The sequence below is a fragment of the Martes martes genome, assembly GCF_963455335.1.
Source record: "Martes martes genome assembly, chromosome: 17".
Classification (NCBI taxonomy): domain Eukaryota; kingdom Metazoa; phylum Chordata; class Mammalia; order Carnivora; family Mustelidae; genus Martes; species Martes martes.
This window is the reverse complement of record NC_137905.1, coordinates 12,654,325-12,898,351: the sequence shown is the minus strand read 5'-3', so window position 1 is coordinate 12,898,351 and position 244,027 is coordinate 12,654,325. Positions and strand designations below refer to the sequence as shown.

General features: G+C 43.8%; 5 protein-coding genes across 7 annotated transcripts; 2 read left to right on the top strand and 3 right to left on the bottom strand.

Moving 5' to 3' along the window:
• Positions 1–14,470: 14,470 nt before the first annotated feature.
• Positions 14,471–27,392, top strand: LOC308358823 (pyruvate dehydrogenase phosphatase regulatory subunit, mitochondrial-like). Its single transcript, XM_080829280.1, has 5 exons — positions 14,471–14,597; positions 19,858–19,991; positions 21,989–22,181; positions 24,350–24,427; positions 25,115–27,392. The coding sequence occupies exons 2-5, from the start codon at positions 19,931–19,933 to the stop codon at positions 25,179–25,181; spliced, it is 399 nt and encodes a 132-aa protein (XP_080685406.1). The 5' UTR covers positions 14,471–14,597; positions 19,858–19,930; the 3' UTR covers positions 25,182–27,392.
• Positions 23,727–60,267, bottom strand: LOC308358822 (pyruvate dehydrogenase phosphatase regulatory subunit, mitochondrial). Of its 3 annotated transcripts, XM_080829277.1 has the most exons (18): positions 60,149–60,243; positions 52,611–52,899; positions 51,326–51,459; positions 46,845–46,926; positions 46,585–46,748; positions 45,809–45,930; positions 44,696–44,813; positions 43,841–43,990; positions 42,353–42,545; positions 41,107–41,231; positions 39,158–39,313; positions 38,841–38,974; positions 38,340–38,488; positions 37,777–37,889; positions 35,408–35,502; positions 33,988–34,077; positions 28,714–28,896; positions 23,727–27,643 (listed from the first exon to the last, which is right to left on the bottom strand). In XM_080829277.1, the coding sequence occupies exons 2-18, from the start codon at positions 52,832–52,834 to the stop codon at positions 27,239–27,241; spliced, it is 2,637 nt and encodes an 878-aa protein (XP_080685403.1). In that variant the 5' UTR covers positions 52,835–52,899; positions 60,149–60,243; the 3' UTR covers positions 23,727–27,238. The 3 variants fall into 3 exon arrangements, with proteins under 3 accessions (XP_080685403.1, XP_080685404.1, XP_080685405.1); XM_080829278.1 differs by lacking the exon at positions 52,611–52,899 and having other exon boundaries at positions 60,149–60,267; XM_080829279.1 differs by lacking the exons at positions 43,841–43,990; positions 44,696–44,813; positions 45,809–45,930; positions 46,585–46,748; positions 46,845–46,926.
• A 28,291-nt stretch (positions 60,268–88,558) lies between these two features.
• GLG1 (golgi glycoprotein 1) lies at positions 88,559–242,833 on the bottom strand. The gene is made up of 26 exons (XM_080828132.1): positions 242,388–242,833; positions 143,337–143,369; positions 130,567–130,653; positions 127,213–127,428; positions 121,455–121,658; positions 120,532–120,603; positions 119,422–119,605; positions 116,568–116,782; positions 112,167–112,288; positions 110,585–110,686; positions 108,642–108,795; positions 107,735–107,872; positions 105,441–105,527; positions 104,074–104,136; positions 103,242–103,355; positions 102,060–102,148; positions 101,061–101,178; positions 99,339–99,431; positions 97,660–97,797; positions 95,931–96,054; positions 94,888–95,030; positions 94,599–94,700; positions 93,557–93,664; positions 91,892–92,012; positions 91,194–91,300; positions 88,559–89,771 (listed from the first exon to the last, which is right to left on the bottom strand). Exons 1-26 carry the CDS (start codon positions 242,826–242,828, stop codon positions 89,604–89,606), a joined length of 3,543 nt encoding a protein of 1,180 aa, XP_080684258.1. The 5' UTR covers positions 242,829–242,833; the 3' UTR covers positions 88,559–89,603.
• On the bottom strand, positions 136,679–136,968 carry LOC308358275 (ATP synthase subunit epsilon, mitochondrial-like). The gene has a single exon (XM_080828432.1). It carries the CDS (start codon positions 136,912–136,914, stop codon positions 136,759–136,761), a length of 156 nt encoding a protein of 51 aa, XP_080684558.1. The 5' UTR covers positions 136,915–136,968; the 3' UTR covers positions 136,679–136,758.
• Positions 171,603–171,938, top strand: LOC308358572 (cytochrome b-c1 complex subunit 7-like; the record flags this gene model as incomplete). The annotated part of the gene is made up of 1 exon (XM_080828809.1): positions 171,603–171,938. The coding sequence occupies one exon, from the start codon at positions 171,603–171,605 to the stop codon at positions 171,936–171,938; it is 336 nt and encodes a 111-aa protein (XP_080684935.1).
• Positions 242,834–244,027: the final 1,194 nt, after the last annotated feature.

The following is a 244,027-nucleotide window of genomic DNA, read 5'->3' as shown; positions in this document are numbered from 1 at the left end:
CTGGGCAAGACCCCAGGGGAATTCTTCCCTTTCTTGGGAAGTTCATCCCAACCCCCAGCCATGAATTAAACATGATGGACGTAACCACAGACCAGGCAGGTACCACCGCTGGGTGGGGGCACTGGGCAGTTGGGTTTGTAGGGGAATGGGCTAGGGCTGCACCTGTAGGAGGGAAAGAGTGCCTTAGGACTCCGGGCAGTGTCTGTCTGGGCAGTGTGGGGGGCTGGGCCCCAGCCCCAACGGCCCTTTTGTCCCCAGCATTCTGCAGGTCGGGAGAGGGCCCCCGCGAGCAGAGGAGAGCACGTGGTGCCCTTGGCTGACTGAGTCCTGCAGGGAGCAAGTGGGACCCCAGATGATCAGGCAGTGTGGCAGGCGGGCAGCAAATCGCCGTGATGCTTTGGGCCCTGGCTGAGGCCTCCATGCAGATCAGCACCGAGGCCCACAATTCTTAGAAAAGACAAGGCTGGGGCGCCTGGGTGGCTCAGTGGGTTAAGCCTCTGCCTTCGGCTCAGGTCATGATCCCAGAGTCCTGGGATCGAGCCCCACATCGGGCTCTCTGCTCAGCGGGGAGCCTGCTTCCCCGTCTCTCTCTGTCTGTTGCTCTGCCTACTTGTGGTCTCTCTCTGTCAAATGAATAAATAAAATATTAAAAAAAGACAAAGCTCTCCCGCAGGCCGTGGCCAAATGCCCACACTCTCCACCTCCAGGCTGACCAAAGGTTAATCAACCACTGCAAAGGACTGCCTTGGAAGCCAACTACTTCCTCCTTCTGGAGTTTGTGTGACCCCTGACCTTTAGGCCAACACCCTCTCAGACCCAGGTGTCACCTACCTGGGAAATTCCACTGAGATGCATTGAGATGCAGTATCCACCGAAGTGGATATTGTTGTGGGGATGGGGGGAGGGGATGGGGGCAGGGCCAGGCACAAGGACCCCTAAGCTGGCCTGGGGTTGTGCGTCCCCCACACAATACCTGGGGCCTCGGGAGTTTCTTCTCCCTCCAGTGGGTGGCCACACAATTTAAGATTCATCCTGCCCGGGTCCTAGCAATGCTTAATAATAGTGACCTGTCCTCCAGAGCTCACAAAGCACAGTGACACGTGTGGCTTCACTGAGTTGTCACAACACTAGGGCATAGCAGATGCCGTGCCCATCTTGTTGATGACGAACCTGGGCTCACTGGACGGGCACAGGGTGTGTCCCAGCTGACCCAGGCTTTCTGTCTTCACATTCCTAGACCCCTGTGCAAATTGGCTTTCATTTACATTGTGGCCCTCCGAGTTCATGTCGAACCGCCCTGCTCGATGCCGATGCCGGGGAACAAAGCCCGAACAAAGCCTGATTCTTGCTCCCGGCCTGCAAAGGTAAATGTGGCTTTTCTTCTGAGTAGCACCGTACCAGGTAATTGGGGCAGCTAGGGAAATAGATTTTGACCCGAGGTCTTGGCTCACTGTGGATGGAGGCCAGGGTGAGGCCAGCCTCAGAGCTAGAAGGCAGGAGCTGAGGGGATAAAACACCAGACCGCTGAAGACCTGGGTTCTAACCGAGACTGTCTGTGTGACCCTGGGATTGTCACTTCCACCCCCGGGCCTCCATGTCCACTGGTGTTAAGCAGGACTCCCTAACGAAGGGATTGTAGCTTGCTTTCCATGGCATTTCATGCTGGGTGTTCGGGGTGGGTGTTGAGAATGGGTAGGTCCTTTCTTGCACGGCTGATCTCCCCAGTGAGCAACTTCTCTTCTGATTTCTACCACCATGGATTAGTTTTCTTATTCTGAATGTCAGAGGAACTGACTCCTAGGATATGCACACTTTAAGGCCGAGATTCCTTTGCCCTCCATGTCTATGAGATTCATCTATGTTGTGGACTGTTTAGTAGGTTGTTTTTGTCTGTTTTTGGGTTTTTTTATAAAGATTTTTTTTTTTTAATTTGGGAGAGAGAGAGCACAAGCAGGGGCACAGCAGGAGAGGGAGAAGCAGACTCTCCTCTGAGCAGGGAGCCCGATGTGGGGCTCAATCCCAGGACCCCAAGATCATGACCTGAGGCAAAGGCAGATGCTTAACCAACTGAGCCACCCAGGCGCCCCATGTTTTGGGTTTTTAAAAAAATATCTATTTATTTATTTATTAGAGAAAGAATATGTGAGGTGGGGAGGGGCAGAGGGAGAGGGAGAGAGAAACTTCAGCAGACACTGTGCTCACTGTGGAGCCCATACTGGGCTCGATCTCATAGTCCTGAGATCACAGCCTGAGCTCAAACCAAGAACTGGGTGCTTAACCGACCACATCACCCAGGTGCCCCTCTTTGTTTTTAATTGCTGGTAGTAGTTTATATTTTCATTCTCCTGTAGAGGGACATTTGGGTTGTTTTAAGCTTTTGTTTATTATGAATAAAGCCGCTGTCAACAGGATTGTACAATTTAAAATTTTCCTTTCATAAACAGCTACAAAAGAAAGAAAAGAAAAGACAAAATTCCCCAAATCAGGAGGGAGACATCATAACAACTGATAGTATAGAAATAAAAAAGTTGTAAGAGAATATTAAGAACAACTTTATGTCGGGGCACCTGGGTGGCTCAGTGGGTTGAGCCTCTGCCTTCGGCTCAGGTCATGATCTCAGGGTCCTGGGATTGAGCCCCACATCCGGCTCTCTGCTCAGCAGGGAGCCTGCTTCCTCCTCTCTGTCTCTGCCTGCCTCTCTGCATACTTGTGATCTCTATCTGTCAAATAAATAAATAAAATCTTTAAAAAAAAAAGAACAACATTATATCAGTAAAATAGACAATGTATGTATAATGGACAAATTCCTAGAAAGACAAATCACCAAAATTGATTCAAGAAGAAATAGGAAATCTTAATACCCATTTAAAATTGAGAAACCAAATGGGAGAGAATTTCTCAATATAATTAACATTTAAAAATATGCTTTTTAAAGGGGTGCCTGGGTGGCTCAGTGGGTTAGAGCCTCTGCCTTTGGCTCAGGTCATGATCCCAGCGTCCTGGGATCGAGCCCCACATTGGGCTCTCTGCTCAGCGGGGAGCCTGCTTCCCACTCTCTCTCTGCCTGCCTCTCTGCCTACTTGTGATCTCTATCTGATAAATAAATAAAAATTTTTTTTAAATATGCTTTTTATTGTATCTGAATAGTTGTAAAATTTAAAAATGTCCATACTGCTTATAGTAAAATCCACTTTTGAAGATTTTTATTTATTTATTTGACAGAGAGAGAGACAGCACTTTTAAAGTGTAGCTATTTACGTTGTACTATTATATCAGAATTTTAAGGAGGATCAAAGAAAATGAGCAAAGATTAGAAGTTTATACAAAATCCTGTGAAAATCCTACAGCGAACATTATACGTACTGATGGAGGACTAAATGCTTTCTCTCCAAGATCAGAAGCAAGGCAAGAATGTCTGCTCTCACCACTCCCGTTCAGCACTATCCTGCTGGATGTGCGATTAGTGCAATCAGGTGAAATAAGCAATTAAGGGCATCCAGATGGGAGAGGGATCAGTGAAACTGTCTGTGTTTGCAAATGATATGATCCCGTATGTAGGAAATCCCAAGGAATGTTGAAAAGAAAACCCTACTAGAACAAAGGTCTCAGGATACAAAACAAAGATACAAAAACCAATCATATTGCTACAAACTACCAATAAGCAATCCAAAACTGAGACTGAGAAGACAATCCTGTTGACAGTGGCATCAAAGAGAAGAGCACCTAAGACTAGAAAACCTAAGACGAGAAAACATTGCTGAGAGAAATGAAAGATCTTTTATGTTTTGAAGATTTTATTTATTAGAGAACACAAGCAGGGGGAACGGCAGGCAGAGGGAGAAGGAGAAGCAGACTCCCTTGCAGAGCAGGGAGCCTGATGGGGGGCTCCATCCCAGGACTCCGGGATCATGACCTGAGCCAAGGGCAGTCGCCTAACCAGCTGAGCCACCAGGCGCCCCTATGAAAGATCGGAATGGAGAGATGCTCCGCGTTTATGGATTGGAAGACTCAATGTGGTCAGCACAGCAATTACTCCTAGATTCCATACAATTCCTAAAAAAATCCCAAAGCCTTTTTTCTTTTTTGAAGATTTTATTTATTTAATTGAGAGAGAGAGAGAGAGTGCACACGAGCAGGTGGAGGGGCAGAGAGAGAGGGAGAAGCAGACTCTCCGCCGAGCAGGGAGCCCGACGCGGGACTCAATCCCAGGACTCCAGGATCATGCCCTGAGCCGAAGGCAGACGCCCACCTGACAGAACCATCCAGGAGCCCTGCCTTTTTTCCTTTTTGAAGAAAGTGAGAAATAGATCTTAAAGTGTCCAAGAAAGGTGAAGGAATTAGAATAACCAAAGCATTTTTTTTTTAAACCAAAGCATTTTTGAAAAAGAACTAAGGCGGAGCACTTCTACCTGATTTCAAAACTTGTCACGAGAACTACAGAAATCACAAATACGGGCTACAGAGAAAGACAGACATACAGATCAAGGGAACAGAATAGACAGTTCAGAAAGAAACATTACATTTTAGGGTCAACTGATTTTTGACAAAGGTACCAGAACAATACAGTAGGGAGAGGATAATTTTGTCTACAAGCGGTGCTGGCATAGTTGGATATCCATATTTAAAAAGATGAACTGACTGTCATTTCACACCAACCCACAAAATGAATTTCAAATGAATCATAAACCTACTTATAAAAGCAAGAACTGTCAAAGATCTAGGGGGAAAAATACATCAGAGAAAAGCTTAGTGACCTTGGGTCAGGCAATGATTTCTTAGATATGACACCAAACAGATAACTCATAAAACAAAAAAATCAATAAAGTGGCTTTCATAAAAATCCAAACTTTTCGTTCTCAAAAGACACCATAATGAAGATGAAAAGAGAGGCCTCCTCCTGAGAGGAAATATTTTTAAATCCTTTATCTGGTAAAGGGCTTGCATGCAGTACATAAAGAACTCTTACAATAAAATAATGAAAAGACAAATGACCATTTTAAAAAGTGGACAAAAGAATTTAATAGATGCTTCACACAAAAAGATGTATGAGTAGAGAAAAGGCATGTGAAAAGATGCTAGACATCATTAGTCACTAAGAAAATGAAAATTAAAACCCCAGTGAGATACCATTATCTATCCAGGAGAAGGAGGACAGTCCAAGAGACAGGCACTCCCAAGTTTTGTTGAGATTGGAGCCTGCATATTATTGCTGATGGCCATGTAAAATTGTACACTTTGGAAAAGAATTTGGCAGCCTCTCAAAGTGAAATACATACTTGCCATGAACCACAGAAATTTAGGCCCACACGTCCGTACAAAGACTTGGTCACAAGTGAGCACAGCACCCTTCATAACAGCCCCAAGCTGGAAACAATCCACGTGTCCCTTGAATGTTGAACGGATAAACTGTATATGGCCATAAAATAGAACACGATTCAGCCTTAAAAGGGACTGAACTTCTGTTCCTGAGCTTTATTGAGTTGTCACTGACAGTCATGGAACAAACTCGTGACTTGTGCTACAACACGGATGAACTTCAAATGCCTTCAGCGAAACCAGGGAAGTCATACAAAACGCCGTACGTTGTGCGATTTCGCTGGTAGGAAATGTCTACAAAGGCAAATCTCTAGAGGCAGAAGGCAGAACCATCAGTGCTTGTCTGGGGTGAGGCTGGGGCCTGACCGACTAGAAACGTTCATGAGAGAAGGTTTCAGGTGATAAGGACGTTCTGAACCCGGACTGTGGTGATAGTTGCACAAATGTATAAATTGACTGAAAATCATCCCACAGTACACGTACGATGGATGAAACTCCTGGCGTGTAAAATAGACCCCCACGAAGCTGTTTAAAACATGAACAAACCGTAGGAAACACCAACTCCTTTTGTGAGTCCGGCATTACATGGACACCAAAAGCAGACAGAGGTAACACAAGAAAAACATGTAGGGTTTAAAGAGTACCTATGTCTCCATTTACTTTGAAATGTACCAAAACCAAGACAGATGAATGAATGGATAAAGAGGACAAAGGATGTTCAGTAAAATGGGAGGATCTAGCATTAGGTATTTGGGGGTTTGCTGCAAAATTCTTCCAACTTTGCAGCACCTTTGAAATCTTGAATAATAAAACGGAGAAGGGGAACGAAATCATAGCACGTGACACGGCTCAGAGGTGAGTATTTTTTATGAAGTCAAAGAATGTAAATAACACTGATTTCATCCAAAAGGGAAAGGAAAAACAAAGTTGGGAAAACTAGGAGTCAGGGCACCTGGGTGGTTCAGTCTTTTGGGTATCGAACTCTTGACTTCAGCTCAGGTCATGGTCTCGGGGTCATGAGATTGAGTCCTGCGTTGGGCTCCTTGCTCGGCGGGGAGTCTGCTGGAGATTCCCTCTCTCCCACTGCCCTCCCTCTGGGTCCCCCAATGCCCCCCACGCTCTCTCTCTCTCTCAAATAAATCAGTTTTTAAAAAAGATTTTATTTATTTATTTGACAGACAGAGATCACAAGTAGGCAGAGAGGCAGGCAGAGAGAGAGGGGGAAGCAGGCTCCCCACTGAGCAGAGAGCCCGATGTGGGGCTCGATCCCAGGACCCTGGGATCATGACCAGAGCTGAAGGCAGAGGCTTTAACCCACTGAGCCACCCAGGCACCCCAATAAATCAGTTTTTTAAAAAACTATGTGGCAAGTGGAGGGAATGAGTATGTGTGTGGTGTGAGAGTTACCTCGCTCTCTAAGTCAGTGGAGAATACTTGAACTTCAGGTCTGAGAAATAAGGGTAGATTTAGAGACTGACTTAGCCACAGGAAGAAAGATCTGTAAGATGAGACTGAGAACCAGATGGGGGGAGGCTGGTCAGGGACCTGCTGTTTACCATTATCAGCCTTGTAGTATTGGTCGACTTAAAACTAGTGTCGGTGTTACTTTGATAAAGTAAACATCAGATCATAAAAATTAGTCATCAAAAGCACATACTTAAGCTCTTAGAAGAATAATAAGGTCTGAGGCCTTTGCATGGTTGAGGTGGACAGTCAGGCAGGACACTGAAGTTGCCTGAGGCTGGCTCCCTTAGGTCAGGGCTGCTTCTCTGGGGCGGGGGCGGTCCTGGGTGCTGGGGGTGTCCCACCACCCCCAGATCCTGCCTCTGCCTTGGCTGGTGCCGTGGAAGTTGGAATTTGCAGGAGCCTGGAGGCTGCGTCCCCATCCATTGTTCCTCTTGGGCTCCTGGCTGGCTGATGCCTGGCATCCTGCCTGGAGGAGGAAAGCAGGGCCCAGCTAGGCAAAGAGATTTTTACATTTGGGATGAGGCATGGCACCAGGTCATATGGAGAGGGTCTGGGTCTAACCCTTCCTGAAAAGAATATAAGGACCCCATGATTACAAAGCATTTTGAGGAGAAAAGGTGGAGCCTAGAACAGGCACGTGTGGCATCAGGCCAGACCTCTGGACTTAGTGGATTTGGAAAGGAGAATGGGACCTCGCTCTTGCATGCCCAGCACTCCATGTTTGTTGCCGCTGCGATTTCTCCCTCCTGTGATTCTGCCAGATTTCCATTTGAGAAGCTTCAGGAGAAGGAGGGCCTGTCACAAGTGTCACAAGGTATCTCTGCTGTAAGGAGGCTCTGGCCAGGATCCTCTGGCCAGGATCCTCTCTGTTTACACTGTTCTCTGTGGCCAGGGGTCCCAGCTGCCTTTACTCCTCAAGGCTGGTGGGCATGGGTCGCTTGTCATCATGGGCTGGAGAAACTAGATGCGGAGCTTCCCTGGGAGGCTGCTGTTATGTTCTAAGCTGGAGCCTATAGGAACAAAAGCTGGGCATCCAAATGGGCCCCCCAGTAGAGGAGATCTAGGGCATAGCCAGCAGAGCGGGGCCAGCTGGTCCAAGGAGGGAATGCAGTGCAAACACCCAGCTCCATGCGCAGCCTTGAAGAAGCTAGAGAGTGCAGGAGCCAAGATTCCCGGAGGCCCGGGGGTAGCACTGCTCACATACCATCTACAGAGATGCACAGCCTGGGCACGAAAAGATAGCTCACTGAGGGGCCCCTGGGTGGCACAGTTGGTTGGCAGATGACTCTTGGTTTCAGGTCATGATCACAGGGTCCTGTGATCGACCCCTGCATCAGGCTCTGCACTCAGTGGGGAGTCCACTTGAGGTTTTCCCACTGTCTCTGCCCCTGCCACTCATGCTCTCTCTCTCTCTAAAATTAGAAAGAAAGAAAGAAATCTTAAAAAGAAAAAAAAAAAAGAAGGTAGCTCACTGATCTTGGACAATTTTGTAGAGCTCCCGGGCACATCATGGAATAAATTTATTTCTAGCCCAGGTCTTTATAGTAAACAGGTCAGGATAAACTCAGTTCAAAGGCATTAGCCCAGTGGCACTTGGGGACAGGAGCCCAGCTTTTGTTGTAACCATCAGCCTAACAGGTCCTTTGTTCCTCGAGCTTAATAACTCTGATTCCCTTTGGATCACTGAGTGTCACTCATTCCCCTCTGTCTCCCACCCACAAAGGTGCCTGGCCATGCAGCTCACCTGGCAAGAGTAAAACAAAACAAAACAAAACAAAACAAAAAAACAGCTGTCCTGCTCTCAAAATTGTGTTCTGAGCCAAGTATTTTATCCACATTATTTGAGTCTTGCCAAAAAGAAAAAAAAAAAAGGGAATGAAGGAAGGAAAGTTGTCATGGCCAACTTTCCAAACAAGTAGACAGAGGCTACGATGGTTAGTTTCGAGTGTCAATTTGGCCAGGCTAGGGTTCCAAGACATTTGGTCAAGCACTAGTCTGGATATCCTCTGGCAAGTGTTTTCTCGATCTGACTAACACGGAAACCCATAGACTGATTAAAGCAGGTGACCCCCTCTAACGTGGGTGGGGCCCACGCACTCACTTCAAGGCCTTAAGAAAAGGACTAAGGTCTCCAGAGAAAAAAGGAATTCTGTCCCCAGACTCCCCTCGAACTTGAGACCTCGACATCAATGATTCCTGGGGTCTCCACCCTGCCTGCCTGTCCTGCGATTTCAGACTTGCCAGCCGCCAAATCCTTCAGATAAATCTCTCTCTATAGACACACATGCTATATGCCGCCCCCCCCCCCCCCATAGTCTGTATTGGTGACGACTAGAGAGAAGGCTTGGGGAAGGTAATGTTCCAGGGTCACACATCAAGGGGGAGGCAGCGCGGGCCTTTGGACCCAGGCCAGGTCAGCTCCAAAGTCATGTTCTTAACCAAACAGGACAACGGCCCTTTCACCTGAGCTCTGGGGGATGAGTCAGACGATGCCCCAGAGCCAAGTGTCTGGGGTCCCTAACTCCACAGACCTCTCCAGGGGAGGACAGCAGGACAGAAAGGGCACATCCCTCTTTTCAAGGCTGCGCAAAGGAGCCTCTCCTCAGCCCCTCCTGAGTCACGGGGGCCACACGGGGTATCCCCTCTCAGGGGGAGATTTGATTGGTCTGATTTGGGTTTCTAGTTCACCCTGAGGACCTGCACTCCAGATGCAGGACTGGAAGGCCCCAGGGAAACCTCAATTCGTGTGTCACAGCGCCACCTACTGGCCGCATTGAGGGGCAGCTGCAGTAACCAAATGCCCTCTGCTCCCTGAGGCCAGGACATTATCCCATTTTACAGATTGGCAAAAGGAGCTTTTGCCCGAAACTTTGCCCCATTCGCTCAATCATGTGTTAGCTGCCAGGCACGATACTAGATGCTGGGGGTTCAGAGAAGCCAGTCCTCCTCGGAGAGAGTGACAGAAGGCGTAGGGGAAAAGACCGGGAAAGACAGAGGTGGAAAGAATAGAGGTGACACGCCAAAGGGAGGCCAGTTGTCGTGGGCAGGAAAGGCTGCACCACCATCGTGGTGATGGTGGGCAGAGGTTTTGAAATTCTGGAAGGATCTGCTAGGCTGAAGTGTGGGGCCGCGGGGCATCATTTGATTCTCAATTCAGAACTCTTCCCCAAGGACAGAAGGACAGTTGCCAGGAAGGGCACCTTAGTGAGCAAAATATGGGTTTGGTGGAGTGTGACTTGAGAGGAGGGTGGGGGATAGGATCAGTTGCACACGGGGCAAACGGGCCAGGATCCGGGCCCCTGAGTCACACATAGTTGGCCCCAGCACTGCCTGGGCCAGCTCTGCCAGCCCCACTATGGAGACAGAGCTCTGCCACGCCAACGAGTCTGAGCACGGTCTCCCCAGCAACGGGGAGTCCCGAGGAGCTGCTAAGTTACGCCAGGGAGTAAAATGGTCTCACGTGCTTGGGAAGGACAGCCCTGCAGAGTGAGGACGAGGGGACACCAGAAGCAGGGACATCGTTTTAGGGATGATCACTGCAGCAAGCTTGCCAACTCTCAGAACTCCAGTGGCGGGGGTGGGGAACGAGAGGCCAGAAGAGACAAGAGATCTGGGGATCCAGTCTCGGTGGAGCTGGGCAATGAGGTAGAGGTCCAGGGAGAAGCCGGGGGAGGGAGACAGGTGCCTACCCATTGTGGGGCCTGGTGGACCATTCGTGGACCTGAAATAAAAGGAGATTTGGAAGACAGAATGAGGAGGTTGTTGCTGATGTGTCAGCCTGTGGGATTCCCACATGGAGTTGCTGGAACATGGCTTGGATGAGCAGAATAGATACCAGTGACTCCACGCTGGCAGTGAGTGGAGAATTCGTCAAGGGGATGAGGCCCTGCTGGCATCACTCCTACACGGCCACGCCATCAGAGACCCCCTACCTGAGCTGCACAAGGTGGCAGACGAGAGAGAGAGAGACGGCGCCAAGAGCTGGTGCCTTCCACAAGCGTTTCCTCTCGAGCTTGTGGGCCTGCGGGTGACTGCGGTTTAGGCTGCGGGTCAGTGAGCCTCACACGGCCTCCCGGCCACCTGCCCTGTGCTACGGTGCACGGACCTTTCTGGTTCAGCTCCAGCTCTTCCCCCAAGCTGTGTGATCTGGGCAACGTCATGTTCCTTCTGAGCCTCCGGCATCCACTGAAACCTCCCCTCCTGAGATTGTCATAAAGGTTACATGGGTTGGTGTATAAGAAACCCCTTGTCCTGCTCGGGGACCAGCGAAAGTTCTCCCTAACCCATGCGCCCTGCAGTCTCTCAAACAGTTGGCATCCAGTGGTTTCTAGGCACAAGAGGAGTTCCTGGAGGTGTCTCAGAAGTCCTGACAGATTTCCAGCCCTGTTGGTTCCTATTCACTTGGAGGGGATTGCTCTAGGTGCCCCAGATGACTCTCAGGCACCACCGCTGGCGTCTAGTCCATGCTTAGCACTCACTGACTAGTTCACGGTTCCGTGTGTTAGAGACTTAGGTGTGAGTCCGCGGGACCTTCAGAAGGAGGGAGGGAGGGAGGCTTTCAGTTTCCAGCCATGCCACCACCGCGTGGAGGGTGATGTAATGCCTGTGTCTGCTGGACCTCGGAGTCCCGAGTCTGTTTCGCACTCTGGTGACACAGACGCAGATGGTCTTATGTACCATGTTCAGCCTTTGTGATGGCAAATACATACACCAATAACTAGAGATGAAGAGTGTTTCACAAGTAGACACGGCCAGAGTAAGGAACGTGTCTGTTTATTCATTTACAAACCTAGCAGCATGAAAAGAACATCTTAATTAAAGTCTGGCTTGATAGAAGTACAGGGAACGATGTTCCTGCCGCCTTCATGGAATCAGCAGTGCTGGTCGTTCTGGGTGCCAAAAGTCGCCAGGGCTCCTGAGAAACATCCTGTGCCCTCAAGTGCCTCAGATGTCCTCAGGACCTCTTGCTGTCGATGTTCAGGGACAGAAAGGGGCTGAGCGAACTGCACGCTCACAAATGGAAATAAGGAGTTACAGCCCTGTGCGATCATTACAACGGCATTTCCCAGATCCCAAGGGTAGACCCGAGAGTGAAGTGTGAACTGGGCTGCTAGAAACCCCTTGACTGAAACCAGCTGCGGAAAGGCATTTGATGTGGGGACGGGAGGCTCTGGGGGGAGGATGGGAACCCTTGGAATGACTGAAGGTGCTTTGTTGTCCTCTTTCCTGTCTACACCCACCATGGGACGTTCTGGAGTAAGGCCCGAGAACCCGGCTTGGAGAAGAGAGGCACTCCCAGCTGCCATTCTTGGTGTGCAAAGGATCAAAAGATCCAGCACAGATACTTTGAGAGAGATGCGAGAAATACCCTCCGCACCCCCTTTTAATTTCTGTCCTTGAGAGAAGGCAGAAGTTTTACAAAGGCGAATCCAAATATCATGAGAATAAAGTCCCCCGAGGACGTGTGTAATTGTGCATGGGCAGCTCTGCTCTGTGAAATATCGTGCAAGAAATCACTCCGACCTTTCACACACAAGAAGCCAGAACAGAAAACAACGTTCAGTCCTCTTGACGAATAGTGCAGTTGGTGGGTATGAGAGCCTACAAAGTACAAGAATCAACAAGAAAGGACAATAAAAGCAGGCTTGGGACTTTGCAGAGATGAACGACAGCGATGGCTGAGGGAAGCAGGGAGAAATCCGTACAGCTTGTTCGCCAAGCGCTGCTTGTCCACAGAATGGAATGAACACCTTAAGGATCACTTTACTTCACCCACCGGTTCCCACACACATCGAGGTTTCTCCCAAATTCATAAGCCTGCAGATGGCATAGGTCAAGCTGCGCGTCAGGAAAGCTTGCAAAGGTTTTCTCCCCACATCACCATGTCTGGATATCAGGAGATCAGGAAAGACTTGCCCAGGAACACAGCTCAGATGAGTTAGTCTATTTCTGCTTCTTTTGGGGTGGTCAGGGGACACCAGGCTCTGGGCCATTAGCCCAAATATTCAAGTATTTCTCTAGCACAGGAGCGGGGAACGTCTTAAACTGTCATATGGGTCAGGCTAGCCAGGGACGGACCTTCTGTCCTCAGGCAGCCAGAACTCATCTGCACTGTATCGAGTGAGTTAACCGGGGAGTCTGGGCTAGAAAGTATGCAGCTCATGGGCTGGCGAGGTGCCACAGGGGTCCCGGGACCTTTCTTGCCCCTCCCTAACGGAAGAAGTCCTCTCTTGTGCACTGCTGAATCCCATCGCCCAGCAGGGTGCCTGACCCAAAGAAGCCATAAGGAAACAAGATGGGCTCAGTGTGGTGAGGGGGAGCCTGAATTTAATGAATAGGAAATAGTGTGGCGCAACCCGCAGGGGCCGCTGTACCCCCAGAACGCTCTCTGTTCAGAGAACTAGTGACTGGACGAGGTGCCAAGCAGGGCTGTAAGTGCTGAGGACATAGCGGTGCCTCAGACTGAGGTTCTGCTGAGAGACACGGCAGGCTTACAACTCGTGGGAAACGCAGTCGACCACCACAGGCTGCACCTTGTAAGGACCTATTTAGCAAGAGGCTTTCATTAAAGTTAAACAAAACCTTGTTGTTTAACCCTTACACACTCCCTGCTCCCCTTCCCCCAGGGGATTTACTTAAAAACAAGTCCTGGAAACCAGCTCCAGGTAACAAAGCCCAGATACAAGGTGGGTCAGGCCAGGTGGAGACATCCGGTCAGTGGGGGGTTGCATACTGTCTCCCTAGCTACCAAGGAGTATGGGCCCCTGCCCTTTGGGAGCCTTTTTGGCGCCAATCCTAACCAAGGTGTGATAGGCTGGTTCAAATGTCTACTAGGGTAAATTGTAATTCATTTGTTCACTTAGCATCCCTGTGGAGTTTCCTGTGTGTGTTACAATCTCATTGGCCACCTGTGCATGGCCAGGCCCAACCGCACAGCCTTTGCCCTTAAAAGCTAGTCTGTGAAAGAGAGAAAGGTTGCCCTCTCTGTAAGAGGCACGGCCCTGGCCAGTCAGTTTGATTCTTGATGCTTGGGGCGAAATAAAGCTTTGCTTGACCTTTGCTTTGTATCAGTCTCGCTCCTTTAGTCACGGACCTGTTATTGGGGCATAACAACCAGGCGATGAGTTCCACCAGGGAAAGAAAACAGGGCCGCTGACAGTGACGAAGGGCTGGACGGGAGCCTTGCCAAAAGATGGACTGAGAGAGTCCATTTCCCTCGTCCCAAACAAGCCAGGAAGGTGCAGAGTGACCTCGGGCCCAGAGCTCAGGGCCTCTATAAATCCCGCCTGGCCCGGGAAGAGCCGAGAGCCTGCGGGTCCAGAGCGGCTTTGAGCCTCCACCACCTGGGGACAGAAGTGGGAATGCGCCTGGAGGGCAGAGCGAAGCTCCGCGCTTCCCAGAGCACCGCAGGGCGAGCGGCCCACCGCGGACCTCCCCGGTCCACCTGCAGAGGTCAACCCGCCGGGCTGCCCGAGGTCAAGACCATGAGGACCACCGCGGCAGACGCCCAGAGTCCCGGGGCGGGGCCTCGCGAGACCCAAACAAGACCCACGTGGCAGGGGCGGGGCCGCCAGAGGACGTCACGGCGCGCGCGTGCGCGGGAGCGATCTCGCGCCGGCGTACCCTTGTGGGGGCCGTAAAGCGCGGAAGGTCGTGGTCTTCGCCGTTCCCCGGAACTTTTTACTCCCTCTGCCCCGCCTTTTTCCCTTCCCCGTTCCCCGCGTTCTGGTGCCGGGACCCCTCGCAACTGTTGTGGCTGCTGCCCCGCTGCCGCCGGGGTGGTGCTGACCGCGGAGCGCTCGGGGGCCCGTGAGGTAAGGAAACCGCTGCGGGGCCGCTTTGCCTCCCCTCGCGCGTCTCAGCGCCCCCCTTTCCGCTCTGCTCTCCCTCGGGGCTGGTCCCGGCAGCCCCGCGTTTCGTGTCGCTTGCGCCGGGTGGCCTCAGGACTCCGGTGCCGGGGCCGAGAGGGGTTGGCCTCATCTCTCCCCGCCTGTCCGCGGCTGTGCTCCGTCCGGCCAAGGTGGTCCGGGTCTCGGAGAGACTAGTGCCCGGCTGCCCCGGGGCCTGCGCAGCGGCCCCTCAGGGGACGTCCGCCGCCTCAGCCCGACGTCCAGAGCGCCGGCGGTGACCGCGCTTCGCGCTCCCGGCCTCGGGCTTGCAAGCCCCTAGCGCGGAGGAGGCCGGGCTCGCCCGGTCTTCGTCCGCTGCGGGCGCAGTTGCTTTCCCGCCTGGAGACGTGCTGCGGTCCGCCTGCGCCTCACTCACTTGCAGGAGTGCTGCAGAGTGCGGCAGCCAAGTTACCGGGGAGCGTGTAGGCCCGGGGCAGTGAGCCGTCTTCGTGAGTGTGAGCACTCGGCACCGATGTGAAGGGCACTGAGTTGGGATGCGGGCATCTTCAGGTGTCCTTTGCCGGTGTGTGTGAGCGTGACGAACGGGGCTGCGGAGGGCAGGAGGTGGGGAGCGGGGCCCCAGGGCACACCTGGCCGGCGCTGGCGGTTCGTATTGATTTCTTTAACTTGTCTGATCACCTGGTGGCACTTGTTGAGAATTACACGCCCAGGACCGGCAGGGCCCGACTCACCAGAGGCGGAGCCTGGGAGAGAAATGTCCTGGGTGGTTCTAGTGGTGAGGCAGGTGTGGGACATGTTCTTAACCGCTCTCCCCTCACCAGTCTTCCTTGTCCCCAGCGGCCCGTTTGTACACACGCTGTGACCGTACAGAGGAACGACTCAGGGGGACTTGGAGCTGCCCTCTTGCTCGTGTTGGTGTAAGCAGATGTGGGCATACCTAGTCCCGATATTGAGTTTGCTTGGCAGATCATTTTTCTTCCTAGCAGAAAGCGTTGTAGGGTCATCTTAGGTTTTTTTTTTTTTTTTTTTTTAATATAATTTGTTTTGGGCGCCTGACTTGTTTAGTCGGAAGAGCATGTGAGTCCCAAATGGGGTGTGGAGAGTACTTAAATAAAACTTAAGGTATGTATTTTTACACACACACACACACACACACACACATTTTAAATCCGATTATCGCTTTTCTTTCTTTGTTTTTGACACCTTTGGTTTCTTGTCTAGTGACTTTCCCTTCTCTGCTATCAAGCTTGGCCTTGGTTTTGCTGCCAAACCTACTTGGATACTCTGGCACCTGCCTTTCTTTGTTTGGATCCACTTTAAATCCTTTTTGGTTCTTGTTTGCTCTCACCACTCAGTGATTCTTTGAAGGTCATGATGCACACAAGGGCACAAATCCTCTTCTCCGTTCTCATCACCCTAGGCTTTTTTTTGGTGGGGAGAGGGGGGCGGTGGAGGGGGGGGTGGTCCCTCTAGGTTTTTAACATTGTTAATTTCATCTTAAACCTCATCTGTTAATCCGTGTCTTCTGTGACCTTTGCAATTCCTTTTATCCTGCCAGGGGATGTGTCTTGTGGTTCTGTCCTCACAGCTACCGCTCCTTTACTTGTCTGAGGTTGTTTGAACGGTAGCAGGGAGTAAAGATTCTAGGGTAGACTCTGGTGCCATCCCGACAGGGTTTTACTCCTGGCTCTGCCACTACCGGCATTAGAGAAGCTTGGTCGAGTTCCTTCCCTGTGCCTCAGGTTCCCCAAGCAGTAGAAAAGTTTTAGTGCCGTATAGGGTTGTGAGTTTTAAGTCAGTTGTACACCTAACGCAGCATCTGGTAGATTGTAACTGCCTATGAAAATATTCCTGTGGTGCCAGGGTGGCTCAGTGGGTTAAGGCCTCTGCCTTCGGCTTGGGTCATGATCCCAGGGTCCTGGAATCAAGCCCCGCATCGGGCTCTCTGCTGAGCGGAGAGCCTGCTTCCCTTCCTCTCTCTGCCTGCCTCTCTGCCTAATTGTGATCTCTCTGTCAAATAAAATTTTTTTAAAAAAATATTTTATTTACTTATTTGAGAGAGAGACAGTGAGAGAGGAGAAGGTCAGAGAAAGAAGCAGACTCCCTGTGGAGCTGGGAGCCCGATGGGGGACTCAATCCTGGGACTCCAGGATCATGACCTGAGCTGAAGGCAGTCGCTTAGCCAACTGAGCCACCCAGGCGCCCTGTCAAATAAATAAAATCTTTAAAAAAAAAAAAAAAAATATATATATATATATATATTCCCATTTTCTTTTTAAAAATTCTTTCACGTGATTTGGATATCCCCTGAAGTCTGAGAGCCTAGCCTTGAGATCTCTGAGTCCTCATTGAACTCCTCCCCCCAACCCTCTGGTGTGTTTTTTCTTCTCATCCATTGAGCAACTTACATTTCCTAGGTGCCTACTCTGAATGCTGGGAAAAGCATGATCAAGTTATATCATCGGTCCCAGCTCCCAGAGAGCTCTATAGTTATAGGACACTAAAAAGTACCACTTATTGAGTGCTTCTTAGGTCCAGTGGCCATGTTTTTCCTTCTTGTGTGATTGGGTGTTTGTAGCAGCTGTGTGAGGTAGGTAGTCCTAGCTCGCCTCATGGATGAGGAGCCCAAAGCACGGGGATGGAATAACTTGCTGCAAGTCGTAGAGCTAATGAGAGGTGGGCGGAGGCTTTCAAACCCCCAGCTGTCTGCCTCTCCATGAAGCCTACATTCTCAGCCGGGCTGTTGTGCTGTTTCTCTGATTGACGAACACGGTCCAGGAAGCTCTGTGCTGGGAGAGGCCCAGGGTGTGATGGGAGAACATACAAGGGCCACCTGACCCAGTGCTGGGGGAGAGGTCTAATAGGATTTCAGGCTGAGAGCCTTGGCGGTTACCTTTGTTTGGGGGGTGGGGGGAGAGTGGCGGGAGCTACACTGTTTGGTTAGAGGAATAGTGTGCCCGGATCCCCGGGGGTTTCAGAATCCTGTCGTGTTTGAGGAGTTAGTTACAGAAAGGTTCAGCCTGGCTCCAGAGAGAGCAGAGATAAGAAATGAGCCAGACAGTGAAGGGTCTTGTACTTCAAGACTGAAGAGTTTTAGCAGGGGCGTGAAACAAGATTCTCATTTGAGAAGACTGGCTCAGAGTCAGGATTGTGGGGTGTGGGGAGAACGGGGTGCGGAAGCCCTGTCAGGAAGCTTCTGCGGTAATCTGAGCACGGGTGGCCGCCTGTACTCAGGTAGCCGCAGCAGCGGGGGTGGGAGAAGTCGGTCCACCTGAGGGAAATGAAGCCTGTGGAATCCCTAGTCCTTGCAGGTTGGCTGCATGGAGGAGCCAAGAGAGGAGGAGCCCAGGGTAACACCCAGGGTTCTCGTATATGGAGTCACACTGGGGACACAGAAATGGAGAAGATTTGGAGACTGAGGAGGATGGGTTTCCCTGTTGGATGTGCCCATTTGACCTCTGGGAGCCCAAGCAGACTTGCTGTTGTTCCCTTGGAGGTGCAGACGCAAATGTTGGGGCCACTGTGGGTTGGGCCCTCGGTCACGGTAGGCAGTGAAATCCCCCGGAGAGTAGGGGACCGAGGGGAGTAGCTGGTCCCAGAGCGCCGTGAGGGACATGGACTCGGAAAGACGGACAGGGGAGAGCAGCCAGCAAAGACGTGGCCAGGGTAGTAGGAGTCAGGATTAAACCAGGAAGGAGGGTGTGAGTAGAGGGGGCGATGGACGACATGCGGTGCTTGGAGAGGACCTTATGAGGAGGGGGCCAGTGTCTCCAGAAGTCGGCAACATGAGCCTTCTTGGTGAGAGCAGCATTCCTGGCTGTTGGTGGGGGGGCACAGAAGCCCAACGGCTTTGGGTTCGGGACAGACAGTAATGGGGGGAAAAAGGACAGATCATACAGGAAGCCCTTTCCTGAAGGTATTCATCAAGTGAAAAGACAGGTTGTGAGTTCACATTAAGAGTCACTTCTGGCTCCGGATGCCTGGGTGGCTCAGTTAAGTGGCTGCCTTTGGCTCAGGTCAGGTCATGATTCCAGGGTCCTGGGACCCAGTCCCACATTGGGCCCTTTGCAAGGCGGGAAGCCTACTTCTTCCTCTGCCTGCTCTGCCTACCACTCCCCCTGCGTGTGTGCGCGCGTGTGCGCTTGCGCTGGCGAGCGCGCGCTCTGTGTCTGTCTGTCTCTCTCTCTCTCCCCCTGTGATAAATAAATAAATAAAATAAAATAAATAAGTAAAAAAAGTCACCTCTGGCTTGACCGCTGGCAGACCGTGCAATCACTAAGGGGTAAGGGAAGAAGGACACAGTCTGGCGGTAGCACTCAGGTGCAGAGCAGGGCAGCACATGGGACTGCTTATTTCGTATGATGGGAAATCATTGTTTTAAATTTTATTCATTTGAGAGAGAGACCGCACGCATGTGCATGCATGCTCGTGAGCGGGGAAGGGGGCAGAGGGAGAGAGAATCCTGATATGGGGCTCATCCCCCGACACCGAGACCACTCTAGGCCGAAGCCAAGAATCTGACACTCAACCAACTGAGCCACCCAGGCACCCTGATGGGAAATCACAATTGCCTTCTATGTTTGTGTTTTCCGCCAAGACCATATTTCTTATCATTTAGAATTTTTAAAATGAAAAATCACTACTCAAAGACATTTATGGAGGCTTTGTCCCGTTACTTCAGTGGGTTGGGAGGACTTGAGCATGCGAAAACGCTGAGGGTCAGGAGGGCACCGAAGGCGCATGGAAGAGGAGTTGGGTTCATGGCCCTGGGTTCCTGGGGAGGAGGGGGAGGGTTCTGGGGCTCTTGCGGGCGATGAACTTTGGACCCTGAGGGAAGGAGAGATGGTTGTAGATGCCAATGGGATTATCAGTGGAGTTTCAGGGGAGGAGATGAGCGGGGTTATCTGCTTTGCAGGAAGGAAGAGAGGAGGTGGGGTGCAAGGTCTGGAGAGGATCAGTGCTGCGGGTTCAGAGGCAGAACATACACAGACATCTGCCTGTGGCTGAACCCGGGGTGGCCCCCGGGCTAGGCAGGGGGTACCCACTGGCCTGAGCCACGGAGGAACTGGGTCTGTTCCAGTGTGAACAAGCTGTAATCCTTCTGAAGGGAGGTGGCTTCCACCTTCCCACCTGACGGACGATGCCGTAATGAGGGTCTCTGATCTCGCTGCCGTCACGCTGTGGGAGTGAGTCCACCTGATGGGATTTTGGGTGCATCCTGCAGGCTGGCTGCTGGCTCCACGAGGTTCTGTGCTGGCATCCTGAGCACCGCCAGGCACTTGACCATCGAGCAGAAGATGGCAGACTATTCCAACAAGCTCTACCACCAGTTAGAGCAAGAAACGGGCATCCAGACAGGTAAGCAGGTAATCCGTCGCTCGCCGGTGAGCCTGTGGCGCGGACTCCGGGGCTCCGTGCCGTCTGTGCCTGGCGGCGCGTCGGCCCGCGGGTTCGGTGGTCAGGGCTTGAGTCCCAGGCCGGGCGCTGCCGCTCGCCGGGCTCGTTTCCTTGCGCGAGTCTGTCCGCGTGTTGCGCTGTGTCCCGTTTCCCTGCCCGCCGGTCGAGGGGATCCGTCCTTACCCCAGATCCTTTCCAGAGCCTGTCATCCTCAGGATGTGAAAGGCTCCCTGGGCCATTTGCTGTGACTTCACTCACTGAAGTCTAGCAAGTGGCGACACGTGGCTCCTGAACGAAGCCGCCGAGGACTTGCTCCCGTTTCGGTGCGTGATGGTGACATCGTGGTCTGAGCCGCGGCACCTGCCCAGTTGCTCTGAAGGCGGTTTCTGACCAAAGAGCTTGAACGTAGGTTACCCCTCCTGTGTGTCGTAAAGGGGAAAGACCCCAGGGCGTCGCGAGCTAAGTATGACCAGAGCAAGTAGAAGGGGAAGGCCGAGCCCCGGGACAGCCCCGCACGGTCACGAGGTAGAGGCGTGTCTGTCCGCGCGTCGTCAGGTGACGGATCGAAGCCCGGGGCGAGCCTCGCGTCGCGGCTGATGAAACCGTTTGGTGGCCACGGGAGTTGTCCTGGGGGAGTAGCGGGGTCTAGAGCTGAAAATTCAGGACGCCCGTGTCCGTCAGGGTTGCTCTTCTGAAGACCCGCATAATTCGGATCCCAGATGGTTCCAGGCCGATCCTGGCAAGGTCGGTAGTAGCCTGACGTGCTTGCCCGCTGACGCGGCCCTCCCGGGGGTCGCAGCGTAAGCACCGCGGATGGTCTCCTTCGCTGCCCGGCTCAGCGCTTATGTGACCCACGACACGGCTGTCGTTGGGAAGGTGAGAGTTGACGTAGTCAAAGTTTTGACGACAGGCTGAGGTTTTATGGCATTTCCCTTTCACAGGATTCCTACTCTGGCGAAGCGTCACCTCGCGTGTAAATCTTGGGTTGAGACTGAACGTCTGGGAACTGGGACCCGGTGGCTGTGTTTGTGCAGAGGGGAGATGCCAGGAGAGGAGCTGGAGGAGGGGAGGGAAGAGGCCGTGGCCCTCTGCCCAGTGGATGAGCCTGGTCCCCCCCAACCCGCCCACGGTGTCCTCAGACTTGGCCGGGCTTCCTCTGGAGCGGTGCGGACTCTGAGTGAAGATAGTAAAAGGTGTCCCCGCTCCTCACCGCCTCTGCTTTTGTCACGGAGGATGGCTGCTACGTGCAGGACAGGCAGGAGCGGGTCCCTTTTGGTTGGATTTAATTTGGGGGCAGCGGGTACTTGAATCGGGTGGGGAGCAGAGTTGGAATCAGGAGAGGGTCTGCCTCGGGGGCCCCGAGCCGGAACTGCCGACTCAGTCCGACTTGCGGTCCCCGGGTTTGGTTCCTAGTGCTTCGCCGAGCCCTGCATTGCTTACCTGCTTGGGTGCGAGAGGAACCCGGGCCGTAGGCCTCTTGTCTGTAAGGAAAGTTCATCTCACTTGAGTTAGGGTCACTTCCTGGAAATGCATTTTGGGCCTGGTGTCTCTGATGCTTTGCAGGGCAGCAAGGAAGTCAAGCCGGGGAGGGTCCAGGGGTCACGCTAGTCACCCCCCCTTGCAGTTCAACGGTGGTGCTGTGTTGGGGACTTGGGGTCCCCAACAGAAAATTCTGTTACCCGGCAGGATGCGCAGAGGCCATCAGGGGACTGCTTTTGAGACATTAAATGAAGACACGTGACCTATGTACAAGCTGGGTTTCCGGATATTACACGTTAATCCTCAGAGAGAGTGCATTTACGTGAGGGGCAGGCTTTCTGACTCAGGCCATTTGGCTCTTCTGAGAAAGCCTCCTTCAGGAGGTTCTCTGTGATAGGAGGGAGTCGGGAAGCAGGAGTTGGAAGGTTTTGAATCCCCTAAAGCTGAGGACTGTGTTTGGGTTTGTTTTCACGGCTCAGAGCCCCTGCTGAGTTCCCTCCTGCGTCGCATGCCCGACCTGGAGACCCTGGAATTCCTGAAGTTGGTGAACTGCCCCGAGACCTTCACCCCGGACATGAGGTGCATCATGGGCGAGTCTCCTTCGGTGCGGGGTTACTTCGTCCTGGCGGGAATGAACTCTGCCGGCCTTTCGTTCGGTGGAGGGGCTGGGAGGTAAGTCTTGCTCTGCCCGTTTGCCGGGTGCTTCTTTCCTACAGTCACTTGTTGCTCCTGTGGTGCGTCACGGGGGTAGGCAGTGTGGCACGTTAACGGTGAGGAGGTACCCGTGATTGGAGAGTTGTGCCCTAAGGTCATCACTGTGGCACATTCCGAAAGTGTCACTGTGCACAGTGTTTCGCGAACCCTTCCTTTGGAATTAGTCTGGGAGAGTGTGGGATGTTCCTTTGTATTGAATGCTGCCATTCAGTTATCTGGAAATTTAACAAGTAGCTTTGGCAGACACGATGAGATTGTTATAGACCCATTAGCCAATCTACGGATTCACAGATGTAGTCGCTCAAAAAACCGCTGGGTAAGTAAAGTCCAGTGAATGAATTTTTAGGTCATATAGTGAAAGATGTGGGTGTGTCTCTCAGTTTTCTTCTCTTCCTACTATGTGAGCAAGCAGAGTCTGTTTTGCACACCAGTGTGGGCCCTCAGGTGATGGGTGATATGTCACTGTGTAATCAATAGGCAGAAGGGGAGGTCAGAATCTTCAACAGAGATCGGAACCTCAGGACAGTAGCCAGAGGCTCTCCTCAAGAGCCCCCACTGTGTGGAGGTTTCACGATGCCTCTAGCTTACCCTTGGTTTCCATGTGGTTTTCTTCCTTTTTGGTATCAGTATAAATGGTTTTATGGAAAGTGTTTACCTCTTGCGATGGCCAAATACATTTATTGAGTTATTAGAGATGAAGAACATTTCACCAGTGGACACAGCCAGAGTAATTAAAATGTCTGTTTATTCATTTACAAACTTAGTAACATGAAAAGGAAATCTGAATTGGAATCTGGCTTGATAGAAACACAGTGCACAATGTAAATACCACATTCATGGAGGCAGAAATTCACCCCGGTACCTAAAGTCACCAGTGCTCTTGAGAAAAAGTCCCATCCACTAAAGTGCCTCAGATGTCTTCAGCACCAGAAGCTGACACTGCCAGAGGAACCAAAAGGGGCTGAGCGAACTGCACACTTAGAGACATAAATGAGTTACAGCCTGAACGACAATTACAATGGCATTTCCTGGATCCCAAGAGTGGGCTCGAGAGTGAAGCATTAACTGTGCTGCTAGAAACCCCCTCAGTGAAAGAAGCTGCAGAAGCTTTCTCCCTCTCACCTGTCTGCTCTGGGGAAGGGAGGTGATGGTGGGGTGCCTGGGAACCCTCAGACTGAAATGAAGTTTCTTTTCATCCTACACCCACCATGGGACATCCTGGTGTAAGGCACGAGAACCGGGCTTGAAAAGAGGTGCTCCCAGCTCCAGTTCTTGGTGTGCAAAGGAAATCCTGGCATAGATCTTTTGAAACTGATGCTAAAAATATCCTTCCCACCCTCTTGTAATTTCTGTCCTTGAGGGACAGAAAACCGAGAAGGCAGAAAAGGTTTGTGAAGGGTAAAAATAGGTACCTCTAGGTATGAGGAGAAAGCCCAGGAAGAAATGTGTAATTCTTCAAGGGATGCAGATTCTCTGCTCGGAGAAGTCAAGAATCACATGATACAATGAATAACTCTGGTGTTTAATGAACAAAGAGAAGGCAAAGACATACAAAAATATTTAGTTCTCTTGAAAAATAGTGCATTTGTAGTGATGAGGGGCTGCAGACGCAGCCGTGTGCGGATGAGGGGGAGCCTTACAACTCAGCACCTTGAAGTGGAGGAGGCCGAGGGGGTCTGCCGGGGACGCGCTGCCAGGCAGAGCCTGGGGCTCGCTCAGGGCTCACTGTGAGACACGGTTAGCGCCTGAAGACTCCCGGGTCAGCTACCGTTTCTGCCCTCTGCTGTGCTGCTCTGAACCCATGCGCCTGCAAGTGACAGTTCTTGACTCGTGAAAACGTTCCCTTTGTCGTTCTGATAAAAGATTGGGGGAGGGATGTGGGTGCAGGGGTATAGTGTGCAAAAGGAAATGGAAACAGTAGGAAAGTTCTCCAGTACTAAGCACAGTGCCCACACCTCCACCTCGGATACCAGAGGGGCTCTTCCCTGCTTCCACTGGTCAGGCAGCTACAGAGAGAGACAGCAGGCTGAACCCGGGAGCTAACCCCGGAAGTCAGCCGGGACGCAGCCTTCTGGGGTCAGAACCATGACGACAGATGATAGAAGATTCCCTTTTATCTCCCTCAGGTTCTCAGTGGAGGGTGGAGACTCAGATGCCGGCACATGTGTCCATCAGGCAGAGGATGAAACAAGCCAGACAGCAAGGTGAGGGGTCAGCTCTCCAGTGAGGGTGAGCCGCTTCCGGAAAGCTTCAGTCCCGCCGCATCCGGGGGGTTAACACTGCAAATACGCTCAGAGGCTGGTAGTGGAGGAAGGAGTTTGTTAACTTTTCACTTGTTTCACTGCCTCAGAGGGGAAAGAGGTAAAGCTGTTGGTCTGTACAAGGTAGAATCCACGGACACTAGGTCTCCTGGTGAGAAGCCAAGTCACCAGGCTTCTCCTCCTGCAGAAATGGGGTAACTGAGGTTAAATCACAGAGCCTAGTGGTCTCTGCGCCCCTGGCCTAAAGGGCAGCTCTTGTATTCGGGGGCACTGGGGAGAGACCCGTGCCCCCAGCAGAGCACTAGAAACGTAGTGGGATTGCTTGGTTCTCTCTCCTGGAGCAGGTCCCCTGTGCGGTGCTCCGCGGCTCCGACACAGGTCAGAGGACAGCAGGTAGTTCTTGTCCCTTGCTCTTGAATTTTCCAAATTAGAGCGCTCCTGACTTCAGTGCCACTGGTACGCACAGGGAGTCTCTCTGCTGCAAGCTTCCACAGAAGACAAGTGACCGTGGTAGGGCCGGGAACCAGGATTTACACGAGGTGGCAGTAAGTGGGGGCTTAGCAGGTATTTCAGGGGAGGAGAGGGGCCGCAGGGACCCGCAGCCCTGAGTTTTATGCTTTGTGTTTCTAGCTTCAAAGAGAAGAGCGCAGAGGCCATCCCTCAAGAGAGCACAAGATCAAGACAGCACAAGAGGTGACAGTGCATCCTTTCAGAGAAAGAAAGGACCACATGTCTGAACCCAGAGTCCCGCTAACCGTTCACAGCAGTCCGGATCCCTTGGATCTCCAGGGAGAGGTGAGTGGTCATCCACGGTAACGCACGGGGCCTGACCGCCGCAGAAGGGACGTTCTGTCAGGTGTGCGGGGAGGCAGGGAAGAGTCATCTCCCTCACAGTTACTAGCAAAGAGGGAAACTACCGAATTCAGACTGACGAAGTCTGACTTAACCAAGAGATCTCAAGGTGAGTGTTAAAGCGTCAGAGGCGAAGTGTGTGTGTCAGGGTCCTCAATAAACAGTGATGCCCCAGAAAATTAACATCTTGCCAGTATAGCTAAGATATAAGTAACTAATAAATCTAGAATGTCTTTTAGATTCAACCTGAAATAATTTTTCATTTACAAAGACGAGTGTGGCACAGAGCATGGGCTGCCTCTAGCGCTGAGTTCCTTCCCCAGTTGGGCCCCCACTGCTCACAGCTGCTGTGCCTGCCGTCCAGCGGGGCAACACCGCTGCCCGTTTCTCCTTCCTCCCCGGGGGCAGCATCTCTCTGGGAACAGAGTTCTAACGACCTACTCCCTTAATAAATCAACTAAGACCTCCTTAAGCAGTCAGTGATCAAGTAGGAGTTGTCTGGCTGGGGAAATGGCAAGCAGTGTCTAGAAGGAATCCGTCTGATTGCGTAATGCCACAGCAGACACAGCTGAGAATTTTAAGTTGCTCTAAAACAAAAGGCTGTCTAGAGACCTGTCTAGAGCTAATGCATCCAAGATACCAAGACAACAGTTTAAGATCTGTAACAGCAGAGGTGGCCCAGCTGACCCCTACCTAACAGCTTGGAGGGCCTTTCCGGTGCCCCAGGCCCTTTTTCATGCCGGAGCCCCAGAGTGCTGGCTGAGAGCAGACTCAGAATGTACTCTCTGCACACTCAGAACTCTCAGCAGACCCATTGCGGGGGGGGGGGGTGTCAGCGCTGTGTGGATCTGTCTGTTCTGGGCCAGAGGAAGCCAAATTGGGGAGGCCAGCAGCTCTCTCAAACTCAGCTTGGCCAGCGAGGTTTGGTTCCTCACCAGGACCGCACAACCATCCTGTTCCAAAGGGACAGCAGTGTTCACTGGCTGAGGGCCCACTGCACAAGGGACAGGGGAGGGAGGATGGACTAAGTCAAATGCACTTGGAGAGACTGAGCTTAGAGGCAGAAAGCAGCAGCAGCGTTCTAGCAGCAGGAAACCACCTCGGGGCTGTGCACCTTCTGAGATCAGACCCTTGCAGCTGGGAAAAGCAACACAAAAGGCAATGTGGTTTTTCCCTTTCCAACACTGGCTTGTTTACTCAGGCCAACAAACGCTCTTGGAGAGCTGAGCGAGACACAGAGAAAATTTGAGGCCGGTGGCCCCGGCCTGGCACTGTAACACCCAGGTTGGTAGGGACCTCGGGATGGTGCCAGGGCCGCTCTTCACTAGAGACCGGACAGCATCCACGGGATGCCTCGAGGGGGTGAGGTAGATGGTCGTCCTCCTGCTAGAGGTACCAAGGGGCCAGCCCACGGCACAGGGAAAGGGAGAGGGATCCGCCTGGCCCAGCAGCCCGGCCCGCGCTCGCACAGGGCTGAGCCACACACACAGCGAGCCACCGCTCCGAGAAAAGTCGGCCTCGCGGAACTCCTGCCCTGAGGCCTGCACACCACCAGCTTCCCTTGCTTCGAGACACAGCATTAGAAATCCGACTGTCCTGGTTACCTGCTTCCACGGGTGGAGCTGGCGCCTGTCCTGCCCGTCAGACATGCTTCCTGTCACCACGGGAATCTGAGGGGTGAAGAGGGGAGGGAGGAACAGCCCGGCAGGAGCAGGAGCTGGGAAAGTACAGAAGGGAGGGGGAAGGTGGAAGGAGAAGAGGTTGCAAAGCAAAAGGTTTAAAAGCAGTTTAAAATAGCATCAAGGAGCTGAGAGCTGGGAGGCAGAGGTCAGGACAGAGAAGGAGGTGGAGGGGAGCCCTGCGGTAGGGGGCGGGGTAGGTGGGGAAGTGAGGCCTCGGGCATTACTTCCCGTGCAAGTCACTTAGCTCTACGTCCTCCTTTCGGCGCTTGTGAGTGAAGAGTGAGGTGACTGGGTAGAGCTTGGCCTTGGCCTGGAACCGGTGTCCCGCGATGTCAATCTCATACTCTCCCCGGTTAATAAAATCTGCTGTCACCACCTGTTCTTCCCCCGTGTCCTCGGAAAAATTGTGTACGAAGCCCAAGCAGACGTGGCGCTCCAGGGTGTAGCTGTAGGCGCTGCTGGTGGTCTTGCCTGCGTATTGCCCGTTGCGGTAAATGGGCTCCCCCCACCACGGCCAGAGGTCCAGGTCGGTGTCGTGGTCGTCCAGGATGAACATGGTGAGGCGTTTATACACCCCGTTCTGCTTCTGCTGCAACAGAGCATCTCGGCCAATGAAGTCCATCCCCTAGGAAAGAAGGCAAGGCTGAGACCGGACGGCCGTGCTGGGTGCGAAGGGGCCCCTGACGCCCCTGGCCTGGGGCAGCACTCGCCCCCCCACCCTGGTTTCCCACTGTGTGAAAAACTGCGTTCACCATAGTAAAGATCTCCTCAGGGAACTTCTGTAACATAAGCATTTTTCAGATTTCAACCACAAGACCACACAGAAAGAAATATTTAGGAAGAAAAATCCTCCAAGCGTACTCGCTAGAATTATTTTAGAAAAACTATGTTTTTATATATATAGAATCTCAACAAAAAGCCCATACACGTATATCTATATTCAATGCTTGTAGGTTTGCATAGGCAACCTACGCAGGTGGAAACTGATTATGAACAGATAAAATGGTGTGTTTTAATTTTCTTGATACTCTTTGCTCTTTTCCAAAATTAGTATTCATTACTTTAATATCAGAGAGAAAATAGTTACCTGTAATTGTGCACGGAGAAGCTACAGAGCTGTACTGCGAGGGAAGGCCTAAGATGGTTTGTGCAGCAGGAGCGAGTGCGGGGAGCCCGGCCGGGGGCGGCAGGGAGAGGAGCACACGCTCAGGGAGAGGCAGCAGCTCAGGGTGCAGGTTGGTGGGGGGCAGACGTGGGAAAGAGACTTTTCGCTAAGATCCTCTTGACCTAGCACTTTTCTAATAAATGATCTTCCTATTTACTTTGAAAAGAAAGCAAACTGAGGCGGCTGACTCTAAGAGGAGTACCGTGTACAAAGGTCCATGGCATGGCAATGGAGAAACCTCCCCGACAGCCCCCCCGTCTGCAGGAGCGCCAAGCAGGGCGCCTGGCTGCTTCCGACGGTGGGGCGCGCGGCTCTTGATCTCGGGTGTAAGGGGTGTGGGAGCCAAAGGCTCACAACCAGTTTTCTTATTAGGACAGACACATTTTTCAATCTAAGGACGTCCTCGTCGTCCTTGTCCATCCAAGGCCATCCCTAGGCCTTCCACCTCAGCCGCTCCTTTCTGAGGCCACGTCCACTCCCGGGGCAGGGGGTGGGGTGGGGGGAGGCCTTGGGCGGCGCAGACACTGTACCTTCTCCAGTTTCACCCGAGATTCTCGTCCACATTCCAGGGGGGTGGTGAGGGTATTTAAATCCTGACCCCAGAAGGCAAAAAACTTCTCAATTCGAAGACTACGAAGAGCATAGTACCCAGCATTCCGGATTCCGTATTTCTGCCCAACACTCATCACCTCGTTGTACACGTGCAGGGCATACTAGAGGGGGAGATGAGAGGTCAGTAACTCGCACATCAATTCGACATGGGGGTGTGTCTGGCAGTGCCGATGGCAGGCCACCTAGACTCTGACAAGGCAGAGGGTCTATGAAATTCTCAGGATGTCTCATCTTTGACAAACCAAAACACTACCCCCCCCCCAGTGGTAATGAGCCAGGGTCTCCCCAACCCCAACATTAAGCTCCATGAAAGCAGTACCCGTATCTTTCCCTTCTCTCCAGTGCCTAGAACAGGGAGCAGTCCTGAGTACCAATCCTAGATGCATGCTTACCCCACCCCGGGCATGGCCAGGCCCATCACTGTCTCTCCAACAGCCCACTCATCTGCCACGGGCTTTGCTCTCTCGCCCCGCTTGGCTCCCCCGTGACCCTCATGCACTGCCCGGGCTAGGAAGTGTATCACACACAACTCTGCACAGTCTCTGACTTTTCACAGCTGACAGCACATCCGGACACCCAGATCAAATCACAGAGGAGCCAGGAAGGCAGCGCAGCCCTACCTGTGTCCCACAGCAGCCAGCCTCTCGTGGCATTCTTTTCTTGGTTCTAGAAACCTTAAGTATCAGATACCTTAAGCAAACAAAGTTTTCCAAATGGAAAGTGAATGCTCAATCCCTACCTAAACACACTGTGTGGAATCGAAAGCCCAGAACAGACGATGTTATTTGCTAGAAAAACTGTGAAACAAAAACCAAAACGAGAAATCAGAGAAACGCTGTACGATTGCACTAAGTGGAACCCAAAACAACGAAGAAACGCAAACCCACACCCACAGAAAGACCAGAGTTGTGGTTCGAGAGTTGGGGAGCGCAAGGAGGGGAAGTGGAGGAAGGGGGCAGAAGGTACAGACTTCCAGGCAGGGGACAAATGAGAGCTAGGGAGGGAGCAGACCCCCTGATGACCCTGGCGGGGACACTGCTGTGCGACAGAAGCAAGGGCTGTTTCAAGAGTGGGTCCCGAGTGTCTTCGTCACAAGGAAGACGCCTTGTGTGCTCTTCCCTGAGAGATGAACGACGCTCGTGGAACTTAGCACGGCGGTTCTTTCACGGGGCCGGTCAGTCCACCAGGCCGCGCGCGCAAACCTGTCCAGTGATACGTGCCCACGACAAAACCGGAAAACACCCGGCTTCCTCCTCGGCGTGGAAGTCCTTTCCCCTGGTGGGGCCCCTGCCCTGCCAGGCGCCTTCCTCCGGCTGAGGCAGCAGCTGCTGACCAGGCCACCCACGGGACAGCCTCCACGCGACCGTGTCTGCACACAGCTGTGGCGCCTGTGGCCCAGACACCTGCATGGGGGCAGGCCGAGGGGACAGTGACAGGGACATGGCAGGAATGAAGGGCCCGCATCCCTGGTGCCTTCCGCGCGGTGCTTGCCGGTCGCGAGCTGAATGCCGGCGTGAAGAGCAAGGCCAGGGCGGACTGAGCGGGCAGCTCGGGCTGCATGAGAAAAGCAGGCCCCCAGCACGTACTCATTTTCTAAGTGCCGGGGACTCCGTGTGAGCAAAACAAGAACCTGCCATCTGCCACCACATTCCAGAATACATTTCCCTCAAAGAGACCAGTGTAGTTGACAAGTAGAGTTCACATGGCTTTGAACCGCGTGGGTCTCGCTTCTACATGGACTTTTGCACACAGTACAGGGCTGTAAATATATTTCCCTTAGGATTTTACTAACATTTTCTTTTCTCTAGCTTCCTAGATCGTAAGAGGACAGTACGCAGTACACAGCGCACACGAGATATGTGTCCGTCAGCTCCTCGAGTGACCAGTAAGGCTTCTAGTCAACAGCAGCCCATTAGCAGGTCACGTTTTTGAGGAGCTGGAAGTTCTATGTGGGGCTCTGACTGGGGTGGGGTAGGGGGGTGCCCCGACCCCCATGTTATTCAAGGGTCAACTGTATAACCTTCTTGAGGACGAAAGCCAGCTTGAGAAGAACCCAGGCATAGCACAAATCACCTCTTGGACTCATGGAAAATCATAAAAACGGAACCAGCCCAGGATAGTCAGACATAGAAACCAAGGCCTTAACTAATGAAGCTACTGGAGCCACAGAGCGTCCCCCTCCTGACTGGGTTTGGCCACTTAATGACACGGGCACCCAAGCGGCAAAGCTGACTGATCATGTGGCACTTCAGAATCGATCCCTACCTGCACAGGCACAAGTCAGCTACCTCTGCATCAACTCTTCCCAAATCGTGACTAATCCCTTCATCTTAAAACCGTTACATCTGTCTGGACGAGGACATAAAATTCCATGGGCTGGCAAACGCATGCTTCAGCTAGTAACGGAAAGAAGGCCTAAGGCTGTAGGCAAGGCCACTAACATCAAGAACAAGACAGATGCCTGGGATCCCTATGTACGTAAGACTGGACCCTGAAAATCCCAAGGACTCAACTAAAAAACAACTATAAGAAAATTTAGTAAGGAAATAAAAAATATAAAAGAAAAAAATGGCTTTCATTATCACTTTGGGGCGCCTGGGTGGCTCAGTTAAGGTTAAACATCTGCCTTCAGCTCAGATCATGATCTCAGGGTCCTGGGATTGAGACCTGCATCGGGCTCCCGGCTCAGCTTCTCCCTTTCCCTCTGCCCATCCCCCAACTTGTGCATGCTCCCGCTCTCAAATAAATAATAAGATCTTTTTAAAAAATCATAATCACTTAGAAGATAATGGAACAAAGATACTCCTCATTCACAATAGCAACAAAATATTTTAACATCTATATGAAGAAAACTTCAAATTCCTCTGAAAGGTTACCAAAAAAACTTAACTAAAAACTAAAAGGCTTTCTTTTTAAGATTCAGCATGTCATGTCAGCTCTTCCTAATGTATAAATGTAATATATTCCAAAAAACGCCATCAGTGTTCTTAACTAGATAATTATAGTTTCCAAAGGGAAATAAGAAAACATGAATGGTTTTTTCCCAGAGTTTTCCAAGCTATGGAGGAGGATAAGCACGACCAAATATTACAATATGTAAGTGATCCTGATCATGGATAGGCTAAGGGAACAGAAGTCCAAAAATAAAAACAGAAGTAAAGAAATAAATCCAAAAACATCAAGGAATTTAGGATCCGGTAAGGACGGAATGTCAAATCAACTGGTTATCCATGTATAAAAAAAAGTCAGATCCATATCCTATGAAGTACAGCAAGAGACACTGCAAAAGGATGGGGCATCGAAATATTTGAAAACCCCACAAACCCATACAACAGAGCAACACAACTATAAAAGCACTAGAGGAAAACTGAAAAAATCTTATAATACTGATGCTATGCATCAAGCTCAAGGCACAAAAGATCAGCTCAATTACATAAAAATAAAAAAAAATCTCTGCAACATATGAAACATTTCTCATAATTTTTTCTAAAAACCTGTGTGGCAAAAAAAATGAAAAGACCAATAACAAATTGGGGGGCATCTAGGTGTCTCAGTGGTTAAAGCCTCCAATTCTTGGTTTCAGCTCAGGTCATGATCTCTGGGTTCTGAGATCAAGTCCCGCATCGGTCTCTGTGCTCAGTACCGAGTCTGCCTGAGACTTTCCCTCTGCCCATCCCCCCGCTTGCGCACACACTCTAAAATAAATAAAATCTTTAAAAAATGACAAACTGGGATACATCTCAACAGCAAGGACTAATTCAGACAATGCCTAAAAACTGGTAAACAGACCAATCATTCATTACAAAAGTACACAAAGGTTATCACCAGAACATTCACTCATGCAACGTTTATTAACCACTTACTATGTGCCAAATACTTCTCTAGATGCTGAGGATATAAAAGTTAAAACAGATAAATAATCCTGCCTTCAGAGAACTTATATTAAATAAAGGTAATCTGATAAATGAAATAAATAAAATACATTTTATCGGATGGTGATAAGCCTGTGGAGCGAAACAACACACAGAAAGCAGAGAGGGAGAACCAGGGGGTGGGGTGGCTGTTGCGCCCATTAAGGCCTTATCCAGAAGATGCCATGTGAACGCGACCCGAAGCAGGTGCGGCTCTGGGAGCCTCCTGCTGGGGGAAGGGCACACCAGGGAAGGGGAAGAGCCAAGTGCAAAGACCCTGAGGCAGGAGCAGCAGCACAGTCAAGGACTGGCGAGGAGCAGAAGAGGCACAGAAAGGATAAGGTCAGAACAGGGTGGGGAACAGGCAGGCAGGAGCGCACAGGTCCTACAGATGAGCTTTTACTTGGAAATGGGTTCTGAAAAGTTGCTTCGTCTCACAAAGAAAGTGAAGAGTGCGCTGACCACGCCGTACCTACCAGCCAGTGTGTGAGAGAGCGGCGTTGGGACGTGCGCATGTGCGGCCCGGGGAGACACCAGTACACAGAGCTGCTTGTAACAGCAAAGGCCTACAAAGCGCTACACCCACAAACGTCCGTCAGTCCCAGACTAATCACGTAAATGATGATTTGACGATGTGATGTGAAGGAAGACTCACCACTGTTAAAAAATAAAGAGGAAGCTCTTCTCTTTAGGTACTGACTGGGAAGGAGCTCTACGATTATTAAGAACATCATATGCTTCCATCTGTGTTTCTAAAAAAGGGTTATGGTGTCTCTGAACTTATCTGCATATGCACAGAAATCTCGGACATGACCCACAAAAAAACTAATAGTTGGGTCACTAGTGGTGGTTGCTGGGAACTGCTCAGGTGGCACTAAATCCTTCCTATAAGTTTTAATTTTTTTTTAAAGATTTTATTTATTTATTTAACAGAGAGAGACCACAAGTAGGCAGAGAGGCAGGCAGAGAGAGAGAGGAAGGGAAGCAGGCTCCCTGCTGAGCAAAGAGCCCAATTCAGGGCTTGATCCCAGGACCCCAGGATCATGACCTGAGCCGAAGGCAGAGGCATTAACCACTGAGCCACCCAGGCGCCCCTAGGTTTTGATTTTTAAACCATGTAAGTGTATTTCCTACTCAAAAAAGTAAATACCTTAGTTCAAAATGTTGAAGTCCCTCCACTGCAGCCTATTTCAATTCCCAAGGCCCAGCTGGAAACGATCTCTAGCCCTGCCAGTGCCCAGCCGGCGTGGGGAAGCCAGCACCGTCCCCTGGGAGGCTCACCTCTATGGGGATATACAGCATGAATCCCGGCTCTCCTGTGTGCGTCATGCTCATCACCCGGATCCCGTTCGCGTAGCCCACGCTCATCTCCTGTGGAAGCAGAGGGCGCGGCTGAGCATGGGGACTTCAAGGGCCTGAGCACCCGGCGCTTGCGGAGTGAGGAACACCTGAGGTGAGCCCCTCTCATTAGCTCTGCACCTCTGACCCTACTAGGGGCACTTGTGAATGAAAAATTCATCCTCCAAGTGGTCTGTTTGCAAGTACTGGGGTCACCAGGAATGGAGCAGAGTCGCGACAATTTCTCTTCTCAGGAATGTCGCCACTGCAGGAGGGCCAGCCAGGCTGCTGGTGGGAAGTGGAGGCAAAGTCTTTACAAGCAAGAAACATTTATTTTCAAAGTCCTGCTGAGGATTTGTTGTAGTCAGGGGCATCTGGAGTGATGAAGACTGGGTCAATGTCTTCTCCAGGGGATCTGGCAGCCAAGTCTCAGGCACCTGCCCCACAAGAGGGCACCTGACGACCACAGAGCGTGGTACACCTGCTACTCGGGTCAGAGGCTGGGCTTCTAACCCTCAGAATGTGTTTATGGAGCCTTAGTTACCTAACGGCCCTCTGGCACCACTGTTGTTCCTATCATGGAAAGTGCTAGGTCCCAGATGGCAGTGAAGCAAGCTATTCCCCCAGGGAGCCCAAGAGGACACGCTGCTCCGTAGGCTTAAGCACGTGGACCACTCGTCAGGAAGCAAGCCCTGCAGGGAAGGGCCTGCTGATGGCTAACGGCGTGAGCCTTCCGCTGCTTCCATTCTGCCGCGGAGGAAAAGGAAAACCGTACAGTCAGCAGCTGGATCCCAGCTCGGGTCTGAACTTCGAGGAGCCTCCATGAGTAACTGTCCCACAGCTGTTGGTTACAGGTCACCAAACCACTGGTCCGTTTAGACCTCGCTTACCAGCATTCAGTTACCACTTGTTTTACTCAGTTAGCAGTGGCTACTGTTGCCAAACATAAGGAACTTACAGAAGCTGCTCACCCAGAGATACCGCGCGTGCGCGCAGACAGAAGTTACTCTGAAGGGAAAGGGGAAGCACAGAGAATGCGGACCTGACCTTAACCAGCATTTTTGGCATCTGTGTAATAATGGTCTAACTTAGAAAATTTAAGCCACTGCTACACAAAGCAATAAATATATAGGGCTGATACTCAGAGAAGTTAAATCTACTTTCAAAGATACCCTAATGCTTACTGAATAAGGAGACCTGGAAGGGTGAAAAATAAATGAATTTACTGAGTCATTTTGTTTGCTTAATGAAAACCACAACACCCTTTGTGGGCATTGATGCTGTAGTAAGAACATGTAACTGCCATCGCTACAAAAGAAGTATTCCCTACCCACTTAACAACTAAAACTTTATTAGCACCCACCTTGCAAAACAGACTTGGGAAGTGGTCTGGAGTCATAGGGGCATAGGACAGCTCAGACAGCACATCCACAGCTCGAGGACCGATCAGATTGAGGGCTAAACGGAAAGGAACGAGAGATGCCAGTCCAGGTGATAGCTGGGCCAAAGAGAAAAGTCTGTTTTGGACTTGATCCCTTGCTGCCAGGCCTGGGTGCTGAGACCATGACAGCAACCCTTTGCTTAGGCAACCCAAGGATGGACAGAGAGTCCCTCCACTCTGACAAACACCCCCCCCCCCCGACAGGCCTGCTACAGGCAGCTACTGACTGCTGCAACAGCGCCCAGCAAGCGTGCTTCCTCTGCCTGGGTGCGCCGGGAGACAACCCACGGCCGCCTCTGCAGGGACACTGGGATCGTGAGACCACGTCCTGGCCAATGATAGGCGCACACTGCCAGGCCTGGCCGTGAACTTGCCGCGCAGTTCCCGCTGCCTCCCTCTTCTCAGGGCTGCTACATGACGGGAGGAGCCCAATCCCCAATCTGCACCAGGAGGACAGCCCTGAGGAGAGCTGCCCAACCAGCCTGGTGTCTGTCATGTGACAGCAGCTTGTGGTAACTACACACCGATCACCCTCAGGGGCTAGAAAACAACTCTGGTTCTCCAGTCTGCCAGTCTGGCAGCGAGAAGGAAAAGCTGCTATGAATTGGCAACGAGGGCCTGCTGGGGACGTGGGGCAGGTGTCAGTTAAATGGGGGGTTGGCAGGCATTAAACCTAGAATGAGCAGGTAGAAGGAGGGGCTGCTCCCCCACAAGACTGCTGAGGAGGAGACAATTAAGTCATCCTTCTGCCTGCGTGGCTCAGTCAGTTGAGCGTCTGCCTTCAGCTCAGGTCACGATCCCGGGTCCTGGGATTGAGTCCCACATCGGGCTCCCTGCTCTGTGGGAAGCCTGCTTCTCCCTCTCCCGCTCCGCCTGCTTATGCTCCCTCTCTCACTGTTTCTCTGTCAAATAAATAAATAAAATCTTTTTTAAAAAAAAAAAAAAAAGAAAGAAATTAAGTCATCCTCAAAAATTATTCACTCACTTAAAAAAGGTAAGGGGAAATTCTGAGGAGAATAATACATCAGCAATAAATTTAAAAATACCGTTCGGGACACCTGAGTGATGCAGTGGGTTGGGCATCCGACTCTTGATTTTATCTCAGGTAACCATCTCAGGGTCATGAGATCAGGTCCCATGTTGAGCTCAGCGCTCAGCATAGAGTCTGCTGATAAATAAAATCTTTAAAAAAAAAAACTGATTTATTTGACAGAGAGAGACACTGAGAGAGGGAAGCACAAGCAGAGGGAGTGGGAGAGGGAGAAGCAGGCTTCTCGTTGAGCAGGGAGCCTGATGTGGGGCTTGATTCCAGGACTCTGGGATCATGACCTGAGCAGAAGACAGACGCTTAATGACTGAGCCACCCAGGCGCCCGAAAAATTTTTTTTTAAATATTTTATTTATTTATTTGACAGAGATCACAAGTAGGCAGAGAGACAGACAGAGGGGGAAGCAGGCTCCCCGCTGAGCAGAGAGCCTGATGCGGGGCTCAATCCCAGGATCCTGAGACCATGACCTGAGCCAAAGGCAGAGGCTTTAACCCACCGAGCCACCCAGGCACCCCTGATAAATCTTTTAAAGGAAGATTTCTGTCTTTTAGAGAGAGTGCGAGCACATGATGGGGAGGAGGGGCAGAGGGAGAGAGAGAACCTCAAGCAGACTCCACAATGAGCCTCACGTAGGGCTTGATCTTACAACCCTGAGATCACGACCTGAAACGGAATCAAGTCAGATGCCCAACAGACTGTGCCACCCAGGCACCCTGTCAAATAGATAGATACACAGGATCTTAAAAAAAAAAATACTATTGGGGTCCCTGGTGGCTCAGTTGTTAAGCATCTGCCTTTGGCTGAGGTCATGATCCCAGGGTGCTGGGAACGAGCCCCACGCTGGGCTCCCTGCTCAGCGGGGAGCCTGCTTCTCCCTCTTCCACTCCCCCTGCTTGTGTTGCCTCTCTTGCTCTTTGTCAAATAAATAAATAAAAATCTTTAAAAAAAAAATACTATTCAAATGATTTACCCATTCATTTAACCAATACCTGCACTCCTCCATGCTGGCCGTAGGGCTACAACAGCGAACAAAACAAACCACAACTAAAGCACAACTCAGTGCACACCGCACTGACAAAAACCTGGGTGTCAGAGAGCGATGCTGTGCGCCCAGAGAGCCTCCTGCACGCCTCTGACTCCGATCCCCATTTCTGAATGTCAAATAGAAAGAAGGCAAATGGAGAAGACACATCTGGACAGGCTGGCCTTTCCCTGCGCAGCTGACCCCAGCGGGCCGCCTACCGGTGTATTTCCAGGTGACGTCCTCCAGAAGCAGGTTGCTGTCTTCCGGCATGTGTTTCTTAAGCCAGGCCCAGCAGTGGACCTGCTGGTCGGTGGGGGAAATCATGAAGAAGCTGAGAGGGAGACAGAGAGTAATCAAAGCCAGGCAGCTGAGAAAGGCTCAGGAAGCAGGCAGGTTAACTCATTTCAAAGCAACCCATGAGCAGAAGACCCAGCTTTCAGAGAGGGCCAGCAGTGCCCAAGCCCAGGATCTACCGCGTAAGCACAAAACAAGACCTGGGCTTCCTGTCGGTGCCAAGACAGCATACAAGACTGACTACGGTAAGCGACCATCTCTGCCCCTAGGGTGACTGCTCTGTCCACAGCGAGTTTTATTAATCTAGGGGTTTCTTCTCCTTCCGTTGTGATTTCTGTCTGTACTGCACTGCCAATGACCAGGCCAGGAGTATCTGAAATCTCTGTGTCCTGGGTGTAAGTGGGTTTCTTGGAGCCCAGGGCCGGGCGCCCGGCTCCCCGCATGGAGTCGGGGGACCGTGGGGGGTGGTGGGGGATGGGGGCCTCACCTGCGCTTGCTCAGGCGTGCAATGCTGCAGTCGTTCTCGTAGCCCCCGCCCTGGTTGAGCATGCCGGTGTGCACGATGTGGCCCACGGGCACGTCCAAGTCGTTGGAGAAGAGGTACTGAAGGACTTCCAGGGCCTGGTCCCCGGTGGACTGCCGGGTTAGGGAACAAAGCAGAGAGCGTGAGCACGAAAGCCTGTGGCCGGGTGACACTGCGACCTGCTGAGGAGATTCCCCTCGTCATCCCCCGGCAACGATGCCTGCGGTTTTACTCCACTGCCAGAAGCTCTGGAGAAAGCGAGCTTGACTCCAATGGTAAGTGGGCCTCTGCAAGCAGATTACAACCCAGAAACAGCTCAAAATTTAGAGAAATGCTATAATACAGCTAAAACACTGATATACCAGAGTTCTTACAGAAGCAGTTTTAAAGTGACAGATGAAAAACGGGGCATTCAACGAATACACAAAGGTTCCTAATCTCTTCTTTTGGTCTCCAAGCACTTACTGTTATTTCAAACTTTGTGAAAGAAGACATGTCAATGACGCACACGGCTTCCTTACAGCACTTGACCTCAGACTCCACAATTTCAAACCAGTCTGGCTTATAGAACGTCTTGCTCTGCTCCAATGCCAGGAGGTCTGTGGACCAGAAAACAACAAAAGAAAAAGAGAAAAGGAGATTTATATCGCGTGGAGCTTAGTAGAGCGTGACAGATTTTTTTGTTTATTCCTCTAGGAACATGTTCTAGCTACAATGCATTTTAAATGGGTTTTATTGGCCCTTGGGCAAAAAGGAACAAAAATGAAAACAGGCCTTCTTACCCTTGTCTGGTGGCACAAAGTACTTTGGCCTCTCAAATCCATGTTTCTCCATCCACCTGGCTCCTTGTGCATCCAGCCGGTCATAGAGAGGGGAGGTGCGTAACTGCCTCCCGGTCTGGAAGTCCCAACGGGGAACCTTCAGATCGTACAGCAGAGCTGGAACAGATAAGGACAGTCTCTGCCAGCCCAAACCACAGGGTGGAGAACACAGCATCCACGAGGTTCAGGACTTGCTCCTATGCACAAGAGCACGCTCTGCGGGCTCACGGGGCCTAATACGGACCAGTGCCCAGTGCGACAGGCCGGCTCCAAAAGAAAGAGGAATGCTGCAGAAGCTGCGCTCCTCCCTCACAGTTACACGGCTGTGAGCCGCAGAACACCTCCAGGTTCGAATCCGTAGGCAGAGACAATGCGAGGAAGGTCCAGCTTCCCCAGCAGAGAGGAAGGCTGCATCACCACAGCACACAGTGGGCGACAACATGTGAACACGTGGCGTGTGCTTCTTTATGGGACCAGAGTCACTGAGCCCTGAGAACTGCTACAGACACCTCTCTCTAACATCTGACCCGCTTCCGAAGTGAAAGGGTACAGAGTATACCCTGATTTGGTGGCTGTGATATCAGACAGGTTGCAGAGCCCTGGCCCAGTGACAGGGTCACATAACAAAGCCAAGGTCAGAATTCATGTCTCCTAGTGTCTAATCTCCGACAGCAAGATGTGAAAACAGCTAGCAAGAGTGTGAGCTCGAGTCCTACCACAGAGAAAACCTGACCTCGTGGCATGCCACACAAGAGGGACAGCGGGCTACAGAGGAGGCTGAGAGATGCAGAGAAGGGACCCACGCTGGTTGCCTTAACTTGTGACGATTTTCAGTCTCCTCTCACATTTAAGGTCCTACTTATGCTTCCCCACTTTCTATTGTGCCTGCGATTCCTGTCATGTGAGAATCAGAGGTGGCCACCATAAATGTCACGTCATCAAGGAGAAACTAAAGCTCCATTATAATTTGCACAGGTTCTAAAGAAACTACGGCTAGGAAAATCAGGACTTATGGCAGTTCAACATTTTAATCAAAATCTCTGCTAAAATTAAAGAATCTTAGTGGCCACCCACACTGCTGCCAGGCCCTCTGTCTCCCACAGACAGTTCTCTGCCACAGGCCAGAAGTGAGCACATAGGTGCTAATGGTTAACCAAAGGCCTCATCGTGAATGGGCCCCCGACCCCCCACCACTACTTAATCAACAATTCACTGTTAATCAAGACTGGTGCTCAGAGCCAGTGCAGAAACTTGGCTGTGAGTATAAATATGCCCCAAATATTTAGGAATATTTTGGCAAACTCTCAGAATAATAGTTCCTCAGTGTAGGACAGTGAAATGAGAGTCTGATTTGGTTCAATTTCTGATACAAAAGCTGACTCTAAGGGTTTACTAGGAAATAAATCAGAGACAAGGTACAGTAACAAGTTAAAACGAAGAGGCCTTCAAAGCTGGAGGGAAGACCAAGGAGAACAGAAGCGTATGTCTTATATTTACATGAGAACTGGTCTCTTGCTAGCATGTAACAGTTAATGATAAAAATCACTCAGAGAAGCCTGAAGCTTTGAGAATAATGTGGCAAATTCTCTGCCTTGGAAACCAAATCATGGTCTCAAAGATCAAGGAGGGAGCGAGAACATTCACCTGGCATGGGAACTTGGCAGGCGCAGTGGAAAGCAGAGGACACTAGGAATCCACATGGAAGCCCTATTCTTTCCTATTCCCAGAGGTAAATAAAAGACAATATACTAAAGAGAAGGTTCTGTAAATATCACCCAGGGCCTAATGCCTCAACCAGACATCAGAAGCCCGCTCAGAGCAATTATTAAACAACTGCCCCTCAATACGATCAAGCAGGCCCCAGGGCAGACACCTTCAACAAGGCACCGCCGGGACGGAGCTCCACTCACGCATGACTTCCATGACCCGGTGACGCAGAAAGGTGCGGCTGCTCTGGAGGGCTCCGAAACGCTTCAAGTCCAGTTCCCAGATGTTTTCTGATGGGTAACCGTGCACCATCCATTCAGCGAGGTACCTGTTTAGATGTGGGGGAAGTTGCTATATCTCACATGGGACACTCTCCTAACTACGAGGAAGCAAGAGCCAACAAAAACAGCCCATCTTGTCACAGACTGGTTGAGAAATTCTGGGCAAATCTCTTAACGTTTCTGAACAAACAAACACGATCCATCTACTGCTCTCAAAACCGCCGTGAGAATTTTAACTCTAGTAAGATTCCCTAGAAAGTGCTATAAGACAAGCCACATCTATGAAAAAAGACGAAAATAGACATAGAGATGTACTCTAATTTATCCATCCAGTGTTTTTTTCCTGGAAAACCCTCGGAGGTTATACAGCTATCTAACCATATCTCGGCTCCAAACACTTCGGGTAACTCCTCTTCCCTAACTGTTTTCAGAGCCATTCTACAAGTCACTCAAGAAAAATGGCCTCATCAATAAAAAATTCAGATCAATAAAATCACATCAATAAAAAATTCAGAAATTTAATTGTGGTAAAATACACAGAATATAACAGAACATGGAACAAAACAGAACATAAAATTGAACACCTTAATCATTTTCCTGTGTGAGGTTCAGGGGCAGTCCGTACTTCGACAGTGCTGGGTGGCCGCCACCACCACCACCTCCTGAATTCTTCATCTTCCCAAACCGAAACTCCATCCACACAGCCCTCGGCCCCCTCCGCTCTGCTGCCCCAGCCTGCCAGCTGCCCCGGCACTCCAAGGAGCTCAGAGAAGTTCAACCACACAGTGTTTGTCCTTTCTGACTGGCTGCTTTTAATTAGTATGTAATTTTTTCAAAAGACTTGTATTACTCAGCATGATCCTCTGTCTCACAGCACTTACTGTTTCCAAACTCAAATGCACTCGAAGGATCAACATTTGTAACCACTGCAGGAGCCCAAAAGCACATCTCACAGGCTCCGGGACTAATTCCAAAGAGGTCGCGAAACACTGTGCACAGTGACACTTCTGGAATGTGCCACAGTGATGACCTTAGGGCACAACTCTCCAATCACGGGCACCTCCTCACCGTTAACGTGCCACACTGCCTACCCCCGTGACGCGCCACAGGAGCAACAAGTGACTGTAGGAAAGAAGCACCCGGCAAACAGGGGCAGAGCAAGACTTACCTCCCAGCCCCTCCACCGAACGAAAGGCCGGCAGAGTTCATTCCCGCCAGGACGAAGTAACCCCGCACCGAAGGAGACTCGCCCATGATGCACCTCATGTCCGGGGTGAAGGTCTCGGGGCAGTTCACCAACTTCAGGATCTCCAGGGTCTCCAGGTCGGGCATGCGACGCAGGAGGGAACTCAGCAGGGGCTCTGAGCCGTGAAAACAAACCCAAACACAGTCCTCAGCTTTAGGGGATTCAAAACCTTCCAACTCCTGCTTCCCGACTCCCTCGTATCACAGAGAACCTCCTGAAGGAGGCTTTCTCAGAAGAGCCAAATGGCCCAAGTCAGAAAGCAGAAACCATGCTGGAGTTAAGGGACAAACCTACGAAGTGCTTGGCATAAAGACAGAGAAAAAAGACACTCGTTAGAAAGGCAAGGAGCTGTGGAAGGGTACAGAACACAAGGAGGACAAGTAAGATCGCCAAGGGACTGGTACTTGGGGAAAAGCTCTTCCGTGGCACCGAAAGAGAAATGCAATCAAAGCAAGGATTTCCCAAGCTGGAACAGCTACAAAAGACAGGTCGGCAGCCTGTTGGAAAGTCAGCCCGGCTTCTGGGAATTACTCCAGGGGGACAGTGGCAACAGAAAACCAGGTGGAAGGTGGCTGGTGGGTACACAGAGGGTTCTGTATACTATTCTCTGCACTTTTAAAAGTCTGAAATCTCCCATAATAAAAAGTTTATTTAAAAAAAAAAAAAGTCCATTAAGGGTGGGAGGGGAAACTCTACATTATACACCATATCTTTGGAATCTGGGCCACAGGACTGTATTAACTATCTGTATTTCCTTTTAGTAAGGAAATTAAAAATAAATTACAAAATCAAGTGGCATATAAATACTGAATCACTGTGATATACACCTGAAACTAATACAGTATTATAGGCCAATTCTTCTTCAATAAAAACAAAAACCAGCTAAGAGGACACCTGGGTGGCTCAGTCATTAAGCGTCTGCCTTTGGCTCAGGTCATGATCTGAGGGTCCTGGGATCGAGTCCAGAATTGGGCTCCCTGCTCAGTGGGAAGCCTGTTCTCTCTCCCACTCCCCCTGCTTATGTTCCCTCTCTCGCTGTGTCTCTGTCAAATAAATAAATAAAATCTTAAAAAAAAAAAAAGTCTAAAAGACTATATTAACAAAAAGATTCTTCTTTCTAAAAATTTAATTTTCCAAGCTGCCTACAAAAAGTTTCCTCCTAGCCTAGAATTTTAGCAGTTGTTTTAGGTATAGTAATAGGCCAGAAGTCCCTTAACCAAGATCTTTGTCCCCAGAATCTGCTACCCTGTAACCACAGCCTTAGACCAGGCAAACTCTGTAGGCTACCCTCTGTGAGCACCTCATGGGGCTGTTACAAAGATCGAAGAATGAACTCTTCTCGAAAATGCTTTCAAAAAGACAGCATCTTAGACAACACGGGGCATTACAGTTATCCCCTAGTTTGCACACCGAAGTGATCCCAGTCTTCCTGCAGATTCTGAATCTCCAGCTGGTTCTTGCCCTCAGTGAAGATGGGCTTTGGGTTCTTCTCAAAGCCCCCCGACAAGATGCCACCCTGCCAGTTCCGGATGTAAATCCTTCCGTCAGCATCCACAACAGCTGAAGAAGAGAAACAACAAGGGGGTGGGGGACAGAAGGGTTAGAGGCAGGCTAGCTCTCTAAATGCACAGAAAAAGCAGAACCCAGACACCCATTATTAGCTTTATTAGCCAAACAGCATCCAGGGAACTCAGAACTTTCGAGGTCATGGGGGAGGACCTGCCCCTCTCAGATTCACAGGGGACACCATTTCTCTGATCGGTTACCTAGAAGCTCTGACTGGTGCTCGCAACCAAACTATGGAGCTGCCGCAGTGCTGCAGGAAAGCCTAGCAGAAAACGGGGACCGCAAGCCCATTCTCGGGGTTCAGACCTTCCAGATGATGTCAAGCCCTCTCCTGCGGCACTCGGGGCCACGGAGCAACCTGACTGGAGCTCACCTAGAAGCCCTCTACAATGCACGCCATTCAAGACAAAAACTCCAGGTTACATTGCAAATATTCTCAGCCTGGACCTCTGTGTGGGGCTGCAATCAGCTTACAAAATCAACCAACCAAAAAATTGCTTCAGTGGAATGCCCGTTTTGTCCATCCTTTCATAAAGAGTCCTTAGAGAAAAGGTAGAACTGGGTCGGCCTCCCCCATAACACGCTCCAGAAGAGACGAGGCTCTTCCGAGCACTGTCTATCCTGAGGAGAAAGTCTTCCTTTTCAGAGGACAGGACAGTGGCAAGGAAACAAGATTAAAAACAAAGTGTAAGTCCTCACTTGGTGTGTTGCTCTGCAGAGGGGTCTCCAAGGGGCGAGTCAGAAGGTAGAAGTGTTCGCAGGCATGTAACGGGATACTAACCGGCTCCTCGTTGGACAGACCCAGCTCGTATGCCCACTACAAATGGACAGATTGATTTGTGGGTGGGAAGAGGAAAGAAAGACAAATGAGCATGTTCAGCCGCTTGCCAGAGCTTAATTTCAAGTGGCCTGTGTGTGCGCTTGCCCCAAGGTCAGGTATGGGAAGCCAAGGTGCAGCCTGCTTTAGTTACGTGGGCGGGGAGCAACATGGTCCTTTTAAAACCATAATAATTATTTTTAGACCAAAGAATGAGAGATTTAGCAACTCGTAAAAGGAGCTCATTGGGGGGCAAGTGATGCCCTTGTAACAGAACGCCTGATACCTACAAATCCCAGACACCGTCATATGTGACGTTCACAAGGCAAAAAGTACCCCAGGTCCTCTGAAGATTGTAGAGTGGAAGGCAAGGGACCAATCTGCCTTAAAAGTAGAAGCAGCTTAGTGTTCTGAACCGAATCCACCCTCCCGACACAAAAAATAGCCCTGTGCTTTATTTGCTAGGTAGCAGGATGAAATGAAACACCAAAGGAGACCCAACGCCAAGGATTTCTGTCAATGCCCGACCATTTCGCAGACTTCCTGGCACCGATTAACCCAGGGTGGCAGGAGGAAAAGGTCACCACTGGTGCTCCTCTCGGAGGACTGGCTAGAGGCCTCTGATTTAGAATAAAAGAATTCTGGGGTGCCTGGGTGGTTCAGTGGGTTAAAGCCTCTGCCTTTGGCTCAGGTCATGATCTCAGGGTCCTGGGATCGAGCCCTGCATCGGGCTTTCTGCTCGTCAGGGGGCCTGCTTCCTCCTCTCTCTGCTTGTCTCTCTGCCTACATGTGATCTCTCTGTCAAATAAATAAATAAAATCTTAAAATAAATAAATAAATAAAAGAATTCTGAGGTTTCTAGTCCAAACAAGGAACAGGTGGTCCCTGACGAAAGCTGAGTTCATCACTGTATTAACCTTACATCTCCATACCTAAAATCCCGGAGGTAACAGTGAAGCGAGAAAATCAGTGACCCAGTATGGTTGCTCACCTACCTGACCAGCACAGTTGACAAAATACTGGCACTCGATCTGTCCTTTATCTGTCTCCACACCAGTAACTTGACCTTTCTTGACCATTACATGAAGAACACTGGTCCGGTCATAGATCTGGACACCTGTTCCAAGGTAAAGAAAGTTGATGCATCCATCCTCTAATGGCCCAGAATTAAGGCCTCTGTAGCAGATTCTCAACCCCTGAGAAACGCTGAAAAAGCCAGGTCAGTGATTTATTTAAAAAAAACAAACTCCCAGGAACCACATCCTGAGACTGTATCAATGGGCCTTTTCCAAGACTTAAAACAGCGGGCAACTTTAGTACACAACTCCATTCCAGGAATCAGAAAAGGGGTAGGGGAGAGAAAGTTCAAATAAAACATCTTAAATCCCAATGCACCCACACCGTGAATCAGTTCATCCAAAGTGCAGAACACCGTAGACACTGGTTAGTCTTCCCCTCATTCATTCCAACCCCAGGACACAACCAGCCGTGGATTCAGTCCACTTGTGTCTTTTGACCTTGGAGCTTCTCATGTTCTTGGGGGTGGGGGGAGTCCTATAAGCCTGAACTGCACTGATCAGTACTAAAAGCAGTTCCTTACAACTCTAGTAAGAAAAATGTGGCCTTGAGGAAACATTTATTAACAGATAGTACATTCAAGCAAACATTCTAAGAGCCAATGTTCAGAAACAGAAGCTGAACTGGTGTCACTGCCAGTTGTGAGACACCTTCTTATGTAACCTCTTCCTTCCTCACCCAGAAACCTGCTTACCATTTTGGGAGGCAGCACTGGCCAGGGCAAGAGCCACATCAGCAGAGGACACCACGGCGTCCTCGGGAACATGCATGGCCCCCACCAGGTCGTGCACGTTGAGGAGAGGGTGAAGTTCGGCGACTTTCTTGGGGGAGATGATCTCAGAAGGGATGCCTATGACACTGCCGCAGAACACAAGGGGACAATGACATGCATGGCCCTCTGGCAGAGGTCAGTCTGACAGGAGCATCAGGACAGGCTTCTAGCCTCATACGTACTTCAGCCTTGAGTTGATGCGCTTCAGGGAGATCAGCCGGTCCTGAGTTTGGGCCAGAAAGACCGAGCCCGTCCTTATGTAACCTGTAAGGAAAACCAGCCCAGACTGAGCAGCCCAGGCCTCCCGCAGGGGTCAGGGGGCAAGCCCCCTAGACTGTAAGTTCAAAGACCAGTGAGGGGTCCTGGCACCACCACCACCCAGACATCCTCAGCTAGGGTTTTGGGAGGATCGAGTTGCATTTTCATGTACATCTTAAATAATCACTTGTAAAATAAAAATGAGAGACACTGTTGCTACAAAGCTTTTTGAAAGGGAATGTACCCCAGAACCCATATCCTTCTTCAGTCTTTTTAGCCTTTCTCCCCATGGTTTTGGTGGGAGTGTGACCCTGATGCAGGCCAGTCACAACACCGGTGCCCAGGGGCTGGGCCCTTCCTCTCTCACCGCAGCACAGCCAGTGGGCCTGTGGCCACAGCTCAGCCCACCAGACCCTCCTGGGTAGGATACTGGGTCTGGAGCAAGCGGGTGACTGGCTGGAGGCTGGTCATCTCAGGAGCAGCAGCATCCTGGCCAGACGGGCCCTGTTTCAGCTGAGGGGCTGCCTGCACCGGGATCCCCCTGGTCCAGCCTCTATGCTGCCTCCTCCAGCTGGCAGCCCCCCCGCCAACTCGACTGGCTCCCATGGCCTTCCGACAAACTCCCTTCTGCCCAAGTTGGCCGGAGTCAATTCCTGGTTTTCGCAGTTAGCATACCTGACACAACCTTGATCGCGGTTGGGTCAGTGACAATCTCCCTAACGTGCTGCACTCTCAGTTCTGATGATGAAAAAGCTAAATCAATCAGGCCGTCTTTTTAAAAGACGGCACGGGAGAATCTCTTAAATATATTTTATATGTATATAAGAATGAGAATATATAAATATATTCTCATCTCTTTTGAAATCATCAGGTAAATATGCCCTTCCCTGACATGACAAGAATGTCTCAGTTTGGAGATTAAATTTCAGAGACTGGTTTTTAAAAACTGCAGACAGACCAGGCCAGTGCGGTGATCGTGGCCAGTGAGGGGGCTGATCACACTGAGTCTCACCTGCAGACAAGGCTTTAGCAGTCACTTCCCACTCCCTAGCAAACAGTCCCCCGGGAGGACAGGGCCACTGTGCACAAAGTTGCACATCACAGCACACGCATGAGGCCAAACTGCACTCTTCCCAACAGAACCACCGGCCACAACAGTCTGTCACTGCTTCACAAGCCTCCCTGTCCACTGTCTTCCCACAGAAGACTTTTAAAGTTTGGTCTAGAGCTTCCTGACATAAAATGTGCTTTATCCCAGGTTTGAAACCATAACACAGAACTCTCAGGTTTGGTAAGAGAAGGTAGACATCTGATATTAAAAAACAAGTCAGAGAAGAAATACAAATGGCCAATAGACCTAAGAAATAATATTTAAGTGGTAAAGATGCAAACTGGAATCTGATAACTTTTTCCATCTCTCATATTAGTAAAAATGAAAATAATACCCAATGTGGGGCACCTGGCCGGCTCAGCTGATAGAGCACGCGACTCTTGCTCTCGGGGTCATGAGTTCGAGCCTCACATTGGGCAAAGAGATTAGTTAACAAGAAAGTAGAATGAAAACGCCATACATAGTACGGAGGAGACGCTGAGGCAGTAAGCGCACTCACACACTGCTGGTGACGGGTAGCTCTTTCGGGGGCTGATCTGGCCATACCTATCAGAGTTGAAAATACGAACACTTTTTGCTCATCAACCTTCTAGAACTCTGTCTTTTAAAAATAGCAAGAGAAAACAAATGCAGCCTACAGGGATCTGTACTGCATCACTCCAACAACCAAAAAAGGATACTATGAACATCAGAAATAGGACGTGGACAAACCAACGGCACATACTGGGGCACCTTCCTCTGTGGTTATGAAAGGCAGACTGGTTTGTTGTTTTTTTTTTAAAGATTTTTTTTTTTAATTTATTTGACAGAGATTACAAGTAGGCAGAGAGAGAGAGGAGGAAGCAGGCTCCCTGCTGAGCAGAAAGCCCGATGTGGGGCTCGATCCCAGGACCCTGGGATCATGACCTGAGCCGAAGGCAGAGGCTTTAACACACTGAGCCACCCAGGCGCCCCACAGACTGTTTTTTTTTTTTAAAGATTTTATTCATTTATGAGAGAGAGAGACCGCACATGCGCATGCAAGCATGAGTGGGAGAAAGAGGCAGAAGGAGAAGCAGGCTTCCCACTGAGCAGGGAGCCCAACCTAGAGCTCGATCCCAGGACCCCGGGACCATGCCCTGAACTGAAGGTAGATGCTTAACAGACTGAGCCTCCCAGGCACCCCAAAGCAGACTTATTCACATGAGCTGCCTCACAGAGCCCTCCATAATACACTTTAATGATTATTAAAAATATTTTTGTATTTAAGGAAACAAAAAATGAACACGTACCAAACAATTCCCGATACAAAAGATGGTACGAAGAGCATATGATGAACTGATAAACACCAACAAAAGGTAAAGCAAACTTTGGAGACACAAGATCTGCATGGACCGCCTCATCTGGATGAAGTAGTGACGTGTCAGATTATTAAAGGAGCAAAGACACCCCTCATGTAAATGCACTCTGAGGATAGCATGTAATATCCGGAAACCCAGCTTGTACACAGGTCACGTGTCTTCATTTAATGGCTCAAAAGCAGTCCCCCGACTGAACCCTGCGCATCCTGCCGGGTAACAGAATTTTCTGTTGGGGACCCCACATCCCCTTTCCACTGCACCATGGCTGAACCACAACGGGGGTGACAGACTAGCGTGACCCCTGGACCCTCCCCGGCTTGACTTCCTTGCTGCCCTGCAAAGCATCAAAGAGACACCAGGCCCAAAATGCAGTTCCAGGAAGTGACCCAGAACTCAAGTGAGATGAACTTTCCTTACAGACAAGAGGCCTACGGCCCGGGTTCCTCTCGCACCCAAGCAGGTAAGCAATGCAGGGCTCGGCGAAGCACTAGGAACCGAACCCGGGGACCGCAAGTCGGACTGAGTCGGCAGTTCCGGCTCGGGGCCCCCGAGGCAGACCCTCTCCTGACTCCAACTCTGCTCCCCACCCGATTCAAGTACCCGCTGCCCCCAAATTAAATCCAACCAAAAGGGACCCGCTCCTGCCTGTCCTGCACGTAGCAGCCATCCTCCGTGACAAAAGCAGAGGCGGTGAGGAGCGGGGACACCTTTTACTATCTTCACTCAGAGTCCGCACCGCTCCAGAGGAAGCCCGGCCAAGTCTGAGGACACCGTGGGCGGGTTAGGGGGGACCAGGCTCATCCACTGGGCAGAGGGCCACGGCCTCTTCCCTCCCCTCCTCCAGCTCCTCTCCTGGCATCTCCCCTCTGCACAAACACAGCCACCGGGTCCCAGTTCCCAGACGTTCAGTCTCAACCCAAGATTTACACGCGAGGTGACGCTTCGCCAGAGTAGGAATCCTGTGAAAGGGAAATGCCATAAAACCTCAGCCTGTCGTCAAAACTTTGACTACGTCAACTCTCACCTTCCCAACGACAGCCGTGTCGTGGGTCACATAAGCGCTGAGCCGGGCAGCGAAGGAGACCATCCGCGGTGCTTACGCTGCGACCCCCGGGAGGGCCGCGTCAGCGGGCAAGCACGTCAGGCTACTACCGACCTTGCCAGGATCGGCCTGGAACCATCTGGGATCCGAATTATGCGGGTCTTCAGAAGAGCAACCCTGACGGACACGGGCGTCCTGAATTTTCAGCTCTAGACCCCGCTACTCCCCCAGGACAACTCCCGTGGCCACCAAACGGTTTCATCAGCCACGACGCGAGGCTCGCCCCCGGGCTTCGATCCGTCACCTGACGACGCGCGGACAGACACGCCTCTACCTCGTGACCGTGCGGGGCTGTCCCGGGGCTCGGCCTTCCCCTTCTACTTGCTCTGGTCATACTTAGCTCGCGACACCCTGGGGTCTTTCCCCTTGACCACACAGAGGAGGGGTAACCTACGTTTAAGCTCTTTGGTCAGAAACCGCCTTCAGAGCAACTGGGCAGGTGCCGCGGCTCAGACCACGATGTCACCATCACGCACCGAAACGGGAGCAAGTCCTCGGCGGCTTCGCTCAGGAGCCACGTGTCGCCACTTGCTAGACTTCAGTGAGTGAAGTCACAGCAAATGGCCCAGGGAGCCTTTCACATCCTGAGGATGACAGGCTCTGGAAAGGATCTGGGGTAAGGACGGATCCCCTCGACCGGCGGGCAGGGAAACGGGACACAGCGCAACACGCGGACAGACTCGCGCAAGGAAAAGACCCCCGCGAGCGGCAGCGCCCGGCAGCGCCCGGCCTGGGACTCAAGCCCTGACCACCGAACCCGCGGGCCGACGCGGCACCGGGCACAGACGGCAGGCACGGAGCCCCGGAGTCCGCGCCACAGGCTCACCGGCGAGCGACGGATTACCTGCTTACCTGTCTGGATGCCCGTTTCTTGCTCTAACTGGTGGTAGAGCTTGTTGGAATAGTCTGCCATCTTCTGCTCGATGGTCAAGTGCCTGGCGGTGCTCAGGATGCCAGCACAGAACCTCGTGGAGCCAGCAGCCAGCCTGCAGGATGCACCCAAAATCCCATCAGGTGGACTCACTCCCACAGCGTGACGGCAGCGAGATCAGAGACCCTCATTACGGCATCGTCCGTCAGGTGGGAAGGTGGAAGCCACCTCCCTATCCACCGACAGGAGTGGCACCGAGCAGCCCGGAGTCCCCTCTACGGTGGGATACTCCACACAGACACAGAAAAAGGAACGAGAGAAAGCTTTTCTGCAACAATACGGAACAACCCTAAGGAGCAAAGCAAGTGGAGGGACACTGTTTAAGGTGCGCTACCAACCTGAATAAAAAAGTGGAAAAAATAACAAATGAATGCCCAGGTACACATATCTGAGCTGACCGATACAGACGCCCTCATATGCGCGGGGAGCATCTGGAACCATACACAGGGAACTTAACTTGCCTCCAGCGAGGGAAACTTCCAGCTAAAATCAGGGGTGGGAGGCAGATTTTCCCCTGTACACTCTTTTACAATTTTCACTCTCAATCGTGTATATGTATTGCCTACTCAGAAATAAATAAAACGGGCATGTTAAAGGTCATCCACTTTCTGGTAGGCAACAGAACAGAAAAGGGACATTCGGGGAAAAGTGAAACAGCCTGAACAGAGCATGAACCTCAGTTAACCACTGCGGCACCTGCCGGATCCATGACATTCAACCGGGACCCTGCTCTGCAATGCGCCTCCTGGGCTAAGGCGCACGGGCATGCCGCACAACCTTCGAGACTGTTCTGTCCCTTTACCACTGCACTTGAAAGCGTGAGCCCCGTGAAGGAAAGGAGCAGAGACCCGCAGCCTGTTCCAGCTCGGCTCACAGAGGAAGCTCCTGAGCCACAGGGCTGGTGTTGCTGTGGACTACAATGGAGAGGACAAGACGGCGAGGTGCACCGTGACCCCGAAATGAAGCGCGCCCTCTCAGGAGACCTGCCGTGCTGGAACCGGGCAGCTCGCTCTGAGCCAAAGAACACGGGCATAATCATCGCAAAACCGCGTCCGGGAGATTTTGCCTTTCTGTGGCTCTTCTCCCCTTACCTAGCGCCAGTCAGCCTGGCTACTGCTGGGCCCGTGTTACTGGGAGGGGAGGGGACGAGGGGAGCCCGCGCAGTGGGTGCAACGCAGCCCCACGCCGCGTGCGTCTGCTCCTTACCTGCCCTGCTCCAAAAGGACAATATCCTTCCACCCCATCTTGGAGAGGTGATAGGCCACGGACGTGCCCATGATCCCGCCACCGCAGATGACCACCTGCGCCTGGGCAGGCAGGGCGACAGAATGCGCCTCGGCGGCCGACGCGCCGCTCCTCCCCGACGACCAGTTCTGCCATCCTCGGCCGGTCCTTTGTCTTCGGACCGCCGACAGCAACCGGAAAAACATCCTGTCTGTCGGCAGCTCGGAGGTGTGCTCTCACTCGGCTACGGCGGAGATCCCCGACATTCACACTAGACGGAGAAAGCAACCAGATTTCATTCCACCGTACTCTGTGCTCAGGATTACTGAGAAAGGGAAAGGAGGCGACAGAGACAAGCTAGTCACGCTTTCCGCCAGCGACCGAGGCTCTGCACAGTTCCAGATGCTTCGCCAGCTCTAGAGACAGCAGGGGACGACAAGGAGGAGGTCCTCACCTTTATGCAACTTTCATTAGAGACACAGAGCTCAAGGGGGCGTCTGAGTGTCTGTGAGGGTGCCCATGGCAGGGGCGGCCCATACCCAGATCAAATAAGGAGCAAAAGCCAACATGCTGGAATAACTGAAGTCATATGCCAAAGAGGACGGATGGGAAAAAGGGGACACTGGAAAAGAGACCCGATGGTAACCAGGAATCAGTGGGCTGCGTCTTCTGGACAGAGGCACAGGCATGTGTAAAGGCCCCGGTGGGGGGTGGGGTGGGCAGACCTTGAGAAGTCCCAGCACAGAAAGGAGGCCAATGTGCCCACAGCGTGATCGGTGGAGGGGACCCATGACAAGGCTGGAGAGACAGGCAGAAAGCGAGGACACGCAGCCCTTGGATGCCATCGTGATGAGCTGGGATTCCACTCCAAGTGCAAAGGAAAATACTGAAGCAGAGAATGAAATAATCGGATATGCTTTTCCAAGATCAGTCCGGCTCCACGGTGGGGAGTGGACTGGAGAATGAGAGGAAAAGCAGGATTAGGAAGTGACCGCCGCAGTCCTAGAGGGAGGGCACGGAGACTCAGAGCAGGATGGTGGGTGGAGTCAGAGCCGCAACTGGACTGTTCTGGACGCGAAATGACAGAACTGACTTGCCAACAAACGGGATGTTAAAATGGGGCAAGGGGAGAAATAAGGACGATGGCAGAGTTTCTGGGTTAAGCAACCGATGCCACTTACCACAGTGTGAAGGGCTAGGGGTGGGGAGGGAGGCGGGGAAGGAGAGGGAGCGAGAGGGAGGCTGTGAAGGGGCGCAGGCAGGCAAACAACCCACCCTAGGGGTTACATGCAAGACGCCTGGTGGGCATCCACGGGGAAAGGACCAGCAGCAGCCAGACATCCAGGCCTGAAGCCAAGGAACAGCGCGGGTATCTGGAGACCCAGCATGCTGAGGAGCAAGAAGGACCCTGAGGCACCCCAGCAGGCAGAGCTTGGGAAGAGGAAGAAGTACCGGGCAGAGGACACAGCACTGGGGAGACGGACAGCATCCAGACAAACAGACGTGGTTCAAGAGACAGAGAAGGAGCCGTGGCGAGGCAGAAAGAGGCCTGGGCTGTGGTGCCACAGAAGCCAAGAGAGGAAAAGGGCTTTAAGAAGCGGTTCCCTACGGAGGGTGCCCGAGGGTGCAGCACGATGGACAAGGGTCCGCTGGGACAGCAGAGGTCCTTGGTGTCCCCAAAAAGAAATTCCCAGGGGAGTGCTCGGGATGAAACCGGGGCCACAGCAAGCTCCAGAGCAAGGAGATGAGGGAGTGAGGACCGCTCCTTCACGTTCTGTTCTGAAGGGAGCAGAGCACCAGCCAGCAGCAAGGAAACAACGGGAGCAGAGCAAGGTTCTTGGTCTCTAAAGGCTCGGGCCCTGAAGCCTGTTTCACTGCTGGCGGGAAGGGCCAGGAAAAGGGAAAGAGGTGGGTCCGGAAGGAGAGGTGGTGACAAAGAATGAGGTCCTGGAAGAGGAGAGAGAGAACCCAAAGCCGCAGCGAGGGACGGCGTGCTCCGTGTCTGCACAGGCCGCGGGCTGGAGGGAGCCTCAAGGACTGGCAGGCCTCCTCCCAGATGCAGGGGTGGGTGAGTCCAGCCTGGCTTATCCCGCACCCTCGGGTGTCACGGGCTGTGACCAAGCACACATGTCTACGAGGTGACCAGCATCATCAGAGAAGCAGAAAGGTATGGGATCAGGTCACCAGGGAGAACTTCTCTCCCAGCAAAGAAAGCAGAGGCCTGTTCAAGGTTCAGGAAACTGCAGACAGACCTGCCGGGAGATGGCAGGGTCACCAGCGTCAGGGGGAGAGGGACTTCAGAGGAGAGCCCCGGCAGACAGCACGCCCAGCAGCATGCGGGCCCCAAGTAGCCCAACTCGCCCAAGGCCAAGGTATGGGTGCTCATCCACCACAAACATCTCAGAACAGAGACTGAGCAAGGCCTACGTCACGTCCCAAGTCAAATCCTATTCAACCAAGGCCAATCACTCGGCCACCTCGCGGTAGTCACCAGGCCTCCTGGCACCCTTGGTCCCTGCCCAAGGGTCTCAAGAGAGAAGCTTCTTCCTGCAACCTCGTCGCCACAGCACCAACTTCTGTGCTTCCCTCACTACCCCCCGCCCTGCCGTCCTCCCCTCCAGACCTCTCCACTGTGCCCTCCAGAGGATCCTTTCCAAAGTTAAGCCCTGGCCCTTTGCCTGGTACTTCTCTCCTCTGTCTCCACAAAGCCGCAGCTCCTCTGAGGGAGCGGCCACCCCTTCCTAGCCAGCCCCGTTCTACTGAGCTCGCCTCCAGGGGGCGGCAGTGAGCGTCCTCCTCCTCCCTTCAGAAGGATTACAGCTTGGTCACACTGGAACAGACCCAGTTCCTCCGTGGCTCAGGCCAGTGGGTACCCCCTGCCTAGCCTGGGGGCCACCACGGGTTCAGCCACAGGCAGATGTCTGTGTATGTTCTGCCTCTGAACCCGCAGCACTGATCCTCTCCAGACCTTGCACCCCACCTACTCTCTTCCTTCCTTCAAAGCAGATAACCCCGCTCATCTGAAACTCCACCGACAATCCCACTGGCATCTACAACCATCTCTCCTTCCCTCAGGGTCCAAAGTTCATCGCCCGCAAGAGCCCTGGAACCCTCCCCCTCCTCCCCAGAAACCCAGGGCCATGAACCCAACTCCTCTTCCATGTGCCTTCGGTGCCCTCCTGACCTTCATTGTTTTCGCATGCTCAAGTCCTCCCAACCCACTGAAGTAATGGGACAAAGCCTCCATAAATGTCTTTGAGTAGCGATTTTTCATTTTAAAAATTCTAAATGATAAGAAATATGGTCTTGGAGGAAAGCACAAACATAGAAGGCAATTGTGACTTCCCATCAGGGTGCCTGGGTGGCTCAGTTGGTTGAGTGTCGGACTCTTGGCTTCAGCCCAGGTCATGGTCTCAGTGTCAGGGGATCGAGCCCCGTATCGGGATTCTCTCTCCCTCTGCCCCTTTCCCCACTCACGAGCATGCATGCACATGCATGCGGTCTCTCCCTCAAATAAATGAATAAAATTTAAAACAATGATTTCCCATCATATGAAATAAGCAGTCCCGTGTGCTGCCCTGCTCTGCACCTGAGTGCCGCTGCCAGACTGTGTCCTTCTTCCCTTACCCCTTAGTGATTGCACGGTCTGCCAGCGGTCAAGCCAGAGGTGACTTTTTTAACTTATTTATTTTATTTTATTTATTTATTTATCACAGGGAGAGAGAGAGACAGGCAGAGCGCGCGCGCGCACACAGGCAGGGGGAGTGGTAGGCAGAGCAGGCAGAGGAAGAAGTAGGCTTCCCGCCTTGCAAAGGGCCCAATGTGGGACTGGGTCCCAGGACCCTGGAATCATGACCTGACCTGAGCCAAAGGCAGCCACTTAACATCCGGAGCCAGAAGTGACTCTTAATGTGAACTCACAACCTGTCTTTTCACTTGACGAATACCTTCAGGAAAGGGCTTCCTGTATGATCTGTCCTTTTTCCCCCCATTACTGTCTGTCCCGAACCCAAAGCCGTTGGGCTTCTGTGCCCCCCCACCAACAGCCAGGAATGTTGCTCTCACCGAGAAGGCTCATGTTGCCGACTTCTGGAGACACCGGCCCCCTCCTCATAAGGTCCTCTCCAAGCACCACATGTTGTCCATCGCCCCCTCTACTCACACCCTCCTTCCCGGTTTAATCCTGACTCCTACTACCCTGGCCACGTCTTTGCTGGCTGCTCTCCCCTGTCCGTCTTTCCGAGTCCATGTCCCTCACGGCGCTCTGGGACCAGCTACTCCCCTCGGTCCCCTACTCTCCGGGGGATTTCACTGCCTACCGTGACCGAGGGCCCAACCCACAGTGGCCCCAACATTTGCGTCTGCACCTCCAAGGGAACAACAGCAAGTCCGCTTGGGCTCCCAGAGGTCAAATGGGCACATCCAACAGGGAAACCCATCCTCCTCAGTCTCCAAATCTTCTCCATTTCTGTGTCCCCAGTGTGACTCCATATACGAGAACCCTGGGTGTTACCCTGGGCTCCTCCTCTCTTGGCTCCTCCATGCAGCCAACCTGCAAGGACTAGGGATTCCACAGGCTTCATTTCCCTCAGGTGGACCGACTTCTCCCACCCCCGCTGCTGCGGCTACCTGAGTACAGGCGGCCACCCGTGCTCAGATTACCGCAGAAGCTTCCTGACGGGGCTTCCGCACCCCGTTCTCCCCACACCCCACAATCCTGACTCTGAGCCAGTCTTCTCAAATGAAAATCTTGTTTCACGCCCCTGCTAAAACTCTTCAGTCTTGAAGTACAAGACCCTTCACTGTCTGGCTCATTTCTTATCTCTGCTCTCTCTGGAGCCAGGCTGAACCTTTCTGTAACTAACTCCTCAAACAGGACAGGATTCTGAAACCCCCGGGGATCCGGGCACACTATTCCTCTAACCAAACAGTGTAGCTCCCGCCACTCTCCCCCCACCCCCCAAACAAAGGTAACCGCCAAGGCTCTCAGCCTGAAATCTTATTAGACCTCTCCCCCAGCACTGGGTCAGGTGGCCCTTGTATGTTCTCCCATCACACCCTGGGCCTCTCCCAGCACAGAGCTTCCTGGACCGTGTTCGTCAATCAGGGAAACAGCACAACAGCCCGGCTGAGAATGTAGGCTTCATGGAGAGGCAGACAGCTGGGGGATTGAAAGCCTCCGCCCACCTCTCATTAGCTCTACGACTTGCAGCAAGTTATTCCATCCCCGTGCTTTGGGCTCCTCATCCATAGGACTACCTACCTCACACAGCTGCTACAAACACCCAATCACACAAGAAGGAAAAACATGGCCACTGGACCTATGAAGCACTCAATAAGTGGTACTTTTTAGTGTCCTGTAACTATAGAGCTCTCTGGGAGCTGGGACCGATGATATAACTTGATCATGCTTTTCCCAGCAGTCAGGGTAGGCACCTAGGAAATATAAGTTGCTGAATGGATGAGAAGAGAAAACACATCGGGGGTGGGGAGGGGGGAGTTCAATGAGGACTTAGAGATCTCAAGGCTAGGCCCTCAGATTTGAGGGGATATCCAAATCACGTGAAAGAATTTTTAAAGGGAAAATGGGAATATTTTCAAAGGCAGTTACAAGCTACCAGATGCTGTGTTAGGTGTACAACTGACTTAAAACTCACAACCCTGTAAGGCACTAAAACTTCTTTTCTACTGCTTGGGGAACCTGAGGCACAGGGAAGGAACTCGACCAAGCTTCTCTAATGCCGGTAGTGGCAGAGCCAGGAGTAAGACCCTGTCGGGATGGCACCAGAGTCTACCCTAGAATCTTTACTCCCTGCTACCGTTCAAACAACCTCAGACAAGTAAAGAAGCGGTAGCTGTGAGGACAGAACCACAAGATACATCCCCTGGCAGGATAAAAGGAATTGCAAAGGTCACAGAATTAACAGATTTAATTAATAATTAATAATTAATAATCACGGATTAACAGATGAGGTTTAAGATGAAATAAACAATGTTAAAAACCTAGACGGACCGCCCCCCCCTCCACCGCCCCCCTCTCCCCACCAAAAAAAAAGCCTAGGGTGATGAGAACGGAGAAGAGGATTTGTGCCCTTGTGTGCATCATGACCTTCAAAGAATCACTGAGTGGTGAGAGCAAACAAGAACCAAAAAGGATTTAAAGTGGATCCAAACAAAGAAAGGCAGGTGCCAGAGTATCCAAGTAGGTTTGACAGCAAAACCAAGGCCAAGCTTGATAGCAGAGAAGGGAAAGTCACTAGACAAGAAACCAAAGGTGTCAAAAACAAAGAAAGAAAAGCGATAATCGGATTTAAAATAAGTGTGTGTGGTGTGTGTGTGTGTGTGTGTGTGTAAAAATACATACCTTAAGTTTTATTTAAGTACTCTCCACACCCCATTCGGGACTCACATGCTCTTCCGACTAAACAAGTCAGGCGCCCAAAACAAATTATATTAAAAAAAAAAAAAAAAAAAACTAAGATGACCCTACAACGCTTTCTGCTAGGAAGAAAAGTGATCTGCCAAGCAAACTCAATATCGGGACTAGGTATGCCCACATCTGCTTACACCAACACGAGCAAGAGGGCAGCTCCAAGTCCCCCTGAGTCGTTCCTCTGTACGGTCACAGCGTGTGTACAAACGGGCCGCTGGGGACAAGGAAGACTGGTGAGGGGAGAGCGGTTAAGAACATGTCCCACACCTGTCTCACCACTAGAACCACCCAGGACATTTCTCTCCCAGGCTCCGCCTCTGGTGAGTCGGGCCCTGCCGGTCCTGGGCGTGTAATTCTCAACAAGTGCCACCAGGTGATCAGACAAGTTAAAGAAATCAATACGAACCGCCAGCGCCGGCCAGGTGTGCCCTGGGGCCCCGCTCCCCACCTCCTGCCCTCCGCAGCCCCGTTCGTCACGCTCACACACACCGGCAAAGGACACCTGAAGATGCCCGCATCCCAACTCAGTGCCCTTCACATCGGTGCCGAGTGCTCACACTCACGAAGACGGCTCACTGCCCCGGGCCTACACGCTCCCCGGTAACTTGGCTGCCGCACTCTGCAGCACTCCTGCAAGTGAGTGAGGCGCAGGCGGACCGCAGCACGTCTCCAGGCGGGAAAGCAACTGCGCCCGCAGCGGACGAAGACCGGGCGAGCCCGGCCTCCTCCGCGCTAGGGGCTTGCAAGCCCGAGGCCGGGAGCGCGAAGCGCGGTCACCGCCGGCGCTCTGGACGTCGGGCTGAGGCGGCGGACGTCCCCTGAGGGGCCGCTGCGCAGGCCCCGGGGCAGCCGGGCACTAGTCTCTCCGAGACCCGGACCACCTTGGCCGGACGGAGCACAGCCGCGGACAGGCGGGGAGAGATGAGGCCAACCCCTCTCGGCCCCGGCACCGGAGTCCTGAGGCCACCCGGCGCAAGCGACACGAAACGCGGGGCTGCCGGGACCAGCCCCGAGGGAGAGCAGAGCGGAAAGGGGGGCGCTGAGACGCGCGAGGGGAGGCAAAGCGGCCCCGCAGCGGTTTCCTTACCTCACGGGCCCCCGAGCGCTCCGCGGTCAGCACCACCCCGGCGGCAGCGGGGCAGCAGCCACAACAGTTGCGAGGGGTCCCGGCACCAGAACGCGGGGAACGGGGAAGGGAAAAAGGCGGGGCAGAGGGAGTAAAAAGTTCCGGGGAACGGCGAAGACCGCGACCTCCGCGCTTTACGGCCCCCACAAGGGTACGCCGGCGCGAGATCGCTCCCGCGCACGCGCGCGCCGTGACGTCCTCTGGCGGCCCCGCCCCTGCCACGTGGGTCTTGTTTGGGTCTCGCGAGGCCCCGCCCCGGGACTCTGGGCGTCAGCCGCGGTGGTCCTCATGGTCTTGACCTCGGGCAACCCGGCGGGTTGACCTCTGCAGGTGGACCGGGGAGGTCCGCGGTGGGCCGCTCGCCCTGCGGTGCTCTGGAAAGCGCGGAGCTTCGCTCTGCCCTCCAGGCGCATTCCCACTTCTGTCCCCAGGTGGTGGAGGCTCAAAGCCGCTCTGGACCCGCAGGCTCTCGGCTCTTCGCGGGCGAGGCGGGATTTATAGAGGCCCTGAGCTCTGGGCCCGAGGTCACTCTGCACCTTCCTGGCTTGTTTGGGACGAGGGAAATGGACTCTCTCAGTCCATCTTTTGGCAAGGCTCCCGTCCAGCCCTTCGTCACTGTCAGCGGCCCTGTTTTCTTTCCCTTGTGGAACTCATCGCCAGGTGCGGTCTGTGGTGGTCGACTGCCTTTCCCACCAGTTGCAAGCCTGCCTTCTCTCGATAGAACCTCAGTCTGAGGCACCGCTATGTCCTCAGCACTCGCAGCCCTGCTTGGCACCTCGTCCAGTCACTAGTTCTCTGAATGGAGAGCGTTCTGGGGGTACAGCGGCCCCTGCGGGTTGCGCCACACTATTCGTTAAATTCGGGCTCCCCCTCACCACACGGAGCCCATCTTGTTTCCTTATAGCTTCTTTGGGCCAGGCACCCTGCTGGGCGATGGGATTCAGCATTGCACAAGAGAGGACTTCTTCCGTTAGGGAGGGGCAAGAAAGGTCCCAGGACCCCTGTGGCACCTCGCCAGCCCATGAGCTGCATACTTTCTAGCCCAGACTCCCCGGTTAACTCACTCGATACACTGCAGATGAGTTCTGGCTGCCTGAGGACAGAAGGTCCGTCCCTGGCTAGCCTGACCCATGACAGTTTAAGACGTTCCCCGCTCCTGTGCTAGAGAAATACTTGAATATTTGGGCTAATGGCCCAGAGCCTGGTGTCCCCTGACCGCCCCAAAAGAAGCAGAAATAGACTAACTCATCTGAGCTGTGTTCCTGGGCAAGTCTTTCCTGATCTCCTGATATCTAGACATGGTGATGTGGGGAGAAAACCTTTGCAAGCTTTCCTGACGCGCAGCTTGACCTATGCCATCTGCAGGCTTATGAATTTGGGAGAAACCTCGATGTGTGTGGGAACCAGTGGGTGAAGTAAAGTGATCCTTAAGGTGTTCATTCCATTCTGTGGACAAGCAGCGCTTGGCGAACACGCTGTACGGATTTCTCCCTGCTTCCCTCAGCCATCGCTGTCGTTCATCTCTGCAAAGTCCCAAGCCTGCTTTTATTGTCCTTTCTTGTTGATTCTTGTACTTTGTAGGCTCTCATACCCACCAACTGCACTATTCGTCAAGAGGACTGAACGTTGTTTTCTGTTCTGGCTTCTTGTGTGTGAAAGGTCGGAGTGATTTCTTGCACGATATTTCACAGAGCAGAGCTGCCCATGCACAATTACACACGTCCTCGGGGGACTTTATTCTCATGATATTTGGATTCGCCTTTGTAAAACTTCTGCCTTCTCTCAAGGACAGAAATTAAAAGGGGGTGCGGAGGGTATTTCTCGCATCTCTCTCAAAGTATCTGTGCCGGATCTTTTGATCCTTTGCACACCAAGAATGGCAGCTGGGAGTGCCTCTCTTCTCCAAGCCGGGTTCTCGGGCCTTACTCCAGAACGTCCCATGGTGGGTGTAGACAGGAAAGAGGACAACAGAGCACCTTCAGTCATTCCAAGGGTTCCCATCCTCCCCCCAGAGCCTCCCGTCCCCACATCAAATGCCTTTCCGCAGCTGGTTTCAGTCAAGGGGTTTCTAGCAGCCCAGTTCACACTTCACTCTCGGGTCTACCCTTGGGATCTGGGAAATGCCGTTGTAATGATCGCACAGGGCTGTAACTCCTTATTTCCATTTGTGAGCGTGCAGTTCGCTCAGCCCCTTTCTGTCCCTGAACATCGACAGCAAGAGGTCCTGAGGACATCTGAGGCACCTGAGGGCACAGGATGTTTCTCAGGAGCCCTGGCGACTTTTGGCACCCAGAACGACCAGCACTTCTGATTCCATGAAGGCGGCAGGAACATCGTTCCCTGTACATGTATCAAGCCAGACTTTAATTAAGATGTTCTTTTCATGCTGCTAGGTTTGTAAATGAATAAACAGACACGTTCCTTACTCTGGCCGTGTCTACTTGTGAAACACTCTTCATCTCTAGTTATTGGTGTATGTATTTGCCATCACAAAGGCTGAACATGGTACATAAGACCATCTGCGTCTGTGTCACCAGAGTGCGAAACAGACTCGGGACTCCGAGGTCCAGCAGACACAGGCATTACATCACCCTCCACGCGGTGGTGGCATGGCTGGAAACTGAAAGCCTCCCTCCCTCCCTCCTTCTGAAGGTCCCGCGGACTCACACCTAAGTCTCTAACACACGGAACCGTGAACTAGTCAGTGAGTGCTAAGCATGGACTAGACGCCAGCGGTGGTGCCTGAGAGTCATCTGGGGCACCTAGAGCAATCCCCTCCAAGTGAATAGGAACCAACAGGGCTGGAAATCTGTCAGGACTTCTGAGACACCTCCAGGAACTCCTCTTGTGCCTAGAAACCACTGGATGCCAACTGTTTGAGAGACTGCAGGGCGCATGGGTTAGGGAGAACTTTCGCTGGTCCCCGAGCAGGACAAGGGGTTTCTTATACACCAACCCATGTAACCTTTATGACAATCTCAGGAGGGGAGGTTTCAGTGGATGCCGGAGGCTCAGAAGGAACATGACGTTGCCCAGATCACACAGCTTGGGGGAAGAGCTGGAGCTGAACCAGAAAGGTCCGTGCACCGTAGCACAGGGCAGGTGGCCGGGAGGCCGTGTGAGGCTCACTGACCCGCAGCCTAAACCGCAGTCACCCGCAGGCCCACAAGCTCGAGAGGAAACGCTTGTGGAAGGCACCAGCTCTTGGCGCCGTCTCTCTCTCTCTCGTCTGCCACCTTGTGCAGCTCAGGTAGGGGGTCTCTGATGGCGTGGCCGTGTAGGAGTGATGCCAGCAGGGCCTCATCCCCTTGACGAATTCTCCACTCACTGCCAGCGTGGAGTCACTGGTATCTATTCTGCTCATCCAAGCCATGTTCCAGCAACTCCATGTGGGAATCCCACAGGCTGACACATCAGCAACAACCTCCTCATTCTGTCTTCCAAATCTCCTTTTATTTCAGGTCCACGAATGGTCCACCAGGCCCCACAATGGGTAGGCACCTGTCTCCCTCCCCCGGCTTCTCCCTGGACCTCTACCTCATTGCCCAGCTCCACCGAGACTGGATCCCCAGATCTCTTGTCTCTTCTGGCCTCTCGTTCCCCACCCCCGCCGCTGGAGTTCTGAGAGTTGGCAAGCTTGCTGCAATGATCATCCCTAAAACGATGTCCCTGCTTCTGGTGTCCCCTCGTCCTCACTCTGCAGGGCTGTCCTTCCCAAGCACGTGAGACCATTTTACTCCCTGGCGTAACTTAGCAGCTCCTCGGGACTCCCCGTTGCTGGGGAGACCGTGCTCAGACTCGTTGGCGTGGCAGAGCTCTGTCTCCATAGTGGGGCTGGCAGAGCTGGCCCAGGCAGTGCTGGGGCCAACTATGTGTGACTCAGGGGCCCGGATCCTGGCCCGTTTGCCCCGTGTGCAACTGATCCTATCCCCCACCCTCCTCTCAAGTCACACTCCACCAAGCCCATATTTTGCTCACTAAGGTGCCCTTCCTGGCAACTGTCCTTCTGTCCTTGGGGAAGAGTTCTGAATTGAGAATCAAATGATGCCCCGCGGCCCCACACTTCAGCCTAGCAGATCCTTCCAGAATTTCAAAACCTCTGCCCACCATCACCACGATGGTGGTGCAGCCTTTCCTGCCCATGACAACTGGCCTCCCTTTGGCGTGTCACCTCTACTCTTTCCACCTCTGTCTTTCCCGGTCTTTTCCCCTACGCCTTCTGTCACTCTCTCCGAGGAGGACTGGCTTCTCTGAACCCCCAGCATCTAGTATCGTGCCTGGCAGCTAACACATGATTGAGCGAATGGGGCAAAGTTTCGGGCAAAAGCTCCTTTTGCCAATCTGTAAAATGGGATAATGTCCTGGCCTCAGGGAGCAGAGGGCATTTGGTTACTGCAGCTGCCCCTCAATGCGGCCAGTAGGTGGCGCTGTGACACACGAATTGAGGTTTCCCTGGGGCCTTCCAGTCCTGCATCTGGAGTGCAGGTCCTCAGGGTGAACTAGAAACCCAAATCAGACCAATCAAATCTCCCCCTGAGAGGGGATACCCCGTGTGGCCCCCGTGACTCAGGAGGGGCTGAGGAGAGGCTCCTTTGCGCAGCCTTGAAAAGAGGGATGTGCCCTTTCTGTCCTGCTGTCCTCCCCTGGAGAGGTCTGTGGAGTTAGGGACCCCAGACACTTGGCTCTGGGGCATCGTCTGACTCATCCCCCAGAGCTCAGGTGAAAGGGCCGTTGTCCTGTTTGGTTAAGAACATGACTTTGGAGCTGACCTGGCCTGGGTCCAAAGGCCCGCGCTGCCTCCCCCTTGATGTGTGACCCTGGAACATTACCTTCCCCAAGCCTTCTCTCTAGTCGTCACCAATACAGACTATGGGGGGGGGGGGCGGCATATAGCATGTGTGTCTATAGAGAGAGATTTATCTGAAGGATTTGGCGGCTGGCAAGTCTGAAATCGCAGGACAGGCAGGCAGGGTGGAGACCCCAGGAATCATTGATGTCGAGGTCTCAAGTTCGAGGGGAGTCTGGGGACAGAATTCCTTTTTTCTCTGGAGACCTTAGTCCTTTTCTTAAGGCCTTGAAGTGAGTGCGTGGGCCCCACCCACGTTAGAGGGGGTCACCTGCTTTAATCAGTCTATGGGTTTCCGTGTTAGTCAGATCAAGAAAACACTTGCCAGAGGATATCCAGACTAGTGCTTGACCAAATATCTGGGCACCCTGGCTTAGCCAAGTTGACATGTAAAACTAATCATCATAGCCTCTTTCTACTTGCTTGGAAAATTGGCAATGACACCTTTCCTTCCTTCCTTTTTTTTTTGGCAAGACTCAAATAATGTGGATAAAATACTTGGCTCAGAGCACAATTTTGAGAGCAGGACAGTTGTTTTTTTTTACTCTTGCAAGGTGAGCTGCATGGCCAGGCACCTTTGTGGGTGGGAGACTGTGGGGGATGAGTGACACTCAGTGACCCAAAGGGAATCAGAGTCATGAAGCTCCAGGAGCAAAGGACCTGTTAGGCAGATGCTTATGAAAAAGCTGGGCTCCAGTCTCCAAGTGCCATTGGGGCTAATGCCTTTGAATTGAGCTTATCATGACCAACCGGTTTACTAAGGACTTGTGCTAGATGTAAATTTATTCCAGGATGTGCCTGGCAGTACAGCAAAATTGTCGGAGCTCAGTGAGCTACTTTTTTTTTTTTTTTAGACTTCTTTTCTCTTTTCCTTCCTCCCTTCCTTCCTTCCTTTCTTTCTTGTTTTAAAGAGAAAGAACATGAACCAGAGGGGCAGAGAGAGAGGTAGAGAGCATCTCCAGCAGACTCCCTGTTGAATGTGGAGCCTGATGCAGGGCTCAACTCACAACCTCAAGACCATGACCTGAGCTGAAGAGTCGTATCCCAACAGACTGAACCATCCAGGTGCCCTGCCTCCCAGTTTTTAAGCATTTTCTTCTCTTTTCTGGATGAAATCAATGTTATTTACATTCTTTGACTTCATAAAAAATACAACTGAGCCGTGTCACGTGTTATGATTTTGTTCCCCTTCTCAGTTTAATTTTTCAAGATTTCAAAGGTGCTGCAAAGTTGGAAGAATTCTGCAACGAACCCCCAAATACCTAATGCTAGATCCTCCCATTTTACTGAACATCCTTTGTCACCTCTTTATTCGTCTGGCCATCCCTACATCCATTCATTCATCTGTCTTGGTTTCGGTACATTTCAAAGTAAATGGAGACATAGGTACTCTTCACCCTACATGTTTTTCTTGTGTTATCTCTGTCTGCTTTTGGTGTCCATGTAATTCCGGACTCACAAAAGGAGTTGGTGTTTCCTATGGTTTGTTCATTTTTTAAACAGCTTCGTGGGGATCTATTTTACACGCCAGGAGTTTCATCCATCGTACGTGTACTGTGGGATGTTTTTCAGCCAATTTATACATTTGTGCATCTATCACCACAGTCCAGGTTCAGAACGTCCTTATCACCTGAAACCTTCTCTCGTGGATGTTTCTAGTCAGTCAGGCCCCAGCCCCATCCCAGACAAGCACTGATGGTTCTGCCTTCTACCTCTAGAGATTTGCCTTTGTAGACATTTCCTATCAATGAAATCACACAACGTTCGGCATTTTGTGTGACTTCCCTCGTTTCGCTGAAGGCATTTGAAGTTCATCCGTGTTGTAGCACGAATCACAAGTTTGTTCCGTGACTGTCAGTGACAACTCAATAAAGCTCAGGAACAGAAGTTCAGTCCCTTTTAAGGCTGAATCGTGTTCTATTTTATGGTCATATACAGTTTATCCGTTCAACATTTCAAGGGACACGTGGGTTGTTTCTAGCTTGGGGCTGTTATGAATGGTGCTGTGCTCACTTGTGACCAAGTCTTTGTATGGACGTGCATGTCTGTCTCTCCCAGACAGATAACTAGGAGTAAAATTTCTGGGGCTCGGGGCACCTGGGTGGCTCAGTGGGTTAGAGCCTCTGCCTTTGGCTCGGGTCGTGATCTCAGGGTCCTGGGATCGAGTCCCGCATTGGGCTCTCTGCTCCGCGGAGGGCCTGCTTCCTCCTCTTTCTCTGCCTGCCTCTCTGCCTACTTGTGATCTCTGTTTGTCAAATAAATAAATAAAATCTTTAAAAAACCAAACAAACAAATAAAATTTGGGGGGCTCATGTAAATATATATTTCACTTTTTAAGAGTCTGCCCAACACTTTCCCAAAGTGTATATTTTTAAAAAAAATTTGCCATCAGCGTATATACAGATTCCAATGTTCCTACCTCTCATGGACACCGGGGAGCGCCTGTCTTGGCTCCCTGATTGATGGGGGCTGGCAAGTCTGGAATTGCTGGCAACCCCCATGCACATTTCTGAGGTCAGCCAGATTTGGGTGAGTTTTCCCTGGAATTAGGCATCCTCCTTCTCTGACCAATCCTTTCTCAGACTCCTCCTCACTCTCGAGCAGCCGGGGTCCTTCTGCAGAAGGAGAATTGGGTGGGTTTTACTCTTGGAGGTTCAGCACGGGGTGTTTCAGGCTGCTGCTCCGAGTTTTGACTCCCCTCTAAAAATGTCCTGCTTTGTTTCACTCTTGAGAGCTCTCAAGTCACTGTGTTCTGTATTTTGTCCGAAGTGTATAACTGTCATTAGCTGGAAGATCCATTTGTGAGGAACCTTCTCCTCCACTAGGGAAGCTCAGCCTTCATGTCATTAACCAGAGTTCAGTGTTTATTTAAAGGTGGTTTGTTGGGGGCGGTTGGGGGTACATTTACTCACAATGAAAACCTTATGTGTACCATTTCTTTTTTTTTAATACAATTCTTGGGGACATAATGTATGTGTGCTTTTTTTGTTAAAGCAATGTTTTTTAAGTTTCTCTGTTTAAAAAATGAAAACTGCTTTTCTTCCTTGTGGGGTTTGGGCTGAAGCTCTAATGGCTGCCCAAGATCGGGGTGTTAAGCCACTCGGTTTTATCTGCGGAAGGATCAGCTAGAACGGCTCCGGCTCCGGGCTGTGGGTTTCCTGTTTCACACCTGACACTGGTCCTGTCTCAGAATCTTCTATTCCCTTTAAAGGTAATTTTATCCGTGTGCCTGGTGCTCCTCTGAGCACTTTGAGACACTTGGACAGTTATGTCCATAGTGTGTCATTGAGCAAAATCTGTTTCATCTTTCCTTTGAGGACAGCTGCTCTCACCAGATAAGCTGATGCCCCACGTTGAGAAACTCCTACATCAGAGTTAGGGCGGCTCTTTCTTTCATTGTTTCCTCAGTCTCTTTCCATGCACAGCTAAGTGACTAGACCTAACCTTTTCAGAAAGACTCAGAAATACGGCCATAATATTCTCCCTGCCCTCACTCCACACACTCACGCAATGCCCGAGGCCCGTGGAGGTCTGCCTGTGGGCCTGGTCTGTGAGCTTGAGGACCTTGTTATGGAATAACCATGGCTTCCCTCATTTTTTTTTTAAAGATTTATTTATTTATTTGACAGACAGAGATCACAAGTAGGCAGAGAGAGAGGGGGGGAAGCAGGCTCCCCGCGGAGCAGAGAGCCCGATGCGGGGCTCCATCCCAGGACCCCGAGATCATGACCCGAGCCGAAGGCAGAGGCTTTAACCCACTGAGCCACCAGGTGCCCCAAGCTTCCCTCATTTTTTATATGAATCTGGTGCTAACCAGACTGCCAGATAACCCTAACCCTAACCCTAACCCTCACTCCGTCTTCTCATGTCTAGCAGGGACATTCATAAGCCCCTGGAGGCAGAGTGTTATTTTTGTTGTTGTTGTTTGTTTTCCAGTTCCCTGCAAGGGGCAGGGCCTTCGGGCAGAAGGGCACTGGTGGGTGGCTGGGAGGTGGGAGAGCCTGGGCCGCTGCTGTCCGGAGGCAGGTCTTTGCCTGTCCCATTCAGTTTCCCCAAGTGCAAAATGATGGGCCAAGCCCACCCCTGCCCCACAGCTATGTACTTTTTTTTTAAAATGTAGCTGTCAGGGCATCTGGGTGGCTTCAGTGGGTTAAAGCCTCTTCCTTCAGCTCGGGTCATGATCTCAGGGTCCTGGGTTTGAGCCCCGCGTCAGGCTCTCTGCTCAGCGGGGAGCCTGCTTCCCCTGCCCCCTGCCTGCCTCTCTGCCTCCTTGTGACCTCTGTCTGTCAAATAAATAAATAAAATCTTTTTAAAAAACATGCAGTTGTTTCTGGTAGCTGTTTCTGGAATACTTGGTTTGAAGGAGGCAGGCTGTAGCAGAGACATGGTCAGAAAACTGAGCTCTGACCAGCGGCCATGGTCACATGTGGTATGTCTGATAGACCTGAGTGAAGAGTGTCAGGAAGGGGGGTTCGGGGACTTGTCATGAAGCTGTTTCATTATTTAGGGGGAAGGGGTGGATGGGGATTAAGGGCTTGCTAAAGCCCTCCCAAACTTCCCCAACCCCATGGATGCCCCGATTTGGGTGCTGGGGATGGGGTCACTGCTCATGTGAGACCCTGAGTTACGGGACCTGGGAGAGAGGGGGTGGTGGGTAGTTGTCGGCACCTTGGAGACAGCCAGCTCTGTCCTAGACATGACTGCTGTCCAGGGGATGGGCCCCAAGGAGCAAACATGCGAAGGCGAGGAGGCTAGGACTCCTAGCTGGAACACTGCCTGGCGAGATGCCCCATTTTCAGAAGCCCAGGGGGGATCAGGCATGGGCCAGCTTCTCACCAGGAAGCTACTCCCAGCCATTATGTCGCCTGACCCCCAAAGCGCTACTTACCCAGAAAGGAGATGGTAGGTGCAAGGGAAGGCCATGGGTTCTGGAATCAGGCAGACATGGGCTCTCATCCTGTTTTGGCTTCAGCTGGCTGTGACTGGCTGTGACTCAGTTTCTTCACCTATAAATTATGATAAAAGTATTTATGTGGCACACAGTGTATCGGGTTTAAATTTGATTAATAAATTCATTAATGTTATTAAAACTTATTAAAATATAGATTTAATTTTTAAAACAATGTAAGTCATCCAAAAATTTAAACACTCCAAAAAATATACATTAACAAGTCAGCCCCCACCCTTGTTTCCCTTCCAAAATAATTAGTTACCCGCTGTATCATAGGGTAAATGTTACTAGTGTTAACTAGTGTTAACTAGTTAAATGTTACTAGTGTTAACTAGTGTTAATTTATCAGGGACCTGTGTCAGGGTGGTGCCTTATAACATATCCCTACATTCAGCCCTGTTTGGGAGACAGCGTTACCCCCATTTCAGGGGACAGGAAGCCGGCTCAGAGGGGCAGAACATTTTGCCTGGCAATACATGACCTATAAGGAGAGAATCCAGATTTTTTAAAAACCCAAGTGGTTTCATGTCTGTAAAACACCTAGAACAATCGACTCCTCCTACCCATACGCTGGAGGCTGCTCCCCCAGGAGCTGGGCAGACAAGCTCCCTGGAAGGGAACGAGGGAGGGTGTGTTTATATTCAGACGGTCCTCAGACAACACTAGTAAAAATAACAGCAGCAGGGACCAGGCTAAGTCTGCTAAGATCTTTACATGGATCGTTCTAGACTCATAACTACTCTTGGGGCAGTAGCTGCGGTTCCCATTTTGTAGAAGATGAAATTCAGCCTCAGAGAGGTTAAAGAATTGGTTAACTTCTCACAGCTTAGAAAAGAAGTCACAGAGACAGGATTCAAATCCAGGCAGCGCCACGGGAGAGCCTAAGCTCTTCCACACCTCTACCCTGGCTCTCCAGAGAGGTGGCTGAGAGGTGGTGACAGGTCCAAGGGTCGAAGGCAGAGACCCTAAGGGAGAAGCAATGAAAGTCAGAAGCCAGGCTCAGGGGTTGGATTCCAGAAACGAAGGGTTGATGTCTGTCTTGTCGGAGCTGCAGGTTTGTTGAGAAGACAAATACAAACCCATGGATAGGTGAACAGATCTAGGTCAGTGGTGCTAAGAACATCACACCCAGCAGACTCACAGTTCCAGCTATCTACCACGGCGCACCTCCCCAACAGGGATTTAAGATACCAATCATCTGTTTTACTCAGGAATCTGTCATTTGGGCCAGGCTTGGTGGGGTCAGCTCGTTTCTGCTCCATGGGGCACCGATGGGGGTGGCCTGAAGGCTGGGGGCTGGAAGCACCTGAGGGTTACTTACGTGTCCAGCGGCGGCCGCCGGTCGTCAGCCGAACCCCCGCACGTAGGCTCTGCCTGCCGCTGCTTGGCTTCCCCCCAGCATGGCAGCCCAAGCACATCATTAGTTGTTAGATGATGCAAATTAAAACCACCCCTACCAGAATGTCTAAACAAAAAGACTGAATATACCCAGTGTTGTCAAGGATGCTCTCACACAGCCATTTTGCAAAAGGGCGGGGCAGTTTCTTCGGAAGTGGAATATCCACTTACATATGACCCAGCCATGCAACTCGGAGGTAACCACCCGAGGGGAAGAAAAGCGTATGTTCACAGCAGCTTTATTTGAACTAGCAAAAATGAGAAACAACCCAAATGTCCATCAACAAGTGAACGGAGAAGTAATTTTGGTATACAGTGACATACAATTCATCAATAAAAATTAACCAGTGATACATGCAACAGCGTGGACGGCTCTCCAAGTTATTAGGTTGAGTGAAAGGAGCCAGACAAAAAAGTGCAGGAACGGTGTGATTCAATTTATATAAAAACCTAAAAAAACAAACCTGTGATGACAGAAAGCACACCAAAGTTTGCAGGAGGAAACTTTCAGGGTTGATGGATATGTTCAATATCTTTTTTTTTTTTTAAGATTTTATTTATTTATTTGACAGAGAGATCACAAGTAGGCAGAGAGAGAGAGGAGGAAGTGCGCTCCCTGCGAAGCAGAGAGCCCGACCCGGGACTCAATCCCAGGACCCTGAGACCATGACCTGAGCCGAAGGCAGAGGCTTAACCCACTGAGCCACCCAGGCGCCCGGATATGTTCAATATCTTGATAGTGGTGATGGTTTCACAGGCATATACATGTCAAAATTTACCAAACTGTACACTTTAGATACACGGAGTTTACTCTGTGTCAATTATTTCCCAACTTACAAAACAAATACTACAGTGGAAAAAAGGAAGTGTGTGTAGGGTGAGATGCATCGTGGCCACCATCTTGGAAAATACAACCTACCTCATTCAGCAGGTGTTTCAACCAGGTGTGTGCTAGGTACTTCACAGCGGTGGTGCTACACCCACCCAGCAACCCAACCTGAAGGCAAGATGAGGGAGTGACTAACTCTACTGTTATCTTTTTTTTTTTTTTTTTAGATTTTATTTATTTATTTGACAGAGAGAGAGATCACAAGTAGGCAGAGATGCAGGCAGAGAGAGAGAGAAACAGACTCCCTGCTGAGCAGAGAGCCCGACTCGGGGCTTGATCCCAGGACCCTGAGATCGTGACCTGAGCTGAAGGCAGAGGCTTAACCCACTGAGCCACCCAGGCGCCCATCTACTGTTATCTTGACTGTGATCACAGAGCCATGAGTTCTTGGTCTCTGGGAGGGAAGGGTGCCTCAGGGCTCTGGTGAGCAGGACATCAGGCCTTTTCTCCCTGAGCCGCAGGAGAAGCTGCTCCCCACTTCTTAAGACACATCAGGAAGCAGAGGGGCCCTTTAGAGAGCAGCACAATGAGGTGGAGGCTTTGTGGGTGGGTGTCGGGACATGGCTGGGGAACTGAGAAGCAGGAAGGGGCCTGCAGAGGCGCCTCTCTTGGGCAGGAGTGGTCCCTCCTTCTTCTGCTACATAAACCCCTGTGGACAGGTAAATGCCTGCCCAGGACCCTCTGGTAATAATAGCCTCCAGCTTTCCTCGGAGAACCACCATCTTATAACCTGAAGTCCTCAAAAGATCAGCTGAAATCGCACGCCCCCCACCCCTAGCCCCAGCCCCCAGAGAGCCCGGCCAGCCCACTGATCACAGTGATTGGCTTGAGCAAACGCGTGAACCAGGCTAGGTCTACCAATATCGGCCTTGGACCTGGGCTCTGAGTAGTAGGAAGGAGAATATTCCTTTTCCCTGGGGTGGCTATGCAGGCCAACGGGAGCCTTGGGTGCTGGTGGGCATCTTTCCTCCGCGTGTGGAGAGCCTGCCCGAGAACCAGACTGAAAGATGGATGCAGAACCGAGAGAAGGAAAATGTGTTTTTGACATCACGTCCGCGCCTGCGGATCCAGCCATTCCTGAAGCCGGGACCTCCTCAGGACGTGTTTGAGGGGCCAATAAACAACCTCCTTTGCTTAAATCAGTCGCACCTGGGTTTCTATTTCTTGCAAACCGAGTCATCTTCGTTGCTTTGACCTAACACTCAGATGCCCCACCCCCACCCCTCGAGGGGCTTTCCGAGAGACCCGGATATTGGGTTTGGCCCGCAATTGCGCTGCGCCCGGTGTCTGCCCCCCACCCTCCAGACCTAGGGAGGAAGCAGACACCAAGCCCCTGGCTCTGGGGCCTCAGGGAGCGCTCCGTTTGAGGAGCGCTGCAGGCTCCGGTCCGACCCAGGGTGGTTACGGAGATGGCAACCCAACCAGAGCTTCCGAGCAGGGGCCCCGCGGCCTGGCGGGGCTGCGCCCTGTGTGTCTGGCTACTGCTCTCGGTCTCCGGTGAGGTCGCCCCTTCTCCCTGTCCCAGAGCCTAATCAGGTCTCTCTCTCCATTTTATAGGGGTGGAGGGCGGCCCAAGAGGCAGACCCTGGTTTCAGAGCTTAGAAGGAGTGGGTTGTGGGTGGGAGGGTGGCTGGTGCACAGCCCGTGGACCCCTCACTCCCAACGCCTGTGGTGAACCCAGGCCTGAGTGACAAGAGGGTTCCGGGAAGGTGGGGGGATGAGGGGGTGGCTGGGGGACAGAGGGCCTTGGGAAGGGCAGTTGAGGGATGGGAGGGCCTGGACCGGTAATTGGGGGACGGATCCCTTGTGGGATGCTGTCCAAAGGAGCTGAACAGAAATAGGAGAAATTCGTGACATCGATTAAGCAGTCGTTGTATGCTAGACTATCTCATTTAATCTTTATGACGATTCTGTGAGGTCGCTTCTACAACCCTCACTTTTCAGTGACCCTGAGGCTTACCTAAGGTGTCCATGGTCACACAGCTAGCAGATGGGGAGCCGACCTGGGAGCTGCTGTGGGTCTGGTGGCAGTGGTGGAGTTCCTGGCAGGAGGATGGGCTGGGGCAGGACAGAGGCATCGGCAGGAGCAGTGGGAGGCTGGGGGCCATCCCGGAGGCAGGAGGTGACCCAGGCTGGGGAGGCTCTGGTGGAGGAGAGGAGAGCTGGGTGACAGGATTGGCAGAACCTGGAGACGGAGACTTGTCTGCGGGCTGATGAAGCTCCGGGGTTGGGGAATGCAGGCAGTGGGGAATCTCCCTCACACGAATTGTGGAAAGGAGACCAGAGAGAAACCGAATCCTCAGGGAAGAGCCACCCCAGGTGCGCTGTGCAGGAGCCAGGAGAGAAGGGAGGGACTAAGTCGGAGGCACGGGAAGGACTGATGGGAGGGGAGAAGAGACGGGCTAGGTGCCGGTGCTGAGGGCAGACCAGGCTTTGACACAGGAGTGGTCAAGGTCAGTGCTGCAGAAAGGTCAGGAGAGATGAAGGCCAGGAGATCCTATTACATGCAGGTTGTGGTAGTCGAGTGTGGTGGGAGAGAGGGGCTTGTTCTTTTCCAAATGTGAAACTTCATTTCTGACTGTAATAGTAAAGCCTGAAAAATACAATTAAACGGGTAGAAATATTAAGAGGTGTAAGACCTCCCATGATTCCAAACCCACACACTACTGCTACTAATGGTTTTTTTTTTTTTTTAAGATTTTATTTTATTTTATTTATTTGACAGACAGAGATCACAAGTAGGCAGAGAGGCAGGCAGAGAGAGAGGAGGAAGCAGGCTCCCCGCTGAGCAGAGAGCCCGATGCGGGACTCGATCCCAGGACCCTGGGATCATGACCCGAGCCGAAAGCAGAGGCTTTAACCCACTGAGCCACCCAGGTTCCCTGCTACTAATGGTTTTAAAATTTCCTTCAGATTTGGGGATAAGAACCGAGACAGACACATACTTATGGAAGAGAATTCTGATTGCTACATATCTTTGACAAAACGAACTTTTCATTTTAGCCATTCAGGTGTCTGCGTGCACCTGATCTCACTGGAGTCTTAATTTCTGTCTCCCTGATGAAGAATGGGCGTGAGCGAGCTTTCACATGTATTGACCTTTAGGACATCCTGTTCTGTGAAGGGCCTGTTTGGATTTTAGTTTGTTTTTCTGTTGGTTTATTCGACTTCTTGTTCATGGTTTGCAGTTCTGTATATAATCTAAATAGAACTCCTCCGTTGGTTATATGTGTGAGTATCCTCCGTTCTGTGGATCTTTTCACTGTTGTTAATGGTGTCTTCTTATAAACAGAGGCTCCCAATTTTAATGTTGTTTGAATGAATGTTTTTCCATTATAATTGACTTTTTTTTTGGTGTTGTATTTAAGAAATCTTTGCCTACTAAGATTTCTCAGATTTATGCTGATATTCTCCTATGTTTTCCTCTAAGTTTTACTGGTTTACCTTTCAGATTTAGATATACAATCCAGCTGAAACTGCTTTTTCGTTGTAATCTAGAAAGAATAGATGTTAGAACTCACTTCTTGTGCATATCAAGTTGACCCAGCACCATTGATGGAAAGAACCATCCCTTTTCCATAGCCTTGCAGTATCCCTTTGTCATAAAACTGTATACATGTTTTGGATTCTGTCCCATGTTCCACTGACCCCTTGTCTGTTCTTGCACCAATAGCACAACCATTTGCACATCAGTCCTTTAAAGGTTTGATTCCTGGTAATTAAGTCCTCCAGCTTGGTTGTTTTTCAAGATTGCCCTAGATATTCTAGAACTATACACTTCCATAAAAATTTTAGAATGATACGCCATCATTTTCCACAAAAAGACCCGCTGGGGCTTGATTGGAACTCTTTTGACACTGTGTACCAGTTTGGGAAGAAATGACCACGAAAATACTGAATGTTTCAATACACACACATAGTGTATCCCTCCACTTCTTTACATTTTCACAATTTTTCAATAATATTGTGTAGATTTCAGTGTAGAGGACTTGCATATTTTTATTAGATTCATTTCTAGGTATCTGATGTTTTTGATGCTATCACAGGTATTATTTTATTAATTTCACTGTCCACTTGTACCTAATGTAGAAATACAATTTATTTATCTTCACTTTATATCATGACCTCACTAAACTCATTTATTAATTCTAATAGTCTATACACTTAAAAACTTAATATGAATACCACTGGGTTGTCTACAAATATTATTTCTTCCTTTCCAGTCCTTACGTGTTTTTATTTTTTATTTTTATTATTTATTTATTTATTTGACAGAGAGGGAGGTCACAAGTAGGCAGAGATACAGGCAGAGAGAGAGAGAAACAGACTCCCTGCTGAGCAGAGAGCCCGACGCGGGGCTTGATCCCAGGACCCTGAGATCATGACCTGAGCTGAAGGCAGAGGCTTAACCCACTGAGCCACCCAGGCTCCCTCCTTATGTGGTATTTTTAGAAACAACTTCTGTGAAGTATACATGTCAGAGAATTTACCCACTTTAAGTGTACAATCGAGTTTTAAAGCATTTTTTGAAAGGGTTATTTAGAGGTATGTTATTTTCCAAACATTTCAAAACTTTTTGAATATCTTTCTGTTACTGATTTATAATTTAATTCCATTATGGTCCAAGGACATTATATGTGTGAATTGAATCCTTTTAAATGTATTAAGACTTGTTTTATGGCTCAGCATATGATCTACATTGATAAAAGTTCCATGGACATTTGAAAAGAAAGTGTGTTTGGCAGTTGTTGGGGTGGATTGTTCTATAAATTTATCATTTAGTAAATTGGTTGATGATAAAGAAAAGAGTTGTGTGATGGTATTATTCAAGTCATCTTTATTCCCAGTGATTTTCTATGTACTTCTATCAAATATTAAAATATGGGTGTTGAAATCTCTGGCTTTTATTGTGGGTCTGTCTGCCTTTCTGTGCAGTTCTATTACTTTTGCTTCTTTTATTTTAAAACTCCATTATGTGAATAACTGTTTAGGATTGTTAAATTCTTTTTTTGAATTAAGTTCTTTAAAAGTATGAAATAAAAGTTTTATCACTAGTAATAGTCTTTGTCCTGAAATCAGCTTTATCTGCTTTTGAAACTGCCCTTCAGTTTTTTTTTTTTAATCATAGTATCATAGTATCTCATTTCCATCTTTTCTCTTTTAAAATATTTTTGTCTTTAAGTGGGTTTCTTGTGATGGAATATAGTTGGGCTTATTTTCTTATCTAATCAGACTTTCAGTTGAGGTGTTTAGACCACTTATATTTAATATGATTATATGATATAGCAGGGTTTATGGTAGAATGACCCCTTTATATCATTAAGTGTACATCTTTATCTCTCATACTATTTCTTGCCTTAAAGTCTGATAGTATAACTATACCAGTTATATTAGTATTTTTACTTTCAATGTTTTGATGTCCTAGTATTTAGGGTGTATCTTTGGTTTGCAGGTTATAGTTGTTAGATTCTGATCCATTTTAAGTCTTTTAATCATAGAATTTATTCCACTTATATTTAGCATAATTACTAATATATTTGGGTCTTTATCTACTCTATTGCTTGTTTCTTCTTCCTTTTTTCCATTTGTTGTCTTCTTTTGGATTCTTTTAAAAAAATATCAGTCCCTCCTCTAAAAACTTGCTAATTAGGGGCGCCTGGGTGGCTCAGTGGGTAAAAGCCTCTGCCTTCGGCTCAGGTCATGATCTCAGGGTCCTGGGATCGAGCCCTGCATCAGGCTCTCTGCTCGGCAGGGAGCCTGCTTTCCTTCCTCTCTCTCTGCCTACTTGTGATCTCTGTCAAATAAATAAAAAAAATCTTTAAAAAACTTGCTAATTAATAAATAAAATCTTTAAAAAAACCTTGCTAGTTATACATTCTTTTATTATTCTTTTAGTGGCGACTCCTACAGATTAAAATATGCATTTCTGACTTCATGATCTAATATAACACTATGTTGATCACGTCTCCAATATGGTGAGGATATTAGAGTACTTTAACTTCACTTGTATCCTCCCACCTTTTGTGTTGTTCTGATAAGACATTTTAGGTCAATATATATTTTAAAGACATTTGTAGTGCTTTGTGCAGACAATGTTTTCTTATATTTAACCACATATTTACCCATTCTAGCTCTCTTCATTCCTTCATGCATTTCTTTATTTCCGTCTAGGATCACTTTTCTTTTGCCTGAAGATTACCCTTGAGGATTCCTTTCGTGAAAGTCTCATAGTGACAAATTTTCTCAGCTTTTATCTGAGAATACCTTCATTTTAGAGGCAGTTTTCATTAGGAAAACAAACAAACAAACAAACAAAAAACTATGTTGGCAGGGTTTTTTTTTTCACCCCAGAATTTTAAATATGTCTTTTCACTGTCTTCTGGCTTTCATGATATCTGACATCAGTCTTAGTGTAACAAAGTTAGTAATTAACCAAAATCAAGAACCCCTGTACCCCTGAAACACCACATTAAATGTTAATAAAAGTCTCATTAAATTAAAAAAAATCAAGAAGCCAACATTAATATGGGACTTAACCTACCAATCTTACTCAAATTTCACCAGTTCTCTCTCCAGTATTCTTTAGAACAACAACAAAAAATATGATCCAGGATCCAATCTAGGATCACACTGTATTTAGTTACCATATCTCTTTATTTTGTCTCCTTTAAATTGGAACAGTTCCTTCAGTCTTCACCTTTCATGATAAGAGTGCAGGCCAGTTATTCTGTAGAACTTGGGTTTTTTTTTTTTTTTTGAAGATTTTATTTATTTATTTGACAGACAGAGACCACAAGCAGGCAGAGAGAGAGAGAGGAGGAAGCAGGCTCCGGAGCAGAGAGCCTGATGTGGGGCTCGATCCCAGGACCCTGAGATCATGACCTGAGCCGAAGGTAGAGGCTTTTACCCACTGAGCCACCCAGGCGCCCCTAGAACTTGGGTTCTGAGCTTGGGTTTGTCTGATGTTTCCTCAGGATTAGATTCAGGTTTTGCATTTTTGACAGGAATACCACAAAAAGGAGGTCGTATTATATCTGGAGGTACAGGATGACTATTTGCCCCACTCCTGCTGATATTAATTTTGATCATGTGGTTAGACTGTGTCTGCCAAGTTTCTCCACTATAAATTACTATTTTTTTTTCCTCTCTGTAGTTAACAAGTACTTTGGGGCAGGAATATTTAGGATCTATGAAGATACTGATCTCAAAGCACACACACAAAAACAAACCAAACCAAAAGCCCAAAACTCTTCATCATCTATTGATGCTTCTTGCCTGAGCAATTATTACTGCGGTGGTTGTCAAATGGTGGCTAATCCCAGAATTCCTTCTATGATTAGTTGGAAGTCTACAGGAAGCAGTTTTAATAGAATTCCATCTACTTCTCACTTGCCTTGTTCCCAGGGCATACCCCTTTGGGGTTTTCGACTGAAATCCTGGTGTATACAGCAGGGTCTTTCCTTTTGAGAGAGGTTGAAGTCTGGTCTTTTATCTTCTCAGCACTGTGACTCTGCAAAGTTCTGCTCTGCTTTACAGAGGTTTGGACTTAGCTTTTAAGGTTCCCATCTTGTAAAATTTTAGACTTCAGAAAATGGCATGAAACCTGAACTTATATTTGAGGCTTCTCAAGCCTTCGATTTTGTCACTCCAGCCAATGAGACTATAAAAACCTCTGCTGATTTGTCTTGCTGTAAAAACTCTTCTGCCTGGGGAAAACCTGGATCCTTAACCTCTTGCCAGTCAGCAAATGCAAGGGGCTGAACATAGTCACTTTGCATCTCCACGGTTCTCCCTTCTCCACAACCTTAACCCTTCTGGATGCTGTTGCTTCTGTAACTCTCTTATACTTGAAATATCACCTGTTTCTCTGGCTTTCCTAAGTTATTTTCATAGGGAGCATTATTTGGCTGCCAACCACTCCATTGTCTTCAGAAGCGGGAGCTCTACATTTTCCTTTTGGGGGAGGACTGCAGAGTACTGCGTCATTTGGGTGTCTTGCTTAAAAATGTAACCTCTTCTAATTATATTTATTTTCTCATTATTCAAATGAGTACCATCATAATCATCTCTGTAGATATACCCATACATGAGTTCCATTATTTTCATAAGATAAATTTATGGAAATAAAATTGCCAGATCACAGAGTATGATGATTTGCAGTCTTGACAGATATTGTCAAATGGTCCTCTAGTAAGACCGTATGCTAGGCTGAGTTGACAGTGTCTATAAATGACCATTGAGTGGTTTCGAGCAGGTCACTATCTTCTCTGCCCCTGCAGGTGCCTCAGAGGTCTCCCAGCCCTCTCTGTTCCAGCCTCAGTCTTCTGTGCTGAGTGGACAAGGAAATCCACAGATCTGGTGTGTGGTGCTGGGCAGCCCTGCCAACACTCATGTCGTGTCTTGGTACCAGCAGCTGGTGGGGAGTGGCCCCACCTTCCTGCTAAGTCATCAAGAAGGGACTCCCCCAACCTATGGTTTGGGTGTGAATCCTCGCTTCCTGGCGGAGATGGACCCAGCCAAGAATGCCGCACTCCTTACTGTGGGCAATGCCAGCCCTGCTGACGAGGGCACCTACTACTGTGCCCTGTGGTTTTCAGGCCAGTATGTCTTTGGAGAAGGCACCCGTCTGCTCTATCAGGGTGAGTCTAAGAGTGTAGGGATCTGGTGCCCCTCGTCAGACTGCAATGGAGTGGGGGGCAGTGGGCAGAAAGGTGCAGATGGTGGAGCCCCACTTGGAGGAAGCCTTGGTCAGTAGGGACCAGTGGAAAGGAAGGGAGGCCCGGAAGCCTAGAGGGCCAGCAGGGAAAAGCCTCAAACTTCTGGATGGTGGAATCGACTGCAAGCATTTGGGGATGGACACAGACACATTAGGCCCAGACTTCTAGGCCCGGGAGGGGAAGCCTAATCAAGAACATTAAATCCATTCCCTTCCCTTGCTCTGTAGGAAGGATACTGGAGGCCCAGAGGATGACAAGTAGGTGGCAGAGACAAGCTCAGAGCTCATATTCTGGCCGGAAGGCTAGCTGTTGGGGAAGGTGGATTCCGAGAATGGTAAGGGGAGGCTGTAGAGGAAGGGGAGAAGTGTCTCCAGAGGACCCAGAAGGAAGGAGATGCATACGGACTAGGAGTTTGGAAGAGGCTGGTGGGCTTGGGGGACATCCTTCTTCCCTTCATTCCCCGCAGCGAGGATGGAAGCCCCAGCTTTCCAGCCGCCTGAGCTGAGCCTGTTCATCCCAGCCTCCGGCCCTTCCTTCCACGTACTTTGTGTGGCCCTAGGACACAACCCTGACCCTCTCAGGGTCTCCTGGGTCCTGAAAGGCCAATACCAGGAGGATGAGGACACCACCGGAGGAGCTGGGGAGCCCATGGTCAGCTGGCTGCAGCTGCCTCGAGAGATGGCAGGAATCTCTGTGACTTGCCGAGGCTTGCACCAGGCTGGAGTCTCAGAAGTTGTGCTGCCCCTGCCCTGTGGCCAAGGTGAGAACAGAGGCCCTAGGGGGTGTGCTCCAGCCCCCTGATGCAACCATCTGGAACACTGACACCGGGTCCCCCCTGGCAAACTGCAAGGTCAAGATAGGTACTGCTGTGTGTGGCCAAGAACCCTGGCTCTGCCCCAGCTTCTGGGTGAAGCCTGGACTTGGCTTTGGAGCCTATGCAGTGACATGGGACCGACTACCCCCAAAGCCCTAACACTCTATCACTCCTGGCTTCTCCATTCTCTAGTGGCGAATGCCTCTATTTCCTTTGGGGGATACAGCAGAGGGAAGCTCTCTGAAGAGCATCTTCTCTGTTCCAGGCTGTAGAAGGCTAGAACTGAAGAATGGGAATGAGACGCACGAGAAGAGTGGACACCCTTGTCTAGGTATGGACCCCCAGACGCTGTCTGGGACCTGGACCCCCGAGGTAGCAAGGCCATGACTTCTCACTGAAACTGACCCCTTCAGCAAGCATTTATGGGGTACTAACTCTTTCCCAGGGCAGAGAGATGACTGGAACAGTCTGAACATTATTGGGTCTAGAAGGCTTGGTCAGACACTGAACCAGTGTATAAAATGCAAGGAAAACTGCCCTAAGGGTTTTAGGGCAGGAACACAGGATACTCAAGAGCTCAGAAAACAGAGGGGCCCTCCTGCAGGAGGGTGTAGGAAGCTCCTGTGGACCACGCAGAGTCAGAGGTGAGCCCTCAGATTCTGGCTGGAAAGGGTAGAGACCCACCTAGTCGACAGCACCTGGGTCTAGTCCCAATTCTGCCAACTCTCTGTGGCCCCTCGGGTAAGTCTTTTACCTTTTCTCGGCCTCATAGCCACCCATCCATCTACCACCCCTAGTCCAAACCATCTTTGCCCTTACAGATCTTGTCTAACTTTTTTATCCGTAAAAATGGGGAGTAATAGAACCTCATGGAGGATCAAGTGAGCCAGAGAGACTTCTTCAGAAGGAGGCAGCGTCGGGGGTGGCGGGGTTGGGGGGGAGGTGGCAGGTGGGTCCGACTTTCATGCTGTGCCCTTTCCCTCGAAGCAGAGCTGGAACAGACCCTCTCTGCTGCGGCCTACTGCTACCTGGGACTGCTGGGCGCAGCTCTGATCTATGGCTTGATCTTGGCTGCCCTCTGGAGGAATCGCTGCCGTTGGGCCCACCCGACGAAGCCACTCACCCGACAGGGTCAAGGAGCAGCCCTCGGTTCCAGGGTGCAGGTGGGCAGAAGGTGCCCTCCTGCCAGGGCTGCAGAGCGCAAGGGGCCAAGTCCCAGTGGGTCCCACGTCCTCCGAGAGGCTGCCTATGTACCGGACCCTCCCTCCTTACTCCAGCCAGCTTCCTTCTAGTCTGCTGCCTTTTGTTATCCTATAGGCGCCCCTTTTTCTTCCAGACTGCCCAAATTTCTCCATAAATACAGGAAATTTGAGAAGATACTACTGTGCTGTTGGTTGTTCTGGGCAAGGGAGGTGGGATCCTAGGACCAAGACCAACAGCGCCCTGGGGAGGCCTGTCCAGGGTTGGCAGACTCTGGGGACAGGTCAGCCACCCCAGCCTGGAGCCTGATGGTCATACAGGTCCCAAAGCCAATCTGGCTTGTCAGAGGGAAACACACACGGCAGAGGCAGGCAATCATGTTTTGCTGCTCACCAACTGAGAAAGCCGGGTCACACAAACCCTCTTACTTCTTCATCTGCTTGAGAGTTGGGTATCTGAGGTCTTCCTCTTTTTGGTTAAAATCCTTTCATTCTTACCCCCCATCCCTTAAAGATTTTATTTGAGAGAGGGAGGGAGAACACAGACGGAGCGAGAGAGGGAGAAGCAGGCTCCCCGCTGAGCAGGGAGCTGGATGTGGGGCTCCATCCCGAGACTCCAGGATCATGACCTGGGCCGCAGGCAGACACAACCGACTGAGCCACCCAGGCGCCCCTTCTTACACCCCCTTTTGAGAACAAATGCCAAATGCCTCTGAGGATTAAAGTTGGTCAAGGATCTTTTATCAGAAAGATTACACAAAATTTTATGGTAGGGGGATTCGATCAGACTGCTAAGGCAGCATGGTCCCCATGACCATAGTAGTGTCCCCTCGAGGGGCCGGGTGCAGTGCAGCAAGGTAACCCACTTCCCCTCCGTGGGAATACCAGTGACGAGCCTGAACCCAGCCCCTCATTTCCCACGCTTACACCACAGGGGGGCAGCCTTCCCAGGACTCTAGGGCATCTGGCCCCAAACTCCTCCCATTCAGGGTGATGGCTGCCCAGAGCTCCCTACATCGTGTTTGTAGTTCAGACTCAAAGGCCCCCAAGCCCTCTTCCGCCTTTCTTTTACACTTCACCTTCTCCCGGCCTCTAAGCTACACCTATGTGGCACCTGCTGAAAATGGATCTGAGAAGAAACCCTGGTCCCAGGGCCCCCCAGTCATCTCACTGGGCATCCCAGCACTTGAATCCCAGCACACACGTCTACTTTGAGAAATCCTTGCTTATCATGCCAACTCCTTAAAGTGAGGACTTTCTAACACCCGGATGCAAATTAGCTTTGCTGGCAGTGGAGGAGGCGGAAGGCTCAAGAACAGGGTCACAAAGGTCACTAGGCTGTTGGGATGGGGAGGCGAGCGCTGACCAACGGGGACCTGGTGGGGCACGGAGAAGAAACACTGCCTGGTTCTGGCCCCAGTGGGAAGGTGGCCGTGAGCCACTGGTGCTATCCACGTGTGCCATCTGTAAGGCCAGGTCCTGGCTATGAGCTCTCCCCAGGAGAGCCTTAGGCTGTGCCTTAAACACATCTGTCAAGTGAATCATTCCCAGCACCTCAGCCCGACAGTCAGAAAACCTTGGATCTAGCCTCTGGCTCTCCTCCAAAGGTCCTGCGTCCTACTCTGCCTGACCTTCCCAGCCGAGGAGACAAAGGACGCCAGCGAATGCGGTGAGTTGCGGTGAGTCAGCGGCGAGAGCAGAGAGTGCGCATAACACAGCTGCGCGGCCGAGGAGCGGGGGCCTTGGGGGTCCTCCCAGTCACCAGAGAAGATTTCACAAGTAAAAACCTGCAAACTCTTTATTAAATTCTCCCATTTCATCTGTACAGAAAAAAATGCACATTATGTTCAGGATCTCAGTAACATCTCAAAATTACACAGCATGAACATGTAAAAACAAGGAACTGCCGGGATTTTATACATAGAAAGAAAAATCATTTACAAAAGAGGCTTGTTAATTTTACTTTTGTTTTCTCTTTCTTTAAAAAAAAAATGTTCAAGGCCTAAGATCTCGCACAGCATCTGCTGTTCAGTCTGTTTTCCTGCTTGGGACGGACCTGGGCACACTGAGCCTCGGGAGCCACCTGGGAAGCCTGCCGAGGCTCAGCGCTGCTGCGGCCCCTCCGGCCCGTGTGCGGCAGCCTGCCCCGGGGGCCCGCTCCTGCCTCCCCGGCTCTGGCATAGGCCTGCTGGGCTCTGGGGTCCAGGTGTCAATTCCATGATGGGGGAAGGCAAAAACAGAACATAGAGGCACTATCTGAATTTTCTCCTTGCCTAGGCAGGTCTCTCTACTGCCCGTATCCCAACATCCCTAATGGTGTGTGGTGACAGATCTTGGGAGAGGGGAGGAGAGGAAACCGCCATCAGGATCCTGTCACCCCAGTCCAAGCAGAGAGTCCCACCTTGTGCTCTGGACGAGAACAGTCCCTGGGTCTCCACAGTGACCTCACCGGATGGCTCGGGGAAGCTGGTCACTCTGAAAAGTCAGTCTGGGTTTGTAGGACTTATCTGTTGTCTGAGGTCAGGGCAGGAAGGGGGCTTCCCCTTTGAACTCGACTGCCGTAACAGGTGACCCTGGTCCTAATGGAGAGGAGGACCAAGAGGAGAGTACTAGAGAGATGGCTGACCGAAGACAGATGAGAGAGGGAGACAGTAAGAAAGAGGCAGGCCAGAACATCGGGTCTGGGTCCACAGTCCTTGGGAATCGAGACCAAGAGAGAAGAGGTGAAGAGAGAGGAGTCCCTAAAGGCCCAGGAGAAACTCAGGCTACTGGAGCGCTGCATTTGATCAAGTGAGGCACATGCCGTCCAAATGGTAAGAAATAAAAAGGATCTGCCAGGTTTCTCAAATTTGTAAGAATCTGAAATATAAATATTTTATACCTAAATGCACACAATTCAAACAGCCGTCTCCTCCTTGTTCTATGGCAAAATTTAGGTTGAGTGTGTCGGGCTGGGCTGGCTGGCGTCATGGCTCCCCATATCTGCTCACTGAACAAAAGCTGTACTCAGGGGGTGGGTAGTTTTTGGTGGGAGAGGGCAAGAAACGGGAAATGAAAGCCTTTCCTCAGAACTTGAGACCAGCTAAGTAAGGAGGCCGCCCCACGAAGCAGTCCCACAGCGTGGGGGTGGGGAGGATGGGAGACATTTCTGGAAGTCATACGCACACATGAAAGCGAATCTTCTCTTGGGAAAATAGAAGTCGGCACACAAGTTCCTTTCTATTTTGTCTGATGATACAAAAACGGGTAATACAGACCTCTTTACTACTGGATTCTTTTACTACATGACTTCGGGAAATGGGAGGAAGCGAAATCCGATCATTCTGTCACCTCTTCTGGGAAAGCAGAATCTCCCTCCCCCTCCCCCCACAGAGCTGCTCACTGTCCCCCAGAAAAGGAAGTGCAGGATATGAGACAGCGGAAGGCCTGCAGGGAATTCAAGCCGATGCCTGCCGAGTACCAGAATCCCTGGCTTCCAAGGACAGGCTGGCTCAGAACAAGCCGACTGGACACACAGCACAGGGAGTGGCAGCCAGGGGGTCTCCAGGGAATGCAGAGGATGAGGGCTTTCCTGCTGGGGTGAACCTTTACTCTGGGTGAAGGGGTGAAGCCTTTACTCTGCTCCCGCCTCAGCACATCTTGCTAGCAGACTTTTCTTAGGACAGCAGCAAGAGCAGGAGGCGGCCAGGGACGCACCAGAGCTACCCTTCTGTGAGAGACACTCAGAGGGAACAGTCTTGTTCCTGACAGCCTGCCGGTATTTCTGATTTCCCGTACCGCAGGGCCTCCAGCCCGGGAGAGTAACCTCCTGGTTCTCCAGCGTCATGGAGCACACGAAGTAGGACTTCCTGAGACACCGGAGCGAGCTGACAAGGCCAGATGAGTTACCTGGCTACTGTAATTTGCAGCAACTGCCTGAGGCCTTGACCTTGGGGGACCTCCCCCCACCAATCACCCGATGCTTGGTACCATCTGGGCTAGACACCAGAGGAGATAAGGACAAGGTCCATCATCGGCTCCTCCACTAGGGCCACGGCTTCCTCTTCTCGACTAACTCTCGACTAGCTGATTGATCCACGACTGACCCATAAGGGCCGCAATCCATGAGGCGCAGCACCTGTGTTGTTCCACCGAATGACAGAACAGAGACAGCTGAGCTGCAGGTTCAGATGGTGCTGGGCCCCCTGGAGGTAGAAACTGCTCAGGACACTATCTGGGACTCTGAAGAACGGGTCACCTGGAACTATTCCAAGCAGGATGGTGAAATGCTTTCTAGCAACAAGCAATTGAAAATACTGGCAGAATTATCCCTTTTATTCTATTTCTAAATATGACAAATGCTTCAAGAATCAAACTCTTTCTCAAGCTTCCAGATTTGCTGTAGACAACTAAGACAAACCCAAAATGTCAAGACACATTAAACCATGGAGATGTTTTACACACATTGGGAGGGAAATGTACAGATGGAGAGTGGTACCCGCACACTCACCAAATGGTGAACGTTTATTCTATCCTGTAAGTCATGCCAGACACGTTCGTGGGGGCCTGCGTTCAGACGACATCCCCAGTTCTCATCCCAAGCTCCCACAGCTCAGGTGGGCACTCCTGGAGGTGGACCACGTGGACCAGCCCAATTCAGTTCTGCAATGGTGGCAGTAGGGGCTTCTGCCCGGACTCCAAGAGTTTCAATCCCAGGACAGGTGCTGAGAATCAGGAAGACCCTAAGAGCATGAATGAGGGGACCAAGCAGCTTAGCAGCTCCCCTTGGTGACTTAAAGTACCCTAGGCAGGGGAACAGAGCTGACTTCTGGACCCCACTGCCTCCAGGAAGGGTAGCAACAAGAAAAAGAAGAAAACCACAGTATTCAAATATATGTCATTCAGATTAGACAATAAGTAATTTGAATCAACTGATCCACACACTGATCCACTTTGTATCGAACACATTTCAGGGGAGACAAACGTGGTGTAGGTCCTGCAGCCCACGTGGATGGTGGCAAACGAGGGGCAGGGCAAGGAAGGGCGCCATGGTCTATGTGGACAGTTTAGGCACATGATTTATAATACTCTGTGGACGTCTAACGGGTTAATAAAATATATATTATATAAATATATCTCCTCCTGTACATGCCGCCCCCTTGTGCAGCCACCGTGACTCCAGGCCCCAAACTCAAACCAAGGTGTGCCAGGTTGCACCCTGATGCTTGCACCACTCCCCTGTACACGCCAAACCTGTCATCCCACACTGGAGGGACGAGGGAGGACGGCCAGGAAGACTGCTTCCATCAAGCTCAGATTCTGGAAAGACTGATGAATCATCAAAGTACAACATTTGGCCAATGCCTACTACAGCGGGTGTACACAGCGAATGGACAGAAAGGAAAAAAAATCACGGAGAATAGGCTCCGTCTTTTAACCCAGGAACTTTCCAAGTCCTCTCCACAAAGAGCATGAGAGAGCTTGTCTGGGGAGACGGCCTTGAGCCTGCAGAAGGGTTGGGTTGGACGGCCAGTCACACCCTGAGACCGCGCTGAATCTTTATAAGCCACTGTCTCTGACCTGCATTGTTGCCCGAAACATAAAGCAAAGTGAATCCATCCCTGCCCCTCCTTCCCGCCGAGCTCCCTCCTGTGGTGTGGTCACTGCCTGCCGGCAGGCCTTCTAAAACAACTGCTATCCCCCAGCAGGGTCATTCCAAATGTGACTGGGTCCTGTGCTAGCCTGGAGGAGGAAGATGCCTGGGATCCTGCTCCCTGGGACTCAGGGTCCAGCCTCTCGGCGCAGATCAAGTGACTGACCAGCTTCACATACCTTCAATCTCCTCCCCAACCCTTTACCCTTGGCCTGGGGAAGCTCATGCTTGCTTTACTTCACTGAAGTGAGGAGATCATAGGAATACCCATGGCCGTGGTGTCTTGACCAGCAGTGGCTCTATTAAGGTGGGAACTGGAAGGCATCACTGTTTCAGCAGAAGAAAACAAGACCCAGAGCAGGCTGGTTAGTGGTTTCCCACTCCTCGGTGAAGTCCATGGCCCCCACATGGTCCAAAGGTGCTTTCGAGAAATGAGCAAGACATCCAAGTAACAGCATATTGGGTGGTGTGTTTTCCCTCCAAGTCCTGCCTTTGTTTTACAGTCGCACAGAAGAAATAACCCCATTGCCCAAGTCAAGCCTGGAGGAGATGTGTTACTATATACATTTTTTTCTTTCTTTAAAAATTATTTTTTTGGTGTTTTTGTTTTTGTTTTGTTTTGTTTTTTAAAAATCATTTGAGTTGCAGGTCAGGTAAGTTGGTTCTGGAAGTACTGGTAGTTCCATTGGTATGAGAGAGACTTGCCTACAGGCAGGTAAACCCAAATTTGCCAATACAGGCAATAACCCAAGCGGCCAGCTGCTGTTGCTGCACGAAATGGTCGAGGAGGAGGAGGGCACCATGGACACGGGCGAAGTCGGAGACGGGACAATGCAGAGGACACCTGCGGCTGCTCTAACATGGGTGTTGGTGCCACCTCTGAGAAGAACGAGGTGAGTGGGTACACTATACAGGAGGGCTGTACAAACCGGGCACTGGACAGGTAGTTCCTCTGGCGGTCAAGGTGGCTCTACCTGTCCTTGAGCTCTCGTGTTACTCGCTTGGTGATACGTCCACACATTAGGCCGATCAGGAATAATATACAGATGCTCCCACTGATCACAGAGAGGATGTAGTTCTTTGACGGAGATGTCATCACTTGCATGGCGAGGTCAGAGAAGCCATCTGCTGGGGCCACCTGGAACGACACACCGCGACATTGGCCTCTGAGAGAACTGCGCTGGGGCAGTGCTAGCTCTAACTTGCCCCCCTCAATCCTTAGTTTGGTTGATGCCCTTTCTTTTGGGGAGAGAAGACGAGGGACAAGAAAATCAAACACAGAGCTACAATTCCTTTTCCTGATTGTAATATGGTGCATATCTACTGCATAAAATTAGAAAATACAGACAAACACAAAGAGGTGGGCTCTCATACCATCCATCATGGTGATCTCCACCACTAACCTGGCAGCAGCCCTTACACTGGGGACCGCACCGCAGGTGGGGCCCTGGCAAAATGCTCCAAATGGTTTTGCTTTTTTTCCAACGAGGTTCCACAGCCGGCGTGGAGCCCATAGCGGGGCGTGAACTCACGACCTGAGCTGAGATCAAGAGTTGGCTGCTCAACTGACTGAGCCACCTGGGGGCCCCACTAACATGTTTTTAGTCATTTAGTCCTCAAACTAATCGCACATTACAGCTGAAGACCCAGAGGCCCAAGGGGTGGGAGGTGGTTACTTGTACAATGTCGCAAGTTCTTAAGTATTCGGATTTATTTTTAAAAACAGAGAGAACAGTTGAGAATGTGTTGGATGCTGCTTCTGTATCTTAACTTCCTTTCACTCACCATTAAATCGTGAGCGCTGCCCCCAGTAGAAACACTGTGTAAACACGACTCAGGCCGACTGAACACACGGCACCGCTCCCACAGTCGTGGACTTGCAGTCTAGCCAGTTCCCATCCCAGGCTCCTCTCTGCTTTCTCGAATGGACCAATATGCAGCCCACAACAGCAGAATCAGGGCCCAAAGGCTCCCCAGGTGCACAGGGACACGGACCTGCTCTTTTCAGGTCTCACCTTAGCCTGGGTCCCCGAGAGGGTCTGCCCAGACATTTGGCTATGTCTCTCTGCTTCTCTACTCATCCCATAGCATAGGGAGGTTTCAGATGAACGTGAATCTGAGCACTGATATTTGCCAACACGAGGTGATCAGTAGTCACTGCAGCAACTTAGCAACTGACCCGTGGAGAAGGTGAGCGAGGAAGAGACTAACGTGGCACCCTCTGCTGCCTCACTTAACTGAGGGCTTCCAAGCCAACTATGTTCCCTCGGAAGAACGGGTGAGGGACGTGGTTGCTACTTGGACAGCTGTGATCCCTTCCCTTACATCTAGGTGTGAAGACTCTTCACGGTCCTTCCTGTCTGCCTGTTACCCTTGACCGTTCATGCGGGCGACAGGAGGAACTGGTCAAGAAAGTGGTCAAGCTGGGGAAGCTTCGAGGACACGGACAGACTTTCCGAGTCCCCTCACTGCTGGTCTCGCAGCAAGGACAGGAAGGCCGGCGGAGTATCTGGGGGAGCTGACAGAGGTGGTTGTTTCAGGAGACTCTCTCGGTCCTTACCTTTGCAGCGTAACTCCACATTTCAATCCGGTCATTGAGGCGTTTTTTGCACTCGGGTTGTAACCTCACCCGCTTATCCTCCAGGGCCTCCATGAGGCAGGACATTTCTGTGGAAGAAAAGGGGTAAGGAGTCAAACTGTCCTGAACAGAAATTTCCGTAAGGCTGGGGAGAAAGGGACCTCACCATCAGAGAATGCAGATTTGGAGGCCACACAAAGTTAAATCCATTCTAGGAAACTTGAACCAAAATTTCACAAGAAGAAGAATGTTGAACTTCCAAGGCCGGCTGCCCAGCCCTTAAAACCTCTCTCATTTTTATTGGGCCCATCTGGCTCAGAAACAACTTTCTACCTGCCCAGGATTTGCCCAGTGTGGCCCCTGGGAAAGCTGATGAAGCTGCTCTAGTTTGGAAAAGGGGGAAGAGGGCTGTGATGATGACGAAGTTTTGCTTTCCTGATAAGTAACTCCACCCTCCCTTTTCATCAGATGCGTACATCTGCTCATGGCTAGGTCTGTTCAAACCTGCAGGATTACTCTTAAATTCATTCTGCCACAAAACCCTAGCCGCAGCATCAACCAGGCCCCCAGAGGATGTTGTCTGTGGCTGAGCTGCAGCTGTAGAACGGAGTGGCTGTGAGCGCTCTCAGAGGGGAGTCTGAGTGAGAGCTCAGAGAGGGTCAGAGCGAACAGTGACTTACGACGCCCTCGGCCAGGGGTAATGGCTGCACAGTGGTGTTTAATGTCCAGGGCACACGCTGTATGAAGGACTGGGTCCACAAAGATGTCTGCTTTGCTCTCCTTCAGCATGTTTAACACTTCCTAGGAAGGGAAAAACATCGCAGAGAGAGCTTTTATAGAGGAAATGTATCAGATCTGTTATCTGCATATACTTTATATACAAACAAAGAAGTCAAGGAGGGAAGGTGGAGGTTAACAACAGAACTTGTTGAGATAGGTGGCAAACTGGTGATGATGCAAAGAATGTAGACTTTTAGCAACTGATTTGATTCCATAAATATACTCAGAGACCTAGTGTAAGCAAAGCCATGTGTTAAGTAAAGCAGGGGGTTATAAAATCACCTTTGGGTTTTGGCAGTCTGCTATGCCATATTATTAAATACTAAGGGTTGGTATTTAGTGGTATAATATAGCTATTTCCTTACTTTAAGAGGACTGAAAAATGTGAAATCTGATAATCAGAATTATATGCTATCTTAAAATTCCCAAACAATGGTCAATATTTGCAGAATGTTTTACTTTACCTCTATTATCCTCAAAAGAAAAGAAAAAAAAAAAAGACTGAGAGAGCATAAATGTTACTGCAAGAACAATTCTTACTGAGTTTAAAAATGTTCCGAACAAGAGGAATATAAAAATAATGGAACTGAAATCAGCTCTGCAGTCTCTCCATTTATACACGATGAAACAGGAGGTAAAAATAGGCCAGCAATGCCTTTTTTTTTCCACTTTATTAAATTTATTTATTTACTTGAGAGAGAACGAGAAAGAGACTCTCAAGCAGACTCTTATGCTGAGCCTGACGTTGGGCTCAATCCCATGATCCCAAGGATCACAACCTGATCTGAAACCAAGAGACAAACGCTCCACTGTGCCACCAAGGCGCCCCCAGAAATGCTTTCTTAAATAGTGAGTTTGCTTTCAATGGAAAGACAAAATATAGTCTCTATAACACAACAATAACCAAAACAAGAAAACAAAAACCAAAACTCAAATATTGTTCAAAAAGTCCTCCTCAAAGTTAAATGGGATCATCTGATGACAAAGTAGTCCAAGAAAGTATGTGGATTTAGCTTTCCGCCAACTCCCCTTATTCCTCAGACCATGTGCAGTCGGAAGCATTTCAGCAGATGAAAGAGCTGTGCACCAAGTCACAGTGACTCAACGACATCACTGAAACACTTTTCAAGAAAAGAAAAAGCTTTTTGAAAAAGATCAAATAGATCATCTCAGTAGCAATTCTGCAAGATAATGTATGCTTAGCAGTTATTTTGTTAACTTTGTTTTTATGTGCTGTTTCTGAAATGATTTTTATGGATGCAGAGTATGTACTGATATGTTGGACTTGACATTGTGCTCTTGGCAGTGTACTCACGGTGCCCCTCAACAACAGGCTAGCCATGGGGATGAGACCTATTTGCAAAAAAGTAGGACATGTCAAAGAATATTTAAGGTATAGGCAATTAATTGTCAAGAACGCAATTAAAGTTTCCTAAGAGGTAACAGTGTATAATTCTGGGGAGGAAGGTTTCGATGTTATCACTGAGATGTCAGAGGACAGCATTGGAAGGAAAAACAAAAAAGGACTGAAAGCAACAGAAGAAGCATCTGATGGTGGTGGTTACCTTCTTACAGGTGTCTGTCTTGATTTTGAGCAGGTTGACTTTGAGGCACTCCTCTACTTGACCCGTCTGCTCTTGGGCTGCAGCTTCCTCAGCACACAGATTAGAGATCTGTCGGGGAGACACATGAAACACAAGGCTGTCTCTACTCTCACCAGGAACCTTGTCTCTGCCGCCTGTAGATTTGGTGATCCTCCCACAGGCCACAGGTCCTCTCAAAGAGTTTCCCAATGTACTTCACTCCCCTCCCTCCTGTACGAACTGCCAGACCCCATTCTCCTTTCCAAGGACTGGCACACAGAGTCGAAAGCCAGTCAGTGTACCCATCTTTATGCTGTCAACCCTGAAATTGGAGACAAGACTGTCCCAGGACTGGTCACAAAGAAGGCAACCCTTGATGACACAGGAGGAAGGTGATATAGCCAAGTGAAATACCAAAAGCAAATGCTTTACAAAGGTGCAGGGTCAACCCAGACTCACAACTTGGCAATATACACATCAACACATAAAGGCGTTCTAAAACAGTCCACACCAAAGATTAAAAACTTAGCCCTCCTCGGACAGCTTTATGAGTAAGCTTCTTGTAAAAATCTTTAGCTCTGATTCCCTAAAACTGACATAAGTTGAACAGTTTTTCACATGGCCTTTTCAAGCTAGAAAGTCAAATAATTTCCAAGGACAGGCATTTCTTTGGTGCTATTCTAAGAGCACTTTATCTTTCTGGTAAGTCTTAGGGTATTCTAGGTTGACCATCAGAATGAGGAGAAGGGAAGAACAAACTATACGGAGACGTGTGTATGTATAAATATAATAAGGAGAACTAGTACAATAGAGAAATACGGAATCAACACTACAGTGACAGAACCAATGCCAAGTCGAATTCAGTGTCACAGGGAACCAGAAACTCAAACAATGGAGAATCCAGAAGACGGGCCTTCAACTATCCTGGATTCAAAGCTGAAGGGAAAGAGAATACAGGACTTTTTTCCAATAAAAATTTCTCCGAAAACCTCTGTTTATAACCAGTTTCATACCCAAACCCTACCTCGTCTGAGCAGTGCAGCTGGAGCTGGGGATCGAGTCGGTAATCCAGAGCGGACTCCTGGATAATGATCCGGATCTGGTCTTCACAGTCTGAAGAGAGCCGCTACAGGTGACAAAGGGAGACTTCATCAGCCTATCAGGCAATTTCAGCTTTTTATTTGGCCTCTGATTTGGGAAAGTATGAAAAAGGCTTTGGGGAAGCAGGAGCAAGCTTGGGACTTCCAAAGGAGAAACTACGGGGAGTCGAGGGTCCTCTACGAACACCTCTGCGAGAGTCCAAGCCAGTTTACCTGATCAGCGTATCTCAGCTTGAGGCAAGAGATGACTTGACCTTCCAGCTCTGAATCATCCTTGGCCTTAGTCAGGATACCATGGCAGAATTTAGGAATGTCAGCTTTACAGGCTTTCCTTAACACAGGGTTTAAGCGGTAATCTAGAGTGGAAAGTGATAAGTACCTGATCAAATGTTCCATCTGGATTCACAAACATAAGAGATCTGCCTTTCGAAGGGGGGCATATTATGTCAGTGACCACAAATGAACCACTGATTCGTTTATTTGCTAAATGTTTACAGAGCCCTCACTGCTGTTTTCAATCAGCAACAGAATTTAATGAAAGAGGAGAGGTGGAGACGGAGACCCCAGGAATTCTACTTTGCAGCGGCTCCGTGAGCTCTGCTGGCACCAGCATTCTTACTAGTTGTCACAAAGACCAAGCTGCCATCACCAACCTTTCCCGTAACAGGTGCTTTGGACAGCACTGAGATTACCTGACTCATCTTACCCATTATGTTACAAGGTCTTGCAACTCAGAGCCAAAATTTCTGTGTGTGTTTTTTTTTTTAAGATTTTATTTATTTATTTCCCAAACAGAGATCACAAGTAGGCAGAGAGGCAGGCACAGAGCAGAGGGGAAGCAGGCTCCCTGCCAAGCAGAGAGCCTGATGTGGGGCTCGATCCCAGGACCCTGAGATCATGACCTGAGCTGAAGGCAGAGGCTTAACCCACTGAGCCACCCAGGTGCCCCAAAATTTCTCTGTTTTAAAAGACATTACCCATACATTCTCCTACCACATGCAGGAAGTTTTGTTAAGTCTCTAGACTTTTCAAAGAACTCTAGTCCTGACTCCTTCTGTCTCCTTCCTATGACTTACATTCTGTTCTCCCAGCTACTCTTTGAAGGAAGAATAAGTCATTTTGCTTATTGCATCCAGACTGTTCCCTCAAAACCCACGGCCAACAAAACACCTGTAGTTTAATGAGACAGGTATATGTCAACTCAGCTGCACGGAAGCCACACTCAGTGGGACGGGAAAGCCAGGCCACGATGCTACCTGTGTTCTGGGTGATCTGGCGCTTGGTTATCATCTGTTTGCATTTGGGATCCATCAATTCACTGTTTTTGTTTTGCTTCAAGCACTGCAACATGGTTTTGGAATCTGCTTCTGGACAGAACCTCTGCAAGAAATAAAGTTTTACAAAAGTAGTTACCCAAATAATGGCAATTAACAGCACCCATATCACTCTTCCATCAACTGGTGTGCTAATGTCATCGGCTTGAAGAGACTGTGGTACAAGAGAAACAGCTAAGTCTGAATCTGCACTCAGCCTCAACTTCCCCTTTCTTCATCTCTTCGCTACTATGTTGCTCACAGTTCTACTACCCTGTTTCCTACTTTACATAGGACAGACTCTGTACCTACATGGCTATGTTATATTACATGACATCTCCTGAACTTAAATATTGTTTAAGTATGAACATAATGCCGTAACAGGTGGCCAGGTAGCCCTCAAGGCGTACCTAATCCGAACGGGAAACTTAAAAATTACCCACCAGCCAACGTGAACAGGTATGTGGGGAAGGGACCAGGCTAGTTCATCTTTTAACTACAGGGGCTATAATCCTATCAAAGTCTGTGGCTAGCCTCTGTACACTTTTTAGTGTCCTTGAAGTCAGAGAGATCCATTTTGGACTAAAAATAAATACCACCTCTATGTGCTAATCAACAGTCTATTTGCTAATCACGGTCTACTGATATCTTAATTCAGGTTGCTGAAAAAGTCATCAAAATCTTACAAAACTCCCACAAATCAAAGCCTGACAGTTCTTTTTTTTTTTTTTTTAAAGATTTTATTTATTTATTTGACAGAAAGAGAAAGAGAGAGAGATCACAAGCAGGCACAGCAGCAGGCGGAGAGAGAGAGGAGGAAGCAGGCTCTCCACCGAGCAGAAAGCCTGATGCGGGGCTCGATCCCAGGACCCCGAGGATCACGACCCAAGCCAAAGGCAGAGGCTCAATCCACTGAGCCACCCAGGTGCCCTGACAGTTCTGCTTTTACATAGGACTCAAATCTACCAGGCCCAGCTAAAGACACTTCTAACTTTCACAATTCTCTTTGGTATCTGATAGAGTAAAAAATATAATTTTGTTTTAAAGTAGCATTTTATTTTTTAAGTAAATTATAATAAAGCATTTTGTTTTATTTTATTTTAAATAAGGCATTGGAACTTTAAATTTAATCTCTTCATATATGGGGACAGATCCAGGAACTGACATCTAGGTTTTCAAGTCAGCCCTGCTATAGAGAATGCTCACTGGAGAAGTGTATGAAACAGAAGAACTTGTAGAATAGAAAAGCCTTTTGATTGTGGAAGGACGCTGATCAGGACACTTGGTGGTGGTTTTTTCGGTGTACTTACCACTACCCACCCTCAAAGATTAATCATGTATTTACTGGGTATCTATTCACTCGTGCCTTAGGTCAAGGTGAGCTCAGTTAGCTTAGCTCGGTGGTTCTGAGACTTGAGCCAGCACCAGAATCACCCGGAAGGCTTTTTAAAACTGACAGCTCTGCTCAGAGTTTCTGATTCAGTAGATATGGGGGAGCCCAAGCACTGGTCAGTCCCCAGGTGATGCTAAGGGGACTGTGAGAACCACTGTCTTATCTGTATAGAACAGGTTGAGTGGTAAGATTATAAAATTTGTTCTGACGTTTAAAGAAGCTTATGTTGTTGTTTTTACCGACCCTGTGCTTACCACCCCTTGGTTTGGGGTCCCTTACCTTTATCATCTGCTTGCAGACTCTCATGAGTGTGTAGTCTAGTTCTGGGTCCATCATCTCTGTCTCCTGTAGCTTAAAAACCTTCTGGTGGCAACGGGTACTTAGCTGCTTCTTGTTTTCTTTCAGACATTCGATAATCTAGGGCACAAGAATTATGGTCGTGTTAAGGGGTGTATCCTGGCCTGATAACTCATGTGTTCTGACGGCAGCCTTCCGTTCTTAGTGCATCCCCCAACTTTTGCTCTATTCCAGGCAATAGGAATCAGAATTCCTAGGCAATAGGAATCAGAATTTGCTCACCAAGGAGAATTGTATTTATAGATTTACAGCTTCAGGGCTAAGAGTGAACCAGACTATATAAAAATAATGGATGAGCAGGCTGCACTGGAGTCTAAAAGGAAGGAAACCCACTCAAGATTCCTGATTTCTTCTGCCTTTCTCTGGAGCAAGAGCCCTGACTAGACAGTTGGCACAAGCTAGGAGGTTCAGTTCAACTCTCCATTTACCAGATGCATGAGAGAGACCCAGTCCTTACCCCTGATAAATAGTCTCATGAGGCAAACTTTTGTAAACAAATAACTACCAAAGAAAGAAAGAAAGAAAGAAGGTGGGCGGTAACATAAAAGCATGAAGTGCCGCATGATGGATTTTAAGACAGTGAATTAAAGGTATCCCGGAACCTGCCCTTCCCCACACCACTTTATAGATATTATAAACAAATGATGAAGGGAAGCAGATGGGAAACTGCAATAACTCGGGCTGTACATAAAGTCAGGAGACTTCCAGGAAATCCTCAAGGAACAACCCAGAATCACCAAATAACTGAGAGGGAAAAGTAACAGAGCAATTTAAAAAATACATTTAAGATCCTTAGAACAAGACAGAAAGAAATGGTAAACCAGAAGCAAGAACAGATGGTTGTGAAAAGAACCAATTACAGATCTTGGGAACAAAAAATAAAACCCAATCGGTGGTCTCTCTAAAGAGAAGAACAGACAGAACTGAAGAACACATTTTTACGCTGGGAAGTGGAACTCAGGAATTACCTCAATGCAGTACAATGGGGAAATAACATGGAAAGTATGAAAAAAAAAGAGACAAGGAGGACAGATTCAGACGCTCCAGCCATCTGCTACGAGTTCCAGAAGGAAGGAAAAGGCAGTGTTTGAAAAAACAGCAACTGTGGGCAACGCACCATGGCAATGTCCTCGACTAGAAAAGGCGGGTGAGCCGCTGGAAGAACACTGACAGGAAAAATCACGTGCTTGCACTTCATTCCTGACAGTTCGGGGTAGGACCCTGTTCTGTGTGTTAAGGAAACAAAGTTTCCCAGGTGACTCTTATGTTAAGAAAAAGAACTAGTCAAGAACTTCTGTGTAATGGGCATGGACTAAGGGAATAATCAGTTTTGGAGGTGCACGGTGTTAGGAAAGCTATGGAGAGGAGGAAGCATCTGAAGGCTCAGGAAGAGCTTCGCAAGGTAACCCGAAAGAGGGAAGACAATGAACAGGAGATCAAGACGAATGCAGATAAGGAACTTACTCTGGGAGAAGTCTGGTATAGCTTACGAGGGGATGATTAGGCTGGAGAGAATGTGAGGAGGCTCATCCCACCAGCAAAGAATTATTAAAATGTTACCCTCCCATTTTCACAATTAGAAAATAAAAAGAGACAGTCACCTGAGCATTGCCATACTGCACAGTGGAACAGTAGTTCTTGATGTCAGTCTTGCAAGCTTCATACAGATCTGGTTCCAGACGGATGTCCTCGGTCTGCACGGGAGGGAGCCAGCATGGAAAATTGAGCTTCTTCTAAACTGGAGATGTCAAATGTTCTAGAGACTCAGGTGCTGACTAGATCTTATCTAGTGACCACAACTCACACCCAGCAAAGCAGCAGCCGTGTGGCCACCACAGTATGAGGAAAGCTGGGATTTAGTTTCAATCCTGCTGCTAACTAGCTAGATGGCCTTGGACTTTCTTTGCAAAACAAAATGCTGTCACCTGCCCGGCCCCTTCACAGCACTGCTGTGACATGAAGTTAGATCATATGATGTGGAAACTACTTCAGAAAGTCGAAACCAGGGAGGTGAACCATGAGAGACTATGGACTCTGAAAAACAACCTGAGGGTTTTGAAGGGGCGGGGTGGGAGGGTGGGGGAACCAGGTGGTGGGTATTAGGGAGGGCACAGATTGCATGGAGCACTGGGTGTGGTGAAAAAACAATGAATACTGTTACGCTGAAAATAAATAAAAAATTAAAAAAAAAAAAAAAAGAAAGTCGAAACCATTACATAAATGTAGGTTCCTACTTTTATTATTATTATTTTACTGAAGGAGCAGGGTTCAAAGCTAGGGACCCAAAGTCTCAATTATAAGAGGACATCAACGCTAGCTCCAGTTCAACATAATTATCACTGAAACACTCCCACCCTATGGGAAAATCTGGTAATGCAACTTTTGTGGTATTACTGATAGTCGGTATTCGTTATTAGTTTTTCCTTAGACTGAGGTGAAGTAAGTATGATTCACAATACGGAGCATATTAAACATACTTTTAGCTGTTTTCTTAACATGGTTTAACCTCAAAAGTAAAGTAGGAGGTTTCCTTTTACAGTGCACAAAGCAGCTGACTTGCCGACAGCTGTCTCACCTCAGGACCCGTAAGCTCATCCGTGCGCGGCACTCCCCTGGAGAGTGCTGCTGCTCAGGGAGCGGGCACAGATCTCAAACTGAAAGACGAAAATTGAGGGAGGCATGCCTGGGTGCCTCAGTCAGTTAAGCATCTGATTTTGGCTCAGGTCATGATTCCAGGGTCCTGGGATCCAGCCCTGCGTCAGGCTCCCTGCTCAGTGGGGAGCCTGCTTCTTCCTCTCCCTCTGCACCCCATACCCCCTTGGCCAGCTTCATGCTCTCACTCTCAAAAAAACAAAAACAAAAAAACCAAACATACACACACACACACAAACACACACGCTGAGGGGGAGGACCTTGCTACAGGCCATCAGGAAGAGAGGAGGCTTCTCCCGTTCTAGTCTGCTGCTGGACACGAATTTGGAGTAGGTGGCCCGGCTACTGTAGGCAGCCATTGTGAAGGAAACCAGGATTGCAGTAAAGATGCCACAGCAGAGACAATAGGGAGAGACCCTTGATCCTTGAGGGCATTACTAAAGCAATGATTGTATCATATGCTTAAGGCTGAACTTTCAGTGACATGTGGTAAAAATATTTTATCAGTCAGGAAAAGCGAAGCAGGAAGCTGTCACATGGCAAAATTTTAGCACAAGACTCCAAGTCTTAACAATCACAGTAGTGGCTAAAATCTTCCAATCTGCCCTCACCCTTCACCCAAGCTTCTAGACCCTGCTTGTGGGCCCGGAGGCCGTGCTATGAGACGTTACCATCTCTAGCTCTTCCACCCGCAGCTGCTTGCGGCACTTGAGGGACACCCTGTGTTCCTTGGCTTCCTGGAGAGTGTCATTGCGCACAGTGGTGCTCAGGCAGATCACCACGTCCACCCTGTCAAGGAAAGGAGAAGGCTGAGACTGGCTGGACCCACAGGAGGGCAGAGGGCCCAGAGCCAGGCTGTGGCAGGGGCCACATCACCACCCCAGAGTGCATGACCCCCTTTGCCATGCTTCTGAATGCCCTTTCTAGAAGTCTGTGTTTTCAGAGCCTCGAAAGCAGTAATCTGACTGTGCATGTTACAAACGTCTGAAGGCGGACTACATTCCTGACTGGTGGGGAGGCCAGGGGGGGACATGTATGCAAGGACAGTTCAATGCTTGTTTTGTTACAAACATGTGACCAGAGAGGAATGCTGCTCTTAACTCTAGACTGTGTCTTTGATGAACGGTGAAATCCATTTCTGACTAAGCAAAATGGGCACTTGGTTTATACGAGGAGGATGTGTTCTAGAAATGCACCTTTGCAAAGAGTGAGATGGAAGAACTGGGGCAGCCATATTGTAAAAGCTCAACACTCTCCTCATTGAGACCTGATTCTTAAATGAATCAAGTTTTTGTTCCTTCACTAGACCTCTTAACTCAGTAAAAGCCCCTGCTGCTCTCCGGAAGAGCTGACGTAATGGGATGATGTTGGGAGGAAGTCAGTTAACCTCTCATGCTGCAACTTGCTCCTCTAAGCGTGCAACCTGAATCTGCCTCCTCAGTCAGACAGCCGAAACCCGGGACAGTAAGATCGGCCTCCAGGCCTCTCCATGGCAGAACTGCCTGGGTCCCCTGTGGCTCCAGGCAGCTGTAAAGATGATCTGACCACACAATCCAAGTGCTTGGCCACACTGCCACAGCGTGTGCTGGCCTCCAAGGCTAACCCTACCAGAACACAGGGTATTTGTCAGACTTTAGGGAAGAAGAATGAATCAAGTAAAAGCTACATACTTCTTTTTTATGTTGGGGCAAAGTTTCAACACATCTTCCTTGCAGGCCATTTTAAACTTGTAAGAGAACCGAAAATCCTTCATCTGCACCTGAAAAAGATGATGTGAAAGAAAATTAGCAGCTCTGTGGCACGTTCCAATCAGCAATGTGCATGAAGACTGCAGATGCCCGCCTTCCAGGCCCTGCGCAGCTCCTCTTCTGTCTCAGGCTTTAGGACGGACCCACCTCCTCATTCCTCCCTCTGCTATGGCCACTCTAGCTTCCCTATCACTCTAGTCCCGCTGCTCCCTCTGCCAAAAGGGCTTTTCTTCTCCCAGATCCCCCATGGTTTGCTCTGTCACCTCCTTGGCACTTTTATTCAAACACCTCCTTCTGAAGACCCCTTTCTCCTTCACCCTCCACCCTGTAGGTGGCTTTATTTTTCCTTACAGGCCCACCTGAGACCGTATTTACGTTTAAACGTGTTTTTGTGTCTTTCTCTTACTAGAACATAGAACTGACAAGGGCAGGCTTTGTCTGCTCAAGGAGCCCACTGTCTGGGTGGGTGCCCTCAGAGGCCCTCAATATCATTTGGTAAAGGCAAATGATAAACCAAAGGCCCCAAGAAGAGATCAATTTTATACAGATGACAGATTTCATCCTCGTGGGAAGGAAGTGCTTGCTTTACCGGAAACAGTTCCTTTAGATCTGTGCCAACTGTGAATACAGTTTAACCTTATTTGGATGTCAGACCTGATACGGCAATAGGATTTAAAAGAGAAAAAGGCTTAGGGTCTAGTGTACTGATAGACATTTGGACTGCTGCACTGAACAGAGACATGAAACAGCACATCTCACTGATAGCAGCCATGTAAGCAAAGGCTGACACACCCGACACAGGCAAGCAATGTCACTCATCTCTATCCCCATTGGCCTGCCCGTTCCCTAAGGGTACAGACTTCACCTTTTTTTAATTTAATTTTTTTTTTTTAACAGACTCCATCTTATTTAGCACTGCATTCGCAGAACCTGCCATTGTGCCTGGCCTTAGTGGATAAAGACCACAGTTTTTGAGAACCAGGAAAAGGCATATTTGGAAAAAATGATTTCTCATAGAAGAGATGCTCTGACGCTCTGGAAGAGAAAGGAATTCAGAAGCATCCAGGCAGCCAAGACAGGCAGGGTTTGCCTGGCATTACTGACCAGCTGGAAGTGGGTGACTCCAATGGCGCACTTCTCATTCATATCCTTCTGGTGTTTGTTCTGAATCAGACACTCCATCAGGTCCCCAGAGTCAATCTGGTTATCTGCCACGTCCTAGGGAAGGCAGTGCACATTCACACTTCATTTCTAACAATTAATGAACAAATCTTGCACCCTAGTTCTTAAGAAAAAATGAAAACTAGACTGACTCTAGAGCCTCCCTCAACATGATACATCATAATTTATATCAAAATCAGCCTAAGAAATGATAAGGGATAAACATTCAGTGGAGTTGCACAGCAAGTTGCCCTGCACCAAGCAGCGACAAGAACATGTCCTGTGCAGGGCTTTTGCTCCTTCCCCACGTGACGCCCTCAGCTGGCTTCAGATCACACCCAACGCTGCCTCCTGATTGTCAGATCCTTATGGTTCCCGCATGGCTCCACCCCCACCATTTAGCTAGTTCAACAAGTGAATAAAGTAATAAAGTAACAGAATTCATTCAATTTACAAGGAGAAGCTATCATCAGTGCTAACAAACCCTGAGCTGATGTAGCGGAAGCACCTCAGCGGTGCTCAGTGATCCGCTATGGGATCCCCTACGGTGGGCATCCTAATGACTGCTGCCAACCTGACAACCTCATACCAGGGCACCTCCCAAGCACAACCAGATAAGGTTTTCCAGGATCGTGGCACCCCCCCGAGTCTGTTTACATTTTCAACTTTCACTCAGGTGTCATATATGCTGGAGAGGTTAAGTGCAATATACTTGAGGGCCAAAGTCCCACTGAATTTGGTTTATGCTTCTTCTGTTTCTCCAGACATTACTTACATGGCAAAAGTTCTGAATTATGGGCTCACAGGCTCTCATCAGCAAGGCTTCTATTTGAATGTCCTGTAGAAGATTAAACATATTAATAATTCTGCTTTAGAAGAAGCTATTTGTGGCAAGAGTGGTAGTTTGTGTTTCTGAATCAGTAGCAACTGACGGGCAAATAATCTAAGACGTACATTTGGGAGCAATTCTAGTCTTTAGGTTGGCGAGCCCCAGCACAGACTGAATTGTTCCTCCATTATATTTTAAATGGCAAGTTTTTCTAGGGGCAGATACCCCATGAGCCGGAGCAAAAAAAGAGAAGGCAGAATTAAGAACAGTGCAGAGGAAAAAGCATTTAACAGTAATCCTGGAGTTTAGCTTTTGGACTTTTACCAAATGGCTAAGCAGTTCAAAATGAAAATGCGGGTAACTGACATCTGTCTTCAGTTTATAAGCTCCCCAAACCGATGACAAACCACTGCCTCTGGGGGATGCACACGAATGTCTTTAAGCAGACAGTAACCTCTGTGCCGCACTAGCTGCTGAAATAACAACTCCCTTTCACGAGGGACACACCCCAGCAAGTCCTCCTAAGCCTACAAGGACAATGAGAATGGGAGAAGGCAGATGATATAAGATGAAAGAAAGCAACAAACTTTTGAAAAACAGAAAGCAAAAAAAAAAAAAAAAAAAAAAAAAAAAAACACCAAACAAACTAGTTGGGAAATGTAATTTTATATATTGCCAATTCGAACGGTTCTAAAAAGCTTAAAATAAGAAAAAAAAAGAGCAATCCCCCATTTCCCTGATTTCTGCCCCCATAAGACAATTTTATTAACATTTTTAGCTGCTCCCTCCCCAGTAATGCTTTCTGTATTTCTAAATAATATGTCTATGCTTACGAGACTTTCTAACTTCTTTTTTAGTATTTCTGTGGGTTTCAGGATGAAACAGGGATAAACACACATATTCAGTCTTCCACGTCTAAGTGGAAATCCCAGGCTTTTATTACTGATGACACAAACATTGCCAGATGACCTAACTGAAAGAGCTGAGATAAGAGAACAGGAACAGGAATGCTTGGACTATTCATGCATGTGATTAAGAGATCTGAAGCACAGCTGCTATCTTTTCTTAAAGGGGAGGAAAAAGATTGGTCTAATCACTGTGATAATTCTAATTTTTGAAGAAAACCGAAGGGCTAAGTGTCTAGCATATTTCTCTGGAGATGAGAAAAGGGGTTCAGGAAGCAACACAATGTACTTCTCTGTAAAGCCAATGAAGGGAATGGGCACTCTCAGGGGCAGAGAAAGGGCAGGACTGAGAAAAGAGGACAGGCCCCTGACAGGATGCCCGTAGTCTATGAGCCACAAGTCGCTTACCTCGGATTCTAACTCGGTGAGGTTGCCGACTATATCTCTGCACTCTACAGCCAGGTCGTCAAGGTGGTCCTGGAGGCACTCAAGCTCCTGCAAATAAGAAAGCAATCCCCTGGCATTTTTCAATTATATAAATGAACAAGGGAAGCCGAGAGAACAGTATCTATTTCCTTTGCAGTGGTCCTCCTTATCTTTTCTTTTTAAAAACTATTTCACTGAACGGAACACTAAAGCTTTATTTGAGTCCCCAAACCGGGATTGTAGAGAAGATAAGCACTTAATGTAACAGGGTGGTTGATAGGGTCAAGGGGAAATAAGCACCATACAAATCTTCCAGAAGGCCAAGTCGGTAAGTCCAACAAGAATCAATGTTTAGATGTCCTCAGTGTCTAAAAATTTTATCAGGCCTTTACTCTATTCCATTAACAACCTGTCATTCCATATTTTTAATCTGTGTTTTGATATTTTGATAAAATGCTCCCATTTTAAATCTGCATGTCAATAATAATCAGTGAACAACAGATTCACAGTAGAATGACATGCAGTATTTTAAGACCCTTCAAAACCAACGCAGGTTGGGACCCAGTGTCCAAAATCCAGCATAGAGCTGACAGCTCCTCCCAGTCAAACCTGGGATTCTAACCCTCGCCCACACAGAAGGATCCTGAGGGAAACTGCAAAGCGAGTGAGCACACTAGGGTTCAGGCATCCAAAAGCTATCTTGTCTGGGCTTTGGAACCTGACCTGGAGTGACCTTGTACCATCAAGCCATTACTATTCCTTTTAGAAATTTATGGGTTTTAAGCAGAACAGGAGCTCACTTTCCCAAAGCTATCAACAGCTATTTCTCGGCAAAGGCTCTATTAAAGGATCAAGTTTAACTTAGTATCTGCAAGAATCTGTTTTAGAGTTAGAATAGGAATGGACAAGCAGGGTTGGAGGAGTTATACAATAGCCAGAAAGTGGGTAAGAACCCTGAAGGAAAATGCGTAAAACCTCTGGAGTAAGAGAAATGGCTAAGGGAAAAATCCCATTCACAGAACCCTTTCCTAACTGGAGCTTCACGGAGATGGGGGGCAATACAGTGCAGCTTCCTCAATGTTACTTTGCAGGGGGTGTGAAAGGAAACTGTTCTCTGGGATTCCATATGACCACATCCTTTGTTTTGTTAGACAAAGGCAGCAGAAAGCTCAACTGCAGGCATTTTCTCACAATAAAATTGACAGAACTGCAGCAGGCCCAGGAAGCAGACTGCTGAAAATGACACTGGCAGGGCCAACAGATCTGAATAGTGAGCCAGTGCTGCTTCTTAAAAATGCCCAGCTCCTGCTCATGGTGAGCTGTTGGTAGTTAATCCCCGAGGATGTTCTGGAGTAGTAAAAGTGGAATCTGGAAACCTGAGTTCACACCTTGTTCTAGTATTACTGGAGCTTTAAACAAGTAGTTATTCCTCCATGCTTGGTTTCCCTGCCTTAAGACAGAAGACAAATCTCCCTCCTAACTTATTGTGCTAGAACGTACTAATGTAGCTTTTCTGTTTTTTAAACCAGGCACAAAATTTTAGGAACCATTCATAACTTGCATGTAATTCTTGAGGGCTGTTTCTTCTCTACACTCTCCTGTATAAAGAGGTTGTAAGACAATGGACCTGATGTATGGCTAGGATTAGACCTGAGTAGTAGCTAAGGAAGTCAATACACTTCACTCCTATGGGCTTCAATTTTGTCAATTACTAAATGGAAAAAATAAACATGCACACTATTCACACATGCCAGTATTTATGTTTATGTTGATACCCTGCCTTCCCTCAAAAGGACTTTAATGCACCTTATAAAGGTAAGAAAAGAAAAAAAAAAGGCAATATAAAATAACTTTAAAACAAATTTAAAAAAAAAAAAGGAAAAGAAAGTATGGTAAAAAAAAAAAAGTGTGGGATGGAGCTAGCAGTAAGCTTGGTACACAAAATGCCTACCACAAAATCTTACATACTTGCTACAGGCAAGCCATAACTTCAGAGCCAGGTTTTTTAACAGGCAACACAAAGAGGGAAAATCATTTACAAAATATAGTAACCATAATATATAAACAAAACAACTGCTTTGGAAAAGTATAATTATTCCTGATAAAGAGAACAAAGAGAAAATTTTCCTTAGGATTTCTTACGAAGAAGATATTGAATTATGTAACAAAAATAGAAATACATTTTATAGTGTTTGTACTCTATGCAAAATGTTCATCATGAATATTATTATTATTATTATTATTATAAGATAAACAAGTATAGCTATGTCAGTTACCTGTCCGGTCTCTGTTTTCTCACTGCACCATTTTCCCAGATCAATCAGGCACTTATCCTGGAGGGCAGGATCCAGCTTAACATCCATGGCACGTTGGTGTAGGATCCTCTGGACCTCAGCTCGGCACTCCCGAGACAGCTATATGAGAAAGAATGAGCAAAATACTTTAAAAGTACCAGAACCGAAACAAAAAGACAATACATAAAGGAAATCTGTTGTCAGGAAACTAATAATGTTATAGTTACTTATACGAACTTTATAACCCAAATCTCTTCCAGAGTGAGGATTAAATCTTCTAGGAGGCTTCTACAAACCCACACCTCTAGGAAGGAGATCTTAGATTCAACGTTTTCTAATATACTGAACGAAACAACATCCTTTTCTCAGAGTACATGGATAAAAAGTGAACTGGATTTAAGTTTTTTGTTTAGCAAAACTAATCTGCTATTACTCTATGAATGCAGAGTAGAATGCCAGCTTCTGTTCAGAAGAGAACACACACCTGGGTCAGGAACACTGATTTCAAATTTACCTAGCCCGGAACAAGCCTAAAAACCATCTGTATCCCGGTGAAGAGTTTCTAATGGATCTTTAAGGCTAAATGAAGTTAGGGCAGCATTTAGTTGTCTCTTTGTCACTTAGATTTTAGTAATTTAAAGAAAAAACTGGAAACGTCTGCTGACACTTTGTTGAAATAACTTTGTTGAAAACGTAAAATCAGATGGAAAGCTGGTGAAGCAACTCTCTGAGCACTCACTGAATGAAGTTCCTAGAAGGGCAGCAGCACTTCCCTGCCACATACACTGATCAGGTTTCCGACGAAGGCAGACATCAGAACAATATACAGCAAACTAATTCAAAAACAAATGGCGGATAAGAAGAAATGAAGTCAATATTGGGTGCATACCCTCCTGCCCTGTTCCTCAGTGCGGTAGGCGTGTCTATACAAGCAAGAGAACACAGCTCCGGGAGGCATAAGTTCACTGGTTTCATTCCAACCATGGGTGTGGCAAAGACGAGATGCATCTCCCTGGCACTTGCGGTATAAGACAGGGTCCAGCCTATAAGGGTAAGAGTTAAAAGATATTCCTGAATTTTGTTCTTCAGGAACACACAGTGGTCAGTTGGTAGAAGTCTGGGGACCTTGGTGCAGAAGCTTACGTTCCACCTCAAGGAGGCCATGTTGGCTACGTAAGATGCACATTACAGCGGACTCAGCACTAACACGCTCTGGCTGAAGTGAGACAATGAGGCCTGGAGCTGTCACCAGGCGATTCACAACTCTTCACTCAATAAGGTTTCTCTAAGCATGAATGAAATTCAATCCTACCTGATATACAAGATTCAATAAGATTAGGAAATGGCAAGATAAACAGAATCTCCCAACTCGACTTGCCTTCTAGTCAAACTGTTTCTTTTCTTCTTCCCACATCAGGTAAATAAATTATATTTTTAGTTTGCTTGAATATGCTTATTAACTTTAAAAAACGTGACATTTAACTTTGAACTCTGGAGCTCATTGCCTTAATCTATAAGGCAATGAGCTTGCTTTTTCTCCAGATCAGACCAATGGATGCTTAATTCTATCCATATCATAATGTCAACTTTGGGGGACAGCTACTGAATGGGAGGAGAAATGCTAACACTTAATGAGTAGCTTTTAAGCCTATGAAGCAATTTGCGATCATAGGTGAAGGAGTTACAGAAGAGGAATTAAGATGATTTTGATTAGAGCAGTAACCTCAGTAAACCTTGTTATTTTGGTTTAGCTGGCCTGAGAAAGTACAGAGAAATACCCACACAGTTTTCTGTAGTCCTTTCCAGAGCTAATCTGAGGGAAGAGAAACAAAATACATTGAATCTAGGGTGCCTGGGAGGCTTAGTCGGTTGAGCGTCCGACTCCTGGTTTCAGATTAAGTCATGATCTCAGGTTCATGAGATCGAGCCCCACGCTGGGCTCTGCGCTCAGCATGGAGTCTGCCTGAGATTTTCTCCCTCTCTCTCTGTCCCTCCCCCTGCCCGTGTGCGCTCTCTCTCTCTCAAAATAAAAATAAATAAATAAAACCTTAAAAAAAAATACACTGAATCTTCTGAATCATCTCTTTCCACCGAAGTATGTGGGTAACATATTCAATCACCAGAAGACTACACTGGCTAAAACTGAGTCAGGAAGCAGCTGAGCTCCCGTGGGAACAGGAGGGATAGCCAGCTTCCCAAGTGGCTCTGTACCAGCTACTCTGCGGGTGGAAGAGAAACTAGAACATGTAAAGAGGAAGGCAGTGAAGCCATTGAGTTATAGTAATTCTGACTGTAACACGAATTCTTCTCCTAGTTGATCCCCACCCCACCTTTTTTTGGATAACAGTATGAGAAGAGAAGAGAATTAGAGAATCAAGTTGTCACTCACTGATAAGAGCTTCTTAAGATAGAAAATTCAATAACTTTGAATAGAGAAATAAAAGCAAATTCCCATATCTAGTACAAATCAATAAAAATAAAAATGCACTATTATCTGCTTAGAGACCTATCTGAAGATGCTTCTGCTGCCCCACAGATGCCCAAGTTCTTTGAGGGTGGATGTCTGTGGTATCAGAAACATCTGACTCTGATTTCCAAAGCTGTAGTGAATGGGGACACATGGCGCAGACCTGCAAGGGCTGCCTCAGCTTTTAGATACTATTCTGAAAGCAAGAAGAAAGATATTATTCTTCAGGGGACTGGAACGTGTCAGCACCCCAGAACTTAAGCAAAACATATTCTTACTAATTATTTCAAACCAGAGAGGAGGATCCTGACTAAACAGGAGAACAGGATGAGGCTTACACTTGACTTTGGCTTCAAAATACTCACTTCCAATCTCGAGAGATGAAATATTGCAGTTCTAACAGACGGTGCTCACAATCTTCCACCATTTTCTCTGTGTATAAGTGTTCCATTAGGCACGAGAGGATCCTGGGCATAAAACAGGGATGAAATTTTAACAACAGGATTGGAACTCTCACACCACTCTTTCCTTGGTCTGTAGAAAAAGCCCTTGCGCTATTTTTGAGGGCAGTCAGGGATTTACTTCTCTGAGAATAACTCAAATTGACTTAGTCTGATAGTGACTATGCCTTCTCTCAACTTCGGGGCCCCTCGGCACCTGGGACTCGGCTTGCATAAGATCAGTATGCAGTTGCTGTTAACTGTTTATTAGGAAAATTTTCCAACACACACAAAAGTAAAGTATCCTAAGAGCCACCTTCCCTTCCCATAGCTTTATCAACCTATGGCCAAGTTTGTTTTAATTCTACACACTCCCCCTTGCTGATACTTTGAAGAAAATCGCAGATACCATATCATTTTCTTCATAAATTCTTGAGCATGTTTCTCTACAGGGACATAATACCATAATCCACCAGAAGAAATTAACTTTAAAAATCCTTAATGTTATGTAATATCCTATTAGTTTTCAAATTATCTTGCAATTATTTGGTGCTTTTTAATATGTTTGTTCAAACCAGGACCCAGAAAAGGTACACACATTGCATTTGATTGATAGTATCTTCAAATGACTTTCAGCTGTAGCAGTTCTCCCCACTTCCCTCCCTCACCCTTGACCCCTCATGCTTGACGCAGTTATTTTTATATTGGTAAATATTCTTAATTAGTCTTCACTGTGTTTGTCTATCTCCTCCAACTGCACAAAAGCTTTAAAGAAGGATATCTTTTTTTAATCCCCTGCCACAGCCTGAACAGCAGGAGTATATGCACAGCAGTGTGATAACAAACATCAACTGTATTCATTTTCTTGCTGGGTACTGCTGACTGTGGGCTACAAAGGTTTCTGCAGAGTGGGAAACCTGTTCTTTACTTGCAACCTGGTTTTAAGAGCTGTTTTTGCATCATACGGAATAAAACTACTGCATGAGATTCAAATACTGTATTATAGCATTTTATAGCTTTCCTAAATCCTGGGTGCAACTTTGGAGTTCACTTTGTCCATGATTACGTCCTCCAACCACAATGCTTGTTTTTTATTTCAACTATAATAAATAAATTTCTAACAATTATCAATTACACAATGTATGTAACAAGTCACTATACAAACATGATGAAAGTATAGAGACAAAGTATGTGTCATTTTATCCTGGGTGTTTCTCTCTTTTGTTTTTTATTTGATCATTAAACAGAATTATTCAGTGACCTAAGGTACAGGCCCATACACGCTCAGTCACAGTCAATACACATCATCACAATGCCAGGTCTAGTATCTACATCATGCATGAGGCAGAGCTGAAGTCTCAATTCCAATACTGGTTTTAACAAAAGTTGCTATGTGTTTCTGTTTAACACAATTTTAATTAAGACGTTAAAACCATCCAAAAATCATTTAAAGGAATGTTCTCAATAATACACTGCCAAATAAAATACCCCAAATAAGATAACCTACATTGGGTCTCCCGATCTTATGTGTTTGCAGGCTGTCTGTATTACAGATTCACAAGCTTCATTCAGAGCTCTATCAATGCGGTAATCTGCACCAGGGTCAGTCTCCTGAATCAGTGTTTGCAGCTGGATTTAAAAATAAAAAATTAAGAAAGAAGAAAGTCACTTACACATCAGGGAAGAGCAATGTCATTTCTTCACACAGTTACTAGGTCTGGTACATCACAGTGGACTTTCAACAAGGTATTACACTTGTCACCGGTTAAGCTCAGGAGCCCGTCCCAAATACTTTCCAACTGGTTTCTCTGTCTCGAGTGCAAGTTTTTCTGTATTAGCCACGGTGGGGATTGCTTGCCTACCTGTCTGGACTATCCCTGGGCATTTGCAATGCAAAAGGTCTTTGCAATATAAAGTCTACCTTTTCCTTCCTGTCTGCCTGCTCGTTAAATCAGATTGCTAAATTTGACACTCATGGCCAAGCCAGAATTGAGTGGAGAAGGGTAAATAGAAGACATTTCAAGTCAGATACCTAATTTGGTCATAAGAATCTAGAATTTGAATCTTGCTGCCAATACACTGGCATTAAAACAAGCAGGCTCCATGTTATTAAAAACAGAGGAGAGATTTCATTTAACTTGCAAGAAATATCAATTGCAAAAAACAAGAATACAATACTTATAACTCCCATTTTTCTCAAATTATCTTTGATACAACTAAGAGGTAAACCACAGCTTGCTTGTTAAACATATCCCCCCAAATACTTGTCATTATGCAGTTGAAAATCAGGGTATTTTCTTTAACATTTACTTCTGCCTCGTCCATTCTTCGTTATGGAATAAAGTGAAAGCATGAGAAGACGTGCCTCTACTTCTTTTTTCCTGTCTTTGAGGAGACAGCAGTTGGGGCACAGAGGAAAAAGCTCTAAATTAAGATCAGAAGACCTGAGTTTGTTGTTGTTGTTTTTTTTTTTTTTAAGATTTTATTTATTTATTTGAGAGAGAGTACAAGCAGGGGGGCTGCAGAGGAAGAGGGAGCAGCAGGCTCCCCACTGAGCAGGGAGCTGGATATGGGCTTGATCCCAGGACCCAGGGATCATGATCTGAGCTCAAGGAAGCCGCTTAACCAATTGAGCCACCCAGGCGCCCCCCTGAGTTCTATTAATAGTTCTGGCTCTGCCAGACATTAGCTCTGAGAGCACCGGCATGACTAACCCCTAGTTGCAGTTTCTTGAACTGAACAGGATTATAAGAAAGAGTAATATATAGGAGAAGGTTGTATAAACAGCAAAGCATTCTATGTATGTAAAAGACCATTATTAGTACAGATGGATAGCAGATGGTGTTTTGGGGTAGGAATCTTAAATAACAGAAAGCAAATTCGGAAACTATAATCCTTCTGGGTTGGGTTCCTTTTTTTCCAAGTTAAAGAACTGGAACCCTTTTCGTGTCACAGATGTAGCCTCTGGAGGAGAGCCTTCTCTGATCTTCATTCATGTGACCGATACAATCCCACAGGGGCTCATATGAAAGCAATGACCCCATCACACACTGATCAGAGAACACACATCAAAAGGAAATGACAAAAGAAAATCCCAATTCTCTCTATCCTAAAATCAACAATCAAGAAGAGAGAAATAGAAAAGATTTCCAATATTCTGGGATGGAAGTTATTTATACCAATTCTTGATAGCAATTTGGAGAAGCTACAAAATGCTGTGGTTAGTTGATAGAAAGATTACTACCAGTTTTAGTAATGATGGTTGCTGACAAAGACCAAAATATTTACATCTTCTTCTGAGGGAAGTCGTTAAGTATCATGGAAATCTGGAAGTCTCTGCAAGAAGTGTATCAGTTAAATATCTACAAGTGACAGGCAAACCTTGAGAATTCACAATGAGCGCACCAGACTGCAGCACCTCAAGGGAGACAATGAAAGCCCTACAGATGCTAACGGGCTAACAGCTCAAGGGATCATTGCCACTCTGGAATCCAGGGACAGCAGTGTAGGAAATAAACACTAAGAACATGAACTGCTACATGACTATATAATCATTCCAGCCCCTGAATGCTTAGGAAAAACCCGGGAAAATGCTTCTGAGAAACAATTAGTCTAAGAATACACTGCACAGTCATCTTTGGCCAGGGAGAAACTGGGCCCAGACGTGCTCACCCATAACTGAAGAGAATTTAATAAGTTCATGATTATCGTACATTTGGAAAAGTGTGTACTCATTAAGATAAAAATTATCCACATGGGGCTCCTGGGTGGCTCAGTGGGTTAAAGCCTCTGTCTTCGGCTCAGGTCATGATCTCAGGGTCCTGGGATTGAGCCCCGCCATCGGGCTCTCTGCTCCGCGGGGAGCCTGCTTCCTCCTCTCTCTCTGCCTCTCTGCCTACTTGTGATCTCTGTTAAATAAATAAATAAAATATTTAAAAAAAAATTATCCACATGTTTCACAGTTTACTATTTGTTGAGAGATCACTGAGTCAAAGCATCACCAAGCAGGGAATGGGGAAAATTAGAGGCCAACCATAGACAGGCAAGGAAGCTTACTCTATCAAGGAAGAGAACTTTGAAAAAGAGAGAAAGAAACCTACTCAAAATAAATTATTTCAAAAAACTCTTCCACTTGATTGAGGATGGATAACGTAGGAGAAGACAACTAAGGAAAATATTCTCCCTTCGGATCACTTACTCCTTCAGTATGGGTGAGCAAAGACTAAAAATCATGGGTCCATTATAATCAAAATACAGTGTTTATTTCCCACTTGGCTAAACTTGATGTGGGCAAAACCACATACTTCATTATTTGAGACTATCCTCTAGGTTTGGAACCACTTGTCTTCTAGGCACAAAGGATGAGACGGGAATCCTTATTTATCTTTCAAGTTGACTCACTAGTTCTTTATAACAAACTAAATTGTAAAAAGCCCTGGAGGTAGATGCCGTGAAATAAAGTTAAACCAATTTCTCTTCTTTTTTTCTGTACACCTTGGTACAAGTGTAGCCTCAGTAAAAAGACAGTTTTATTCCTGACCACCTCCCTCTCTTTTATATGCTGCATTAAGGATGAGATGCAAATATGGGCTATTTTGATACATACTTGGTCTGAGGCCCAGGCACACATATTGTTGTAGAGGTTTCCTAGGACAATCACCAGCAAGGACTGCTCCTGAAGAAATACACTGTGCCAAGTGAAACCACAGCGGATTCTAGAAGCCCTCCTTCTAGCTGGGTTTGGGATTTTGGAGAAGAGTCTATATATTTTTCTACTTTTTCCATCATAGGATGTACAATTTACTGTCTACTCTGGGTCAGGGTGAGTAAGAGGAGCTAAGATGAAATTTTACTCTACATCAAAATTCTATGAGAATTTTGTTTCAGACTGTAAAATTCTGATTTTCTGAAATACTCGATTTTTAATAAAAATGCCAACAAAAAGACCAACTGAATTATGGTTTTCTAAACTTTCACCGAGTAAAGAGCTTCAACTCCCTACTGTAGGATACAAAACTAAATGCTATCTTTTGTGCATCCTAAGGGATGTATGGGATACACTGTACAGGGTACCACTGTTGCATTGGGTACTGAGAACTGTTCAAAGACTCTTATTAGTAAAAAGTAATAAATATGGACTATGGTAATGAAACAGATCCACTGCATCTGTAGTATTTTATTAACTTTATATTATATCCCTGATCTGTAGTTATTCAACTGTTCGTGAACTCTGGAGCAAGAAAAATTTTATCTTTAAAAAAAAAGAAAAAAGAAAAAAAAAGGAAAAAAAGAATTAACTCTATCTTCTCAAGAAGTACACTAGTTTTTTCCAAATATTTTTACAGAACTGACGGTAGTTTGGGGACAGAGAAAGAAAGGCCTTTCCATGCACAGCTGCCTTACTAACAAGAAAAATGGTGTGGTTTTTGAAAATGACATGCTCTCTTGATCCTTCAGGCCAGGAATTCATGGTATGTTGCATATCGGTAATAAAAACAAACTCTTAGAAAATTTCAATTGTTACTGCTCTCTTTCAGCTTCAACTCAATCGAACCTGTAGAGATAGGCAAATCCTCTTTTGGTGGAGGACGTTTTCTGATTTACCTTTAGAAATTCCATCTGGCAAGCTACCCTCTCCTTTAAAAACTGCAGCAGACAATGCATTTTATCTATTTCTTTACGTATATAGCCCCATTTATTGTTTATGAACCAAACTTCTCCTCTGTAATCAATTCCATGTTCTTATTAAGATATGCCTGAACAATATTCTGTGTCTGGTTCTTAGTACCCAATGTTCATGTGATGTCACAAATGATCCAGATAAGGGAAGCTGGGACAGTGTCAGAAAAAGGCTCCTCAATCGGACAGAATGTAACATACAAAAGGGAAGTAGAGAACTTTTCCTTACCGCCTGCTGGCAGTTCATTCCAAGGTTCCCTTTTTCCCCACGAACTACTTTCATTAGACAATGCAGAGTTCGCCCTTTTCGATGTAATCCAGAACAGTGGTGTTCAATCTCCCCCCGACAGCTCAGGATGATCTCAGGGCTCAAAGAAAAGTCTTCCATCAACATGCGCCGGTAATCTAACATCTCCCCCTGGCACTCGCTGCTCACCTGGCGCCCTAAGTTAGGAGTGAAGTCACAACATTATGGATGGTGAGCATTACAATCAGGTATCACTGCACAGAAAAGCACATGTTCTCCTCTAGGATATAATAGACCAGTCATGCCTTCATCTAGACTGAAAAGCTCAGAATACAGAAAGAGCTTCCTTGGCATAAAATGAGTTTAAGACTCCAGAGACTAGGGTTTATCTTGACAGTGTTCTGCATTATATAGATTTTATACTACTAAACTAAAACTGCAAATGCTTTGCCAATGGGAGTCTTATCAATAAGATAATTATGGGGGTCACAATGAAAGACAAGAACAACCCCTAATGGCCTACAGAATTAAAGCCTGTGAAAATGACCACATTTCAAACATTCACTATAGCCTCCCCAGCCTCCTTCCTTGAGCTAAAAATGCCAACTGGGAAAACTTAAGAAAATTAAAAACAACAACAACAACAACAACAAAAACCCCAACTTTACCAAGGTATAATTAACATAAAATAGACTGTATTTTCAAAGCATATAACTGAAGAGGTTTGACCTATGTGCATGTTGTTGAAGCCATCACCACAATCAAGATATTGAACATACCCATTAACTTCAGAAGTTTCTCGTGGTCCTTGAGACTCTCTCCCTCCCTCTCTACCCCAGACCCCTCCTACAACAAAAAATGAGATGCTTTCTGTGACTACAGATTAGTTTACCAGTTTCCACTTTTTAGAAGTTGATACAGACACAGTCATAGAGTATGCACTTTTTTGGTCTAACTTCTTTCACTCAGCATAACTATTTTTAAATTCATCCACGTATTATCAATTCATTCCTTTTTATTGCCAAGTAATATGATTCCATTATGTGGATATACTGCAATGTGCTTATCCCTTCAACTGTTGATGGACATTTGGATCATTTCCAGTTTTGGGCTATTACAAATAAAGGTGTTCTGGGTATTCATGTATAAGAGTTTATACACATATATGCTTTTGTATCTCTTAGGTAAATATGGCTGAGTCATATGGTAGGCAATATATTTAACTTTTAAGAAACTGGCAAACTATTTTCCAAAATGACTGTACTACTTTTAAGTTCCCATCAGTAGTGTTCAATAGTCCAGTTCTTCCATATCCTTATCAACACTTAATAAGGTCAGTCTTTTTAACATTAGCAATCTGTGTAACTTTTCTGAATTATCTGCATGTAGCCTTTGGCCATGTGATTTAGAGTCGTTCTTTTCTTGTTAATTTACAGTTTAAGAACTTTTTTTTAAACACCCAAATTAGATGGTATTATGTATACTGTTTTATAATATTCTTTTGTAAGTCAATAAACTCTACCTTTCATTTTAGGACAGTTATATCTAATATCTAGACCATAATCAACATTCTCCAATTGTCTCCATAACATCCTTTGTTTGATATTCAATTCAAGACCATGCACTGTCCCTGGGTGCTACTCCACCGCTTTCAAGGTAGGAGTTTTTCCCTACTACCCAGGTATGGAAAAAAAAAATTCATCAAAAGCTCAGAGTTCTACCGTCCCGAGACATTTCATCTTCACAGCTTGTAGCCAATATAACAAAAGACAGCCCTGATCTTCTATACAGCCATCTTGGCTCTTTTGTCAGGGGTTGACTTTTGGACTCAAAAACTTCTAGTTTCTTTCTTTTTTTTAAAGATTTTATTTATTTATCTGACAGACAGAGATCACAAGTAGGCGGAGAGGCAGACAGAGAGAGAGGAGGAAGCAGGCTCCCCGCCGAGCAGAGAGCCCGATGTGGGGCTTGATCCCAGCACCCTGGGATCATGACCTGAGCCGAAGGCAGAGGCTTTAACCCACTGAGCCACCCAGGTGCCCCCAAAATTTCTAGTTTCTTAATATCATTAGTGTTATAACAATAATAGTACCTATCATTTATTGAATGCTAATTGCTATTCCAAAAAACCTCATTTAATTTTCATAAACAAATAAATAAATCCTCACCATAAATATTAGTTTTGTTTTATAGATAAGAAAATCGAGTTTGGGGAGAGATTAAGAAATGTAAACAATGGCCACCCAGCCAGTTAATTTGATGATAGAGCCATTAAATTTAAAGCTATGTCTCTCTGACCCAAAGCTTGTATGTTAAATCATTATGCTACCCTGATGCTCCTAAAAATGTTGACTATGCATTTTAAGAAATTAAAATCACTGGATTTGAGAAATATACCTTCCTTAAAAGTGGGGGGGCACCTGAGTGGCTCAGTTGATTAAGTGTCTGTCTTCGGCTCAGGTCATGATCCTGAAGTCCCAGGACTGAGCCTCATGTTGGGCTTCCTGCTCAGCAGGGAGTCTGCTTCTCTCTCGGCTTCTTCCCCTGCTCCTTTTCTCTCTCTGTCTCTCTCTTGCTCACTCTCCCTCTCTCAAATAAAGACATGGAAAAAAAATTTGGAGATTGTTGAGCTAAGAGAAAGAGCCTTCAAAAAGGCTTCGGGACACCAAGACTTCAGTTCTTGGAGTTATGCTTACAAAGAAAGGTTTCTGAGTTGCAAGGCACAGGTGCGCTCAAAACAGCAAACGCAGGAAGAAAATAACATTTATAGGTACAAGAGGCTTTAGGATGTGAATCCAAAAAGGACTGAAAAAGATAAAGAGAAATGAACTCTTACCTCTATGCACGGCTGACTCCAAACACATGAGAAGGTAGGACAGCCTGGCTTCCCGGGACCGTGGAAGGTTTTCCACATTACACCGGTATTTCTTCAGGTCACTCTTACAGGATTTGGCCAACGAATAACTGACTTTATAATCCTGGGCGATAAGCTTTTGGCGGGTCGTCAGCGCTTCTCGACACTGAATAAAGAGTGCAACAGAGTTGTAAGACCACTCAGGTGGTTCTACTGTTCACAGGGACCTCTAGAACCAGCAGAGGCTCATGGCCAAGTACGTGTCAACAACTGCAGCTGTCATCAAAATGCCTACCTTTAAATTTGGTTAGCCTCAAATCCAAGTGTGCGAAACTAGTGTGGAGGTAGGGACGCATGGATGGGAAAGGCCTGGAATCCCCTGAGCCGCTGGTGGTTGCTGCAGTAGCAGAGCAGCTGTCCTACACACACGAGTCCTTGGTGGGCTCTAATACAGTGACTTCACCAAGCCCTCTTCCTTTTCCACAGTGTCCCTCAAGTCAAGTTCACACAAATCAAAGTGGCAGCTGACATAACATTCTTATGTTATGCTGCTACATTCCGTGCTTTTAAAATAGAATTACTCAATAGTAAATGATATAAACAACTGAAACACTTCTTCAGATGTACAGGAAAGCAAATGGCAGGAGAGCATTTATTTTTAAAAGTCATAAAAGATTCTTGCATTCATCCAGGGACAGAGGACTAATAGTAATGAGAATGCTTGATGAAACAGCTGCTGAAAAATTAAATAGGTAATTACCTGTAAAGCACATTGGTTTGGTTAGCCTGAGCTTCCTGAGTATGAAGGGCTGGCTTTAGTGTGACTATGATACACAATTCTCCAATTTTACTCCCCAAGTTGATTCCCAGTGCGCTTCCCAATGTCCAGGTATTACAAAGCTTCATTTTCTTGGCTTAAGCAAAATATGCTTTGGTTCTCTACTAAAAGCCAAATGTCTTGCCTCTGAAAAGGGTAAGCTTTATCAGCCATTTCATACTCGGATATGAATTTATAAGACTATTGTTTGAGAGGATTTAAGAAAACTTTAAAGAAATGAATAAAATATTGGTTTGTTTCAAAGTAATACTTACCTTCTCACTCATGGATTCTTCAAACTTATGGTTAAAGAGGCATTTATACACTCTGCCTTCACCAGCTTGCGTCTGTTAGATGAACACACACATGATCATGTGGATGATGACAATTAGCTAAGTAGTTAGACTGGGCACTATCCACAATCCTATAAAGAACTTTCTTTAAATTATTATAAATGTGAGTACCTTTGAACAAATGGCTCAGCCATGTACAACATTTAGTAGCCTTTGGAAGAAAACAGTATTGCAGACAGATGAAAAAAATTTTCCCATAATGCTTGGCTATTGTCATTTGTTCTCAGATACACTGTTATTTAGGGAACCAAGAGAAGTGTCTGTGAGTCTTTTCTTATGACTTTATGCTGGAGTCCATAAAACTCATAATCAGTGGCTCTGACAGTTATAGCTGCTAATAATTCAAGAGCAGAGGGTGGGAGTATATGCAAGTTACTCTCAGCTCTTTGTTCTAAGGACGGAGATAAGCGTTAGCAAGTCTTCTGTAAGGTCTGGAGATAGTAATCAAGGATTTAGTTTTATAAGTTAGCCACCTGCTGTTTTGTTCACTTAGCCAAAAAGATGTAGCATGCAATACGGCAGTTTTAGCCACGGAATAGGTGTGAATAGGGTTCCCCAGTAAAATGGGATTCCAGTATATAAATAACATAGACTTCCAAGATCTAAAATTGAGAAGTGAGATAAAGTAGAAAAAATAATGTGTGGAGACTGTCGGAAGCCAACTGTTAACTAGATGTTAAATCATCAAGGCTGAACATCTAACATCGTTCTCCGTAATCCTGGGAACAACTCCGCCTTCCATTTCACTGCCTTATCTACATAGGAGAGTGTGCTGGTTTATTTCACTTTGGACTAGGGTATTAAAAACATTTTAAAGGAGAAGAAGAGCTTCTGAGCTGACTCACGTTTTCACAAAAACGCTCCCGATCATCTCGGCAAGCAAAATATAAATGCCGGTCTAGATGAAAGTCATCTGAGGACAGTTCAGCCACCCGCAGAATGGCTTTCTTGCAGAGTTCAGAGACTTGAATCTTGGGATCTCTCTCTTCTGCTTCCTTCACCAGGCCCTTTTCCAAACATGATACCACCTCACCTTGTGAATGTGCATCCTAAAATAGCAAGGGTAGTAATATTGTAATACTCTCACCACAATGAGTTTCAATTAAACATCATTTGCTTAAAAAAACCACCACCATCTCAATTCAATATATAGTTGGCTTATTGGTACTCTGCTGAGAAAGGAGGTGGGAACCAACCACACTGTGGAAGTTACAGAAAATGCCCTCAACCCTCTTCTTTAGAACAGATACTTGCATGCAACAAATGGAAAGAGAGGTCCTGGGAGATTTAAGTATAGTTTAGTTAGCACTAGAAATAGAAACCTGAATTCTTTACGTTTAAAACGTCAGAAAAATTCTAAGAATTTACATCAGCCCAATGCTCTGATCATGCTCTGATCATGGTTCATATCAATACTGAATTAACACTGCAGAAATCTCTGTAAATTAACCTCAAAGGGTGAGAGGTATTTCCCCAATAATGCTTCTAGTCATGTGAAAAAAAACAAAACAAAACAAACCCACCACAAAATCCATTGAGAAAAGATGTTACAGAGACGTCTTTCTCATTTTTCTACTCTATGCTGTCCACAAAGACCCCTATATGTACGATTTGTAGCGTAATACTCGCTTTGATGTGTTAGATTTATCTTAATACGATTTAATGAGATTACCACCTTTTATACAAACTGAGTTTGAGAGCTTTCTTGAAACCATCCAATTATCTTTAATTGTACATTGCATCATCCCCATAGCAACCACAAGCATTCATTCACTCAAAATATGAGAAATTTCCCCTAAATATTTCTACTCAAGAGTCCCAATCTGCTCTACTTAGAAGACATGCTTCAAACAACTTGAAAGCTGTTAAATATAAATACAGCAAACCAAAGCAGCCGGAAGTATATGCGATCTCTTATTTACGCACACACCATCTTGTTTTGGTAAAATACTGTGTCTATAAAATCATCTGTAGGTAATAAAAAGAGTCCCAAAACCAGGCAGGGAAACATCTACTTGAAGCAAAAATTCAACAATAACAAAAGTTGTATGTAGTTTTCCCCCTAAGCTTTGTTATAATGTATTTTGTTTGATAGCACATTAATTTCTAAGTATTTCCACGAAAATGTCCATGTTCTCTCCTCTGATACCTGTGGAAAGGGGTGAGAGCTGTGGTATCTCTTGCGCAGAGGAGTCAACACAGGCCTAAAAGAGTTTATCGACTCGTCTTGGGTTGCAGAAGGTAAGGTGCCTAGCTAACAGTCCATCATTTATTTTTCTATACCTTGGGGTTCTAGAAAACTCCTAAAATTTGTATGTGGGTATTATACATTTTTCCTGAGGAAGGCTCACCGCTTTCATTAAATTTTCAAAAGGTGTGCTGACCCAAAAAAGATTAGGAAGCACACTCTACTAGCAGATTCTCATGCCCCCATCCTCTATCTGCACCTGAACCTTGAGCACTAGTTGTATGATTCTATTCACTGCATTAAAAACCTGAGAGGACCAAAAAGATTTTTTGGAGGGCAATTGTGAATAAGATAAACAAACTCTGAGGTACAAGTGGCAAAAAAGGTCAGAGAGAATAGTCAACACAAACCCCAGAAATCCAGAATAAGGCTTAATTTTTCTTCCTAATTTATGAGTGACACTCAAGTATGTCTGACTATGGCCACTTAAGCAAGGCCTACGCATTTCCACTTTCCAAAGGAAAAACAAACATGGTAACATTTCGAGAGAAACATATCAGGCACTATTTATGGTATACAAAAGATTATTATAAACATGAATTAGTTTATAAAACAACAAAACAATATCCTACACCAAGGTTTAGTAGCCCACGAAAACTCACTTAGATGGCTGCTAGCAATAAGTCTTAATCATATAAAAGGGGTTGAGGGGCACCTGGGTGGCTCAGTGGGTTAAAGCCTCTGCCTTCGGCTCAGGTCATGATCCCAGGGTCCTGGGATTGAGCCCCGCATCGGGCTCTCTGCTCAGCAGGGAGCCTGCTTCCCCCACTTTCTCTCTCTGCCTGCCTCTCTGCCTACTTGTCATCTCTGTCTGTCAAATAAATAAATAAAATCTTTAAAAAAAAACATATAAAAGGGGTTGAAAATAATAACCTGACAGTCAACTCCTGATTCAGATTTAGCTGTTAGTCCTGGCACCACATGATTTCCACTTAATGAGTCTAAGTGTTTCCCTGTACACTTAGGGTCTGTAACTGTTTTAAATGTACCACCAGTAAGAATATCCATTTAGGGCTATTATATTTCTTAATGGTTCCACATGCTTCTTCTTGGATTTAAATAAAGGCAGCATCATCGTGGCTTGAGGCCCCTTAAGGAATCTGAAATTTAATTACAATTACAGCAACTGTAGCACCACATATTGGTGCTGGGCCATACCATCATTTCCATTAGATGTTTTCATTCATGCTAACTTTAGATAATTTTTTCAAATAAATATACTTCAAGAATTCTTCTCGGTTCTCTCAAGTCTCTGAGTTCAGCCCATTTTAGTTATATAACTGAAATGTATGCAAATATTTGACAAGACTGTATGGCTAATTACTGAATAAGAATGAAAGCAAGGGAGGTAAACTACACACTGGCACACCACCTAGAGGAAAATAAAATTACTTAGATTAAAAAAGGTTAAGTTATTGATACACTGGCTTGACACAGGAATAACAAATGATCCTATAAGTGGACTTAAAAGGGACTTCTACTGTGGTGAAATAAATGTCTTTCTTAAAACTACAAAGTGTGCTGATCAGTTTTTATCAATTTGATAGGTAATATCTTTTCTTCCCCATTAACCTTGTCCTTTTTTGTTGTTATTGTTTAAGGAACAGAGAAAAATAACACTAATCCCAAAAAGGAAGAACTCAGTTTTCATCTCTGTTATAAACCACTCTCTAGTTCAGTATTTTTGGTGTCTTCTGTGATCTTTCTCACTACAGAAGGAGAGAAAAACTGTCCAAATTATTCCAAGTAGCCAGTTAAAAGCATTGAATGATAAAATTATATAACTACCAAGTGAAAAGTCTCAAACTAGTAATAATGTGGGACATGTCCACAATTAAGTTCCGGTATTGGATCGCACATTGTACTTTTTCTTCAGATGATGTAAATATTTATACTTTTACTTTTGAAGATCTGTCATTTTAACTGTATTTACTTAGAAAAATTTTTATTAATATATAGTCTTTGCTCTCAAATCTACATATATTAACATTTTGAAAAAAATCATAATTTTGACACCATGACTCTTTTACATTCATCCAGAAGCAGGGTACAAACACATTAGCCATTACCCCTCTCCTCTGACCTTTGGAAGAAGTCAGTTCAAAGCCAGTCACAGAGGAGTTTGCAAGCTTCAGTGCCAAATTTGAAATCAACAAGCAAGAAGCTGATTCATTAATTTTCAGGATAATCTGCATATCTAAATAACTGGCCTCAGAGAAATAAACTATAGTTAGAAAAGCCAGTAAGGGCTGAGGACATGCCTCCCTCATTTTTTTTTTTTTTTAAGATTTTATTTATTTATTTGACAGACAGAGATCACAAGTAGGCAGAGAGAGAGAGAGAGAGAGAGAGAGGAGGAAGTGGGCTCCCCGCCGAGCAGAGAGCTGGACGCGGGGCTCAATCCCAGGACCCTGGGATCATGACCTGAGCCAAAGGCAGAGGCTTTAACCCACTGAGCCACCCAGGCGCCCCATGCCTCCCTCATTTTTAAACATGGCTGTAGCACCAGAATGGATTATATAGGAAGGAACATGTTTTTTCAAGAGTGCAAGCATGAATCTTACTGTCCCCAAAATACAGAAAGCCTTTGCGCTAGGATAGGGGCTTGGTATAAACAGAAATTCACCTGTAGCATAAGATAAACATGACAAAAATGTGCATTTTGTGGGGTGGGGGGGTAGGTGAGCCTAGTGGTGGGTATTAAGGAGGGCACATATTGCATGGAGCACTGGGCATGGTGCATAAACAACGAAATCTTGGAACACTGAAAAAATAAAAATTTTTAAAAATGTGCATTTTGATGATCCACAGAAACCTTTTTTTGTTGTTGTTGTTGTTATTTTAACGAAGCTGGGCAGACAATCCTCACTGTCCAGTTCTCGGGCTCTAGTACTACTGTTTTCTGTGATCGTTTCTGGCACTAAACCTTAGTAACTCAAACACGCAGTTGAAAGCAGGTTTTGTACTGACAATTCAGATTGCTAGTGGGAAGCTAACCAGTGTCTATCTTGGTGTCAACAGGGAAAAACTACTACAAAAAGAGGTGAACTGTAATGGTCTACTCTACAATGTGGACCACTAATCACAAATATGGAGAAGTGTCATTACTGATTCCTAAAAAAAGGTGTTTGGAACACTTTTGTGAAGCTTTTAAAAGGAGTGAGTTACAGAATTGGACATGATCTCTAACACCCTAAATAAAGTCAGAAGAGCTTCCTGAATTATTAGGGTAGCTTAAGTGCTTTTGTGCCATTTCTAGAGTCTGCTGGGAAGGAAGAAATCTCCCTTCTTTATTAAAACTGGCCTTTCTTAAGCTGCCAAAAGCTCTATGCCAAGTTCACAGTGCTCTCAAGACTGACCCATAGGTACCCTGTGAAAGGGCCAGAGCCCTGTGCTGGTATGAAGGAAAGGGTATTTGGTGACAGGCAGACAATAACCAGCACTAAAACCGTCACCCAAACTGGTGTGTGCAGCTCTAGTATTCCGGCACATGCCCTTTACCCTCTGTCAGTGACAGAAGCCAGCAAACCACGGGGCAACGAACAAATAGAGGGCAAAGAGACAAAGGATTTTATTTTCCATCATATTTCCTAAGGAGCAGATTAACGAGCAGTGGCAACTAATAGCTGAGGTCAGACATATGCCTCAGACCACCTCTCCCCCAGCATCTGTTACTTCTCAGGAGTTTCTTTGATTTTGCTGAGCCAACAGATTTAGAATAAACCTAGCCAAACCTCCATTGTGACCTTCTGGACAACAGACTCACAAGAACAAAAATAAGACCAAACATAATTAAGACAGAAGTTGTCAGTCAACTAGGCAGTTATTTCCCTTCTTGTCTTTACTAAAACTAGTTCTTACAAGATAAAAATAGCAACAAATCACATTTATAGAGTATCTTACTTCTCACAAGCCAGAAGTACCTTCATATATCTTAAACTTTTCTAATATTTAAATCTTCTTTTATACCAATGTGTTTACTAAGTAATTTTTTTATAGCAGCAAATAGGTACACGCAGAGAAAGGTTAGACAACTCAAGTCTCTGCTACTCCAACTACTTTGTCCACAAAAACAACAAAATGCTCTGATAGGGAATGCTACAGGTAACCAGCAATTGGTTTAGTATTTACTACTCTTGGCTGATATTAATTCCTCTGCTTCCCCATACAGTACTGAAACACTATAGAGATGAAATGCATTCACGGGTCAACTAGCCTTAGATCTTGCGGCTGACTGGACCTCCACTTTAAGGCCACCTCCAGCCTAAATTTTTCCCATGCTAGGTATACAAAACTTTTCATTCATCAAGTTCATAGGACCCCTTTGGTGAAGGCAGTATAAACAGAGTAGATACCTTTTCTCCAAGACGAATGCTGCCACATTTCAGAATGTTGATATCATTTTTGCAGTCATCCATGAAGCCACAGATCAGACGGTAATCACTGAAAATGATGGCTGTCATCTTGGTGATATACTGGTGACACTGATACTCAGTGATGTTGCCTCGGTGATCCACCAAGCAGGAAACCAAGTAACCTTTCCCAACCGGTTCATCAGCACATTCTTTAATCTGCTCCAAAGAAAGTGGCTGTTTTACACAAGTGTTTTATTCTATCAAACAACTTTTACAAAAGAGAATGTCTGCTATTCTCTTATTGATTTCCCATCTATATTTGGGAGAAAAAGAGGAAAGCACTTAGAAATACATTCGTTATAAAGAAAATAGTGTCATGCCTACTCAGATTGTTGTGGGGTCTAGGAAATGTCTGATTAATGTGTTTGGCAACAAATTTCTAGAATTTCAGCTTTACTGAGATATAATTTTTTAAAAAAGCTTTTAACATCTATAGCTTTAGAATGGTTCTATTGAGAAGTCCCTTTATCCATGCAAAGAATGCAATGGACAGTGAGGAGATTAATCTGGGAAACAGATCTGGAAAACAGGTGCAGAACTGAAGTCTAGGGGCACATCCCAAGCCAAGCTACACAGCACACTATTAGTGTTAGGTAAACCTAATGGCTGAGAGAAGGCAAACGGGAAGGCATAATATTACTTCTCGACATGACATTAATATGTTCTAAATTAACTGTGGATTTAGACATGTGTTTTTGAACTTAGTAGAATCCCAGCTTCACCACTGTGGTCTGGAACAGAAACATGTTTAAAATGATGCTCAGTGCAGTCTGGAAGAAGTCTGAGAAAGGGAAGGCCACAGTAAGTCTAATTTGGGTGGTTTAGACACATGTTCTACTGGATCAAGCACAGTGTAATTCCACATGGTTTGGGTTCCTGCAAAGTGCATCCCAAACCACACGTGCGAATGAAGCCAATGAGCCAAAAAAAAAAAAAAAAAAAAAAAAAAAAGCTGAAATTCAGCCATAAAAAAGTAAAATCTACTTAATGGGTTGTAAGCTTGAATTATAAAACAGGGAAGGTTGTTTGGAAAAATCCTACTGCATTTGAAGAAATTAAAAACAAACAAAAATGATAGTTTTGACAAGAGTAAGGGGCCCAAATGTAAATGTTTATTTTTAGTATAAACAAGAAGAAAATGTTTTATTGGCTTTTTGAAACCAAGAGTAACCACTCTCTACCATCACACTACCTATCCTAAATACATACAGAAGGCAAAAACAAATACACTCTCCCTTTCCAAAAGGTGCTCGGTGAAGAATATACCACACACTCACTATCCTATAGCCCAGTGGGTCTCTTTACGTCCAGTCCTTGTATCAAATGCAAACCAAGTGAAACACTCAACTCAAGACAGAAAATGGTGTTTACTTTTCAAAGAAGCAAACTTGAGAATTTAAGAAAATAGTCTTGCTCTGGCTTCAAGAGGCAGCAGAGATCTTCCACAATCAAGATGAATGCAACTCTTTCAACTTAACCTTGAGGGTTTTTTGTTTTTTGCTTTGAGACACCCAGAAAGAGGGTAATAAATGCATTTCCAGGAAAAGGCTTTTGTTTTGATTTTGAGCAAAACAGAGTTAAGTTTCACAAGTAAAAGCAGGAATAGCTGCTTGAAAAAATCTCAGCATTTGTAATTCAACCAAAGAAAAGCCTGTATAAGAACACAGAGGTAGCAGTAGAAGCCTGGGTTTTAAAACTTAGTGAAGTGCAAGCATTCTTACAGCTCTTATACTGGGCAATCAATAGTTTACATATCTGAAGAAAAATCAGGAGCACATTTTAAATTGGAGCCCCAATGAGAACATAAATGTATAATTAGCTTTAATCACTTGGGATTTTACTGAAACACAGAGATGTAGTACCTCTTTGCATTTCAGTTCATCATCAATTAGGACAGCGGGTAGTGTTTGAATTAAAAGTTGATGCTTTTCTTCAATCATTCTATTAGCTAGAAGCTTAATACAATAGAAGGAAAATTTCTATGATTAACAGCAAGAAACACCATATTAAGGCATCAACATGTCACGAATAGGAGTAAACTGTGAAGTGGCCGGGGAGCAGTGCTGCCATCACTATTTTTGACATGAAGCAGGAGGAAAGCCAGCAGTATTTGGCTCAGCAATGGAGAGGGGCACCTGGGTGGCTAAGTCACTGGGCGTCTGCCTTCAGCTCAGATCCTGATCCCAGGGTCCTAGGATAGAGCTCCATGTCGGGCTCCCCGTTCCACTGTAAGCCTGTTCTCCCTCTCCCACTCCCCCAGCTTGTGTTCTCTCACTGTGTCTCTGTCAAAAAATAAATAAAATTTTTTTAAAAATGGAGAGTAAATGAAAGTTTGGTTTGCAGTTCGCAGGTATTCTTGTGATACTGTTTTTCTCCTTGCAAGCAGAATTGCAAGAAAGACGACAGGAAAGAGAAGGAGATGTAAAGTAAAACATTTTGTTGACAACTATGTTCTTCCTGATATTTAATTTTCCTGACTTCAGTATAATCTCCCTCTAGGAAGAGATGAATTCTCATTTTTACTTGAAATCATTCACAAAACCACAACACCCCGAAAGGTTACAAGAGGACCATCATTACATAAACATTATAAGAAAGCCAGTTATGCATACGTGTGTGTGTGTGTATCTTTTATAAGCCAGTGAAGAGAGGAAATTATTCTGATGAATCTGGATAGACTCACATGACAATCAAACTGGTATATACAACTAACCATATTATCTGTAGTTTACACTGAACCAAGATAATTGAAAATTTTCCCCAATAGCATCTGTACAATGCTATACATTTTCATTAATTACTTTTGTTTTTATACTCAACACCCATCTATAACAATAGACACAATTCTTGTCACAAACTTTTTTAATGTCAATTCCTATTATTTGAAGCATATGCCTCTATGGTTCAACTGAACCCACTGCGTAACTTAGAAACATTTCCAGGCCTCCTGGGGAGACCATTCTGAAAAGCTTCAGACATCAACAGACTGCAAGAAGTATGAGTGGAGCACATGACAGAAGCAGTTGTGTCCTCTGTTTGGGGATCAACGGAGCCCGATTTTCAATCTGTCTGAATCAATAGCATCCTAAGATAAATGTAGGTGAACATTAACAAAAAGGAGGCTGATTACACTCCCCGCCACTGTGGCTTCTCTCTCAGCCAATACAGATGGGAATTCCAAGAAAAGTAAAGTAACTGAGTCCAGTCATTCCTCCCTTAATGACTGGCCAGGTCAATAGATGTAATGTTTTCTTCTAAGCCATTAAATACCCACAAAAATCTTTTACAACCTACCTCTGATATGGTAGATTTGCAAACCTCTCTGGCCACAGATTCAAATTTGGGGTCTGTAGTTAGATTCAGCTTGTAATTCCACAACAACTACGAACAAGAGAAAAAAGCAAACAAAAACTCCAGTTAGAACAGTATGAAATTTTTCATCGATGGTTACTGTAAGTGATTAAAGTCCATTACACGAAGTCAGATAAAGCATATTCAGTTAATGAAAAGAAAAGTAAGATACAAATGTCATCGTGTTTACAGATAAAAGGAAAAAAATGGGCAGACAAAATAAAACACTACCATTCAGGCATACTTGTTTCTTTTTCCACTTAAGACAATTTTTTTTTTTTAAAAACTCAAGAAAAAAGTTATAATTAAAATCCCTGATAAGATTTCAGAGAAAACATTAATAAGGTTGTACAAACCAAATTCTATTAAATCAGTAAGTCTAACCCAGAAGCTCAGACTTGGTGGGTTTACTCACAGATTTCGCAATCCACAGGGCTTCCGCAGATCAGTTTTATGAAGGGGAGATGCCAAGCGTCTAGTACGCAGGCCTATCTATCTTCATTCCTTTAAAACCCTCCTTTGTCTTGACGCATACTCCATAAGGTCTACTTTACACAACTGTTTTTTAACATGTTTTAAACTCCAAACTATCTGAAGCCATTACTATTTACAGATGAGTGCTGAATTTTACCATACCTTTTGCAGATTTACTTAACAATTTTCAATGTATGATTCAATTTCTGAAAAGTAGCATAAATGGCCCTTACACCCAGCTCAGATGGAGAGGCAGATCACAGACTCTGTATGATGCTGAACATGAAGAGACTGGGGGAGGAAGACGCAGTTCCAAGCCTTTCTCTTGGCTATACTCCAAGAATAAACAATACAATCACTCACTCACTGATGCACTGAAACGTGTGCTTAGCACTTGCACTATACCACACACAGTCTGAACTCAAGGTCTTCATAGGCTATTAGAGGAAACAGGAAAACATGTCTGAGTCTGTATTGTACTAGGAACTAAGGGACAAAACAAAAGGAGAAAAAAAAAGACTACACTGTCCAGTGGTGGCTATGGTCAACGGCAAGCAGTGTGACGGCAATACAAGGTATCCCAGCAGTACAGGGGAGGAGGACCCCGGACTGCGTTGGGGAGTTTGGTCAAGTAAAGTGTAGTATGGAAAGTGCTATCTAAGATGAAACCCTGAGAGATTAGCAGTTAGCCATAGTAAAGGGGTAGGGAGAAGACTATTTTAGGTAAACGAAACAGCATGTATAGAAGCTCACAGAAAGGAAAACAGAGCATGTTAGAGGAACTGAAAGTTCAATGGAAGACTGATTCTGACAACCCTCGTAAGCCTTGTCTGAACTTCAACCCGAGAGTCACTGAAGGGAAATTTAAGGGAGTGACATGACCAGATCTCGTTTTGTTTTTTTTTTAGATCTTATTTATTTATTTGACAGACAGAGATCACAAGCAGGCAGAGAGAGAGAGAGAGAGAGATGAGGAAGCAGGCTCCCCACTGAGCAGAGAGCCCAACTCGGGGCAAGATCCCAGGACCCTGGGATCATGACCTGAGCCGAAGGCAGAGGTTTTAACCCACTGAACCACCCAGGCACCCTGCCAGATCTGCTTTTTAGAAGTATAACAGAGGCTTATATCACCTGTGTTGGGAACAACACAGAAATAAGCACTTAATTCCGTAGAGGAGTACTGGAAAAAAAAAAATCTGTGAATAAATAAAATGCGAAGGATGAGTAGTATTTCTTCTCTTCCCCCCTAAAGAAAAAAACAAGCCAGCAAAAAGCTCTAACCCTTCAACAATCATCAATAAGTGAGTTTTTGGAAAAAAACACTGGCCACTATCTATAGCAAAGGCTCTAAAAGGAGCTGTGCCTTGCTCAGCACAGTGTATGCCCAGTGCCTACAAGAGAGTGTGATGGAACACACAGGCATCAACAAATATTTGTTAAATGGATGAACAAAAAAATAAATTTATACCATAATGAGTGACAAGTCCAACCAATAGGACATATGAGGCCAAACTGAGAATGTGGGTATAGGAGAAACTTGGTTCTAACTGAAGGAATCTTGGGCCTCCTGGCTCCACACAAGCAAAGATGAATCCAGTAATTCAAAAGACAAGGTTAGAATTTAGACAAACACATTTTACAATTATCTATGAATTAAGTCAGCACTACTTGGTCATTACATTTTATATCTTATTTTTTAATTTAATAAATAAAATCTTTTAAAATATTATTTATTTGAGAGAGAGAAAGCATGAGCAGGGGAAGGCCAGAGGGAGAGGGAGAAGCAGACTCCCTGTTGAGCAGGGAGCCCAATGTGGGGGCTTGATCCCAGGACCACCTTAGCCCAAGGCAGATGCTTAACTGACTGAGCCACCCAGGTACCCCTAACTTTTATATTTTAAAATTAAAGCAACATTCTTCTTTTAAAATTAAGAACATTCTGTGTGTACATCAAGCCAAAGACTCCTTACTGAGTGACCTATGGCTGACTTCTTTGAAAGGAAGGAAGAAAGAAAAGGTGCCTGGGTGGCTCAGTCAGTTAGGTGCCTGCCTTTGGCTCAGGTCATGATCCCAGCGTCCTGGGACCAAGTCCCACATCAGGCTCCATGCCGAGCAGGGAGCCTGCTTCTCCCTCGCCCGCTCTGCCTGCCGCTCCCCCTGCTTGTGTTCTCTCTCTTTCTGTCAAATAAATAAATAAAATCTTAAAAAGAAAAAAAAAAAGGACGGAAGGAAGGAACGATGGAGGGTAGAAGGAAGGAAAGAAGGAAGGGAGGGAAAGGAAGGGAGGGAGGGAGGGAGGGAGGGAGAAATAAGAAAGAAAACCTGTCTGGTAGCTCAAGGATATAGCAGAAACAGCAAAAAATGACAGAAAAATTATAAAATACAAACTACAGGGTGCTTCCTTACTTTATCTAACACAAACTCAGATGTCCTGTAATGGCCTAGAAACTGATTTTCTGTCAAAGCCATTTAGATAATCACTTAGAGCTTCTGAAATGTCTTTAACTTTAAACTTTGGAATATCTAATTTTTGTTTTTAATTTTTTGAGGTTTAATTCACAGACTATAAAAGTCACCATTTTAAAGTGTCCAGATTCAGTGGCTTTCAGTACATTCACACGGTTGTGCAATCACCAGTGTCTAATTCGAGGACGTGCTCATCGTCCCCAACAGAAACCCCACAGCTGTTTTATCACTCCTCATCCTTGCTCCACCCATCCTTTACCAACCATGAATCTACGTCCTGGTCTTTTATTTTTAGTATGACCTAGTAATGAGTTATTATTCTTTCAGGAATGAAAGTACAAAGGGAATTCAACACAGGTTTCCACCAGTACCTTTTCTTCAAGAGAACATAAACACACATGCACAACTGATTTTGGGAGTTGATTACATGCATCATATTTGATAACCGTCCCGACCTCCTGAGTGGTTGAGTGGTTACTGTCAACTAGAAAAATAACTGCAGTTTGACACTAAGTACTATCGGTTAACAGGATGTAGTTCAGCTTCAATTTTCTTAAACACAAGATGTTCACTTACGAATCCACCCACTTACCCATCTCCCTCTCCTAGACACATACTGAGTAACTACTATACCCTGGAATCTTGCTAGATGACAACATGAAGGGTGAAGAAGAAAAAAAGCCACTGTCTCAGCATTCAAGGAGCTCAATCACAGGAGCCAAGAGAGAAACAGTCAGCCTGGGAAGCAAATAAGCAATGGAAATATAGTGTGATAAATGTGACACCAGATGCATACCGGAGATGTTATGGGGATACGAAGGAAGAACATATAACTCAGTGAATGTAGAGGAGGGATGAGGAGGGATAGGCGGGGAGGTAGTGATTGTTTTACCGGGCTCAATCCCCAGGAATAAGAAGGAATTTTGTCAGGTGAACTGAGGGAGACTGGGGTTCTAGGAGTACAAAGCTAAAAAGGACAGAAAGAGTAATTATAACCTCTAGGGACACCTATAGCTCAGGATGGCTGGGTTGCAAGCAGCGATCAGATCACAGAGAGTATCAGAGTTCACCTTAAAGAATGTGTAGTTTATCTTATAGGAAATGGGAAGCCAGTGAACAATTTAACCAGAGAACTCAAAAGGTCAACTTTGGTCACAGTGCAAAGAAAGGCCAGACTAGGGGAGGTGAGCAGACCAGTTAAAGGCAAGAACTGCGGGATGGGAGAAGATGGGATGTATCTGAAAAAGTCAGGATAGTGACAAGTTTTTGGTACGGATGGTGAAGGAAAAACCTTCCTTCATAGTCAAGCTCCTTGGAAGCCTGTATAGTTCATTTTATCCACTTACTCTTCTATTCATCTTAAAAATTTTAGATCAAAGTTGTTTAGTCAAATAGTTCTATAAACGCAGATAAAAAATCAGACCAGTTCCTTGACAAGTCCCTTTCTGAAGTCCTACCAACTCCCCAGAGACAAATACTTTAAATTCCTTTAGCTTTTTCTTAGGGTAATTAACTCTACACTTTTAAAAAAAGATTTATTTGGGGCGCCTGGGTGGCTCAGTGGGTTAAAGCCTCTGCCTTCGGCTCGGGTCATGATCTCAGAGTCCTGGGATCGAGCCCCACATCGGGCTCTCTGCTCTGGCGGGGAGCCTGCTTTCCCCCCCTCTCTCTCTGCCTGCCTCTCTGCCTACTTGTGATCTCTCTCTCTCTCTCTGTCAAATAAATAAATAAAATGTTTAAAAAAAAAGATTTATTTATTTGAGAGAACGAAAGCAAGAGAGACAGAGAGAGAGAGAGAGGGACAGAGGGACAGGAAGAAGCAGACTTCCCACTAAGCAGGGAGGCCATGACATGGGACTCGATCCCAGGATCCTGGGATTATGACCTGAGCTGAAGGCAGACACTTAACCAACTGAACCACCCAGGCGGCCCTAACTCTACACTTTTATTAAACGACTTGCTGTTTCCTGACTTGTTAGTTTTAGATATTCTATAATAGCTTTATACTATAGAAGATAAGGAATGAACTTTTATATGCTTTTTCCTGATCCCAATATAGATAAATCACAATGCTAGATAGAATTTACATTATTGACGATGTAAAAGAGCATATGTCCTGAGAAATACATAATATTATTATTATCAGACAGAGTAGAAACGTGAAATCAGCAGCTGGAGTCTGGAGTTCTGTAGAAAGGATAGAAGACAGGAACCACAACTTGTCACCAGAGCATCACCAACTACTCTTCAACAGAAATCCTGGCAGCAGTCTACGTAGTCTTCTGGAGGTAAGTTCTCTCCAGATAACAGCTCATGTGTGAGAAGACAAGACCCACAATGGGCACTGGAAGGAGGTGCCTTGGCTTAGAAGACTCAAGAGCCATCGGAGACACCATCTCCAGTAACAACCCTCTGGCCATAGCTTCCAGGGTCCCCACAAGGGAAATACTCAGGTACCAGTCACCACATCAGGGAAGCCCAAAGTATGGCACCCTTAGGGAGTATGGCACTCCCTAGTGTGATGCCTCCATCTTTGTTCTTCTTTCTCAAGACTGTTCTTGGCAGGGTGCCTGGGTGGCTCAGTGGGTTAAAGCCTCTGCCTTTGGCCCAGGTCATGATCCCAGAGTCCTGGGATCAAGCCCCACATCGGGCTCTCTGCTCCGCAGGGAGACTGCTTCCTCCTCTCTCTCTCTGCCTGTCTCTCTGCCTACTTGTGATCTCTGTCAAATAAATAAATAAAATCTTAAAAAAAAACCAAAACTGTTCTTGGCTATTTGGGGGTTTTTATGGTTCCATACAAATTTTAGGATCACTTGTTCTATTTCTGTGAAAAGTGCCATGAGAATTTTGATAGGCATTGCAGTGATTCTATATACTGCTTTGGATAATACGGACATTTTAACAATATTAATGCTTCTAATCCATAAGCATGGAGTATCTTTCCATTTATTTGTGTCTTCAATTTCTTTCACTAATGTGTTGTAGTTTCCACTATACAGCACTTTTAGTTCCTTGGTTAAATTTACCTTACCCATTTTTTTTTTGGAACCATATTTTAATTTATTGGCATTGTCAATCTAGAACAAGACAAGGGTTTTTTTTCCATGCAGGGAGATCGTTTTCAATCTGTTGTAACATGGACCCACCCATCTTCACCTTGGAAAATGTAGCATTTCAAGTTTTACCCAGGGTAGATTACTCTTTTTTCAGTTTCACAACTTTTACGGTGCTGCCAGAAGTCTTCTCAGCATTTGCTTTGAACTTGGCCTTCAGTGCATCTCTCACTGCTTTTGCACAGATCTGGGAGTACTGGATGTAGCTGAGTCCAGCCTGTTGCCAGTAGGCCACCATGATGTCGCGAGGGTGGGCGCGTCAGGTCAAATCACGAGGACGCCTCAATGTCGGCTCGGCACATGGCCCAGCGGCAGGAAGGTCAGGCCTCTACCTTACCCATTTTTCTATTCGTCTTTTCTTTATTGCTTTGTACGAATTCTTAAAATATTTTGGACATATGGTCAGATATAGGTATTAAAATGTTTTCTCCTCTATGACTTGCCTTTTCACACTCTTAATATCATATTTAATGAAATAAAATGCAATGTAATGTAATTTATCAATCTTTTGCTTTATGCTTACTGCTTTTGTTTCCCATTTATTCTTTGCTAATCTCATAGTCATGAAAGTATTCTTTTATGTTACCTTCTAGAAGTTTTGTTGCTTTAATTTTCACATTTAGATCTATAAGCATCTAGAACTGATTTTCTGTGAGTCCTGTATAGCAGGGATGAAATTCTTTATTCATATGTCTCACTGTCTCTAGAAATAGAAAGATACATAGATAGGTAGTTTCTGGACTCACTCTGTTCCACTGTTCTGTTCATTGACCCTTGTGCCTCTATCATTCTGCATCACTTATTGCTACTTTACATTAGGTCTTCAACCAGGTGGTGAAGTTTTTTTCTGTGTGGCTCTTTTCAAGACTGTGTTGGCTATTATTGGAATTCTGCATTTCCAAATAAATTTTGTAATCAGCTTGCCATTTTAATAACAACAGATAAAGGATGGCAGAGAATCTACAACTTAATGAGAGTTCTAATATCTTTTATAATACTGAGTCTTCCAACTCATGAGCATAGTATATATATTTATTCCTTCATTTATTTAAGTCTTCTAATTTCTCTGAAAAACATTTTGTAGTTATCTGTGGAGAGGTCTTACACATTTTTGTTAGATTTATTCTTAAGTATCTGATGTTTTATATGCTAAATAGTGTCACTTGAAAAAAAAAATTTATTTATGGGGGCATGAGCAGAGAGTCTTAAGCAGACTTCACACTGAACTCAAGAGTTGGTTGTGAGGCTTGATCTCACAACACTGAGATCATGACCTGAACGGAAAGCAAGAGTTGGACGCCTGACCAACTGCACCACCCCTACACAGTGTCACTTTTATTTTTTATTTTTCTTTAAGATTATTTATTTATTTACTTATTTGACAGGGAGAGAGAGAGATACAATGGGAGAGGGAACACAAGCAGGGGGAGTGGGAGAGGGAGAACCAGGCTTCCTGCTGAGCAGGGAGCCCAGTGGGGGGCTCAATCCCATGACCCTGGGACCATGACCTGAGCTGAAGGCAGACCCTTAACAAATGAGCCATGCAGGTGCCCCCACAGTGTCACTTTTAAGTTCACTTAAGAAATATGCTTGTTACTACTATATAAAAACATAATTAAGTTTTGTGTATTGATCTTATACCTAAGGTCATTATTAAATTCATCTAGTGATTGTCTATCTGTAAATTCTTTTGGGTTTTCTACTCAACCATGTCATCTGTATATAATGAGTTTTATTTTTTCCTTTCCAATTGTTTTTAAGTAATCTCTACACCAACCCAGGGCTCAAACTTACAACCCCAAGATCAAGAGTCTCACGTTCCACTGAATGAGCCAGCCAGGCACCCTCCTTTCTAATTTTTACCTATTTTCTTTTTTCTTACCCTACTACATGTGGGCTAGGATCTCTGACCATGAGCCAACTATGTCTTGGTGCCAATCTTGGGTAGAAAGCTGTTAATATTTCATCATGTTTGCTATAGGTCTTTTTTTTTTTTCTTTCAGTCTAGATGTAGCCCTTTACACTTTATTAGACATTAGGACTTAATACATATTTAGAATTCTTTCACTTCTTCACTGCTACTAATGTGTATCAGTCTTTCTGATTACAAAAGAAAATGTATACTGTTCTTTTTTCCACTTGTATCCCATTGGGAAGTGGTTTTTTTTTTTTAATCATTTTATTTTATTTTCATTATGACAAGGGTACTCTTTAATTCCTATCTCCTATTTCACCCATCCCCCCACTCACCTCCCCTCTTGTAACCAACAGTTTGTTCTCCATAGTTAAGAGTCTGTTTCTTAGTTTGTTTCCTTTTTTCTTTTGCTCACTTGTTTTGTTCAATTTCACATGAGAACATACAGTATTCGTCTTTCTCTTATTTTAGCTTAGCATTATATTCTCTATATCCATCTATGGTGTATCAAGGGGCAAGATTTCATTCATTTTTATGGCTGAGTAATATTCTATATATATATTATATTCTTTTATGATTACCTTTTCTTTCCCATTCATCTATGGACAGACACTTGGGCTCTTTCCATAGTTTGGCTATTGTAAATAATGCTGCTATGAACATCAGGGTGCATGTATTATCCCTTTGAATTAATGTTTTTCTATTTTTTGGGTAAATACCGAGTAGTGTGATTATTGGATAATAGGGTAGTTCTATTTTTAATTTTTTGAGGAAACTTAATGCTGTTTTTCACAGTGGCTGCTCCAGTGTGCATTCCCATGAACAGTACCCAAGGGTCTCTTTTTCTCCACATCCTCACCAACACTTGTTTCTTGTGTTGTTGATTTTAGTCATTTTGACGGGTGTAAAGTGAGAGCTTGATGTAGTTTTGATTTGCATTTCCCTGATGATGAATGATGGTGAACATCTTTACATTTGTCTGTTGGCCATGTGGATGTCTTCTTTGGAGAAATGTCTGTTTATATCTTCTGCCTATTTTTAACTGGATTATTTATTTTGGGGGTATTGAATTGTAATACTTCTTTATATATTTTGGACATTAACCCTTTATTGGATATGCCTTTTTAGCTTTGTTGATTGTTTCCTTTGCTGTGCAGAAACATTTTATTTTGATGTAGTCCCAATGGTTTATTTTTGCTGCTACTGGTCTTTTTATAAACACACATTATCAGGTTAATTAAATAAATTCTGTTCTAAGATGGGTGTTGAAATTAGAAATCTGAACCTTAACTGGCTAACTGATGATAGTAAGGAATTATTTCAGATATAACAGTATTGTGGTTATTTTTTTAAATAAAGCCTTATCTTTTAGAGGTATTTAACAAAATATTAACAAATGAAATGATGTCTGGGTTCTGCTTCAAAATAATACAAAAGGAGGGGAAGTAAGCAGGGAGAGAGATGACACAAGATGGATCTGAATACATAATTGAAGCTGGGTGGTAATTACATGAGGGTTGATTATATTATACTCCTGAGATATAACTACTGAATTCACCATTCTAAAGTATAATTTAGTGTATACTAGTATATTCAAATTTTGACAACCGTCACCACTATCTTAATTCTAGAATACTTTCATCATCCCAACATGAAAGTTCATGGAGTTAAAGAGTATAATGGTAAGCAACGTAAGTCGGTCAAAGAAAGACAAATACCAAATGATCTCGTTATATGTGGAATTTAAAAAACCAAACAAACAAGCAAAGAGAGAAAAAAAGAGAGAGAAAGACAAACCAAGAAACAGACTCTTAACTGCAGATAACAAACTGATGGTTACCAGAGGGGAGATGGTAGGAGGACAGGTAAAATAGGTGATGGGAATTAAGGAGTGCAACTGTTGTGATGAGGACTGAGTGATGTACAGAATTGTTGAATCACTATATTGTACACCTGAAATTCATATAACACTGTATGTTAAGTGTACTGGAATTAAATAATAATAATGATAATAAATTTTAAAAAAGAAATGCCATACCTAGTAGCAGTCACTTCCTACTCCCCACTTCCCCCAGCCCTTGGCAACCACTAATCTTCTGTTGATTTGCCTATTCTAGACATTTCATAAAAAAAGAAATATAAAATATGTAACCTTTTGTGTCCAGTTCCCAAGTTTCATCTTTACTGTGTCATGTTATCAGTACTTCATTCCTTTTTCCTGCCAAATATTATTCTACTATATGGCTATATCATGTCTCATTTATCCATTATCAGTTGATAGACATTTGGGCTGTTTCCACTTGTTCAATGCTATAATTATTGCTTCTATGAACACTTGTGTACACATTTTTTTTTTAAGATTTTATTTATTCACCTGACAGACAGAGATCACAAGTAGGCAGAGAGAGAAGGGAGGAAGCAGGCTCCCCGCCGAGCAGAGAACCCGATGCAGGGCTCGATCCCAGGACGCTGGGATCATGACCCGAGCCGAAGGCAGCGGCTTCAACCCACTGAGCCACCCAGGCACCCCTTGTGTACACATTTTTATGTGAACATGATTTCAACCATCTTGGGAGTCTCTAGGAGTAGAACTCATTGTTTAGATCACAACTGTTGAAATCTTTTGAAGAACTACCAGACTATCTTCTGTAGTGGCTACACCATTTCACATTCCCACCAGCAATGTATGAGGATTCCAATTTCCCCATATTTTCAACATCCGTTATTGTCTATCTTTTTTATTACAGTCATCCTCGAAGGTATAATATAATATCTTGTAATTCTGATCTGCATTTCCTTAAGATGAATGTTGTTGAGCATCTTTTCATGTGTTTATTGGCCATCTGTATATTTCTTCAGAGAGATGTCTATTCAAATCCATTGCTTATTTTAAAATTTGTTTATTGTTGAGTTGTAAGAAGCTTTTTTTAATATATTCTCATTACTAGACCCTTATCAGATATATGATTTGCAAATATTTTCTCTCATTCTGTGGGTTGTCTTTCAATTTTCTTGATAGTACTCTCTGAAGCCACAAAAGTTTTTAATTTTGATGAAGTTCACTTTATTTTTTCTTTGGTTAGTTGTGCTTTAGGTATCATACCTTAAAAACCTTTGCCTAATCTAATGCCATTAAGATTTACATCTACAGTTTTGTCTGGGTGATTTACAATTTAGTTCTTATATTTAGGTCTCTGATCCATTTTTATATATGGTATGAAATAGGGGTCCAAATTCATCTTGAGGTATGTGGATATCAAGCTGTTCCAGAACCATCTGTTGAAAAGTCTACTGTTTCCCCCCAGTGTATTATCTTGCACCCTTGCTGAAAATCAGTTCACTATAAATGAATGTTTTTTTCTGAATTCTCAATTCTATTACACTGATCTATATATCTATCCTTATGCAAGTACCACACAGTCTTGATTACTGTGGCTCTACAGTAAATTTTGAAATTGGGAATTATGAATGCTCCAATACTATTCTTTTTTCAAGACTGTTTTGGCTATTCTGGATCCCTTGCATTTCCATATGAATTTTAGGGTCAGTATGTCAATTTCTGCAAAGTTGTCAGCAGAAATTTTGACAGGAATTGCCCTGAATCTAGATCAAGTTGGAGAGTATTACCATCTTAACAGTATTATGTTTTCCAATCCATGAAACAGGATGTCTTTTCCTTTAAATCATCTTTAATTTTGTTCAAAGATGTTATCCATGGAGTTCGGTATACCAGTCTTATACTTTTTTGGTTAAATTTATTCTTAAGTATTTGATTCTTCTTGATGCTATCATAAATAAAGTTGTTTTAATTTCATTTTCAGATCATTCATTGCTGATCAGTAGTAATACAACTGGTTTTTTAATCTACTAATCTTATGGGACGCCTGGGTGGCTCAGTGGGTTAAGGCCTCTGCCTTCGGCTCGGGTCATGGTCCCAGGGTCCTGGGATTGAGCCCCACATTGGGCTCCCTGCTCAGCGGGGAGGCTGCTTCCCCCTCGCTCTGCCTACTTGTGAACTCTGTCAAATAAATAAATAAAATCTTTAAAAAAAAAAAAAAACAACCTTTAACATAGGGCGCCTGGGTGGCTCAGTCAAGCCATGTGTCCGCCTTCGGCTCAAGTCATGATCCCAGGGTCCTGGGATGGAGCCCTGCATGGGGCTCCCTGTTCAGCAGGAGTCTGCTTCTCCCTCTCCCTCTCCCCACCCACATGCTCTGTCTCAAATAAACAAATAAAATCTTTGAAAATATAAAGTTGTAAGCATGATAAGCAGAGAAACAATTATTTTCAAATGGTAGCTATAACTGAAGTAAAACTTAAGCTTAAGTACATAAATATTTTACAAAATCTGCTTGTTTCTAGAATGGAGGGGTATTTGCAGATTTACCATGGTCCTTAAATAAGTTTTATCATCCTTGTTAAGATTAAGAGAATCTGGGGCACCCAGGTGGCTCAGTTGTTAAGCGTCTGCCTTTGGCTCAGTTCATGATTCCGGGGTCTTGGGATCAAGCCCCGCACTGGGCTCCCTGCTCAGCGGGAACCCTGCTTCTCCCTCTTCCACAACCCCTGGCTATATTCCCTCTCTCACTGTCTCTGTCAAATAAATAAATAAAATCTTAAAAAAAAAAAAAAAAGAGTAAGAGAATCTAGGAAGACATAATGTTTCCCAAAACAACAAGAAAAGCCTCCTGAATCTGCCATATATATAAAGCACATATGGTGAGTTATGGAAAATCCATACTTACATGATTGCAGTCTGAAGAAATCTCATTTTCAGGCTAAAAGGAAAAAAAAGAGAGATGATGTTAAAAAAAAAACAACAACCCTCAAGTTTTCAAATACCACCAAAATAGACTCAAAACAAGAAATCTGAATATTTAACTGAATATGTTTCTTCAATTTAAGAAATAAAATGGGCTTATATATGTTTTAGATTGCCAGGGAGGAATATACCAGAAAAGTAGATGAGACATAATCACTTTCTAATCAATGGTACAATCTGAAAATGGGGAAAATGGAGAAGAAAGTACTAAAGAGGGAAGAGTTCAAGAAGGCAGAGGAGTAGGAGACCTAAATTTCATCTGGTCCCAGGAATTCAGCTAGATAGCTATCAAAGCATTCTGGACACCCACCAACTTAACAGGAGACTGAAGAAAAGAATAGCAGCAACTCTATGAGCAGACCACTTTCTGGAAGGTAGGACCTGTGGAGAAGTGAATCTGAGGAGATGTACGGGAAGACCGCAGGGTGGGGGGACTTCTGTCAGCCGGCTACTGGCAAATGATACAGCAGCAGAGCACAAAATCAGGACTTCTAGAAGTTTGCTCTGGTGAGGAACGTAACTCCGGTGGCTAAGCAAGGGGTGGAACCCTCACCGGAACAGTGCGGTCTCAGGACTCTCGGGTTGCATGAATGTGGCAGAACTCCCAGGCATGGGAGCAGGGAAGCTGGCTCCAAAGACTGAGCCGAGGAGTGGGCTCTCAGCTCGGGATTGCCATAAACCAAGATAGGCAGTACAGTTGGGCCACTGCGCTTTGAGCTGGGGCCCAACACATGGCAGAACCAAAAAGACTTCCCTTCCTCCCCAAGGATGAGTGGCAGGGGAGCCTGACGCAGGGATCTGCTTGGTTTGGAGATGCCAAATGGGGCCGTGTGCCAGAAACAGAAACGCACTGTCACAGGCTGGATGAGCAGAGCACAGAGTGTGGCCAGAGACCAGGAAGAGAGGAGTGATTAACTGCTTTTCTCTGAGGGTGCACTAAAGAGTGGGGAGCCGAGCTCTCAGCTCCTCTGGGGCCAGGATTGGGAGGCTGCCATTTTCACTCTCTTCCTCAAAAGCTGTGTGGAAAGCTGTTAGGGAACAAAAACTACAGAGAGCAAACCAAGCAGATTACTTAGCTTGGCCGCTGGCAAAGGCGATGCAATTCCGCCTGGGGCAAATACACTTGAGAATCAATGAAACAGGCCCCTCCCCCAGAAGATCAGCAAGAACATCCGGCCAAGACCAAGTTTACCAAGTTTACTGCAAAACTCCAGCACTAGGGGAATACAGCACCTAGAATTCATGGCTTTTCCCCCATGATTCTTTAGTCTTTCAACTTTAATTTTTAAAATTTTATTATTTTTGTTTCTTTTTCTTTATTTTTCTCATTTTTATCTCCTTTTTCAACCAACTTCTTATCAATTCCCTTTTAAAAACCTTTTTTAAATTTCATTTTTGCAGTTGCATCACATCCATTCATTGTATTTAACCTTATTTTTGTATATATGTAAGTTTTACTTTCTTTTAAAATTCTGGGATCCAGTTTCTTCTAACAGACCAAAATACACCCAAAATCCAGTGTATAGCTCTGTTCTATGCAAGAGCCTGATCATATTCTTTCCCCCTACCCCTGCTTGTGGGTCTCTTCTGATTTGTTCTGTGTGCATTTCTCTGGAGTTGTTGTTACCCTTTAGCATTTTGTTCTCTCATTTATCTATTCTTCCCTGGACAAAATGGAAAAACTCACCTCAAAAAATAGAACAAGAGACAGTACCGACCGCCAGGGACCTAATCAATACAGACATTAGTAAGACGTTGGAACCAGAGATCAGAATAAAGATTATAAAGATACTAGCTGGGCTTGGAAAAAAGCATAGAGGACACCAGAGAATCCCTGGAGAATTAAAATCTAACCAAGTCAACATCAAAAAGGCTTTTAATAAGACGCAATAAAAAACTGAGGCTCTTACTACTAGGATAAATGAGGCAGAAGAGAGAATTAGTAACGTGGAAGGCCAAATGATGGAGAATAAAGACACTGAGAGAAAGAGAGATAAACTACTGCATCACGAGGGGAGAATTCGAGAGATAAGTGATACCATAAAGTGAAACGATATTAGAATAATTGGGATCCCAGAAGAAGAAAGACAGGGGCAGAAGTATACTGGAGCAAATTATAGTGCAGAACTTCCCTAATTTGGGGGAGGAAACAGGCATCAAAATCCAGGAGGCTCAGAAAACCCCCCTCAAAATCAATAAAAACGGATCAACACCCCACCACCTAATAGTAAAACTACAAATCTCAGAGACAAACAGAAAGTCCTGAAAGCAGCTCGGGACAAGATGTCTGTAACCTACAATGGTAGAAACAATGTTTCTACCATTGTAGACCTATCTACAGAGACGTGGCAGGCTGGAAAGCACTGGCATGATCCAGGTACTAAGTGAAAAAAATATGCAGCCAAGAATACTATATCCAGCAAGAATGTTATTGAAAATAGAAAGAGAAATAAAAAGCTTCTAGGACAAAGAGAAATTAAAGAATTTGCAATTATCAAACCAGCCCTACAAAAAAATACTGAAAGGGATCCTTTAAGCAAAGAAAGAGCATAAAGGTAACACAGACAAGAAAATAAAAGACAATATACAGTAATAGTCACCTTACAGGCAATACAATAGCACTAAATTAATATCTTTCAATAGCTACCCTAAAAGTAAAGGGCTAAATACCCCAATCAAAAGACACAGGGTACAAGATTGGATAAAAAAGCAACACCCATCAATATGCTGTCTGCAAGAGACTCATTTTAGACCCAAAGATACCTCAAGATTTAAAGTGAGGGGGTGGAAAACCATTTATCATGCTAATGGCATCAAAAGAAAGATGGGGAGACAATCAGTTAGATTTTAAAACAAAGACTATAATAAGAGATGAGGAAGGACACTGTATCATACTTAAAGGTGCTATCCTACAAGAAGATCTAACAATTGTAAATATTTATGCCAGAACATGGAAGCAGCCAATTATATAAGCTGATTAATAACAAAACTGACAAACACATCAACAATAATACAGTAATAGTAGGGGACTTTAACACACCCCTCACTAAAATGGACAGATCATCTAAGCAAAAGATCAACAAGGAAATAAGGGTTTTAAATGACACACTAGACCAGATGGACTTCACAGATATATTCAGAACATTCCACCCCAAGGTTGCAGAACACACATTCTTCTCAAGTGCACATAGAACATTCTCCAGAATAGATCACATCCTGGGTCACAAATCAGGTCTCAACTGGTACCAAAAGACTGGGACCGTTCCCTGCATATTTTTAGACCACAATGCTTTGAAACTGGTAATCAAAAGAGGAAAGATGGAAAGAACTCAAATACATGGAGGCTAAAGAGGATCCTACTAAGGAATGAATGGGTCAACCAGGAAATTAAAGAAGAATTTAAAAAACTCAGGGAAATGAATGAAAATGAAAACACAACCATTCAAAAATCTTTGGGATGCAGCAAAGGCAGTCCTAAGAGGGAAGTACATAGCAATACAAGCCTTTCTCAAGAAACTAAAAAGGTCTCAAATACACAATCTAACCCTACACCTAAAGGAGCTGGAGAAAGAAGAACAAAGCCTAAACCCAGCAGGGGAAGAAAAAAGTAAAGATCAGAGTAGAAATCAATGAAACAGAAACCAACAGAACAGGAGAACAGATCAATGAAACTAGGAGCTGGTTCTTTGAAAGAATTAGTAAGACTGATAAACCACTGGCCAGACTTATTAAAAAGAAAAAAGGACCCAAATAAATAAAATCACACATGAAAGAGGATATCAAACCAACACCAAAAAAACACAAACAATTATGAGAACATATTGTGAACAGTTATATGCCAACAAATTAGACAATCTGTTAGAAATGGATGCATTCCTAGAGACGTAAAAACTACCAAAAGCGAAGCAAAAAGAGACAGAAAACCTCAACAGTAGACCCATAACCAGCAAGTTAGTTGAAGCAGTAATCAAAAATCTCCCAACAAACAAGAGCCCAGGGCCAGATGGCTTCTGAGGGGAATTCTACCAAACATTTAAAGAAGAATTAAAAACCTATTCTTCTGAAGCTGTGAAATGGAAGGAAAACTTCCAAACTCTTTTTATGAGGCCAGCATTACCCCACTAAAAAGAATTATAGACCAATATCCCTGAGGAATATGGATGCAAAAATTCTCACCAAAATACTAGCCAATAGGATCCAACAGTACATAAAAAGGATTATTCATCACCGCCAAGTGGGATTTATTCATGGGCTGCAAGGTTGGTTCAACATTTGCAAATCAATCAATGTGATACACTACATTAATAAAAGAAAGGACAAGAACCATATGATACTCTCAATAGATGTGTGAAAAGCATATGACAAAGTACAGCATCCTTTCTTATTTAAAACTTTTCACAGTATAGGGATAGAGGGTACATATCTCAATATCATAAAAGCCATGCATGAAAAACCTACAGCAAATATCCTTCTCAACGGGAAAAAATTGAGAGCTTTTCGCCTAAGGTCAGGAACACAGCAGGGATGTCCACTATCAATCACCACTGCTGTTCAACAAAGTACTAGAAGTCCTAGCCTCAGCAATCAGACAACAAAAAGAAATTAAAGGCATCCAAATCAGTAAGAAGTCAAACTCTCACTCTTTGCAGATGATATGATACTTTATGTGGAAAACCCATCCCAAAACTGCTAGGACTCATACAGAAATTCAGTAAAGTGGCAGGACACAAAATCAATGCACAGAAATCAAGTTGCATTTCTATACACCAACAAAGAGAACAAGAAAGAGAAATTAAGGAGTAGATCCCATTTCCAATTGCACCAAAGATCATAAGATACCTAGGAATAAATCTAACCAAAGAGATAAAGAATCTGTACTCAGAAAACTACAGAGTTCGCTCATAAAAGAAATTTAGGAAGACACAAAGAGATGGAAAAACATTCCATGATCATGGATTGGAAGAATAAATACTGTTAAAATGTCTATGCTACCTAGACTGTAGAGTAATCTACATATTCAAAGCAATCCCTATCAAAATACCATCAACTTTGTTCTAAGAAATGGAACAAACAATCCTAAAATTTGTATGGAATCAGAAAAGACCCCGAATAGCCAGAGCAATGTTGAAAAAGAAAACCAAAGAGGGCGGCATCACAATTCCAGACTTCAAGCTCTATTACAAAGCTGTAATCATCAAGACGGTATGGTACTGGCACAAAAACAAACACAAAGATCAATGGAACAGAATAGAGAACTCAGAAATAGACTCTCAACTGTATGGTCAACTCATTTTCGACAAAGCAAGAAAGAATAACCAATGGAAAAAAAAAAAAAGACAGTCTCTTTAACAAATGGTATCAGGAAAAATGGAGAGCCACATGCAGAAGAATGAACTGGACCATTTCCTTACACCACCTACAAAAATTGCCTCAAAATGGACAAAAGACCTAAATGTGAGACAGGAATTCATCAAAATCCTTGAGGAGAACACAGGCAGCAGCCTCTTCGACCTCAGCTGCAGCAACTTCTTCCTGGACACATTGCCAAAGGCAAGAGAAGCAAGGGCAAAAATGAACAAGTGGGACTTCATCAAGATAAAAAGATTTTGCACAGCAAAGGAAACAGTCAACAAAACCAAAAGATAACAACAGAATGGGAGAAGATATTTGCAAATGACATACCAGATAAAGGGTTAGTAGCCAAAAATCTATAAAGAATTTGTTAAACTCAACATCCAAAGAACAAATAATCCAATCAAGAAATGGGCAGACAACATGAACAGACATTTCTGCAAAGAAGACATCCAAATGACCAACAGACACACGAAAAAGTGCTCAATCTTAGTCAGCATCAGGGAAATAAAAATCAAAACCACAGTGAGATACCACCTTACACCAGTCCAAATGGCTAAAATTAACAAGTCAGGAAATGACAGATGTTGGCAAGGATGCAGAGAAAGGGGAACCCTCCTATACTGTTGGTGGGAATGCAAGCTGGTGCAGCCACTCTGGAAAACAATACAGAGGTTCCTCAAAAAGTTGAAAATAGAGCTATGCTATGACCCAGCAAATGCACTACTGGGTATTTACCCCAGAGATACAAATGTGGTGATCCAAACGGGCATCTGCACCCCAATGTTTACAGCAGCAATGTCCACAATAGCCAAAGTACGAAAAGAGCCCAGATGTCCATCAACAAATGGATAAAGAAGATACACACACACACACACACACACACACACACACACGACACACACACACTCACACACACAAAGTGGAATATTACACGGCCATCAAAAAACGAAAATTTGCTATTTGCATTGACATGGATGGAACTAGAGGGTATTATGCTAAGTGAAGTAACTTAATCAGAGAAAGACAGTTATTGTATGATCTCACTGATATGAGGAATTTGAGAAACAAGACAGGGGAAGGGAGGGAAAAATGAAACAAGGTGAAACCAGAGAGGGAGACAAAGCATAGGAGACTCTTAATCTCAGGAAACAAACTGAGGGCTGCTGGATAGGAGAGGGATGGGGAGCCTGGGTGGTGGACTTTGGGGAGGGTATGTATTGTGGTGAGGGATGTACTGTGTAAAACTGATGAATCACAGACCTGTACCCTTGAACCAAATAACACATTATATGTTTACGTACTAAAGAAACAAAAGCAATAGTGACATCAGGATCCTTACAAGACATTTCACAATTCTGAAAGCTAAAAAGAATCAGGCACAATACAGGTATCCTTTTCTTTAAAGACAGATATCTAAAAAAACAAAAACAACCCCCCCCCCAAAAACAAAACAAAAAAAAAAAACAGGCTTATTAAAGAAGGCAAAGAAGGTCCATCAATGATTTAAAAACTAATGTCGGGGCGCCTGGATGGTGCAGTTGGTTAAGCAACCGACTTGATTTTGGGTCAGGTGCTCATCTCAGTGTTGAGAGACCCAGCCCAACCCACAAGGCTCAGTGCTGAGCACAGAGTTTGCTTGAGATTCTCTCTCCTTCTCCCTCTGTCCCTCCTGCTCACATTCTCTCTCCCAAATACTTACTTACTAATCTCAAGTCACCACCAGAAGCTAGGTGATAGGTACACAGGACATCAATGTAACTTCTTAGGAGTTTATAATCTTGCATGTATATAATTTAAAATAGAAAGTTTTTTTAAAACAGAAATTATATATATATATATATATATATATATATATATATATGACTACATATACTCTGCAAAGCCAGGTCTATGAACGAGAGATCAAATGAAATTTCTATTCCATAATTTTAAAAAAGTAGACCAGGTTATGTTTAATATTACATAACTTTGCAATACACATCTCCTTTAGTGTTGTTCATACCTTTAAAAAAGATGTAATTATAAGACAGACACATTTTCTTTCAGTTTCCATAGCATTCTAACCTGTTCAAAGGAAGTGAATTCTGTGTACCTTGGGTGTGGAGCTTACTTAAGGGGAAAAAAAAAGAGTGTTCTGGAAAGAAATTCAGAGCACTGGAGCACTTTCAAAAGAAGGTATTTAAATAATATGCAAGTGTTGTCATGTTTACAATTCATAGGACTTACATTAGTAAATTAATGACTGTTTTAGGGGTTTGCTTCCCTACAGTGGTAGTCTGGGTTATTTCCCCCCATTTTTTAGTCCTCTCTGATAGCACCTGAAACTATAACCTTTGCCCTGTACCTCTACACAGCCTCCTGCTGTTCAATGAGTATACACTCTGTTCCACAGTTAGGAGGCTAGGCTCCTGACTTGCTTTGGCCAACAAGATTTTACCTAGACCTAACAGAAGAGGTTTTAAACTTGCTTGGGCTGTTTAGCTTTTTACTCTCACACTCCTGCCATTCTCCAAGAGAAGAACAAGTCCAGGTAGCTACTAATCCAAGGAGAAGGAGAGACAGGTGGGGCCGACCTAAACCTAACCTGGAGCCCAGAGCAGAGCCATCTCAACCGCCCTGCAGAGCCACAGGAAAGAAAAGTAAGTATTTGTCATTATAAGCCCTTGAAATGTTTAAAGGAGGTTGTTATGAAGGAAAAAATGAGCAACATACCTATCAAGCAAATGAAATAATAAAAATTCCAAGACCTTTAAGCTGCGACTGGTAACAACTACCGTCTCATTTAGTGGATTATGTTAGTTAAGTACAGAGTACTGCAGCCTTTTATGAAGGAATGACATGAGCCACGGAGACACAAATGAACTGTATATTTGGAACCCAGTATTTAGTTTCTGTCTCTTTTGTCAACTTAACTTGTAATTGACAATAAATTGGTCTTATATTTTTTCATTTTAGATTTAATGTCTCTTTCCAGAAAGAGATGACAATGTAGGAATGCCATAAAAACAAGGTTATGATATTAAACCATTGAGACCCATAGAACTGAATAGCTATGAAGAATTTCTATGTGTAATTGCAAATAACTAATTTCAGAAATTTAAAATGGGGGGCGCCTGGGTGGCTCAGTGGGTTAAGCCTCTGCCTTCAGCTCAGGTCGTGATCTCAGGGTCCTGGGACTGAGCCCCGCATCGGGCTCTCTGCTTGGCGGGGAGCCTACTTCCCCTTCTCTCTCTGCCTGCTCCTCTGCCTGCTTGTGATCTCTCTCTGTCCAATAAATAAATAAAAATCTTTTAAAAAAAAAGAAACTTAAAAGGTCTTTAGAATCAAAGGACATGGTAATGTTCAGAGGAACTGAACAGAGACCTATCTGCAAAATATAAAAGATAAAGTAGTATGCCCAAACAGTAGGAACATGAAATAATGCCACCACCAAGAAACTCCAGAGGAAGTATAAAGAGAAAATGCTATGGGGTTTAGCACTCAATCTGAAGGAGTGAAAACAGATGTGGGTGCTGACACAGGTTTGATTCTCAGACTGCGTCATTCCCGTGATGTCCCAATCAAATCACTTCATCAGAGTATATATCTACTTCTGCAGAACTATAAATGCAGATAGGCTTGATTATCTTTAATCTTAGAAGATGAATAGTATGGGGAATAAAACCCAGAATTACTAAGGTGGAATAAGGCTGAAGATTTTTTTTTTTAAGTTTTGTTAAATATCCATGAAAGAATACTCTAAAATGATCCCAAGAAATGAATCAGCAAGTAAATACTGGATAATCATGATGTACCTAAAATTGTACAAGGCATTGTTGTGGGATACAGAAGAATGATATGACACTGTCTCTAACCTCAGGTAGTTTACAATCCAGTTGGAGAGAGAAGATGGTGAAGTCATGCAATTAAGCAAGAATAGGGACTTGAGATAGGCCTGAAGGATTAGACAAATGATTGATGCTGCAAATGAATGATTTCCAAAGAAGATACAGGTTAGATGATCCCTAGGGCTCAAGAAAAAAAAAATAAAAGAATCCCTTTTTTTTTAAAAGCTCATCTTTTAATTTGTATTTTAATGCTTTTATAATGTATATGTTAAAATAATTAGTATTTAAGATTTTATTTTTTTACTTGTCAGAGGGAGAGAGGATGCACAAATTGGGGGAGCAGTAGGCAGAGGGAGAAGCGGGCTCCCCACCAAGCAAGGAGCCTGATGCAGGACTCAGTCCCAGGCTTCTGGGATCATGACCTGAGCCGAAGGCAGATGCTTAACCGACTGAGTCAAGAAGGCATCCCTAGAAAATTAATATTAATTAATATTTAAAAACAGCTATATAATATTAGGGGTATGTGTAGTAATTTTTTTTTAAATGATAAAGAAGAACATGATCAAGACAAAGGATTAAGAGCTGAAACCTTCCTCATAACTAGTTGAGGAGTCCTCCTCTCACTCCCACAGCTTCAAATCAGAGGCAAAGAGCTGGCTCCTAGCCTGTGGAGCATCAAATCAGAAGCTGAGCTTTTGGTAGACCATTAGCTGCTCTCCATCACTTCGAAGGTAGATTCTGGACTTCAAAAACAAGTGTCTCTTACATCAAGTGTTTCCTCATACAAAGTAAGTACTTAGCAATGGAACTGGAAGGACAAAAATTTATGAAAAGCCTCATAAATAAATAGCTTTCTGTTAATTTAATGACCAAACGTTGTAGAAGAAACTGCTGAAGTTGCATACATTAGTATCAATACAGAAACTATTAGGAATAAAGGGAAGAGAATCTGATACAACCCAACCCAACACAGCAGGACTGAACTAGAAAAGTTCAGATAATGCTCAATGTGTGATGTGGCAGTAAGAATCTAAAGGAGATAAGCACTGAGTGCTTGGACACACCTGCCTGACTCCAATATGGAATGTCAAGGGTATAGGAAAAGGTAAAAGTTGTCACTTAACTGAACTAGGTGCTACCTTAATTTCTTACATGATGGACTGACTGCAAGGATACATGGTATTGTGTCCAATTTTAAAGAGGAAGATACTGAAATTTGGAGAAACCAAGTAAGTGACCAAAGTATATTTCTAGGACACAACAAAACTGGAGTTTAAATAATGATAATAAATGGTGACTAATGCTCACTGCGATGCTTTCAGCTTGATACCTCCAAAAAAGGCTCAGTAGGTCAAGTTGAGCACAATGATGGGGTATGGGATGTATCTTCAGGAGGTGCAAGAAAAAGAAAGGCAGACAGGATGAATAGACAGAACAAGTGCTCTAAGAATGATCTGACAGCTACATGATGAATTTAGATGCAGGTGGCCCAGGCAAGAAGCTGCTGGAGTTATTAGATCAACTACAAATTTGCATTAGCCCTACGATAACCACAGCAAGTTCTAAAAAACTTTTGCTTAGTTCACTTGGCCTTTTTAAATCAATGACTTAAATATTTTGGGTAGGGACGCCTGTGTGGCTCAGTTGGTTAAGCACATGCCTTCAGCTCTGGTCATGACCCAGGGTCCTAGGATCAAGCCCCGCATCAGACTCCCTGGTCAGAGGGGAATTTGCTTCTCCCTTTCCCCTCTTCCCACTTGTGCTCTCTCGCAAATAAATAAGTAAGTAAGTAAATAAATAAATATTTTTTCTTAGATTGAGAATGTTTTGGGTATTACTGTACTTTAATCTTGTTGGGTAAGCAAAAGATGAAATAGTTAATTTTAAGGCTTAAAACCAGTATTCCTTCCTCTAAGCTCTGTAATTCAAAAAAAAATTTTAACGTATGTAAAAAAAGTACTTTATTTGATCTATTTGGCAGAGAGAGAGAGAGAGAGAGAGAGAGAGAGAGAGAGAGGAGAGCAAGTGCACAAGCAGGGGAAGAGGGAGCCCAACACAGGGCTTGATCCCCGGGATCATGACCTGAGTCATGGGCAGATGCTTAACTGACTGAGCCACCCAGGCACTCCTCAAAATGGGTTTTAACTAAAAGACACAATGGTAGAAAAAGGACAAAAGACTTATGGAAATATTCAGCTACAGAAGTTGTGTGACTTTGGGTGTGTCACATCACTTCACCAGACCCCTGAGGACAGAACAGGGATTTCTTCAACTAGGATCTTGAACTGACTTTAGGAGTGAAATTGTCTTGAAAGTGTATACAAACTTTTGTGTGTAAGTATATTTTTCTGAGAATTCACAGCTGTCATCATAATCTCAGAAAGATCCATAAGACACCCAAAAATTAAGAAACAGTGATCTAAGATTGTTGAGATTCTTTGCAGCTTCAGGAGTCTGTAAGATCAGAGATACGGAATACAGAAATAGGGGTATTTATTGATTTCCATGTCTTTTAATGTAGGTAATTTGCATATTATGATTATGGTTTCCTAGTGCTTCATCTCTATCATTCCCTCCTGGTCAAAGCACAACAAACAGGTTTCAGAATAAACGACGGAAAAGCTTGAGTCTGAATGTTCTCAATTACATCAACTATCACATCCACTTAAGAGGATGGTTCTTACAGAAAGTACAAGTCTGAACTATGATTTCCCCAAGGTGAACAGGCTGAGTTAATGACTCTGGCAGGAGAAATTAAAGGATTCACAAAACTAACTTGGAAATTGTCCAGTTTTTGAAAAAGAAATGCTTGGGAGTTGGATAGTGTCTAAAATTGGGAACATTCTACAGTTCGATCGACTGAAGTTGAACTACCCACAAGATCACACCTGGCACTAAATTAAGTGACAGCAGATTCTGTTTATTAATCACCTGGGAGAAAACAAACAAAAAATGTCAACAGTATCTGTGCTTTTATGGTCTTGCAAAAATCTGAAGGCTGGGCAACATGATGTCTCCCTGTAATTAGAAACATTCTCCTGCAGTAGTAGTAAGGAGAATCTTCTTTGGGGAGTTTAATCGTTCATATGAGCAATTCATTTATTAACTTGACCCAAACCATGCCCCTCTTGCCCACTGGAAAAAAAAAAAAAAAAAGCAAACTGAACATAAAATAGCTGGTAATGAACAGATAAAGTCAGTATTTTAGTCTTGGTAAACTCCCTGAGCAATTCATTTATTATCATATGAGCAATTCATTTATTAACTTGACTCAAACCATGCCCCTCCTGCCCACCAGGAAAAAAAAAAAATGAACATAAAATAGTTGGTAATGAACAGATAAAGTCAGTCTTTTAGTCTCGGTAAACTCCCTGAGCAAGTGTAAATCGAATCTTAACCCTCAGTCATATTCATAGCCTCTTAGTGCATTATTTTGACTCAATCAGAATTAACTTTTCTTATTTGTATCCAGGGAATGCTGCTAAGTATTGTTTTTCCAAAAGGATAGTGATCAACATAGGCTTTGTGCCCTCTAACAATGCTCTGTCTGATTTACTAAAGATCTGTGCTTTTATGTGATTCTTAAATATTCAACCATCTTTTCAAAAAGGATTTATAGTAAAGGTCCAGTGGGAGATTTTTAAAAAAGGGTATGAGACACAGATTATAGATGTTGGCTCTCACGTAAATTAACTAGTGTGGCAGATAAAACATGAACTATATGTAATCATCACAAAAAGAGTGCAGCTTGGGGTGGAGGGCAGTCCTGATACTTTAAGAATGAAAAAAGCTCCCCCCCCACTGCCCCACATCATGAGTTGGATGATAGAAAGTAAGACAAAGGGGGGTCTAATGGAGTAAGGTACATCTGAGTTGAGCCTTCAAAGGAGGTTGTGATTTGGTGATGTGATGCTGTGCGTATGCTGAGGCAGATGGGGCTGTGCAAGGCAGAAGAATGCTAGGGGGTGGGAGGAATCGGAAAGCCACATTCTGTGCACAGGGAAGAGATCTGAGTGAGAAAGTGAGAATCCCTACAGTGACCATTCTTAGGCTTATATATCTGATGTTTCCTAATATACGGTGGGATAACTACAAATTTTAATTAAATCCCAATGCTGATCCAATAATGGTTTCCCATAATCCAAATTAGTATGTTATGCTAAACACAGTGCAGAGAGTGGTAATTTAATTTACTGTTATTTACCTGTGTGCTTCCCCAGTAAGTGAGTGGGGTAATAGCTGGTAAATACTGTATTGTTACTACCACTTATTTTTTAAAAGTCTTTAAACATTTTTGTTTTGAAGAAGGAATAAGAACAGTTACTTTAGAAACTGGAGACACTCAAGCGCTTATCTATTCATAGAGTTTCTACACAGCTGAAGAAGCTTACATCAAATAGACAAAAAATACTACAGAAGATCCATATACAGAAAGATTTAGAAAAATCCATCTCCAGAAAGCAGATCATACAGATGCAAAGACCTTGCTGGATATAGGAGAATCAGTGGGCTGAGGCATAAAGGTAGGAGGCAGGCCGTGCAGTCCTGAAAAAGTTCTTTGTCCCCCTGATCTAAAGGTCTGCCTCCAGTATGGGTTCGGAGAAAGATCCTGATCATTTGAACTGGCTGTCAAGCAAAGTCCCCCTCATTTTCACTTTCTTGGCTTCCAGTACAGCCAACTCTCACAGCTCTCTTTTACTCAGGACTTTACGCTCCAGCTGTTTTTCAGTCATTTCGGCATTGGGTGCATAAGTCAACAACTTCCCTAGCCTTAATCTCTTCCTCTACATCAACAGAGACGCGGTAATAAAGCTGAACTTGCCCATGTCTTTAGTCCATTTGGTTATCATTGCTTTCTAAAAAAATTTTATTTATTTGACAGAGAGGGAGAGAGAGCACAAGCAGGGGGAGCAGCAGAGGGAGAGGGAGAAGCAGACCTGCTGTTGAGCAGGGAGTCCAATGTGGAGCTCAACCCTGATACCCCGATCATGACCTGAGCTGAAGGTAGACGCTTAACCACCTAAGCCATCCAGGTCCCCTCATCATCACTTGCTTAGGAGGCTTTTGTTTCTGAGTATAAATACTGATTTTCCAAAACACCAACCAAACTTGACAATGTTTCATCCACAATGAAGGTCACAGGAGTATTCCTCCTGGGACTGGCAGAAGAGTGTATTTTTGCTCAATGCCTTCAAGCCTCTGAAGATACACAGTCTCATCCTGTGTGTTACAAAATTTGTGGGCATGTTTAGCAGTATCAGTCACACAGAACCAATCTCAGAACTTCATGGGCAATCTTTCTGACAGTCCAGCACCAGGATTATCTGGCTGCACAAACAGTGGTAGACATGGAAGGGTTCCCTGACATCATTCTGGTCCCAGATGTCAGTATAGACTTCTGACTGGGACATTACTTTAGGCATAGTCAAAGAAGCAAGCCCAAAAACTCAACATCAAGAATAATGTATACTCGTTACTTCTGTAAGGACATGTTGAGCCTTAAAAGGGGTAAAAGACAGATTTAATACCCCAGAGAAGGGGGTGCCTGAGTGGCTCAGGTGGATGTCTGACTCTTGATTTCGGCTCAGGTTATTATCTCAGAGTCATGAGATCAAAGCCTGGTGTTGTCAGGCTCCAAGCTCAGTGGGGAGCCTCCTTGAGATTCTCTCTCTCCCTCTGTCCCTATCCACCCCTTCACCCCCAACTCACACACACTCTCTCTCTTAAATAAATAAATAAAATCTTAAAAAAAAAAAAAAAACCCTGCAGACAAATTAGGGCCTTGGTTAGTCTCACTTACGTGCAGAGTAGTAAGGGTGCTAGGTTGAGGTTAAGAACCGGTCTGACCTTTAAAATGAAAAATACCTTCAAATGCCCTTTAATTCTAATAAAGTAAAAGGACACACACACACGCGCTACAGTGGAAATTAGCAAACAGTTCTACTTTGTTTCAGATAGCATACTTGACCCATATAAACCAATACTCGTAGAGATTTTCAGCTTTGTCAAGTACTAATCCACTCATATTCAGTGAGGTTATACCCCTATCCTGAAAATACGAAAACACATAGCAATCTGGCTAATTACTGAAGTCAATGGCTGGCAAAAGACAACAAATTGAGCAACTCTTCACTCAGTGATGGAATGATCTATATCCATGAAATTGCCATGCCCCCAAATTTACTTTGAAATGTTAAATTAACATATAATTTTAAGAAGACTTTAGAATTAAACTGACTGAACAGAAACACTCAAAATGAATATAATTTATCATCTTCTCTGCCCAGAGCAGGAAACGGCAAATACCAAATAAGAACACAGTGATCTAGTTATCGAACAAAAACTGCATAATCACATTATGGCATAATCACACAAGACTATGGTTTTATAAATCTTAAAATCTATTTTAAAAATGTAATTACAGGGATGCCTGTGTGGCTCAGTCAGTTAAGCTGCTGCCTTCGGCTCAGGACATGATCCCAGGGTCCTGGGATCGAGTCCCGCATGGGGCTCTCTGCTCAGAGGGGAGCCTGCTTCTCTCTCTGCCTCTGCCTGCCACTTTGCCTGCTTGTGCTCTCTCTCCCTCTGACAAATAAATAAAACCTTTAAAAAAATAAATAAAAAATAAAATAAAAATGTAATTACAAAAACATGTAATTCCTCTATCATAAGAAATACTGTGAACTCTTTCCTCATTTTCCCCATTTTACTATTATAAATTAAAAACAGAGATACCTATAAGCCAAAGGAGACAAGTCATCCTCAAAAGAATGTTTGGAGATACTTCTTCTCACATAAGAGCTCAACCTTTTCATCAACTTCCTATTGGGTACTGCCCATTTCAAGAAATGTAGGGATTGTTTTATGATGACAAGCATTTAAAAATACAATTATGGCCTTACAAAGATTCTGCCTCATTTCCCCATTTTGAATGAGCTTCTCGAGAACTAAGCCTTCCTCATGAGATCCTAGAATCACCAGAGAGGGAAAAGTTACCTCCCATTACTCATTTTTTTTCCTTCTCCCTAGGAGATGACTTAGAAATCTAGAATCTAGTTTAGTGCTGGCGGGAACATTTTTACCTAATTGATGGGTAAAAGAAACAAGAGTCAGGCATTCTTAACTGAATGCTTGACCAGATTCCCATCTAGCCTCAAGGGAGTCTTCAACAGGTCAGTCAATCAGCATGGCTCCCAGCCCTGGCAGGCCCGCAGCTGTGATGGGATAAAAGGCCTTGTTTTCCATTGCCCAGTTTCCTGGATAAAGTTAGTTTAGAGCCTATGTTACCAGAGTGACACCAAGACCATTATCACTCAGTCTAAAGCGGCTTGCTTTAATAAACTATTTTGTAGAAAATTCATCACAAAGGCCATACTTCCTCTGAACCATGAAGCTGTAAAACACTACCACCATACTGCTACTATAAAAATACAGTATCAAAATTCTTCTACAATAGCTACTCATAGTACTTTTCATACCTCCTAAAAGCAGACACAGTGTAATAGATCCCCTTACATCATTGTGTTTCAGAACCAACACGGTAATAAGAACTCTGGACTAGGAGCCAAAAGACTTGAGTTATGATTCCACTTGCACTGCATATTCATTGTGTACCACCCTTGATCAAGTCACATAATTCTTTACGCTCTAAATTTCATGTCTATAAACACAGATAAGTCCTGCTTTACCTACCTCACGGGGCTGTTGTAAGTAGAATGAGGACTTTGAAAATTAGAGGGCCTTGCAAATATAAGATAGTATGGCCTTTCATTCTCTGTAAATAATCCAATCATTTAAGCATCAAAAGTAACAGTAATGCTTTCTAGTAGGCCATAATTCATGCAAAGAATATGAATTTAAAATACATGACATACATACTTAATTGTATGTGTACATACTATCTCTGAAGAATACATAAAAAATGTACTTTCACCACATACCCTCTTGTACCTTTCAAATTTTGTGCCAAATGGGAAAAAAAAAGTCAAAGATAATTCCAGTTTAAGCTTAAACAGAGAAACTTATGAAAATATTTGGAATACATCTTCATGGCTGAGGCAACAGAAGGAGTTTGACAATACACTCTTCACAGTCCATGTTTTTCTATTTTCCTTCTCTTCCACTGTCTATTTCAAAGGGATCGTGGGGGTTTGGAGGGGGGAGGAGTATGGGAAATCCACTCTCTGGGACATGTCAAGTAGCAATCTGGCCCTCTTAAGAGTCCTAGATTGGTAGTTCTGTTCTAAGAAAAGCACATTAACCATTTTATGGTTTATTTTTCCCAGTATGGTCAACTTTATTATATGTGCTGCCGAAGCGAGCACAGTATGGTCAACTTTAATGTGGGAGTTTTAGAGTGAAAGGTGCAAACAAAATTCTTTGAAAGACATGGTATGATTAAGAGACAAGAGTATCAATTTTGTTATGGTATCCTTTATATTTGTATGGCATCCTTTATATTCTTTATTTATTTGCTATCTCAGTTAATTTGGAATAGGTAAATACAGGTCCAAATTTGTCACAGCAATAGCTACTATAGCCAAATGCAAGGTGGGAAACTAAAACAGAAAATTTCCAGGCATCTGACAATATTATTAAAGTTAACATCCAGTAAATCTGGAATGATTCTGTCAATGTAGCTCAGTACCTCCAATCCGACTATGTTACTCCTCTAAGTTTGAAAACATAAAACCAAAAAATGCATATAAAATTGCCAGATGCAAAAAAAATTATATTCCCAAATGAAATATAATTTCTCATGCACTATACCCAAGTATCTAAAAATATCACATTTCTTCCATTCCGACCAGCAGTTAGTGCACTGTTTACTTTAACTTGTCTAAAGAGAAGCACACAGCGCTGAGCTGCCAGAATGCGCAGAACCCTTTCTGTATAACCCAGAGCAGATGACTAGCACTTCTGAAGAGAAGACCTGTGATTCAGGGACTGGCCGTTCATCTGAATAAGAGAGCCACTGCATAACTCTGAAGGATGTGTAAGTTTTGAAGCAGAAGCCGGCACAAAGACAGAAATGAGGTTAGGTGAGAGACATAAAGACCATCTGAATCCTGGGAAATGCTATGCTGAAATGGGGAAGAACAGTATCATACCTCAGCATCAGTGGACATGAAAAGTATCAGAGCAGCAGATATTTTTACACAGATAGTCTCTCCTTGAAAGAGAGTCACGTCAAGAAACTGAATAGGCAAAAGTAATCACTACTGAACAATATAGCAGTTATGGAGAAAGATAAATATAAAACAACAGACAAATGTAAAAAAGAAAACCTGAATACAGTTAAAGGTAATGACAGATACAGCTATTAGAACCTATAGAAACTCCTATAAGTGGTCCTGACCAAAAGTTATAAAGGGTATTATGTCCTAAAGCTCACAAAATCGTCAGAAGGTCAAGGAATGAACATAATTTAAAGAGACTTTATCCAAGACATTTTCAAATTTGGGGGACTTCTTCCATATGCCTCACAACTATCTGAGGCACTGCAAACTGAACACCACGTAGGTAGTCCAAATCACTTCCCCATGCACCCCTGTACCATTCTACCTTTCCACTTAAGTTAAAAATGGGGAATTCGGGCACCTGGGTGGCTCAGTGGGTTAAGCCTCTGCCTTCAGCTCAGGTCATGATCTCAGGGTCCTGGGATCAAGCCCCACATCAGGCTCTCTGCTCAGCAGGGAACCTGCTTTCCCACCTCTCTGCCTACTTGTGATCTCTCTCTCTGTGTCAAATAAACAAAATCTTTTAAAAAATAAAAATAAATAAAAATAAAAATGGGGTACCTGGGTGCCTCAGTCAGTTAAGCCTTTGGCTAAGGTCATGATCCCAGGGTCCTGGGATTGAGCCCCACATCGGGCTCTCTCCTCTGCAGACAGCCTGCTTCTCCCTCTGCCTCACTCTCATGAATAAATAAAATCTTAAAAATAATTAAATAAATAAATTAAATAAACCCCCTTCTTTAAAAAAAATGGGGAAGTCTTTTGTGTAACGTCACAGAATCATCTGCTGGCTGAATGGAATAAGGCTCCATATGAATGCTATTAAGTACAGAAAAAAAATCAAATCTGTGTGAAAACTGAACTGGGAAAACTTAGCATACCTGAGCATTGCTTTGAGATTTGAAAACACAGCTATAAAACAAATATAATCCTTCAAATATCAAAAACAAAACCAGTACCCCAACACAAAAATCCAAACTCAAGAGAAAACTCCACCTTTTCCTTTATTTTCCTGTAACTCCATTCTAAAACCCCAAATCTAAAACCTGTCATGTCACACCTAGGAAACAACACTTAATGACTATTTTCAGGAGCTAGTCTGTAGCCAAACTGTCACATGAAAAAGATGGTGTGTATTTAATACCTGTGTCTCATACATATAAGTAAATCTTCTGATTCCCTATCACATCTAACCCTCTATCTACTTGGTAATGTCTCCACTTAATATTCTTCTATTCGGCATGTAACTTCTTTTGAATGACAACAAAACTACACATTAAATTTTAGCAGACCTATAGGAATATTCTGGTCAAGAACTCATCATTGGGTAGTTCCTAATGACTGGTACTGATGTGTGTGCTACAAAAGCCTGTTGGTTACCACGACCAAACTGGACGAGTACGTGTTAGCATGGTAAAGTGATGCTGAGTCAGGGTCCATCCTGGTCCTCTGGCCCCCTTCTTCCTCCAAAAAAAAAACAAAAAACAAAAAACCAATGCAAGAAAGAAATGGTCCTCAACGTGAGATCTGAACCCTCAACGATGCAACAGGAATTCTGGATGGTCTCCTTCTAGCCTCAATCCTCTTAAAACACACTTTACAAGTGGAGCAGAGAGTTGGGGGAACTCTTACATGCTAGGGTTCACAGCTTGAAATAGGAACTAGACAATCAAAGAAATCATGAAATTAAGTAATTTGGCTGATAGTCCCATAAATAAATCTACAGGCTCTGTGGACTATGGATGAGATTTGTTCTTGCTTTAATTTGGGCACTAGGCTCCTGGCTTAGAAATAAACTGCAAACCCTGATCATAATCTCTCTCTTGTTGGAGCTGCAGTGTACAAGTACATAATCTCCAGAGTCTTCAATGATGGATCAGATGATCCAACAAACAATGATCATCCCACAGCAAAAACAAGAAAAGCTGATACATGTGGTGGATGAAATTACTACTACCAGAAACTGGATATGCAACCATGATTCTTTAACACAGTGGTCTACATCCGGATTGATCATGTCCCTAGGTGATAATGTTCCACTCTCCAGTCTGGGCTGAAGAAGGACCACAAGAAGGCACTGATAACTAAGACCAACTCTGTCGACATGACTTAAGACTACAGACCGCCTGTGCTCAACATGACATGGTTGTTATTTCAGGGAATCTCTGCCCAAAAAAGACAGACTGTAAATCAGTTAATAACTTCACTATTTGATTCAGGGAATTCCTAGGAGATCAACTTATCAGAGTCAAGAGTCTTCTAGTCTGAGCAAATAACTTCCTTATTGAACATGTTTATGTGTCAAGAATTGCTTTGGGACATCTGGGTGGCTCAGTTGGGCTCAGTTCATGTTCCCAGGGTCCTAGGATCAAGTTCCACATTAGGCTCCTTGCTCAGTGGGGAGTCTGCTTCTCCCTCTGCTTCTGCTCGCTTGCTCTCTGACAAATAAATAAAATCTTCAAAAAATTTAAAAAAATAAGAATTGCTTTAAGACCTTTACATTGAAGTGTCCACCAATCCCAAATTATTATATCACAGATCTATCCAATGACAATCAGTTCCCTTCTTTAGAAGGCCATTTGAAACCATTTGATCTCAGACCTCAAGGCCACTGAAATATCCCAATTCTGACTTCTTCCTGTCAAGGTGGTGTTCTCCTTTCTGTATTAAGTTCTAATAAATTCAGCTTTGCTTTATTAACAGATCGGTGAAATTTAGGAGAGTTTATCAGGGTCTATGCCATTTGGTTCTTTAAGGTACAGCTCAAGGAAGGAAATCTACGGCTAAACTGGGAAAAACTCAATTGATACATTTTAAAAACTGAATCTTCGGCGGGGTGTACCAACATCATTAATGTGCCTAATATAATCTAATAAAATATTTGAAAATTTCCCACATTTTTTCTTTCTGAGAAATATCAATCTACAGTTGAGAGAACAAGGTACTACTAAGTATATGGCAATAATCACCACTATGTCAAACTACAAATGCTGAAATGCTTAATTAAACACTTACTTTGGGAAATATTGACGGATTAACATAAATGTTAATAAAGATGCAATATTTTACAAGAATTACCCATAATCTCCAGATCATATCTTTGCCTTTTTAAAGTCGTAATTTTCTATTATAAAATGATTTGATTTTGAAACCAAAGTGCAAAGAACAAAAGACCAGGAGGATCCTTTTAATGGTACTCCAACTGAGCTAATGATCACTATATGGCCTAAATAAGTCACAACTCCCAATGCTTCCGTTGGTATAGGTGGAAAACTAAATAAAAAGCAAGACATTTTAACTCTAACTGGTTGCATACCTAATATGATTTCATAAAAACAGTACTACCTTTCTGAAGAAGGGGAAATACTGTCATACAAAAGGAGAAGTGAAAGTAAAGAAAGGGAGTAATAGTTCACTGGGAGAAGTGAAAGGAGATAAATGGAACCACTACAGATCCTTCGAGAATCACTGTTTTAAAATACTTCATAAAGTGGGGCGCCCGGGTGGCTCAGTGGGTTAAAGCCTCTGCCTTTGGCTCGGGTCATGATCCCAGGGTCCTAGGATCGAGCCCCGCATCGGGCTCTCTGCTCAGCGGGGAGCCTGCTTCCCCCTCTCTCTGCCTGCCTCTCTGCCTACTTGTGATCTCCCTCTGTCAAATAAATAAACAAAATCTTTAAAAAAAATTGAAAAAAAATAAATAAAATACTTCATAAAGTACGTCAATGGTTCAAATATGTATTACTTCTCAGGTAAAGAACATTCACCTCCAGTAATTGAAACAAAGGACACTCCCAACTATTTCTAAGCACTCATTACTATATAGTCTGTAGGACTGGTTCTGCAGCATAGACCTTGGAAAGAACTGGGATCAGATTTAGGTTCTTCAAGGTACTAGCTGGACTGATTTTTGACTCTTGTAAGACTAAATTTCCTATCTATAAATGAGGATGAGTATTTATTATATGTAGGAATAAGTAAGACAAAACATATAAAGCACCTATGAGTGCCCACTGTAAGCATATAATAAATATTATCTATAATAATTGTTATAGTATACTTCTAGAAGAATGTTAACTTTGTACTGCCTTAACTCCAAAATAAATCAATAAATCAATCTCAAAAATAAGGAAAAAAATAAATAAAAAGAGGTTTTCTTTTTAAACCTCAACTTAAAAGTTTGTAGTTATACAGATTCTTAGCTACAGGAAGGCAACTTCAGTTTAAATAGTTAAATTACATTAAGATAAACAGGAATAAAGGTATAAATTTTTTTTAAAAGATTTTATTTATGGGGCGCCTGGGTGGCTCAGTGGGTTAAAGCCTCTGCCTTTGGCTCGGGTCATGATCTCAGGGTCCTGGGATCGAGCTCCGCATCGGGCTCTCTGCTCAGCAGGGAGCCTGCTTCCCTTCCTCTCTCTCTGCCTGCCTCTCTGCCTACTTGTGAGCTCTGTCAAAGGAATAAATAAAATCTTAAAAAAAAAAAAAGATTTTATTTATTTATTTGACAGAGATCACAAGTAGCCAGTGAGGCAGGTGGAAATAGAGGGGGAAACAGGCTCCCCACTGAGCAGAGAACCTGATGCCGGGCTCGATCCCAGGACCCTGAGATCACGACCCGAGCCGAAGATAGAGGCTTAACCCACTGAGCCACCCAGGTCCCCCAAGGCATAAATTAATTTTGGAAATTATGGTAGAAAAATCTTATCCCAATGGAAAGAACAGTCTTTAAATGGCTTCATCAATTTGCTTAGCACAAATAAGTGTGTATAGAATTTCTGCCTGCCCCTCACCCTAATTTCTCAATCTAATATCCATATACATATCCAGGCATGTATCTATTTTGAACTTCATTTAGGTTGTTTCTAAGTAAACATCAGAGGATTAAATAGTTTTGGTTTTGTTCACTCATATTTTAAGTCTCCAAGAGCCTTTATATTTAAATCCAACTGTTCAGATGCAGTTATCTTTAAATATGCAAACAAACCAAGGCTATTAGTCACCTAATAACACTTTTCTCTATCACTTGGGAAATGTTTTTAGCCCACCACAGGCAGTCAATGCACTTTCCTCATCACATCAAACTCAAATTGATTCATTCTGTGAAAATAAATGTTACTTGTGGCCAACTGGCCAACTTAATAATAAGCAAGATCAATGATTGACAATTCAATCTAAATGTCCTGCATTCATCTGGGTTTGTTATTTCAAATCACTTAACAGCCACAGGTAGTATAATGCAGTGCAAAATGGTGCCTGCGTGGCTCAGTTGGTTAAGCTTCTGCCTTGGGCTCAGGTTATGATCCCAGGGTCCTGGGACTGAGTCCCTCACTGGGCTCCCTGTTCAGTGGGGAGTCTACTTCTTCATCTCCCTCTGCCGCTTCCCTCCGCTTGTGCTCATGTGCTCGCTTGTGCTCTCTCTCAAATAAAATCTTAAGAAAGGAAGGAAGGAAGGAGTGCAAAAGAAGTCCAGGACTACACTACCATAATTCTTCTGAATACACTCAGATCTTCAACACTATCTTTTAACATTTTGATCATCACAATTATTATTCTTCAGGAGAATACTGGGAAATGTAATGTCTAAAATACAGGGCTTTGACTAAAGGTCTTTGAATCTTTAGTCTACATCAAAAACAGAGAAGATAAGGACTAGAGGAAAGTTTGCTATGTCAAAGATAATATATTAAATTCCAACATCTGATACAAATGAAATACCTCATAGACCACAGAAAGAGTACAGAATAAATAATTTAAGTGATCCACAAAAAGCTTTGGAAAAGTTCATTCTTCAAGAGAAATCTTACTAAATAACCCACATCACAGAACTTGACTGGGCAAATGCTCTCTACATTAGGCAGAACATACCCAATTCATATACCTATTCAGAAGCAAGAGATGATACCTAATGACAGAAAACATATTTTTGTTTCAATTTCAAAAGGGAAAAAGAGATGGGGTGGGGTGGATAGTAGAAAGTCAATTTGGGATTGCTCTCTCGCTCTCAAAATCTTGCTTCTGGGGCCAAGGAATTTTTTTTTAAGCCATTTACCTAGATTCTCTATGTTCCTTATTTTTACCACATTATGCAAGGGAAAAAAACTTTAAGCATTTAAATGAGACTTGCCTTTCCGTAACATGTACTAAATAAAATCCACAAAATGAAACACTCTATGTCTCATTTAAAATATCCACTTCAGTTGTAAATAGTATGGTACACTTGTATATGTCTACTGTGAGTCATTTGTCTGGTTAAGAATCTTACAATGTGGGGCACCTGCGTGGCTCAGTGGGTTAAAGCCCCTGCCTTCGGCTTGGGTCATGATCCCGGGGTCCTGGGACTGAGCCCCACATCCGGCTCTCTGCTCTGCGGGGAGCCTGCTTTCTTCTCTCTCTCTCTGCCTGCCTCTCTGCCTACTTGTGATCTCTGTCAAATAAATAAATAAAAACAAAATATTAAAAAAAAAGAATCTTACAATGCTATGATGCTGATAGCTAATTATGGCATTAAGGTAAGGAATTCAGATGCATATACACAAACCAACCTAGGTGATTCCCGACAGATTTTAAAATAAAAATAACATTTACGACATACTAAGATATCTTAGAATATTTTATCTCATTAAGTAACTTACTAAAACCCTTTAGCTAGAACTTCAATTTCTAAACTTTATCTCAAAATTAACAAATACACAAGGAGGGGCACCTGGCTGGCTCAGCAAGTGAGGTGTGTGACTTGGTCTCAGGGTTGTATGAGCCCTAAGTTGGATGTCGAGATTGCTTAAAATAAAATCTTAAAAAAAACTTAGCCAATGCTCATTTTAAAATATAAATACGGAGTAATTTTGGCCTCAGAGCAAGTTAATGAGGTTTCAGAAAAGTGAATACATTAATACCTTCTTTCCAAAAGGTTTGCCACTGGATAAATGATCTCACTATCCATGACTTATAAAAATAATTTATTCAACCAGTTACTAAAATTGTCCCTGCTTCTAGACAAAGAAACAGTGTATAGAAATGGGAAGCTGACTTCCCTGGTTTAAAACAGTCTCTGGGGGCACCTGGGTGGCTCAGTTGGTTTAATGTCCAACTCTTGATTTTGCCTCAGGTCATGACCTCAGGATCGTGAGCTTGAGCCCCATATCGGGCTCTATGCTGAGTGTGGAGACCACTTAAGATTCTCTCTCCCTCTCCCTCTGCTCCCCCCCCAACCCCCGGCTTGCACAGACCCTCTTGAAAAATACATACATACATGCATACATACATACATACATACTAGTCTCCTATTAGTTCACTTTAGGGCCATTAAAAACTCCCAAGTTTTTCTGGTTTTATTTTGTTCCTCTGCTCTCTTGGGGTAGTGCCTTAATTAAAAATAAACACAAGAAAATTCCTAAGTTACATTTTCAAACTTTTCCCTGTTTCACCAATACCTTAATAAATATAATTATATATCCTAAGTCTCAGAAACACAAAAACAAAAAAATAAACAGCAGATTCTTTTTCCAGAGATGACTAATCACCCCTGCCTTAGAATTTAAGATTAGGGGCGCCTGGGTGGCTCACTGGGTTAAGCCTCTGCCTTTGGCTCAGGTCATGATCTCAGGGTCCTGGGATCGAGCCCCGCATCAAGCTCTCTGCTCAGCAGGAAGCCTGCTTCCCCCTCTCTCTCTGCCTACCTCTCTGCCTACTTGTGATCTCTGCCTGTCAAATGAATAAACAATATCTTAAAAAAAAAAGAATTTAAGATTAGTTTAAGATTAACTATTAACTAATTTAAGATAAACTATTTAAGATTAAATAGTTTACATCATTAATTGCCCCCAAAATAGATCAGACAAAAGTATCTTGCTTCTATGTATTGCCTTAAGGCTACAAATTCCATATATGACAAAATTCAATTTTTTTTTTCATATTCAGTTTTCTTTTTGTATAGTGAGGAAACCAACAGACCAGGTAAGACTGTGAAATTGTTAATTTCAATTCCGATTCTACCAGTTAACTTATGCTATTATTTGGGAGAAGCCAATCGTTAATCTCATCCTTTGCCATTAGAATTTTTGAATCTGAGGGGCGCCTGGGTGGCTCAGTGGGTTAAAGCCTCTGCCTTCAGCTCAGGTCATGATCCCAGGGTCCTGAGATCGAGCCCGGCATCGGGCTCTCTGCTCAGCGGAGAGCCTGCTTCTTCCCCTCTCTGTCTGCCTCTCTGTCTACTTGTGATCTCTGTCTGTCAAACAAATAAAATCTTTAAAAAAAAAAAAAGGATTTTTGAATCTGAACTATGGTAAAAAGAGAAAAACACATTTTTTTAAAACCATTCCCCTATAAAAAATAGACCCATCCTTTCTGAAGCCCTCTGACAATTTTGATAGTATAACTACCAACTCACAACAGCTTACATCTGTGAAAAATATCCACTTCCAAATAAAGGGATCATTTAAATTGTCTCTGATGCCAGAAGTTGTTTTCTCGTGAGAGATATATATATACATATATATACATGGTATTGATTTAATCTACTGATGACAGCTTAAACTTTGATTTTCAGAACAGAAGAATAACTAATTCAGGATGAAAGATTTCAACTCTTGAAGTCAATATTCAGGATCAGTCTCTGAATGAGAACCTGACTCACAGCAAGCCCTGGAGCTGCTCCTCCATTCTAAAAATATCTGCCACAGGGCACCTTATTCATTCCAAATTGAATAAGAATTTCAAATCTATGTTCTAATTCTTACTTGGTGCAACCATGACATCACAGAGCAGAAGTGCACAAATGCACAAGAAATTCTGCTACAGTAATTTGGCTACGAGTTTTACCTATCTTGAAATTCTTCCTTTAAACATTAAAATCCTAATGAAATAAATTCTTGGCTGATCACAAAACCCCTCCTCTCTCTGGCAGTATTTTTCTTTTCAGATAACTGAGGGCAGTGGGGTGTCTGGGTGGGTCAGTTGGTTGGTTGTCCGACTTAGGTTTCTGGCTCTGGTCATGATCTCAGAGTGTGGGATTGAGACCCATAATGGGTTCCATGCTCAGCGCAGAGTCTGCTTACGATTCTCTCCCAACCCCTCTGCCCCTCCCTCTTTCCCTCTCTCTCAAATAAAATAATCTTTTAAGTAAATAAATAAATAAATAAATAAATAACTGAGGGCAGTTCCAGGAAGGCAGTGATCACAGTTTGGGCCATCACAACATGAGGCACACACTGGCATTCAATATACATTTATTTGGTTGACAGAAATTCTACCTGATTCTCTAGGCTTCCAAAGGCAAGCTGTCAGTTACTGAGGTCACAATGAAATAAAGAACTTCTCCCCAACTTCTTCCTTTTGGGTCTATGTTTCAGGCTTTTTAATTTTAACATCAGTGCACTAATACAGCCCCACATTAAAACCAAAACTATGCGGGACGCCTGGGTGGCTCAGTTGGTTAAGCAGCTGCCTTCGGCTCAGGTCACGATCCCAGCGTCCTAGGATGGAGTCCCACATCGGGCTCCTTGCTTGGCGGGGAGCCTGCTTCTCCCTCTGCCTCTGCCTATGCTCGCTCACTCTCTCTCCCACTCTCTCTCTGACAAATAAATAAATAAAATTAAAAAAAAAAAAACCAAAACTATGCAATGACTTCAAGCTGGATGGGACATGAAATTACTAAATACAGAGATCAAAGAGCACTATTCTCAGAAAATTAAGCCCACTATTTCGGTTTCTTGATGGAGAAGTATTACGACAGAAAAGAAAAAGGTTACCAAGAATTACATTTCTGGGGTCAAAATGGCAAGCAGGCCTGCCGCTGCAGCATCAAGCCGGTGGCTGGAGGGTATTCGAAAGTGGTACCACAATGCTGCAGGGTTCAATAAACTGAGGTTAATCCAAGATGATACGATATATGAGAATGATGATGTGAAAGAAGACGTAGGAAGGCTTCCTGAGAACCTTTATGATGATAGGATGTTTTGCATTAAGAAGGCACTGGAACTGACCATGAGGCATCAGATCTTGCCTAAAGAGCAATGGACAAAATATGAGGAGGATAAATTCTACCTTGAACCATATCTGAAAGAAGTTATTCGGGAAAGGAAAGAGAGAGGAGAAAGGGCAAAGAAGTAATCATGGAGTTGAAATCTGGCTGCGGCTGCCCTCAAGTATTTTTAAGAAGTTGAATAAACATGAAATGTACAATTTAGAACTATCTGAGCTGCAAATGTATTGCTTTAAATAAATGTCTATTATGATTATTTAAAAAAAAAAAAAGAATTACATTTCTGGAGTTCCTCTGCAAACGTCTGAAGAATTCCTCACCATTATTTATTTAAATCCAATTCTCCAGGTAGAAACTGTTCGTGCTTCAAATGAAGCTTTTAGAAATGACCAAGAAAAAAAAAATCCCACATGAATAAACACCAATGAATTAGATCTGAAGGGGAAAAAAAAAGACAACTTCTGAAAGTCAACTCATCTCATGAGGACAACTTATGTTGTCTCTTTAACCGCGCCTCCCCCCCACCGCCCCATATCTATCCTTTTAATAACTTCTAAAAATCAGGCAGATATAAACTGGTTACAGCTTATGTGTAAGGTAACTTTCTACTTCAGAAATCAACCAATCTCAGCCGGAATCTCTCAGTAAATTCTGCTTCATTTCCTCCCTGTAAGCACCTATCTGGGGCAGTTACAAGACTGCCTGACTCTGGGAAGCACATGTGAGGCACATAGCAATGAGTGTGGATGAACACCAGTAAGCCTCATGCAAGGGGCAGAAAGGACCTGCATTTTCTTAGGCCCATGCTGAGGGAAGAAATGTTAACAGGGAGAGGGCCTGACCAGTAAAAGAAAAAAAGAAAACAGAGCTAAAGAGCAAAATGTGATTATATCCCCAGGATAACAAATGGAAAAATAATTAAGAGGAAATCATAGGAAAGCCATCTTCTAGACAGAAAGAAAAACCCCTCTTCTTAGTTTCTCAACAGCTGCTTAAGGAAAGCCTTCCTAGCTAGCTTCTACGGAGTCTAACAAAGCCGCTCCTCTGTCCTTCCCCAACTCCATTCAGTCCACCATCTGAGTGCCCCGGATCTAACTCAACAAAGATACTGCATAAAATTTTCAGTGGTCTTGGGGCGCCTGGGTGGCTCAGTGGGTTAAAGCCTCTGCCTTCGGCTCAGGTCATCTCTCTGCCTGCCTCTCTGCTTACTTGTGATCTCTGTCAAATAAATGAATAAAATCTTTAAAAAAAATTTAAAAAAATGTTCAGTGGTCTTTATCCAACTAAAATTTGCTGCTAAGTTAAAGAATAAAAAGGAACTTTACTCTTTTTAAAGGGGAAATACATACATCACCTACTAAACAGGGAACTGTTTCCATCTAATTGTCTCAAACCACTGCAAACATTCAGTTTGTCATGTGAGCAGCAATTTTGTTTTGTGAGAAGTGAAACTGTAAGTTATACTTCTGTTCTACAGAAAGTAGAAAACTTTTCTTATAATATAGGGAGAAGGGAGATAAAAAACAGAAGAATCTGTTTTAGCCTTAATTTAAGAAAAAGTATAAGGGAAAATACAGATGGCTATGTCTTAACTCTTGTTGAAACCATTGTTCTTCTATTAAAAAACTTTTATTTAAAAAAAAACTTGTATTAAAAAAAAGAAAAAACTAAAACTAAATTATAATAAAATTAAAACTGATAAAAAGGGGTGCCTGGGTGGCTCAGAGGGTTAAGCCTCTGTCTTCAGCTCAGGTCATGGTCTCAGGGTCCTGGGATCAAGCCCCGCATCAGCATCGGGTTCTCTGCTCAGCAGGGAGCCTGCTTCCCCACCCCCGCTGCCTCTCTGCCTACTTGTGATCTCTCTGTCAAATAAATAAATAAAATCTTTAAGAAAAAATAAAGCTGATAAAAAGAATTTTGACGCTTGTTAAAGATGTTACTAAAACTGTGCTGTGTTTATTCTGAACAATCTCAAAACCTGTAACTACTAGCAAGGGATTAGAATTTACTACGCTTCCCACTAAGGCCTGATCCTGACTTAGAATTTCTACATACTTTTTAAAAAAGAATCTCTATACATATTCTTGACTCAAACTACATGGCATACTTATACCATTTAAATTTAGGTTAACTATATTCAGTGTATGTGGTATTTCGGAGGTGACTGCAGAGTTGGCAATTTACTGGTTACAGTAAGTGAGGGAAAGAATAAAGGATGATGGTGCCCTAGTTTCTGGGTTGGGGGACAAAGTGGGTGGTGGCAGCTTCACTGGGAAGTGAAGTCCCGGCCCAGGACGCTTGGAGTAGCAGGTCCTCAGCTCAGTTCCAGAGCTGTGGAGACTGAAGTGCCCATGGACATCCCCCACATACATAGTTGGCAGTATGGGTCTAGAGCTTAGGAAAAAGGTTTAGGCCTATGACAGAGATATAGGAATCATCACATTTACCTGGGATGAACTCACCAAGTGGGAATAGAACCATGACATTTAAGCACCTGATTAAGGGGGTGACTGAGAAAGAAGAGTCTGATAGAAAAGACACAGAGAAATGTTTTTAAGTTTTTATTTTAATTCCTTAGTTAACATACAGTCTTACAGTAGTTTCAGGTGTACAATATAGTGACTCAACAATTCCATACATCACCTGGTGCTCATCACAACTCCTTAATCCCCACCACCACCTCCACCCACCTCCCCTCAGGTAACCATCAGTTTGTTCTCTATAATTAAATCTGTTTCTTACTGTCTCTTTTTCCCTCCTTTGCTCATTTTCTTAAATTCCAAGTATGAAACCATATTGTATTTGTCTTTCTCTTACTTCGCTTATTAGCATTATACTTTCTACAGCTCCATCTATATCATTGCAAACAGTAAGATTTCATTCTTTTTATGGCTACGTAATATTCCATATATATATAATATACATATCACTCCTTCTTTATCCATTCACCAATCAATGGACACTTGGGCTATTTCCATAATTTGGCTATGATAAATAATCCTGGTATAAACACTGGGGTGCATGTATCCCTTTGAATTAGTGTTTTTATACTCTTTGGGTAAATATCCAATAGTGCCAGTGCTGGATCACAGGACAGATCTATTTTCAACTATCTGAGGAACTTCCACACTATTTTACACAGTGGCCTGCATCAGTTTGCATTCCCACCAAATAAGCAAGAGGGCTCCTTTTTCTACATATCCTCACCAACACCCATTGTTTGTGCTGTTGATTTTAGCCATTCTGACAGGCATGATGTGATAGCTCAGTGTAGTTTTGATTTGCATTTCCCTGATGATGAATTATGTTGATCATCTCTTCATGGGTCTGTTGGCCACCTGGATGTCTTTTTTGGAGAAATGTCCGTTCATGTCTTCTGCCCATTTTTTAATTGGATTATTTGGTTTTTTGGGTGTTGAGTTATATCAGTTGTTCTTTATATATTTTGGATACTAACCCTTTATCAGAAATGTTATTTGCCAAGTATCTTCTCCCATTCTATAGGCTGCCTTTTAGTTTTGCGGACTGTTTCTTTCCCTATGCAGAAATCTTTAATTTTGATGTAGTCTCAAATTTATTCTTTGCTTTTGTTTTCCTTGCCTCAGAAGACAGATCTAGAAAAAAGTTGCTACAGCCAAAGTCAAAGAGGTCACTGTCTCCTCAGAAAAATGTTTTAAGAAGGTAGTGGTCACAAACTCATGACTGCATTTACATAAAATGTCCAAAAATGGAAATTTAGAGACAGAAAGTAGATCAGTAGCGTGTAGGCATGGGAATTAATGGGGATTAACTATAAATGGGCATCAGGGACATTTGGGTGGGGGGATAAATATATTCTAAAACTGATTTATGGTGGTAGTTACAATATTCAGTAAAGTTACTAAAAAATCACTGTAAACTTGAAATGAGTGACTATGTTAAACATCCTTCAGTAGAGCTGTTTTTTAAAAAATGAAGATTGAGTATTGCATCTTCCACACTGTGACGTGGATACTACTAGTGCGAGAAAATGTTTAGTGAGATTTATAATAACCAAAATTATAGGCTCCACACCTAGCAAGCTGGAAACCCCGTCCACAGATATCTAAGCACGTATTCTAGTTTTTTAAAAGGAGAGCGGTGTTTTAGTTGTTAAAGTTCATGGCAGCCCTCAAAGTTCAGAAAATAAAATTTGGTACACATATATAGAGAGCAAAGAGACTATGTAATAAGTAGATGGTGTTTAATTTTTTTAAAAGGCCCCAAATGGAATCACTTGTGCTAACCCAAGACTTATCACTTAACTTTACCACAGTTTCAACCCATCTCAGGAATGTAATCTTAAACCACTCAACCTAGAATTTCCTAGTCAACACTACTAGTGAGGTAATCTGCCTGGCAGACCCCCTCTGGTCCACAAGGATGAGGTACTCCACTCCTGCCTTGGCCCTGATCCTTCTGCCTACAGAAGTCTCCCATTTTGTATCCTTTTCTGGAGCTCCTGTCTATTTGCTAGATAGGATGCTGTCTAATTCATCATCGTATAAAACTAATCTGACCTTCAAATTACTCAGTTGAATTTTGTTTTTTAACAGTGACCAATTCCCAATCAGGTACATTTAGAAATACGAAGGGGCACTTTTGTTTATCACATGAACTTGGGCTAACACCGACATTTGGAAGGCAATGTTTAAACTACAATTTAGGGATGCCTGGGTGGCTCAGTTGGTTAAGGCAATGCCTTCAGCTCAGGTCATGATCCCAGGGTCCTGGGATCAAGTCCTGCATCAGGCTCCTTGCTCAGCAGGGTGCCTGCTTCTCTGGGGCGCCTGGGTGGCTCAGTGGGTTAAGCCTCTGTCTTCGGCTCAGGTCATGATCTTTGGGTCCTGGGATCAAGCCGGAGTCTGGCTCCCTGCTCAGTGGGGAGCCTGGTTCTCTCTCTGCCCCTCCCCGCTGCTTGTGTTCTCACTCTCTCTCAAATAAATAAAGAAAACCTAAAAAGAATAATAATAAATCAGGAATACATACTGGTATTCACTTACACTTTTTTTAAAAGATTTTATTTATTTATTTGACAGAGATCACAAGCAGGCAGAGAGGCAGGCAGAGAGAGAGAAAGGGAAGCAGGCTCCCCGCTGAGCAGAGAGCCCGATGCGGGGCTTGATCCCAGCACCCTGGGATCACGACATGAGGCGAAGGCAGAGGCTTTAACCCACTGAGCCACCCAGGCACCCCCTGGTGTTCACTTACACTTAATAAAAGCTGCCTTGGTATTACTGGGCCAAACGGATGTAAGCAGGCACATAACTTTTTACACTAATATAAAAATTATGAAAAGGGGCTAAGTATGCTAAATGTCCTTAAATGGACAGGACACTACTGCACACTGAGGAATGGTCCCTCCTAACCACCCAAAGCATTCCTACTGAAAAACACCGTCTTAAACCATGTTCACATTAGCACCTCAAAAGGTTAAGTACCTACTGATTCTTATCCTAAAATATTTAAATATAAGGAATCTGTCTTACCAACAAAATATTCCACTATATGCAAATTAAAAATATAATTTCCCCAAAGTTTGTTTGAAAAGTCACACAACCATTAGCTATTCAAATCTTAGAAAAAACATCAACTATTTTAAGAGATATTTAATTTTTCCGTTATTTGTCACTTAGTTTGAACCAGGCTTATAATTCCCTCTGAGTTTTAACCATTTTTTTGACAAACCAGGCAATAACATTTATAAGCACTTCTCTGTAAGGCTGAAATGTAGTATTTTCCTTTGAATTTTTAGAAAGTGTAATTTCATTAACTGCCGCAAGATACAAGTATAGTGTATCTCTTTAGTAAAGCATTAAACTGTACTAAGGGGTGTATGGGTCATTCGGTCAGTTAAGGATCTGACTCTTGATTTTAGCACAGGTCGTGGTCTCAAGCTCATGGGATCAAGCTCCATATCAGAATCGGCGCTCAGAGTCTGTTTCAGGTTCTCTCTCTCTCTCTCTCCCACCATCTCTGCCCCATCCGGACCACCCCCGCTGCCTGATCTTGCCTGTACATGTGCCCTCTCTCTCTAAAATAAATGAATAATTTTTAAAAATCTTTAAACTGTATTATAAAGGGTTCTGTGTTCTTGGAGGGTGAAAATCTGTCTACTCCATTTTTTTATACACAGTGCCTAGTACATTTAGTACAAATAGTAGGTACTTATATTTGTTTCAAGAATAAGTGAACAGGGGCGCCTGGGTGGCTCAGTGGGTTAAAGCCTCTGCCTTTGGCTCAGGTCATGATCCCGGGGTCCTGGGATCGAGCCCTCTGCTCAGCGGGGAGCCTGCTTCCTCCTCTCTCTGTCTGCCTCTCTGCCTACTTGTGATTTCTGTCTGGCAAATAAATAAATAAAATCTTAAAAAAAATAATTGAACAAAGTTACTGAAAACTAATAAGCCATATATGATAAGGAAAATCTAACTGTGTGCCTTTATTTTCAGGAGAATTAGCTAATTTTATATTGAAAAGCCTTAACAGTAATTTTATATGATTAAGAAACATTTGGATGAAGATCACAATGAATTAAATGACCACTATAGCATAGGACAGACAAAGAACAGGGAGAGGCCACTTATTTGGAAAACATAATACACCTAGTCAACAAAAGATAAAATACACAGAAGTAAGAGAAAGGAGGTCAGCAATTGGTTCCTTCTATTTGTCACGTTCTGAACTCTTTCCATCACAAAGAACTACAAATTTTACCCCATCTTCCATCACTTAACCCACACCTAGAATGAGTATTTGCAAATTACATTCCTTCTGGATATTTGGTCAGGGGAGGAGGGTTAGTAGGAGAGGAAGAGATGATTATTCAGAGGAGACACAGTTGTGGAGGAGTACCAGCGCTGCAAGGAATACGAAAATGATTGTACTAATCGTGTCCTAAAAAGTATATACTTTCCTTTCTTACAATAGTCATCAAAAGCTTTTTTCTAAAGATGGGTGAGAGATTCCATCAAGTTTTGAGTACATGTTTTTATAATGTGGCCAAACGTTAAAGCTGGTGGGAAAAAGAGCTGCAAGACTCAACTGACAGGATACCATGATGTCCTGGAATCTTAATATATCTTGGCCAATATGCTGACTTAAAAAGATAAGCACATGGGGAGCAGCGGCTCTGCTTCATGCCAGGCAGTGTCTCCGCACGGTGTGGGTTTCCTAGTGTAACAGCAGTCACACCATATGGTGCTGCTTTTATTGGCAGAGGCAGGACAGAAGCTGCCAAAAATTCAATGTGCTATTTTGGGCCATGAAACGTGATAATTCCCAAATTTAAAACATTACGATTTTTAAACCAAAAAAGATCTTTTTTAAGATTTTAAATATTGGACTTTTGTAATTCAAGGCTCAACTGGGTAACAGCTGTCTTTGAATTAAGACAAAGACACAAACAAAAATCAAAAGTTGGGGAATAAGCTTGGCAGCTATTCTCTGAAAATAGTATTTTTTAAGGATTTAAACAAACTCTATAGTTATATTATAAATGTAAGGCTGTAATGTGTAGAAACAGTTTCTGAAATACTACATTTTGAAAACATTGAACGAGCACAGTAGATGTGAGATGGTTAAAAGACGGTTCATCAATAGGATGGCTTCTGTTCTTTCTCTCTAGCCACTTCTGTAAGTTCTAGCAAAGTAACACAATTTCAACTACTCAAATAAGATGATATAATGTTTGAACTCTGAGCAAGCCTGGAAATATTCATGTTGAATCCAACAAACTATTTAACCCTTACAAGTGCAGCCCTAGATTGGAATAATTAGGTCCAGGATTCTAAAATCAACTTTAAATGCTTTATTGAGGCTAGTAATATTAATTTCAGAAAAGCAATTTTTGAGCTTCCACACTTGTGTCAATGCTAGCCTTTTCCTCAAGCCTGCTTTTTCCTGAATTAGGTTAATTATAGGTAATAAAAATAGCTCTTCATTTGCCCTGAAATAAAATGGGTTTTAGGAACTGCTTTACATAAAGCAAGAAAAATTTAAGAGAAGGACTAGGTTGAATCTAAAATTACAAGTGAAAACTCCATTTTCCTGCCCACCCAATACACTGCACAACAATAAACACAAATTATCTAGAGTAAGGTGAACTGTAAACGCAAATAACATTCACCTAAAGAGAGCTTTGGTCCAGCAACCCAAATATGTAGAAACTACTGAGGTGTACAAGCTACTGAGGTTCTCAAAGTGCATCAACATCAGCATCTGCAAATTCTTAGGCCTCCACCCCTAGATCTACTAAATCTGTGTTCTAACAAGGCTTCCAGGTGCTTCAATGGACACTAGAGTTTAAGAACCACGGAGGACTTTTGATATATGAAAGACAAAGTATGCAAGGCCACTTGAGTGGCTCAGTCAGTTAAGTGTCTGGCTCTTGGTTTCGGCTCAGGTAGTCCTGAGATCAAGGCCCATGGCAGGCTCTGCACTCAGTGGGGAGTCTGCCAGAGATACTCTCTTTCCCTCTCCATCCTTCTTGCTCTCTCAAATAAATAAATCTTCCAAAAAAAAGAAGAAAAAAAGAAAAAGACAAAGTATGCCAAACACAGATTATTGCTTAAAAGCAATTTAACAACTTTCACTTGCTCTATTAAACCTCCTGTTATAATTTCCTAAGAATACTAATGCCTAGAAGTTATATATTAATCAGAGGGTGATGACAGCAAGAAATAAGAAATACCTTCAAGTGCTGTATCTTTTTTTTTTTTCTTTTTTCCTAGTAATCTCTACAACCAAGGTGGGGTTCAAACTCACAACCCTGACATCAAGAGCCATATGCTCCAACTACTCAACCTGCCAGGCACCCCAATGCTCTTTTTCATAAAAGACAAGACTGCCTTTTAAGTGGAGTTGGTCAATTTGTGTGCAGGTATGTGTGTTGATGGAAAAGGGGTTGCCTTTAAGTGTTATGCCAAAGACTATAATGATGTTATACAGCTGATTTCAAATGTATGAGGGAAATGATGTACCAGGAGAATTATGGGAGAGGAAGAGGAGGAAAAAGAAGACATGTCCTTTAAAATACTTGTTTTCAGGGACGCCTGGGTGGCTCAGTTGGTTAAGCGGCTGCCTTTGACTCAGGTCATGATCCCAGCGTCCTGGTATGGAGTCCCACATCGGGCTCCTTGCTCAGCAGGGAGCCTGCTTCTCCCTCTGCCTCTGCCTGCCATTCTGTCTGCCTATGCTCACTCTCTCTGACAAATAAATAAATAAATAAATAAATACTTGTTTTCAGGGCACGTGGCTGGCTTAGTCAGCAGAGCACATGACTCTTGGTCTCAGAGTTGTGAGTTTAAGCCCCGTAATTGGGTGTGGAGCCTACGTAAAATAAAATATTTAAAAATAAATAAAATACTTTTTTCGCCTGCAAGTTATTAATGATCTTACACATTAGTCCAAGTAGACACAACAGAAGCTAGTCTAGAATAAGAAGATAATTATAACTAGAAGAAAATGGAAAACACCTTTCCAGTTTTTCTTTTCCTACAGTCTTTCACCCTTCCTCCTTAAGAATTAAGTTTTAACCAAAGAAGTTTGAAGTGTATATAGTTTAAACCACTGCTATGATTAGTTTGAAGCGTATGTAGTTTAAACCATTGCTATGACTACGAATGTGGAAAGTAAGCCATATAAAAACTTCCCTGAGCAATCAAAAGCATACCCAACATTTGCCCGAGACTCAGTATTGTCTTTTCTGGGATGAACTGCCATCTTTTTCTTCAAGTGTCTTGACTTAGAAGGTATGAACTCTGTTAAGTTATAGGTCCTTCTGCTTAAACCACTGTTCAATCTATGCTTTGATTCTAAGTTCTCTCATTAGTTTTGAAAACACTTGATCAACACTAACCTGTACATGAAGGAAAATAATTCTTAGGGGAATTAAACAGGGTACTGGAAGAAGACTTTGAAGAATAGTTGTCATTTGAGCTAGGCCGTGAAAGATGAGGGGGAATTTCAATAGAGGAGAAGGAAGAGAGATTTCAGGCTTAGGGAACACTGTTCACGCCTTCATCTCCTCTCGTGTAGGCGCTGGAGATGCAGTGCTGGATGAGACCGTCACAGACACTCCCTCATGGAGCTGTCATTTGAGAGCATGGAGGTAAAGAGAAAATAGGAAGACGACTAAAATAACAGCAAATTTGTTGTGAAAGAAACAAAGTGGTGAATAACGAGTAACAGTGGCAAGTTCATTTTAGATGGGGAGGGCAGGAAAAGCTCTGTCATTTAAAAGCTGAGTTCTAAAGGGAGAGGATGCAGCTATGCAAAAGTGGGTGGGGGGAGGTGGAGGTGTAGCAACAGCATTCTGGGCAAAGGGAACATCATACTGGAAAGAGTCTAGCCAAGTTTTAGCAGCTAAAGACGGGTATGGACAGAGCCAGTGGCAAGTAAAATGGCAGAAAATGCATTCAAAAAGAAAGCTGGTAAGGAGTTTGGATTTTATTAGAAATGCAATGAGAGGGGCGCCTGGGTGGGTCAGTCAGTTGGGCAGCCGCCTTCAGCTTAGGTCATCATCTCAGGGTTATGGGATAGAGCCCCACATCAGGCTCCCTGCTCAGTGGGATGTCTTCTTTTCCCTCTGCCCCTACGTGCACACACACGGGCACACTCTGTCTCTCAAATAATAGTATCTTAAAAAAAAAAAAAGAAATGAAATGAGAAAGTGTAAAGGATTTCAATTAGGGGACAGACACGATGAAATTACTTGTGTAAAAGAAATATTGCTTATCCATCACATTGTTCTTTCAATTTTTATCTTTTAAAAAATTATATATATATTATATATATATATATATATATATATATATATATATATATATATATTTAATTTGAGAGAGAGAGAGACAGCATGAGACAACACAAGTAGGCAGAGTGGCAGGCAGAGGGAGAGGGAGACCAGCAGACTCTCCACTGAGCAGGGAGCCTGACACAGGGCTCAATTCTAGGACCCTGAGATGGTGACCCAAGCCGAACTAAGCCAGTGGCTTAATGGACTGAGCCACCCAGGTGCCCCTATCCATCACATTTCAATAAAATTTTTTTTAAAAAATAAACTTTGAGATATACTTTACAATAATAAAATTCACACATTTTAAGTGTACAGGCTGGGGGTGACTTTTGACCAATACATGTATCCGTGTAATCACCACCACAATCAAGATATAGAACATTTCCATCTCTTAAAGTTCACTTGTGCCCCTCTACAGTCTCTTCTGTCTCCACCCCTGCCTTAGGCAGCTCATGGTCTGTTCTCTATCACAGTAGATAAATGTCCCCCTATTCAAAATTTCATATGAATGGAATCACTTCTATGTCTATTCACTTTCAATTACAAAATGTCTGTGAAGGTCACCCATGACATTCTGTGTATCAGTAATTTATTCCCTTTTGCTGCTGAGTGGTACTCTGTTTTATAAGCATAATTTGTTTATCCATTCCCCCATAGGCAATTGGGGTGTTTCTGGTTTGGGCTCTTATGAAAAAACCTGCTCTGAACACTCATGCACAGATCTTTACATGTGAGTATGTTTTCATTTGAAGGCTAGACTTTCTGGGTCATATGTTAAGTATATGTTGAAATATAAGAAAATTACAACAGTTTTCAAAAGTGGTTATACCAATTTAGACCCCATCACCACCAGCAATGCATGAGAGCTCTAGCTGCTTCACTTCCTTCTGTTCTTAATTTTAGCAATTCAAGTGGATGGTGAGTGGTATCTCATGGTTTAAATACAAATTTCCTTGATGACTAACGATATACAGAATTCATACATGTGATAAGTGACCATTTTAATATTTTTTGTAAAGCACTGTTCAAATCTTTTTTGCTGTTTTTGGAAATAGAGTGGTTTGTTTTTTGTTTTCTTTTTTTTTTTTTTTGAAAGAGAAAGAGAGCACGCATGCTGCCACAAGTGGGCAGGAGTTGGGGGAGAGTGGGCAGGGGCAGAGAGGGAGAGACAGAATCTTAAGCAGGCTTCATGCTCAGCCTTGAGTCCAAAGTGGGGCTCATCTCACGACCCTGAGATCATGACCTAAGCCAAAATCAAGAGTCAGATGCTCAACTGACTGAACCACCCAGGTGCCCCAGGAGTTGTTTTATTATTAAAGACTTCTTGATTTATTCTAGACACAAATATCTTCCCCTAGTCTGTGACTTGCCATTTTGTTTTCTTAATGGTGATATTTATGTATTTATGTATGTATATATGTATTTATATTTTAAAATAATCTCTACACTCAACACGGGGCTCAAACTTACAACCCCAAAATCAAGAGTCACGTGTTCCACTGATTAAGCCATCTGGGTATCCTGACAGTGACTTTTAAAGAGCAAAAATTTTATTTACGAAATCAGATTTAACCAATTTTTTTTATGGCTAGTGTTTTTGTGTCTTAGAAAAATCTTTCTCTATTCCAAGCTGATGAAGGATATTCTCTATTTTCTTCTCAAATTCTTATAGTTTTAGTTTAGGTCTATGATCTGTTTCAAGTTAATTTTTGTGAAGTAGGGCTGAAATTAATTTTTTTTCCAAATAAGTATAACAGATTCCTCAATAAACTGTGCTAGCACAACTAAATTTTCCTTCTTGGCACCTTTGTCAAAAATTATTTGGCCACACATAAGTGTAGAGGCTGCTTTTAGGCAACAGACTTAGGCAGTGGAAACTTGATCAATGCAAAAGAGCCCACCATAACCCTCTGGCTGAATACAAAACAGACCCATTGGGTGACCCATCGCAAAATATCCAGAAGGCCTAACAAACCAGTGGGCTACTTATAACCAGGCACAAGTACCAAAAAAGGAAAATTCCCTATGTTCCCTCTATACCCTCTATACCTTCCCCTTTAAATACAGCCCCCAAACACTGCCTCACTGCAGACAATCTCCCTTTGGGGTCCTGCTCACCGCTCCCATGTGGTATATTCAATAAACTTCTATCACCTTTGTCCTAGCTCAAGTGAATTCACTGTCTGCACCTCCAGCTTCTACCTGATCAGGCTGCCCCACATTTGGGGGACCCCATAATATGCAGACCTAGTTACGGACTTTCTATTCTGAACCACTGATCTTAAAGGGACAGACAGTATTTTAGGTTTGGGGGCCATATTAGTCTCTGTTATACTCAACTTGGTAACTGCAGGTCAAAAGCAGCCTTAAGGAGTATGTAAACTAACAGGTTTTACCTTGTTTCAACATGACTTTCTTTATAAAACACACAGCCATTTTATGGACCTCTGATTTATAAAATTATCTTTCTGGCAACACCATACTATCCTAACTGCTTTATAGTAAGTCTTTGTAAACTGTCTTGAAATACAAGTAATGCAAAATATCTAATTTTATTCTTCTTTTTCAGTTATTGAAACTATTTCCAGTTCACCTGCATTTCCATATAAATTTTAGACTCAGCTTGTCAGTTTCCTACTTCCTACCTTTCCTCCCCTCCCAAAAAAGCCTGCTGGGATTTTGATTGGGATTGCACTGAACTGAATCTCCAAGTCCTCCAAACCCAGGAAGATTATCTCTATTTAGTTAGATCTTTATTTTCTTTTACCAGATTTATTCCCATGTATTGTTTTGTTTTCTTTTCTTTTAAAGATTTTATTTATTTGACAGAGAGAGATCACAAGTAGGCAGAAAGGCAGGCGTTGGGGTGGGGGGGAAGCAGGCTCCCCGCTGAGCAGAGAGCCCTATGTAGGGCTAGACCCCAGGACCCTGAGACCATGATCTGAGCCGAAGGCAGAGGCTTAACCCACTGAGCCACCCAGGCGCACCCCCACCATGTATTGTTTTTTTAATGCAAATTTTAATATCTACTAAAAACATATAAAAGCAAAGCAGACCTTACTTTTTTGTGACACGAATGATCAAATTTTCCTACACTAACTGGGTGTCAAAAAATTTAATTCTATACTACCTGGAATTAGAACACACCCCACAAGTTGAAGGGTCAGTCCCAAATGACTGCCCTCATTTCAGATGCCAGTCACGAGTCCCAAGCCCCAAGGACACTTATGTATCTATCCAACTTGGCTACAAATTTGAGGGTCCTAAGACTCCCTCAATCCAGTTGTATAACTCTCTAGACTGACTCACAGAACTCAAGAAAACACTTTATTTACATTTACCAGTTTATTATAAAGGATACAACTGAGAAATAACTAAATGGAAGAGATGCTTAGGGCAAAGTGGGAGGAGGAGCCACAGGGCTTCCAAGGGCCTTCCCGAAACCTTGATATGTTCAACAACCCAGAAGCTCCCCAGGTCTTCTAGCTCAAGAGCTTTTATGAAGCTCAACCTCTAGCCAACCACCCCCCCATACCTTCTTAGAGATGGTTGGTGGGACGGAAAGTTCCAACTGTCTATCTCTTGGTCTTCCATCAGATGACCAGCCCCATCTAGGGGCCCCACTTTTAAGTCACCACATTCACAGAGACTCAGGTATAATGGAAGGAGGCTTGTTAATACATTAACAAAAGAATTCCTATCATTCAGGAAATTCCAAGGGCTTTAGGAGCTCTGTGCCTGGAAACCAGGATGAAGACCAAATATATTTGTTATCATATCATACTCTAAAAAATTAGGGAAGCTTCTTTCCTTATAAATAAGCCACAAATTCACCAGTGTGAAAGTGGTAGAGTATCACTTGGTCTGCTCTACAACTATGTTTCTATAACTCAAAATTAGCTTGGGTCATTTCAACCACAATTCTCAGGGACCCAGAGAACAGAAGTGGTTTCCAAGGAGCTGCCTTTACAGTGAGTGTCTCTGCAGCCATACCCTCCGTATAGCATGGGCTATGATTCAGGGAGAATTCTCCATTCTCCCACATAGCTCACTAAATCCAGCTTTTACTTCCTCTTCCAGGAGAGAGAAACTCCCCCTGGTAACTTGTATTTAAGTTGATGGTTGAGTCATGAAACCCTGTTTTATCTCTTTCTTCAAAATTTGACTATTCTGGGGGCGCCTGCATGGCGCAGTCTATTAAGCCAACTCTTGGATTCAGCTCAGGTCATGATCTCAGGGTCCTGGGATGGAGCCCTGTGATGGGCTCTCTGCCCAGCACAGAGCCTGCTTCACCCCTCTGCCCTTTCCTTTTCTCCTACCTTCCCTTCTCCCTCCCTTTCCCATCGCTCATTCTCCCTCTCTCAAATAAATAAAATCTTTAAAAAATGAATAAATAAAAATAAACAATAAATAAATAAAATAGGGATAGACCCCACAACAGTTTCTTTTCTTTTCTTTTTAAGATTTTGTTTATTTATTTGACAGAGAGAGACACAGCGAGAGAGGAAACACAAGCAGGGGGAGTGAGAGAGGGAGAAGCAGGCTTCCCGCTGAGCAGGGAGCCCAATGCAGGGCTTGATCCCAGGACCCTGGGATCATGCCCTGAGCAGGGCAGAAGGCAGACCCTTAACCACTGAGCCACCCAGACAATCCCCCACCCCGCCCCCGCCCAACAGTTTCAACTCCAGTTGAAACTGCTATCATTTTGGTTTTCTTGTGGCTGCTAAAAGCTGAGTTTTCACTGTATACCCAAATTCCATAATGGCAAACAGCTCTTTTATAGAAGGAGCCACGTGATAACAGCAGGACTCACATATACAAAGATACAAATTATCAATCTAGGTTTATTATGGGATTATTAAAAATTCTCAGCCAAAGCACATCCATCCAACATTCTTAACCATGGCAATGTGGCTTACAACTACGGTAAACCTCAGTAGCAGAAGTCTTTAGAAACCAGGTGGTACAACACAGAATAGTTATCCCCAGGAGATACCTGGGAATTATTGTTCGCACAAAATCAGTCTTGAAAAAAAAATCAGTCTTGAAAAAAATTTTTTTTTTGTTCAATTCCTCAGCATTACATATTTAAACCCTACTTTGTTCTAAAATGATTTAAAGACCAGGATTTCTTCAATAAACGGGCTGGACTCCTATACTTTTCTCAATATACTGCTGCTAATTATCAGTTGGTCACTTAAAGTCTGGTCATTAAATCATTTTGAAAATGAACAGTCAGGAAAAGAAAGGTTACAGATAGGAATTTTGGAAAATGCATGAATAAAATCATCTTTTGATGGATTCTTATTAATATTCATTTCCTCAACTTGTAAATTCAATGATATCATTGTTTATCACTTTAACTCACTTTTTGCTCAACAGTAGACCAACTGATAGATAACCAAAGATGAGATGCTAATATAAAAAGATGTAATTTCCTTCCACTTATTTTATAAGATTTTGTTGTAAACTGTAAAAAACCCATCAATAAAAAGCATTTAATCAGTTATAGCTGTGCTTGGGTGATACTAACTAGAGGGACTCTTGTCACATACTGATCAAATGATCACTGTAGTGGCTTTAAAAATATGTTCACAAATTTCAACTTTTCCTTCTTAGAAACTGGATCAAGTAACCAAACCCCCCAAATCATAATCTTCTTTGTTTAATGGCTCTGTTCCAGACTGACAAAACATAAAATAGGTCAATTATTCATGTTGTGAAAGGAAGCACCACACAGAACATTAAAAATGTAAACTTAGCACAAATTTCCTTTAATTCATCAATTCCATTAGTACATTTAAAAGATGATCCCATTCTCCAAATGATTTGCAACTGTTCTTATGCTTCTGTATAAAATAACCATGCATAACACCAAGATAACTGTTGATGTGTGTTAGTCAGTTTCTGTAATAGAGTGCAACAGTGGCAAAATTCTCACATACTCCAGAGGATGGCAGAAAACAAAGTCTTGCTAGCTTCTCCTTCTATGGCAAGAACTGGAATCATTTCTAGCGTTTCTCTCACTAATTAATGCTAAGTAAAGAAACTGGTTTGCAATAGGTCAGCCCATATTTGTATTTTGCTGTGGAACATCATATGGTTTCAGTTAGCAATAGATTAACTATTAATTATGTTTTCCTTGAGCTAAATACTAAAATGTGCTCCCATTCCTGAATACAGGTTGAGCAATGGCTCACAACAATTAGCCGAGGATTTAAAAGATTTCTGGGAAAGGGCGCCTGAGAGGCTCAGTCGGCTAAGCGTCTGCCTTGGCTCAGGTTATGATCCTGAAATCCTGGATCGAGCCCACATTCGGCTCCCTGCTCAGTGGGGAGCTTGCTTCTCCCTCTCACTCTGCCTGCTGCTCCCCTTGCTTATGCTCTCTCCTGCTCTCTGTGTCAAATAAATAAATAAATAAATAAATAAACAAGAATCTTTAAAAAATAAAAATAAAAAAATAAGATTTCTGGGGGAAAAAATTCAGTCACTGGTTCATTCAGGGACAATTAATAAGCTAGTGATAATTTGCCTACTTTGTATTACAGTAAGAGTCAATCCCAAATTCCTAAATCACTGAAAACCCCTTTTCTTTTTTTTTTTTTAAGATTTTATTTATTTATTTGACAGACAGAGATCACAAGGTCACAAGTAGGCAGAGAGGCAGGCAGAGAGAGAGGAGGAAGCAGGCTCCCTGCTGAGCAGAGAACCCGACACAGGGCTCGATCCCAGGACCTGAGATCATGACCTGAGCTGAAGGCAGAGGCTTAACACACTGAGTCACCCAGGTGCCCCTGAAAACCCCTTTTGTTTTTACTACAAGACAGCAAAAACAGTTCTACAGGAGAAAAGCAAGATAAAACAAACAACAATTAAGAGCCTAGAGATTCCATCATTTTATAAAATTTGACTTTAAATACTAGTTCTTCTACTAAAAGCTTAAAGTCTTTTACTAGGAGACACAGTCTTCTCTCCAAAAAATTTTCGTTTTAGTTTGAGGATAACTCAAGCACTTTAATTTTACCAACATTTGTACAGATCATCTTAGTATGCAGATTATATACAAAACAACCTAAAGTCTGGAGCCAAGGAGTAAAGTCTAGCTAAAACTAAGAGTTTAACAGTGTGTAAGCTGCATATATTATATGGACAGATAAGAACAATTCTAGTAATATGACTTCAATTAACTTAACTGGATTCTCATAAAGAAAATGTATTCAGATTTTCACTGTTCAGAAACAGTGAAGAACTTTATAAAATTGATAAGTGGAAGATTTACCCCTCATACTTTAATCAGTAGGGTGAATCTACTTTCACCACTGGGCAATTCCACTCTCGCTCCAAATTGGTGTAGTTAGCAAAACTGGAAGGGTCTTTGATCCAGAAAGCAAAACTTTTCTGTAACTACATACTGTTAGGTTGTGAGTTTCCTTTCATTTTTACACATCTTTACTTACTGGATCGTTATCCATTTTACTATATAATAAGTGAACTGAAGTAAAGCAGTAAGACTCCCAGTTAGGGCAAGTTTTAATCATAGAGGTTTTTACATATTAATATAGGCAGGGCCTTCTGCTTGGGTCTAGAAAACGAGAGTATATGCTGATCTAAGTGGAAGGACTGGATGGTGGATACAATTTGCAGATACTGACAGGCCAAAACTCTGGGCATAGTTAATTAAGACACTATTCCTGGTTTGAACACTGTAGGAAAACAGATCAAATGCTTGAGTGAGGAGTTTTAAAACTTAACAGATAACAGGAAGCAGAGAAGGCTGAAGATCCTAATCAGGAGACTGTATCCCAGAAGCATCTGAAAAGAAATCTAATGCAGCTATCTAGAAGCCGTCACCTTAGTTCCTTGGTAGAAACTATCCTGTCTTGACCCTGGGCTTTTAATCAGTTCTTCCTATACTAAAGGGGAAGTAAAATTACTCCTTTTTAAAGTTATTTGGAAAGTACTAGTTATTTCGAAAGAACATACGCTGAATGAACAACATTTTAAAAAAATGGTAGATATGTCCTAACTTAAATAAAGCAGTAAAACAATAAAACTCTGGGTAGTTAAGAATGTAAAAGATTTGCATTTTGGCTTACAGATGGTCTTCCATTTTCAGTCTGATTTTCATACATTATACATTTATATACCAAAGAGACTTTTTTTTTTTTTTTGAGACTTTTAAGTAGGCTCCACGCCCAGCATGAAGCCCAACATGGGGCTTGAACTCAAGACCCTGAGAGCAAGACCTGAGTTGAGATCAGGAGGATGCCTAACCAACTGAGCCACCTAGGCACCCCACCAAAGAGACTTATTTTTTTATTTTATTTTATTTTTTAAAGATTTTATTTATTTGACAGAGACACAGCAAGAGGAGGGAACACAAGCAGGGGGAGTGGATCAGGGAGAAGCAGGCTTCCCACTGAACAGGGAGCCTGATGTGGGTCTCAATACCAGGACCCTGGGATGTTGACCTGAGCCAAAGGCTGACGCTTAACAACTGAGCCACTCAGGCAACCCCCAAAGAGACTTTTTTATTTTTATTTTTTTTATTTTTTAAAGATTTTATTTATTTATTTGACAGACAGAGATCACAAGTAGGCAGAGAGGCAGGCAGAGAGAGTGAGAGGGAAGCAGGCTCCCTGCCAAGCAGAGAGCCCGATGCGGGACTCGATCCCAGGACCCTGAGAGAAGGCAGCGGCTTAAACCACTGAGCCACCCAGGCGCCCCCCCACAAAGAGACTTTTAAATGTTAGTTTCCTATTCTGTGTTCACCGCCTAGCAAACTTTTTTTTTTTTTCATGCAAGGAATATAAATTGTAATTTTTATTTTTGAGTATAGTTAACACAGTGTTATTTTCAGGTGTATAACACAGTGATTCAACAAGTTTATACATTGTGCTATATTCATCACTATGACAATGTAATTACATTTCTTGTGCTGTTCCCTTTATCCCCATGACTCCATACTGGAAGACTGTATGTCCCTCTGCTCTCACCCGTTTTGCCCATCCCCTCACTCACCATCAGTTGGTTCTCTGTATTTATAGGTGTGATTCTGCTTTAGTTTACTCATTCAGGTTTTGGGTTTTTTTTGTTTTTTTAAAGATTCTGTAAGTGTGAAATCAAATGGTATTTGTCTTTTTCAGTCTGACTTATTTTACTTAGCATAATATACTCTAGATTCATCCATGTTGTCTCAAATAGCACGATCTCATCCTTTCCTATGGTTGCATAATATTACATTGTGTATCTGTAAAACACTTTTCATATCCATTTATCTATCAATGGACACCTGGGTTGCTTCTGTATCTTAGCTACTGCAAATAATGCTGCAATAAACATAAGAGTACATATATCTTTTCTAATTAGTGTTTCATTTTCATTGGGTAAACACCAGATAGTGGAATTATTAAGTCTTATGTTATTTCTTTTTTTTTAAATATTTTATTTATTTGACAGAGAGAAATCACAACTAGGCAGAGAGGCAGGCAGAGAGAGAGGAGGAAGCAGGCTCCCTGCTGAGCAGTAGAGCCCGATGCGGGGCTCGATCCCAGAACCCTGGGATCATGACCTGAGCCTAGGGCAGAGGCTTTAACCCACTGAGCAACCCAGGTGCCCCAATTCTTATGTTATTTCTATTTTTAATTTTTGGAGGAACCTCCATACAGTTATCCATAGTAACTGCACCAATTTACCTTCCCACCAATAATGCATAAGAGTTCCCTTTTCCCCACATCCTTGCCAACATTTGTTATTTCTGGTCTTTTTTATTTTAGCCATTCTAACAGGTGTAAAGGGATATCTTGCTCTGATTTTAATTTGCATTCCCCTGATGATTAGTAATGTTGAGCATCTTTTCATCTGACTGTTGGCCATTTCTATTTCTTCTTTGGAAAAATACCTATTCAGGTCCTCTGCTCTTTTTTACTTTAAAAAAAAATTTTTTTTTAAATTTTTAGCGAGAGGGTGAGTGCATGAGAGCAGGGGGAAGGGAGAGAGGGAGAAAGAGAATCCTAAACAGGCTCCACACTCAGCCTGGAGCTGACTGACATGGAGCTCGCTCTCACAACCCTGAGATCATGACCTGAGCCAAAATCAAGAGCTGGACGCTTAATTGACTGAGCACCCAGAGGCCCCTTAAAAAAAATTTTTTTTTATTTATTTAAGAGAGAGAGCATGAGGGGCGCCTGGGTGGCTCAGTGGGTTAAAGCCTCTGCCTTCGGCTCAGGTCATGATCCCAGAGTCCTGGGATTGAGCCCCGCATCGGGCTCTTTGCTTAGCGGGGAACCTGCTTTCCTCTCTCTCTGCCTACTTGTGATCTCTCTATGCCAAATAAATAAAATCTTAAAAAAAAAAAAAAAAGAGAGAGAGAGAGCGAGAGCATGAGCAAGCAGGACGGGCAGAGAGGGAAAAAGAATCTCAAGCAGACACCCCACTGTGCACAGAGCCCAGTGCAAGCCTTGATCCCAGGACCCTAAGATCATGACCTGGGCCAAAACCAAGAGTAGGCCACTTAACTGACTGAGCCACCCAGGTGCCCCTCCTCTTTCTTTAACTGGGTTGTTTTTTGGTGTTGAGTTATATAAGTTCTTTGTGTTTTGAATATTAATCTCTAATCGGATATATAATTTATAAATATCTTGTCCCATTCAGTAGGTTTGCCTTTTAATTTTGTTGATAGCATCCTTCACTACGTAAAATCCTTTTATGTTGATCGAGTTCCAATAGTTTACTTTTTTCCTCCCTTGCTTTAGAAGACATATCCAGAAAAATGTTACTATAGCCTATGTCAGACAAATTACTAACCTATGTTCTCTTCTAGGATCTTTATGGTTTCAGGTTTCACACATTAAGGTCTTTAATCAGTTTTGAGTTTATTTTTGTGTATGGTGTCAAAAAGTGATCCAGTTTTATTCTTTTACATGCAGCTGTCCAATTTTCTCACCACCATGCAGTGAAGTTACTGTCTTTTCCTCACTGTGTATTCTTGTCTCTTTTGTAATAGATTAACTGACCATAAAATCACAGGTGTATTTCCAGGCTCTCTACTCTGTTCCACTAATCTAAATGTCTATTTCTGTACCAGTACCATACTGCTTTGATTACTATAGCTTTGTAGTATATCTTAAAATTTGGAACTGTCAAACTTCCAGCTTTGTTTTTCTTTCTTTGACTATTCAGCTATTCAGGGTCTTTTGTGGTTCCATACACATTTCAATGTTATTTGTTCTAGTTTTGTGAAAAATGCTATTGGCATTTTGACAGGGACTGCACTGAATGTGTAGACTGTTTTGGGTAATATGGACATTTTAATAATATTAATTCTTACAATCCATGTAAGAGTGGAGTATTTTTCCATCAGCATCACTTTCAATTTCTATCATCAGTGCTTTATAGTTTTCAGAGCACAGGTCTTTCACCTCTTTGGTTAAGTTTATTCCTAGATGTTCTTTTTGGTGCAATTATAAATAATGCCGTTTTCTTAGTTTTTTGCTACCTTTATTACTAGTATATACAAATGCTACTGATTTGTGTGTATTAATTTTATATCCTACAACTTACTGAATTCACTTATTACTTCTAGTAGCTCCTCTAAGGATTTTCTATGTATAGTATCATGTCATCTGCAAATAGTGAGCTTAAGTTCCTCTTTACAGGGGAGCCTGCATGGCTCAGTGGGTTAAGCCTCTGAGTTCAGCTCAGGTCATGATCTTAGGGTCCTGGGATCCAGCCCCGCATCAGGCTCTCTGCTCAGCAAGGGACTCTGCTTCCCCCCTCGCTCTCTGCCTACTTGTGATCTTTGTCAAATAAATAAATGAATAAATCTTTAAAAAAATAATTTCCTCTTTACAAATATGAATGCTTCCTGTTTCTTTTTTTGTCTGACTGATGTGGCTAAGGCTGCCAGTACTGTGTTGAATAAAAGTGGTCGGGGTGGACAACCTTCTCTTCTGCCTGGTCCTCAAGGAAAACCTCTCAGTTTTTCCCCAGTGGGGATGATAGTAGCTATGGGTTTTTCATATGTAGTCTTTAGGTATGTTGAAGTATGCTCCCTCTAAAACCACTCCATTGAGAGTTTTTATCATGAATGGATACTGAATTTTGTCAAATAATTTTTCTATAGCTACTGAGATGATCATATGATTTTTATGCTTCATTCTGTTGATGCGGTATATCATGTTGACTGATTTGTGAATAATGAAACATTCTTGCATCCCTGGAATAAATCCCACTTGATCATGGTGAATGATCTTTTTAGTGCATTTGTGCAGTTGGCTAATATTTTGTTGAGGATTTCTGCATCTATGTTCATCAGAGATACTGGCCTGTAGTTTTCTTTTTTCTGTGGGGTCTGTCTGGTTTTGGTATTAAGGTGTTGCTGGCCTTATAGAATGTATTTGGAAGCTTTCCTTACCCTTCTGCTTTTTAAAATAGTTTGAAAAGAATAAATATCAACTCTTCTTCAAATGTTTGGTAGAATTCACCTGTGAATCCATCTGGACCTGGACTCTTTATCTTTTTATTGTATTTTGATTACTGATTCAATTTTGTTACTTGTAATTCGTCTGTTTGGATTTTCTATTTCTCCCTAGTTCAGTTTTGGAAGATCTTACACTTCTATGAATTTATTTCTCCTAGGCTGTCCAGTTTGTTGGCATATAATTTTTCACACTCTTCTCTTATAATCCTTTGTATTTCTGTGGTGTTGGCTGTTACTTCTCCTCTCATTTCTGATTTTATTTGGGTCCTTTCTTTCTTGGTGAGTCTTTCTAAAGGTTTATCAATTTTGCTTATCTTTTCAAAGACCCAGCTCTTGGTTTCATTGATTTTTATTTATTTATTTATTTTTAAAAGATTTTATTTATTTATTTGACAGACAGAGATCACAAGTAGGTAGAGAGACAGGTAGAGAGAGAGGAGGAAGCAGGCTCCCCGCCAAGCAGAGAGCCCGATGCGGGGCTCGATCCCAGGACCCTGGGATCATGACCCGAGCCGAAGGCAGAGGCTTTAACCCACTGAGCCACCCAGGCGCCCCTCATTGATTTTTTTTTTAAAGTCTCTTTATCACTTATTTCTGCTTTGATCTTTATTATTTCTTTTCTTCTGCTTCCCTTGGGCTTTCTTTGTTCTTCTTTCTCTAGTTCCTTTAGGTGTAAAGTTAGATTGTTTATTTGAGCTTTTTGTTTCCTGAGGTAGGCTATATTGCTATGTATTTCCCTCTTCAGACTCTGGCTGTGTCCCAAAGATCTGGACCATCATGCTTCCATTTTCATTTGTCGCCATTTTTTAATATTTTGTTTCATTGACCCTTTTGTTGTTTAGTATCATGTTGTTTAGTTTTCACGTATTTGTGTTTTTTTCTATTTTTTTTCCTTGTGATTTATTTCTAGTTTCATAACATTAAGATCAGAAAAGATGCATGGTTTGATTGAATGTTCTTAAATTTGTTGAGGTTTGTTTTGTGGCCTAACATGATCTATTCTGGAGAATGCTCCGTATGCACTTGAGAAGAATGTGTATTCTGTTATTTTTGGGTGGACTGTTCTGTATGTGTCTGTTAGGTCCATCAGATCCAACGTGTCATTCAAAGGCACTATCTTTCCTTGTTGATTTTCTGCCTGGATGATCTATCCACTGATGTAAGTAGGGTGTTAAAGTCCCCCTACTATTTATATTACCATCGATTTCTCTCTTTATGTCTTTAATTTGCTCTTTGTACTTAGATGCTCCAATGCTGAGTATGCAGATATTTACAATTGTTATATATCTTCTGTTGGATTGATCCCATTATCATTAAGTAATGCCCTTCTTTGTCTCTTGTTACAGCTTTGTTTTAAAGTCTATTTTGTCTGATAAAAGTATTGCTACCTTGGGTTTGCTTTTGCTCCCACTCGTACAGTAGATGTTTTTCCAGCCCTTCACTTTCAGTGAAAGGGTGTGCCTTTTGGTTTTTCCAGCCCTTCACTTTCAGTGAAAGGGTGTGCCTTTTGGTTTGATGAGTCTCTTGTAGGCAACATATAGATGGGTCTTGTTTTTTTTAACCATTCCACCACCCTATGTCTTTTGAAGAGAGGATTTAGGCCATTTACATTTAAACTTATCATTGATAGTTATGTATTTATTCCCATTTTATTTGTTTTCTGGTTCTTTTTGTAGTTCTCTGTTCCTTTCTTCTTCTCTTGTTTTTGTCATTGATTGGTTTCTGTAGTGTTTTTTAGCTTTCTTTCTCTTTATTTTTTTTTTGTGTATCTATTATAGGTTTTGGGTCTGTGGTTACCATGAGGTTCATATAGAACATCCTAAGTAAACAGCAGTCTATGTTAATTTCATGGTTATTTAAGTTCAAACACATTCTAAAAAAAAGAAAAATAACTTTTCTTTTTCCCTTTCCCTATTTTTCACTCCCTCCCTCATGTTTTATGTATATACTGCCATATTTTACAACTCTTTATTCGTAACTTTCTTAGGTCTAATATGGCCAGTCCTTTTCCACCTAAAGAAGTCCCTTTAACATTTCTCATGAGGCTTGTTTAGTGGCGATAAACTCCTTTATCTTTTGTCCAGGAATGTCTTTATCTCTCTTTCAAACCTGAATGACAACCTTGCCAGGTGGTGTATTCTTGATTGCAGGATTTCTCCTTTCAGTATTTTAAATATATCATGCCAGTCCCTTTTGGCCTGCAAAATTTCTGCTGAAAAATCAGCTAATAGCCTTATAGGTTTTCTCTTATAGGTAACTTTTTTCTTCTCTCTTGCTTTTAAAATTTTCTCCCTTTAATCTTTGACATTTTAATTATTTTGTGTTGGAGTGAACCTTCTCAGGCTCATCTTGTTTGTAACACTTTATGCTTTTTGGACTTAGATCACTATTTCCTTCTCAAGGTTAGCGATGTTGTCAGCTACTATTTCTTCACATAAGGTTTCTACCCCTTTCTCTCTACTTCTGGGACCCCTATAATGTGAATATTTGTTTGCTTGATGTTGTTCAAGAGACCACTTAACCTATCCTCACTTTTCAAATTCTTTTCTCTTATTGATGTTCAGCTTGTGTGCTTTCCATTACTCTGTGTTCCAGATCATGTATACATTCTTCTGCATCACTAATGTACCACTGATTCCCTCTAGCGTGTTTTTAATTACAGTTATTATGTTCTTCAACTCTGGTTCTTTTTTATATTTTCTATCTCATTAGTGGAGGTCTCACTGAGTTCTTCTGCTCTTCTCTTCAGCCCAGTGAGTATCCTTATGATCATTACTTTAAATTCTTTAATCAGGGGCACCTGTGTGGCTCAGTGGGTTAAAGCCTCTGCCTTCAGCTCAGGACATGATCCTGGGGTCCTGGGATAGAGCCCCACATTGGGCTCTCTGCTCAGCGGGGAGCCTGCTTCCCTGTCTCTCTGTCTGGCTCTCTGCCTCCTTGTGATCTCTCTCTCTCTGTCAAATAAATAAATGAAATCTAAAAAATAATTAATTAATTAATTAATAAATTCTTTAATCAAGCATATTGCTTATCTTGCTTTCATTTAGTTCTTTTCCTGAGGTCCTTTGTTTTTCTTTCTTTTGGAGCATTCTTCTGTCCCTCCGTTTTACTTGGCTTTCTATATTTGTTTCTATGGATTAGGTGGAACAGCTACTTTTCCTAAAGTTGAAGGAATGGTCTTGCGTATGGTCGGTCTCCTCTGTAGACTGTGTGTGCTTGGCAACTTTTACAACTGACAAACTTTTGAACAACTGAGTGGAGGAACTACTACTTGCCCACTAATATTGCACCTTTGGCACTATCACTATTAAGATACATCTTTGTGGGGCGCCTGAGTGGCTCAGTGGGTTAAGCCGCTGCCTTCGGCCCAGGTCATGATCTCAGGGTCCTGGGATCAAGCCCCGCATCGGGCTCTCTGCTCAGCGGGGAGCCTGCTTCCCCCTCTCTCTCTGCCTGCCTCTCTTGTCATCTCTCTCTCTCAAATAAATAAATAAATAAATAAATAGATACATCTTTGTGAAATTATTAAAATCCTTAGTTGGGATTGGGTGGGAAAGGGGGTGCAAGTGCTAATATCAGCCAAAAGAAAGTCTCCAATTTAACTGTTTTCTGTCTTAAGCCAGTCTTCCAGGTACTCAATTATGAAGGGTAGACAATAAAATGAAAGAATGTGCACAAATATTTGAACTATATTATTGAAGACTAAAAGGGTTCTTACCCTAAGAGGGTAAGAACAATTTAGGATTTTACAGTATTTGTTAACTCACCGAGCACCTGTTTATAACATCTAAGTCTGATCTAACCTCTGTGGCTTTCACCCATGTTTCTATGGATACATGTTCATAAATCTGAATATGTGAGAATCTCAAGACATTTTTAGAGGATGTGAAGCATCTGCTTTTTTTGAGAGGAGGGGCTGTTAAACTTGTTTTATCCTCCCAAGAACTGAGGAAAATTTTATGTATTAATTAGTTATTTTGGCCCTATAGGTACTAGGGGACTGAAGTAGTCAAAGGAAAAGGGTGTCTTAATAGAGGGGCAGATAAAAATGCATCTTTAAAAACTTAATCTCAGGGCGCCTGGATGGTTCAGTGGGTTAAAGCCTCTGCCTTCGGCTCAGGTCATGATCCCAGGGTCCTGGGATGGAGCCCCGCATCGGGCTCTCTGCTCGGCAGGGAGCCTGCTGTGCCCCCCACCCCCCCCCCCGCAGCCCCACTGCCTGCCTTTCTGCCTACTTGTGATCTCCGTCTGTCAAATAAGTAAATAAAATCTTTAAAAAAACAATTAAATAAATAAATAATTAATCTCATCTTAAAACGAAATTTTAAGTAAATTCCATTATCCATTCTTTTTTTTTTAAGAGTTTTTTTTTTTTTTAATTTATTTGACAGAGATCACAAGTAGGCAGAGAAGCAGTCAGAGAGAGAGAGGAGGAAGCAGGCTCTCCGTGGCGCACAGAGCCCAATGTGGGGCTCGATCCCAGGACCCTGAGATCACGACCTGAGCCGAAGGCAGAGGCTTAACCCCGAGCCACCCGGGCGTCCCTATTAGCCAGTCTGTCACTGTGCATCCTCCTTTCACTTTTTTTTTTTTTTAAAGATTTTATTTATTTACTTGACGGACAGAGATCACAAGTAGGCAGAGAGGCAGGCAGAGAGAAGGGGGGGGGGAAGCAGGCCCCCCGCTGAGCAGAGAGCCTGATATGGTGCTCAATCCCAGGACCTGGGATCATGACCTAAGCTGAATGCAGAGGCCCCAACCCACTGAGACACCCAGGTGCCCCTTCCTTTCACTTTTTAAATGAAGAGTCTGTCTGTGGTTTCTTATTTCCTACTTCATGTGGCTTTTATCATTAAAAATAATCTTTTCTATACCATCTTGAGGCTCTCTGCTATTTTTGCTGTTTAAAACACAACTCTCTCCTCCTCAATACTTTATCCTCTTTAACTCTCTATTCTCTCTTAGTTTTGGACAGTGACACAAGTTTATCTATCAACTTGACTAGGCTATAGGGTGCCCAGATATTTGGTCAAACATTATTCCACCCAGGATTTAGCCATTCTATCTCCTTAGCCTCTGTGTCTCTAATGACTTTAGAGAGTTTTAAGGAAGGCTGGTGTCAACTACTGGGTAGAGCATCCCTCAATTTAGGTTTACGTGATATTTTGCTCATAGGTTAATAGGTTTTAGAGAGTAAGTGCCATTCTTTTTTTTTTTTTTTTAAAGATTTTACTAATTTATTTTTGCAGGGGTAGGGGAACAGGAGCAGGGCTGGGAGGGGCAGAGGGATAAGCAGACTCCCTGATGAGCAGGAAGCCTGATGCAGGACTCAAGACCTTAGCCTGACCAACTAAGCCACCCAGGTGCCCAGGAAGAGCCTTTCTCAACACATCATAATAAAGGTATACATGACATAAATATGACACCACTGATGATGCCAACTTTGGTCATCTGGTCAAGGGGATGTTTGCCAGGTTTCTCCACTGTAATAAGACCCTTATCCACTTTCCCACTGCCTACTCTTTGGAAGCAATTAATTAAGCTCAGCCCATACTGAAGGGGGAATGGTGAGTTAAGCGCTACCTCAACAGGGAGAAGTAGCTATGTAAATTATCTGCTATTCCGTTCAGATTTGTCTCTTCTCTCCCATTTATTTATTTAATAGAGTTAATTTCTGTCCCCAAATCAATTCTTTCTACCATGAATGGCATCAGAATGCCCTTAGTGAACAACCCTCACATACCCAACGGGACTTTGGGTTTACCACTGATTCCTTTATCTCCTGCATATCCTGTATCTTAGTCCTGTAACAAGCTCTCCCGAGTCATCTTTTTTCGCTGTTGTTCAGACTTAATCAATCTCTCTTTCTTCTGTCATTGCTTTAATCCAGGCCATCCTCATTTTCTAGATGATTTACATAAACTCTGAGCAGGTCTTACTTGTTTTTTCCTCCATGTGTTTTTCTGCTCCAATCTGCCTTTCTTATCACACAGTCTTACTGTATGAGAAAGAAATGTCTGCAGAGGCAGAAAGAGTATTCCTAACTCTAAATTTGTACCTAGAATATAGAAAGTATGTAATAAATAATTGCTGGGAAGTAGAAAATACAACAAAATTTTTCTTCACCAGTTTAGTCTCCATGCTAGAAAATAAAAACAGGCTACAAAAAATTAAACAACAGAAATATTGAAATCTTAATTATTTTAAATCTAACACATATTGCTAAGGTGTGAATGAAAAATATATATAGTCACAGGAAGAATGAAAATGTCAGATAAGAAAATATTTAAGGTGTTGCAAAACAGTATCTAAGAAGCTAGGAAAGAAAAATGTCTTTGCCTGTATAAATAATATAGGGAGTCTAAGAATCCAGACTCCTCAATAGTCTTCCAAAACCTAGTGTTTTCAACTTTCTATAGGAGAAAATCTTTACTAAATGACATATTCTATACCATAGGGATCCAATACTGTCTCATGACCTGTAAACAGGAGATAATGTGGTATAGCTCTATCAACTATTTAACCCAAGAAATAAAAGATGGTAGGACAGTGGCAAAAGGGGGGGGGAGCAGATAAGGCTTATTTTTGTTGAGGAAATAAAGTGTGAGTTCCCCAAATGTCATTTACTTTTCCTTGCTTTTATAAAATGCTATTAATATTTCTGACTAGAAAGCTTTTTAAATTAATATAAAGAGATATTATTTCATAGAGGTTAAAAACTTTAAATCAGCAAAACACTAAAAGTTTGTTATTATAAAGTTCTCAAATTTATTGAGAACTGAGGACTGATTAACAGCTGAGATCTGTAATTCATGGTATGAAACATGAGAACTGGCCTCCTGGACTTGCCTTTCAGAGAGAATTTTTTGTCCCCTTTGTTTTGTTTTTCAGTAGAAAGAACACAGTAAGTCATCTATGTTGTGAACATCTCCCTCAGCTCTAGCCTAGTTCACAGTGGTTTAGTGATGTTGGATGCCAGCTCTTTAGAATGTGCCATGAGCAAAATGGCAGGCATCTCTTTATTCTAATGAAAGAAGTAAAGTAAAAACATTAGAGTTTCCTAGGACATAGAACTGATCTTGATTTGGGTCACCTCAGAAATAAAACTCCCAAAGACATAAGTGACTGCTTCCAATATTCAAACTCTACTATATACAGTGAGCTCCTGTTTGTCTCTCCCACTTTTAACCGTACTCTATTCCAGCACTGTAGGTGGGACTTCCTTCAAATGATTCCAAACTCAGACTATATATGTAACATCCTAAGTGTTTCAGGGATTCAGACAATGGCAAACAATAAAACATTTACAAATACTGCTGGCACAGATCGAGTAGGAATACAGCTACTTTGGCCACCTTGCCACCAGAGGCATGAAGGAACCCAATCCAGAAGCAGAGGGAAGAGAAAAATAAGTACAGCTAAGAGGTTGAGCTCCAGTCCAAAGCCAGTATTATTCCTTATCATAGTTATATGAAGCAAATTCTCTTTTTAGCTTAACCTAGTTTAGATAGAGCTTCCTGTTGCCACAAAGAATCATAACCCCTAACTGATTTAGTGAGGAACATGTACTTCTTACTTAAATCTCCCTTGGATAAAACAAAGGTGAAGGAAACATTAGAATAATTTTATTATCTTTGATCTAGTCCACATTTATTTAAAGTTGTAATGACAACACGGTAAAAGTCTCTTTTCTTTTAAAGAAATCCAAACACCACCGGATTTCTTTAAAAGAAAAGAAACGGGGTGCCTGGGTGGCTCAATGGGTTAAGCCTCTGACTTCAGCTCAGGTCATGATCTCAGGGTCCTGGGTTCGAGCCCCGCATCGGGCTCTCTGCTGAGCAAGGAGCCTGTTTCCTCCTCTCTCTCTGCCTGCCTTTCTGCCTACTTATGATATCTGTCTGTTGAATAAATAAACAAAATCTTTAAAAAAAAAGAAAAGAAAAGAAATGTACTAACGCTAAGTACAATGAAGTCACCAGTCAAATTTAAGATGATACAGGAAAAAGAAACATAGTACTTCTAAGACATTAAAGCTTATTATTCTACAGTCTGGCAAATGGGCCTGTATAATTCCAAAGAACAACTACTGTCTAGTATCATCCAAAAGTAACATGACATACTTTCCTATCACTTATCTTTCTAATTGCAATGGGAGCTCTCAGCTTTCTAAATTACATTTTTCAATAAGGCCTAGAAGAGTCACTAAATTTTCACCTGCTTATTTGAAGTCTCATCTGTTTTTTAATGGGAAGATAGCAAACTACTAAGTCTATGTCTCATATTACACAAATTCTATTGACAGATCTCTGACTACAGCTATAGTATGCTGAAATCCCACAGTAACAGTCTCTCAGCAGAACAAATCAAATGAGTTTTATAGAACTATTTTTTTCAAAGATTTCATTTATTTATTAGAGAGATGGACAGAGAGTACAAGTAGGCAGAGCAGCAGGCAGAGGGAGAGGGAGAAGCAGGCTCTCCACTGATCAGGGAGCCCGATACAGGGCTTGATCCCAGGATCCTGGGATCATGACTTGAGACGAAGGCAGCCGCTTAACCGACAGAGCCACCCAGGTGCCCCGAGTTTTGTAGAACTATTAAAAATAGGGGTGCCTGGGTGGCTCAGTGGGTTGATCCTTTGCCTTCCGCTCAGATCATGATCTCCGGGTCCTGGGCTCGAGCCCCCTGTTGGGCTCTCTGCTCAGCAGGGAGCCTGCTTCCCCATCTCTCTCTGCCTGCTGCTCTGCCTACTTGTGATTTCTCTCTCACTGTCAAATAAATAAATAAAATATTTTTTAAAAAATAAAAAATTAAATAAAATGCCTGCCTCTCTGGAAAACCCAGAAGTTGATGATATATAAGTAACCCTAGGAAGAAGTCATTCTGTTTGTCTTTCTTGGAGATGTCTGTGAAGTGAAACTAACCAAAAAACAGTTTTGTGGCTGCTGGTGGTAGCAGCTGATGCTGTAACTACTATAGGGATGCAAGAGTTGAGAGAGAAACAAAAAAACAAAAAAGTGTATTAAACAAAAAGACAAATCTAGGAACAGAACTTGCTCATATTTCCATAACAGTGGGGTTGGGTCACTGATGTAAAAATGTGGTTAAATGTTTATAGCCTAATAAATATTGAAAAATTGAGCATTAACATGCTCAATTTTTCAATTCATAGCACTGTGAATTATTCAATGCTTGGAATAACTCCAGCTTGACTTTATAGTGGCTATCTCAGCTGACAATGATCCTTGACATAATTCACTGGGCAAAATGTAAACATGAATATTGACTTTAATGCATAATAAACCAAAGCATGTTACAAGGTACACAGAGTTGTCAAATCACATAAAGGGCAAAAATTTCATTCCTTACGGCACAATTACATTAATTAATTAATTTATTCTTCTTTTTTTTTTTTTAAGATTTTATTTACTTATTTGACAGACAGAGATCACAAGTAGGCAGAGAGACAGGCAGGGAGAGAGGGGGAAGCAGGCTCCCCTCCGAGCAGAGAGCCCGATGTGGGGCTTGATCCCAGGACCCTGGAATCATGACCTGAGCTGAAGGCAGAGGCTTTAACTCACTGAGCCACCCAGGCACCCCTAATTTCTTCTTTTGACTTCCTCAACTGCATGATTCCATATGAACATAAGCACCAGCTCTCAAGCTCCCATTCACCACCACACCAATCTGATTTGCTTTCTGCCATGTCTCTGACACATTGCTCTAAACCATATTTGTTTTGCTGCTCAAGAAAAAATGTATCTATTTTAAGACCACGAAGGCCAAGAATCATCCCAAGAGCCTACTCTAAGTCACTGAAATATCTATTCTTCCTAAAATACTTAAATACCTTAATTCCTAGCTTGTATAGTCAATAGCAACATTATAAACCACGTTCTTAAAGAGGAGTAGCAAGCAAAGCTACCTGTTAAGTGTTGTTAAGTCATTTTCCTAGCTATACCATAGATGTAAATGTAACAGAAAATAATTGGGTACAAAAGATACATTTGTTTTTAGTGGAAGGGGAAAAAAATCTGTATGACACAAAATAATCAGATAACATCCTTTTACATCTCACCTGTAGATTTAGACTGGAGAATGTCAAGTTATAATTGCTTGGCTACATATAAGGTGGCATAGGAAAATGGCTCACTGTAAACAAAACACCCAAACCTGAACTCTAAAATGAATATAAATCACTCGATTAACATTTCTTCAAAATAAGGTTGATATAAGAGTTGAAGCTTAGGGGGACCTGGGTGGTGCAGCTGGTTAAGCATTGGACTCTTGGGTTTCAGCTCAGGGCATAATCTCGGGGTCTTGAACCTGAGCCCCATGTGGAGTTTGTGCTCAGTGTGGAATCTGCTTAAGATTCCTTCTCCCTCTCCCTTTGCCCTTCTCTACTCCATGTGCACTTGCACATGTGCATTCTCTTTTTCTGTCAAACAAATCTCAAAAAAAAAAAAAAGTTGAATCCTATATTTTTCACTAGGCACGTCACAAATCATGAGTATGGATGATCTTCTGTCATCCAGGCACTATAGCACCATCAATAAGGGTTTTGGTAATCATTTTCTTTTCAAACCAAACTTCGATTTTCCATATGGGTAAGCACAACTACAAATGTATCTGACCAACTCAAAAGCCCCAAACATAACAAAAATATTGTTTCATCCTTTTACTAACTGAAGAAAATCAAGTTTTTTTCTGATGTGTGTGTTTAAACTGAAATGAACATTACACCCAATGGTTTTAATGACTTTTGGGCTCTCCCTTTTAAAATGTGACTTCTACCTATTTAATTCTTATAGTTCTCCATGTATCTTCTATTTGCTTAATCAATAGTATCCTAAACCTAGTGTACAGGTAAACTAATAGGGAAGCTTAAAAAGACAACAACAACAGATGTGGTAATCCATTTCTTATAATGGTAGGTTAGATTATTTGGAATGATCCTGAAATTAAAATCAACTAAAAATGTTAAAAGATTTAAAAACCTTCTTAAAAGCAACTAATAGCTCCAGTCATGATCTTAGGGTCCTGGGATCAAGTCCCCACCACGGGCTCCCCGCTCAGCAGGGAGTCTGCTTGTCCCTCTACCTCTGCCCCTCCCCCCACAGCTCCTGCTCTCACTCTCTCTCTCAAATAAATAAAATATTAAAAAAAAATAGGGGTGCCTGGTTGGCTCAGTCAGTTAAGTGCCTGCCTTCAGCTTAGGTCATGATCCCAGGGTCCTGGGACCGAGCCCCAGGTCGGGCTCCCTGCTCAGCAGGCAGCTTGCTTCTCCTTCTCTGTCTGTGTGCCACTCTGCCTGGTGTGTTCCTTCCCTCCCTCTCTCTCTGTCAAATAAATAAATAAATAATCTTGGGAGGCGGGAGCAGAAAGAGTTAAGCATCTGGACATAATAGAAGAGCAAATTAGTAAAGTGGAAGATAAGTCAAAAGAAATTATTCAGAATGCAGCATGAAGAAAAGTTAATAAATGTGGAGCCTATACCACAGAGGCCACTGAAGAACAGCAGCCATGGTTCTGTGATACCCCATGGCCATGGGCTTCAACAAGGGCCATAGGAGCAACCTGAGGCACAGCCACCACTCTGGACACCTCACCACGCACACCGAATTCCCAAGGGACGTGATCAGAGTGTTATGTGGCTTCGACTCATACAAGGAGATCACCTTGGAGCTGCTCACAGTCTCCAAGGACAAGTATGCCCTCAAGATCTTCAAGAATAGAGTGGGGACACAGATCCATGCCAAGAGGAAGCAACAGGAGCTGAGCAAGGTTCTGGCTGCCTAAAGGAAACCAGCTGCCAAGGAATGAGCCCTCTCCCCATTCTGTGTATAATAAAACGTTCACAGAAATAAAAATAAATATGGGAAAACAGCAAGAAATCTAACTTAATTGAAGTTCAAAGAAGAAGAAGAGAGTGGGGCAGAGGCAGATAATGGCTAAGAATGTTCCAGAATGAATGAAAGACACTAAATCAAAAGAAACTCAACAAAGCCAAAACCGGACAAATAAAGGGAAATTCACACCTAGACAAATCACAGTGAATGAGAGAACACAAAGAAAGTCTGAAAAGAAGCCATAGGAACTGACTGCTCAATAGCAACAGTGAAAGTCAAAAGACAGTGGCAAGAAGAAAATGGGCTAAAAGAAAAAATATCCCCCCCCCCCCAAAAATTCCAACCTAAAATTCTATCTGTGACAGATTTTTTTTAAAGGCCATAATTCTCCTCCATTTCTTTATGTACACCCCACAGCCCTTTAAATGTGACACTGTCACTCCTCCCATCAAAAGATGGAGTCTAATTGCTCCACTCTTTGGAACTTGGGCTTGGCCACTAGACATGCTTTGGTCAATGAGACATCAGCAAATATGAACAAAGGCCTGAAAACTGCTTGTGCACTGGAACTTGCCATTTCTATAGCAGACCACCAGACATATGACTGTCCAGCCCCCAGGTGACCTGAGCTGAGCTGATACCACATAGACTAGAGACAAGCCATCCCACTGAGCTCTGCCCAAATTGCTAACCTACAGATACATGGGGAAGCAGCTGTTGTTTTTGAGTCACTGAATTTGGGATGGCCTGTTACCCAGAAATAGATAATTGATACCTAGACCAACAAAAATATCTTTTAAGAACAGGGTAGAATAAAGATCTTTCCAGACAAACAAAACCTGACAGCTGGCCACTAGAAGACCCTCACTAAAGGAAATTCTACAGAATGTATTGTAGGCAGAAGGAAAGTGGTCCCAGATGGAAGATAAGAGATTCGAGAAGACATGAGGAGCAAAGACAGGGCTAAATACATGGGTAAAATCTATAAAAATATTGCTTTTGTAATACAATAATAATAGAATGAAAAAAATTCAATGCCAGCTGCTTTTGTAATATAATAACTAAAAAAATTCAATGCCAGCAACCACTCCCAGACATTCTGATTTAATTTGCCAGAGACATCTGGGTACTGAGAATTTAAAAATCACCCCAGGTGCAAAGAGGGCTTGGAATCACTAACTTAAATAAAAAACTTTATGTGTGTATATTTAAAGTTGGCATTAATCCCGATTCTCTTTCTACTTTTATTTGGCTTGCCTTTTTTGAAATTACTGACTTGTGATTTTCCATTGAAATAGGTTTTTAAAAACTTACTGTCTCTGTAATACAAAGTGGCTCACCCTGGGAGACAGTAAAGGTCTTAAAACAATTACTATGTAATTTCTCATTATTTTCCAAGAACAGGATATTACTATAAATCCATAGGGTGTTCCCAGTTGCAAGCATTCAAGAAAATCTCAGCCAGGCCTAAAGCTAAACAGGTTTTCTAGTTAATGTTCTTCTACAGTCTATTCAACAAAATAGTAACCAATATTAAAGACCAGGCTACAGGCCATCTGTTAACTAAACTAACAGTAACAGATCAGGATACTGTGCTACTTAAAACACTCTATGTTAAGTGTTCATTTTCCCAAATTGTTCTGTTGACTAGATATGGTTGATGGTGTTTACAATCTAAATCAATAACCAATCTCAGAATTAAAATAACCCTCAAGGCAAACCCTTAAATGATGAAAAATTTCCAAAACAATGAATTCTGCCTGCCATAGCAAAATAATAAGGGGTGGAATTAACACAAGGAATAAGAAAACGAAGCACCTAACAGATATTATAAATGAGTAGAATGTACAAGCCATACCTTACTGATTTTAAGATGCACCATTATTTCATGTAGCACTAGAGGAAAAAATTCTGCCAATCATAATTATGTCATAAAATTTAAGATGCATCCTGATTTCAAAGATGTTAAGGCGAAAAATAAAAAGTATGCTTTACAGTCAATAAAATATGATAAATGACAAAGCATTATAACCAGGCAACCAGGGGATTTTTGCCAGAAGCTGTCTATCAGTATTAAAACTCTCATCCAAACCAACCATACATAACCCAATTTAGTATCAAAATACAGCCTCAAGGAAATAACTCTCTACGCAGCAGACAACGGTATCAAAGAAAAAACCCTACACCAATGGAGAAATGACAATATTCAAACTCATCACCACCCCTAAAGCAATATCACAAAAATGTCCACACCCTCCCAAGAAAGTAAGCCTAAGCGTGCTGGTTCACTACTTCACCACGCACATTCTTTGTCTCTCAAAAAGCCAAGCTAATTTAATGTAAGTCCGTACTGTCATGCATACACATTTGACCCTGATCAATAAAAGATCATACCAAAATAAAAACTGACAAATTCCATGAATTCCTACAATACATGCAGGATTATATAAAGAGATTACAGCAAAACATTTTTCTAATTCGGATGGACTATAAACCATTAAAAAGCTGTATGTACATTATATACTAAATTTGTCCTATAAAGGGACATATCCTAACCACTGTTAGTTTTTGCAGGCCACATACAATCTCTACAATCTTGGTGTCTTCTTTTAACTATCTTCTTAAACTGTAAAAACCATTCTTACCTCCAGAGACATTAAAAAAAAAAAAAAAAAGGCTGTGGGTTGGGTTTGCCACATGTGCTGTAGATTGCCAATTTCCAGTCTAAGATATAAATGGGCATAAATGGGTGCTTCATAAAACAAAGTTGCTGAAGAAATTAGAGAACAGATCTATTCCAGATTTTAATTTAATAGGTTTGGAAAAATGCTTTAACAAGAACTGCGAAGCAAAACAAAACAAAAACCAATAAAGCTTAGTGAAGAAAAACTTTATTTTTTATTCTTTTCATTTAAAATATAATCTTTGACAAGGTTCTGTTAACTTATGCATAGGAACCTAAATGAGTGGCTGAAGAAGTAACTTTTATTTTTATTTCTTGGTGAAAATCATATACCAATTCAAATTCAGGAAAACAGACATTAATATCTTATTGCGGTCAAATCATTTTTTCTAATGACTTCTAGTATACTCTATACGTGGGACCCTACCATCCATAACCCTGGGCTTCAACAAAAATACACAAAGAATAACTTCCAGAGGATTACCCTATTCACTTTGTTAATTGCAAAGCCTATACAGGCACAGATAAACATCAAGAAAGAGAAATGAATCTCTAAAGATCAGTAAACTGCCAAGGCTAAAGCAACACCTTTTGTATTAGAGCTGTCCAATATGTACTTGTTTCTAAAAAGAAAAATCAATTCATTGGTGAGTTGTTGTTTTTTTTTTAAAGATTTTATTTATTTACTTGACAGAGATCACAAGTAGGCAGAGAAGCAGGCAGAGAGAGAAAGGGGGAAGCAGGCTCCCTGCTGAGCAGAGAACCCGATGCGGGGATCGATCCCAGGACCCCAGGATCACGACCTGAGGGGAAGGCAGAGGCTTTAACCTACTGAGCCACCCAGGTGCCCCTGGTGAGTTTTATATAAATGGTGTTTTCAGTAGTTATTAAAAGAAACTTAAAAATTGAATGCCAGTTCAGAAAAATCTCTATCAAACTGATCACATATACCCTTAGCTGTTCCTATGTAGAAGAGAACATTGCCCAATTTAAAAACTACACACACACAAATTTTAAGTAAATCTATTTTGATAAATTATTTGAATCACAAAGGAAATCACAAAAGGTAGACTCTAGAAATGTTTTCTAACAAAGAACTCTGCAAATTTAAAATGAGCCATGACTATGAGTCCAGCAAGGCAAAATCAACATAGCTAATGGACTGTAATCTGTAACAGTATCTCAAATATAACAATGAAAATTATAAAACACCAAAGTAGAGGGATCACATGTCTTGCTCTAAGTATTCTGACTTCACATGAAACATTCATATACCAAGAGCTTAGATTTGTTCCCTGTTCTCTGTTAGAATGAATAAAATAACTTTAGGTTGGTTTTTTGTTTGCTTTTGTTTTTTTAACCACCAGACCTAACCAGCAATGAGTTTGATCTCTCTTTTAAAAAACTGTTTACTTATATGAGTATGCTGATGACTCATGATTGATGAATAAGAATGAGACACAGACAAAAAGGAAATGGACCAAAATTGATCTCATTAAAGTGGGTAAAAGCTTTCTGCAGAACTCACCCAATTCATGCCATATTCTACAGCTACAGACTTGTCTGAATACGATCTGTGGTGCAGCAGTCTATTTTATCCTGTAGCTTTGTAGGATTTCTTGCTCTATGAAGTTCAATTTCAGAGTAAATACTGCCAAGTGTGCTTTATGAGGACGAAATGTAAATTGTTTGTAAGAAATCAACAGATAATGTCTAATATTAAAAAAAAACAAAGAGAACAGCATAAATATTCTACTTAAAAATTAGGTAAATTCAAGAATAAAGAGCTGAAAGAGTTGAAAGTGGGGAGAGCTAAAATAGGAGATTACAGTTTTCCATTATAAACCTGGTAGCACTCTGACTTCTACAATCATGTATTAAAACTACGTATGGGGGTGCCTGGGTGGCTCAGTGGGTTAAAGCCTTAGCCTTTGGCTCAGGTCATGATCCCAGGGTCCTGGGATAGAGCCCTGCATCTGGCTCTCTGCTCAGCAGGGAACCTGCTTCCCCCCCCCCCCAACTTCTCTCTGTGCCTGCCTCTCTGCCTACTTGTGATCTCCGTCTGTCAAATAAATAAATAAATAAAATCTTAAAAAAAAAAAAAAAACTATGTATGTATTACTCAAATAATCCACACACCTTCCAGGACATGTGGTATCTATGTGAGTACAGGAGCCTTTTCTGACCTTGTACTCCTATTGTCGCTCTGCTGTGGGTTCAGTAAGCAAAAAGTTACCTAGTCTGGAGATAATTGATTTGGTTTGGATTTCTTACATTTTCCCCCAATTCTCCCCATTTACAAAGATTATCTTGAGTTCTTCAGTTAAAAGAAGATTCAAGAAAAGACCTTTGAAACAATGTTTCTGGCAAGACGGCATGGCCTTACAAGACATTTAAGTAATCCTTAACTAGTTAAAAATAGGTAAATGTGTCCTGGGCCTAAAGTTCTGTATTAAGAGCCAGCTCCTAATAATCCACATAAATGGGTTGGGATCCCGAATCAGAGGGTTCAAGGTTGCCTCAGGAATGTTGAGTACTAATAACATACAAGGATTTGAGAAATTAAATGCATAAAGTATTTTAAAAACTCAAGAGATCTTCATGTAAAGGTATTAGCATAACACTTCCAGAATAGCTGAATCTCACACTGCACCATTTTTTAAAAACACAGATCTAAATCCTAAAGGCTTTTAAAGATGCTAAATCAAAGAACTAAATTGAAAATGTTGCTCTTAGTATGGATAAGAACAAATCCCAGTGAGGCTTTTCTAGGCCTATCTGGAAAATAGGAGATCCAGGGACTGGGTAGGCGAAAAGCAACACTTCATTATAGGAAGTCCTTGAGAATCAAAGCCGCACTAACTACAAATGCTGTGACAATTTTGTTTTTTAAATCAAGAAGTGATTTTTGAAACTGTAAGTGTTGTTTATATATGTCTAGATTTTTTTCCTAACAAGTGACAGCTTTGTACTTCATATTACTTGCAGAGCTGTACAGGACAATCTTTTCCCAAAAATTACAACTAAGAACTACTAATCAAGAAAAATAACTGGGGTGCCTGGGTGGTTCAGTCATTAAGCCTTGGCCTTCGGCTCACGTCATGGTCTCACAGTCTTCGGATCAAGCCCCACATCAGGCTCCCTGCTCAGCGGGGAGTCTGCTTCTCCCTCTCCCACTCCCCCTGCTTTTTTCCCCTTTCTCACTGTCTCTCTCTCTCTGTCAAATAAATAAATAAAATCTTAAAAAAATAATAATTATGAAATAGTATATAATGTTTTGTGACTTAAAAGTAAGGGGTGCCTGGGTGGCTCAGTCGGTTAAGCCTCTGCCTTCAGCTCAGGTCATGATCTCAGGGTCCTGGGATCGAGCCCTACATTGGGCTCTCTGCACAGCGCCTGCTTCCCCCTCTCTCTCTACCTGCCTCTCTGCCTACTTGTGATCTCTCTCTGTCTGTCAAATAAATAAATAAAATCTTTAAAAAAAAAAAGTAAGCTTATGAACTTGAACATAACTTACTGAGATAAGGAGAGGCTTCCTGTTTCAATTTTTTCATGTTTAACTTTTAAAGCAGGGGGAATTTTAAATAGGCAGAATTATCAGCCAGGTTACATCACCCAGTAGCAGTAGCTGTGGAGTCATCTATTAAAAGGTTTTTGAAAAATCAACTGTTTGTGAACAATAAATTGTACAAAACTTCAAAAATATTTAATTTACTTTGGAACTTACACTCTGCTGGTGCAGTAACAAAAGTCAACGAAATTGCACTTCTAGAAACAGTACTTCCAACATGATGAAAGTACATAATAAGTACAGGGTTTTTCGGGGCAGAATTTTTCATAACTATGAAACATGGGAAATACTTTCATACCCACGCATAAGAAAGTGGCTGAATAAACTAAGGAAGATCTCCATGAATTGATTTAAAGTGATTTCCAAGATACAACGTTAAATGACAAAATGCAAAGTGCAAAAGGTCAACTATGGTACCTTTTGAGTAAGAAGGAAGGTAAAATACGAAAATACACAGGTATCTGCTCAGTTGTATATAAAGAAACAAAGTATAAATTAAAAACTGAGATCGGCTACCCTAGGAATGTGCAGGAAAGAATGGAAGGATGGGAAGGGGTAAAAGGTGTAGCAGGAAGGCAATTCTAGAACCATGTTGTTAATTTTTTTTTTTTTTTTTTAAGATTCTACCTATTTCTCTGAGAGAGACAGAGAGGGACAGAGAGCATGAGTGGGGGAAGGGACAGAGGGAAAGGGAGAAGCTGACTCCCTGCTGAGCAGGGAGCCCTTAAATGGGGCTCCATCCCAGGGTGCTGGGATCATGACATAAGCCAAAGGCAGAGCCTTAATCAACTGAGCCACTCAGGCACCCCTAGAACCATGTTATTTTTACTGACTCAAAATGTTTTATATAAGCTGGGGGGGGGGGCCAAAATGCAATTAAGAGAAGAAAAATGGGAGCCCCTGGGTGGCTCAGTCTGTTAAATGCCCCACTCTTCATTTTGGCTTAGGCTGTGATCTCAGGGTTCTGAGATCAAGCCCTGATGTGGAGCCTATCTAAAATTCTCTCTCCCCCATCCCTCTGCCCCCTCTCTCCCCACTCTTTCTCTCTCTCTCTAAAAAGAAAAAAGAAAGAAAAGAAAAAAAGAAAAAGAAAAAGAACCTAGGGCACCTGGGTGGCTCAGATGGTTAAGCATCTGCCTTTGGCTGGGATCATGCTCTCTGGGTCCTGGGATCGAGTCCCATATCAGGCTCCCTCCTCAGCCAGGAGTCTGCTTCTCCCTCTCCCTCTGCTTGTGCTCTCTCTGTCTCTCTGTCTCTCTGTCTCTCTCTCTCTCTCAAATGAATAAGTAAAAAATCTTAATAGAAAGAAAGAAAGAAAATAAATGAGCCTAACTGTATTTCAAATGAGCATAACCATAAAGAAGAAAGAAGTATAGAGGAGACAGAATAACTTGAGTGGCTCATGAACACAGTATTTTGACTATATATCCTCAGTCCAGTAACAAAAAAGAGCTGTAAACAAGTACTGAACTCTAGTAGGTCTGTTTTCTCATAATGCATAGCTTAGCATTCTAAAATTATTTTAACTCTATTACAGGATTCAACAAATAAATAATTTGAGGATGAGAGTAAACCATGTTTTCGCTGTGATAAATGGAAATTATAAACATAGAAAGGAAGAAAGCTAGAATGAACCCTGTGGTCCTAAAGGCATCCATAAGAATAAAAACCACTTTTTAACGTGTGTCTATACATATAGATATAAATAGATGTCTGTGTGTATATACACATATAGTAGATGTACCTATGAATGCATTTATGTAATCACACAGAAACACACACACATACACTTTATATATTTTCTGGCTTTGCCTGCTGAAGTAGTAACACTCCAGAAGCAAGGAGCACATCTAGCACCTGGACCTTGGCTTCTAAATACCATTCTCCACTATAAGGAAAGAGAACTCCTTGGGGAAATGAGTGACTTCAGTGCTAAGATTAGAAAAGTATAAGAGAGCCTAGGAGCCTTCTGGTTTCTGGGCCGATATGTAAAGTGCTTCAAAATCATCACTCTTGGGGCGCCTGGGTGGCTCAGTGGGTTAAGCCTCTGCCTTTGGCTCAGGTCATGATCTCAGGGTCCTGGGATCGAGCCCCGCATTGGGCTCTCTGCTCCGCGGGAAGCCTGCTTCTCCCTCTCTCTCTGCCTGCCTCTCTGTCTACTTGTGGATCTCTCTCTCTGTCAAATAAATAAATAAAATCTTTAAAAAAAATCATCACTCTTATACTTTTTGTTTTTTTTAAGATTTTATTTATTTGACAGAGAGCGAGCACAAGCAGGGGAAGAGGGAGAGGGAGAAGCAGGCTCCCTTCTGAGCAGGGACTATATCAGAATTAAAAACTTCTGTGCATCAGGGCACCTGGGTGGCTCAGTGGGTTAAGCCTCTGCCTGTGGCTCAGGTCATGGTCTTGGGGTCCTGGGAACGAGCCCCACATTGGGCTCTCTGCTTGGCGGAGAGCCTGCTTCCCCCTCTCTCTCTCTGCCTGCCTCTCTGCATACTTGTGATCTCTGTCTGTCAAATAAATAAACTCTTAAAAAAAAAAAAAAAACCTTCCATGCATCAAAGTACACAATCAATAGGGTGAAAAAGCAACCTATGGGATAAGTCTGAGAAAAAATATTTGCAAATCATTTAAGTGATAAGAGGTTAGTATCCAGAATATATAACAAACTCCTACAACTCAACAACAAACAACCCAATTAATAATGGGCAAAGTACTTAAATAAACAATTCTCCAAAGAAGGTATACACATGGCCAATAAACACAAGAACATGCTTGACAAAACTAATCATTAGGAAATATAAATCAAAACCACAGTAAGATACCATTTCACATCCATTAGAATGGTTACTATTTTTTTAAATGAGAAAAAGAGGGACGCCTGGGTGGCTCAGTGGGTTAAAGCCTCTGCCTTCGGCTCAGGTCATGATCCCGGGGTCCTGGGATCGAGCCCCGCATCCGGCTCTCTGCTCAGTGGGGAGCCTGCTTCCCTTCCTCTCTCTCTGCCTACATCTCTGCCTACTTGTGACCCCTGTCTGTCAAATAAATAAATAAATAACCTTAAAAAAATAAATAAAATGAAAAAAAGGAAACAAAGTAACCAGTGTCAGAAAGGGTGTGGATAAACTGGAACTCTGTACACTGTGGGTGATAATGTAAAATGGTGGCCACTACTGTGGAAAACAGATGCCCATTCATCAAAAAATTAAAAAGAAAATTACCATATGATCCATCAATTTGACTTCTGAGTATACATATCCAAAGGAACTGAAAGCAAGGTCTCAGATATGTATACACACGTTTCTAGCAACATAATTCACAACAGCCAAAAGGCAGAAGCAAGACAACAAGTTTGACAGATGAACGGATGAACAAAATGTGGTCTATACATGCAACGGAGCATGATTCAGCTTTAAAAAAATAAATTCTGGTACATGCCAAAACATGGAAGAACCTTAGAGATATTAATGCTAAGTGAAATAGGTCAGATGCAAAAGGACAAATATTGTATGATTCCACTTAAATGAGGTACTAGAGTAGAAAAATTCAGAATCAGAAAGAATGGTGGTTGCCAGGAGCTGGAGAGAGGCAGAATGCAGTTAGTGTTTAATGGGTAGGGAATTTCAGTTAGGGATGATTGAAAGTTCTGAAGATGGATGCTGGTGATTGATGGTTTAACAACAATATGAATGTACTTAATCCATTCTGAACTGACTTAAAATAGTTAAAGTGCTAAATTCTATTGGTATACATTTTATTGCAATAAAAAAAAAAGAATGGGAAAAAACGGATGGCATAGTTTTAGGCTGTTCTTGAACTTGTACACTGCAGGTATAATACTAAGACAAATAACAGGGGGAGCAGCTGTGGCTCAGTGGGTTAAGCGTCAGACCCTTGATTTCGGCTTAGGTCATGATCTCAGGGTTGTGAGATCCAGCCCCACCGCAGGCTATACACTGAGCGTGGAGCCTGCTTAATACATTTTCTTTCGCTCTCTCTCTCTCCCTCTGCCCCTCCCCTGCTCACACACACACTCTCTAAAAACAAAAACAAGAAAAACAAAAACAAAAACAAAAAACAGTAGGATAGATGCCATGTTTGAAAATAAATTATAGGGGCGCCTGGGTGGCTCAGTGGGTTAAAGCCTCTGCCTTCGGCTCAGGTCATGATCCCAGGGTCCTGGGATCGAGCCCCGCATCGGGCTCTCTGCTCAGCAGGGAGCCTGCTTCCTCCTCTCTCTCTCTGCCTGCCTCTCTGCCTACTTGTGATCTCTGTCTGTCAAATAAATAAATAAGTCTTTAAAAAAAGAAAAAAAAAAAAAAAAAGAAAATAAATTATACAAAACAAGATACTCCTTTGTTTGCATTAGTGGCAGCAAAATCAAAAATAATTTTCTAACTAACCACAGCCAGTAAAAAGTTATTTTCTTTTTCCATCAAGGATTTATTGAGCATGTAAGAGGCACTGGGCTGGGATCTGGGAATACAACATTATGCTGCAAGCAAGCTTAGATACTCAGAGCCCAAAAAGTCAGGTCTTTCTACACAGACACAAAATCAGAAAAAGTTCAGGTTTATACAATGCGTTGAAAAAATTCTAGCTATCGCTTCTTGGCCTTTTGGCTAAGATCACGCGTGAAAAACTTATAGCTACATCCAGAATGTTCACTCTTAGTAATCCTGACATTTTGCATTCCTAGAGCTAAAATTCTTCTTCTTTACAGTAGCTACTTACGGTGCTTTTCCCAACTGTTCTGGAGGATCTACTACAAAATGGCATTTATTTCATTCTGATCTACTTTCCTAGAGGTCATCCAGGCTTACTGAACATTATTTGTGGGCCACAAGGCCCCAAGTGTTTGGCCTCACCCCAAAACTACTCTGCAATATTAATCAAATTGTGACAATTTAGAAAGCAGCTACACAATTATTTTGGACAACAGAGCTAAACATCTCTATTTACTTTTGCTGAAATTTAACTTCAGAATAAAACAGTTCTGAGAAGGAAAAAAAGAAGAAAAGCAGAGTAATTTTTACTCTGTGGATGACAGCAACCTGAGACAGCAATTCTTTTGGGAACTGATAAGATTTGTGAAATTCTTAAGGACTGTAGCCTTTAAGTTCTTCAAAAAAAATTATAGATCATTTTTTGTCACCAAACTGATCTGAATCTCCTCCCCTCCTTTCTTCCTTTATGAGCATTTATATTCATTTTCTTCCTTCTCAGCATCTCCAATCTCTCACCTTCTACTGGCTTCTTTTAAACTAAAACAGATTTCCTTAACTTTGAAAAGTCTTTATTTAAATGGAATATCCTCCCTTTCAGCTATTCTCACCTCTTGTCACCACTATCAAACTCCTGAAATAGATTCAACTTTGGGTTCTACAGAAACTGTTCTATCTCAATTATACCAAAAACCATGCCTTTTCTCAGTCATTAACCATAACTATTATTCTATTTACCCTAATGATAACTACGACCTCCTTTCAAATTTCCCTTTCCTTGGCTCCCACAGCTAAAATATCCCTCCTCAGCTTCCACAATTAAACTCGTCTAAATCTTTTAACTCTCAGCCACTCCTTCTGTCCCCTATACTTTCCTCCACAAGCTTCTTTCCAACCCTCAATTGTGAGCATTCCCCAGGCTCAGTCCTTGCAATCATACTCTTCTACTTACACATTGAGAGGCCTCAACCACTTTCATACCTCCAACTATAGCCTTTCAAGCCGAAAGACTAAAATTTAGATTCAGTTCAAGATTTAGTTCCAAATTTATATCCTTTTACCGGAAACTGCTTGAAACACCTCACTGTCATTTCAAATTCAATACAAGCTAAGAATTACATATTTTTGGAGGTAGCCTAACAGTTAAATTTTGACTTCTTGTCACCTGGTTAAACTCCACTATTCTTTCGGCTCAATCATCATTTTCTCAGGAAAACATTTCCTGACTCTCTGATTAGCCAAATGTCCATATCTCTCTCTTTTATAGCACTTATTACAGCTATAATTTTCCATTTATTTTGTGGTGTGTGTGTGTGTGTGTGTGTGCGCGCGTGTGATTCTTTAATGACTACTTCCTCCACTTGGTAAACCTCGCAGGGATCATGTCTTTTCAAAGTGGGAGGTGAAGGGTATGATAATCACCATATTCCTAGTGTCTATCATTTAGTTTCGGACATGAAGTAAATAATATTCACCCAAAATTTGTCAAATGAACAAAAGCTCCCTAAATTTCTCATAGGTAATGAGTCTCCATCTCCTACTAGCCCAACAATGTCCAGGTCTTTACTTCACCATTTACAAAAGCAGCTTACTCAATGAGCTCCTTCAGATTTTCCTAACTTCAATCCATAATGCACACAAGAATAATTTCCTTAATTATTTCACATGCCATTCTCCTACCCAATAATATTCACTGACTTCCTATTTCTCTCAAAAAAAAAAAAAAATTCTAAACTTACGCAGACATTTCATTAAAGAGCTCAATCTGCCATGAACACTAATGTCAGCTACTCAAGGCAGCCCTTCCCAATGGCCATGGTATTAGAAAAACACTGATTCTTCTCTTTCACTCTCCTTTATTCTTGCTTGCAAACCACCACCAGTAATATTACCTTGGAAATATTACTATTAATTGCATCACAAATGCCTAATATTAATTAACAAAGCCTTGTTGGCTATAGGTTTACAAACCATTTCTTAGGATATATTTCTTAGAAGGTATGATGAGTATTACTATTTGTAATATTCTTACTGATCATAGTTTCAGGAAGTTTCATTTTATAAATTTGTCCTTAAATTCTAATGATCACAGACTCAAAAATTCTAAGTAAAATTATGGCAAATTAAATTCTGCTATCTAAAACAATAGATGGGGTGCCTGGGTGGTTCAGTCGCTTACGTCTGCCTGTGGGTCAGGTCATGATCCCTGGGCCCTGGGATTGAGTCCCACATCAGGCTCCCTGCTCAGCAGGGACTCTGCTTCTCCCTCTACCCATCCCTCCTGCTCATGATCTCTTTCTCAATAAATAAAATCATTAAAAAAATTAAAAAATAAAAAAGATGAATATTAGTTCAGTATCAGAAAAATCTATTAATATACCTTTAAGAAACCGCACATTTCCTTTTCAAAAAGTTGTTTCTATATAAAACACATACTTAAAAATAAAAAAAAGTTGACCAAAATGTGTCACTATGCTATGATACTAAAATCTTTAGAAATATAGTAGTATGTAACACAATCAAGTGGCTTAGTTTCTCATTACTTAAATCCAATCATTTAAACTGTGTTTTCTGGGCACCTGGGTGGCTCAGTTGGTTAAGTGGTTGCCTTCGGTTCCCATCTTGATCCTAGAGTCCCTGGATCACATTCCACATTGGGCTCCCTGCTCAGTGGGGAGTCTCCTTCTCCCCCTGTCCCTCAGCCTACTCTCATGCTCTCTTTCTCTCTCTAATAAATCAATAAAATCTTTAAAAATAAAAATAAATAGTGTTTTCTAATGGCACGTATGTTTTCCCCAGATGGATTTTTCACATTATATAGAGTTAAGATCTACAGAGAAAGAACTATTACCAAATTTTTAAAGATTCTTTATTTTTGAAACACTTATACTACTTCTAAGTGATTTAATTCCATACCTGTGTAATTTTATTCATGTTTCAATACAAAGAACTTCCTCAAATAAAAAGCTGCATTATTAAAACTAGAATACTCTGAATTAGGAAAAAAACAAACAAGTGGACATTAGGCAGGCAGGTACCACACCACTAGAAAACCACAAATATGACCCCAGAATTTTGCAGGGAAGGGAAGACTATCAAAGAGTTTTGCTAAATTTAGTGCTTTTGGAGAACGAAATGGACCTCAGTTCATGATTAAACACTACTAAACAAAACAAAACAAAAAGCACTTTAACAGGCACACTGCTCAAACTTTATAAAATAAACCTGTCCTCACGCCATACCTAAATTCAAAAAAGACAGAAGGAATTTTACCACTAATTTTTAATAAGAAGTCCAATTTGGTTTTTCTATAAGAACTAAATAAGGAGGGGCGCCTGGGTGGCTCAGTGGGTTAAGCCTCTGCCTTCGGCTCAGGTCATGATCCCAGGGTCCTGGGATCGAGCCCCGCATCGTGCTCTCTGCTCAGCAAGGAGCCTGCTTCCCCTCCTTCTCTCTCTGCCTGCCTCTCTGCCTACCTGTGATCTCTGTCTGCCAAATAAATAAATAAAAATATTTAAAAAAAAAAAAGAACTAAATAAGGAATCCAACTATTCTGTGTTTTATCACTAGCGTTACATTAAATCCAGAGACGTTAGGTAATTGGCCCAAAACTGAAATAAGGAGAAAGAGTGTAAGAATGATATAGTAGTGGGGCGCCTGGGTGGCTTGGTGGGCTGGGCCTCTGCCTTCGGCTCAGGTCATGATCTCAGGGTCCCAGGATTGAGCCCCACATCAGGCTTTCTGCTCAGCAGGGAGCCTGCTTCCTCCTCTCTCTCTCTGCCTGCCTCTCTGCCTACTTGTGATCTGTCAAATAAATAAATAAAATCTTAAAAAAAAAAAAAAAGAATGAGGGGGCGCCTGGGTGGCTCATTGGGTTAAAGCCTCTGCCTTTGGCTCGGGGCATGATCCCAGGATCCTGGGATCGAGCCCCTCATCGGGCTCTCTGCTCAGCGAGGAGCCTGCTTCCCCCTCTCACTCTGCCTGCCTCTCTGCCTGCCTCTGTGCCTACTTGTGATCTCTGTCTGTCAAATAAATAAATAAAATCCTAAAAAAAAAAAGAATGATATAGTAGCATAAACAAAGAACATGCTTTAAAAATGGTACTTAATATAATCACCTCGTATAAAATCTCAAAGCAAATACAGAGATCTAGACCCTCAAGCAGTATCACAGCAAGAGGCCCCAATCACTAAGTTCTTACCACTGACATAAAAAGCAGCCTATAGAGTCTCTCATCCAAAGTATTAAATCAAATCTAAGTTCACATACAAATATCAAATTAACTGATCATACCTTAATGGGAATACTTCCCTTAAATAATCTAAAAATAATTTTTAAATACTTGTTCATAGGGCACCTGGTGGCTCAGTCATTAAGCATCTGCCTTCGGTTCAGGTCATGATCCCAGGGTCCTGGGATGGAGCCCCGAGTCAGGCTCTCTGCCCCGTGGGAAGCCTGCTCTCCCTCTTCCACTCCCCCTGCTTGTGTTCCCTCTCTCACTGTGTCTCTGTCAAATAAATAAATAAAATCTTTAAAAAAATAAAATATAAAAATATAAAACTATTTGGTCATAAAACATTCCAAACCTTGAATGAAAGAGCTATAATTCTTCCATGTAATGCTAAATTGACACAAAATAATCTGCCAACTTCCACAGAACATCCTTATCAGTAGAATTCTTTATATCCCACAGAAAGCTTTCTAGTTCAACAAATGCTTTCAGATCTATAACACCTCACTTAACCTTTACTCCTTACAATTGCTCATTTTTATAAAGACACTGAAGCTCACCAAATTGACCAGCACAAAATAATTTAGCATCTCCAGTTTTCTTTCTTTTTTTTTTTTTAAGATTTTATTTATTTATTTGACAGAGAGAGAGATCACAAGTAGGCAGAGGCAGGCAGAGAGAGAGGGAAGCAGGTTCCCCGCTGAGCAGAGATCCCGACGCGGGGCTCAATCCCAGGACCCTGAGATCATGGCCCGAGCCTAAGGCAGACGCTCAACCACTGAGCCATCCAGGCACCCCAGCATCTACAGTTTTCTGACTCAAAGTTTTAAAAAATATTTATATGATGGTCATATTTAGTTAAAATAAATACTTTCCTTTACTTCATTAATAAATAAAGCATCACTAGCAGAACAGGCATATCAGCCTGAACAACACTTTCTAAATTAGGTTGCAAGACATCCCAAATTGGCTATTAAGAGTCCATTTCAATGACTAACTTTAAGTGTTTGCTCAGCAATTATTCAGTTTGCTGGTGGAAAAATTTCAAACACGAATACAAATAAATACTAAATAATGGGCTTCACCACTTTGAATACATGCAAAGTGACCAAATTTTGTTGCAAAAACTATACACACTATTTCTTAAATGATTTGTTTCTGTGCTGATAGCAAACATTCTCCATGGTTGAGTCTGCATTCATTTTCTCGGTTGAAAACCTGATGAATTCTGAAGTGTTACAAGGAAAGAAATTAACTATTTTGGGGGGAATATTGGTATTCCAATATTCCAATATTCTAAAAGTATAAATATTATACATTATATAAATGAATCTGTTTGCCTCAACAAGCAACATCATTTCACAAGTATTCTAGTTTGTAACCTAACCACATAATAAAGAAAAAATAAACCAGGATCCAACATTTTAAACGTCCTTCTGGCAAAAAGGAGTCATTACCAACACCAACAGCATTTTAACATATATCCAATCATACTAAATTGACTTAGAAACCTCCAGCTAACAGCCAACTTCTGAATCCAAGAAATACAGGCACTGTACAGCAAGAATAAACCTATGTCTAGACTCTAGCATGTCAATGGAATTAATTTAATCACAAAAGACTGATCTCTCAATCATCCAATGGAGAAACAAAATAATGGAACTTTTAAAAAAGTAAACTAAACACTTCAAAAGGTCAACAACATCCGATACAAACTATTATAACTAAATTATTAAACAATTATTTTGAGTGATGGAGGATACTGGCTCAGAGTAAGAATTATTCTCCATTTTTGCTATATTCTACTTGCTATGGTTTTTATTTATTTTTTTAAGATTTATTTTTTAAGATTTTATTTATTTATTTGAGACAGTGAATGAGAGAGTACACAAGCAGGGGCAGAGGGAGAGGAAGAGGGAAAAGCAGGCTAACCTAAGCAGGGAGCCCGATGTGGGGCTCAATCCCTGAACACTGGGATCATGACCTGAGCTGAAGGCAGACACTTAACTGACTGAGCCACCCAGGAGGCCCCCTAGTTGATATGTTCTAATTATCTTAAAGAATAAATCTATCATTATCTCACTGCAATCTACAAATCACCATCATATGGCATTGTTAAACTCTCATGCATAACAGCAAAAGTTCCAACGTCTACCAATGTGGCTTGCCATGCCTTGCTACAGTGTCTGCCATTCAGGAGAAAGCTCCATTTCCCAACTTTGGTATACGTCAAAGCATCTGGAATTCCTTTTAGGTTATATAAACTGACACTTATAATAAGGGAAAGGACATATCCAGAAACAGGCAACGGTGAAAAAAATTCTTCAGAAACTGAGGAGAAAAGCGGGTGTCTGCGTGGCTGGATCAGCTGAGCAACCAGCTCTTGGTTTTGGCTTAGGTGGTGATCTCATGGGTCACGGGATCCACCCCTGTGTTGATGAGTCTGCTTGAAGATTCTATCCCTCTGCCCATCCCCCTCCCCAATCTTTCTCTAATAAATAAATCTTAAAACAAAACAAAACAAAACAAAACAAACAAAAAACATGAGGAATAAAGGAAAGTCTAAGGATATTGGCTCACCAGAGCAGAATGAAGCAGACGGTATCAGAAAAGATACGGGTTTTAAGGTGGGGGGGGGGGGGAGGGACAGAATGCAGTTGTTTTCTACTAAGATACAAGATTTTTTAAGTTCTGGAAGTAGGAAGATGTTTTGTTTTAATAAGCACAATAAAAGTTATGCACTAAAATTGACATGGAATACAATTTTTCACAAAACTTATGTGTTTATTTTTTTAAAAAGATTTTATTTATTTGAAGATAGAGAGATCACAAGCAGGCAGAGAGGCATGAAGAGAGAGAGGGGTAAGCAAGCTCCCTGCTGAGCAGAGAGCCCAATGCAGGGCTCGATCCCAGGACCCTTAGATTATGACCTGAGCCGAAGGCAGAGGCTTTAACCCACTGAGCCACCCAGAGGCCCAACACTTAGGTGTTTAAAACTAACATCTTTACTGATAAAGTAAAAAGAGTAAAATGTTAATGGTAGAATCTCAGTGATTGAGTACATAAGTGTCCCATGTATGATTTATTTTCAACATACAATTTTTTAAAACTTTTCTGTATGTTTGTAACTTTTCATAATAAAATGGGGGCCAAAACTACATAGCTCTCTTAGAAACAGTAGTGCTTCAACAAGATAACATACACAAGCACATAGTAGTTGCCCAATAAATATTACTCTATCTCCTTGTCCCTTTTGAACAACGTAAAAGAATGGGTTACCTCAAAAGCCAACAACTTTAGGTTCTAGCAATATATATGCTGTCAGCAAAGAACAGAACTTAAAAAGCCTTCATCAATAAACAGGATAAACAAAGTCCTTTTAAAGGCAGGGGCAAATGCAGAAGAAAAGGAGAATCCACTGGCTGCCAGAAAAAGGAGGGAGGAAGGATGCATTAAAAGCCATGGCACCGGGCGCCTGGGTGGCTCAGTTGGTTATGCGGCCAACTCTTGGTATCAGCTCAGGTCATGATCTTCAGGTATGGGATCGAGCCCTGTCAGATCCCCCACTCAGTGGGCAATCTGCTTGAGGATTCTCTCTCTTTCCCTTACCCTCTGCCCACCTCCAATCACACACTTGCAACGCTCTAAAATAAATAAAATTAAAAAAAAAAAAAACAAAAAAACCCACATGGCACCAAGAAAGGGAGGAAGAAGGGAAACTGTTGTTGATTAACCTAGGGCTTGGAGCTTAATGACAAGGGACAGGACACAAGATATTGGCCCTCAGCAAGTTATTATAAAATTAGAACTGAGATCAATATGTATCGCTGAGACTGCTTCCATACTGTAAATCAAAGAGACTGTAACACAGAAAACTGATCACAAGAAAGAATCTCCCCTTCTACACATAAAGAAAAACCTGATTATTTATCAGCAACATTCACCTTCCTAGAGAAAATGGGAAGGAACATTAACTCCTTAATGTGACAAATCAAAGGCTGGCACATGAACCTGACCTGACTTCCCCAGACAACTGCGATGGAGATTGCTAGCTGTCTGCTACAATCGTGTGCTACCCTTTCACAATGCCAAACTCCCTGGGAGTGCTTACCCAGTCCCTTGTAGCTAGGTGCTGCACAAGAAGAGTTCTCACCAGTGGAATGTGAGCGAGACAGTCAATCAGGGCCAGGGCTTTCAAGAGAAGGTGGTTAAAAAGGTGAATTTTATGGTATGTGAATTATATGGAAGGAAGAAAGAGAGGGAGCGAAATAAGGATAATAAATACATACACACATACATACAGGCAGGCAGGCAGGGGTTCTGACTTTCCAGTGTGAAAGCACAAGACTCTGAAGCCCTGAGAAGCAAAAGCACAAGACAGGAGGAACCAGGGTCTCTGGATCACCAGAGGCTAATAGTCTCTCACAACTTCTCTTGTGTTAAGCCACTGATATTTTGGGGTTTACTATGGGGAGTTAGTTTTGCCCAAAATAATACATAAACTGAAAGGAAATCTTTATCTTCTAAGTTAGTGAAAGGCTTCGCTCAACCCAGTTACGGAGAAGCCGACCCCTTGACACATAATGAAATTATACCTGTGGCATTCTTATGCTAAAGCAGTTTTGTCAACAAAGGGCAATAAAGATCTTTTGTCACCTTAATTTTTTAAATGTCAAGTAGATAACACATAACTGTCTCAAAAAAATTTTTAATAAAAAATATAAAGAATATAGTGGAAAATTTGCCACCCATTTTTATCCCCCATTATTAGCCTAGTTTCTTCTATCTCCTTCCAGAGCATTCTAATGCAAATATAAGCAAATAATTTAATAATTTAATAAGAGATGTTAGAGATCTTTCCACACCTGATGTAAACACCTCCTTTCCACAGCAATACAATAGCTCATTGTATGAATACACATAATACATTGAATCACTCCCTTATTGAAGGGTGTTGGGTTATTTCCAATTATTTGCTATTACCAAAAAAAAAAAAAATCCTCAATAAAATACTTCCTACACATTAATCATAGTGTCATATATAAAGTTTCAGAAGTAGGGCTGTTGGGTCAAAAGATATATACATTTACAATTTTAATAAATCATGATCTCCTTTTCTAACAAATTCTCCCCACTCAATCCCATTTGATAGGTCAGAAGTTAAAATTCAAGCGATGGCGATTTCTACTACCACATATGAAGAATCAGTTATTACAAGAACTGCCCCCATAGTAATTAACAACTAGACAAAATATATTAAATAATTTTCAGTAACTGGACAACAGGCAGCATAGGCTTATGATTCCTAAGAGAAGGGAAACAAGGTGAACCTAGAACTACCCCAACTTACTCCCTGGAGGAGGCTTCTAGACCGTAGCACAGGATGGGGGAGCCCAAACAGAATCTAGTATTCTCCCTGAGTAGAGGAGAGAAACCAGAGTTCAATGGATTCAAGGCGGCTAGAACTTGCAAGATGGAGTACTAGAAAAAAGAGCTACACAAAGAACCCAAGATATCTGCAGAGGGATCCCCAAGTGTTGTCTTATCCTATGGGTGTGTGGGGGCAAATGAAACACAAAAGCAAATAGACCAAATAATTCCTGATGCTCACACAAGGCAGGGAGCAGTTTATTCTCACCAGCCTGAAAGGAGAGACCTCATATAACTCAGGACATTGGGTAGAATCCCAGAAGAGTCACTTCTTAGTAGCAGAATTAAATTAGGCACAGACTACAGGCTGCTCTAGACTTACCCTAACAAAACTTAAAAGCAAGCCTCAAAAGGCTCAAACTGATCTGCATACAACTTCTGTGCCAGACAAAATCCAACATTCTTTAAAGGAATTCAACAAAATTGAGCACTCAAAGATGTAAAATGGATGGTGGCCAATATCCAATAAAAAATTGCCACACATGTAGAGGTGCCTGGGTGGTTCAGTTGGTTAAGCACCAGACTCTTGGTTTTGGCTGGGGTTATGATCTAGGGCGTCATGAGCTTGAGGCCCACTCAGCGGCGATTCTGCTTCTCTTCCTCTCTCTACTCATGCAAGCACACTCTTTCTCTAAGATAAATAAGTCTTAAAAAAAATATATTACTACACATGCAAAGAAATAGGAATGTGACCACAAGAAGAAAAATTAATCATTAGAAAAAGACCAAGAAACTGACGACTGATGGAATTAGCAGATGAGAACCTTAAAATAGTGATTATAAACACACTCAAGACTGTAAAGAAAAGGAGGGAAAAAGTCTATGAAGAAAGCAACACCTGGCTGGCTCTGACTCTTGATCTCAACACTGTGTGTAGAAATTACTTAAAAATAAAGTCTTTTGGGGGAAAAAAAAAAACTGTAGAGGAAAACATGCACTTAGTAATATAAAAGACCCAAATCAAACTTCTACAGATGAAAAATAAAATATAAAAAAAAAAAATACACTAGATGGCTTTAATAGCAGACTGAAAGTCACAAAAGAAAGGATCAATGAACCTAAAGACACAGCAATAGTAACTATCCACAATGAAACTGAGTGTGGAAAGAAATCAACTGTCAGTGGGGAGGAGAGGATGAAGAACATCTCTTCAAGACTTGAGACAATAGCAAGCAATTTAACCTTTGTAAAACTAGAGCCCAGGAAGAGTAGGGACAGAAAAACTATTTGAAGAAACAACAGGCACATAGTATATGTTCAAATATTTGTTGACAGATTTAAATAAAAATGGGAAAGGTTATAAAAAAACAAAATAAAAATATGTATATGTGTATAAATGTTAAAGTTATCAGAAAAGCAATGTGGTAACACAGAAAGAGGCTTTATATTTAAAAAGATTTGGATTGGAGTCTAAGCTCTTTTTCTTTTTTTTTTTTTTAAGACTTTATTTAGTTATTTGACAGACAGAGATCACAAGTAGGCAGAGAGGCAGGCAGAGAGAGGGGGAAGCAGGCTCCCTGCGGAGCAGAGAGCCTGATGCAGGGCTCGATCCCAGTACCCTGAGACCATGACCTGTGCCAAAGGCAGAGGCTTAACCCACTGAGCCACCCAGGTGCCTCAAGCTCTTTTTTTTTTTTTTTAATATTTTATTTATTTATTTATTTATTTGACAGAGATCACAAGTAGGCAGAGAGGCAGGCAGAGAGAGAGGAGGAAGCAGGCTCCCCATGGAGCAGAGAGCCGGATGTGGGGCTCGATCCCAGGACTCTGGGATCATGACCTGAGCCGAAGGCAGAGGCTTTAACTCACTGAACCACCCAGGCACCCCCCAAGCTCTTTTTCTTAATATTTATGTGATTCGGGCAAATCACAATCCATCTAATTCCTTTTTTATATGTAAAATTTGTAAAATCTGTAAAATTTCTACTCTATTGTATACTTTATCAAGAGATACAAATAACATAAAAAAGGGTTCCATAAATCACATATTGGATTGCAACTTACTTGACTCAGATTAATTAAATATTGAGGGAGAAGACTGTTGAGCCAATACTCATTTTTTAAAAAATATTTTATTTATTTGACAGAGAGAAATCACAACTAGGCAGAGAGGCAGGCAGAGAGAGGGGAGGAAGCAGGCTCCCCATGGAGCAGAGAGCATGATGCGGGGCTCGATCCCAGGACCCTGAGATCATGACCTGAGCTGAAGGCAGAGGCTTTAACCCACTGAGCCACCCAGGCACCCCCAATACTCATTTTTTTAAAAACTGTTAAAAAAAACCAAACAAACAATAAGTGTATTTGGGTAAGGTCCTTTCTGATATTTGCACCTGGTTCCACATTTCCACTACTGTAAGAGTTAAGGAAGTTTTTTGGAACACATTATTTTATATGAAACAAAACTTTCAAGTTACCTTTTTTATGCCAGACAGTCTTGTTAATTAACCCATACAGTAAGTGCTCAGTAAATACTTTACAAATGATGAGCAAAAGTGTAAGATAATCTAGACTGATTCTATTCTTTTGGTCCTGGGGGCAGATAAATCCAATAAAAAGCTCAGGGAAAAAAAATTTTAGGAAGACTCCCAAGGTGAAGCTCTCCACTAAAATGACAAGTTCATCCTATCTCCTCGCTCTTAACTGTAGATTTCAAGATGATACAAAAAAGCAAACAATGGAATTGCTGCAAATGCAGATATCACTTACTGAAAATCTTAACTATTAGGTTGAACCACATGAAATTGCTGGTTTTATAAGTCAAATATGACCAAATACTGGTCACTCTTACAGTTCAATCTAATAAAAACAATGTAGCCAGAAAACCATGCCCAAAGAAGAGTTGGAGTGGCAGAGGGCCACTGGGTTATGCAAAGGGAAAGATAATGAATAACATGCAGGTGCAGAAAATTCCTGAATCACTGAATATAAAATCTTTACCAACAAATACTATTTACATTTTTAAAAAACTCTGTAAAAACAACAACAACAACTCTGTAAACTCACAAGCTGTAAGGTGGTGCTCTCTGGAAGCCTATAACACTTCACCACATATGGGGAGGGTGGGGGACACGGGACAGCAGGATATTGCAGGAGCTGGCAAGAGCCAGAGAAGGAGGCAGAGATCATGGCACTAAAAAATGTAAATCTGTCTCCAGAAGAAGAAGGGAGCCACACCAATCTCTTCTGATTTCTGTTTTCACTGTTCTAATTTCTCCTATTTTAGACCTATTTCCAAAAGTGGAAATCAATATACAACAGTATAATTTCTTGAAACTTCTTATACTAATAAAGCAACAACAACAACCAGCCACACCAAAAACTTTTATCTATACACATGGCAAACAGGGAGATCCTAATGAATCTATTTCAGTTCTAACAGTCTGAGACTGTGGAGTTTTAGCTATTTCAAAACTATTCAAAACTAACTCTGCTGCCTAATTGCCTCAGAAAGAAGGCTTGCATACTGAAAATATTTTGCACTATCCTTAAGGTATGATTAATTTATGTATTGATTTTTTAATATAGATTGTTTCATGCACCAGAGAACGTTCCAAACTTAGCAATATCAAGTCCTAACATATTCCTTTCTCTATGAAAAGGTGCCAATCTTTTGGAAAATTCCAGTGATTTTTATATTTATCTGGTTTTATAAGAGGCAAAAAGAATCAATGTCTTCTTTTTCTCAGCTAATAAAAAGCTATGTTCTTAGTCATTCCATTCTACAGAGGGAAGATCTGCGTTAAGTAATGCTGTCTTCAGAATACAAGAACTAATTCTTTTCCTCTTCTATTTAAAAACGGGACTTTCCTTTGTCTGATAGGCAGTATATTCCAAATTTAGGCATCATTTAGGCCAAGAGAACTAAAGAACATTTGGCAGAACTGAATTCCTTTACCCAGAGAATCACTCCTTTGCACTCCATAATCTCAAAGTGCATACATTTTCAATATTCATTAAAGACTATAAACGTTCTCGCGGCGCCTGGCTGGCTCAGTCAGAAGAGCATCCGACTACTGATGTCAGGGGTTGTGAGTTCAAGCCCCACACTGGGTGTAAAGATTACTTAAAGAATAAATAAATAAAATCCTGAAAGAAAACTTAAAAAAAAAAGACAATAAATGTTCTTTTTTTTTTTTAAATTAACATATAAGGACTATAAATGTTCTTGATCTTACTCTTCAAGTAAGTTCAACTGAAGTTTTCATTAAGGAGCCTACCTAGGAAGTATTATATAAAAGGTATGGCACGTTACATTCATTTCACATTTCTCTTAACACAGTGAACACAAAACCTTATCTTGAATCATTTCCTCTGAAACAACAAAGAGAAAGGGAAGAGAAAGACCGTTTATGGGCAAATGCAATTTGATGCAGGGTCTACATATTTAAAAATTTTTTATTCTCACCATAACCCTGTAGGAGTGGGTTTATCTGTTTTATAGAAAATTATCTGCTTTATAGACAATTGAAGGTTGAAGAGATTAATTTGTCCAAGGTCACAGTAAGTGATAAATGATTTGGGATTTGAATCCAAGACTGTGATTCTGATTTTTACTGCTTACATTAAATAGGTATGCTCAGCAGATGGTACTAATTAACAGACGGCAGATATGCTCAGGATTAAAACCCTCCATTACATCCCCTTCTCCCTCCTTGAAGCTTCTGTCCACTTCAATTGCTTATCACATTACACAGCTGATTTGGACAGTGCAGGAACTTGGGAATTCTGTTGACTTTCAGGCTCTTTCTAGTTTAAACTTAAGTTATAAAAGAAACCTTCCTAGATACCTTCTGTATCTTTCTTTAAACATTTTTTTTCTTTCCTTCTTTGTTGTTGTTACTTTGCATTTGAATTGATTTATAGCTTGTATGCACATTCTCCTGGTTAATTTTTCCCCCACATAATTTCAATTTACTGTTTATCTTACTTATCATTCTAAATATATATCACATTTGTTATTTTTACGGAACACAGAAACAATTTAAGAGTTTGTTCTATTTTACAAGTGTACAGATCCAGGAATTCAAGTTAGCACTCACTTTCACTATGACTCCTCCCCCTACAAAGAGGGACACATGTTATTCACCTCTTCATTAGAAGGTACTATAAATACTACGCATTCAATCTAACATAATTTTCTAATTTCAGTAAAGTTGTTACAGCTAAATGAAAGTAGATGTCTGGTTCTCTTAATTCATTGTTTTTAGATTCCAGTCCACACTTCTTGTTCCTCCACACTCTATTTTAATGCAGATAAAAGAGTTAGCACTGGCACAGTTCTGAGGGCCATCACTTGAGATTCCTTCGTAAGTTTCCAATTTCTATAATTCAACCAAATAAAGATGAACCACTTACTGACTTCCAGTTTTATGAGTACTGCTCTTCTCAAGTTGAAGGAGCGCCCCTTACAACTCATAAATTAGGCATGGGGATGGTGCCAGATTAGAAAGCATTTTAAGGTAGCTAAATTAAGAATTTCATGATACGGGGGCACCTGGCTAGCTCAGTCAGTAGAGCATGCAACTCTTGATCTCAGGGTGGTAGATTCAAGCCCCACATTGGGTGCAGGGATTACTGAAAAATAAAACCTTAAAAAAAAAAAAAAAAGAATCTCATGATATTAACAATCAACTCTTTAAGAAGAATGGAAAGTACTGACAAGCTTTTTTCTGATACTCCCAACCACTTCCTCTAGCATGTGCCCTAGCATTTAATTTTTCCTTCTTTTACAGTACTATTTTATAACTTATATTAATTCTTTATTTTTTTAAAGATTTTATTTATTACTTGACAAAAAGAACACACACACAAGCAGGGGGAGCAGGAGAGGGATAGGTAGGCTCCCCACCAGGCAGGGAATCCAACTCGGGGCTCGATCCCAGGACCCCGAGACCAGGACTCAAGCCGAAGGCAGCCCCTTAACCGACTGAGCCACTCTGGTGCCCCTATAGTAATAATTTTTAGTAAAGATATCTTTTTCTTCTCCCAGATCAGTGCTGTCCATTAGAAATCAAATGGGGGCGCCTGGGTGGCTCAGTCGTTAAGCATCTGCCTTCAGCTCAGGTCATGATCCCAGGTCCTGGGATGGAGTCCCACATCAGGCTCCCTGCTCTGCAGGAGCTTCTCCCTCTTCCTCTCCCACTCCCCCTCCCCCTGCTTGTTGTGTTCCCTCTCTCACTGTCTCTCTGTCAAATATATAAATAAAATCTTAAAAAAAAAAATCAAATGTAAACCACATCTATTATTTATGTTTTCTAATAGTCATATTAAAAAATAAGTAAAATTGATTTTAATAATGTATTTAACCCAATATATCTAAAATATTGCCATTTAAATGTGTAATCAATACAAAAAATTAATGCGGTATCTTAAATTTGTTTTTTTGTACCAAGCCTTTAAAATCAAGTGTGTCTTTTACACTTAACAGCACAACCCCATTCACACTTCATGCTTCAAATACTCAAAAGCTACATTGAGCTGGTGACTACCACACTGGGCTGTACCACAGGGATGGAAGAGGAATGAGCTATTTTGTAGCTGGACAGACTTGCTTTCAAATCTTAATTCCACCACTTACTGGCCCTAAGGCTGTCTCCTCATTAAATAATAATAATAATGATACATCTCTGATTAAATGAGATAGAATGCCTAGAAAACATATGGTCCCTTAGCACGGGGCACACAGAAAGCCTTCAATAAATGCTAACTATTATCATGCATTTATATCCTCTAACACTAAGCACCGTGTCTTACGTATGGTAGGTATCCAATAAATGTTTGCTGAAGGAAGAAAAATTAATTTGCATGACATCCTATAAGCCATTTAATTGCTTATTTTTCAAATATAAAAGTATCTTATATAAACAGGTGAAGGTGTTTTGTTTCTGGATTGTTGCTGACTAAATTGGTTTTGGACACATTAGGAGAAGTGTACAGAAGAGAAATGTACCATTTCATCTTTTAGATTATTCAAGTATTTTCATTTTCTTCCAAAGAAGAATGAATTATTAAGCAACTATACACTATTAAGCACTCTATTAAGAGACTTCTTAGAGAAGTATTTCTCATCAATGACAGTGGAATTTTACAGGTAACTCCCAATTATCTGCAAGGATATTTTTGTCTCAGGTTGGAATAAAAACATATACCATTTCTGGGCTTTTTTTTTTTTTTTAAAGATTTTATTTATTTGACAGAGAGAGAGAGAGATCACAAACAGGCAGAGAGGCAGGAAGAGGGGGGGGGGAAGCGGGCTCCCTGCTGAGCCGAGAGCCTGATGCGGGGCTTGAGCCCGATGTGGGGCTTGATCCCAGGACCCTTGAGACCCTTGAGATCATGACCTGAGCTGAAGGCAGAGGCTTAACCCACTGAGCCACCCAGGTACCCCCATTTCTGGGCTTTAGTTGGAGAACGAGCCAGTGGTATACCTAAGACCCTTCATAATCTGGACTCTGAAAAAATTCTCAAACTCTATTTTAGTCAGTACAACCCCCTAAATTTCTTAAAGTATCTCCCCTTTTCACCTGTGCTTTTCATTCTCTTTTCATTCTCTTTTACATAACTGTATTCTTACATATCACAGAATCACAAAGTATCAGGGCTAGAAGGATCTTAAGAAATAATCCAGTCTTGGTATTTTCCAAAGCAGGTACCACAGAAAGTAAGAAAGATAATTTCAGATGGTGTTAGTATTATATACTTTTATGGCCATATATTTTGTTTAATGTATATTAGAAAAATATAAGTAGCACATCAAACTCAAGAATTTATGTATATCTTCACTTATGACATGGTTTAACAGTCACAACTTAAGGGAGAAAAAACTTTTTTTTTAAGATTTTATTCATTTGACAGAGAGAGAGAGGGATCACAAGTAGGCAGAGAGGCAGGCAGAGAGAGAGGGGAAAGCAGGCTCCCTGCTGAGCAGAGAGCCCGATACAGGGTTCCATCGCAGGACCCTGAGATCATGACCTGAGCCAAAGGCAGAGGCTTAACCCACTGAGCCCCAAGGGAGAAAAAACTTTTAAGCTAAGAGTAGCAGAGCTGGATTCCACTCAAGTCTAAATCCTAATTTTGTCCTCTTTTCATTGCCCTAAACAATTTACTGTCTGTATGGCACCAACAGATTAACACTCTCATGTCATAGCTGTTTCTTGATCACAATCTCATTTATCAAACCAACTGTAAGCAGTGGTGTTCTTAAAGCACTAGTGTTCCTTCATAATAAGGGATCAATAGCCTTGATTTTGTGGCTAGATTGCTTCCAACCACTGAGAGTTAGCATTGGAGGAAATTCCACATGCGCTCAAACAAAACAATCATAACATATCCTAAAGCCAAACAATGTCTGGATTAATTCTCTTTTGCATTATTCACATCACTACTTCCTCCCATGAATGAATAAGGAATCAGGAGATGCTATACCTATAAATCCTAAAAACTATACAAAATATACACAGAATATAGGAAAGTTATACAGGTTAAATAACAGGAATCTTACTGGGTGCCTGGGTGGTGCAGTGGGGTAAGCATCCAACTCTTGGTTTCAGCTCAGTCAGGTCATGAGATCAAGCCCCATGTCTGGGCTCTGTATTCAGAGCAAAGTCGGCTTAAGACTCTCTCTCCCTTGGGGTGCCTGGGTGGCTCAGGGGGTTAAGCCTCTGCCTTCGGCTCAGGTCATGATCTCAGGTCCCCACATCGGGCTCTCTGCTCAGCCGGGAGCCTGCTTCCCCCTCTCTCTCTGACTGCCTCTCTGCCTACTTGTGATCTCTCTCTCTGTCAAATAAATAAGATCTTAAAAAAAAAAAAAAAGACTCTCCCTTTGCTCCTTCCTCCTGCCCACTCACACACATGTTCTCTCTCCCTCTAAAAAACAAACCTTTAAAAAAAAATAACAGGGATCTTAGAAATTATACTATTACCTAAATCTTTCATTAAATACGTGAGGAAACCAGAACTCAAAGTAGTGAAAAGACTTGCCCACAGTCATATGGTTAGCTAATGGCAGTGCCAGCTCTAGTCCTAGTTCCCTCTTTGTGCTGTTCCACGGATTCAACACAAACAGTAGGGAAATATATATAAATTCTTCCATCATATACTAGTATAAATCCTGCCTCAGGTAAGATGGGATTTGAAAATCTTTTCATTAAGCAGAAATTCTGCTCATGATGGGCTCAAACTAGAAATTAAATTAGGTTTGTCTAATAATGCTGGTCTGTCTACCTGAGAAATCTATAATATTCAAGTACATAGGAGTTGTAGCTACCCAATTGTTCTCAGTAGTAAAGAAAAGAGGATTCTAATTCCAGGCAACTCTTCTCATTTTTTGTGTTCATTTCTGAACCCCTGGCATTCTCAACAGTCACATACCAATTTCCCTAGCTGAAACCATCCATAGTAGATTGCAAAGTGTCTGACTCTGAAATCAAAGAGAACTTACTGAATACCACCAGGTCTACAACTCAGGACATAACATCAGACAAATTACTTTATCTCTCTGAGCCTGTTTCTCAACTAAGATAACAGGACATTCACCTCACAGGACTATCAAAAATATTAAATGAGGGACGCCTGGGTGGCTCAGTGGGTTAAACCTCTGCCTTAGGCTCAGGTCATGGTCTCAGAGTCCTGGGATGGAGCCCCACATCGGGCTCTCTGCTCATCAGGGAGCCTGCCTGGTTCCCCCCCAACTCTCTGCCTGCCTCTCGGCCTACTTGTGATCTCTGTCAAATAAATAAATAAAATCTTTTTTAAAAAAATTAAATAAGATAATATAGAGAGTGCAAAACATGATCTTAGGATACTGTTAAATTAAAGGTTAAGAAGAGAGCAGAAGCACCTGGCTAGCTCAGTTGACAAAGTGTGAGACTCTTGATCTTGGGGTTTTAAGTTCCAGCCCTCACGTTGGATATAGAAATTACTGAAAAATAAAAATCTTCAAAAATAAAAAAAATTTTTTAAAGAATAGAGTAATAAAAATGTTCATCTGTGAGTTTGAAAGTGGGTTTATAGGGAGCCTGGGTGGCTCAGTTTTTGGGCATCTGCCTTCAGCTCAGGTCATAATCCCAGGGTCCTGGGATGGAGTCCCACATCGGGCTACCTGCTGAGTGGGAAGCTGGCTTCTCTCTCTCCCACTCCCCCTGCTTGTGTTCCCTCTCTCGCTGTCTCTCTCTCTGTCAAATAAAGGAATAAAATCTTAAAAAAAAAAAAAAGAAAGAAACTGGGTTTATAGTTTGTAATGTTTAAATGTTAATTCCTGTTTGATACATAAAATAGTACATCTTAAATATCTACATTGTTTTATCTTTTTAAGTCCTTATCAAAGATACACATCGAAGTAGTTAGAAAGTGAAATGGGAAAAAAAAGAAAAAAAGAGCAAGTGAAATGACATGCATCTGGGACTTGCTTTAAAATATGCCAGTCTCCCAAGTCCTATGCCAAATGAACAAAAAAACATAGAGACAGTTGAAGCTGGGTGATACATACAGAGAGAATCACCATACTATTCGACTTCTGTGCATACCTGAAATTTTTCATATTAGAAAGTTTTTTGTTTTAAAACCTAACAAGAACAGGGGCACCTGGCTGGCTCCGTCATTAAGAATCTGCCTTTGGCTCAGGTCATGATCCTGGGGTCCCGGGATCAAGCCTCCGCATGGGGCTCCCTGCTCAATGGGGAGCCTGCTTCTCCCTCTCTTCCCCACTCTTGCTCTCTCTCGCTATCTCTGTCTCCCTCTCAAATAAATAAAATCTTGAGTAAATATGTTAAAAAAAAAATCTAACAAAAACAGATTTTTTAAAAAGCCCTAAGAAAAACTGCACATCATTAATAAACTCCTCCCAAGAAACCAATGTCTCCATCTGAACTTCTAAACACATGATAATACCAGTCATTTCAGTCAAAAATACATAAGTATTTTAAAATTACTCTCAACATAAAGTATATTTTATCTTGGAGTGCCTGGGTGGCTCAGTCATTAAGGGTCTACCTTCAGCTCAGGTCATGATCTCAGAGTCCTGGGATCGAGCCCTGCATCAGGCTCCCTGCTTGGTGGGAAGCCTGCTTCTCTCCCTCCCACTCCTCCTGCTTGTATTCCCTCTCTTGCTGTCTCTCTCTGTGTCAATAAATAAGTAAATCTTAAAAAAAAAAAAAAAAGCATGTCTTATCTCTTAATATATTAACTACTAACTACATAGCAGTACTTTCTCTTTCTTTGGTATTATTATTCCTCCACCTGCTAAAATAGCCCAGGGTATAATTTTCCTTTTTTCCCTTTATGGATTCTATTTATTTATTTTTAAAGATTTTATTTATTTACTTGACAGTAAGAGAGCATGAGCAGGGGGAGCAGCTGGCAGAGGGAGAAGCAGGCTCCCTGGTGAGCAGGGAGCCCTAGGAAGGGCTCCATCCCAGGACCCTGGGATCATGACCTGAGCCGCTTAACCGACTGAGCCACTCAGGCGCCCAGACCTTTATACATTCTTGTTATATTTTTTATGACTAGCACTACTACTAGTTCTGTATGTATATACATGTGTGTAACCTGACATACATGTACGCATGTATATACACAACACATGTAACACACACATGTAACAAGGTCTACTATCCCATCATTACTACTATTACATCTACTATTTAACAGTGGACCCACTGGGTATACTCGACCTTTTAAAAAGCATGACTCATCTGAAAGGGTTCAAAAAAAAAAAAAATCCCTCTCATGACACACAACCTTCAAAATAGCACCCAAAGTGACTGAGGGAAAGCTGTGAACTATAGTCCATATTCAGGTTTACTGTAGTTACAGATTTTAATTTGTTGGCATATGATATGATATGTGAGACAAACTGAAATTATCAGCTGTAATTATTTAAAGGTAACCATAAATACTAAAGTTTGTAAGTGAACTACTACATAACTTTGAGCACTACAGTAGAGACAATCTTAAAATATTTGAGCTCAAGACTTAATCTAACATGGGGAACCTGGGTGGCTCAGTTGCCTGAGCATCTGCCTTAGGCTCAGATTGTGATCCTGGAGTCCTGGGATCGAGCCCTGCGTGGGGCTCTCTGCTCCGCGGGGAGCCTGCTTCTCCCTCTCCCACTGTCTGCTGCTCACTCTTCTCGTGCTGTCTCTCTCTCTCTGTCAAATAAACAAAATCTTTAAAACAAGACAAAAAAATAAAACTTAAAAAAAAAAAGACTTAACCTAACACTATATACCCCATGTTGTTTCAAAATAAAAATGTTTACTACCATTTAAACACTCACATGCTTTGCCTCTCCATAATTCTAATAGCAAGTACACAGAGAACAGTCTTCTCCAAATTAGTATCCAAAGGGATAAAGAAGGAAACAAAAAAACAAAGAAAACCCAAAGGGATATAGAAGCAGATTATATCAAATTCCCTATCAAACAGTACTAGTTACCAAAAAGCAAACGCAAAACATGTTCCATAATTTCACTTTAAATGTGCCTAGGCAGTTTCTTTCTTTAATTCAGGTATGTTCTTTCAAACATATAAATCAGATTTAACTAATTCTCAAACTGAGTGGATTTAAATGTTCTTTTGCGGTCTTTAAAGAAAAAAAAGTTTAAAAACAGCTCCACCTCCAGAAGCTTGGTAGGCTCAGTCCCTACAGCATGCAACTCTTGACCTCAGGGTTGCGAGTTCAAGCACCCATTGGGTATGGAGCCCACTTACAAATTTAAACAAAAAGAAAGAAAAGAAAATAGTTCCACCTCCTGAAGAATATACACAGTCGTTCATGGTACTCTTTTTTCAACTTATATGTATATAAAATTAGAGGAAAATTAACTAAACTGTAAATTTGGAAAGGTCTGGTCCCCAAAATACCCCCACCTCCAATTTACATAACACGTTTTCTTCCTGTGGAATATAAAACTGACTTCATTAGTATATTTAACCTCAATCTGTTGGCAATATTTATTGAGTCTCAGTACTGAATTAGGTACTCTGGAAAGTTACAAAGGAAATATAGGACCTGGTAGCTACGCTCAAAGAATTTAAACACCCATCTCCATAAAGGAGAAAAAATGTAGTTACTGAAAGAGTATCCTTGCTGAGAATCTTACAATCAAATGTGGAGCAGGGACTCCATTTTCAAGCCAGTTTCCTTGCACTAAGTAATCCAAGACAGTACCCACAAAATTAAACAGACTCCAAAAGTGATCAAATCTGTTATTTATGGATTACATATGCTGCTACACACTTCTACTGCATGACAAAGGAAGCCTGCTTCTGTAAGTGGAGGTTTCCAAATGTTCCTAAGCACACAAAGAAAGAGACATGTATCTGAACATTGGCCACTTTTTGCCACTTTGCCTAATAACATCCTACTTCTGCCACAAACCACTAACAAAGTGTTTGATCACCAATATTAGGGTCTTACTCTGAGGGAACAACATCGATTATATATCCTCAAATACCAAACAGAAAATTCCAAAAATCCTGACAGTTAAGAATCTCAGCTACATCTACTAGAGAAGCAGCTGAAGAATAAAGAGTAACAATGAATCATCCTAGTCTTCAAATTGTAGATGAGAAGTCATCTGCGGTCCCATATTTCTGTTGGCTCAGGAAATTTCCTTTCTGTCTTCAGATTATGTATGTCTCTTCCCCTTGTGAATTTCTCTGTATAGAATACTAGAGCAGGTATCACAGTGGATGGGAGGGCAAGTGGAGTGGGGGAAATATTGCCAAGACTAGCAATTTTCTACAAACCAGTGATCTTCCCATGGTCATGAACATCTTAGGCAATTCTGATGATACAATTTCCCAAACAAAACTGTATCAAGCAGCAGTTTCATTCTATTTGTTAACCTTTAGGTCTAATTCTATAACCTAACCTTAAACAAACAAACAAAACAAACAAAAAAACCCCACAACCCTACCAGAGTGGCTCTCAAACTTTGAGAATTGTCAAATAAGTCCGCAGCATTAAATCTAGAGAAGACATGTCAGTTAACTGACTCACATTATAGAATATCAAATCTAGATTTCATTAAAAGGTACTACTAAAATCATATTCAGACGTCAGAAAGGCAAGATCCCACAACCCAATCACAAATACTGTATAGGTATTACAGCTTCGACTGCTGTCCCAACTTTTCAGGCTTTGGGACTCTAATTAACTTGGGGTAATAGCTTGAGATTCACTACGAACTGATCAAAATAAATGAAGGGGGGGGAAAGGACATGTATCAGTTTCAACACCATATCTGATAATAGGAATTTGCTAAATTACAAAAGAATGGGGTAGAGACAGAGAATTCGGTATTGACTACAATAGACATCAGAACAGAACCTGAGTTACCTAAACAAACGTTATCTACTGCCAATAAACAGATCATTTCTTAACAGCTTAAGTACGCCAACCATTTTTTCATGTTTAAAAGAGCTGCTACGAACTGTCCAAGTCGAAACAAATAGCCAAATTCTAAGCAGGTCTTCGGCGAGGAGCCACTGTGCTTAGAGCATCACACAAAAGACCGGAGCAAACATAAACACGCTCTGGGCCTTCGCAGACAGCGGCCAGGAGCCAGGGTCTGAATCCCAGACCCCAGCACCAGGGAGGGAAGGAGGGGTGGGGGGTGGGGTCCTCTTCTCGGAATGCGCTGGGGAGCTAGTTAGAGACGGGGAGGGAAGGAGCGAGCGCAGTACAGAGGAAGAGAGAGAAGCAGCGGACCGGCGTCAGCGGCTTCCAAGGCCGGCAACACCCTCGGGCCCGCACCAGGCCTGGCCCTCCCGGCCCTGTCCCGCCTCCTCACCTCCCTCACGTCCTGCAGGCACTCGAGCACCGCCAGGTTGTTGCTCCAGGTGTGCTTGGGGCACACACGGGTCACGTCCTCCCTGCACGACTCTTCCTCTGCCAGCTTCCAGCCCCCGCCAGCCCCTCCGGGCCCCGCTCCGCCCCGCCGGGCCGGAGGCCCACCCGCCGGGAAGGGCGGCTGCGGCGGCTGAGGCGGTTGCTGCGGCTGCTGCTGCTGGTGCTGGAGCTGAGATGACTGAGGCAGCTGGAGCAGCGGCTGACCCGCCGGCCCGCCGCCTCCAGTCTGCCCTACAAAGGACGGAAAGTTGGCCCCGGGGCCCTGGCCCTGGTTGTGGCCGCCCTGGCCCGGGACTTTCTGGGCCCCGGCCGCCGCGAGCAGCAGCAGCTGCAGCGCCGCCGCCAAGCGGAACATCCTCCGTACACGTCCACACGCCGCCATCTTGGGTCCGCGGCGAGCTCGACGCACCCGCCGGCGCCGCGTATTTAAATGAGGGGGCGGGGCCCGCTGGGGCCCGGCCCGAGCCCCTCCCCGGCCGGCGCAGACCCGCGAGCCGGGAGCGGAGCCGTGGAGGAGGCTGCGCTTGAAGCAGCCCACGCCCTGGGTCCCGGAGGCTCTTTGCCGGGGAAATTGCTGGAGCTCCTTGAAAAGCCTGGGCTGGACGGCTCTGCCTCATTCCCCTGGTTGTCGTCACAGAAAAATAAAGAGGAATCGGGATTGCCACAACCAAGATGGCTGGTAGAGTATGTCGCCTGTTCAGTGACTGGGGGGAAAAAACAAAACCAAAAAACTTTGTGTGTAGAGGTGAACTATACACGACCAGGGTATTCCGAAATCTAAGAGCCTCTTCTTGCATCTCTTCCTGCTGCTTTCTACCTGCCTCAGAATCTTTCTTACCCAGAGAAGAAGGCAGTCTTGAAAAATGGTTAGGAGCAAGGGTTCTGGGATAAGAAGGGACCTGGTTATAATCTTTGCTCCCCTGCAGACGAGGCAGGTCCTTTAACTCTCTGAGCCTCATTCTTCTCGTCCCCTGAAGACGAGGAGGAGCTCTAATGTGAAATATAGTTGTGAGGACCAGAAAAAATAATAAGGGAAAGTGCCTGGCCCACAATATAGAGCTCAAAAAGTTGTAGCCAATATTATTACTAAATTGGGAAGCCTTTTGTGCCGCAATCCAGATTGTAAACCAGAACTTAACCCCGTGCTTAAAGGAGGAGAAGAAAATAACAAAACAGGTCTTTAGGTGTCAGGTTAAGTCTCTCCCTTGAGGAACTGTTTCTGCTGACCTGTGCAAAGCATCTGCAGCACGTTAGGTCAGGATTGGTTGTTTGACCTCACACCCCTGTCCCCTCCCTCTCTTTAGGAGAGAGGATACCTTCTCAAAGGTCTTCACATCCATTGTCATTTGAGTTTTGTATCAGGCCTGGGTTGGACTCTAATTCAACTGAGGAACGGCACAGAGATGGTAACAAGTTCTGCACAGCAGGGTTAAAAGACCTGCCCAGAGTAAACTCGGCCAGTCTGGTACTAGGATCTGTGGGGCTTCCCACTGCCCTGGTGCAGTTTTATTCCACTCTATCAATACAGCATTTTGAGGAATGAGGACAGCTAGGGGCATAGGATCCCAACTGGTGATCCAG

Coding starts and splice junctions, on each gene's coding strand:
- GLG1 (XM_080828132.1), bottom strand. CDS start 242,828: ATGGCGGCGTGTGGACGTGTACGGAGGATGTTCCGCTTGGCGGCGGCG. Junction 112,289..116,567: donor GAATGAACTGCCAGCAGGCG/GTAAGGAAAAGT, acceptor TTTTAAATCCAG/CTGCAAACACTGATTCAGGA. Junction 96,055..97,659: donor TCTGCAAGCAGATGATAAAG/GTAAGGGACCCC, acceptor TATTTCTTGCAG/AGGTTCTGTCCAGAAGCAGA.
- LOC308358822 (XM_080829277.1), bottom strand. CDS start 52,834: ATGTTTTTCCGGTTGCTGTCGGCGGTCCGAAGACAAAGGACCGGCCGA. Junction 46,927..51,325: donor AGAAACGGGCATCCAGACAG/GTAAGCAGGTAA, acceptor TTTTCCTTACAG/GTTACATAAGGACGGGCTCG. Junction 45,931..46,584: donor CAGTGCTGCCTCCCAAAATG/GTAAGCAGGTTT, acceptor ACCTTGGAACAG/GTGTCCAGATCTATGACCGG.
- LOC308358823 (XM_080829280.1), top strand. CDS start 19,931: ATGGCAGACTATTCCAACAAGCTCTACCACCAGTTAGAGCAAGAAACG. Junction 19,992..21,988: donor AGAAACGGGCATCCAGACAG/GTAAGCAGGTAA, acceptor TTCACGGCTCAG/AGCCCCTGCTGAGTTCCCTC. Junction 24,428..25,114: donor GAAACAAGCCAGACAGCAAG/GTGAGGGGTCAG, acceptor TTGTGTTTCTAG/CTTCAAAGAGAAGAGCGCAG.
- LOC308358275 (XM_080828432.1), bottom strand. CDS start 136,914: ATGGTGGCCTACTGGCAACAGGCTGGACTCAGCTACATCCAGTACTCC.